The 288,358-nt window shown below is 38.4% G+C and overlaps 2 protein-coding genes across 7 annotated transcripts; one reads left to right on the top strand and one right to left on the bottom strand.

The window, feature by feature from the left end:
- Positions 1 to 31,438: 31,438 nt before the first annotated feature.
- Positions 31,439 to 56,544, top strand: LOC149815448 (methyl-CpG-binding domain-containing protein 4-like). 3 transcript variants are annotated; one of them, XM_089989605.1, is made up of 2 exons: positions 31,439 to 31,592; positions 55,860 to 56,544. In XM_089989605.1, the coding sequence occupies exons 1-2, from the start codon at positions 31,554 to 31,556 to the stop codon at positions 56,298 to 56,300; spliced, it is 480 nt and encodes a 159-aa protein (XP_089845731.1). In that variant the 5' UTR covers positions 31,439 to 31,553; the 3' UTR covers positions 56,301 to 56,544. The 3 variants fall into 3 exon arrangements, with proteins under 3 accessions (XP_089845731.1, XP_089845733.1, XP_089845732.1); XM_089989607.1 differs by lacking the exon at positions 31,439 to 31,592 and adding an exon at positions 54,498 to 54,581; XM_089989606.1 differs by lacking the exon at positions 31,439 to 31,592 and adding an exon at positions 54,543 to 54,590.
- Positions 56,545 to 84,357: 27,813 nt separating this feature from the next.
- LOC149815447 (piezo-type mechanosensitive ion channel component) lies at positions 84,358 to 279,856 on the bottom strand. Of its 4 annotated transcripts, none has more exons than XM_089989671.1 (22): positions 279,372 to 279,856; positions 278,394 to 278,474; positions 250,092 to 250,251; positions 230,234 to 230,394; positions 229,285 to 229,441; positions 228,993 to 229,179; positions 227,968 to 228,083; positions 227,241 to 227,325; positions 217,579 to 217,794; positions 217,317 to 217,494; positions 216,739 to 216,867; positions 213,779 to 213,952; positions 213,345 to 213,584; positions 211,694 to 213,220; positions 209,034 to 211,570; positions 208,073 to 208,468; positions 139,898 to 140,056; positions 138,664 to 138,908; positions 138,405 to 138,576; positions 138,164 to 138,311; positions 137,885 to 138,029; positions 84,358 to 85,084 (listed from the first exon to the last, which is right to left on the bottom strand). In XM_089989671.1, the coding sequence occupies exons 1-22, from the start codon at positions 279,430 to 279,432 to the stop codon at positions 84,949 to 84,951; spliced, it is 7,410 nt and encodes a 2,469-aa protein (XP_089845797.1). In that variant the 5' UTR covers positions 279,433 to 279,856; the 3' UTR covers positions 84,358 to 84,948. The 4 variants fall into 4 exon arrangements, with proteins under 4 accessions (XP_089845797.1, XP_089845799.1, XP_089845796.1 ...); XM_089989673.1 differs by having other exon boundaries at positions 138,405 to 138,908; positions 209,034 to 211,157; positions 211,542 to 211,570; XM_089989670.1 differs by having other exon boundaries at positions 138,405 to 138,908.
- Positions 279,857 to 288,358: the final 8,502 nt, after the last annotated feature.

Below are 288,358 nucleotides of genomic sequence, written 5' to 3'. Positions count from 1 at the left end.
GATTTATTTTTTCTACATCTTTTTTATCTTTTATCATTCATTGTGTAAATCACGATAGGATATATCGTTCACATAGACAAAGCTCGTAAAAGCAAATCATGATAGGACAAAAACTGTTATTCTATGAAACTTACGGAATTTTGGTTATAAGTCGATTTGTATTTATCAAGATACCTAGATTTGTAGTTTACCAATAAACATCATGTCGATTTGTTTTTTCTACATCTTTTTTTTCTTTTATCAGTCATTGTGTAAATCGCAATAGGATATATTGTTCACATAGACAAAGCTCATCAACGTAAATTGCGATAGGATAAATCTTTTTCGCTTTATGTCCGTGGTTGTACAAATTGTTACAGTGAAATCGATTTGCAACTGTTACTTAAATCGGTATCAAGTTGTCAATCAATTTGTATTTATGAAGTTATCTCAAATTTTACTTTATCTAGTCTAAACATCATCTTGATTTGTTTATTGTTTTTCTTTTTCGCTTTTTACGAATAAGTCATTGTGTAAATTGTGATAGGACGTATCGTTCACTTAGACAAAGCTCGTAAAGGCAAATCACAATAGGATATTCAAACGGATTTGGTGGGATGAGATGTATTCGATTGTGTGATGGGTTTAGGTGGGGGAGTGATTGGATTGGGTTGGTTGTGAGACCCATTTAGCTCTCATGAAATCCAAACCCAATCTAAACTATTATATATAAATATATAGAGATATATATCTACATATATATTTTTAATTAAATTTATTTGGTTATCAAATGAACCCAAATTTTATTTATTTAAGAGGAACCATTTGGAATTTAGATAGACCCTAAATTCTAAATTCCTAAACCCTAAACCCTTAAAACCCGTAAAACCCAAAAACTTTAAACCTAAAACCTAAACCCCAAACCCAAAAACCTAAAGCCTAAAACGCTAAAGCCTAAATCCTAAACCCTAAATCCTACAACATAAATCCTAAACCCTAAACCCTAAACACCAAAACCTATATCCTAAACCCTAAACCTTAAACCCTAAATCCTAAACCCTAAACCCTAAAGTCTAAATCCCTAAACCCTAAATTCTAAATTCCTAAATCCTAAACCCGTAAAACCCAAAAACCTTAAACCTAAACCCTAAACCCTAAATTCTATAAAAAAATGGGTGTATAGATCGTGATAGAACACCTTCTATAAAAAATAAATCGAGATTGCTTATAGAACTGGTTGCAAGCCAAACTGTATCAAGCAAATCGCGATAGCACGTAGCCTTTATATGTACAAATCGTTTCAACCTTTTATCAATGTTTGTGCAAATCATTTTAGCCTTTTATCAATCAATGTGTAAATCACGATAGGAAGACAACTCATAAAAGCAAATCATAATTTTCACAGTACACAACGCTAAACGCTTGTTTGATTTTTATTTATGAAGGCCGATAATTAAAACGATTTGTTCAGTGGCATTTGTGTGCTACACTTATTAAAATAGATTTATACACTTATAGAATGTCACATTACATAAAAGAATTATAGAATTACAATAAATAATTATAGAATCCCAACAAATAATTATTAGGATGTCGATTTGTATTTATGAAGTTATTGCGACAACGATATGACTTTGTTTGTCTTTGTGAACGATATTGATATGTTTATAAAACCCTAATATAGATATGTGTAAAACCCTATTCTATGCAAAACCCTACCCGACCCGACCCGACCTGACCCATTGTCCAGGTCTAAAACCCTAATCTATTTAACCTCTCTTCCACTTTTCTGCGGCAACGCAACTTCTTCTTCTTCTTCTTTCTCCTCCGCCTTTGTCTTCTTCTTCTTCTTTTCCTTCTTATTCTTCTTTCTTGTATTTTTCTTTCTTCTTTGTTCTTCTGTGTTTCTTCTACCTGTGCTTAATAGATGGGGTTTGATGCTGATAACGTAGTTGTTTCACGTCGTGAGGAAAGATCTGTATAATCTTCGATAATGATTATGGTGGTTATCTTCTGTGTTTACATCGATATATTCATGACACATACGACTGTGGCATATTTGTAGTGAAGTATATCGAAGCTTACACATAATATAACGACCATAATCATCCTCAATCGTTGTCGCCATACCGGAGCAAGCACATATATTCTGCATCGATATATTCATGCTTGTTGGAATCCATACCATATGCAGTTTCATCAGCTCTGCCTTGAAGCTTTCTGCACTAGCAAGCTGGATTTCATGCGCACCTGAATTGCATTCGAAGCACATCACTATTTGGACGTGGGGGTGATGCTGATGATGATGTCTATTTTCTTTGATGATGATGGTTATGTATTGTATCTAAGTCAAACCATTGGTCATGATGTATCGTTGAAGTTACCTCAATTTGTACTTTACTAAGTCTAGACATCGTGTCGATTTGTTTATTGTTTTTTCTTTTCGCCTTTTATGAATGAGTCACTATGTAAATCACGATAGGACATATTGTTCACATATACAATGCTCATAAAATTAATTCATGATAGGACAATCGGTATCAAACAAATTGCGATAACATGTATTGTTACAGTAAAATCGATTTGCAACTAAGTCACAATTTGTAGTTTACTAAGTCTAAACATCGTGTCGATTTGTTTATTGTTTTTCTTTTTGCCTTTTATGAATAAGTCATTGTGTAAATCGCGATAGGACATATTGTTCACATAGACATAGCTCGTAAAAGCAAATCGCGATAGGAAAAATATTAATATATTATGAAACTTAAAGAATTATGGTTCTAAGTCGATTTGTATTTATCAAGTTACCTAGATGTGTACTTCACCAATAAACATCGTGTTGATTTATTTTTTCTTTCTACTTTTTGTCTTTTATCAGTCATTGTGTAAATCGCGATAAGACAAATTGTTGTACATATACTGTATCTGAATCATTATTGTAAGGTCTCTGATTAATTTTGAGGTAATGTTACGCGAATTGTGTTGTGATTGAGAATTTCTTGTTTTATTTACAAGTTTTCATATTTAAACCTACGTGGAGATACGAATCAAAATCGCGTAAGTTTACATTAAATAGAAATTGAGGGAAATCTATGATGAATTAGCCTCCAAAATTTTTAGGGCAAGTTTACTATACGTATATTTGGGTTTACCCCAAATTTGAGGCCCAAACGACGAAAAACCCCTGTCAGTGCATGTGATTTACGGGAGATCGCTTAGAGACTTAGCGAGTGCCCAAACGAGAACCATTTTGTTCATAAAGGAGATCTTTCTCTTGATTGAGCTTTGAAATGCTATTTACATTAAAAATATAAAATAGAAATAAATATACATGATGGAGAATATTTAAAATTCATTTAATAATAAAATCGGTAAAAAGCTTAATTTCTCTTGTTGGTCAAGGGTCGACCAAGGCCATGGTCGTCCACTTAGGATGGCCTTGGGATGACCTTGGCCATGAGACCAGCTTGTCACGTTGACCAGCTAGAAGGATGGCAGTCTCGTAAGAGACTAAAGACAAATTTCAAGGGAGGGCCACGACTGGCCCTACCCAAATCAAATAAAAAATATAAATAATAAATAAAGAAGAAAAAGAAGAGAATGTGATGGCGTGAAGGGAGGAGGGGTCGACCTTTCCCCTTGGGAGTTGCGTGGACTTGAAAGGAGTCCCTTGCCTTGGGATTCAAGGAAATCCCAAGGGCTCTTCCCAATGTCGGAGGAGTCATAATGAGGCTTGAAGTGCCTCATTGGATGCATCGGGCGACAACCCCATGGCATTCTTGAAAACTTTAGAAGGCTTTTCAAATCCTCATTGTTGAGTGGGAGAGCTGGGTGTCAGTGGGAATATGTGACCCACTCCCAGCCCCACATCTTGGAGAGTGAGTCTCCACCGTTCATCTCACCAACCCCCCCTTTAAGAGCTCTCTTGAAAAATCGAGAGCCCCAAAAGGGGCGATTTTTCTAGACTCTCTCTCTCTCTCTCTCTCTCTCTCTCTCTCATTCTCTCTCCCATTCTCTCTTCTCTCACACTCACCAGTCGTGGGTTTGGTTCAGCCTTGTTGGAGGAAACCATTGTAGCCGTGACCTCCTTCCTCTTCCCAAACTCCGAAGGTGAAGGCTCAATGTGATTTTCTTTGTGTTCGTTATGGTACCCCATGAAACCAAGGAGTCTATGCATCTATGCATGCATGCTCCATCGGTGGATTAGTTGGATAAGCTCTCATTCAACATTATTTTTCCATTGCCTTGCGTTGGTTTGCTTTGTGCATTCATACATTATGTTTTTTTTAGATCGATAGCATTTTTTGGGAACTTCTTTCTTGTTGTCACCCTTCTCTCTCATTGCTGGGCATGGTGGCTTGCTCCGAAACATGTTAGCATTGCTGGGTACACTCTGGACCGAGCTGGGCTCGTCCAGATGCACCCAATTTTTCAGCACCCCCTTGGAGTGCAGGTCGGGTTGCGGGTGGTGAACCGCAACCACCTTTTTGTGGGTGTTCAGGTGTGCTGAGTTTAGACCCAGTCCCAAGGTATTTGGGACTGACATGACATAGGCATTTTGATCTGGGTCACAGTGTGACCAGGTTCCACCTGGAAAGGGGCCCATAGCCCTTTTACATTTTTTTTCTGTTCTTTTGTGGTTGGCGCATCGGGTCACCCGGGGCCATGGGCACCCAAATGGCCTAGCCGGATGGGCAAGCCTGTAAGAAGCACCTGACCCTTTTGGCATGATTGTCCGAGCCCATGGGCTCAGGCTCTTGGGTTTGGGTGGTCGCAAGGTCTGGTTCAGCAGTATTTCCTTGTCTTGGAGCTGGGCACCCTGTGGGTTGCCCACTGCTTAGTTTTGGTAGCCCAGATTTGAGGCATACGTTTTGGCTGGGCTACTGGTCTAAACCGTGGGTTCAGACCAGTGCCACCGCAAACTTAGTTGTCTGGCTCAGAGGCCAGACCCCCACCAGGCCGCGGCATCTTGGGCCTGGCCCAATTTCCGTTTTGTTGTAGCCGGGTGCGAGCCATGGGGTGCTAGGCACCCAGGCCACACAATGACTAACCCCCTTCGGCTCAAGTCTGAACCAAGGGTTCAGACCCATGTGAACCTTAACAGCAAGGTATGGTCCTACGGACCAGACCCACGTCCTAACCTTAGTAGTACCCCAGCACCGTGAGGTTACCGGGCGTTGCCATCTTGGCAGCCCCTTTCCGAACCTACCCGACTTACCTAAGAGTCTGGTATGAACCGTGAGTTCAGACCAAAACTCTTGGTGGTTCTAGCAGTATAGTTCGGAGGACCAAACCTGCATATTTCCCTCAAAACCTCATTTGGCGACAGGTCTGCAATGGGCCACCGAGTGCTCACTTGAACCTGGGTTCCCTGCAACCTTGGTGTCCCACTAGTCGGTTGTCACCATTGGTGACCCTTTTGCCCAACACGAGATCCTTACTTGTGGCCGAACAATAACTTTGGTTGGTCCCAATGACCAGACCCGTATACATCCCTTCTTTGCCTTGCACCATTTTGCAAACCAGTTAGGGTGTATGACGGTGTGGATCGCGGTTGCTGCAATTCGGCTTGCACGCACATGCATAGGGATGCACCTATTGGGGTAGCATATAAATGCATGCATGTATATATATATATATATATATATATATATATATATATATATATATATATATATATATATATATATATATATATATATATTGATAAAAGTGAGTCTTATACTTACGTATATATATATATATACACATACCTACCTTGGCTTCCGTTTCGGTTGACTAGTTGTGTACGAGGGTAAGCACTATTGCTAACCCCACATGTATAGAGCCTACATTGGTTTCAAGTCACAGACAATGTTCGGTGTCTTTGTTTCGGGTCCGCAGGCGCGACACCCAAACCGTGGAAATGCTAATGTTTTTCCCATAAGTTGGGAATATCATGGATCCCTTCCGTGACACGTAGGTATGTTGAATTATGTAGCCTAGCAAAGGTATATGCATATGGTTTTCTTTCGTGTCACATTTGCATCTTTTCCTCATGCAAGAGTGACGATCCACCTTGGAATGCAAATGTAATTCCCATACGTATGAGAATATCTTAGATTTTAATATCAACACATAAGAGCACCAAATCGCGAGTCTTCTCTATAAGGGTGATTTCTTATTACGTGAAACACCAAATCAAGACCTTTGAAGTTTTGATCGGTTTGAAATTATAATGAGAAGCTTGCAATGATTATTTCAGTATGTTGTACTTGAAATGATAATTACATTCTTGGACTCTTGCGTATCTCTTGAAATTGACAAATTGTACACTCACACGCACATTATCATGTAATAGCATCATGTTTCTCAGTTACGCAGTGTTATCATGCCTTTGTTCTTTATATTATGCAATTGACGAAAATTCATATTGCACGTTGCACACAACAAATCTTGACACTCGTACTGAGTAGTGCGTACCTCGACTGGTATATTGCTTGAGGCATTGATGAGTGCATGAAGTGCACCTACTTCCTGAAATGAAAAGGCTGATACACAAGTTTGAACACCATAGGGTAATAATAAACATTATTTTATTGGACTCGGTTGGAGTCTCTTGGCAAGGGCCCTTCTGTCGTAAGTGAACTCATGTGTGTGGCTATACCCTAAATTAGGAAAGAAATAATATGGTGTTAAGATCGCTTTCACGAGTGATGTGCTCTTGTAGCCGTGAGAGGCTGAGCACATGGATGAGTAGGCTAAGTCCTCGTTTGCGTACCCCGCAGGGATCACAGGGCATAAATTCCTCATCAGAAGGTGTGACTGAATAATGAGCCTAAGAACGATAAATCTGCTTCGCCCCATTCACAAAACGGTTTACCTTGGAGAGGGTGGATGGTACAACCCTGAGTGACTTGTCGTTACTATGACACGTGTTTTGACAGGAGTTGTAGCGTCCTTTGACCTCCAGTCACTCAGAGTCAAAGAGGTCGAGGTTGCCTTGTTAGGACCTCACTACTGTAGTAGTATGGATTGCAATCCTTACCTATGTGAGAGTTTCTCTTAACTGCGTGTTGCTCGCATGAGGTTTACTCGGTCTGTAGCATCCCCGGTTACCATATTAGAAATTGAATAACAGACGTCGGGTGCATGTCTCACAGAATGTGAGGTTCCTTCGCGTACTCGAAGGAGTAATAAGAAGAACTTAAAGACTAACCAATCACAGCTGACATATTGTAGTTGTTACTTTACTCGTTCAGCATTTGTTTCAGTTCAAGTTACGTTCCTTCACGGCTCTTAGTTACTTGTCTAGTAGATGTTTAGTTCTTGTTACATTTCTTTACTGCTCTTAGTTGCTTGTTCAGCAGTTGTTTAAGTTCTCGTTACGTTTCTTTACTGCTCTTAGTTGCTTGTTCAATAATTGTTTCAGTTTTTGTTATATTTTCTTACTGTCGTTAGTTACTTGTTCTGCAGTTACTTCAGTTCGGTTACCTGTTTCACTTGGTTAGCACTTGACACATATGCACTTACCTGACACCGACACATACACTTGTTATTTCATGTTGTTGCTTCCTGCTTTTCCTCGTAGAAATGATATATATATCATTGTTGTTTCTTCACCACCTCGCAAGAGGACTGACCCCGTTTTATGGGGATGCAGGTGATGAATAGGTTTGGTGTTGATGCTATGACACATAGTGAAGGCCTGAGGAGCCACACTTAGTTGTAGATCTTGCTCTTGTTGGTTTTGGGTTTTGGTTGGGATACATTACCTATTTTGAGACTTGTTGTACTGTCACATTTTATAACTTTTAAATTGTTGAGTTGTATACCCCTTGGTACTTGTGATTGTACCTTTATTTATGTTGATAGTCACTTATGTTGTACTTACCTGTAGTTGTCCAGACTTGTGGCCTTGCCACCTCCTTTACACTTTGTTTCCGTTGTTTTTAGTAAAACCTTTCAAAAAAAATCATAGAAAATCTGAGGTTTTCCATGGTCGGGGTTTGGAGCACCACAGAGCTTGGTATCAGAGCAGAGGTTAAGTGTGGTCCAAGGCTTCATCGTGCATCATCCATTGCACTGTAAGTATGATTAAACTTTATTTATTTGTATGTTCCTTACTCCTTAGTTAGAATTATGTGCTTGATTCTGTGTATGGGTTAAATGGCGACAAACCCAAGCTATGAGAAGATTATGGACACTCTTCAAGACTTAGTCTGAGGCGGGGAGTCTTTTAGTAGAGTGGTGCAACACCTAGCTCGTGGTGTGCATATGCTGGCACAACAGGCACCTCCTTGTGTCAGATGTTTAGTGGATCACATAGGACAAATTTCTCCCTGTGAATTGAGTGATTGCCCTTATTGTGGTCCTCGGGGGCATATCGAGGATGAATGCCAGACAAAGCTACGAGATGAGCTCTAGAAGAGCAATGCTGATGACATTGACGATATAACTTCGGTCACTGGACCCATTGTGGTTGAAGTGGACAGTCAGGATGGAGACAGGTGTGGATCGTCAGACTCTCCCCCGTATTCTTCTGAATCTTATCCTTATGCGGTTTCATCAAAGTATGTGCCAGATCCTCCTGTGCCGCCAGTACTGATGGAAGTCCAAGAGATATCTGATACGCCGTTGAGAACTCCTGCTTCTCCTCCTCATATCAGGCCGCGATGCTATGGAAGTCGGAAGAACTACCAAGATTTTTATACTAGCAGGCCATGATAATGTTATGTTGTTAGAGACACTGAGTTAGTGTTTCATTTTTGGGTTCTTGCTTAAGTTATTAGTAGTGTTTTGGATAACCCTGTCTGGATGAAGGGTGTTTTTGTCATGTAATGCATGCAATTTTTCTATTAATGCAATGAATTTTCTACATTCAAGTACTTTCCTAGTTGCTTATGTATAATATTTGCTTATTTAGATGGCATGGCGTGCACGTTGTGACGATCTTATGGAGACGCTCAATAACCTCACTGAGGTGGTTGGCCGTCAAGCCAAGACAATGAGGAACATGGGCGATCACATACAGGAAACCGCCCAAAGACAAGGCGATCTTGCCCAAGTTCGTGCCACCGTAGTTCCATACAAGTAGTTTATGAGCATGAATTCTCCTTCATTTGACAGAAAATCGACACTAGAAGCAGCGGAAGTCTGGGTGCGAGCGATAAAGCGAATCTTTTGTGTCTTACAGGTGAGCAATGATCGGAAGGTTGATTTTGGGACGTACTGTCTCCAAAAAGAAGCTGAGAGGTGGTGGGCTACCACCTGGGAGATCAAGTTTGATAATCAGTCGATCACGTGGGAACAATTTGTGGAGGTTTTCTTTGCTGCATATTTCTCGGCTCATGAGAGGAGTAGGAAGATGCAGGAATTTCTTGACTTGCAGCAATGAAGTTCGACGCTAGCAGAGTACGTCACTCATTTCCATAGTCTTGAAAGATACTGCCCTAACCTGTATGTGACCGAGAAGGATCGGGCATTGAAGTTTGCTTGAGGCCTGAAGCCAGTTTTTTGTACCAAGGTGTATACCCGCGCACCTACGACTGTGGACGAGACTCTGGAGACAACCTCACTTCTAGAACATGATTGGACAGAGTCCCAGAGGACACCAGCAGCAAGGCCAAAAGAGTTGGCCTAAAAAGCGACAGTTCCAGAAACAACAAGGTGGAAAGAAGTTGCATCCACCTTCAAAGAAGAACAGAAACAACAACAACAATCAGCAGCAATATCAGAATCAACGACCCCAGTACCAGCAGCCACAACGCCAGTATCAACTTTCTCAGAGGCAGATCACAATGGCAGGTTGTCCGAAGTGTTCCATTGATCATCCAGGACGACCTTGCCCACATGACACGAACGGATGTCTTTATTGTGGCAAGATGGGCCACTATATCAAGGATTGCCGGAAGAAGCAATCAGACGATCAGAGGAGAAACACACCTGAGACATCTCAGTCGGCGTATCTGAAGCAGCCTCAATCATATCAGCCGTAGCAACAACATCAGCAGAAGCAGGGCAACCAGAAAGCCATTGCAGAACATGCCTACGCGGCAACCGTGGAGCAAGTGACCAAGGGCGAGTTGGTCCAAGGTACTATTCCAGTCGCAGGACATGTAACCTTTACGTTATTTGATTATGGTGATTCACATTCTTTTATAGCTACCAGATTTGCTAAAACTTTGTCTTTGACCGTAGAGTCCTTGAATTACCTGTTGGAGGTCCGTACTCCGACAGGTGATCAATCCTTTTGTGGTTCTTACATTTCGAGCATCGAGGTGTCAGTGGCATAGCAGAACCTGTCAGCTGATGTGATCCTGCAAGACATGACTGAGTTTGACGTCATTCTAGGCATGGATTGGCTATTTGAGTATCACGCTCAAGTTTTCTGTCGAGAAGACAAGGTTGTTCTTTTTCAGCCTGACCGTCTTGTCTTGGAGATCAAGCTTCCTCGACCCTTGCGTGATAGCCGTTTGATTTCTTCCTTCAAGGACAAGAAGTATTTGCGGAATGGGGGTACCGCATTTTTGGTCAGTATTACCCCAGTCGAACCTGAGATGGTTCCAATTGATGACTTAAACGTGGTTCGGGAGTTTTCCAATGTGTTTCCAGAGGAATTGTCTGGCTTACCTCCGAAGCGAGAGATCGAATTTTGCATCGAGTTGTTGTCTGGAACTACTCCTATTTCCAAGGCACCTTACCGTATGGCTCCGACAGAGCTTGAAGAACTGAAGCGGCAATTGAAAGAACTTTTAGATCAGGGTTTCATTCGACCCAGTGCTTCTCTGTGGGGAGCACCAGTGTTGTTCGTGAAGAAGAATGATGGATCTTTGAGGTTGTGCATTGACTACCAGATGCTCAACCAACCGACGATTAAGAACAAATACCCGTTACCCAGGATCGAAGATCTTTTCGATCAGTTACAGAGAACAAAGATTTTCTCAAAGATTGACCTCAGGTCAGGGTATCATCAACTTCGTATTAGAGAGGAAGACATTGCGAAGACAACTTTTTGAATGAGGTATGGTTTATACGAGTTTGTGGTGATGCCTTTTGACCTCACGAATGCACCAGCTGCATTCATGGATTTGATGAATCGGATTTTTCGTCCATTCGTGGATACGTTCGTGATCGTGTTTATTGATGACATCTTGATCTACTCAGAGAGTCCTGAGCAGCATCAAGAACACTTGCATATTGTTTTGAGTATTCTCTATGAGCATCGTTTGTTTGCCAAGTTCTCCAAGTGGGAGTTTTGGCTTGAGCGAGTTATGTTTCTTGGTCACGTGATATCCAAAGAAGGAGTGTCGGTCGATCCAGCAAAGGTTGAAGCAGTTTTAGGCTGGAAACAACCTCAGAATGTTTCAGAGATTCATAGTTTTCTCGGGTTGGCAGGATATTACCGACGATTCATCCAAGATTTTTCGAGGATTGCCTTACCATTGACAAAGCTTTTGCGTAAAGGCATCAAGTTCGAGTGGGAAAGCGCTTGTGAAGACAGTTTCCAGATCTTGAAGTCAAAGTTGATAACCTCATCGGTGTTAGCTTTACCTTCAGGTAGAGGTGGTTTTGTGGTGTACACGGACGCCTCTGGTACCAGATTGGGTTGCGTGCTAATGCAGCACGGCAGGGTGATTGCTTATTGTTATCATCGCAAAATTTTTACTTTTGCGAGTCAAACTGACCTTTGAAAAAGATTTTAAAAATAACTCGCCTTCGTTTTAAAATACGGGATAATTCCGAAAAATGGGACTCGTCTGTCGGTACGAGGTTCAACCGTTTCTGGCGTCTTTACCAGGGGTAATTGAACCAAGGATCAATTGTGTGCTTAACTTTGCTCAACTTGTCTAAATCATGTTCTATTTCCTAAATGCACAAAGAATCAGGCATGTGCTATGAATTTTTTGAAAATGCATATTTGAAAACATGATGTTTGCTTCAAAGATTGAAAAATATTTGGAAAATAAACTCTTTGAAAATCATGAATCATGATTGAGATATTGTATTTGAGAAAGTGAAAATCGATTTCTGAAGAAATATAAGGATTTTGTGAAAATCGATTTTGAGAAATGTGAAATAGCTTTGGAAGACTTGATTTCTTTGAATTAGAACTTTGAAATTGAAAATTTAACTTAGAAAAATTGAATTTGGAACTTGGGAAATACTTGAAATATCATTGGCAAATCCATATTTTGAGAAAATCAATTTTTGAATAAGACTTAGGAAATTTTTGAGAATACTGATTTTTTCTGAATTAAAATTGAAATTTGCAAATGCATGAATTGAATGAATATGGATTTGAAAGACTTGATTTTGAAGAATTGAGGAAATCCTTTTTGTATTTTTGAGAAATACAGTGCATTTTGAAGTTAGCCTAAGAGTGTAGGCTGATTGTGGCTAATACGAAGATTATAAATCTGGGTATCATTCGTATTCTGACTATGGCAATAAATACAAATTCCACCAAGTTTGTCAACTCCATAAGAGCCAGTGCACGTGCCATTCGTGTAGACCATAGTGAATTGATAAAAATGTGCATGAATGATACATTCATCAGACATTTAATATTTGCAGAATTAAACTATATGCAATGCAATCCTAGTCTAAGCTGAAATTTAAATTCTTATTCCAAATTTAATTTAATTTACATCACTATTGAATTTAAATACAAGAAATTAAAGGAAAGTAAAGTCTTCAATGTCTCTGCAAAACTAGAAAACTTTGTTAGTGATGATATGTTGGCTTTTCTAGGTTTATCCAGTAATATCTAGAAATTGCTGGATTTTGCTAGATATAAGCCTTTTTGCCATGATTCCCTTAAATCAAAATGATAAAATATGAAATAAAATTGAATAAATATGAAAATGGAATTTGAAATTTTGAAATTAGAGTCAAAATGACCAAAATACCCCTGATAGCAAGACTATGGCCTTGAAATCAAGGTTTTCAGAAAGATATTTTGTAAAATGCAAGTTTTAAAATCCAAATAAGAATAAATTAAACAAAGTATGATGTGAAATGATTAAAAGTATGAAAATTAGGGTTTTGGAATTTCGAAATTTAGGTCAAATGACCAAATTGTCCCTGATAGCAAGACTATGGCCTTGAAATCAGGGTTTTATGAAATAGATTTTGATAAAAATTTGAGATTTATGATTGAAATAACACAAAATAAAACATGAAACATCTTAATATGATTCTAAACATTAACAAACCCTAAAATCACACACTTATGAACGAAAATCAAGAAATATCACCAAAATTGTGATTTTATCAGTGTTTTTGGATCTTTCAGGTATCATGTTTTGCAATTTTATTAATTCAGACACCAAATGAATTTTAAATTTCATAAAAATTGGCACAGACACTTATTATAACCCTAAAATCAGATTAAAATTTCAAAAATAATCTTTTGACATTATTTTAATCTAAAAATTGTATTAACAACCTAAAACAAGCTATTTTTAACCTAGGTCACCAACCAGTTTCAGAGTTATACCCGAATTAGGGGTCAATCCTCCATGAAAACTTTTGAATTTTTACAGAGATAAACTAGAAAGAAAAACAGAGATTTCTCAATTTACAGATTGGAAAAAGCATCTCCGGTTACGGAGAAATCCTTCCGGCAATCTGAACTAAAATCTAACAAACCTAACAGGGGTTAAAACAACTACTTCAGATTGAAAATACAGACATAAATAGTACACTTAATAAAAATTTTCTGAAATTTTAACAGTAAACAATAGACAGAAAAATAATAATACTCACTCTTTACAAATCATAAATCGGATCTGTGGTTTGGGATTTATGAACAACACAAGTCTGATTAGAGTTTTGGTAAACCCTAACGAGTTTTAAATTTAAAATCACACTTTCTGTCAAAGTAAAAATACTAAACAGATATCAAAAAATCTAAAAATTTCACAGTAGATAGATCTAATCAATATGAATCCATGGCACTTTACAGATCTCAAATCGGATATAGGATGAGAAAAATATCATCACAGCAAGTTACCTTTCTGATTTTAACAACAATTTTAAAGCTTTAAAACCTCGATTTGATGTCTGATTTTTCTGACAAAGTTCCCAAATCCCAAAAACTCTGATTTTTTTACAGTAGTTTATTTACATATGCATGTATCACATATAAAAAAATCAGCAATTAACAGTGAATATTTCAATCCGAAACAGCATGCTCTTTTCTATTCTAAACTAAAAACACACAGAAATCTAATAAACTTGAGAAAACATGCATTAACTAATGAAAAACAATAAAATAAACACTAAAATAGTAAAATAAACATTATTTCTATGTTGTAAAACGTGTAATAAACATGTATAAATAAATAAATAAAAAAATACAGGGAATCAATGGCTGGAATTTGATGTTACCTTTAAAAGCATGGATTTAACCCATTAAAAGGGTAAATCACATGTTTTATTGGTTTATAATATAAAAAATAATGCAATAAACGATTCTAATGGATTAGAATCATGAAAAACAGCATGGAATAGAGTTAGATCATCTTCTTGAATTTATTTTGGGGTTCTTGGATGAAATACATGGTTAAATCCATGAACACAAGAGTTTCCATGGTGAAATCTATTGAAAAATCATAAAAAACTAATAAAAAATAATAAAATAATATTAAATAACTCACCTTGAGGCTGAAGCTGTAATAGAGAAAGGTGGAGGTGCTGGAGAGGAGAGAAAAGCCATGAAAATTTGAGAGAAAAAGAGCTCCCTTTTGCCCCTCTAAAGAACCCTATTTATAGATTTTCAAAACCCATGTAATTAGGACTAATTAATACCTAACTTTGACTTTTTCAAACTCTATCTAAAACCACTAAGGGAGGACGATTTTTTGTGGTTTCCTAATCCTAAATTAACTCTAACTAAATCTTAATTAATACCTAATTAAACCCTAAAAAGTCCAAATGTGGCACCACCTAGTATGGACCCACATTTGGTTTTTAAAACCTGAATTTAAAACCTTTAAAAACCAATGGTTTAAAACTTAAATAAAATTGATTTTTAAAATTGTTTTTGACTCCTCTAAACCTCTAACCTAACTAGGACATTGTCTAACCCTAGTCTAACTTTGACTTCTTCAAATATGGCGCCACCCCGAGTGGGCCCCACTTGAATTTTCAAAAACGATTTTAAAACTTGAAAATGAGAGGTTTTTCAAAAGAGATTTAAAAGTAGACTTTGAGATTGAAAGTTTTGAAATGGTACAGAGTCTTGACTGATTCAGAATTTTTCTATATACGGCGTCAACGAGGTGGGCCCCACATTGAAGTTTTGAAAAACTTGAAATAAATACTAAAAATGGCTTTTAAAAAAGGGTTAAAATCAACAGTTGAAATTCAAAGTTTTGAAAGTAGAGTCTCAAGCGAACTGGAACTCCGGGTTAGAGTCCTGGATTTTTAGGACTCTGTGATTTTGGTTTTTAAAAGCCAAATGAAGGAGTTTCTGAAAATATTTTATAAAAAATGATGAAATAAGTCAGAAAATACTGTCAGGGTTAGACTCCTAACTCAATCAGGACTCTGAAACAGAGTCCTGAATTAACTGGACTCTACAAAATGACCTAATTTTTTGAAAAACAAATGAAAATAAATGAAAATGAAATAAAAACAGACTTCAAAACAAACTCCTGACTGGACTAGGACTCCGGGACAGAGTTCTGATCGGACTGAAACTCTAGATCTTTTTTTTTATTTTTCTAAAAAAACAGATAAAAGAACTTGTGAAAGTAGTGAAAAGAATAACAAATATTGAAATAAGACAGAGTTCTGATTCAACTGAGACTCTGAGGACAGAGTCTTGATTGAACTAAGACTCTCAAATTTTTGGATTTTCTGAGAAAACAAATGAGAGAATTTTGAAAAACAGTTAAAAACAGGATGAAATTGAATTTTGTTTCAGAGTCCTGGTCTGATTAGGACTCTGAGAAAGAGTCCTGATTCGATCAGAACTCAAGAATTTTAGTTTTCTGATAAACAAATGATGAAATTTGGGTAAAGCTTTTGAAAACCAGTGAAAATGAAGTATAAAAATCAATTTTGGATAGAGTCCTACTTCGATTAGGACTCTGGGGTAGAGTCCTGATTTGATCAGGACTCTGAGACAAAACCTCAGAATTTTGAAATTCTTTGATAAAAGTGTAATAGTTTTGGTAGATTGAAAGATTTCTAAAAGATTCTCTCAAAATTGAAATCAAGATCAGAGTCCTGATCCAACTAGGATTCTCTGAACAGAGTCCTGCTTTGACTGAAACTCTGAGTTTCTGACTCATTTTGAAAGATTTTGAAAGATTTGATTGAAAATGGATAAAATAGTTGTAAAAGATTAGAGTCCCAATCCAATTGAAACTCTAAAGAAGAGTCCTGATCCGACTGGACTCTTTGAAGAATAGTCCTGATCCAACTAGGACTCTAAAATTTTGGCCAAAACAGAAGAATTTGAAAGGTTTTTTTTTTCGAAAACAGGTAAAAAGTTAGTGAAAAGTAGAGTTCTGATCCGACTGAACTCTGGAAAAAGAGTCCTGATCCAACTAGGACTCTAAAATTTTTGAGATTTTTGATAAATGAAGGAATCCAGAAGCGACACCACCTAAATGGGCCTCATCTGAGAATTGAAATCAATTGAAATTGAGTTTGAAATGAATCCAGATTGTTTTCTGAGAAAACATTTCAAAATGTAAGGTCCCGGGGTTGGAAAATGACAGAATGTTGAATAAAAACCCAGGTTTTGAAATTGATTTCGAAAGAAAAAGTTTTAAAACTCAAATCTGGATTAAATATTTTGAAAACAAGAGTGTTGGATCTCGAAAATGAGATGTAATGACATGCAATGCTATGCAATGCAATGAAATGATATGCTGAACTTATGCAATGATAAGCAATGACACATGAAATGGATGAATACTGAATGAGGAGGAAAATTTGGGGTGTTTACACTTATGCTTCTAGACAGTTGAAGACCCATGAGAGAAATTACCCGACACATGATTTGGAACTAGCAGCAGTTGTGTTTTCTTTGAAATCGTGGCGACATTATTTGTATGGAGAATTATTTGAGGTCTTCTGAGACCACAAGAGTCTCAAATATCCGTTCTCTCAGAAAGAGTTGAACATGAGACAACGACGTTGGCTTGAGTTTATCAAGGATTACGAATTTATGTTGTCTTACCACCCTGGTAAGGCGAACGTAGTGGCAGATGCGCTTAGTCGCAAATCGAGTGGTGTTTTGGCTAGTCTCGTGTGGATCCAGAAATTGATTGAAGATTTCGTAGTTTGGAAGCCTTTTTCAGTTGGGGGCGGATTGATCAGATTATCTGGTCTGACCATTCAATCAGAGTTTTTGCCTAGAATCGTGGAGGCTCAGATGCTTGATGACCAGTATGGTAATTTTTTAGCCTTGGCAGGACAAGCAGATACAATCTTTAGTGTGTCAGATGATGGCAATATTCGCATGAGAGATCGACTTTGGGTTCCAAGCGACCATGAGCTAAAGAAAGAGATTCTTGATGAAGCACACTTGTCGAGATATACGATTCATCCAGGCGAAACAAAGATGTTTAAGGATTTGTAACAGAAATATTGGTGGAACGGTATGAAGCGCGAGATAGCAACGTACGTTGCAAGATGCTTGACTTGTCAGCAGGTCAAGGTGGAATACCAACGTCCTGGTGGTTCCATGCAGAGGATCGAGATTCCTCAATGGAAGTGGGAAGATGTTACGATGGATTTTGTGATAGGTTTACCGCAGACGAGACGTAAGCATGATGCGATTTGGGTAGTCGTGGACAGACTCACCAAGTCTGCTCATTTCTTGCCTATCAGGATCAGTCAATCCCTTGAGTGTCTAGCTCACCTGTATGTCAGAGAGATTGTACGACTGCATGGTGTGCCGAGATCGATTATTTCTGATCATGATCCCTGGTTCACATCACGACTGTGGGGTCAGTTGCAGTCTGCTTTGGGTACAAAGTTGAAGTTCAGTATAGCTTTTCACCCTCAGACGAATGGACAATCCGAACGGACTATTCAGACGCTAGAAAACATGTTGCGAGCCTGTATGCTCGATTGGAAGGGTCAATGGGATTCACAGTTGTGTTTGGTTGAATTCGCATACAATAATAGTTACCACGCTAGTATCGGGATGGCCCCGTACAAAGCATTGTATGGGAGACCTTGCCGATCACCGTCTTATTGGGACGATATCAGCGATAGATCTAGAAAATCACCGATTGTTCTTCAGCACTACAATCAGCAAGTGCAGAAGATCTGAGAACGCTTAAAGGCAGCACAGGATAGACAGAAAAGTTATGTCGATAAGAGACGACGCAAGTTATCATTTGAAGTTGGTGACATGGTTTTTGTCAGAGTTTCACCGACCAAGAGTGTGTTCCGTTTTGGTAAGAAAAAGAACTTAAGTCCTAGATATGTTGGACAGTTCAAGATTTTTGCAAGGATCGGTGAAGTGACATATCGCGTCGAGCTACCTCAACAGTATGCCCACATTCACAATATTTTTCATGTGTCGATGCTAAGGAAGTACATTCCTGACCCATCGCACGTCATTCGCTACGAAGACGTGGAAGTGCAGGAAGACCTGATTTTGATGGAACAACCTATTGAGATAGTTGATCGACGAGATCGGGTTTTGCGTACCAAGACTATTCTGCTAGTTAAGGTACGTTGGCAGCACCATGGCATCGAAGAATGCACATGGGAACCAAAAGCGAGCATGAGAGAGAAATATCCATAACCTTTTGTAACCTAACAGGGGTGATTTCGCAGACGAAATCCTTTTTAAGGAGGGGAGGATGTAAGGTCCCTGATTAATTTTGAGGTAATGTTACGCGAATTGTGTTGTGATTGAGAATTTCTTGTTTTATTTACAAGTTTTCATATGTAAACCTACGTGGAGATACGAGTCAAAATCATGTAAGTTTACATTAAATAGTAATTGAGGGAAATCTATGACGAATTAACCTCTGAAATTTTTATGGCAAGTTTATTATACGTATATTTGGGTTGACCCCAAATTTGAGGGCCAAACGACGAAAAAACCCCGTCAGTGCATGTGATTTACGGGAGATCGCTTAGAGACTTAGCGAGGGCCCAAACGAGAACCATTTTGTTCGTAAAGGAGATCTTTCTCTTGATTGAGCTTTGAAATGCTATTTAAATTAAAAATATAAAATAGAAATAAATATACATGATGGAGAACATTTAAAATTCATTTAATAATAAAATCGGTAAAAAGCTTAATTTCTCTTGTTGGTCAAGGGTCGACCAAGGCCATGGTCGTCCACTTAGGTGGCCTTGGGACGACCTTGGCCATGAGACCAGCTGGTCACGTTGACCAGCTGGAAGGATGGCAGTCTCGTAAGAGACTCAAAACAAATTTCAAGGGAGGGCCACGATTGGCCCTACTCAAATCAAATAAAATATATATATATATATATATATATATATATAAATAATAAATAAAGAAGAAAAAGAAGAAAATGTGATGGCGTGAAGGGAGGAGGGGTCGACCTTTCCTCTTGGGAGTTGTGTGGACTTGAAAGGAGTCCCTTGCCTTGAGATTCAAGGAAATCCCAAGGGATCTTCCCAATGTTGGAGGAGTCATAATGAGGCTTGAAGTGCCTCATTGGATGCATGGGGCGGCAGCCCCATGGCATTCTTGAAAACTTTAAGAGGCTTTTCAAATCCTCATTATTGAGTGGAAGAGCTGGGCGGTAGTGGGAATACGTGACCCACTCCCAGCCCCACATTTTGGAGAGTGAGTCTCCACCGTTCATCTCACCAACCCCCCTTTAAGAGCTCTCTTGAAAAATCAAGAGCCCCAAAAGGGGCGATTTTTCTAGACTCTCTCTCTCTCTCTCTCTCTCTTCTCTCACACTCACCAACCGTGGGTTTGGTTCAGCCTTGTTGGAGGAAACCATTGCAGTCGTGACCTCCTTCATCTTCCCAAACTCCGAAGGTGAAGGCTCAATGTGATTTTCTTTGTGTTTGTTATGGTAAACCATGAAACCGAGGATTCAATGCATCTATGCATGCATGCTCCATCGGTGGATTAGTTGGATAAGCTCTCATTCGACATTATTTTTCTATTGCCTTGCGTTGGTTTGCTTTGTGCATACATACATTCTATTTTTTTTAGATCGATAGCATTTTTTTTGGAACTTCTTTCTTGTTGTCGCCCTTCTCTCTCATTGCTGGGCATGGTGGCTTGCTCCGAAACGTGTTAGAATTGCTGGGTACACTCTGGACCGAGCTGGGCTTGTCCAGATGCACCCAGTCCTTCGGCACCCCCTTGGAGTGCAGGTTGGGTTTTGGGTGGTGAACCGCAGCCACCTTTTTGTGGGTGTGCAAGTGTGCTGAGTTCAGACCCAGTCCCAAGGTATTTGGGTCTGGCATGACATGGGCACTTTGACCTGGGTCACGGTGTGACCAGTTTCCACCTGGAAAGGGGCCCATAGCCCTTTTACATTTTTTTTCCTGTTCTTTTGTGCTTGGCACATCGGGTCACTCGGGGCCATGGGCACCCGGATGGCCTAGCCGGATGGGCGAGCCTGTAACAGGCGCCCGACCCTTTTGGCACAGTTGTCTGAGCCCATGGTCCCAGACTCTTGGGTTTGGGTGGTCGCAAGGTATGGTCCAGCAGACCAAATTCATTGGCTAACCCTGTATTTCCTTGTCTTGGAGCTGGGCACCCTGCATGTTGCCCGCTGCTTAGTTTTGGTAGCCCAGATTTGGGGCATGCGTTTTGGCTGGGCTACTGGTCTAAATCGTGGGTTCAGACCAGTGCCACCGCAGACTTAGTTGTCTGGCTCAGGGGCCACACCCCCACCAGGCCGCGACATCTTGGGCCCGGCCTAGTTTCCCTTTTGTTGTAGCCTGGTGCGAACCATGGGGTGCTAGGCACCCGGGCCACCCAATGACTAACCCCCTTCGGCTCAGGTTTGAACCAAGGGTTCAGACCCATGTGAACCTTGACAGCAAGGTCTGGTCCTATGGATCAGACCCACGTCCTAACCTCAGTAGTACTCCAACACCCTGAGGTTACCGGGCGTTGCCATCTTGGCAGCCCCTTTCTGGACCTACCCGACTTAACTAAGAGTCTGGTCTGAACCGTGAGTTCAGACCAAGACTCTTGGTGGTTCTAGCAGTCTGGTCCGAAGGACCAAACCTGCATATTTCCCTATAAACCTCCTTTGGCGGCAGGTCTGCAATGGGCCACCGAGTGCTCACTTGAACCTGGGTTCCCTGCAACCTTGGTGTCCCACTAGTTGGCTGTCACCATTGGTGACCCTTTTGCCCAACACGAGATCCTTACTTGTGGCCGAACAATAACTTTGGTTGGTCCCAATGACCAGACCCGTATACCTTTGCCCCGCACCATTTTGCAAACCAGTTAGGGTGTATGACGGTGTGGATCGCGGTTGCCACGATTTGGCTTGCACGCACTTGCATAGGGATGCACCTTATTGGGGTAGCATGTAAATGCATGCATGTATATATATATATATATATATATATATATATATATATATATATATATATATATATATATATATATATATATATATATATATATATATATATATATATAGGTACATATATATATACGGGTATATATATATATTTTTTGATAAAAGTGAGTCTTATACTTACGTATATATACATATATATAGATATATATGCATACCTACCATGGCTTCCGTTTCGATTGACTAGTTGTGTACGAGGGTAAGCACTGTTGCTAACCCCACATGTATAGAGCCTACGTTGGTTTCAAGTCACAGACAATGTTCGGTGTCTTTGTTTCGGGTCTGCAGGCGTGGCACCCAAACCGTGGAAATGCTAATGTTATTCCCATAAGTTGGGAATATCATGGATCCCTTCCGTGACACGTAAGTATGTTGAATTAAGTAGCCTAGCAAAGGTATATGCATATGGTTTTCTTTCGTGTCACATTTGCATCTTTTCCTCATGCAAGAGTGACGATCCACCTTGGAATGCAAATGTAATTCTCATACGTATGAGAATATCTTAGATTTTAATATCAACACATAAGAGCACCAAATCGCGAGTCTTCTCTATAAGGGTGATTTCTTGTTACGTGAAACACCAAATCAAGACCTTTGAAGTTCTGATCGGTTTGAAATTATGATGAGAAGCTTGCAATGATTATTTCAGTATGTTGTACTTGAAATGATAATTACATTCTTGGACTCTTGCATATCTCTTGAAATTGACAAATTGTACACTCACACGCACATTATGATGTAATAGCATCATGTTTCTCAGTTACGCAGTTGTATCATGCCTTTGTTCTTTATATTATGCAATTGACGAAAATTCATATTGCACGTTGCACACAACACATCTTGACACTCATATTGAGTAGTGCGTACCTCGACTGGTATATTGCTTGAGGCATTGATGAGTGCATGAAGTGCACCTACTTCATGAAATGAAAAGGCTGATACACAAGTTTGAACACCATAGGGTAAGAATAAACATTATTTTGTTGGAGTCGGTTGGAGTCTCTGGGAAAGGGCCCTTCTGTCGTAAGTGAACTCATGTGTGTGGCTATACCCTAAATTAGGAAAGAAATAATATGGTGTTGAGATCGCTTTCATGAGCGATGTGCTCTTGTAGCCGTGAAAGGCTGAGCACGTGGATGGGCAGGCTAAATCCTCGTTTGCGTACCCCGCGGGGATCACGGGGCATAAATTCCTCATCAGGAGGTGTGACTGAAAAATGAGCCTAAGAAAGATAAACATGCTTCGCCCCATTCACAAAATGGTTCACCTTGGAGAGGGTGGATGGTACAACCCTGAGTGACTTGTCATTACTATGACACATGTTTTGACAGGAGTTGTAGCATCCTTTGACCTCCAGTCAGTCAGAGTCAGGGAGGTCGAGGTTGTCTTGTTAGGACCTCACTACTGCAGCAATATGAATTGCAATCCTTACCTATGAGAGAGTTTCTCTTAGCTGTGTGCTGCTCGCATGAGGTTTACTCAGTCTGTAGCATCCCCGATTACCACATTAGAAATTGAATAACAGACGTCGGGTGCATGTCTTACAGAATGCGAGGTTTCTTCGCGTACCCGAATGAGTAATAAGAAGAACTTAAAGACTAACCAATCACAGCTGACATATTGTAGTTGTTACTTTACTCGTTCAGCAGTTGTCTCAGTTCTAGTTATGTTCCTTCGCGGCTCTTAGTTACTTGTTTAGTAGATGTTTAGTTCTTGTTACATTTCTTTACTACTCTTAGTTGCTTGTTCATCAGTTGTTTCAGTTCTCGTTACGTTTCTTTACTGCTCTTAGTTGCTTGTTCAACAGTTGTTTCAGTTCTCGTTAAGTTTCCTTACTGCCGTTAGTTACTTGTTCTGCAGTTACTTCAGTTCTGTTACCTGTTTCACTTGATTAGCACTTGACACATATGCACTTACCTGACACCGACACATATACTTGTTATTTTATGTTACTGCTTCCTGTTTTTTCTCGTAAAAATGATATATATATCGTTGTTGTTTCTTCACCACCTCGCAAGAGGACTGACCCCATTTTTTGGGGATGCAGGTGATGAATAGGTTCGATGTTGATGCAATGACACACGGTGGAGGCTTGGAGACCCACACTTAGCTGCAGATCTTGCTCCTATTGGTTTTGGGTTTTGGTTGGGATACATTCCCTATTTTGAGACTTGTTGTACTGTCACATTTTGTAACTTTTAAACTGTCGGGTTGTATACCCCTCGGTACTTGTGATTATACCTTTATTTATGTTGATAGTCACTTATGTTGTACTTACATGTGGCCGTCCAGACTTGCAGCCTTGCCACCTTCTTTATACTTTGTTTCCATTGTTTTCAGTAAAACCTTTAAAAAAAACCCATAGAAAATCTGAGGTTTTTCCAAGGTCGGGGTTTGGGGCGCCACTGTTATACCAGATATTGTCTCAGAGCGATTTACACAGTGATGTCTATATCATTGAAGTTAACTCGATTTGTTCTTTACTAAGTCTAAACATCATGTCGATTTGTTTATTTTTCTTTTTCGTCATTTATGAATCAGTCATTGTGTAAATCACGATGGAACGTATCATTTGCTTAGACAAATCTCGTAAAGGCAAATCATAATAGGATATTCAAATGGATTTGGTTCGATTATTTGATGGGTTTTGGTGGGATGGCTATACAGATCGTGATAGAACACCTTCTATAAAAAATAAATCATGATCTCTTATAGAACTAGTTGCAAGGCAATCAAAATCAAGCAAATTGCGATAGGACGTAGTCTTTATACGTAAAAATCGTTTCATCCTTTTATCAATGTTTATGTAAATTGCGATATGAAGACCTCGTAAAAGCAATTCATAATTTGCGCAATACATAAAGCTAAATGCTTCTTCGTTTTTTTTTATGAAGGCCAAACATTACAACGATTTGTTTAGTGGCACTTGTGTGTTATGCTTATTAAAAAAAGAAATATACATTTATAGAATGTTATGTTATAAAAAAGAATTATAGAATTACAACAAAAAATTATAGAATTACAATAAATAAATATCAGGATAAAAAAATCATATAATGTTTATTCAGTGGTACTTGACGACTTAGATGGACTATGGAATACAAATCGTCTTTTTCTTTTTCTTGGCGGACTCTCTTTCCTCAATGGCCTCTTGGTTCCCTCGATCTTATTATGAACACTGGTCATCATCTCTACCAGTGTAATATTGTGACCGCATTTGTCTCCCCAAATTTCTCACCTGCTTCCGTAATTCCTTATTCTCCCTCTCGAACATCGCTAACCTTGTGGCAAAAACTACCTTCTTTTTTGTGAGTTGTGTTCGCTCCTCATCGTATACTGCAATTGAGAGAATTGTTGTTGTAGCCGAAGGGATACAATGTACGTGTTTTCTATACTGGGAGATGACATGATGGGGGACAGGAGGGACACATAGGTTTTCAACATTTTCACGTTGCTTATTCTCAATCTCTAGATTTCGACGCATGAGTTTCCAATATTTTTTGAAATAGTTGGGGTCATATTGTCATTCTTTATAATCATATGTTATGACATAAACACCTCCTTTGTTTCAGCTATCTAATTGTTCCCTGAAGCGTTCGTGTCAATTCACGTTCTTGGCCCCACCACTATTCATCTTCCTTCTCACTTCCACAGGTTGCTTTGGGGTAGATTGTCCCAAGCCAACTTGTAGAAGAACTCGACTACCATGCTGCAACTCGGCTTCATAATTGCTATATAGCCAAATATCGCAGCTAGACAGCCTCGCAGCCTGAGCAACAACCTCTTGGTCCTCATCTTCTTCATCTCCATACGGTTTCCACACAACCTGTACATTGGAGATTATGGTTTAGGTATAGACATAATTATTCATGCTAATGAATGTTAAATATTAAAATGATTTATAATAATGAGTGTTAAATATATTATAATGATTGTTACTAATGAGAGCTTTGTATTAAAATAATTTACACTAATGAATGCTACATATTACAATGATTTACAATAACTCATGCTAAAACGATAAAACTTTGCAATAACGAAGAAAAAATTCTGCAACGACCATTACTTAAGAATGCTAACGATTACAACGATTACAACGATTTACACTAATGAAAGCTAAATGTTCAAACAATAATGATTTGTACTAAGGAATACAAAATTCTGCAATAATCATTACTTAAGAATGCTAACAATTACAACGATTTACACTAATGAAAGTTAAATGCTAAAGCGATAACGATTTCTACTAATAAATACAAAATCCTGCAATGATCATTACTTAAGAATGTTAAACATTAGAACGATTTGTACTAATGAAGACAAAATCCTGCAGCGATGATTACTTAAGAATGCTAAATATTTCAAAGATTTATATTAATGAATGATAAATGCTGAAATGATTGTAAACGATTTAAAATCATTTACCTCATTTAATTGCAAACCATCTAAAATGAACTTAGCATTATCTTTCTTGACATTTATTCTAGCCCACCAACCGATCTTTGAAAAACCACAAATCACAGGGCCACACTGAGGACACAAGACAACAATATGCTCCCACAACCAGGCCTAAAAAATCAATATATTAGTAAGACTATAACATTCAACAATCTTAGTCTACAACTACAAGATATGTAATAAACAATTACTTGGACAAATGACCAAAACCTTGCAACGATTTTTGTACTCTTACTCGCACGGTAAAGTTGACTATACAAGTGTGCAAGCATAGCAGCACCCTATGCATAGTTGTCGACTTTATCTTAGTCTTCCAAGAATTACAGCCACAGGTAACTTATCCTCGAACTAGACAAATCAGAAAATAAAGTACGTCCAAAAAAATAAAGAAGAAAGCTGCACAACTCTTGGTCAGCTCTTTTAGATGCACATGTAGCGGACCGGCCTTCCCATTTATTATGGAAAGAATAAACTTTCAGTGATGTAGAATTGCTTCCACCAGAAATACATTGACTCCAGTCCTCCATCGACATTCAAAGAAGGGTTGTGCACTTGTCCCTTGCGTTATAGTTTAAATCCCGTAATAGGACAACACTTCCATGACACTTAAGGCCCGTAATCTGCGTCGCATCTTCTAGGGTCATGGTGATCTCAAAAAAATCAAATAGAAATATGTTCATCTTATGATTCTACTTATTTACCAAGTGGGTCATGGTGTTCCAGCACGTTTCAAAATAATGCTAGTCTAGAAGGTCACCGAAGTGCATATTTCGTAATCGATGCTTTTGATATTCACTCAGCTGTCTATACCACGACAGAACTATAAGTCACTGACACAACCCTCTGAGCTTTTCACCTGGTGCTCTACTTCTCTTCTAACCTTCCTGTAACACAAAATAATAGATTATTCGTATGAAATTAAAATTAGTCTCATTTATACTTCTACACATTGTTGTACACAGTAATCACTATAAATAATAATCGTTGCACACTCCCTATCACAGTAATCACTATATAAAGTAATCGTTATCACAATAATCGCTATACATAATCATACCTATAATAGTAAATCTTTCATAGTAATCGCTATCACAGTAATCACTATACATAGTAATCGCTATCACAATAATCACTATACATAATAATACATATCATAGTAAATCGTTCACAGTAATCGTTATACATAGTAATCGCTATACATAGTAATCGATATACATAATAATATCTATCACAGTAAATCATGACAGACAAGATCAATTTACGTACCTTTGTCACACTTTTCTCCTCTTCATCTCCTCCCTCCATCCTCTGCCTTTCTTCTTCCTTCCTTCGCCTCCTTCCTCTGCTTTTCAATTTCTTCATTCCTTTCCATTTCCTTCTCTTCCTCCTCCTGCTTCTTCCTTTCCTTTTCCTTCTCTTCCTCCTGCTTTTTCTTTTCCCTTTCCTTTTCTTCCTCCTCCTGCTTCTTCCTTTCTCTTTCCTTATCTTTCTCCTCCTCCTTCTTCCTTTGTCTTTCCTTCTCTTTCTCGTCATTATTCTCCTTCCTTTGCCTTTCATTCTCTTTCTCGTCCTCCTTCTCCTTCCTTTGCCTTTCATTCTCTTCCTCGTCCTCTTTCTTATTTGTCTTTCCTTCTCTTCCTCGTCTTCTTTTTCCTTCTCTTTCCATTGCCTTTCCTTTTCTTCCTCATCCTGATGCTTCTTCCTTTGCCTTTCCTCTTTCATCTTCATTATTTGCCTTTTCTTCTCTTCCTCCTTCTTCTTCTTCAATTGCTTTTCCTTATCTTCCTCCTCCTCCTTATTCTTTCTTTGCTTTTTCCTCTCCTCCTCCTCCTTATTCATTTGCCTTTTCCTCCTTTGCTTTTCATTCTCCTCCTCCTTCTTCCTTTGCCTTTCCCTCTCCCCTGCCTTATTTCTTTGCCTTTCCCTCTCCTCCTCTTCCTCCTTCTTCATTTGCCTTTTCTTCCTTTGCTTTTCATTCTCCCCCTCCTCCTTCTTCCTTTGTTTTTCCTTCTCTTCATCATCCTTATTCTTTTTTTTCATCTTTAGTTCTTCCTCATGCTTCCTTTGCTCTTCAGCCTCAATATCTGATGGATAATGCTCTGCATTATATAATTCCAATGCCTTGTCCTTGTCTTTATCATTCTCAATCTTCATTATATTTTGGTACCTTTCATAACGCTCATATATATGGGATTGCCGGATAATTTCTCTAATAGTCATCCCATTGAACGATGGGGGATTTCTTGTCTGACGAGTTTTAGACATTGCTAACCTGCACAACACATAAATTTAATCGATCATTATATGTTACAACTGCCTCCTCAAGTATATAATAATACAAATTATCCCATTCGTTAAACAATCACCAACATTACAAATCATCGCAATATTTAGCTTTATAAGTAAACATCGTTGTAAGATTTAACAAACTTAAGTACAAATTGAGGTAACTTCATAAATACACATATCTACTGCTTTAAATGTATAAATCGTTGCTGCTTCAAACTTACAAATCGTTATAGAAATCACAACCTTCATAAGTACATATTGTTGTAACATTTGAGCTTCATACGTAAACATTTTTGTACGATTTATCAAACTTAAGTATAAATCGTGGTAATTTCATTAAATCATTATTGCTTCAAACATATAAATCGTTGCTGCATCGAATGTTTAAATTGCTACTGCATTAAATATATAAATTAATGCTACATTTCAACGTACAAATCGTTGTAGAAATTTAGCATTCATAAATACATATCGTTGAAATATTTGGCCTTCATAAGAATAAATCATGCTAACTATTTTTCGACGCCCAGAAGGTGGATATGTACAAATTGATTTGTTTCAGTATGAAAATAGGTGTTATTTAGCATAAATAGTACAATCAGTTGTAAGATTTTGCATTCAGATTTACAAATCGATTTGTTCGTATAATGAAACCTTACACGAAACTCACCGAAATGATACGAGTTTTGGTAATTCAACAGTGGAGGAGAAACACTCAGAAGGTAAGACACAGCCGATGGTGGCAACGATGCTGCAATTACGCAGACGATGACAAATGATGCTCTTGTGGCAACAGACGACAACAAACGGTGCTTCGACGGCAGCAGACGACGACAAAGGATGCTCCAGCGGCAGACGACAACAAAGAGTGCTCTGGTGGCAGTAGACGACAACAAAGGTTGCTCCAGAGGCATCAAACGACAACAAAGGGTGCTCTGGTGACAACAGACGATGACAAAGGGTGCTCTAGTGGTAGCAGACGATGACAAAGGGTGCTCCGATGGTAGCAGACGATGACAAAGGGTGCGTCGTCAAAATGAGATCCTGTTACAACAAATGGTGCAAACAAAACATTTGGACTTTGAAAAGTTAACATCATCCTCGACTTTTTGGATGGAGGACATTTTTGTCCTTTTCTCGAACAATCGTTTCCCTTTTTTTGGATGGAGGATATTTTTGTCCTTTTCTTGAACTGTCGTTTCATGGCGAGAATGGCAAGAAAGGGTACTTAAGTCTTTGCAATTGCACTGGACTCCGACGCTAAGTGATGCTGACACACACGGGGATACGAGCCCCACATGCTTATATACGTGGCGCTCATTCGAACCCCCGAACATGCACTGTAGCAAACAATGCATCTTCGGGGGGGGGGGGCATATAACCTGCTTCGCCCAAAACTGGTATGGATAGAGGGCTTAGAGGGGTTCTATAATGCAAGTGGGATTCCCTAAAAGGGACGTCCCAACAACCTCTTGAAATAGAAAGGTTTATATTTCTTTATAGAAATAAAGTCTTTCTAAGTTAAAACTCTTTAATATATGTATATCATATATGTTATCTTATTATTATTATTATAATAATTTTTTTTTAAAGCTTATCTATCCACTATAATTGGATATTGGATCTTAGATCTTGGCCCAAAGGGTCCAACATCTATATTAAATGGGTCTTGGATCTTGGCTCGAAAGGTCAAAGATCCATTTAATCATTACATGGATTTTGGAACTTGACCCATAGGGTCCAATATCCATATTAGGATCTATTTCATGCCAGCCATTATATCGATTAAATATATTTATTTAATAAAAAAAATTAAAATTAGGCAAATTAACCAGATATTACATGACACATATTACGCATAGGTAACCAGTGAGGCTGACCTGTCAGGATGGGAGGCTCAGCACTGTGCTAAATCGTTCACATATTTTTTCAAGGCTCTGTATTAGATTCTAGAGTCGAATTAAGATTTTAACCCTTAGAAGGATTGGGGATGGGGCAGGGTGGGGCGGGGAAAGGCGGGGATTGGGACAGGGATGAGGCAGGGTGGGGGAAAGCGTAAGTCCATCCCTATCTCCATCCTTGCACGGGGATGGATTTTAACCTTCATCCCCGCCTCCATCCCTGTTTCATACCCTTCATCCCCGATCCAAACAGGGCGAGGCAGGGCAGGACCCCATTTTCCCCCGGTCCACTGCCATCCTTATACATTTGGGTCTTTCAATGGATATGTGCTCTCATATCCGAAGCTACATAATAATGATTAACAAGGATTAATACACATCATGTATCAAAACACAATATGTAAGTACAAGAATAACTATAAATCAAAAGTTTAGGTACAATAAATAAATAAATACCTCAAACAACACCAACATCTTGACAAAGTTTTTTTTTTCGCTCATCGTGCTATTCAAATTTGCGTACAGGTGTGCAAGTACGATTGCTCTCCATGCATATTAATTAACGCGATTCAAGTCTTCCAACAATTCGATGAATGATGTATAGACCGACTTCCCACTAATGTTAATGAATAAACATGATCCAAAGAAGTATAACAAGAATGCTCTTACTATTTTGTCCATCCTACTACCATCCTTCCCTCCAATACATTATAGTTTCGTCTTCATCCTCATCGCCTTAATGGCATTATAACAGCTCTTAAGCTATTAAAACTTGATCTTATCAGTTTCAAACACATCATCATTTGCTTGCAAATAAATATCATACAAGTGCTTAAAAATGTTTCACCGTTGTCTACTAATTAGCTCTTCATAACACTTCAGTTTGGTGATTTATGTTATGTCCTCCAATGTAATGGCCATCTTAAGATTCTTGAATTGGAATGTGTTGGTTGCCGAATTCCAAAACTGCTTCCTCCATTAGTTTTAAAAACTATTGGTGTATTTGGTTGAGTAAAATCGGTGCATGCAAGATGTTGGCTTTTCTAAATCAATTAGCCGTGAATCCTGCAATCCAAATTAATCTTACTAAAATCAATCAATTTCAATAATTTTTAATGATTAAATGTATAGTAGCAATTTCAATATAAGTTTAGTTTAATATGGTATTGGCTCCATCTGATCCGAACTCAAACCCTGTACATCCCTAACCCAATGCCAACACATCAAAATAGGATCCGGATTCTGACCTACTCAAGTCCAAACCAGGTCCGACCTGTGACACCCGTACCTGAAGCCCTTCACAAGGAACGAAAGCAAATCTACCAGTTGATACGCGGAGAGGCCTCTGCTTTGGTGGAATGCTGCGTTAGAAATGGAAAAGGGAGCTCAGCAGAGCTCCAAGAAGGCCAAGGTGTGAATTTTTCCTTATTGGAAAATCCCAATTGTAACGCGTTTTCCCGATCTTGAAATATGAAAGCGCGCATTTCCTTGATTTTGTTTTATTAGATTTTTAGGAGAGAAGGGCGATAGAATAAACACCCAGTTTCTAGTCTTGGGAATTTTTGAAGATCGTGGTGCCATTTATGTATGGTTGGCGTTCGGGGTTCTGATGCTTGGTTTTTCTGACTATTTGCATGTATTCTTCTCTTTTTTAGGTGACGTTTTTGCAGCATATTTACGATACCATATAGTTTATTTGATCTTGGTGGTAATTGGTGTTCTTTTTATAGCTTTAGTTTCCCCTAGAGATGAAGAAACTTGTTTGCTTTTTTTTTTATGATTGGGTTTCGGAGTTTTTGGTTTTTTTTAGACCATTCTGCTGTAATTTTATGCTTTTCCCTCTTTTCTATTCATTTTCCTGGGGACTTGTTCCATGAATCAAATTATGTTTCTGTTAGTCCGATTGAGCAAAAAACATAAAAGATCTTGACAAAAGTCCACGAAATGAAAGATGCGACTTCGGACCGACAAGGATTTCTGCCCTCTTATTCATGAATAGTTTCTATATGCATAAGGATCGGATGAGATAGATGGATGGTTAGATAGATCAATAACTTGTCTCTATCTGGTAGTTCGTTAATTCTTATCAACATGCTAAACAAGTTGCTATCTCCCAATTCATGTGGTGCTATTCGTGGAGGTGGCTATAGACAGCTTCATAAGGGGTTTATCTTCGTGTAAGCACGGTATGTTGTAATTGGCCACCATGTAACCCAAGGTAACCACTTGATCCAATTTCACTTACAGCACAAACATAAATAAGTCTCTCATCTATTTGCAGCTTCAATTTGTTCATCCCCTGAGGATGTTAAGATGAACTCATGTTCAAATCTGTTCACTGTGATAGACAGAATCCCTGTCCAGAACATAATCTTAAGTGATAGATGTCAACCACTAACTATATATTTGGCACGCTAGGGAATTTGTGAATATGTTCCATGAACGCTTGTTCTACCATCGTGGCTGTATTAGGACGGGCTGAAGAAACAAATGGGAAGATGTAGCTAGACAGTCAACCACAACCACAATAACACTTTTTCATTGCTAGATTGGCAAGCTGTCAGTAAAATCCACTGACATATTTTTATCATATCCTGTTAGGAGATGGCAAAGGCTGCAAAATGTAGGAGACAAGGTCTCATGCTTGTTCCATTAGCAAACTTCACAACTACATGCCCCCCTACATCGTTCAATAATCCTTTCCAATTCAAATGTTCGAATTGATTTTTAGAGGTATGAAGAAATCCAGAATGTCCAGTGATAGATGAAGCATGCATTATGCAATGCTTCCATGATAATTTCCTGAGCAGTTCACTTGTATCATATAAATTTTGGTTTTTATGGCAAAGCAACACATATTATGAGCAGATTGTACATTGATCAAATGCTGCCTTGTTGGATTAGTGGCTGACATCATCAAGTGCATAACTTTTCTTAATATCTTTAAGTCCAGAATAAATTGGCTTGGATTGCCATTTCTTCACCTTCGTCATGTTGTCTTGATAATGCATCCTTAGTGTTGTTGAGTTCTTCCTTGTGATATGTGATTTCATAATCTTATCCAACAAGCTTAACTTCCTGTTTTGGCTGAAGAGGAGTTAGAACACATTGATCTAAGGAATACCAACAAGCTGGGGTGTCTCAGCAAGGAGTGCTCTTTGATAAAAGATTTAGATTTGTTCTAAGGAATACCATAAAAGGTTTAGATTTGAATATTGATCTAAGGAATACCATAACAGATTTAGATTTGAACACTGATGGTTGAGAGTGTTAAATAATGTAACATAATTCAATATGTAATCTCATAGTTTTAGTTTACTTTTAAGTTTAGTTAGGATTAGGTTAGTTTATTTAACTAGGTTAGGTTTCTTTTTCTTTTTTAGTTTAGTTTTTGGACTTATTTGGCTTTATGCTTTTTTGACCAAAGTCAAAAAGCATAAAGTAAAGAGAGCTGTTGGACTCCCAACAGCTCTATTTAGAGCCGTTGGGAGCCCAACACTCCCTCATTCCCTCTCTCCCTTGTATTATAAATATGGGGTGTTACCCCCTTGTATCTTACACTTTTGTAAAGCCCTCTTTTGGGACCCAACATATTGAAGTTGATATTTTTTTATGTTTGTGCATTTGTATCCGTGCCTTTGTGCACTTGTGAGAGTTCTCCTTTTATGCCTTTGTGCACTTGTGAGAGTTCTCCTTTTATTCCTTTGTGCACACTTTGTGTTTCTAGTATTGTGTTTATACACAAAATCCTTTTTTATAGAGATTTTCACATGGTATCAGAGCAAGGTTGCTTGAGAAGGAAAGTCTTGTGATTCTTCACAATATTGAGTGCCTCGAAAAGCATGCCTTCAATTTTTTCGAGATTGGCGTGAAGACTTCTCTTCATCAAATATTTTGGAAGATTACTACAACAAGTAAGAGTTAAAATCTCTTTGTGGTACGTATTTTTCTCCTTCATCTTATCTCTCTAATGGGTGAAAAAGACTCTCATTTCTCTCTTGGCTTTAAGCTCAATGGTTCCAATTATCATGTATGGGCCGGAAATATGGAAGCTCATATTAAAGGAAAGGGGCTTTGGGGATATGTTCAAGGTTTCATAACGGAACCCGAACCAAAAATTACGATGGTTGAAAGAGGAGAAATCAAAATTCTTGAAGGAGAAGAAAGACAAAAAGCTCTTGAAGAATATTCAAAGAAACATGAGGAATGAGAAATGAGAAACTTCAAGATCCTATCTTGGATCTTCTCATCCGTTGAAACCAAGATCAATGCCAATATCATCAAATTCAAGAAAGCCTCCGAAGCTTGGCATTATCTTGAAAAGATGTATACTTCACGAGACTTATCTCACAAGTACTATCTTCAAAAGAGGGCCTTGACCCTACAACAAAATGAGATGTCTATTCGTGAGTACTTTGCTGAATTATCCTCTATTTGGGATGAGCTTGCCATGCTTGAGCCCAAGTGGAGTGGCGAAGCTATTGAACTTAGATACAAGCAATTAGAGGAAGATCACTTCTTTAACTTCCTAAATGGTCTTCGACCCGAATTTGAACAAATTCGGTCCTCTCTTCTATCTTCTTTCACATCTCCTTCCATTGAAGATGTTATTACCAAGTTAAGTGGAGAGGAAACTCGTATGGGCATTAGCAAGCAAAATCCAAGTGTTCTTGCAATGCCCACAAATCAAGATGAATGTGATGGAGCTAATGCCGTGTCTAGGCCTGGCAACAACTTGAGGACATATAAACCTCCTCACTTTAAAAACCAAAATCAAGGATACAATGGTGGTCAAGGCGGAAGAAGGGACAATAGCAAAATTGTGTGCCACTTTTGCAAGGAACCCGGTCACATCAAACCGGTTTGTCCTAAATGGAAGAAACTACTTGCAATGGCAACCACATCTCAATCACAAAAAGAGGAATCTACAAGTGGAGCTCTCTCTCTAAATCAAATTATGGAAGCTCTTCAACCTCTTCTTAAGGGAGCTATTTCCGGTGCCGCCGTATCCACTCCTTCTCCTCCAGGTAAAACTTCTTGGCTTTTAGATTCGGGTGCATCTTTTCATATGTCTCCAAACATCTCTTCTCTTTCTGAATATTCTAAAAGTTTATCACCATCTTTTGTTTCAACTGCGGATGGCACTTCTCTTGAAATTAAGGGGATTGGAAACTTTGAAACTCAAAATTTTTTTATTCCCAAAATTAGATTTATACCTAAATTGAATTTGAACTTACTTTCCGTCTCTCAACTCTCGGACCTTGAATGTGACATTCAATTTTCATTTAATAAGTGTTTAATACAGGATCACCGGTCCGGGAAGTTGATTGGGGAAGGCTCTAGGAAGGGAGACTTGTACTATGTGGATTCTCTCCAAATCCCTAAAACCCCTTTTTGTAATGTGGCCCAACATAAAGACATAAATGTTTGGCACAAAAGACTTGGTCATCCCAACATCACCAAGTTATCCTATTTGCATTTTATTAAAAATCTTTGTAAAAATACTTTCTCTTGTAATGATTGTATTCTTGGAAAAATGAGAAGTATGCCTTTTGAACAAAGATCTATGTTTACCACAAAACCTTTTGAAATTGTTCATTCGGATGTTTGGGGACCGGCACCCGTCATATCCAAGGGAGGCTTTGCCTATTATGTGATTTTTGTAGATGATTTTTCTCGATATTGTTGGATATATTTCCTTAAACATAAGCACGAAGTGTTTTCATGTTTTAAATCATATCATATGATAATTAAGAATCAATTTAATAGTAATTTAAAGATTTTTAGGACCGATTCCGGAGGCGAATATCTTTCCAATGAATTTAAGAAATATCTTGAAGACTATGGTATTGTCCATCAAAGATCGTGTCCTAAGACCCCACAACAAAATGGGTTAGCCGAAAGGAAGCATAGGCATATCATTGAAACCACTAGAACCCTTCTTATTTCCCAAAGTATTCCAAAAAAATTTTGGGCCGAAGCGGCTCTTGCTTCAGTTTATCTTATTAATCGTCTTCCATCCAAAAATTTAGATAAAATCTCTCCTTTCGAAACTCTATATGAAAAAGAACCCGATTATAATAGATTGAGAGTTTTTGGTTGTAAGTGCTTTGTCCTTACAGATAAGAATGATAAACTCTCACCTAAAGCCATTCCTTGTGCTTTTCTTGGCTACTCTGAAACCCAAAAAGGGTTTCGATGTTATGATACTAAAAATGATAAGTTATATGTCTCAAGGAATGTAACATTTTTAGAAAATGATAGTGGTTTTGAAAAGAATGAATCTCATTTAGAAATTGCTGACTATTCCTTTCTCTTTGATCTTTTATCTAAAGATGATGATATCTCTAGTGATGATGAATCAACATATAACAGTGACAATGAAGTGGTTGAAATCAACAATAACTCTAACCCTACTACCTCTCAAGAAGAAAATATAACTAGAGACCCTATCACCTATACTCATAAAGATAGACTCCCCTTTAGAAGTGCTATTGAGCAATATAGTGAACCTAGCGAATCTATCCCCTCACATGATTCAAACCCTAGAAGAACCGAGAGAACTAGAAGAACTCCCTCTAGATTCGTATCTTTTGATTCTTTCTCTCCTAAATATCAGGCTTGCTTAAGTGCCATTCACTCATATTTTGAACCAAAAATTTTTGAAGATGCCAAACGATGTATTGAATGGAGAGAAGCCATGGAAAATGAACTCGAAGCGCTTAGGAAAGCCAACACTTGGGAATTTCAAACACTTCCCAGTGGAAAGAAAACTATAGGATGCCGATGGGTGTTCAAAGTCAAAACAAAGAGTGATGGATCTCTTGAGAGGTATAAAGCTCGTCTTGTAGCTAAAGGGTATAGTCAAGAATACGGGATTGACTATGAAGAGACATTTGCTCCAGTAGCTCGTATGGTTACTGTTAGATGTCTCGTCACCATTGCTTTCATTAGAAAATGGAATATTTACCAAATGGATGTCAAAAATGCCTTTCTAAATGGTGATTTTAATGAAGAAGTCTACATGGATGCTCCACCTGGTATGGAAATTCCTAAAAATAAAGTTCTTCGTCTTCGTAAAGCTCTTTATGGCTTGAAACAAGCTCCCAAGGCTTGACACGATAGGTTTAACAATGTAATGACTGAAAATGGTTTTATTTCATGCTATACTGACACTGCATTGTTTGGTAAGAAATCTGATGCAGGGATTGTTATATTACTGTTATATGTTGATGATATGTTAATAACAGGTGATGATGTCAAAGGAATCAAGAGCATTAAATCTATCCTGACTTCAAGATTTGAAATGTCAGACTTAGGATTTCTGACATATTTTTTGGGAATTGAGGTTGCCTATTCTCACAGAGGCAATTTTTTGTCTCAAACTAAACTTGCTTGTGACATTCTTGACAGATCAGGAATCACAGATGACAAGGTCTATAAAACTCCTGAAATAGTAGGTTCAAAGATGAAGATTGATGATGGGATTTTCCTAAAAGATCCCACACCTTACCGACAACTGGTTGGATCTTTAACGTATCTCAGCATTACGAGGCCTGATATTTCTCATGCTATACATGTTGCTAGTCAGTTTCAACATGCACCTACTTCAATTCATATGAGTGCCATTCTCCGCATCATCAGATACATAAAGGGTACAGTAAACAATGGGGTATTTCTATCTTCTTCTTCTGAATTGAATTTAATTGCTTATACTGACTCTGATTGGGGAGGTGACCCAAATAACCGTCACTCCACCACTGGTTTTTGTATTTTTTTAGGGGAATCTTTAATTTCTTGGAGATGCAAGAAACAACATAAGGTCTCACTTTCATCCACAGAAGCCGAATATAGAGCCATGACATCTACTACCATGGAGATTGTTTGGATTCGCAACTTGCTGGAAGATATGAATATTCAAGTTCAAGGGCCCACAAAACTATGTTGTGATAATAAAAGTGCAATTTATATTGCCAAAAATCACACATTTCATGAGCGCACGAAGCACATTGAGATGGACTGCCACTATGTTCGTGAAGAATACTTAAGAAGAACTATAGACCTTCCATATGTTACATCAGAATACCAATTAGCAGACTTCTTCACCAAAGCGTTGTGCTCTCCAAGATTTAACTTCCTTCTTGGCAAACTTTCGGTTATGTCACCCTAAGTTTGAGGGGGGGTGTTAAATAATGTAACATAATTCAATATGTAATCTCATAGTTTTAGTTTACTTTTAAGTTTAGTTAGGATTAGGTTAGTTTATTTAACTAGGTTAGGTTTCTTTTTCTTTTTTAGTTTAGTTTTTGGACTTATTTGGCTTTATGCTTTTTTGATCAAAGTCAAAAAGCATAAAGTAGAGAGCTGTTGGACTCCCAACAACTCTATTTAGAGCCGTTGGGAGCCCAACACTCCCTCATTCCCTCTCTGGGGTGTTACCCCCTTGTATCTTACACTTTTGTAAAGCCCTCTTTTGGGACCCAACATATTGAAGTTGATATTTTTTTACGTTTGTGCATTTGTATCCGTGCCTTTGTGCACTTGTGAGAGTTCTCCTTTTATGCCTTTGTGCATTTGTATCCGTGCCTTTGTGCACTTGTGAGAGTTCTCCTTTTATGCCTTTGTGCACACTTTGTGTTTCTAGTATTATGTTTATACACAAAATCCTTTTTATAGAGATTTTCACAGAGAGATCCTATTTTAGTTGAAAACATTAGACTGTGGTGGGATCAACCGCAGGAAGGTGCTTGGTCAGCTCTAAGATTGATAAAGAAAATGGACAATGTACGAAATCAGATAATAAAGTGGTCTAGAAGGGTGGGGAAGGAGAAGTTCAAGCAGATTGAAGTATGGGAAGACAAATTGCATTTGATCTAGGCAGACTTGGCATCTCGGGTGGTGGCGGTGAGGGTGAGAATGATATGAATGAAGGGGTTGGGAGGAAATCCACTTTGATAGATCACATCACAAAATGGAGAGCACGAGAAAAAAATAATTGGAGGCAAAGGTCCTATGTCACACGGACTCGGCTAGGGAGGCGCCGCACCCGAGTCGACACGCCCCAACACGGGTGCGGCTTAGGACACGGCCCAGACTCGGTCAACGAGGAGTCGGACTCGGTCAACGAATCGAGGCCGAGTCCGTCCTCGTTTTGGACTCAGTCAATGTTGACCGAGTCTATATTCGTCTATTTTAGGGTAAAAAACTAAAAGAAACGATTTTTTTTTTTTATATTTTTTTAAATATATATAGACTGTGCTGTGCACTGTGCACAGTGACTGCTGTGCACTGTGCACAGTCACTGCTGTGCTGTGCACAGTGCACAGTCACTGTGACTGTGCTGTATGCACAGTCACAAACTTTTTTTTAAATAAATAAATAAATAAATAAATAAATAAATAAAAATATATATATATATATATATATATATATATATATATATATATATATATATATATATATATATATATATATATATATATATATATATAGCCAAGTCCCCGTGTCCAAAATTTTTAAAATTTCTATGCACCTGTGTCACACCCGCACCCGCACCCATGTGACATAGCAAAGGTCTAAGGTGCATTGGACTAAATGTGGTGACAAAAACATCGAGTTCTTTCACCTTTATGCATCTTCTCGTAGAAGAAAAAACTACCACCCGACCATGTTTATTGGAGGGGATGAGTTGGGTTTGAGGATATTGCAAGAGGCAACAAATCATTTTTGCGACATGTTCACAAATTCAGTGGTTGAGGACTCTCTTGACATAACTGAAGCTCCTATGAGGTGTTTTGACCGGCAAACACAAGAGTCTTTGAGTGGGGTGTTCATATTGGATGAAATCAAGCAAGCAATATGGGAGCTTCCAAATAATAAAGCGCCTGGGGTCTATGGGTTTCCAATTGAATTTTTTAAAATTGCTTGGCTTGCATGTCAGGGAGATTTTTTAAAACCTGGAAGATGGGGGGAGTCCCTTCTTGTGTTTGTTCTCAAGGAAATGGGGGCCGATGAGATCGAAAAATTTAGACCAATTTCACTATTGGGCACCCCACTCAAAGTGGCAACAAGGGTGCTTGTTGTTCTTTAAAGCAAGTCACTCATCAAGTGATTGGGCCCTCACACTTTGCGTTTGTGCCTAAGAAAAATTCACGAGGGTTGTCGGTTCATACATTGCATAGCTAAAAAAAGAAAAGTTTCCTACTCAAACTAGACCTTTGTAAGGCTTTCGAATCCGTCAATTGAGACTTCCTACTACATATTTTGCACAGGTGGGGGCGAGAGAGAGATGGATAAAGTGGGTGAAAGTGCTTCTTGAGTCCTCATCGATATCAGTTTGCATAAATGGCCAACAAGAAGACTTCTTCAATCCCAAGAAAGGCCTCCGACAAGGGGATCCGGTCTCCCTTCTATTCATCATTGCCATGAAATTTCTAAGTTACCTTCTAAATCAGGCCAGTGAATGTGGATTGTATGCTCAGGTCAACCTACCCGGTGTGAAGGGTTTTGCACATATCTTGTTTGCGGATGATGTTTTGATCTTTGGGGAGGCAACTACAGAAAACATGAGATCTCTCTCACTCATTCTTAATATTTTCACGGAAGTATCAGGTTTGAGGACCAATTTGGAAAATAATGACTTTATCTTGTTTAATAACGATGATGGTGTACTAGAAGCCGGAGCAAGAAGCATTTTTCAATGTGGAAAGCTGTTACTACCAATGAGATACCTTGGTATCCCTTTGCATTGGTGTCACAAGGGCCTCTCTTTGGACTTCCGTGGAGGACAAAATAAGATGCAAGATGAAAAACTGGAAGGCTAAGGTGCTATCACGAGCAGGAAGATTGATTCCGGTAAAGCACACCCTAGCTACTATGGCACAACATTTGATGAGCTATGTCACAGGGATTCGGCTAGGAGGGTGCCGCACCCGCATCGACGCGACTCGACGCGGGTGCGGGTGCGGCACCGGGTGCGGTCAACCCGATCCTGGGTGCGTTGACCGCACCCAGGATCATTAAGGTCCATTTTTAAAAAAAAAAAAAATTGCCCAAATGGGCTTCGAATTTTTTTTTAAAAAAAATTATGCAGCTGAAGGTCCATTAATACTATTTTGCAGTTGTCAGCTGCTGTCAGCAGCTGACAACAGCTGTCTGTCAGCAGCTGTCAGCTGTGCTGACAACTGCTGCAGCTGTCAGCTGTGCTGACAACTGCTGCAGCTGTCAGCAGCAGCTGTTCTGTCAGCTGCTGACAGCTGCAACAACAGCTGTTCTGTCAGCTGCAAAAAAAAAAAAAACCCGCCTATTCCCCTACCCCCTTTATATATATATATATATATTACATTTTTGCCCCTGCCGCACCCCCGCACCCGGGTTTTTTGGAAGTGCCGAATCCCCGCACCTGCACCTGCACCTGCACCTGCACCCGCGCCCGCGCCCGCGCCCGCACCCGCACCCATGTGACATAGTTGATGAGCCTCTTCTCTATCCCTGCAGTTGTGCTTAAAAGAGTTAATCGGATTCTTGAAAATTTTCTATGGGGTATCGATGTGGATAAGCCAGTGCATGTGCTGGTATTACTTTACCTACTTCTAGAGGTGGTCTTGGGATCAAGAACCTAAGGCAATTTAATAATGCGTTACTTATCAAATGGCTGTGGTTGGTAGCCACTAATGATGAACAAGTTTCAAGAGTGTTACAAAGCAAATATGACCTTCAACGATGACCATGACAATGGGTTGAAAACTCCAAGTGGAAGGTGGTTCGGGTGCATGGAAGGGGTTGGTTAAAATCATGGATAAATTTTTGGAAAGTGTCAGGCTATGTCACAAGGACTCGGTCAACTGGGTGCCGCACCCATGTTGATGCGATGCGACGCCGGTGCGGCACCTGGTGCGGTCAACCTGACCCTGGGTGCGGTCAATGCACCCAGGGTCATTTATGTCCAACTTTTGGACTATATATATATATATATATATATATATATATATATATATATATATATATATTTTGCCGCACCCCCACCCATGTGACATAGGTGTTAGGGTAAAGGTTGGAAGGGGAAACACCTTAAGGTTTTGGTGGGACGTATGGGCTTTGGATGGTCCCCTTAGAGATAAATTTCTTGAATTGTTTCATATTTGTAGAGGAATGGGTGGAATGGCTAGGGACCTATGGTCGCATGACAATGGATGGGAGCTGAATTTTGGGTGTGGCCACAACGCCATCACCATCCAACAACTACATGATATTATGCATTTGCTTCACGGGGTGCAGCTAATGGATGTTGATGATGTGTTACATTGGGTGCATGACCGACATGGATGTTTTTCTGTAGCGTCGTGTTATATGGCGCTGGGCATACCAACCATTAATTGGCTGCCAAACTGTAAAACCCGCTTTAAAAAAAAAAAAAATTAATCGGACCCGGGCCGGGTCGGGTCCAGACCCGACCCGGGCCCGTCATCATTAGGGTTTCATAACCCGACGCAGGAGAGGTTTTGTTTAACAAACAAAACCCCCCTGTGCGCCGCACCTCACCCGCGCAGCCCCCCCCCCCCCCCCTCGACAGCAGGATAAGGGTAACCCTTTTAGGGTTTCCCCGAAGATCGCCCCGAGCTCTTTAAGAGCATCCCGGGAGGGGAGGGGAGGGGAGGGGAGGCACACCTCCCTTCTCTTCTCCTCCTCCTCCTCTCCTCCCGACGCTGCTGCCTCTCTCCAATCGCCGCCACCGACGACCTCGCAAGTGAGCCGACAACGACGACGGCGCCTCCTTCCAGGTACGCCCTCTATCTCCTCGGCCTTCTCCTCCCCCGCCTTCTGACCCTCTTCCCGCTCCCTCTGCATCTATCAGAGGCCCGACAGGTGGCCTACGGGGCCCCTGTCGTCTCCCCCTCTCTCTTGAAGTTGCCGGAGAGCCGACAGGGGGCCAGTCACCCCTGCGGCACCCTCCTCTTTTTTTTTCTTTTTTCTCTTGAAGGGTGGCAGGGGATCGACACCCCCCTGTTGCACCTTCCCCCTTATTTCGCCGTTGTTCCGTCAGGCAGGGGCCGGACCCCCCCTGCCATTATTTCGTTTCGTCAGGCAGGGGCCGAGGCCCCTGCCAGTTTTTGTTTTGTTTGGCAGGGACTGAAGCCCCTGCCATTCATTGTTTTGCAGGGGCCGAGGCCCCTGTCGTCCAGTATTGTCAGGCAGGGACCCAAGTCCCTGCCATTTGTTGTTTTCGTGAGGCAGGGGCCGAGGCCCCCGCCATTGGCTGTTTTGTCAGGCAGTGGCCAAGGCCCCTGCCGTTTGATGTTTTGGCAGGCAGGGGCTGAGACCCTTGCCGTTTGTTGTTTTGGCAGGCAGGGGCCGAGACCCCTGTCGTTCGTTGTTTTGGCCGGCAGGGGCCTCGGCCCTTGCCATTCACTGTTTTATCAAGCGGGGGCTGAGGCCCCTGCCATCTGCTGTCCTGTCAGACAGGGGCCGAGGCCCCTGTCATTCGTTGTTTGGTCAGTCAGGGGCCGATACCTCTACCACTCTTTTGATTCCGCCGACAAGGCAGGTCTTACCACTGCCCTTCTGTTCTTTTTGTCAACTACGTCATTATAACTCTCACACTCTTGCAGATTTACGCAATAGGTCCCGTTCGTGCTTCGCGGTCGGACCCTCGTATTATCCTCACGCATAGGCGTACGCAGCTACACAACATTCCGAGGTAGGGTAAAGTCGCACAAGGGGAAATAGATCTAATTAAGTTGAAATAATTAAGATGTCCATGCTAGTTGTACTTAGATTTATATTGCTTCTGCGTGGCGTATTATTCTTGTCTGCATATTTATGAGTCGAGGTACGATTTTACTCTTCGAGTATTAATTTGCGTATTTGCTTATGTGTTGAAGGTGGTTTCGTACTTTTTGAAATACATATGCCCTTGTTTGCATGTATACATTTCTGCCTGCATATTTCCTTTGAGTGAGGTACGACTTCGTGTCTCATGTATTACTTATGACCTTATGTGTCTGCCTATCTAAGTGGTCAAGGTATGGTTTGGCACCTCGTGTGTTACTTATGCGTTTTTCCCTCGATGTGCGGCATCGCAAGTCGAAAGTTGCTTGTCGTCATGTTATAATCTGCACATGCTCACATTTATGGTAAATATGTACTTACATAAATGAAGTCTTGTGCCTATCCTGATTCAGTTGTTTTCAAAACACTAAAAGTTGTACTTGTGCATTGCAGTTCTTTAAAAGAGGGTTTCCTCCTGTGAACCCAGTGCTCTTCAAATGACACAACTTTTGCAAGGTTAAGTTTTAATCCTCGCAGGATTTCGAAGTTGCATTTGAGTCTTCCCAAGTCTGCACACTTGGGAGAAATATTTTATAACCCCGATTCGAGTTGCGACCCAATTCGAATAACCCCGATCAGGGGCATGAGCATATGAATGAGTGAGGTTCTGTTGAAGGACCCATTCTTTATTTATCAATCTAGTGTCACATGTCGATTTTGGATGCGAGTTTGATAGTGTTGTGCCTTGCGTGAATGACTTAATGTGGCATTATGACTTTTAAGGATGAATCGTGTCAAATGAGCACTCCTTTATTCTTTGGATCGTTATGAAGTTGTGTGTTGGGTGTTCCTTTTGAGAAGCCACACACCTCCTTTGTAACGACCCCAACTCCTACCTTTGAAAAATGCAGAATATTTTTTTTCTTTTTCTAAGAGTCGCAGAAAACTTCCCAAGGACCTGGGGTCCCTACAGTTCCAATTTCAGTTGGATAACCACACACCACAAACCAACTTACATTTATCAATTATAACCAATCCACTGAACTCTTTTATTAATGAATCAATAAGAGTAATATGTTCAATGTCAAAAGTGAAATATCAAATTGCAGGAAATCAGAAGAACTAAAAGAAAACACAGGTAGAGCCACTCTGTCCGTAAGTGAAGCCGTCTGAAACAAATGTGATCCTCGTGTCTCCTCAGAGCGAGTCAATTTCACTGATCACCTGTATCTGTGAAAAACCAATAAAATGAGAGGGTCAGAAATCCGAAGAATTCTGCGTACAGGTTTCCCTAATGAATCAAATAAGAAAAAAAAGCATAAATAAGATCCATGTAATAATTTAGGAGGTTACAACTATAACCAAATTATAAGGCAATTAACCAGTTATGCACAATAAAATAAACATTAAGCATGAGGGAACGCTAAGTAATTAACATTAATTACAACTTAATCAATAAGGAAATCAAATGCAACAGAGATCAACATCATGCAATGATCAATGTATAACAACCAAGTGAACAGGTAAACATGCATGAACTAATGCAGAGCAAGAATATGCATGATTTATGTATAATGCATGAACCCATATTATCTTTCATTTAAGCTCCCCTCCTTCCATAAGTATGTCCTATTAAATGCACACATCCTTAAGTTCCTCTTTTTAATTACAGTGGCCCGCGGATACACCAAACGGGTACAAACCTCGAGGTCAAGTAGGGTTCCCGGGGTAACTTCACACACAATATGTATTTTATTACCGGGTTTCAAACTTAGCCCTCGACCGATATCAAGAAACAGCACCATCCATCGGAACCTTGGAAAACAACATCCAAAGTCGGGGACACCAGGGAAAACAACATCCACTGGCGCCACTTTCTTGGTATGCCAAACAAACTCACAGCTGTGACTAACACACCACTCTCGGGTAAAGTGGCAGATTCTCCCTAAAACCGTGGCCAGGAGGAGAACCTCAATATCGGGTTCAGGGGCAACAAAACACACACGGAGTTTTTGTATCCTCACAGTTTCTCCTAAACCGCAATATCCAAGATTCCCACGCTAAAGCAGGGACATCAAGGAGAAAGTGAATTACACTGTTCTTTATTTTCTTTTATTTGGTTATTAATTCATTTCTTTTACATTTGCAAAATTACATGCAGAATTAATAACATAAGCTTGCACATCAGCATGCTAAGCTTTTCACGGGACCACAGCCCGTGATATCACATTTGATTTGTTGCAATGCATCAAAATAACTAAACAGAGAACAACTGGTTCTCGAGGCTCATCCGGCCCCTGATGATCCAATTGGCCATCAATGCATTCATAAGCAAAAATCATCAATCGCATGCTTCCATGCATTATTTTTCACATGCTTTTCAGTGCACATTCGTATATGCAAATTTTTGTGCATAAAAAATAAATTTATAAACATATTCATGAGTTCGCACATATCCAAGTTAAAGATGCATGCTTCCATTAAATGCTTTCCTTCCATACACATGCTCATATCCCATATATGATTTTATTTAGCCTATGCGTTCCTGTCCATGCATGCTTTAACATACATGTTCATGTCATATACACACTTTGATGAAATTACACATCTTAATCAGCATGTGAATCCTTCAAATGGTGGTGCATGTGTTAATACATCAAGTTAGTGTACGATATGCATAAGATGTAACTTTGCAGTAAATACTTTGATTTTAGCTTATTGTGTGAAATGCAGGAAAACAAAACACATCATGCTCTTATACACATAGGTCTGAATATCAGGTAAGCATAAATATGAAAACTTCAAGAAGAATTGAACCTTACACAAGCTACTTTAACTCAGCCTAAAATATTTAGTTTAAGCCTTGAAAAACAGCCTGTACGATAACCATCGAAAACATTTACATGTTTAGCTAAATTAGGATAACACCCATAACGTTTGTGTCATACAACTTACATGGGTGTATGCCTAACAATCTTTGCATGTCCATATGCCTCTTAATTACCTTGTAAATAGACATGACAGGATGCATGATGATGATGCATGAAATGCACATCATGTAAACAAGTTTTTCATGCATTTTGTATCAAGTTTAAGGTTTTAAACCCATGTTTAGATGTGTTTTGATAGTAAGGGGCTATGGTTTGAATTTCAGAAAAATCGGAGTTAAAATGAGAGAGTTATGGCTATTTCAGTGTTTGGGCACGAATTTCGAGGTGGATCAGATCCATATCTGACCCAATTAGGTCACTTGGACATTGGATCAATTCTTAAAAAGCCTAAAATCCAACCCACACACATATCCATACCCATTTCAAAAAGTTTTGCAGAAAACCCCTCAGAAAGTGGCGCCTAGTAAAATATATTTTTATAACCCTGTTTCTGAAAACTATCAAAAGTATAAATTATAGTTTCCATCAAACCCTAGGCGTCTTTGGCATTGGGATTGGCGCCTCCTATAGTGATTCTAGCTCCAGCACCTTCCAACCTTTCATCCCACTTCATTTCCATCGAAAATTGGGTTTTTGCTTGGAAATCAAGCATTACTCTATCTCTCTTTCCATTCTTTTTCATTTCTTTAGTATCCTTGCTGCGTTTTCTCACCATTTGCTGTGTTTTTGCAGGTGTAGCAGAGGTGGAGACCATTAATCTTGCTTGGAAGTGCGAAACACCCCAACAAGATGAGCCGGCCCTACCTCCATCCGGTTTTCTAAGCCCTCCGATCGCGAATCGGCACCCGTTCCATCTTCAGTGGATCTCCAACGTGTTGCAGCTGTAGATATCCTGTTCGTGGTGACATTCCAGCATTCTCGAACCATTCGGGACGTCAATCCAAGGCCATTGTCCGCTCTCTTCTTCCCCACGATCGTCGGATCGCCCTAGAGGTAGATCTTCTTCTCCCTTTTCTTCTAGCTAAAACCCAAATCGTGTGTGCTTGTTTTCGTGTTTTCTTTTCTGTGTGTTTGCTGTATTTTTCGTGTTTCAACCTTAGTATAGCATTCGTGCACCGACCAGCACGTTAGATCTAGGTGTTGTTTCATTGTTTCATGATTCAAGGATCGATTTTTATTGTTTTTATGCAAAACGTGTAAATCGGCTAGAGGTTCTTTTAGCCGATTTGTTTATTTTTGTTTACAGCGTGTTCTACAATGTTTTTTTACAGAAAACTTGTTTTAAAAAGTTTATTTTGATTTATTCTGGGCGTTGGGACTGGATCAAAGAACGTTTTTATTGAAAACCAATAAATCGGCTAGATCCATTCTAGCCGATCTGGGTTCGTTTTGAGTTTGAGCCTTTGATCGGTTTTTGCAGAAAAAAACTGGGTTAGCAGACCGCATTTAGATCATATTCAAGTTGAGTTTGCTGAAGTTCCATGTTGAGTTGAGTATATGGTGTCGTGGGATTTGTTTTTCAACATTCTTTGAATTAGAAGTGCATTTTTGTTAAGTGTGTGTTTAGATCGAGTAATCCGTGTAGTTAGCTGTTTATGTGGTAGATAACAGTCTTGTGAGATTGTTTAATTCAAAGTTCATAGTATTAGTTTTGTTCTAAATATTGTTTTTGATGTTTTAGTGTTATTAGTGTTTCGTTGTTTTTGAGAAAAATACCAAAAAAATTAAGTTTTCGTGTGTTCTTGATTATAGTGTCCAGTCGACTGTCGTTTAATGTTCATTTAGTCTCGTTGTTACAGTAGTACTTTGTTGATTAATATTTAGTTAAAGTCGATTTTTATTTTGTGGTAATTGTAGTGGTAAGAATCTTCACTTTGTGATGTTTTGTGTTAGGCGTGTAGTTAGGGTGTTGTTCATGTTCTATGTAATGTCTACTTCCAGTATCATATTTCATTAAAGTGATTGTCATCAGTGTAGTTATATTGATTAAGATCCGTAGCATAGTATTATTTTAGTTTTGAATTTTTATGTTTTGAAAGGTCGATTTTTAATTAGGTAGCTGTCTTCCCCAAGGTGGGGCGGCAGCCATTAGAGCTCAATTCGAGCTCTAGGCTGCTTTTGGTAGCTTGTTAGCTTTTTAGTAAGTATTTCAAAGTGTCTAGCTACATTGTATTAGGATTTAGTATATTTAGACGTTTTCTTTTAGTACTTAGTAAGTTTGAATTAGGTGTTGTCGCCCTTAGTGTAGAGAGTCAAAATAATTTGGTAAGTAGGGATCCTCTAGAATCGTGTGGTTTGTCTAAAAAAAAAAATCTTTACATTTTGAATGAGTCAAGGTAGAAGGGAGTTACATATTTAGTTTTGGAAATTTAGTTTGAAATCCAATTAAGTTGCCAAAGGGGGTTTCAACGGTTTTGAGAAAGAGAAGTTAATTATCTTCCAATTATTCTGAGAAAGTTCAAAACGGGTAGTCTTTGTGAGCTGGGCGATTTTTAATGATTTCCAAATTTATTTTGCAAAGCATTTAAGGAAAGACAATAACTCCTCTTGGTTGGGATGGTTTCTACTTTACCAAAATATCAAAGTTGATTTAATCAAAGATTGTAACTCCCCTCTAGTTGGACGATTCTGAGAATTATCACTTTCCAATATTATCTTTGACATTTACTATTTCATATTTCTCTAATCGTCCATAGTACTTTAGCATAAAGTATGTTTACTTATTTTAGTTAATAGAATTAACCTTAGTTATTAATTATTTTAGTTAGATTGAGTTAATTAGAGTTTACTTGATTCTTTTCGGTATATAATTAGTGTGAGTCTTAATTAATTAAGTCTTAATTTTAAGTGTTTAAATTAGCCAATGTCTAATTTAGTCAACCTAACCTAACCTAGTCAACCCAGTTAGGTTCGTCGTGTCCATAGTCTAAGTTGAGTACACCTAGTGAACCCAGTCACTCTAACCAAGTGTGGTGTGAGCTTAGTTCTATATTCAAACCATCACTCTTTGGTATTTAGTGAATTAGTACAATTTATTTTCAAGTTAGATTAATCTCAGTGTAAGTTAGTATAGGTTTTCATTTAGTCGATCTAATAGATTTTTCATTGTTTGTCTAAGGTGTTTGCTAACTATTTTTAGTAATTCAATTAGCTTAGTTGCAATTAGTTGGTATTCATTGCAGTCATTCATTCGTATAGTTAAGTGTATTTTTAAGTATATTAATTGCATTGCATTATTAGTTCATTCAATTCTTAGTCATAAAGTGCATATCATATTTCATTTACCTCTCATTTAACATCATTGCATTTAACATCAGCATATAAAGTGTCATTCAGTACCATTTAGGATTGCATTAGGGTTAGATTGCATTTTTAAGTGTTTAAAATAGCTTTATAAAGTGAATAGTGCATTGAATCCGAAACCCGATTTTTGTCTCGACGCACTATCACCATTTCATGTGCAACAATTTCGAGTTTTCAAAATATTATTTTTCTATTCACTTTATTGGTGTATTAACTGTATGCAGACCCAATTTCAGCTCAATCCGAGTTGGTTTGGTCTGATTTTTAAGCGTTTTGTGAAAACCGTTTTTTTTCTGGTTTTTAAATTACAGGACCTTTGATATCCTGATTTTTCTCAGATTTGAAACGCTTATATCTGGAGTTCCAGATACTGTTTTTCAATTCTGTAAAAACTGTCAGATTGTTTAATCTGTCAGTTGCAGAACATAACAAATTTCAGAAAAATCGGATTTCGTTTGCCCTGTCAAACAGTGGTTTTCCGATAACCTGTCAGCATGCTATTTTACACTAGTTAGGGGCAGTTTCGTAATTTTCGTAGTTTCGGTAAATTAGACTTGTTTTCCATAATTTCTGCATTTTAGGATTTGCATCATCATCATACAGCATTAGTAGAGTGAAATTGGTTAATTTTAGAATTAATTTAGTATTTTATTTAATTTTTGTTTGATAAATAGCATTTGTTTTGTAATTTTCGTACAATTAGAAATAGTTTAGTTATTGTTTTCATTGTTAGAGTAGAAAACTAACTTTGTATTTTTCTGCATTTTTAGGTTGAAAAGTATATTTATTGTCCAGGGTTATTATCCAAGTGAGAAGATTCTCTACGTGGCGAAAAGATTGAAATACCCTTGGCGTGGAGCAGAAGACTGATTGCTTGATTACTTTTCTTTTAGTGATTATTTGAAGTTGTATTAACTTTATAATTGTAGGTTGACATTTGTCATTAATAAATTGAAATTTATAGGAATATTGTGGTTAATTCCTGTTCCCTGTGGATTCGACCCGTACTTACCACTTTGTGGAAAGTCGGTTTTAAAATTTTTGGTTGACGATTTTCCAAAGTCTTATTGAAAATACTTGTTTTAAAAAGAGCATTCCAAAATATCAACCACATGACAGTAATCAATCATGCTACTAAGCAATATAACAATTATGAAGCAAATGACCACTTACACATGAGTATATAAAAAAAAAACAATATAACCATGCAAAGCTGGACTAACACAGGTATAATGTAGTCTTATTTGAGAAGCAATGACCCAGCCAATGCACTTGGATGAGGCTCCACAACCACCAGGCTCGGCCTGTCAGGCCAACCAAATTCGGCTGGGCTGACAGCCAGCCCACCTTAACAAAACATTTCATATATATATATATATATTGTTACAGATGGGGACTGCCAACACTTTGGCAAGTGCTGCCAGACCTCACAGGGACTGGGTATTGCGCCGACCCAATATGATTTGGTTTAAGTCTGGTTATTAAATACAGTAACCCAAGTTTTGTAAATAAGAACTCAGATAAATATGTATTTCAAGTTCTAGTTCTAATAAAATAAAATCTCAGGTTCAGCGAGTATCAAAACTATAGATGTAATACGCCTCCGAGCTGGGGGCAACAAACATAGGAAGAATAAAAGAAACATAATGCTAACAGGTAAGTAGAGTTGAAACTCTCCTCTGAACACTACAAACCAAATGTGAATCTGGGTTTGGGCAGATTCTGGATTAAATTCTGAAACGCAACAAGTAAAAAGAAGCATAAACAACCAAAAACAGAGTGGAAACATGTAGGATCCAAAAATAACTATTTACATATTAACAATTAAAATTTGTTTTTATAATTGATATCTGATCACAGGAGTGTACCATTCAGCATGTCTACAATTTATCTTAGTTTTCATTAACCTCAAATCATAACACAAAAGAATATGTACTTTCAGAAATTAGTCCATAAAATTTCCAGACTTCGGTATATGGCAAGTGAAGCCTATTCTAATAATTATTAAGACTACAGAGGTTCCACAGCAACATCGATCGACTATTACACATGCAAAGCTTTGTCTAAATGGAATTCACCATAAGACATAATACCTACGCCCATTAATAAACAGAGGCTTATTAAAAAGGATCGTATATCTCTCTCCATAAGGACTCAGAGTCATAGTTCAACAACCCAAAACTCCACCAATCAACAGACTGGAATCCCTAAAATTTTCGATTTGGGGTCTCCGGCACATCAAACCCCCAAATCTGCCTCTCCCTAATGAGTACCCTAAAATATTCCATGGAAAGCAAATCTACACCCTCTTTCTCACTCGAAATCAAGAGGAAAACCCGTACCTTGTTCGCTGGTTTTCTGGCGATCTTTCCGGCGGTCGGAGGCACGTATGCACAGTCGGCTGGGGCTGCTCCTTGCTGCTGCCGTGATGGGGAGCTCGCTGGAGGTCGGCGATGGCTGCTAGTGGCCGCAGCTCGCTGGCGCCCCCTTCTTCTTCCGGCACACCGAACTCGACAGAGAGAGGGATAGAGGGAGAGAGAGAGATGAGGGAAGGGAGAAACGAGGGAGACGAGGGAAGAGGGTGAGACCCCCCCTCTTCCACCTCCCATTTATCGCCGAACCCCCCCCTTCTTGCCGAGATGGGTGGGGTTTCAGTTACGCCTGTGTAACCCCCCCTCTTTCCTGATTTGCTAGGGTTTTATTGGGCAACCCTTATCGGGTTGCCCCTTGCCTTTTTAAAAAAACTTACAGGGGCGTGGCTCGGGTCCGGACCCGAGGCCCGTAACCCGACCCCCAACTATATGGATCCATCAGTTGGATCCGAATGGATCCAACTGTGGATCCTCGGATAAATAAATAAATAAAAATTTAAATTTTATTTATATATTCTTCTTCTTATTATATTATTAGTTTTATTATGGATATGGATATAAAGACCATTTTATGGATCTTAGATCCACATGTTGGATCCATTTGGATCCAAACACAGATCCAACCTTAAATACTTGGTTTTTCTTTTCTTTTTCTTTTTTTTATACTATTAATTATTTATTTAACTATTATAAGTATAGTTTTAATACCCCATGGTGGGTTATTTATGCATTCATTTCTGGATCCGGTAACGGATCCGAGGCCCAAATTTAGAAAAGTACTCGTTATTTTCAAATAAATTTAAATAAATAAATTACAAAAATTGAGGTTATTACATCCCTGGTTCAGTATAGCGTACTTTTAGACATGCACAACATGTAGGTACTTTGTTGATCGGACGAGAGATCCGAGATGACCTTGCATCATGAAATATGAAAAATGTTGTTGAAATGAATTCAAGACTTATCTTGTCAAATATTGTTGTGTTACTTATGCAGATAATATCTGTTGGAGTTTCTTTGGTGAAACCATATCCTTTCATCGTAGTCGTACTTTTGACAAGTACGACCGTACTTTTTGACAAGTACGTCTTCTTACGTTGCAATGATTGGATGAGTAGGTTGTGGCAACCTCGATGAGTGCAAATAACAAAATGTTGTGATCACCTAAATAAGTGATGTTTTCGCCTTCACCGGTAAGATACTCGAGTTGGTCGAAAGACCAGAGTATGTAGAATGGGTCTTCAGTTAACTACCCCTGATGTACTCATTCGAATCGCTGACTCCTGTTAGGAGAGAGGACAGGAAGATACAAAACTTCGATGGACAGGCCATTAATGGCAGTTACGAGCAAAAAACTCGGCTTCCCCAGTCATCGGAGTTAGGAGAATGGGACTACCATAATTATACTAGGTGGTAGCTCTCCATGTTTGGGATGCATCCATTGTTTATGCTGCTTTGGGGATTTCTCTCTTGGTCACCGACCGTCCCCTTAGGTGCGGACTCAGTCAGCTATCCGGGTTATTATAAAATACATAGCATAATAAACCTCCGGATCAGTCTAGGCTGTTTCTAGAGTCGTGCCTTGTGCGTACTCGCTTGGTCAGTTAATATCGAAACATAATTTAAATCTGATCACACAAGGTGTTCAGTTATGCACGTATGAAAGTTATAAGGTACAACAGGTTCAATACTTATGGAATTGTGTGTGTGGTTGATGTAGCTTCGTATTTTGCTAGTTAAATTGCTTATGCAGTTCTTTGCTTATAATAATTAGCCTACTTGTGCCAGTGAAATGTTTGTAATAGTTTTTGCATTTTGCTCATTATAGTTACTCCATGAATCTGTTGAGATTAAATTGCTATATAATTGTCTGTCTACTTGACATATTAAATTATTCTGCTTAATTATGTTCTATATCATCCTGTATGTGCACCTACCAGTTTTTAGTGAAACTGACCCATTTTATGGGCAAGTATTGGATAGGTAATACAGTCTGCGGTGGCAAGATGGCGTGATGAGATCAAGATAGAGCTATTTCCTTGACGTTTCGCTCCTGAGGACATGCTGGTAAATTTGGTATAAAGGGTATTCCAAAATTTCTCTTTTTATTAAACCTTGAGTTACTAAAGCTGTTTTAGTAAACTTCTTCTCGGTTTCAACAAACAAATTCTCCATCATTGAAATTGCATTTCAAAACCAATTGATTTCAATAGTTGTGCAGAATTCGGCAAAAGAAAGGTTACGCTGTAATGCGCTCAAGGTCCATTGACTTGTGGTTTTAAAAATATCATTTTCCGCTGAAGTGCTATTTAAACTCTGATTATTGTATGATTTCAAAGCTTTCTAAACTATTCTAAAAGTTACAAGTCCTGGATTTTTGGGGCGTTACACAAACAAATGTCTTTGGGGTGAAGATCTACCCCCAAGATCCTCTTTTAATGGATGAATGGTGCTCCATGGGAAGGTGAAGACTGAACGCCAATTGCAAATCTCCGATTTCAGTCTGGCAAGTGTGTGCAAGCTATGAAGAGGAAATATTGAATGCACCAAGCACCTCTTTGCATAGTGTATTTGGATTCAGCAACTGCACTGGAAATGCCCAATGTTAAAAGTGCAATGTCACCCATGGGATCTGCTACTTTCAACTAGAAAACACGGGGTTGGTGATCTTCAATGGAGGCGGTGGGTGCTGACCATGGAGGCAGATATGGCTTCACCCAAATGAAGTCATCTTTGAACATGCTGCACTAAACATGTGCTTAGTTCACCATAAGATCACAAAAGAACTAAGTGCATCACAAGGACGGGGTGAAAGGTGTATAACGTGCAGTATAAAGGCATTCTTTATACTACACATTTCTGTTTTTTTTTCATGGTTATGCATCATATGCACATAATGTAATTTCTGATTTTATATATATATATATATATATATATATATATATATATATATATATATATATATATACATATCAATTGCCTTTTCTCTCAAAAATATAACTTTGGATATTGGAAGTTTCCTTTTTACTGCAAGTTAGAGCTTCTTGGGTTGCTTTCAAATTTAGTTTTCTTGGGATTTTCTTTTCTTTCTTGCTATCGGGCTGGACATGATCTTCACCAACATTTGAGGTCTTGCACCTGCTAGTTTGATAAGAGAGAGTTGTCAAGTTTGGCATTTTTGAAATGAGTCTGAAAAAATTTCAGAACTTTTTCTCCAAAATGTTTCAAAAAGTGTAGGTATACTTTGCTATTATTTTTATATTTTATTGATAAGGGCATTATAGATAATCAGAATGTATGAAGTTCCTGAACTTATTATTTTCCATCCTATTTCTTTTGTCACAGAGGGATGGAAAGTTCAATTACACAGTGAGTGTATATGCTGTTCAGTGCTGTAAGTGCTTCAAGTGGAGATTAGTATCCACAAAAGAGGAGTATGAGACTATTAGACATGCTTTTACTGAGGATCCTTGGTACTGTAACAAGAACCCAGATGTCACCTGTGATGATCCTGGTGATTTAGAGTGTGATCAAACTCGAATATGGATGATTGATAAGCCAAACATCCCAAAATCTCCAGCTGGATTTGACAGGAACATAGTCTTGAGGAAGGATTACTCAAAATCTGATTCTTTCTATGCAACTCCAACAGGAAAAAAAGTGAGGGCCCCTGCTGAGGTTGAGAAGTTTCTTGAAGCAAATCCTGAATATAGAGATGCTGGTGTGTCTGTTTCTGATTTCAATTTTTCAGTCCCAAAGATTATGGATTTTGGTCAGAGAGACTGACGGCAGTACTCCTGATGGCAATGGGAGAAAAAAGTAAACTCAGCTATTTTTCATGCATTGCTCAGTTCTGGACTAGCAATTTTTTTTTTGGTCCCTCATCTTGGTATCTGTATGTAAGATGAAGTTTTGCATCAAATAATATGAGGATTGTCTCCCATTTGATGATTACAAAGCCTTAAATGCAGTTCGAGCTATGTGCATCCACTGGTCAGTCCATTCTTCTGTATTCATTATTGTTGGTCTTTTTCGTTGCTTACCAGTTCTATTTGATGTTATTTCAGCTAGATTTTTTTTTCAAGTTTTTTCGGTGTAGCCTTTTACTAGATGTTGATTCCGTTTAGATCTAAAATAGCAAACTGAGCTTGGAGCCTAGGTAGGATTGGGTTGGCATAAACATCAGCATCATGCGAGCATCATTAGTTAATGCACTCCAGGCACTCTGTTGGTTGTCTTAAACTGGTGGGCTCTATGAATGCAAAATTGGACCATTGGGCTTATACACCTGTCCCACTAGTTTTTAGGTTTGCCAATTATCTGCAGCTCTTGACCTCAGGAACCTTATAATTTGTCAAACCCAATCAACAACTAGTAAGACAGGTAATTGTGATTCTAGGCCTAATCTAAATTTGCACAGTTTTATCCTTTCATTCTCCAATAAAATGATTGATGACTATTTAGGGACCATCTTTTTTAGCCTACTCTGTGGTTGTTGAACTAGGCCTAACTTGCAGGATTTATATTTTCTCTATAATATACTGCTGCATACTGTTTAGGGGACCCTTTTGAACCTTTTGTTTTTGAGCCATTGGTCATCAACACTCTGGTTTATTTATTTTTTATTCATCAACTGTGTGCCAACTTGTTTTCATGGAACACCTATGGTTAGCTAATACTGATTAGAAGGATGAAAACCTTGTGCTTAGTTTTGACCAAATTTCGAGTTACTATGCTTTTTTCTAATATTGAAGCTCATGTTAAGGGCGTTCCACTCTAGCCTTTTTTTTCTTTCTTGTCATTTGATTGTTTTTGTAGGAAGTTTTGAGGTAACCAAATCCATAATTTCTCTCTGCTGTCTTAATGCCTTATGGACGGCTAACCATGATTTACTCTGATGCTTTGGTTGACCATGGTCCATAGTGGCAATATAAGGAAAAATTTGCATTAGGGAAAATTCTCATATGCAAAATGGGATCTTATTTGTGACGAGTGAACAAGCTTTTCTGTAATATATCACCTTAAGTTACCCGATTATGAGCCTTAATTTTACTTCAAATAGAGTTATTTATATAAAAGTCAACCGAGGTCTTTATTTGTCCAAGTGTTGTAAAGAATGCCTATAAAAGAATATAAATTTTAATAATTAAATTATAGATCCAACCTTTGAAATTTGTACTTGGAATCTTGGAGTTGAATTTTTTTATTCCTTAGGAATTTGATTTTTTAGCTATTTTTAATGAATTCAAATAGAGTGATATTTGCATATTTACATGTAATATTAAATGGACAATAAAAATAAAATAAATACAAATGTGAACATTTATAATCCATGTAAATAAATTGTAAGATCAAGGGTAAGATTATAATTTCACCCGCTTTCCAACTAACTAGCATCCCCTCCCTTTGCTGTCTTACCCACTTTGTGAAGACTCCTGAGAAGAAGAGAAAAGGAAGACAGAGGGGCTAAGGGCAAAAATGCCAAGAGGGCCAGAGGAGTTTTGCGATCGCAAGTAGTTAATTATACTTTTAGTAGTTAGTTTTTTCTAAAACTTTATAAGTAATTAATTATAATTTTAATAATGAATTAAATTTGTCTTAATTTATTTTTTCTATAAGTAATTACTTGTGTTTTTTCATGATTCAAGTTAGGTTTATATAATTTAGTTTTGTAGCTAAATAGTTGTGGTTTTTTAAAATTTGAGCTATATTAGTTTTGTAAATAATTAGGATTTTGATAATTAGGATTGAGTTAGTCATGGATTATTTTCCTATGTAATTTGTCATAGTTTTCTATAATGAGAGCTAGATTTTCTTGAACTAGTTTTAAAAAACTCGGAGATATGAATTCTAATATTTATAGTTAAGTTTGTCATAAGTTAAAATTCTTGTAAGTACCAACGGGGGCTCCGCTTGTCTGGCAGGAGCAGTTAGTGCAAGTGACCTTGTGTTGGGACGTTGCAAGTTCGAATCCCAATGGTATGGTTGTATAACTGGTAGGGGTCTGCCTAACCCCAGCTTTCTTTGTCGGGAAAAAAAATTCTTGTAAGTAATGGATTTTAGTTATAGTTCTTAAATTTAAATTACTTCTATTTGAACGTTTAAACATTAGTCTTTTGCTTAAGTAGGTGATTAGTAGGTAAATCTGGCAAACTCAATAAATGATTACAACTTCCTTTTTGTTTCAAGTTGTTGATTTTTTATGAATCAGTTATGTTGTTATTAAATTTGGTATAACAAACCCCTATAAATGAAGTTGATCTTCTAGATTGGCTTGCGAAGCAATTAGATTTTCGCAATTGCAAGTAATTAGCTAAGACTTAGGAATGCGATTATTCTTTTAAGTGTATGCTTATATCATTTTTTATATTAACATCTTTGGGTTTATTATAAATTGTGTTATTTAGAAAATCATATTTTAGTGTGGAAAATAAAATTAAAGTTTTTTTAAATAATTTGAAATCTTTGGTTCAATGTTATTTTTACTGTCACATGGATACTTCATTTTGGCCCCTATATTATGTCCCCTTATATATTAATCATATTGAAAATTTCATAAAAATAGCCGTATCCCCGTATTAACAACCGTATCCATGTCTCTTAGTATTTTTTATTGAAAGTAAGAAAGAGTTTTCACTTTTTCTGTCTCCTTGGCACACAACTTTGTCGTGTTGCCTTTTGTCACCACCCAAATGAACAAGTGTTCCTTTCGATTACTAGTTCCATTTGAAGTATTTATGATTTAAAGTAAAAAAATCATCATATTGAGAGCACGTGGTAGAGATGAGAGTGAAACATTCACACCTATTCAATATGTAACATTAACCAAATTCTGAGGATGAATTTCTTTTAAGGAAGGTTGGATGTAATACCTATAGTTTTTTTAGGAATTTTCGTAATTTGCCTCATTGAGTGATAAATCAAAAATCATAATTTAAGTTAAGTATTCCACTATAGGGTTTGTAGGACTTAGATTTTTTTTTTCTAAAAGCAAGAAACACACCCACACACCCCAAGGGTTTCATTGACTCTATTGAATTCCATTTTTTCAGAAATTATTTTTGAAGAATACAAATTATCCTTAGGAAGAATACATAAAATAAATAATTGAAGTATATGAATTTTTGAATTCTAATAGATGATAAGTAACTATATTTAAGCCTAATTCAAATTTCATTTAATGTCATTTCATATAATTTCACATTTGAATTTTTAAAGAATTGAATTTAAATTTCAAGTGAATTAAGTTAGAATTTATTTAGTCGAATAGAACTAAAAAATAAACTAGATTTTATAATCTTGTAGGAGTCTATAGGTGAGCCTTCCCATCCTACATGGCACTCCAATTTAAAGTTTAAAAAAATACTAAAACAAAAGAAAACATTTAAAATCAAGTTTTAAAATTAAACTTGCCAAATTCCAAGGCAAAACTCTAAAGTCAAGACTTGGCTTATTGCAAGTTTGCTCTCTTTAGAGAGGGGCGTACCCTCCTAGAGGATTCTAGGAGGGGGGATAGCTGGACCAAAAACAAGAAAAAGAAAGAATGAGAAAAAGGAAAAGAAAGAAAAAAAAGAAAAAAAAAGTATATTGACTAGTCAAATTGCTTGCCAAGCAAGCAAGTTGACATTTCTAACTTAGAAAGGGTAGACCATGGGGGTCTACCAATCCTTATGGCCCTTCTACATATGTAATATAACTTATATAGTATATTTTATATATAATATAAACCCTAAGTAGCTATATTGGAAATACAAAAAAAAAGATTAGAAAAAATATATATAACGAGAAATAAAAAAAAGAAAGTAGAAATTTGGAAACTATCCCTAGATTAATATCAAGGGCTGGGATTCACTCCAGCCCTTGACCTCCCTTCATTGCTATAAAAACAAGGGAGGGGCTCACGCCCCCCCCCCCCCTCTATTTGCTCTTTTTATAATTTTTTATCTCTTTTGTCTTCTCTTCTTCTCTCCCTTTCCTATGAAAATCTTTGTTGCATCTTCCCTTGGCTCACCAAGGGATGCTTCTACGTATGTGTGAGGAGCGAAAGGAGGTTATTGCAGGCGTTGGACGATCGGTTCGTGATTAGAATCCGATTTTGCATGCGTAAGAGTCGATTTTGCCAAAAAGGTAGGGAGTCCTATGCTCTACACGTAAATCAGAATTTGTGGGCATGAATTTCTCTAAATTTTTGTATGGATGTACCCTAAACCATACCTCCCATACATGGGTTTGACTTAGGATTGTTGAAATATGAAATAGAAAGTGGTTTTCGAAAGAAAACCTCTCTAAAAACCGATTTTCTCAAAAATCGGGTATAAGGACTTGAATTAAAAGTTTGATAAAAAGAATAAAAATGAATTTATGATAAAATCCATATTGGACATAAAGATAAAGGGTTGATTTTAATTTTCCTTAGAAGAAATTGATTCATCCCCAAAAGTAGCCAAATTCTTGAATTAAAAATAAAAAAGAAAACCGATATGCATACTCTTAAGTTTGCCAAAAATAAAATTTGTAAAATTTATAAAATACACGTATTGCTTAGTTATTTTTCTGCAAATTTTAGTTAGAATGAATAGATAATGTTCATGTGAATATACTATAAAAGTTGGATTGATTTTCGTTGTGTCTTTCATTCAAAAATACGTGTTTTATATTATAGGTTTTCTCAAAAATAAATTCTGTAATTTTTAGAGAAGCCATGTTATATTTAATTGTTTTTATGAAAATTTAAACTATAATTTGTAGTGATTGTGCATGTGAATACTCTATAATTGTAGCATAATTTTTTGATTTTATTTCATGAAAAATTTATGTGTTTTAGATACTTTATTGTAAATTTTACCAAAACTATTTATGAGGAAATAGGCTTCAGGGAGATTAGTTTGTTTTCCAGCCTAACAGCTGTAAAAACATGACTTGTCCATTGTATGTTAGTTAAAATTAATGTAAATGTGTTTTTTATGAACTTTTGAAATGTATTCATGTGAAAAACATTTGGAAGTATGAATTCGGGTGGCCTGTTTTGGCACATCCAAATGCATATTTTTCTGAATTTTGTATTTTTGGTCTCACACCCGGGCGATAAATCATTCATATCTTTCTCGTTCGGAGAATTTTTTATGAGCGGTTTATTGAGTTGGAAAGCTAACAAATTTTACAACTACTGTGAAATTTTGAGCTCTGTTCATGGATTGAGTACTGTATTGTGATAGTCGAAAGAGAAGAGTATAGGTCTGCACCAAAATGTTAGTAACTCCTTAATAAAGATGTTTTTTTATGAACGGTTTGCTGCATCAGAAAGCTGACAAATTTCTCTACAAACTTTAAAAAATTTCCTGTAACCTCTGTAACAGTCGAACAATGTTGAGTTTTTTGCAAGTTTGGAACGAGTTTAGGAACCGACCCCCGAATGCTTGCGTAAATTATATATTGATATGCGTGTTGTTATGAATGGTTGTCACCCTGTATATGCACTGTCAAAAGTTAACTTTCTTCAAGGAATTGTATGCCTACCCATGAGGCATGAATTGAGTGTTATATGAATGCCTAAGCTAGCTTACACGACCTTTTGCTAATTAAGGGACCGTAGTATCCATTTTTCGAATTCAATCACAATGATAAAGATGACAATACCTACTGTAATTTTTCTCATATGTCTATTATGATAATGATGATGTAAATGAATGGATGCATGCAATGTTTAAGAATCCCATCATTTTTGTTTATGCATATGCGCATATATTTGAAAAGAATGAAGCATGAGCATGTTATCTAATGTAAAGGTTTAAAATGTGCATCCATTGGCCCTGATGTGGCTGAATCTCTTTTTATGATTCATATATAGTGTTTCATGTAAAACATTTAATTTAAAGAAGTGAAACATGTAACACTAAAGCAAGGGCTTGCAAGCCGTACTTACAGCTTTGTGGGAATAAGTTTTTGAGCACGAAAGATTTCTCCTCCCTAACCACAAAGATAAGAAAAACTTCTGTAATAAACTGCAACGTAGAAGAAAGAAACTCATGAGTGAAAATCTAATCCATCAGGATGATGGTGTTGGGAGCACTCTCTCAATACGCTCATCCCTTACCCATAGAGCTGGTGAAAGGTGTCCAACCAGTCCAAAGCCACCAATGTATGAAAACACTGCCTGCACCACAACCCTGATCCAGGTATAAGCCTGTGTTTATACCCACAGGGCTAAGAAGTGAAACTTAAATGAATGTGCATTAGATAGGCAGGTCATGCATCATCTAAGAAAAAAAATTAATTAAAGATAAGAATTGGCTCATGCATAAAATCGACTTCTGCAATGGTAAGTGCATGTATTTTTAACTATTCATGCATTATTTATTTATTTATGTTTAAATGAATGATTGGTTAAAGTTAATTTCGTAAATGTATGCTTATATGAGATATTAACAATGCATGCTTAATTTTGTTGTATTTACTTTTGTTAAATGCACAAATAAATTCTTGCTTACTGATTTCAATTTATGTGTTCTATATAGTTCTATCCTACTGAGACAAGTTTTGTTCGACCCTATGAATTTTAATGTTTTCAAGAAGTGAGTGAGTCATATGAGATGGCGGGAGGTTGCGATGGTGATCGAGCCATGCCTTTCCTAATCTCTGATTGTTTTGGACTGAGAGCAATTTTAATTGCTCAAGACTCTAACATTTAAATTTCTTAAGTAAACATTTATTACCAATTTGGACATGTATAGAGATTTATTCAATTCATGAATGTTTTATTTTCTGAATTTAATTACATGTGTGGATATGAGTGTAAACAAAATGTAATGCACCAAGTTTTGTTCAGTTTGTTTTTTCTGTTACAATTTTATAAAAGAATTTAAAAGCACTTAAAAAAAATCCATGATTTTTTTAATACAAAATTTGTGATGTTACAGGTCACCCTGCTTTACGTCCCACTTTTGGTGAATACACAAGAATAAGGGTCAGAAGAGCGATATGTGGGACGTTATCCGCCATTGAAAAAAATGAATATGTATTATATGCAGATTGATACAATTCAATTGTAAAGAACTTATCACAGTAATCCTCTGGTAGCTTGTCTTCATACAAAGTGCATGAGATCGCATGTGAGCATGAAATCTCGCTAACCTGCTACTCTTCACAAGAGCATGTCTGCTTCTCAAGATCAACACTGTAGCCATGAGATCTATTGTGGGCTTCGTACCGACGTCAGAGGCAATGCATTACTTACACACGTAGTAGTTGTGTCTTTCTCTTAAGTTCATCTAGCTTCTTTTTTACCTCAGACACAATAACACCTAACATTTTCTACCTACTAATCTTTCTTTTATCATAAAGTTTTATCAACATGAGATGAAGGCTCTCAATAAGAGACACTAGGGTCTTGTCATATATAGAGAGAATCCATAAATTGAAGTTCTCTGCTATATTAGAGGTTAGACATCCATACATTTTCACTGAAAAGCGACTGTTAGTCCAATGTTTCTCGACCACATCCTTAGTCACATACTTATATGTAGCTCCATCTTTCTCCCAGATCTTTTCTATAAAATAATTGCATTGTTGTCTCATGTTACTTGGGCTGCGCTCTATCAAAGTGCATTGAGTGGTGAACCAAATTTCTTAGAAAAGTTCTCTGTCAGGTGATTTATGCAAAATTTAGCATGTCAACTAGGCCAGGTGTAGGGTATAACATACTTTAGACCTTTATGCCTATATGAGACAACTATCAATTGTACGTTATGTTTGTATTTATCATCATCGTAGCGTTAAAATTCTCCCTTCAAAATCATAGGAAACATCTCACCTCTAGGATCAATACCATAAGCCCGACACTAATATACCCATGTATTTTTCTTTTAGGAATATGACATCCACCATAAGAACTGGAGGGCATCCTTTCAAAAACCTATTGATGCAGGAACAGAAGGATAAGTGCAGGTACTTAAATCGATCTTTTCGATCGGTCTTGATGACACCTACCGATCATCGATTAGCTGTCATCAAATGATCGCAATAGGTGTAAAACATCCTAAATGACTATTCGAATGGACCATATATTGTCTCCCTGGTCAATTATCGTCCATGCCATGCTTGTTTGTAACTAACCTCAATACCTTCTTCGTGATTTATATCATTTATGATTTCTCTTGGAGTCATCTTCGGGCTATCGTACAAGCATCCGTGAATAACACGTGAAATCTACTTGGAAGATACTTTTTCACTATGAGGTTGCCTACTGCTCCACCACACACATGTTCTCTTTCATACCTCTTCACTCAAAAGAATGCTGCTCCACACATTTTTGTGCAGTGGATCTTTCAAGGGCAATCAACCATAGTCTACGAGTTTTTTCATACATACGACAATGACTCTGTTATTGTAACTCTTCACGAATTTTACTTTATAGTTATTCCTGATCACATGATCTCTCAAAAACTCGTGACAGTGCTAAAGATCATTAAATCTTTTACTGCAAGCAATTTTTTCATCATTTAAATATGTTGTTAGCCACTGGAACTATTTACAACAATTGATTTTTTCGTTACACAACTCATCATACAACTCAGATGCCTTCGTTTTAATGATTTTCAATTGCTCTTCATTGAATGAGAAACTATTGAATGAAAACCAAGTGTTTGACTTCCCAAATGCCATTCTTGCATCGTTCTCACCTGCCATTATTTGTCCTATATCATCATTGTCTTAGTCATCTCCTATCGTTTTTAATTGCAACTCAATCGACATGGTATAATCATCATCATCACTATCATATGATTCTCCATTGTGGTCGTCATCGTTACTACCCAAAATTGACTAATCGACTGCACAAACTAAATCAAAATTTATCGTATATATCACTTCTTTTGTTTCCATGCACGAAACATTCATGATTGAGAATCATCGTATACCAACCACACAACGTATCTACCTATAGTTATTGTAAAGCTCATTTTTTGAATAAAAGCCTAGCACAATCAATGACCAAGATTTGGAAAGATCAATTGACACCCATTGACAGAAGGACGATTCTTTGTATACAAATCACATGTACTGGACCAATGAACATCAAATATATATATATATATATATATATATATATATATATATATATATGCAAAAAACCTAAACATAGTAAACCCTAAACGCCTGTGTCAAATATTAAATAAAACATAGGGTTATATAAATAAAACATCTATAACAGGGAAATATATATAATACATTCACAACAACAACCAAACAAAAAAAGTATTGGATCAATAAACAAGTGAGGGCCTACCTAACCCCAGCTTGACTATAAAAAAATAACAATTATATATATATACAAAACTCTAAACATAGTAAACCTTAAACGATAAATCTGATACCAAATATTAAATAAAATATAGGATTACATAAATAAACCATTGACAACAGTAAAACATACATAATACACCCACAACAAAAACCAAACAAAAACACTACAAGGCTATTAACAACTCATATATACAAAAAAAGAAAAAAATTGAAAACAGTAAGAATCGCTGAAATAAAGCAAAAAAACTAACCGGGAAAGTTGATACCTGTCAGAATAAAGCAAAAAAACTTTCATAAGAATTGCCGCAAGATTACAGGACAATAAAAAAAATGAACATAAACGCCTATATATACAGGTAAATTTGCACGCTAAATCAAAATTTCACATTAAAGTTGAATGCATAAGAAAGTCCATTAATTCTGCAAAGTTTTCATGATTTTCGCATCGAAAATAGACTTTTGCAACTACCAATGTGAAACTCTTGACGAACTTTGCACGCTAATCGCCTATATATATACAATAAAATTTGTACATTAAAATAAAATCTCACATCTCTTAAAGATGACTGCATGTGAACGTTCGTGAATTCCGTATCGAAAGTAGACTTTCACAACCACCAACGTGAAACTCTTGAAAAAATTCGCACATAAGGGATTTTCATAAGCATTGTTGCAATTTTCATACTATAGATGCAAAAATCATAGGGCTTTTGCAAAAGTGAGGAATAGCCATTTTTGCAACATATATTGTGTAAAAATCGTATTTCTGTAAAAATATTGTGCAAAGTTTATTTTTAGTGATATTTAACAAGATCAGGAGAGCATCGCGATGTAACGCGTAAAAATTAGGAGATCCACTCATGCTAAGGGTAAAAAGATCCTTAAAAAGTAGGGATCCTGCAAAATTGGACATTCGGTTGATTTTGAAAATTTTGGGGCATTTGGGAAAATGGGCCATTTTTTTTTAATATAGTATGAACTTCAAAAATAATTTATGTGAATGTTCCCCAAATCAGCGAACCTCCTTTAACTAAATACTTACATCCAAAAATACAATATGACCTGTGCAAATAATTTGTGTGAATGTCAATCAAAATGTGTGAACCTTCTTTAACAATATTTCTTAATGCATGTCAGCAAATATAGTATGACTATCACAAATCATGTTTATGAATGTTCCCAAAATGTGTGAACCTCCTTTAACTAAATATTTCCAACGTACGTCTGCAAATATAGTATGACCTTCACAAATTATTTTTTGTGAATGTCACCTAAAATGTACAAACCTTCTTTAATTAAATACTTATGTCCGCAAATATAGTACAACCTTCATAAATAATTTGTTTGAATGTCTCCATAATTTGCAAACCTTCTTTAACTAAACACTTATGTTCACAAATATTGTACGACCTTTACAAATATTTTTTTTGAACGTCTCCAAAATGTGTGAACCTCCATACCCTTATTATATGCGACACTTTATATGTTCAAAAGGTCAATTTTGCATTTGAAGGCTATCTTCACTAAAATTAAGGTTTTTATGGCGCTTAACCTATTTCCCTAGACAATATTTTTTGGCAACTATTTTTGGTGAATCTTCGACGTAATTGTTTTATCTTCGTCATGTACTGACACATCATCGACCACTTTTTTAGCATCAACACATCATCGACAGTGAAATATTCTGGTAAGCATATGTTTCAGTCCCTGTAATGGTTGAATTAACAACATGAATCAATTGTTTTTTGAAACATTGGCATGAAACAATTATTTTTTAAACAATTGCATGGTTCTCAATTTATCTTTGCATGTTGAATAACCTATTCTATTTTTTTATTTAATTTATTTTCATGTGAGTCGTCTTTGCCTATTTTTAAATTTTAATTTGGTATGCCTCTATCTCGAATTTAGTTATTTATCTGTTGTTTAGCTTGTATTATAAAAATGACTAGGGAACACTTGCATGATTTTCAAGTTACTTTTGCATTTTCAATAACCTATGACATTTGTTTCTTATAAATTGTTTTCATGTGAAATAACCTATTTCAATTGTAACCCCCAAAAATTTTGAACTTGTAAACCTTTTTTAAAATGGTTTAGAAGACTAGAGAATCTTTTTTTCTTTTCAGAGTTTATTTATAAATTCAGCAGAAACATGTCTTTAAAAGAAAAGAGGGCAAGTCGACAATCTTGGGTACGTTAGCTAAAAGCACACAAATGACAAAGGCATAGCTTGCAAATATCTAGATGAAAACATTCGTATTATAAGCAGTTTCAAGTTGTACAAAATTTTGGATTTCCTTAAGAAATCCATAACAAAAACCCAAAATGATCAGGACAAGAGCTGTGAGTGGTAACAGTGGATTCTGAAGACATCTCGCAATCACGCCATCGCCTGCTAAGTATCTAATCATTACCTGTACCCATAAAATGAGTTAGTTTCATGAAAAACAAGTAGGTGCACAAGTAAACAAAAATGTCTAAAAGAAGCATAAACAATTAATTTTGCATGATGAGTAACTAAACAATTATTGAATTAATATGAGCAATTTAATAGCATGTGTGAAAGTCTAACTAGCACATGCTACACATTATATCAAAACAACTAACAATGAATTGAAAATTACGGAGCATTAAGCAAAACAATAATTCTATGCTTATAAGGTAGAGTGCACAAGTTACTTTATGTTTTATCATTTACTGGTCTGCGGGTACGCGCAGACACGATTCGTAGAAACAATCGAGACTAGTTCGGGCGTCTGTTATTCTATGTATTTTGAATAACCCGAATAGCTAGTTGAGTCCGCTCTTAAAGGGACGGCCGTTAGCCGAGAGAGGATTCCCCAAATGCGTTCATGGCTACGGATGCATCCTACTTCTGCAGAAGTCCAAAAGATCTACCACCTAGGATAATGTCTGGTAGTCCCATTCCCTAACTCCGATGACTGGGGACGCCGAGTCTTTGCTCGTAGAATGGTTGTTAACAACCTGTCCATCAAAGTGTGTGTACCAATCCATCCTCTCCCTTGACAGACAATAAGAAACGAATGAGTGTGTCAAGGGTTACTTAACCAACGACCCATTCTACATGCTCTGGTCTTTTGACCCAATCAAGCATCTTACCTGTGAAGGCAAAAATCAATCAATCTATAATGTGGTTTACCAATGTGCTCATAGCACTGGTCGAGGTCGTATGACCATCTCAAACATCCATCGTATTACTCGCATGCCATGCATGTCTATGAGCACGTTACGAGGAAGGGTTCTAGGTCCTCAATAGGAGCCTCAACAACATAATTTGCAAAGATATAATGTCATCATTCTAAACTTTTGAAAAGACCAATATCATATGCCAACTTATGGCATGCGATTTTCTTGAATCTCACATTCGTTATCGTAGTGTCAACATGCAACACAAATTTTTCCATTGATAACGATGAACATAGTAGAAAACCTACTACTTTCGAACGCTTTGATTCGGGAAAACCAATTGTGATGGCACAGTACCCAAAGCCTCCAACGTTATTGGTAAAACTATTCAATCGATGAATCAAGGTTCTTACAAAGGACCCTTTTATCATTGAGGTTGCAAAGTTTAAACCTTGCTATTCCTCGGTCCCAGGCGCGAGAGAGGTGCAAGCCTACACACGTTCCCTGAGTTTGAAACTATGAAACTCTGTACGAAGAATTGCTACAGGATAGTGTGTGCGATAGCAAGGTGAAAACAACAACAGTAATGCAAAAACACAAGAGCTTGTGCGCGAAGCGCGACGACAAATTTAAAGACAAAAAACAGGAAATGCAAAAGCAAAAGCCTGGGTGCAAAGCGCGACGGCAGACAGGGAACAATAAATGCAAAAGCAAAGGATAAGGATCGCGAAACCGCGTCCTTAAACTAAAAGATAGAAAGTAGTAAATGCAGAAACAAAAGCCTGGGCGCAAAGCGTGGTGGCAAATTTAAAGACAAAAAGCAGGAAAATGCGTAAGTAAAGGACAAGGATCGCAAAACCGCGTCCTTGAGCTAAGAGCATACTTATACTTATACATATGTAAATATATATTTTAATTCTTCCGGTCTTTAATTATTTAAGCTTGGTTCAATTATTTAAGTCCTTGTGCAATTTCCTCTACCTCGGGGTGTTGCGAGAAAGAGGTCACCTGCAAATGTAAGTGATTGCCGGTTCGGTTCGCAAAGCACCTACGGGCTCCATTGCGTAACTTCAAAAACATGACTTTTTAGAAGGCAAATAAACAGGCAAAGGTAGAGAGAAGACTCAGCTTCTTCGCAATACAAGGCAGGGATCAATGGTCCCTGCGGACTTGAAACAAAAGTGAGTAGGGTCCAATGACCCATGCCACCAAAGGAAACAGGTGCAAGGGCCATCGACCTCCGACGGATATTTAAAGAAGGGCAGGGGCCATCGCCCCCTACCAGAAAGAGAAGGGCAGGGGTCGATGGCCCCTGTCGAAAAAGTAAAAAGGGCAGAGGCCGATGGCCCTTGCCAAAAAAATGAGCAGAGAGAGGCAGCGCAGGGGCCAAAGGCTCCCTGCAACTTTTGAAAGAGGAGGCAAGGGCCAATGGCCCCTGTAGGTCATTGAGAAAAAGGGCAGGGGCCATCGACCCCTGCTGGTCTTAAAAGAGGGGGGGGGGGGAGGGCATGGGGCAGGGCCCTCTGTTGATGCTTTGGAAAAACAAGTAGGGGCCCTTTGGCCCCTACCTGCAGTTGACGGGAAAGGAGGCAGCGAGAGGGAGGGGACTCACTTGAGGCTGTCAGAGAAGAGGGAGGTCGTCGGGGAGGTGGGAGGTCGTTGGGCGGTGGTTGTCGAGATGGCAACTGAGAGAGCCGACGGATGAGGGTCGTCGGAATGGGAGCTCGCCGGAGAGGGAGACGTCGCCGGTGGGGCTCGCTGGAGAGGAGAGCGAGGGAACGAGGGAGAGATGCAGAGAGGTGAGAGAGAGAGAGAGGCTCATAAGCCCTCCCCTCTCGCCCTTTTATAACGGCACAGGGGGTGTGCAGCCCCCTGTGTGTCGCCCACGGCCAGCCCCTGAAAGCCCTTTCGATGGGCAGGGCTAGCTCGGGTATGGATCCGGGTTGGGTCCAGACCCGACCTGGGTACCATTTTTTTTTTCAACTGGGTTTTACATCCAACCCTCCTTAAAATAATTTCGTCCTCGAAATTAAATTGAATTTATCGTTCAAAGTACAAATCAAGGTATTTCTCCCTAATATCAGAGTCTGGCTCCCAAGTACATTCTTCTATCTCATGATGCTGCCAACACACCTTGACAAGAGATATCGTCTTTGACATAAGTACTTGATCTCGACGATCAATGATCTCGACAGGTCTTTCCTCGAAAGATAAATCCTTCTAAATGTCTACATCATCATAATGGATGATGTGTGAGGGGTCATGCACATATTTCCTCAACATGGATATGTGAAAGACATTATGGATATGAGTGTATTGAGGAGGTAAAGCCACATGGTAAGCTGCTTCACCAATTCGGTCCAGGATCTCGAATGGTCCGACAAATCTGGGACTTAGCTTCCCATTTTTCCCAAACCGGAAAACACTTTTTGTGGAAGATACCTTAACAAAAACCATATCTCCTATCGAAAAGGTGAGCTCTCGACGACGATGATCCGCGTAACTTTTTCTGCCAGCTCTGGGCAGTACGAAGTCGTTTCCGAATCAACTGAACTTGCTGAGTGTACTGTTGTAATACTATAGGAGAATCCAATCTTCGCTTGCCAAACTCATCCCAGTAGAGAGGCAATCGACAAGGCTTCCCGTACAAGGCCTCGTAAGGGGCCATCCCGATGCTAGCGTGATAACTGTTGTTATACACGAATTCTGCCAGACTGGTATGAGAATCCCATTCTCCCTTCCAATCCATCATGCATGCACGTAGCATGTCTTTCAAAGTCTGATTTGTGCATTCAGACTGCCCGTTGGTCTGAGGTTGGAAAGCGGTGCTAAATTTCAATTTTGTACCCAAGGCCAACTGCAATTGCCCCCAAAACCTTGAGGTAAACCTTGGGTCGCGATCAGAGATGATAGACACTGAAACACCGTGTAATCTTACAATCTCTCAAACATAGAGGTTCGTCAGACTGTCGAGTGACTGACTGAGGCAAATAGGGAGGAAATGTGCCGATTTGGTGAGTCGGTCAACGATCACCCAAATCACATCATGCTTTCTCTGAGTCATCGGCAAACCGACGATAAAGTCTATAGTGATGTCTTCCCATTTCCATTGTGGGATTTCTATCTGTTGCATCACTCTGCCAGGTCGTTGATGCTCGATCTTAATCTGTTAACAAGTCAAACACTTGGCGATACTCGGCCACGTCTTGCTTCATTCCGTTCCACCAATAACCTCACTGCAGGTCTTTGAACATTTTTGTGCCTCTCGAGTGGATCGTGTATCTGGACTTGTGAGCCTCCGCGAGAACCTCGTCTCTCAAAACAGGATCGTTTGGGACCCAGAGACGATTCTTATACCATATACTTCCTTCTTCCTTCAGACAGAAGGGGGTATCGGCCTGCTGTGCTTGAGCCTTCAACTCTACGTATTGCGCATCAATCCTTTGCCCAGCAACAATCTTTGCTAAAAGCTCAGGTTGGGCCACTAGGCTGAAAAGTCTGATAGAATACTGCGTGATCGCAAATGGTTTTCAAGAAACTAGATCCTCAAAAAGCTTCCAACCGACGTATAATAGATTGAAAGAAACATCGAAAGCCTTGTGGCTGAGAGCGTCAGTCACGACATTTGCCTTTCTTGGATGGTAGGAAAGGGTAAAATCGTAATCTTTTAAGAATTCTAACCAACGTCGTTGCCTCATGTTCAACTCTTTCTGCGAGAATAAGTACTTAAGGCTCTTGTGATCCGTAAAAGCCTCAAATTGTTTCCCGTATAAATAGTATCACCATATCTTCAAAGCGAAGACCCCGGCTGCTAACTCCAAATCGTGGGTCGGGTAATTCTTCTCACGGATTTTGAGTTGGCACAAGGCATAGGCAATTACTTTCTCATTTTGTATTAGGATACATCCTAAGCCTGTTCATTTTGTATCCCTTCTCTGTTGAGAGAAGTAGACCTCTGGAAAAGAGGGTATTTTCCTTCTATGTTGAGAGAAGTAGACCTCTGGGAAAGAGGGTATTTTCCTTCTATGTTGAGAGAAGTAGACCTCTGAGGAAGAGGGTATTGTACTATTTATCCGGTAACTCAGATTTTATAGTGAAAGGCTCAAGTGTTTTTGCTTGGAGACTGGATGTAGGTCAGTAACTCGACCGAACCAGTATAAATCTTGTGTCTTATGTGTTGTGCCTTATTACATTTAATTTTTATAATATCGATTTCAATCATATTTCACTATTCACTCCCCCTCTAGTGGAATTTCATTTGGTGTCAGAGCAGGTTTTGCTATTTTTGACATAACAAGTCTTCTAGCACAAATGACATCTACCTCTTATGCTCGTGATATTGAAGGACAACACACATCTCGTCCTCCTTTCTTCAACGGCTCCAACTATGGATACTGGAAATGCAGAATGGTTATATTTCTAAAGTCTATAGATTTTGCTGTATGAAAAATTGTTGAATATCTATACACATCTCCATCCTCAGACTATAGCTTATGGTCTAATAAAGAAAAGAAGATAGTCAATCTAAATGCAAAGGCTATGAATGCTTTGTATTGTGCCATTGATCAAAATGAATTCAACAGAATATCTATTTGTGAATCTGCTTATGATATTTGGCATTCTCTGGAGGTTATTCATGAAGGAACCAACAAAGTGAAAGAAGCCAAGATCTCATCTCTGGTTCGAAAATATGAGCTGTTCAAAATAAATAAAGATGAACCCATCACAGAGATGTTTACAAGATTCACAAATATCACCAACGACCTTAAATCGCTGGGAGAAACCTATTCTCAGACTGATAAGGTGAAGAAAATCTTGAGATCTCTCACAACTGATTGGAAGAAAAAAACAACAACAATTGAAGAAGCTCAAGATTTATCCAAGCTTACACTGGATGACTTAATAGGCAATCTTATGGCCTATGAAGTCTATATGAAGGAAAGAAGGAAAGAGGAACAACCTACAAAGAAAACTCTAGCCTTCCCAGCCCTTTCTGAGAATGAGGACTCAGAAAAGGAATCTGAAATTGCGCTGCTTACTCGAAAATTTCAGCGCTTCATGAGAAAGAACAGGCTGTCAAATAAGCACAAGGAAAAGAAAGATTCTAAAGAAGATACCATGTGCTATTAATGTAATAAGCCAGGTCACATGAGACATGACTGTCCTCTTCTAAAAAGGAAATCCAAAATCGAAGAGCCAAAGAAAAGGTTCTTCAAGAAGAAGGCTCTGCATGCTCAATGGGATGATTCAAAACCATCCACAAGTGAAGAGTCAAGTGATGATGAAGCCGAAACCGCCAACATGTGCTTCATGGCAGAAAGCTCTGCTCTAAGGAAGAAGAACATATGGATACTAGACAGTGGATGTTTAAAACATATGACAGGACATCCTGATCTTTTTGCTATTCTTCATCATAAAGAAGGAGGAACCGTCACCTTTGGAGATAACAACAAAGGGTTGATAATTGGTATTGACAATATTGGTAATATCGATAAACCTCTTATCAAAGATGTTCTCCTTGTTAAAGGTTTAAAACATAACCTATTAAGTATAAGTCAAATGTGTGACACATGTTATAACATTAGATTTAAACATGATGAATGCCTCATAGCAGACACCAACGAAAATATTATTTTAAAAGATACAAGAAAAAATAATATATATGAATTATACCTAGAGATAATTACTGAACACTGTCTTATAGTTAATAATGACTCTCAAAATTTATGGCACATGAGAATGGGTCATGTTAACTCTAAATATATGTCTAAATTAGCTAAGAACAATTTGGTACGTGGGTTACCTAAAATATCATTTAAAAAGGACTATTTTTTTGATGTATGTCAAGTAGAAAATTGTCAAAATCATCTTTTAAATCAAAAAATATTGTTTCAAGTAAAAGACCTTTAGAGCTTCTTCACCTGGATCTTTTTGGTCCTTCTAGAGTAGCTAGTCTTAATCATAATAAATATGCTTTTGTCATTGTAGATGATTACTCAAGATTTACTTGGGTAATATTTTTGAAAAACAAAAGTGATACGTTTTATGAATTTAAAATTTTATGTAAAAAGTTACAAAATGAAAAGTCTTCTACTATTATCAAAATTCGTAGTGACCATGGAGGAGAATTTGACAATGATCTTTTTGTAAGTTTTTGTAACTTGCATGATATTTCACATAACTTTGCCTTTCCTAGAGTTGCACCTCAAAATGGTGTAGTAGAAAGAAAGAATAGAACCCTTCAGGAATCTGCTAGAACTATGCTCCAACATAATAATCTTGCTAAATATTTTTGGGCAGAAGCTGTTAATACTGCATGCTATATATCAAATAGAGTTCTTATCAGGCCCTTATTAAATAAAACTTCCTATGAATTGTTCTATGACAGAATTCCAAGGATAGACTATTTTAAAGTCTTTGGGTGTAAATGCTTTATCCTTAACACAAAAGATAGCCTTGATAAATTTGATGCAAAATCTGTTGAAGGCATATTCTTAGGACATTCAAGTCATAGTAAAGCATACAAAGTTTTTAATAAGAGTTCAAATATTATTGAAGAATCTATGCATGTCAGTTTTTGTGAATCTATTGATCAATCAGTTCATAAGCAACGATGATGATGTTGAAAGTACAAATTTTTTCTTAGATAACACAGCTAAACCTAATGAAGATGATCTTCAAAGAACATTTGCTGAAATCAGAGATCATTCTCAAAAGCAGATTTTGGGAGACCTGACCAAGGGGGTTCAAACTAGAGCTCAGCTGGAACGGATTGCAAACATGACATGCATTTCTCAACTTGAACCGAAGAAGATTGATGAAGCCATCATTGATGAGTTCTGGATGCTAGCCATGACTGGAGAACTGAATCGATTCCAAAGAAATGATGTCTGGGATCTTGTACCAAGACCAAAAGATCATCAAATCATTGGGACAAGATGGATCTTCAGAAACAAGCTGGATGAAACAGGTAATGTTATAAGAAACATGGCAAGGATAGTAGCTCAAGGATACAATCAGGAGGAAGGTATTGACTTTGATGAAACATTTGCTCCTGTTGCTAGACTTGAATCTATTAGAATGTTTTTAGCATATGCAAGCTATATGGATTTCAAACTATATCAAATGGATGTTAAAAGTGCTTTTCTAAATGGTTTTATAAATAAAGAAGTTTATGTAAAACAACCTCCAGGTTTTGAAAATGAACAATTTCTGGATCATGTCTTTAAACTAAAATATGCTTTATATGGTTTAAAACAAGCACCTCGTGCTTGGTATGCCAGACTTAAAACTTTTTTATTAAAAACCAGATTTTCTGTAGGCAAAGCAGATTCAACCTTATTTATAAAAATAGTAAATGATCATACCCTAATCGTTCAAATATATGTGGACGATATCATCTTTAGATATACTAACAACAATCTTTGTGAAGATTTTTCTAAGTCCATGCAGAAAGAATTCGAAATGAGTATAATGGGAGAACTCACATACTTTCTTGGACTGCATATTAAGCAAACCAAGGATGAAGTCTTCATCAATCGGTCTAAATATGCTCATGAACTTCTGAAGAGGTTCAACATGAACTCAACTGCTTCAAAGAATACTCCTATGAGCACAACTACTGTATTGGACAGAGATGAAAATGGTAAGACTGTGGATACAAAGTTATACAGAGGTATGATAGGATCACTACTTTATTTAACTGTTAGCTGTCCAGATATCATGTTCAGTATTTGCTTGTGTGCTAGATTTCAGTCAAATCCAAAAAAATCACATCTTAAAGTTGTAAAAAGAATAATGAGATATCTAAAAAGCACAGTTGATTTTGGGTTATTTTATTCAAAATCATCTACATTTGATTTAATCTCATACAGTGATGCTGACTTCGCTGGAAGTAAATCTGACAGAAAAAACACAAGTGGAACATGTCATATGCTAGGGCATTCACTAGTTTTATGGTTCAGTAAGAAACAAAACTGTGTATCATTATCAACTACTGAAGCTGAATACATAGTTGCAAGCCTAGCATGTACACAAGTCATCTGGATGAAACAAACCTTAAAAGATTTTGGTTTAAAATTTGAAAATATAACTATTTTCTGTGATAATACTAGTGCTATAAACTTATCTAAAAATCCTATTTTACACTCACGAACTAAACACATTCAAATTAGACACCACTTTTTAAGAGAAAAAGTCCTAAACAATATAATCAAACTGGAATTTATACCCACTAATAAACAATTAGCAGACATCTTCACTAAACCTTTAAAAAATGAAGACTTTATAATAATTAGAAGAGAGTTAGGAATATGTAAATTAAGTGATTTATAAAATTAATCCATTTGACTAATTGGGATATAGTAAAATTAGTCTACACGAGTTCACCTTTTCAAATAATAAATATTTTAATTGACAAAATGTATCGTAACTAAAAGCTTAACAAGTAAGAATGTTAAGAACACTTTATGTCAAATCATCTTTTGTCTTTCTACATTCATTTACGAATTGCTTTTTAGACTATCATCAAAATGTAAAATCGAGTGTTTATATTTTTTATTCTTTTCATGTTTTGTCTTCATTCCCTTTTACCACCTTTTTCAAAGTTAACAAGAGTCTTTCATGTATTCGCGTACATCACAAGTTATGTTAAAAACAAATACTTTATGTCATCTCTCTTTTTAAATATATCACATCTCTCAAAGTATATTCAACTTTATGTCCAATCACCTTTTTAACTTCTCTATAAGAATCCATACAAAAACTCATTTTCGACAAACATGTCTTTCCTCTTATTTTTTATTAAATGTTCTTTTCATTGGTACCATCTTTCTCTTTATCTCTCTCTTCTACGAAATTTGAATCCACCTTTTTGTCATTTAGCCCCTTGACAAGATTTGAAAACCTCATTTTTTATTCTCTAAAACTATGAAATCACTCATATTGAGTTTCTTTAAAACCATTCAAATAAACTTTAATTCTAGACAATCATGACATTACTTTATGTCATTCATCTTATGTCAATCATCAATTATTTTTTGTCCTCTTATCCATTCATATCTTATTCGAAAATCTATGACATCATTTTTTATGTCTACTCTTGCTCTATCCATAAAAGCTACTTTTTATATATGCAATCATCACTCTTCTCTCATAAGTCTCCTTTGTCTCCTTGTAAATGCATCTCTCATCTCTCACGAATTTAGAATCTATCCTCTTAAATAAATTTTTTTTTTTACTTGTTTGTTTTATTAGACCATTATTCATCTCACATGATATTGCTTTTACTCACCTTCCTTTCACGATTTTCTTTCACATCTTCACATGAAAATATTTAAAATTTATGGATCATAATTCACATCGTGACACACACCTCTTTGGCTCTACTCCTTTATCCTATTTTATTCATCCATTTTTTTCTTTCTTCACTACTTCCAATAAGCACTCCATACTCAAACTATGACATATTCCACAATACGATGGACTTTCCGCTATTAAAACTTCCTTATATAGAAAAATAATTTTTGAAACTATGTTATCCTTGTCATCTTTTCTAATATAATATACTCTCATCAACACTATCTTCCAAAGCATGATTTGATCTATCATTCACAAGAGCCTTAAGTTACAACTCACGAGCTCTCAATTCAACTAAAATCTAAATTTCACTCACTTCAATTGTCATTCACTTGCTATCATAATAATTTTCATCCCTCTATTTAATGAAATGATTCATCCCTCACCAATTCATTCAAAAATTTCTGTCATCCTACAAGTTCTTACTCCTTCGAATTTTTTTTCAAACTTATATTCTCTCAAATTACTTGCAATGACCTCTTCTTCGAGAACTTCTGATGTCAACATGATTGAAGCAACTGAATTGAGATTTCCAGATCTCATTCATCACTACAACTCTATTAACTCTCTGCCGATTCAACCTGGTAAGCTCGTTCACTTTGAAGCATTCCCCTCCTTTGACCTAGAAACCTCTATTTCAGATTTTGTTTACATCTTAGGATCGTCCAACCCCATCTCCATCTATCCTCAGCTAATCAAAATCTTCTACACCAACCTTTCAGTCAACCATGACCAGTCAACTATCACATCCATGGTCCATGAAAAACCTTTTTCCTTCGACATTCCTCTGTTAGGAAGTATTCTTAACATTCCTTCTTATGGCATCGAACTCCCCAACATAGTACCTATAGATTGTACCGTGTTTAAGAAGATCCTCCACTCCACTCGTTCAACCCACTTTCCCGTGGCATACAAGCAATTTGAAACCTCATGCTCTGCTGTTGTCACAGATCCTATCCTCCAATGTCTCCCCTAAACCGCCATCCAAGGGATTCACCGCAAACAAAATCTCTCTTCTCCTCTATGCGATCTTCTCTAACTCCCCTATAAATTGGTCCAACATTATCTTCAATAACATGATTAATTTTCGTAACTTTCGCTCTCTCCCATTCGGTTATTTCATCACCCATATACTTCAGTATTTCCAATTGCCACTTCAAAATGATGTCGTCTCCTATTCTATTCATGCTTTTGATGCCTCCTACCTTTCTGAGGAAGGGTCACCTCAACACTACTCTGACGACGAAGGCCATGGTGAAGCAGATCCGGCAGCAACTTTTGAACTAGACATCTTCTCAGCACTTGTCAACATCCAGAATACCCAGGATCTCCTTCTGAGGAACCAAGCTTCTCTGCACCAAGCCTTTGAATCTTTGAAGATCAGCCAAGATGCGTTACTCTGAAAGTTCAATCCCACATCCGATTCTGATTGAACTTTTCTATTTGGTCTGTAATAATAACACTTTTTATACTCTGATCACCTCCTTTTTGTCTTTGACAAAGGGGGAGAAAAAAAAAACTTGTCTCCTATGTTGGAGATAAATACTTCTATCCCTATTTAAACTTAAAACTTTTATGTTTTATACTTATGTTTTATGCATTTTTGTGATATCATTATTATTATGCATATGGCTTTTTAACAAGTGGAGCATATTTTGTCATCATAAAAAAGAGGGAGAATGTTGAGAAACTATGTTTTGATGACACATAATATGATATACTATCATATATGCTTTAATATGATATGATGATATGCCTTCATGAAAAATGTTATATTATGTCTAGATATGATTTGTCATGTATTTAATGAGTATTTGATGCAAGGTTAATTCACCTAAAAAGAATGGAGACAACCTGCTCAAGTACAACTATTTGATGAAATCATACTCTCTGAAGAAAAAGCTTGATGGGCCATATATTCTTAAAGATCATCCAAGAAAATCGGCTACTTCAAGATGACAACTTTTTTCTTCTTTAGAGTCATATGTAACAGAACCTTCAGAAGCATGCATATTGCATATTTCATATTACATGCTTTATCATACAAGCCATCTATTTTACAAAAAGCTATGTCTTCATAGAAGGATACGATATTTCAAAAAGCACCTTTTTGAAACAAATCATTGTACTTTCTTACAAGTATTTATGAAAAAGGTATTTTGACAAGATATAATAGCTCATGATTTCAAAAGCATTAATTGTACCTTCTAACATGCATTTATGAAAAAGACAACTTGAAAAGAAACAAAAGCTAATGATTTCAAGTATGAAAGAAAAAAACAAAATGAATTTATGTCATAATACATAATCGACTATCTTGAAATGACAAAACAAATATTATTATATACAAGACAATTGTGTTTGAAAAATACTTTATTTACTTTATACACTTAAGAATGTCGACTTACTTAAAGTCATCATTCTTTCTGTAAGCATTAAAAGCCACCTCAAAAGCATTTGAGAAATGACTTTATTTAATAATAAAATCCCCACTCAAGAATATTGACTTACTTAAAGTCATCATTCTTTCTGTAAACATTAAATAACACCTCAAAAGCATTTGAGAAATGACCATTTATAAATAAAGTACTCAATAAAGCATTTATTGTACTTACATGCATTTAACTAAATAAGTGACGATTTGTAATAAAAATACTAATATACTACAAATCATTAAATTGAGTAAAGACAAAACTACATGATATCTTACACTCTAACGTTCACTGTACTACAAATCATTTATTAAGAGAATAAACCTTTTACAAATTATATCACATCTGAGTCTTTAGGAGTTGCTAACCTGCGTGCCCAACTGAATGAAGCAGAAAATATAGCCACCTAGAGTGGTGAGATGGAGAGGGAGAATGTGGACATTGTGAGGGTTCAAAGGGTAGAGGAAGAACATCAAAAATGGGAGGGTACCAAGGCTAAGGTGGATGATACTGTGGAGAAGATAGAAGAATTGCATATAATAAATGAATCTCCTTAATCATTCATACATACTAATCACAACACTTGTTATTATCATGAATTCAAAACATGCTATTTTACATGCAAACTCGTGTGTAAAATTTACAATATCTTTCAATAAATTTATACATATTAATCACAAAACAACCAAAGTATTGTATAAATCATGTATATTAATGATAATATAAAATTTATAAAATATTTGTTTTACAAATTTACATATATCAACGAGGATTCAAATTTTTTTGTATCTTCTTATTATCAACTTCCTCATCACAAGGCTCTGACCTCTCCTCCTCTGCGTTCTTTTTGGCTTGTGGATCTAATGTTAGGGTTGGCTTCTCTTCCTTTGCCTTTTATTTGGCCTGTGAACCTTTTGTCATGGTTGGCTTCACTTTCCTTGCCTTTGTTTTGAACAACAAACCTTCTGTTCCTTGCCTCCACATTTTGTAAGGCTTGCTCTTTTTGCATCTCATTCTTCTTTAGTTTTTTGTAGTATTTGACTATGCACACTTCCTTACGGGTGTTGCATCATCATAAAAAAAAGTTATTAGCAAACAACTAATTAGCTTACATCTTAAACACCCAAAACAAGGCATATCTATGTGAAATTGAGTTTCATGTTTATACCCAATAACTATATATATAATAGGACAAATACACCACAATCATATACAAAGTAAAAAATATGCACATGTACATATTAAGTTGACAATCATATACAAAGTAATTGCCCGTTGTTTTGTTCAAGAATCTCATCCACGGGATAGACTTGCCAAGCCGAGTAAGTGTCGTTGCCAAACATTTTTGCAAAAAAAATAAACTCAAAACTCAACATTAATCCTACCTAATATGAGAGAAAAATAAAGATATTATTGAATAAGTAATGAGTTCACACTAGATCTTTAATGTCCTTATCTATACAAGTTGTGGTCCTCATGGAATTGTACAACCTGAACTCCTTTTTTTTTCTGAGCATCTCTCACAGAACAAAATGTTGATTGCCCTAGTTGAGAAAAATTAAAATCTGCAACATAAATCGAGTTGAAGACATAAGCACATATTGTATGTAGTATAAATATAAATATAAGTATGCAATATTATTCAATGGATACCTTGTCACATTCTTCAAAAGGATACATCAAGTGTCGGTTCTATAAGAATGATTCTCTAATCACAAAGCGGAAGAGCCAACCATTTGCAGTGAACAATTAATGTTAATAAGTTGGTTTCTATTAGTTGGTAGAAAAACATGAGGACTATCGCTTTCAGGACTTACTGAGAAATACACGGTTAGGTAAATGGTCTATGGTAGTTCTATTCCTTCTGTCATGTCTCGTTTGTGTTTTTCCTCAATCTTATGTAGGTGTTATTTCCTCCATAACAGTCTTTTTATAATAAATAAATAAATAAATTTTTGTAAAAACTAAAATTTGATGATAGAGGTAAACAAGCGGCCAAAAGAAAAATAGATAGTATATTGAAATAGGTTATTTCACTTGAAATCTAATTACAAGAAACAAATGACATAGGCTATTGAAAATGCAAAAATAACTTAAAAATTATGCATATTCCCTAGTCATCTTTATAATACAAGATAAACAACAAATAAATAACTAAATTCGAGGATCAAGACATGCCAAATTAAGAAAAAAAGTGGGCAAATGAGACAGAAAAATAAATTAAACAAAAAAATAAAATAAGCTATTGAACATGCAAACATAACTTGAGAACCATGAAATTATTTTACAAAATAACTTATCTATGCCAATGTTTAAAAAAATAACTGATTCAACTGTTACAGGGAGGTCACATTGTATTTGCGAACATACATTAAAAATATAGTTAAAAAAGGTTCACATAGTTTGGGGACATTCACAAACATGATTTGTGAAGGTCGTACTATATTTGCGAACGTACCTCAAGAGTATTTAGTTAAAGGAGGTTCATACTGTTTGGGGATATTCACACAAATTATTTGCGAATGTAGTAGTATATTTGCATATGTATGTCAAAAAATATAGTTAAGGAGGTCCACACAGTTTGAAGACATTCACACAAATTATTTGCGAAGGTTATACTATATTTGTAAACGTACGTTAGAAAATATAGTTAAAGGAGGTTCACATTTTGGGTAACATTTACAAAAATGATTTACGAAAGTTGTACCATAATTTTGGACGTACGTCGAGAGTGTTTAGTTAAAGGAGGTTTACACATTTTGGGTGACATACACAAAAATGATGTGGCAATTGTACTATATTTGTGGAGGGACAAAAATGTCCTAAAATAGTCAGAAATTAGAGATTTTGGATATGGGGAGGATTTCGACAAATTGTGAGGAATTTTCAAAACCGTGCCATTTTGCAAAGACAACACAGTCATTTGCATTAAATAAATCCATCTTGGTTCTTATTCAAAAGGAGACTGGTATGGAAGACATTTCACGCTTTAAACCTATCTCATTGTTGTGTTATCCATATAAGGTTTTTGGTTAAGCTCCTAGTCAATCGACTGAGGCTTGTTCTTAGCAACACTATATCCCCCCTCTCAATGTACTTTTGTGAAAGGTTGGAGAATAGTGTGACATAATGGCTTAGAAAACAATTCATTTTGTTTCCTTGCTAAAAGTTACACAGTTTGGAAATGGTGGCATATTTGGCTTGAGAGGAATAATAGACTGTTTAATGCAAAATCGCTCCCCTGAATAGCTGTTTATGGTTTTGTTGGTTCTGATTTGTACTTGTGCACATTTGCTAAATGACCAAACTCCGACCTATCTTGGATCGGCTATTGTAGATGCTTAAACCTTATTAGGACCAATTGTTGCTTGGGTGACACCTTGTTAAAATTTTTATTGACAATTTTTCTTCAGAAAAGCTAAATCTTTACTATATATATATATATATATATATATATATATATATATATATATATATATATATATATATATATATATATATATATATATATATATATATATATATATATATATATATATATATATATATATATATATATATAGCTGTCTACCACCAACCTACCAACAGTATCATGAATCTTTTGGTAATCTAATAAGCCAATAAATTATGTGGTTTAATCTGCCAATCATTGACTCTATAGCATAATTATTGGCCTCACAACTTTCAATTACTGAATCAAATTGAAGGAATAAAAGAATCGGAACAAGCATAGGAAAACATTTACAATGACAAACTTGCCAGTCAGTGGTGCCGTGGAAGAAGAGGTGCGGTTATTGCACAACAGCATAACTCTTTCTGAAATGGCATGCAAGAAACACCTTCTCATCGAATTAAATTTACAGTTCACCATTGCGACCATTTTACCTGAACCACTCGTACCATCTAGTGTGCATCTGAAAACTTTTTCCTTCAATACCAGCTATACTGTGGAATGAAGAAGCAATTGCTCAATTCTTCATAGGGCCAACTAATCGCAAGTTGCTCCAAATGGGGAGTTTCAATATGACGTGTGAGGCATCTTGTCGGCCACGGCACAATTTCTGATGGATTGGGCTGCTAAATTACCTGTACATCATTGCAGCGTGGAACTCCACCATGATGCTCTCATCTATTCACGATGGTGGAATCCTGAATCTGATACAAGAGAGGTGGATGATGCTCAGTGGTCTCAATGGTCACTCGTGTTTGGTGTACTCAAGAAGCATGTGGGGTGATCGGTATATCTTAACCAATGTCCAGTAAAGTACTTCTTCCACTTCTAATTCGCCTTCTGCTCGAGCAGCATAAATATTCTCGCAAATAGCTATCAATCTGCACCAGTGGCACAACCCCAGATGGATCAGAGATACTGGTGACAACAGGAGAAAAAAACCCTGAAAATTGCCAGTTTATGTGCTCCACAAAGCAGATTAATAAGATTATTTTTGGTTCACATCGTGTAACATAAAGTGCTGGAAAATGCATAGCAATGGATACTGTATCACAGAGATTCTAATAAAATCTAGTCATGTGCACCTACGTGTGTGTGTGTGTGTGTGTGTTGTGTGTGTGTAGAGAGAGGGGCCAGACATCAGAAACAAACAGATTGTGCATATATATACCAGAAACACACGTGGAAAACCCATTTCTGAAATTGGAAACCTAACATTTCCAAAACTTGTGGGGAACTAGTGAAAATGGATGAGAAATTTGTTTCCCATAGTGTGCGGACATTTCACATCACATGAGATACCTACTTTATATAGGAAACTCGTTTATCTTATTTGGGGAACAAGTTTTCCTTAAATAAAAAATTGAGATACGTGTCATTTAAAATCTTTAATTACTTATTTTTGACAAACTTATAATCTTTTTACATATTTTTAATACTAAGAAGGATGTAATGTATTGAATAAAATAAAGAAATATCATATTTAATGTAACCACATTATTTTTAACATATTTTTTGAATCTATTCTATCTAAAGCATAAAACCATAGTCTGCATTTAAAGTTTGTGTAAACTTATAATCCTTGAAGCATAAAACTAACTCTCTCTCTCTCTCTCTCTCTCTCTCTATATATATATATATATATATATATATATATAGAGAGAGAGAGAGAGAGAGAGAGAGAGAGAGAGTAATGGGTAGGTGAAAAATGATACGTGCTAAATGAGTTTTTCAGGGTTTTTTCGTTTTATTTTTAAATTCTGACTGTACAGATGTGATCTATGTACTTGATTTTATAGGGATCAGCTCTTGAAGTGTTGGATTTCGACACATGGGTGGGTTTTTATAAGGTTCAAAAAATCAACAATCCAAAATCTTTGTAAATTTTCGAGGCTCCAAATATCATTTTTTTCATTGAAAACACATGACGCAGGTGTGGATTCCTCATAAATCGGCCATGCGCAACACATTTATGGGGTCGGAACTGTGAAAAAAAACACCGAAAGGGCAGAGAAACCCATTTAGCACGTATCAATTTTGCACCTATCCATCTCCCTATATATATATAGACACATTTTCCGTTTCACATGAACCTAAAGAGGTCTTGTTTTCCATTTCCGGTTCCCTTCCTAGCAACCTTGCAACCTTGATCAGAGAGAGAGAGATGTTCCCTCATGGTGCATGTTTACAAGAGTACAAAATTATTACTCTAGCCACCAATTCCAAAAGAATAATTTACATGATGGCTTCACATGTAACATATTAAATTTAATATATCTCCAACAGTTGATGTTATCGCAAGAGGAAGAAGAAGCACCAAGGAGAAGTAGAAGGCACAAAGCAAAAGAAACTTCATTAAGCTACTAAATGAATGGTTACAACAATATATAAGAGTCTATCCCTCTATGACACTACAAGACAAAAATGGTTGACTCTACAGCCCTACAACCTATGTCACAGAGATTCGGCTAGCAGGGTGCCGCACCCGCGTCGACACGACGTGACGTGGGTGTGATCAACCCGACCCTGGGTGCGGTCAACGCACCCAAGGTCATTTTGGTCCAATTTTTCGGACTTAAAAAAAAATTTGCCAACAATTTTTTTTTAATATATGTCACAGGGATTCTCCAACTAGGTGCCGCACCCACACCCGATGCGGTCAACCTGACCCTGGGTGCAGTCAAAGCACCCAAGGTCATTTATGTCCAACTTTTGGACTATATATATATATATATATATATATATATATATATATATATATATATATATATATATATATATATTTGCCGCACCACCGCACCCAGGTTTTTTGGAAGTGCCGCATCCCCGCACAACCCGCACCCGCACCCATGTGACATAGCCTACAACTAATTGAGGCAAAATACAATAGTACCTCTATAAATAATGACATGTAGATAAGAAGGGGTAGCACACTGAATAATAAAAGCTCATATTACACTTCTTAACACTCCCCCTCAAACTTGAGATGATGCAAGTGGAATCATCCCAAGTTTGGAAAGAAATGACTGAAAGTATAATGGGGCAAGACTCTTAGTGAAAATGTCTGCGAGTTGCTCTTTTGAGTCCACATGCTCCAAAGCTATAATTCCATCCTCATATGCCCTCCTAGTAAAGTGACAATCTATCACAATGTGCTTTGTCCTCTCATGGAACTTCAAATTCTTTGCAATGTGAATAGCACTCATATTGTCATAATACAAGGAGGTTCTTCTACAAATTGACATACCTAGCTCCCCCAGAAGCCATCTAATCCATAGAATCTCTTCAGTAACTTGAGCCATGGCCGTGTACTCTGCCTCTGCAATAGATAATGCAACTCACTGTTGCTTTTTGCTCTTCCACGATATTAGAGAACCTTAACACAGAATCCCGTAGTGGAGAGTCAATCTCGTGTAGATCCTCCAAAGTCAGCATCACACAAAAGACTAAAATCTAAGGTAGAGGACGACTAGAAAAACATCCCAAAATACGTAGTATCCCTCACATATCTGATGATCCTAAGCACAACAACAAGATGAACTGATCTGGAAGAGCTGGTGAATTGGCTAACCACATAAACTGGATATGTGATATCAGGCCTAGATATCGTCAAGTATATCAAACTGCCAACCAACTGCCTTAATACCACTGGGTCCTCTAGTTCCTCTCCATCCGTGGCTCTCAATTTCACATTTGCTTTCATAGGAGAGGTAACTTTCTTAGAATCATCGGCTAGCCTCGCCTTCACAACAAGATCAGTTGCATACTTATGTTGTGATAGGTAAAGTCCTCTTCTTGAGTATGCAACTTCCAAATCGAGAAAGTATTTCAAATTTCCTAAATCTTTCATCTCAAAGATACTAGCTAACGTTTTCTTAGTATACTCCAGCTTTTGCAAATCATCTCTTGTACCAATCATGTCATCAACGTATAGGAGTAATATGCACTTGCCATGAGAAGAAAACACAAACAAAGCTGGATCGTGATAAATTTGCTCAAAGCCAAGAGAACTAATGGCGGTACTAAAATTTTCATACCAAGCCATGGTGCCCGTTTGAGCCCATATAAGGCTCTCCTCAATCTACAAACTCTGCCTTGAGAATCTGAATATCCCAAAGGTAACTCCATGTACTTACTCATCTAAGTCTCTATTCAAGAATGCATTCTTTACGTCCAGCTGCCACAAGTTTCACTGCCTCACTACAACAACTGCAAGCAAAATCTTTATGGTGATCATATGAGCCACAAGTGCAAATGTCTCTACAAAATCAATACCGAACTGCTGCCTATAACCCTTTGCCATCAATCTTGCCTTGTATATCTCAATAGACCCATCCGATTTGGTCTTTATCTTATAGACACACTTACACCCAGCTACATTCTTTCCAGGTGGAAGCTTCACAAGATCCCAAGCATGCATTCTATCCAGTGCATTTAGCTCTTCTGCCATAGCATGTTGCCACTCCTCCTTAGAAGCAGTTTCTGCATAGGAACTAGGATCAACATAAGAGTAAATCAAAGCAAAAAATGCACGGTGCTTAGGAAAAAAAAGATTCATAAGATACGTTGAGAAGCGGTCACCGTATATATACATATGCATTAAGGGTAGTTTGGTAACTATTTAATAGGCTGGGTCTCTCTTTTTTATTTTATTGTAGCAAAGGGTATTATTGTAAATAATCTATTCTTGTCTAATCTCTATTTAAGAGAGATTAGACCTAATGAGAATTTACGATTCCTTCTCTGCCGACTTCAACATGGTATCAAAGCAGGACGCAGCTCTGGGCATCTGATCTGATCGATCCTATCTTCCTCCTCCAGCACAAATGCAGATCGGGTTGCTCACAGGGTCTACAACGACTGATGTGCGTGTGGGAGCAGGGAGATTCCTGATTTCCTAACCCAAGCTGCAGTCTAGATCACGTCCTCTTCATGGTGACCAAACTGTCTTGGATCTGACGTCAGATTCTGTCGATGGTGGTAGTGTGGACGTCGAAGAGGCCTGAAGCTTTCCTCATGGTGCAGTCGAGTCACGATCTTGGTAGCCTCAAAGGTTGCAGTCGTGGATTAGATCAGATCTAATCTGGATAATTCAGATTTGATATTGGGTGTGTGGTTGTGGAATGCAGTTTGTCGCAACCCTAGATGTTTTTAGGTAAGGTCCAATTCAAGTTAGATTTGTAAGCTTCGGATCTGAGCAGCGTGTTATAGTCGTTGGTTGTGTATATCAGATTTTTTCAGTGTGATTAAAATTTGGGCAGATTCATAGTCAGTTTCATAGTTGGTAGCAGGTGTGCACATCAGATCTGAGTTTTTAGCAGGCTGTGTTTGCGTGTGGTTGTGTCTGTGTTTTGAAACAGATCCATTATCTAATCTCATGGCTGAAACGCAAAAGTCAGACCTAAAGACCGAAACAATGGCTGATTATAAAGCCTTTGCAAATCCCTTTTCATATGGATCATCCGTAAAGTTGAACAAGACCAACTATGCTAGATGGTCACGTACATTCATGATGTCTGTCTCAGAGCATCGCAGAAAACATATTTTGTTGAAAAATAAGCCTAAAGACAAAACTAGAAAGTATGCTACATGGGAAGAGGACAATGATATCGTCATGTCCTGGATTATGAATAGTGTTCAACCTCACATAGCTGATGGGGTTATTTATTACACGACTGCAAAACAAATGTGGGACAATTTGCGAGATACTTATTCACAAGAAACTAATGTAAGTCGTATTCTTCAAGTGGAGCAGGAGATCTATCAGTTGCAGCAAGGAGAGCAAACTCTAGCCCATTACTATGCCTCTGTGAAAGCAGCTTTTGAGACACTAAATGCACATAGACCATTGTGCTGTGATAAACAGAAACTTCACCAAGAGCACACCATGGTCGCGTGGTTCCTTACTGGCTTGTCAGCTGAATTCTCAGTTGCCAAAGTTCAAATGTTGACGGGCTCAGATGTTCCCACTCTTGCTGAGGCATATAATCGGCTGAGTAGGCTTGCCATGTCCCTTCCTTCATCCCAAACAGAATCGCAAACCTCTGCTCTGTCTATTTCCTATGATCGAGGCCGAGGTTTTACTCCTAATACATGGGGTCGTGGACGTGGTCAAGGCACAGGAGGAAGAGGCAAGCTCCAATGTACCTACTGCGGGAGATTTGGGCATTTAGAAGATAGATGCTTTGACAAGCATGGACTTCCCGCACCTTCAGCTAAAGTTGTTCCTACAACACAAGTTGCCAAACCTGAGTCTCTCTCTGCTCATCCTAGTGATTCAGTTACACTTACTCTTGCTGAGTATGATGAGTTGTTGGCCCATTGTCCATTTAGTTCCCCCATGGCTGATGTTGCATGTTCTGCAGGTGATGGATTATCTTGTCAAGGTAGTAGATGGATTATTGATTTAGAGGCATCTAGACATTTGTGTGGAAATTCATGTGATTTTTTCAAATTTGAATAATGTTGCTAACCATAAAAAGATAGTTCTTGCCGATGGAAGTTCCAGCTATCAAATGTTCTTTATGCCCCTTCATTTCCTCAAAATTTGTTATCGGTTAGTCGTGTTGCCAAAGAATTGAATTGTAGAGTAATATTTGATCCTTCCTGTTGTACTTTTCAGGACTTGCTGACAGGGAAGATGATTGGTGGAGGCTACGAGGAAGGTGAAGTTTATTATTTACACCAACCGGTTGGATCTGTTCATTCAGCAATTGAGTCCTCTTCCAATCTGCTGCTTTGGCATCATCGTCTTGGTCATCTCCCGTTGCTTAAACTGCGTAGAGTCATTCCTCATATCTTTCCTTCCACTACCTTGCTGTGTGAAGCATGTCAGCTTGGGAAGCATCACAGGAGTTCATTTCCGTCTAGTCAGAGTCCTTCGAGTCAAAATTTGTTTGATCTTCTTCATGTTGATGTTTGGGGTCCAAGTAGAATTCCTAGTCGTTCTAAGTGTCGTTATTATTTATTCATTGTAAATGATTTTTCCAGATTATCTTGGGTATTCTTGTTAAAAGATAGGGCTGAAGCCCCCATTATTCTCAAATCCTTGATTATTGAAATAAAAACCCAATTTAATTCTTGTGTCAAAGTTGTTCGCACTAACAATGCTCTTGAATTCAAATCCTCTGAATTACTTCAATTTTACAAAAATCTTGGAATCCAACCTCAGACTTCTTATCCTCATACCTCGCAACAGAATGGAGTAGCTGAGCGCAGGCATAGACAAATTCTAAATGTTGCCCATTGCCTCGTGATCCAGTCTAATATGGTTGCGTCCTACTAGGGAGATGCAGTTCTAATTGCGGGATACCTAATAAACTGTAAGCTTTCAACCTCTGTAAGGGATCGTATTCCCATTCAAATTCTCAGTCTTGAAGCTCCGTTTTTTCCCATCTCTCCAAAGGTATTTGGTTGCGCGTGTTTTGTCATAAACTGGGTCCCAACCGAGATAAATTGTCCCCTCAGTCTATAAAATGTGTTTTTGTTGGGTATCCCAAGCACCAAAAAGGATATCGTTGTTATGATCCCATATCCCAGAGAGAGTATGTCAGTGCATATGTTTCCTTTTTTGAGTCCATCCCTTATTTTTCTAGTACTTCTCCAAGATTACATGCTAGTCAAGGTGATTCCTTCCCTCTTCCTGTTCCTCCTTTTCCATTAGAGTCTGTCTGTCTTGAGCCTCTTGTTTCATGTCTGAGTCCCGTTATAAAAATCCTCCTGTGGTGTACACACATCGAGCTCCACCCAACTCTATGCCTTTTCCATCAGAGGTGAGTGTTCTCGATCCTACTGAAGAGCCTATTATTGATGGTGATTTACCTTTTCTTCTTCGAAATGGCAAAAGGCAGTGTACGCTTCACCCTATTTCACAGTTTGTTTTCGAGGCAAGACTTGGTGTTAATATGAAGAATTTTGTATTAGCATTATCTGTTGCATCAGTTCCTCTCAATCATCATCAAGCTCTTCTAGACCCCAGATGGGAGAAGGCCATGCAGGATGAAATGGATGCACTACTTTTTAGGAGAACATGGGACTTAGTTGATCCACAGCATGAGGCTAATATTGTTGGTTGTAAATGGGTCTATACTATTAAGTATAACTCAAACAGATCGATTGAAAGGTTTAAATCCCGCTTGGTTGCTAAAGGTTATACTCAAACTTATGGAGTTGACTTCTTTGAGACATTCTCTCCTGTTGCTCGCGTTGGGACTATTCGTCTTTTTTTGTCAATTGCAGTGCACCATGGTTGGTCTCTATGTCAACTTGATGTGAAAAATGCCTTTCTGTATGGAGATTTGGAGGAAACAGTTTACATGCAGCAACCTCTGGGGTTTAAAGTTCAGGAGGAGTGTAATAAACGAAAAAAAAATTTAGTTTGGATTCGGGTCGGACCCGACCCAGACCCGAATGGAGGTACCGCCTCCCGTGTTTTTAACACAGGGAGGCAGGGGTTTCAAAGATAACCCCCGCCCCCCTTCTTCCTCTCTCGCTGTCTCTCTCCCTCACCGCCTCCTGACTCTCCCTCGCTCGTCTGCTGCCGCCACTTGCGACCCCCCTCCGCCGCCGCTGCCGCCGCCGCCGACCACCAGGTACGCACCTCCCCCTCTTTTGTTCGCCACTCTCTCTCTCCTCTCTACCTCTCTCGTCTCTCTCTCCCTCACCTCTCTCTGTGGCCACGAGAGGGGTCAAATCCCCTCCCTGTGCCCCCTTTTTAGCAGGGGAGGGGCACGACACTCCTCCCTGCCTCTTGTTACAACAGAGGAGGGGTTCGGCCCCCTCCTCTCTGCTCCCTCTATCACGGCAGGGGAGGGGCCGAGCCCCTCCTCCCTGCATCTTGTCACGACAGAGGAGGGGCTCGCCCCTCTCCTCTCTGTGCCCTCTGTCAAGGCAGGGGAGGGGCCGAGCCCTCCTCCTTGCCTTTTGTTACGGCAGAGGAGGGGCTCGCCCCCTCCTCTCTGTGCCCTCTGTCAAGGCAGGGGAGGGGCCGAGCCCTCTTCCTTGCCTTTTGTTACGACAGAGGAGGGGCTCGCCCCCCCTCCTCTCTGTTCTTTTGTTCAGCAGGGGAGGGGCTGAGCTCCCCTCCCTGCTCCCTATTAGGCAGGGGAGGGGCTGAGCCCCCTCCCTGCTACTTGTTACGGCAAGGGAGGGGGCCGAGCTCCTCCCTGCTCCCTCTTCTCGGGCGTCAGGCAGGGGCTTTGCCCCCTGCTTGTTTGTGTGTTCGACCGGCAGGGGCCAAGCCCCTGCCTCTTTGTGTATTCGACAGGCAGGGGCAAAGCCTCCTCCTTTGTGCTAACGGGTGGGGGGCTTGACCCCCTGTCTCTTTGCTCTTCTAGCAAGCAAGGCGATGCTTCGACCTCCCTCGTTGCCTTCGTAAGGCAGGGGCGCAACCCTGCCTACCCTTGCTTTCGGAGGGCAGGGGAGCAACCCCCCTGCCTCCCCGTTGTTTGCTGACAGCATGTCAGCAGGGGCTCGTGGCCCTGCCCCTGCTTCTTGCGCTTATAGCAGGAGCGCATGTGCACGACGCCCCTGCCTTTGCTTTCCTGTACGTCAGGACGACGATAGTGCCCCTGACTTTCTATTTTGGTATTAGCTTGCTAAAATCGTTACTTTTGCAGCTCGTACGACGGATCCTGCTCGCGCTCCGCGACCCAAGCCGCCAATCGCGTACATCCGTGAACGACAACAAGCTTGTAACTCTTAAGGTAGGGGAAGATTGCACAAAAGACTTGGACAATTGAATTGAGTTCAATTAACTAAAAAGGACAATTAAATAAATATATATGCATATATATATCATATATATTTATATGAGTACGCATTTAACTCAAGGACGCGGTTTCGCGATCCTTGTCCTTTACTTTGCCGTTGCGCATCGGGCACAGGTTTTGTGTTGCACTCCTGTTTACAGTTCCTTTACTTTGCTGTTGCGCATCGTGTAAAGGTTCTGTGTTGCACTCCTGCTTACAGTTTTTACTTGCCGTCGCGCGTTGTGCGAGGGTTTGCGTTGCACTTCTGCTTACCGCCTTTACTTTGCCGTTGCGCCTAGGCTCTTGCTTTTGCATATGTGTTGGTATTGCCTTGCTTTTGCAGATGACGTGCAGGTTCTTGCTCTTTGCGTATGCCTTAAAGGCATCATCGTGGATGCAAGAGACATCTATCACTCACTCTTGCGACAAGAGTTCAGTTGGGAGCTGGCGATACACCTCCGTTTAAGGAGAGGGATACTTCACAAGGATCCTGGCTTTTCGTGTGTGCAGTCCTGCAGAGTCGACTTGAGATTTCAGGGAGCTGCGCAAAAGCATCAAAGACTGCTCCAAATCGAAGCATTTGGAAGGATGTGACTGGCTGGTTCTGCTCGCCTTTTTGGCATATCTCGGGTGATCCCGAATTGGAGGTTCAAGCAAACTTCTTACCGGGTGTTCTGTTGAGAGACCCGTATCCCGTCTATCGAGGCTGGTATCGAGTCATGCGAGACATATAGATACCCCGATAGCGGATGTGATTCGAGATAATCACATGCATCATGTTGGCACAAGGTACTGTTGTTTCAAAAGATAGAGTAAAGTTGATAAACTTTACATCTTTGTGAAACACTCCTGTTGAGGCTTCTATTGAGGAGCTATACCCCCTTCATCCTACAGTACTTGTAGTCGTGCACAACACGTCTAGTACTGCGATGATCGGATGAGACGGTCGTGCGACCTCGGATAGTGCTAAATGCACAATGCTGTAATCACATAAATAGCCTCACATTCGCCTTCACAGGCAAGATACTCGAGTGGTTTAAAGACCACGGCATAGAATGGGTCGTTAGTTAAGCAACCCCTAACGCACCCGTTCGCTTATGGTTGTCTGTCAAGGGAGAGGACAGATCGGTACAAAAACTCCAATGGACAGGTTGTTAACAACCACCCCACGGGCAAAGATCCGGCCTCCCCAGTCATTGGAGTTAGGGGATAGGGGCTACACAAGTTAGCTCAACACTTTTGCAGAAGTTGGATGCATCCGTGGCACTGCTTTTCAGCCTCTGGGGAATCCTCTCTCAGCTAATGCCGTCCCCTTTGGAGCGGACTCAACTAGCTATTCGGGTTATCAAAAATACATAGAATAACAGACGCCCGAACTAGTCTCAGTTGTTTCTATGTTTTGCCTGCGCGTACCCGCAGGCCAGTAATTATCAAAACATAAGGTCTGTTCACACTGGTCATGGGTCGTGAGATTCACTTGCACTACGGATTCGCTTGCACTACTGATTCGCTTGCACTACTGATTCACTTGCACTACTGCTTCGCTTGCACTACTAATTCGCTTGCTTGCTCGATAGTTCAGTATGCTACTCGTTGAACTGTGCACGCCTGTCAAGGCGTTACTCTAGTTGGTTAAACTGCTTACGCAGTTCTTTGCAGAGTAATAAGGAGTTTCTCATGCTAGTTAAATGCTTATAATAATAGCATTATACCAGTTGCTACATATTAGCATGTGACTTGCTTTATCCCTTGGTTGAACTGTTTGGTGCTTATTGTAGCGTAACACTTGTTGGTTTGCATCTCTTATGATTGATGTAATTGCATACAGCTCGTAATCTACGAACTGGTGTCAACTAGGATTGATGTGGCCGCTTGTCTTATAAGCTGCTTACATATTGTGATATAATTGTTGCCGTATGATTGCTTATGAATGGCTTGTGATGTAATGGTTTATGCCTTACGATTAATTTAATTACTTGTTCATGGACTGAGCCATTTTATGGTAATTACATGTTTTACGAGCATTGTTATGAGTGCTTGTCTTATTCAGTTGTTTTGTTTGGCTGACGGGTAGAGTTAGTTACCCTTCGCCCATAGAATCAACTGAATTGCCATATCTGCGCGTTCTCATGTGTCGTTTACACATGCTTTGAGGGCCTATTTGAGGATTGCAATATGCCTCGTGGCAATCATACGATGCGTAGGATTATATGCTTCTGCGCGGAGTGATACAATGCATATTGCTGATATACATGTTTGTGCCCATATTGTGGCTACTGACCTCGAGAGCAGTCAACTGTTCGGAGCAGTCGATTGTATAGATGCGTGTATCACCGAGTAGGGTGTCTGACGAGCACCTGATCTCCAAAGGATTATCTGCGAGGGCGTGTATGATCAAGACCAGGTACCCGACTAGAGTGGTAGATTCTCTGTGAGGATGTACACTGTCCACGAACGGGTAGCCGCAAGGACGGTGAACTCCTGTGAGGAAGTGTATGGTCCAAGATCAGGTATACCATCTAGGGCGGAATTCCTTGTGAGGTTATACATTTCCCAGACCAGGTGATCCGACGTTGATCTTGTTGTTTGTATTAGTAGCTATCGACCCCAAGAGCGGTCTTTTGTGTTGATGCGTGTATCGCAATGATTTTCATTGGATATGGCATATGTTGGGGATCGGTTTCCCAAAGGTTTCGCTGTGAGGTTATACATTTCCCAGATCGGGTGACCCTGCTAGAGTGGGAGATCTCTGTGAGAATGTACACTGTCCATGAACGGGTAGCTGCAAAGACGGTGAACTCCTGTGAGGAAGTGTAGGGTCCAAGATCAGGTATACCCTCTAGGGCGGTAATTCCTTGTCCGATCGTATATCTCTCGGACCGAACGATCCGACGTGGATCTTGTGTTTTCGCTTACCATAAAAAGTTATGGTGAGCTGTGACTATCTTCTGAGATTGTTTGTGATAGCCAACTATGAATTCATAGTTTCGGCTTTCTGTTTTAGCATGATTACGTGCATGACTCAGATGTGAGAATCAGATCGTTAGTGATTTGAGTTAGTGATCATGTTTTGGACCTTCTACGGAAGGGTGAGCTTCTCTGAGAAAGTACGACGCCTTAGTGCGTCATAACCGGTGACGGTTAGCCGCGTAAGACTTTGAGAGATGAGGATAGATTAAGGTCGTTCAGGACAAAGCGTTGGTTAGAAGTAGTGAGTGACAAACGATGTCCTGATGGTGATTAGATGCAGAGACCTCGTTCTAGGAACGAAGACAAGCTTGTTGCGTAGTAGTTCACAACTTACGATCAAATGGATCGTATGCTGCGTTTGTCAGTTGCATTGCTTACTTGCTTTAAACTGCTTACGCATTTGCACTGCTTACGCGCTTGCACTATTTACCTGCTTGCATTGCTTACCTGTTTAACTGCATATCTGCTTTAAACTGCGTAGCCTACTGAATTAAATGTACTTAATTCAGTTCCTTGTAGTCTCTCTTGTGCACCTACTAGTTTTTCGTGAAACTAACCCATTCTATGGGTACAGGTGATTTTTAGGTACACTACGGGCGATGGCGCGATTGCAAGATGGCTTCAAGACTTCTTGTTCCTGCTCTTAGCTCGCGTCCTGGACGCTTGGGTTTGTATCGGATTTCCCTTAGGATATCCGAATCTTGTGAGTTTTGGTTCTTTTAGCTAACGTGCCCAAAGTTGTCAGCTTGCCTTATGATTTATCAAAGAAAAATCTTCCGCTGATTTCATAAACAAACTCTGAAGGAAAGAGATATTTCTAGTCTCTTGCCTGTTTTTCTGAAAGGGGTTCGCAAGTTTGAAATTTGGGGCGTTACAAGGAGTGTCAGAAGGTATGCAAGTAGAACAATGCAATCTATAATCTTAAATAGAGTCCCCGTACGTGGTTCTCCAAGCTAGCTGAGGTAATGTTAGCCTTTGGGTTTGCCTGGTCAGCCCTTGATCACTCTTTTTTTATTAAAAAGACTCGTGCAGGGATTGTGGTTATGAAAGTATATGTTGATGACATTATAGTCACAGGAAGCAGTGAAAAAGACATCTCTAAGACAAAGTCCCATCTTCAGAAACACTTTGTGACTAAGGATCTGGGACCACTCAGGTATTTCATAGGCATAGAGGTTGCAAGGAGTAGAGAAGGATTGGCTTTGTCACAACGGCAATATGTCTTGGATCTACTGAAGGAGACAGGGATGTTAGGGGCCAAACCTGCAAGGATTCCTATTTGATGAAAAATCAGAATATGTGGACAATAGCAGTTATCGCTCCTTGGTTGGTAAGCTATTATATGTGACTGTGACCAGACCTGACATATCTTTAGGCGTGAGCAAGGTAAGTCAGTTTATGGACAAGCCTACAAAGGCTCACTGGGAGGTCGCAATGATGATTCTCAAATATCTGAAGTTCTCCCCTGGTAAAGGACTATGGTTTAAACAAAACCCTTCTTTAGATATTACTGCCTATTCAGATGCAGATTATGTAGGGTCGGTTGATGATAGAAAGTCAACAACTGGATTCTGTGTGTTTGTTGGAGGGAACCTGGTTACTTGGAGAAGTAAGAAACAAACTGTTGTTGCCAGGTCGAGCACTGAGTCAGAGTATCGGGCTATGACTCAAACTGTTGCAGAGATGATGTGGATTAAATCTGTGTTGACTGATCTCCAAGTGAAAGTTTCATTACCTATGGTGATGATATGTGATAATAGAGATGCTACTTATATTGCTAATAACCCAGTGTTTCATGAAAGGACAAAGCATATCGAGGTGGATTGTCACTACGCACGTGACCTGGTACAGACTGGGTACATTTGTACCAAGCACATATCCTCAAAAAATCAAATTGTTGATGTCTTCACCAAGCCCTTAGCTAGTTCTAATTTTTCAAGATGTTGTGACAAGCTGAGCATTATTGATATCTATGCCCCAACTTGAGGGCGAGTGTTCAGAAGCCGTCACCGTATATATACATATGCATTAAGGGTAGTTTGGTAACTATTTAATAGGCTGGGTCTCTCTTGTTTATTTTATTGTAGCAAAGGGTATTATTGTAAATAATCTATTCTTGTCTAATCTCTATTTAAGAGAGATTAGACTTAATGAGAATTTACGATTCCTTCTCTGCCGACTTCAACAAGATACAAAGCAAGGAACAAAAAATTGATAACTATGGCATACCTGGAGAGGAGAAGAAGGTGAAAGATCTTGAACTACGTGCTCAGAATCAGCCAAAAGGGAATAAGAATTTGTCTCTAAAATCCTTGTCTCTTTCTGCTCAATTTGATCTATAAATGGTATACTAGGGATACCCTCATATCTCCTATCATAGGTTTGGCCAAACCTATTATCTGGGATTTGAGACTCAAGCCGAACATTAGTATTTCCATTAGTATTTTCATCTATTAGAAATGACACAAAAAATGAAAAATCAACCTCACTCTCCTCATCCTTAAGCTGAGAAAAATATGGTGTATGCTCATGAAAGACTACATGTCTAGAGATCCAAATCTTCTTTCCAACCGGATCATAACATTTATAACCTTGTATCCACTAGAGAAACCCAAAAAACAACATTTTACAACTTACAGGAAAAATTATCTCTACAATGCTCAGGTAATAAAACAAAACAAGTACAACTAAATATTTTCAACAAATTATAATTGGGTGCAATGCCATATAACTTTTGATGAGGAGAGATATCTTTAAGAACTCCAGATGGCATATGATTAATTCAATAAATTGTCATACACAACATCAGCCTAGTAGATCTTAGGCACACAACTAAAAAATAAGAGCGCCTTGGTGGTTTTCAAAATATGTCTATTTTTCCTTTCTGCAACTTCATTCTACTTTGGTGTATATGAACATGGTTTTTTATGAACAATCCCCTTCTCTTGCAGGAAATTTTGAAACACAACTAATATATTCTTCCCCTGTATTTGAGTGAAGGATTCTAATCTTAGCAAAAAAATGAGTCTCAATCATAGCACAAAACTTCTTAAAGATTTCAAACAACTCATTTTTATTCTTCATAAAGTAGATGCAAGTAAATCTTGTATAATCATTAATAAATGTGACAAAATAGCTAGAACCACCCTTAGACAAAATTGGTTGGAGAAAGTCCTCAAACATCTGAATGAACAAGATCAAAAGCTTTATCTAACTCAATCTCCCTTGATCCAAATGGTAAGGCATGGCTCTTTGCTAGCATGCAACTCTCACATTCATTTACATGATCTGACATATCTTTACCAACTTCAAAATCATTGATTTTAGACCCTTTGATAGTTGGCTTAGATCCGGTTGGTTGCCCGAGACATCTCTATCTCGCTCAGGTGGGAGCCACAATCCGACGACACCACTAGCGACATCTATATTCACCCTTGTAGTAGTACATGATCCATCTATGGAAGAAAGGCGAAGAGCAGCACCTAAGTAAGAAAGACTAGAGAGGAAGGACCAGGTCCAAAACGCCTTCTCGAAGGCACTACCATAGCTGGCTTTGCCAGCATGAGCCGAACATAACGCTATGATAAGCCGAGTTGTTCAAGCTTCTCGTCCTCGAAAGCCAAGCCATCTTAGACCTTGATGCAGCAGCAACAGCTATGCTTGTTGTCAATCCAGTCGTAAGTAAGAGCATCAATATATTTTTCCATTTTCAGTTTTTTTTGTCGATCATGCGTTGATCCGGAGCCCGGGTCACTATCAGAGACATGTAGGTAAGCTCAACTATTTGACCATCCTCGGACTAGATCTTTCATATGCAGTCAAATCCACCCAATCTTATTCGAAGACACAAGATGCTGCAGTTTGGAACTAGAAATATGACCAAGTTGTTGATGCTATAACATACTCATCTGAAACCGCTGCTCCTAAACCACTTTCAACTTCTTTTGAGAACTCAAATCCAATGAGTCTAGGTAATACAAATCTCTCCTCCTTCTATGGAAGTTATCTTGGGTTCCGGTTCAGGAATCAAGCCTTGGACAAAGCCCCAAAGCCCATTTCCTTTGATGTGAGCTTCCATGTTACCGGCCCAAACATGATAGTTGGACCCATTGAGTTTGAACCCAAGAGAGAAATGAGAGTCTTTTTCACCCATTAGAGAGGAGAGATTATGAAAAACAATACGTACCTCAAAGGCTTTTCAACTCTTTCTTGACAAAAGAGGCTTCTAAAATATTGCCCGAAGGAGATGATCCACTCCAAACTCCAATAGCTTGAAGGCACGTTTTTTGAGACACTTTAAAAGAGAAGAAACACACGATCCTCCTTCTTCAAACGAGGCTTTGATACCATGTGAAAGTATCTCCAACAAGATACTACGAACAATATTACAATATTCTTGAAAATAAATGCGTATACAAACGCCCAACAAGAACACTTGAAACACTTGTGCACACAATGCACAACACAAACTCACAAATGCACAAATACGAGCCCAAAAGTCATAAGTTCCACTAACACAAGCTTGGGCTAAAATCTCAAAGCCTTAGGAAATACAATGGAGGAGAACCCTTTATATAAGGCTTGGAGAGAACCTTGGAGGAGCTCCCACATAGTCGTTGGAGCCCCTCCAACAGTCACAAATGTGACCGTTGGAGGGGCCCAATGACTAGTGGTGCCCCCCCCCCCCCAAGGTACAAAGTACATTCATTATAAAAAAGAAAAAAGAGAAAAGGAGAAAAAAGAAAAAATACAATACATATTCAAGAAATGAATATGCGCAAAAATGAAAAAGACTAAACTACCCCTATAGCTAAATAATAGAAATATATATTTTATATATATAATAAGTAGATACATATACATATATATTAATATATGTATATGTATTACCTTATATATATAAAATATATATATATATATATATATAACATTACATGATTTGATTACATAATTTAACACTTGGACCCATTGCCAAGATCCATAACCCATTTAGGTTAAGTTAAATTAACCTTTATTTTTAAAATTTAAAATCTTATTAGTAATAAGATTATTAGAAAGTGATATATATATATATATATATAAGAGTTTTGAATTAGAAAGACTTCCTTTCTATTTCAATAAGGTGAGACGTCCCTACTAGGGAGTCCCTTAAGCTCTATAAAAATTGTATAAGCCCTCTCTCTCAATACCGATTTTGAGAGAGAGGGAGAGGTTTAAACACAAAAAAATGGAGAGAGAGAGATCGATGTGGGGAGGGGCAACTGCAGTTCCATCAACGTCTCCTTCATCTTCCTCCACTTTCTTCATTGTTCTAAACAACAAAGATACAGGTTCTCTTTTTCTACAAGATAGGATGCTAGCATGGGTCGAATCACATGAGTTTAAGGAGGCTAATGCTGAAAACCAAACCCACCTCAATGGGGTTTTCGATTTCAGCTGGCCGGGAAAGAATCACAGATTGTTACAAAGTTGGTATCATAGCAGTCTCCAGAATTACCACCACAAAATCATAAACTCGCACTCCAAAAGCAGTCTCTGCATCACTGGTAAGCGGTATCTTGTGAATTTTTTTCTTATTGTCCTGTAATTATGAAAATTATTATTTTGACAATATGAAAAATTATAATTAAATCAATGTATGATGATTTAATTTGCATGCTTGATGTGATTATATTTCATTAGCGAGATCAATCTTGTTAATGGAAGTCATGCTCAGGATCTTGGAGACTTCTCCATTCCTTTTCATGAGATGAATCGTGACTTCATGTGTAAGATTCAAAAGAAAGAAATTGTAGAGGCTTTGAAGAAAATGAAATCGAGAAGGGCACTTGGCCCAAATGGTATACCTATCGAGGCTTGAAAATGCTTGGGTGAGAAAGGTTTAGAATGGTTGACAAATCTTTTTAACAAGATTTGGCGGACAAATAAGATGCCTAATGAGTGGAGGAAGAGTACTTTGATGCCTCTATATAAGAATAAGGGTGATATACAAGATTGCACAAACTATCGTGGTATAAAACTCACGAGTCATACTATGAAACTTTGGGAAAGGGTGATTGAGTATAGGTTGAGGAAGGTTGTCATGATATCGGAGAATCAATTTGGTTTTATGCCTGGAAGATCAACTATGAAAGCTATACATCTTCTTACACAACTTATTGAGAGATATAGAGAGAGGAACAAAGATTTGCATATGGTTTTTATTGATTTGGAGAAGGCATATGATAGAGAACCTAGGGATGTTCTTTGGTGGACAATGATGAAGAAAGGTGTTTCTCTCAAGTACATTAGTATAATTAAAGATATGTACGAAGGAGTAGTAACCAATGTCCGTACTTGTGGAAGGGTGACAACCAATTTTCCTATAACGGTTGGGTTACATCAAGGATTTGTATTAAGCCCTTTCCTATTTGCTATAGTGATGGATGAGCTTACGAGATCAATTCAAGAAAATGTGTCGTGGTGTATGTTGTTTGCTGATGATATTGTTTTGATTGATGAGCCTAGAGTTGGGGTTAATGTTAAGTTAGAATTATGGAGACAGACATTAGAAGCAAGAGGTTTTAAGTTGAGTAAGAGTAAGACAGAATATATGGAATGTCGATTTAGTAAGTAAGAAAATAGTGATGGGAGTGTAGTGAAGCTTGGTGAGCAAGAAATACCGGTGGATGACTGTTTCAAATATTTGGGATCTATCATTCAAAAGTATGGAGAAATTGATGGAGATGTAAATCATAGGATAAAGGTTGGGTGGATGAAATGGAAAAGTGCAACTGAAGTGTTGTGCGATCGTAGAATGCCATTGCGGTTGAAGGGAAAGTTTTATAGGACGACAATTAGACCCGCTTTACTATATAGTACGGAATGTTGGGCTGCCAAGAGACATCATATTAAAAAAATGAGTGTAACTGAGATGCGTATGCTTAGATGGATGTGTGGAAATACAATAAAAGATAAGATTCAAAACGAGGAGATACGTAAGAAGATAGACATTGCATCCATTGAAAATAAGATGAGAGAGAATCGTTTACGGTGGTTTGGACATATTCGGCGAAGGCCTAATGATGCTCTAGTTAGAAGGATGGAGAAATGGAAAAATATATTAGTTACTAAGAGGTCGGGGTAGGCCTAAGAAGACTTGGATGGAGATGATAGGAAAGGATATGAATGCTTTGAACTTCACCGAAGGCATGGCATTGGATATAAATGATTGAAGGAGAACGATTCATGTGGAAGACCCAGAATGTTTTTCTTTTTTGGTTCATATCGCCGACCCCAATTGTTTTGGGATAAAGGCGCAGTTGTTGTTGTTATTGTTGAGATCAATCCTAAGGGGGTAGGTTTGATCTATGGGTATAGTTTAATGATAATTTCTTATTTTAATTAATTTCTAGATGTATATGCTCCTGAGAACTGGCAAGAACAGAAGGACTTCCTGACGAATGCCCTCAACAGTCTAGTCGAGACAGTCACTACTTACATCAAGGCACAAACTACTCAACCTGCACCATGCGTGAACCCCGCATCAGTCATAACCCCTAACACTGGTGTGGTGACGTATGAGAAGTTTTTGAAGTTGGATCCGCTAACTTTTTCTGGGAAGGCGGACCCTGAAGCCGTCGATAGCTGGGTCGAGGACATAGAGCGTGCTTTTCGTGTCCTGCTCGTACTAGAAGACAGGCAAACAAACTTTGGCACCTACCGTCTGAAGGGTAGCAGAGGACAGACAAACTGACTGTGGTGACATATGAGAAGTTTTTGAAGTTAGATCTGCCAACTTTTTCTTTGGAAGGCTGACCCTGAAGTTGTCGACAGTGGGGTCGAGGACATAGAGCGCGCTTTCCGTATCCTGCCCATACCAGAGGACAGACAAACTGACTTTGGCACCTACCGTCTGAAGGGTAATGCCAAGTAGTGGGATACGTTCGCCGCAATGGAGTCCTGTAAGACCTTCCGAGATGAGTTCTTGGAGGCCTACTTTCCCTCGTTCGCCAGGGAAAGGATGCAGCAAGAGTTCCTCGAGTTGACTTAAGGGAACATGAGTTTGATCGACTATAGCACCAAATTCCAGAGCCTTTAGCGATACTGCTCCAACCTATTTGCTGACAACAAGGCAAGGGCAGCAAAGTATGTGAAAGGACTCAAGGACGGGCTATGGGTTTGGGTGATGACTAGCCGTCCTACGGCGTTCTATGATGTGATTAAATCGACTTCCATCCTGAATGAGGAGTGGGAGCGATTTAAGGGAGGTCATCCAAGAAAGCGGGTGGTAGCGGTAATGGTGGAGCTCGTAAGCATCCACCTAAGCACAAGGTGTACAACGTAAGAAGCAGAAGACTCAGCAGGGAAACCACTAGAACCATCCTCAGCAAAAGTAGTTGCAGCAGGAAAAGGCACAATAAACATGTCGGAGGTGCAACAAGAGCCATCCCTTTGGTTCATGTCCTCTCTTCACGGGGTTCTGCTATTAGTGTATGCAACCAGAACACATTGCACAATACTGCCCAAATAAGTCAAGAGTCAAAGGCAGTCAGCAGCAACAGAGACCTCTGCAGCAGCAGACACAGAGGAAGACCAATGGGCGAGTGTACGCCGCTTCAGCCGCAGAGCAGAATGATCAAAGCGATCTGATCGAAGGTATTATCGCAGTTGTCGATGACCTTGCTCGTGTTATGTTTGATTCTGGGGCAACCCATTCCTTTATATCTTCTTATTTTGTTGGATTGCTTGCCATTGCACCATCTAGCTTAGAGATTATATTAGAGGTTGTCTCCGATGAGTGTGTCTACTCGGTGGCCTAATTATCTTCATGCAGTTCGAGTAGTTATTGAGGGACACAAGTTGTCTGCTGATTTGATCGTACTCGAGATGACATTCTATGATGTTATCTTAGGCATGGATTGGTTGTCACGTCATAACGCGACTCTTTATTGTCGAGGCAAGAAGGTCTCTTTAGAGAGACCCGATCTATCAGCGTTGGTTTTTCAGGCAACGAGGTCAGTTGACGAGGTGAAGATCATATCAGCGTTGAAGATCTTGAAGTATTGCAAGCAGGAGTGAGATATGTTTTTGGCGAGTGTGTTCGCTACAGATAGCCAGGAGGTATTATTGGAGTAGTTAGACATAGTCTGCGAGTTTCCCGACGTCTTTCTAGAGGACTTACCAGGTTTACCTCCTCACCGTGAGATCGGTTTTTCGATCAAGTTAATGCCTGGAATGACACCGGTGTCACGAGCGTCGTATCGTATGACACCTATTGAGCTCGTTGAGCTGAAGAAGCAATTGCAGGAGCTTCTTGACAAGGTGTTTATCAGACCGAGTGTGTCACCTTAGGGTGTACCAGTCTTATTTGTCAATAAGGACGGTTCTATGAGGCTTTGCATTGACTATCGCATGTTGAACCAGGTGACGGTGAAGAATAAGTATCCTTTGCGCAAGATAGATGACATGTTTGATCAATTGTGCTCAACGAAAAGTGTTCTCAAAGATTGACCTTCGTTCGAGATATCACCAGTTACGGATCAAGGCAAAGGATATCCCGAAGACGGTTTTTCAGCCCAAATACGGGCATTACGAGTTTTTTTTTATGTCTTTTGGACTCACGAATGCCTCAATAGCGTTTATGGACTTAATGAATAGAGTCTTTCGGTTAAGGATGGACCAATTTATTATGGTGTTCATTGATGACATCTTGATTTATTCAGAAAGTGAGGAAATAGAGAGCATTTGAGGACCGTATTGCAAACACTGAGGGAACATAAATTCTACGCTAAGTTCTCTAAGTGTGAGTTCTGGCTCGACAAGGTCATGTTCCTCGATCATGTCATATCAGAGAATGGTGTTGAGGTAGATCTGGCAAAGATGGAAGCAGTATTATCTTGGGAGCAGCCGAAGACGGTCACAAAGATTAGAAGTTTCTTGGGGTTGGCTGGATTGTAGATTTATCCAGGACTTCTCTCGTATAGCTGCCCTGATGACGAAGTTGTTGCAGAAAGGGGTGAAGTTTGTTTGAACGCCTCGTTGTCAGGAGAGTTTCCAAGAGGTTGACCTCAGCTCCAGTCCTGACGCTACTATCAGGATCAGGAGGCTTTGTAGTGTACAACGATGCCACAGGAACCAGACTGGGTTGTATCTTGATGCATCACAGAAAGGTTATCGCTTATGCTTCTCAGCAACTGAAGGTGCACGAGAATTACCCGACACACGACTTGGAGTTAGTAGCCGTTGTCTTTGCATTGAAGATTTGGTGCCACTATCAAGTATATTTTCTCGTACAAGGATATGAACTTGAGACAATACAGGTGCCTAGAGTTCCTCAAGGATTATGAGTTTACCATCGCTTACCATCCGGGTAAAGCGAATGTAGTGACTGATACACTGAATATGAAGACTTAGGTTTCGGCCGCCAGCTTGATTAGGCGAAGTTGGGACTTGCTCGAGGAATTTGTTAAGTAGCAGCCCTTTGCTGATGAAGTCGGACGCACCAATTGTGCAGGGATGAGAGTGTGACCCGAGATCATAGATCGTATTGAGGCATTACAGACAGCTGATCCAAACTTCAAGAAGTTATGCGAGTGCTCAGAAGCCTAACATGCAGTTTCATCGTGAGGAAGATAGAACCATTATGTTTAGTGATAGTTGGTGGGTTCCGAAGGCACTTCGAGAGGAGTTAAAAAACTATAATGGACTTATTGGTGAGTGAGGCCCATTATGATGAGTGAGGCCCACAGGTCGAAGTATTTCGTTAATCCTGATAGCACCGCTACCAAGATGTTCAAAAACTTAGTTATTGGTGGAATGAGATGAACCAAGACATTGTAGAGTTTGTGTCTCGATGTCTTGTCAACAAGTTAAGATCGAACACCAGAGGCCTGGTGGACTGTTACAACCATTGGACATCTCTGAATGGAAGTGAAACGATATATCAATGGACTTCATAGTGGGATTACCGACAACCTGTCATCATCATAATGTTATCTGGGCGATAGTGGACTGGCCGACGAAGAGCGCGTACTTTCCACCGATCAAGGTGAGTCAGACCTTGGAGAGCTTGGCAGACTTGTACATTGATGAGATCATCAGACTACACGAGATACCACTTTCAATCGTGTCGGATCGAGATCCTCACTTTACGTCACCTTTTTTATGCCAGTTGCAGAAAGCTATGGGTACCAAATTGAAGTTCAACACAAATTTTCATCCGCAGACCGATATCGTATGATCCAGACTCTTGAGGACATACTGAGAGCATGCGCGCTAGATTAGGTAGGAGACTGAGACAAGCATGTGAAGCTTGGAGAGTTTTTATACAACAATAGCTATCACGCTAGTATTGGTATGGCTCCGTATAGTAGACCTTACAGATCCCATGTGTGTTGGGGTGAGGTTGGCGTTAAAGCATTGAGTCTCCAGAGGTGATCCAACACTATTCAGATAAGGTACGATTGATTCGTTAGCGGTTGATTGTTGCACAGAGCCGACAGAAGAGCTACGCCGATCAACGATGCAAGGAACTTAGTTTTGTAGTAGGTGAGCTCGTGTTTGTTCAGATATCGCCGATAAAAAGCGTTTTCAGGTTAGGAAAAAAGGGGAAGCTTAGTCCATTGTACGTAGAACCTTTTGAGATCCTTGAATGGATACGTGAGTCAATGTATCGAGTGGCACTTCCGCCTCAGTTTTTTCATATCTACAACGTTTTCCACGTTTTGATGTTGAGGAAGTATGTACCAAACCCCTCATATGTTATCCAGTACGAGGCAGTCAATGTACAACAGGACTTGATGACGGAAGAGAGACTAGTGGAGATTGTAGATTGCCAGGAGCGAGTACTTCGGAGTAAGACGATTTCGTTCGTGAAAGTGCGCTGGCAACATCACGAACTGGACAAGTGCACCTGCAAGCCTGAGACCGATATGGGCGAACATTACCCACACTTATTCAATACGTTATAATTTCGTGGACGAAATTCTTTTAAGGGGATAGAGATGTAATATCTCATAATTTTTGCATTTATTTTTAAATTTAAATAAATATAATTCTTATTTAAATAATAATATTTTGATGTCTAAAATTAAAACAATATATATAATAATAAATAGTGGCTGACGTTAAATGGATTTTGGACCCATTGCCAAGATCCATGATCAAATTATAATATGGATCTTGGACCCGATGCCAAGATTCATGATCCAGTTATGATATGGATCTTGGACCCATTGCCAAGATCCATAACCCATTTAGGTTAAGTTAAATTAATCTTTATTTTTAAAATTTAAAAAGTAATAAGATTATTAGAAAGTGATATATATATATATGAGTTTTGAATTAGAAAGACTTCTATTTCCATAAGAAAATAGAAGCCTTTCTATTTTAATAAGGTCGGACGTCCCTTCTGTTAAAATATATATATATATATATATATATATATATATATATATATATATATATATATATCCTAGAACACCATAATACCCGATAGGGGTATTATGGTCTTTTCATAAAGTACCCGATAGGGGTACTTGTTTTTTTTCCTCTTTTTTATTTTTAGCTTTTTTGTATTTATTTTATTTTTTTCCTTTTTTCATTCTTTCTTTTATGCCACATAAGGGGCCCCACAATTGTGACCGTTGGGGGCTCTCAACGACTCCATGGGAGCCCCCTTTTTGGCACACCTTTTGAGGCCATGTGGCCTCCCTTTCTCTCCTCTTCTTCTTATTAGAATATGGAGTATGGATTGGATATGGATCCGATAAATGATCCATATCCAATCACGTGTTTTGTTTCTTTTGTATTCTAATGTAACATGTGTTACTAATGAGGGGCATTTTTGTCCTTGTAAGGTTATTGTAACCCTATTAAGAGTAATGTAGCATCACTGCTGCTGCTAAGAAAAAAGTGGCGGCCGGTTCCCAAATATCGAGTTCTCTCTTCTCTCTCTCTCCCCTCTCTCTCTCTCTCACACCGATTCCTTGATTCTTTAGGAGTTCTTTCATGGTATCATGAGCAACAGGTCCCAGGTTACGTGAACTACAAAAGCACTTCATCTGGTCCTACTGCAAAAAGGTACTAGTTTCCTGCTGAAAAAGCTGCCCCTGGTAAAAGGTGCCCCATCTGCAAAAAGGTACAACAGAGCTCTTTTTCTGCTGTAAAAGGTGCCCCATTTTCCTGCTGCAGTTTCCTGCTGAAAAAGCTGCCCCTGGTAAAAGGTGCCCCATCTGCAAAAAGGTACAGTAGAGCTCTTTTTCTGCTGTAAAAGGTGCCCCATTTTCCTGCTGAAATAGCTGAAGCTGCCCCACCTCCTCTGCGTCACGTGCCTGATCTGCGTGAACAACAAATCTCCTTTTATGCTGTAAAAGGTGCCCTATTTTCCTGCTAAAATAGCTACAAATTTGTTATCGTGTCTTTCTCTCTCTGTCGCAAATCTGAAAGTTGCGACAGAGCTGAAATTATTATCGTGTTTCTGCTGAAATAAATCTGAAATAACTTCAGATTTATTATTCTGTCTTTCTTCTATTCCTCGCAGATCTGAAATCCCTTCAGATCTGTTATTCTGTTTTTTGTCACAACCTTTAGTAATCAATTTGTCTACCTACTTATTTTCAGATCTACTATCAATTCTTTTCAGCCCTCAAATCTGTCTGTCGCAGATCTGAAAATATTTTCAGATCTACTATTAGTTCTTTTCAGCCCTCAAATCTGTCTGACACACCTACTTATTTTGTCTTTGTTTTAATTCTTTGTCAGTCCTTTATTTTCTGTCCCAGCCACCAGTTTCTTTCCGTTGTCAAACAGTCTATCAATGGATTATTCGGGTAATTCAGGTCTCTCTTCCAGTTTCCTGAGGCAGTTAGTTTCAGAAAAGTTAACTACCAACAACTACTTGACTTGGAAAAGGCAAATTGCCCCTTTTATTCGGAGTCAAGATCTTTCAGGCCACTTAGATGGGTCAACTCCAATGCCTCCAGAATTTATCACCACCGAAGCCAAAGAGGATGGAGGATTGCTGAATACTATTCGCAACCCTGCATTTGTTACCTAGATGAAGCGTGATCAGGCATTCGTCGTATACATTACTTCCACGTTGTCACAAGAAGTCTTGATTTCCATTCCTGATGATTGCACATCTAAAGTTTTGTGGGGTGCTTTAGCTCAAACCTATTCTCAAATATCAGAGGCTAAAGTGTTGTTTCTTGAACGTGAATTTCAGATGTTAAGAAAGGGTGGAATGAGCATTGTTGAATTCTTAAATCAAGTCAAAAGCATCACAGATCAATTAGCCATGGTTGGATGTCCAGTCTCAGATAAAGAAAAGGTGCAACAAACATTGAATGCCCTGGGATCAGAATATCATGTTCTTGTTACATCCTTATTATGCTTGCCTACGTTGCTTTCTTTTGAGGAATTGCGTGCCAAACTTTTTCAGTATGAGATGACACTGAAAAACATGTCTGAAGCTTCAACAGGACAATCATCTACGCATGAGGTCCTTGCCACAGGGGTGATAGCTGATCGTACACGAGGAGGACGTGGCAGAGGCAAGGGAAATCCAATCCAGGGTGGAAGCGGGTTACTACCTACACCAACTTCCAATGTTAGTTTTTCAAAGAATGTTCTCACATGCTATCAGTGTAACAAACGAGGTCATATCAAGGCCAACTGCTGGTTCAACCCACAAAATCAGAATAGAATGCAAAACAATAGAAATGTTGGTATATCAGGAACTGCAGGTACATTTCGGGTCAGTGATGATGCTAAGGATCTTCTACTATCTGCTATGACTAACTTGAATCTGAAGCAGAATGATGATGGAATATGGTATGTTGACTCTGGAGCAGCAACCCATGTTACTGGCAATGCAGGTAAGTTCTCTACTTTGACTCCCTATTTTGGTAAATCTAATATTGTAACTGGAGATGGGACTCACCATCCTATTTCAAACATAGGCAATGTCCTCATTCCATTGTCTGAGTCATCTATCCCTTTATCTGATGTTGTTCATGCACCGAACATAAAGAAAAATATTGTATCTGTTTCTAAACTTGTTGATTCTACCAATTCTTCTGTGGAATTTAGTCCTACTTCTGTCTTTGTCAAGGATCTTCAAACGAAGGAGAGGTTCGCTAAAGGAGAGCGACATGGAGACATGTATGTCTTTAATGAAGATCCAGCCTCCAGTGTCCTGAAGCCCAAGTCTGATCTCATCTCTAAAAGCGTCCTAAGTACATCCAAATGTAATAAGTCAGATCTCTGGCATTCTCGTCTTGGTCATTGTAGTCAAGTCTTTATTGAAAAGTTAGTGTCCAATGGTTTTCTTTCAGAGTCTGTTTCACCCTCATTGAAAGATAAAATATGTCCCAGTTGTCAAGTCTGCAAAAGTCATGTACTCCCTTTTCATCAAATAAATAAAAGAGCTTCCATGCCTTTTGAGATAATATGTTCAGATGTTTGGGGCCCAGCCCCTAATCCCTCCTCTTCTGGAAGTAAATATTATGTATCTTTTATTGACAGTTTCTCTCGTTTTACCTGGATATTCTTTATGAAACATCATTTTTTTTCATTTTCCGTCATTTTCATGCCTATGTTAAAAATCAATTCTCTCAAAATATCCAAATTCTCCAATGTGATGGAGGTGGTGAGTATTCCTCCAAAGAATTTTTAGATTTTCTCTAAGATAATGGGATGCATCGTAGAGTTTCTTGCCCGTACACTCCACAACAAAATGGAATTGTTGAACGTAAACACAGACATATTGTGGAAAGTGCAATGAGTATGATGCATGAGAGTAATTTACCCATTGCACTTTGGACTGAAGCTTTTAACACTGCCACTTATGTGATAAACCGTCTTCCTATGCCTATTCTTGAAAATCAATCTCCCTATTATGTTATCTTTGGTGCACATCCCGATTATAATGAGTTACGAGTTTTTGGATGCACATGTTATGTACATATTGACAAATCCATGAGGACTAAATTTCAGGACAAAGCCTCTATATGCCAATTTGTAGGTTATGCAGATGAACACAAGGGTTACAGATGTTATGATCCTACCAATAAGAAGATTATAATTTCCAGAAATGTTGTTTTTGATGAAAATAGTTTTCTGGGAAAAGAAGCAGACGTCAATCCTGAACATATTGGTGCAGTTGCTAATTGGTATGACCCATGGCTTAGTGTTGAACTTATTTCACATGTTGCTGAGCATACTATTTTGACTCCTGAAAACATACATGGTGAGACAGTTTCAGATGATACATCACAAGCAAAGTGTCTGAGATACAAAGGTAATGTGAATACTAGGAGACCTAGAGAGCAAACGAATGTACCTGCTGAAGAACACATTGCATTATCTAATAACAGAGGCACCAAGAAGATCAGGCAGGATAAGGCATCTTATTGAAAAGTGGGTTAGTTATGACAACTTTTCTATGGATTTTCAGATTTTTCTATCCCAGATTGAAAAACATGATGAACCTCTTGATTTTCATCAAGCTATCCAATCCAACAAATGGATTGAAGCGATGAATGAGGAAATCGAGGCACTTCATGAGTGTCAAACATAGGAGATAGTTGGCCGCCCTCCAGATAAAAATGTTGTTGGTTCCAAATGGGTTTATAAAATTAAATATAAACCGGATGGTAGCATTGAACGGTACAAGGCGCGTCTTGTAGCCAAAGGTTTCACTCAAGAGTATGGTCAGGATTATGATGAGACATTCAGCCCAGTGGTAAAAATGGGAACTATTCGCATTATACTTGGCTTGGCGATTGAACATGGCTGGATCCTTAGTCAGCTTGATGTTAAGAATGCATTCCTTCATGGGGACTTAAAGGAAGAGGTCTACATGGAGCAGCCTCAAGGTTATGCAGAGGGAGACCCAAAAGAATATGTGTGCAAATTAACCAGAGTTTTGTATGGATTGAAGCAAGCTTCTAGGTCATGGTTTGAAAGCTTTTCCTTAGAAATCCAGAAACATGGTTTCTTTCGTTCCCAACTTGACCATTCTCTGTTTATATATAGGGACGGTACCACTATGGTTTTCTTACTCATATATGTTGATGATATTGTTATCACTGGTAATGCTCCAGACCACATTCAACGAATTAAAGTTTTGCTGAGTATGCGATTCAAAATGAAAGACCTTGGGGAGTTGAGATATTTTCTTGGTGTAGAGGTAGACAAACAAGATGAAAAAATGTCATTAACTCAACATAAATATACTCTTGATCTTCTGGCTAAAGCAGGAATGACAGATTGTAAACCTCTACCCACACCCAGTGTTGTCAATCAGAGGCTCAATATTTGTGATGGTGAGTTATATCCTGATGTAGTCAAGTATCGCAGTTTAGTGGGTATGCTACAATACCTTACTTTTACTAGACCAGACATTGTATATTCTGTTAATCAAGTATCTCAATTTATGCATGAACCAAAGACTGGTCACATGGATGTTGTCAAACGCATCCTTCGCTACCTAAAAGGAACGGTGGGTGATGGACTCACATATATTCAATCTTCATGGAAGACACCAAAACATGACAAACTGGCCTATACAGATGCAGACTGGGCAGGGGATCCAGATGAGAGGAGGTCTGTTTCAGGATACTGTGTTTTCATTGAGAGAAATCTTGTCCCATGGAGTAGCAGAAAACAGAAGGCTGTGGCAAGATCTAGCACAGAGGCAGAGTATAGATCTATGGCAGCTGCCACAGCAGAAGTGACTTGGATTAGGCATTTACTTACAGAGATGGGAGAGGATATCTCAAACTTAACACTTATGTGTGATAATAGAAGTGCTATACAAATTGCATTCAATCCTATTCATCACAGTCGGACTAAGCATATTGAGATTGATCAACACTTCATCAGACAAAAGATAGCCGACAAAGAGATTGAACCAGTTTATGTGCCTTCAGAAGACCAAGTTGTCGATATATTTATAAAAGGTCTCACAAGTCACCACTTCTGGTATCTGAAGAACAAGTTGCACATGGTTCAACCCCATGCACAACTTGAGAGAGGGTATTAGAATATGGATTGGATATGGATCCGACAAATGATCCATATCCAATCACGTGTTTTGTTTCCTTTGTATTCTAATGTAACATGTGTTACTAATGAGGGGCATTTTTGTCCTTGTAAGGTTATTGTAACCCTATTAAGAGTAATGTAGCATTACTGCAGCTGCTAAGAAAAAAGTGGCAGCCGGTTCCCAAATATCGAGTTCTCTCTTCTCTCTTCTCTCTTCTCTCTCTCTCCCCTCTCTCTCTCACACCGATTCCTTGATTCTTTAGGAGTTCTTTTACTTCTTGTATAAATAGGGGTGAACCCCTTTGTAATTGATATGCTTGAGAGCTCTCTCTCTTTTTCTCAATAAAGAGGTTTTTTATATTTTTGCCTTTCTCAAGGCTTGTGTATGTGTTGTCCCTTAGTGGACTTGGCTATCGTCTCTTTTAGTTGCCCATCATAGGACATTACAAGTTCATATAGCACTCCTTTTATTTCCGCATATTTCATTACATGGTATCAGAGCCATCCAATTCTTCCAAGGTGCAATCTTGTCTCTCTCTCCACTTCTTTTACATATTCTCTTATTGAAGCAATGGAGACCAAGATCGACCTATCATTCAAGCTCAATGGAAAAAATTACATGACGTGGGCATCCGCAATGGAAAATAATCTCAAAGGAAAGAAGCTTTGGGGTTATATAATGGGGATCATTCCAGAACCTCAACTTAAGCTCATAAAGATGGAAGGAGGTCAAGAAAAAGCTCTTGAGGGAGATGCTCGCCTCAAAGCAATAGAAGACCATCAACGTCAAGTAGAAGATTGGAAAAGCAACCATGCAAAAATCCTAGCATGATTTATGAATAATGTTGAACTTAAGGTATGTGCAAATATTGCAAAATTTTGCCATGCCAATGAAGCTTGGTTTTTCATGAAGGGTATGTATACCCAAAAAGATCTTGCAAGAGCCTATTTCTTGCAAGAGAAAGTTAGAACTACAAAACAAGGGGATATGAGCATTCAAGATTACTATAGTGCTCTAAACCCTTTGTGGGATGAGTTGGCTCTTTTAAATCCCAAATGGGTGGCTATGGAGGATGTCGAGCTTAGATAAAAACAAATGGAAAAGATAGATTGTTTCAATTTTTATTTGGGCTTCGTCCCGAATTTGCACAAGTGAGATCCTCACTCCTTCATAAATCCATTCTTCCTCCTTTAGAGGATGCCATTGCCGAAATTACTCAAGAAGAGACTCGGCATGGCATGAGTAAAAACATGGATAATGTTCTTGCCGTATCTAAACTCGACAATCATGTTAAAACATGCAAGCCACCTCATTTTAGAAAACAAGGGAATGGTGGAAGGAAGATGATTATATGTCATTATTGTTATGAGCCGGGACATATCAAACCCGCTTGCCCAAAATTAAATGGGACTTTCAAGCCTAAGGTGGCTTCCGTTGAAGAATCCTCCACTAAAGAAGATGAAGGCAAGAACGGGGATCTCAAAGACACTCTTGGCCAAATATCCATGGCTCTCCAACAAATCTTAAAGGCTACTTCCTTCACTTTTGGTGCCGCCATTGCCTCTTTATCATCTCCTGGTACATATTCTTGGATTTTAGATTCCAAAGTTTCTTTTCACATGACTCCCCATGAAAATGCTTTAACCAACGTATGCACCAATTCAAAAACATCTTGTGCCTCTACGGCCGATGGAACTTTTCTCAAAATAAATGGCATTGAAACTCTAGATCCTAAAAATTTTCAAAATTTTTTTGTTCCAAAAGTGAGAATAGTTCCTAAACTAAATCTCAACCTTTTTTTCGTTTCTCAAATTGCCGACCATGGATGTGAAATATCTTTCTCATCTCAAGGGTGCTTTGTGCAGGATCTCTAGTCCGGAAAGCGGATTGGGCAAGGCCATAGAAAAGGAGATCTTTACTTCATGGATCACTTGACACTCCCTATAAAATCTTTTTGTACTTATGTCCAAGATAAAAATATTGAAACTTGGCATAAAAGACTTGGATATCCAAGTTATTCTAAAATGTATTTTTTTCCTTTTGGAAACAAATTTTATAAAGAAAAAGATATCAATTGTAAAAATTGCATTTTTGAAAAAATGAACTCGATTCCATTTCCTACAAGAACCTTTATTTCAACTAGACCTTTTGAATTGGTGCATTCCGATGTGTGGGGACCATCTCCGGTTTTATCTAAAGGTGGTTATTCATATTATGTGACATTTATTGATGATTATACTAGATATGTATGGATTTATTTTCTTAACCTTAAATCGGAAGTCTTTACCTTTTTTAAAGAATTTTGTGCAAAAATTAAAAATCAATTTCAAAGTCACATATCCATTCTTAGATCTGACTCCGGAGGAGAATACCTATCAATTGAATTTCAAACATATCTAAAACAACATGGCATTTGTCATCAAAGATCATGTCCAAGAACTCCACAACAAAATGGTCTAGCGGAAAGAAAACATAAGCATGTCTTAGAAACCACTAGATCATTACTTATTTCTAAAAATGTTCCTAAATTTTTTTGGGCCGAAGTCGTGTTAACCTCCACTTAATTAATCGAATGTCGTCCTCAAAATTAAATAATATTTCTCCTTATGAAAAAATTTTAAAAATCTCACCCGATTATAATCATCTTCGTATTTTTGGATGTAAATGCTTTGTTCTTTTACATAAAAGAGATAAATTATCACCGAAGGCAATTGAATATGTATTCTTGGGATACGGTGAAAATCAAAAGGGCTATAGATGTAATAACTGAAAATTTTCCATGTATTTTTTGTTATAAAATAATGCGAAATGGGCGAATGGGCCTAGGATCCGTATTTCGGATCCAGGACCCATAAGGGGGATATATATATAGTTAATATCATATAAATATATATATATATAATAAATAATTTTAGTGCAGGGATCCACAGTTGGATCCAACTTGTGGATCCACATTGCAGGTAAGACAAGGACCCACACTGCACTGAAAGATTGTGTCTGGATCCCGGGTCTCGGTCTCGGACCCGGGCCGCGCCTCCTTCGTAGCTGGTAAGTAGCGAAAAAAAAAACTCTTGGACCCGGGTCGGACCCGACCCGGATCCGTAACCCGGTAGGGTTTTTAAAACCCGATATCTGGTTGCAGTCTTTAAAAAGAGGGGGAAAGCAAGAATCGTGCCTAGTGCACGATTCCTACTGTAACGAAAGGGAGGAGGGGGGGAAGCGGTTACAGATAGAGTAACCGAACCCCGCGCCTCTCGGCAAGATAGGGGGGTTTCGGCGATAAAAGGGGAAGTGGAGAGGGAGGCTCACCCTCTTCCCGCGTCTCTCTCTCTCTCGTCGACAAGGAGGTGCCGCCAGTCTCATCTCCGGCGATTGGAAGGTAGGAGTGCTTGATCGTGCCCACGTCCTTCCCAGTGAGCTATCAGTTTCGGTAGGACCTACTGCAAGCGGTTGAAACAGCCATCTAACGCCAGGCAACGGTACATGCTCTCTCTCTTGAAATCGAGTGAGGAATGGAATATGGACCGGATTCCATACAATATTTTGAGGGGAAACCCCACCTAGAACAAAGCAGACCTTGGCACTCTTGCTTCATGAGTCAATGGCAAATCCACTTAACTATCCATTTGAGATGCACAACAGGATACATCATGTAACGCCTCTTCTAGTAAGACCAGACCAGAAGACCTTAAAAGAAGTTTCTTGGAAATAATTTCTCATGGGTTTGTTTATCCTATTAACAGATTCTCTTTTAACAAACTGTTGGAGTTTGTCCCTAATGGCTAACAGTAGTTGTCTCTGACACATTCAACTTTCCAAATACCTAATGATGCTTCGATTGAAGTGGTTTTCATGAGGAGTTTCAGTGCTTCACTCATTTATGAAAATTTCAGGGAATATTACTAGAAATATAAAGGTGTTCATGTATATTTACCAATGACTTGCTATGCCCATACACCATATTCACAAAGGAAAACCTCACTCATATGTACTATCAACTACAAGCCAAGCACCAACTCTTCTGCAGGTATTTGAGATTCTTTGCATGACATGTTATTAAGGAATTGGTTTGGGTGCATGAATAAAATGTTACACATAAAAATCATTTCTCTATCAGAGTTCACCAGCCTGATCTGAACCCCCAACCGAGTCGGGGCTGAACTCTATCCAACAGGGTTGGCTAGGCTTGGTAAGAAAAAAAAAATTTATTACGTGTATACTTTAACACTTAGTGTTATTTTGATTCTAGAGCTAGATCTTTAAATTTGCAAGTTAAATTTCCAGATTTAGTTATATGCATGTATGGTAATTTTAATACATGTTATGAATGAGATTGTTCATATGCTTTGATTTGATCTGACATGCCTAAGTATTATGCTATCGAAAAATTTGTTTAAGTGCATATACATACATGAAATCGATGTGTGTGTAGCATGTACAATACTGCTTGAATGTCCACATGTACTTATGAATCATAAATGAATGCATGTGTATGAAATGATTTCATGTACATGAATAGTGAACTCATGCACATGCATAAATATATTATTGTTTCATGCACATCTTTAAATTTGTTGTACATATGCATTGAAAAGGCGGGTAGAAAATAATGCATAGAGGCATGTGATTGATGATTTTTGCTTATGAGTGCATCGATGGTCAATTAGATCATTAGGAGCTAGGTGAACCTCGAGAGCAAGTTGTTCTTTGTTTTAGTTGTTTTGATGTATTGCAACAAATCAAATGTGATATTATTGTTTTACCACACTGTTCTATGTGGTCACGGGCTGTGGTCCCATGAAAAGCTTAGCATGCTGAGGTGCAAGCTTATGTTATTAATTCTGCATGTAAATTTGCAAATGTAAAAGAGATGAATTAATAACCAGATAAAATAAAGTAAAGAACAATGTAATTCATATTACTCCTTGATGTCCCTGCTTTAGTGTAGGGAATCTTGGATGTTGCAGTTTTGGGGAAAACCGTGAAGATACAAAAACTTCGTGTGCGTATTATTGCCCCTGAACCCGATATTGAGGTTCTTCTCTTGGCCACGGTTTTAGATAGAGTCCGCCATTTTTCCTGGGGGGTGATGTGTTTTGACACAACTGTTGTTGTTTTGGTATACCAAGAAAGTGGCGCCAGTGGATGCTGTTTTCCCTGGTGTTCCCGACTTTGGATGTTGTTTTCCAAGGTTCCGATGGATGATGATGTTTCCTGATATCGGTCGAGGTCTAAGTTTGGAACCCGGTAATAAGATACAAATTGTGTGTTAAGCTACCCTGGGAACCCTACTTAACCTCGATGATTGTACCCGTTTGGTGTATCCGCGAGCAATGGGAATTTAAAAGAACTTAAAGATTTGTGCATTTAATAGGACATGCATATGGAAAGAGAGAAACTTAAATGAAAGATAATAAAGGGTTCATGCATTGCACATAAATTATGCATATTCTTGCTATACATTAGCTCATGCATGTTCATCTGTTCACTTGGTTGTTATATGTTGATCATTGCATGATGTTGATCTCTTTTGCATTTAATTGCCTTATTGATTAAATTACGATCACTGTTACTTACTTCGTGTTCCCTCATGTTCAATGTTTAATTCTGCATAAATGGTTAATTGTCTTATGAATTGATTATAACCGTACTCCTCAAAATATTACATGGATCTTATTTATGCTCTTTTTCTTAATTGATTCATTAGGGAAACCTGTACGCAGAATTCTTCGGATTTCTGACCCTCATTTTATTGGTTTTTCCCAGACACAGGTGATCAGTGAAATCGACTCGCTTCTGAGGGGATACGAGGGTCACATTAACTTCAGACGGCTTCACTTACGGACAAAGTGGCTCTACTTTTGTTTTCTTTTAGTTCTTATTTCCTGCAAGTTGTTATTTCACTTTTGGCATTGAGTATGAGACTCTTATTGATTCATTAATAAAAGAGTTTAGTTGGTTGGTTAGAATGATAAATGTAAGTTTGTTTGTGGTGTGTGGTTATCTAACTGAAATTGGAACTGTAGGGACCCCAGGTCTCTGGGAAGTTTTCCGCAACTCTTAGAAAAAAAAATTCCGCATTTTTCAAAGGTATGAGTTGGGGTCGTTACAATAGATGTTTTGATTATAAAAACAATAAGTTATATGTCTCAAAAGATGTGACTTTTTTAGAAGATGAGAACGGATTTGAAATATTAGACAAACAAAATGAAATTGAATATATGTTTTTTAATGATCTTTTAGAAGATACAAATGATGAATCTTTAAGTCATTCAAAAATATTAGAAAACATACATAATAGTGAAGACACATAATATTGAAATATCACCAACTAATAATGACAATCTACATGTTTACACCCGGCGTGAGCAAGAGAAACTTATTAGTGCTTTAGAAAAATTCTCGCGGCTTAATGAACCTCTAGAAGAAACTCCCCTTAAGCGTTGCTCTAAATAATCAATCCTACCTAATAGGTTTGTTTCATATGAATCTCTCTCACCAAATTATAGAGTCTGTCTAATAGCTTTACATTCATATTATGAGCCTTCTCATTATAATCAAGCAAACAATATATCACATTGGATTGAAGCAATGAGGGTAGAACTAGATGCCTTAAAGAAGGCTAAAACTTGAGAATTAGTTCAACTTTCTCTAAATAAAAAAGTTATTGGATGTCGTTGGGTTTACAAGTTAAGACTAAAAGTGATGGTTCCTTAGAACGATATAAAGCAAGATTAGTGGCTAAGGCATACTCACAAGAATACGACATTGACTATGAGGAAACCTTTGCCCCTATGCTCGAATGACTAGTGTTTGAACCCTAATTGTTGTAGCATCATCTAAGAAATGGCCTATATTTTAATTAAATGTTAAAAATGTCTTTCTTAATGGTCAATTAAATAAAGAAGTATATATGGACCCTCCACCGAGAACTGCTCTTGAACAAGGTCAAACTCTTAAATTATTAAAAGCTTTGTATGGTCTTAAACAAGCCCCTAAAGCTTGGTATGATAGATTTAGTGCTATCATGATCAAGTTGGAATTTCGTTCCTGTTACACTGACACTGTTCTCTTTGTTAAAAGTGCAGGTTATAGTATTGTTATTCTTTTACTTTATGTTGATGATATGATCATCATAAGCAATGATGTAAGTGATATTATTGATGTTAAAAATATGTTAAAAGATAACTTTGATATGTCTAATTTAGGATTTCTCAGATATTTTCTTGGTATTGAAGTTGCATACTCTCCCCGAAGGTATATATTATCACAGATGAAGCTTGTTGCAGATATATGTTCCAAATCTGGAATTTCAGATGACAAAAAGGTGGAGACTCTAGAGATCATCAACGCTAAACTACGGTTAGAGGATGGGGTTCTACTGGATGATCCTACACCATACAGACAACTCATTGAATCTCTCACCCATCTGACCATCACCAGGCCAGATATCGCTCACGTTGTTTACTCTGCCAGCCAATTCCAGCATGCTCCTACAACTGTGCATATGAGTGTTGTGCTTCAGATTATTCGCTATATCAAAAACACTCTAACTAAAGGGCTATTTTTATCCTCACTCTTTTCATTAAATTTGAACTGGGGAGGAAACCCAAATGATAGAATCTCAACTACTGGTTTCTATGTCTTTTTAGAAGATTCACTAATTGCTTGGAGATGCAACAAACAACAGAAAGTCTCCCTATCATCTACCGAGGCTGAATACTGGGCTATAGCAACTACTACAATGGAACTTGTGTGACTTCGAAGTCTTCTTCAAGATATGGGCGTTGAAATTTCCGATGCCTCGAAGCTTTGTTGTGACAACAAAAGTGTCATCTATATTGCCAGCAATCACACCTTACATGAGCGGACTAAACATATAGAAATGGACTGTCACTATGTTCGTGATGAGTATCTCCGTAAGACAGTTACACTGCCATACGTCACATCTGAATATCAGCTCGCAGACTTTTTTACTAAAGCACTTTCTGCTCCTCACTTCTTATTTCTCCTTGACAAACTTTCGATCATCTTCTCGTAAAGTTTGAGGGGGGGGTGTTAAAATATATATATATATATATAATCTATCGTAGAACACCATAATACCCTTTAGGGGTATTATGATCTTTTCACAAAGTACCTGATAGTAGGGGTACTTGTTTTTTTTTCTCTTTTTTGTATTTATTTTATTTATTTTTCTTTTTTTCATTCTTTTATACCACATAAGGGGCCCCACCATTCACAATTGTGACCGTTAGGGGCTACCAACGACTCCATGGGAGCCCCCTTTTTGGCACACCTTTTGAGGTCATGTGGCCTCCCTTCCTCTCCTCTTCTTCTTGTATAAATAGGGGTGAACCCCTTTGTAATTGATATGCTTGAGAGCTCTCTCTTTTTCTCAATAAAGAGGTTTTTTATATTTTTGCCTTTCTCAAGGCTTGTGTATGTGTTGTCCCTTAGTGGACTTGGCTATCGTCTCTTTTGGTTGTCCATTGTAGGACATTATAAGTGCTTATAGCACTCCTTTTATTTCCGCATATTTCATTACACCTTCTAGGGATTCCCTTTAGCTTTATAAAAACTGTATAAGCCCTCTCTCTCAATACCGATTTTGAGAGAGAGGGAGAGGGCTCAACACAGAAAAAAAAGGAGAGAGATCGGCATGGGGAGGGGCAACTGCAGCTCCATCAACGTCTCCTTCATCTTCCTCCACTTTCTTCATTGTTCAAAACAACAAAGGTACAGGTTCTTCTCTTTTTCCACAAGATAGGATGCTAGCATGGGTCGAATCACATGGGTTTAAGGAGGCTTATGCTGAAAACCAAACTCACCTCAATGGGGTTTTCAATTTCAGCTGGCCTGGAAAGAATCACAGATTGTTTTGGATTGGTTTCACGTGAGTTGTGATCAAGGTTGATTCCTGATCAAAGTTTATGTTTGGAATAAGTGACTGGTGCGTGTATGTATATGGACAGCCGGTTTCTTGTGTGTGTATATATATATATATCTTGATCTGCATTCTTTTTTTGAATCTGATCTGCGTGGATTGGGTTCACGCTGATCGGAGTTCTAACAAACAGGCCAGCTCGACTGTATATGTACTGAATCACCGAGATAGTCTGTTCTGGAATTTTTTTCTTTTTAGGTATATACGTGTCTCCTATATTTTCCTTTTCTGGACTTGTTGGTCTGTTAGAACTTGTGCATAAACCCCTTACTTTTAATCACCTGTACAGCCTATATTTGACTGAGTGTTTTCCCATAAAGAACCTGAGTAGACTCCTACGTTGGGCTGTGATTAGTGTTGTCTCAGTTTGAATTAGATTTATGCAACACAGTCGGTGTTGTCTTGTTTTGACAGGGTGCACGTTGACATGAAAAATTCCAATCTGCGTTCTTTTATTCCTGAATCAGATCAGTTTATTTGCTTTGGTTTTCATTGTTCTTTATTGAAGTTTTGTAACATTTTCATATAGGGTTTCAATACTAGAGTAGGCCATGTAATGAACTATGTCAATTGCTTTTAGTTAAAACGTATGTTATCATTGGCCAGCATGCTCAAAGTAACGAGTATAAGTCTGTATGGGTTTTGATTTAACAGCTTGCACAAATTTAAAGTTTAGTATTAAAAAAAAAAGAGCTTGTAAACCGTTTAAGATTGATGCTTGGATTTATAAGATGAGTGGTGTCAGTTCACAGTCAAATCGACGGCTTAATCATGATTGAACCGACATGACTTTTGAAAACTTTATTTACCAGATTCAAGAAAAAGGGGAATCGGTACAGTTCTGAACTGAAATTTTGACTGAATCAAAAGTTGTCTGAACCTGTTCTTTTTGGGCTGTTTCCAGGGTTGAACAGGGACAGATTTATGATACTAGAACCCACATACACGAGTAGGGCAGAATGCTGAAGCATGCCTGCCAGTTGATCAGACATTGATAAATAAATATATATATATATATATACATATATATATATGTGTGTGTGTGTGTGTGTGTGTGTGTGTGTGTCAGCGAACCCTGGTAGTTCTATCTCAGTCTGGCTGAAAGCATAAATCTGAATTTTTATTCCTTGTGTCATTTGGTTTTTCTCAACCTGATTAGTGTAATATATATATATATATATATATATATATATATATTTATATATATATATATATATATATATATATATATATATATATGTTCAACATTAAGCAATAAACTTAAAAGACTAACAAAATTGTTAAGTTTGATATGTATCTGAATTAACAATCAAATTTGAAGAATTAGTTGGAAAACTGAAAATTTTCTTATGCAATTCCAAAAATATGATTTCTATTGGATCTGTGAAATTGGTCGGTCACAAAAAGTTTGGTTTCAGAACAATATAATAAATTTGGTATGCTTGATAAAGTTTGCATTTGTTCACTAGCCATGAATATGCTTTGGTGTCATGTCATGTGAACCATGAATAATAAATTGTATGTCTATGGGTGATTGTTGTTCACTGAGAAATTTATAATGTTATTTAAATTACATTAAATTATGTAGTGGTTGTGTGTGAACCATGTTAAAATGTAAAATTGTACATATATGTATATATAATAATATTATATTATTATATATATATATATAAATACATTTTTCATTTCTTTCTTTTCTGTAATTTTTTTTCTTTATTTTTATTTTTTGTCTTTATGTCATCTAGTTCAGTTTGAACTAGAATGACTGTTGCTAGTCAAGTCCTGTCCAGACTTGACTAGCAATAGAGCTCTTGGACTGACACATTCTAACAGCTCTACTCTAAATAGAGCTGTTGGACTGTGCCCAACAGCTCTATTGAGTCCTCTTTCAGCTGTGTATATAAAGGGGTGCAGCCCCTCTTGTATTTTACTCCAATGCTTCTTAAGCAATTGGTTTTTCATATCAATAAAGAATACATTTTTATTTTGTTTCCAGTTATACCCTTTTTAAGGGTTATGCTTTAGTGTCATTCTTGACACTTGCCCTTGTTAATCTAAGCTCGTGTTTCGAAGATCCCCATTTCATTTCATGGTATCAAAGCCGCGGAAGTACTAAATCTTGAGGAAAAGCTGCCTCGGTTTCCGTGCCCGTTTGCAAAAGTGTTTGCCACTTGAAGAGAAGTGTTTTATCACTTCATTGGAGAAGATTTCACATCTTGTTGTATTGTTTTTTTTCTTTCTTTTTCATTTTCCTTCTTGTTTCTCTTCTATCCCTATTCTTTCTCTCCTTGTAATCGATGGATGACAATGATAAAGTCACCATCATGCCTATGAAACTAAGCGATACGAACTATGTAACATGGGCTTCAATCATGAAGCACCATATATGGGGAAAAGGCTTATGGGGATTGTGGATGGTTCCGATTCGGAACCTAAGCTATCTCTTACTAAAAAGGAGGGAGATAAAGAGGTCCCTCTATCGGATGAAGAGAAAATCAAGGCTATTGCCTCATACGAGAAGAAATGGAAAGAATGGGGAATATCTCATGCGAAGATAATGTCATGGCTTATCAATAGCGTTGACATTAAAAAATGCTCAAGTCTTGCCAAATTTGATCATGCCGATAAGGCATGGGAATACCTTAAGAATATGTATTCCCTTAAAGATATTGCACACGTGTGCAACCTCCAAGAAAAAGTTCGAATGATGACACAAGGAGACAAAACTATTCGTGAATATTACAATGGGTTGTCCGAACTTTGGGAAGAACTTTCCCTTTTAGAACCAAAGTGGCATTGTGCCGAAGACATCGAGCTTCGTCAGAAACAACTCGATGCTGAACATTTTTACCAGTTTATCATTGGATTAAGGCCGGAATTTGAAACCACTAAATCGGCCCTCTACTTCACCAGGGAAAAATTCCTTCTATTGTTGAAACTATTGAAGAGTTAACAATGGAAGAAAATCGTCTCCGGAAAAGTTCTTTAAAAATTGAAGTTGATTCTGTTTTAGCCGTGTCTAGACCAGGGAATCATGTTCGATCATATAGGCCTCCTCACTTTAACCGACAAAATGGTGACTATGATAAGAAGAAAGTTATTTGTCATCACTGTCATGAACCGGAACACTACAGGCCACAATGTCCCAAACTTAAGGAGCTGAGAGAAAAAAGAGCTGCAATTGCTGGATCGGAGCCTAAAGATCAGGATGCACCAGTTTCCCTGGCCCAACTAATGGAGATTCTTCAGCCTCTCATCAAAGGTGCCTCTTCCTCATCTGAAGCTTCAACCGGCGCAGCAGCCTCATCTTTTTCTGATCTAGGTAAAATTTCTTGGCTTCTTGACTCTGGTGCATCTTTTCATATAAGCCCAAATAATCAAAGTGTATCCAAATGTGTTAAAAATAAAACAAGTGTGTCAAAGGTCTTTACTACTGATGGGACTTCTCTTGAAATAGAAAGAATAGGAAATTTTGAAAAAAATTATAAAACAAAAAATTTTTTATTCCAGAAATTAGACATGTTCCTAAATTAAATTTAAATCTTTTATCTGTATCTCAAATTTCTGATTATGGGTGTAATATTTCTTTTTCTTCTCATGGTTGTTGGGTACAGGATCGCCAGTCAGGCAAGCTGATTGGGGAAGGCCATAGAGAAGGAGGACTCTATTACATGGATTTTTTGGAAATGCCAAAGAAAGTTTTTTGTTATAATATTAAAAAAATAGAGTTGGAACTGTGGCATAAGAGACTTGGTCACCCACATATAGCCAAAATCCAACATTTTCCAAATCTAGGGAAATTTTGTAACTCTGAATCATTTGATTGTAAAGATTGTATTCTTGGCAAAATGAAAAGATTACCATTTCAGAACAGAACCTTTTTCTCTTCAAGACCACTTGAATTAATACACTCGGATGTTTGGGGTCCTGCACCAGTAATTTCTAAAGGAGGATTTGTTTACTATGTTATTTTTGTCGATGATTTCTCCCGACATACGTGGATGTACTTTCTCAAACATAAGTCTGAAGTATTTTCATACTTTCAAACTTTTCATAATATGGTTAAAAACAAGTTTCAAAATGATATTTACTATTTTTCGCACAGATTCAGGGGGAGAGTTTTTATCCACAGATTTTCAAAATTATCTTAAATTGCATGGCATCACACATCAAAGATCTTGTCCTTATACACCTCAACAAAATGGACTGGCAGAACGAAAACATCGCCATATTATAGAAACCACTAGGACTTTATTAATAGCAAATCAAGTCCCAAAAGACTTTTGGGCAGAAGCTGCCTTAACTGCCACCTATCTCATTAATAGGATGTCATCTTCTTCGTTACAAAATATCACTCCCATTGAAAAACTTATGAACATTTCTCCAGACTACTCTAGACTAAGAATATTTGGGTGCAAATGTTTCATATTTACTGACAAAAATGATAAACTTTTCCCTCGTGCGATTCCCTGTGCCTTTTTAGGATATGTTGAAAACCAGAAAGGTTATAGATGTTTTGACTTCAAAAATAATAAACTATATGTGTCTAGAAATGTTTCCTTTCTTGAAAAGGAGAGCTTCTTTGATTTTAGAAAATTAAAAGACGTCACTGAGTACTCCTTTTTGCTAGATCTAACATCAACATCTGATGAATATGACCTTGACTGTAACTTTGATGATGATCAAAGAATTATTGATCTTAATGTTGAAAATGAAGTTCATAGAGATACTAGTATTCAATATTCCAGGCGATAAGAGTCTAATCCTCCATGTGCACTTGAGAAATATTCTAACATTCCAACTAGACAATCATCCCGAATCTCGAGGCCTCCAGGAAAGTTTGTATCATACGAGTCTTTCTCACCCACATATAGGGCAGTTATTGCATTAATTCACTCATATGAAGAACCATCCACATATTTTCAAGCAAAAAATGATATCAAATGGATAGAAGCCATGAAAGCTGAATTAGATGCACTTGAAAAGGCTACTACATGGAATATTCAAGATCTTCCTCCAGGGAAGAAAACTATAGAATGTCGATGGGTTTATAAAATTAAAACCAAGAGTGATGGTACTCTTGAAAGATATAAAGCTCGTTTAGTAGCCAAAGGTTATGCCCAAGAATACGAGATTGATTATGAAGAAACCTTTGCTCCGGTGGCTCGTATGACTACTGTCCGAACCATAATTGCCTTAGCTTCTATCAAAAAATGGTCTATTTTTCAAATGGATGTCAAAAATGTTTTTTTAAATGGAAAGCTAGTTGAAGAAGTATATATGGAACCCCCTCCTAGTCTAAGTATTCCTAAGGGTAAAGTCCTTCGCTTAGAAAAAGCTCTTTATGGACTTAAACAAACACCAAAAGCTTGGTATGCTAGGTTTAGTCGTGTTATGATTGATATTGGTTTTCAATTCTGTTTAACTGACACTGCTTTGTTTATTAAGAATTTTGATGCAAGGATCATTGTGCTTCTTCTCTATGTGGATGATATGATCATCACCGGAAGCGATAAACAGGGAGTTGAAACAATCAAAACACTTCTTAAATCTCATTTTGAAATGACTGATTTGGGCTTGTTGAGATATTTTTTAGGCATTGAAGTTGCTTATTCTCCTAGAGGGTATTTATTATCTCAGACTAAATTTGCTTTTGATATTGTTTTCAGGTCTGGTATTACTGATGATAAGAAAGTTGACACTCCAGAAGTTGTTAATGTTAAAATGAAGATTGATGATGGAGAACTTCTTACAGACCCTACTCCTTACAAACAGCTTGTCGGAGCACTTTCCTATCTATCCATTACCAGACCAGATATAGACATGTTGTTCATACAGCAAGTCAATTTCAACATACTCATACTTTTGTTCATATGGGAGCAGTCATGCGTATTATCAGATACATCAAGTCCTCTCTTTCACGAGGACTTTTCTTATCTTCCTCCTCTTCTCTTAATTTAATTGCATATACTGATGTTGATTGGGGAGGTGATCCCAATAACAGACACTCAACCACTGGCTTTTGTGTCTTTTTAGAGGAATCATTAATCTCGTGGAGGTGTAAAAAGCAGTAGAAGGTATCTCTCTTATCCACCGAAGCTGAATACAGAGCCATGGCAACCACGACCATGGAAGTAGTTTGGCTCCGACGACTGCTTGTTGACATGGGAGCTAAAACAACAAAGGCTTCACAAATGTGTTATGACAACAAAAGTGCGATCTACATTGCCAGTAACAGAACATTCCACGAACGCACCAAACACATCGAAATAGATTGTCACTACGTCAGAGAGGAATATCTACACGGGATAATTGATCTGCCATATGTCACTTCAGAATATCAGTTAGCAGACTTCTTTACAAAGCCTCTCGCTGCTCCCCGATTTCACTTTCTCTTAGACAAACTTTTGCTCATTGTTCCGTAAGTTTGAGGGGGAGTGTTAAAATGTAAAACTGTACATATATGTATATATAATAATATTATATTATTATATATATATATATAAATACATTTTTCATTTCTTTCTTTTCTGTAATTTTTTTCCTTTATTTTTATTTTTTGTCTTTATGTCATCTAGTTCAGTTTGAACTAGAATGACTGTTGATAGTCAAGTCCTGTCCAGACTTGACTAGCAATAGAGCTGTTGGACTGACACAGTCCAACAACTCTTAATAGAGCTGTTGGACTGACACATTCCAACAGCTCTAAATAGAGTTGTTGGACTGTGCCCAACAGCTTATTGAGTCCTCTTTCGGCTGTGTATATAAAGGGGTGCAGCCCCTCTTGTATTTTACTCCAATGCTTCTTAAGCAATTGGTTTTTCATATCAATAAAGAATACATTTTTATTTTTATTTTGTTTCCAGTTATACCCTTTTTAAGGGTTATGCTTTAGTGTCATTCTTGACACTTGCCCTTGTTAATCTAAGCTCGTGTTTCGAAGATCCCCATTTCATTTCAAACTACATATGGGCCTTTGAAGGGCAAGAGCATGTGTTGTTCATGTAGTGGTAAATTGTAAAATGCATTGCAAAACTATTATGGTATTACTTTTAAATTAATTACACTCATGAACTTGATAGGGCAAGGGCCCGAATTTGTTATTGCATGATGATTTGTATAACTGTTCTTGTTTAAAGAACTCTTAATTGATTAAAAATGGTAAAAGTTATCAAACAGTGTAATAAGTTTTTTCTTTGGTGGCCCTTTGAAAAGGTGGGAACCTCGAATGATGATCATGTGGGACCGTGAGGATACTAAACGCCGTGTGCATTTGTTTTCTCCAAGAACCTGATGTGTGGTTCGTATTTCCGGTCACGATTGTAGGGAACTCCCGCCACTTTGTCTGGGGTTGGTGTTGTTAGACTCAACTGCAGTTATTGGTATACCGAGAATGACGTCAATGGATGTTGATGTTCTTGTCATCCAAGCATTAGGTGATGATTCGTGATGTTTTGATTGATGGTGATAATTCTTGATGTCGGTCGAGGAACATGTGTAGAACCCAGTAAATAAAATACAAATTGTGTGTTAAGATACCATTGGGAACTGCTTTGAGAACCTCAGAAATTTAGCTCATTTTTTAGTATCCGCAGGTTTTATATAAGTGAGAATTTAAATGTATGCATTAAGTAGGGACATGCATGCAAAAGCAATACTGATAATTAAATTTAAAAAGTTATTCATATAGGTTGCATTGATTCATGCATCCCTAAATGTGCATTTTTGCATGAAATTGTTGGTTGTTTTATTTAAACTACTTATATTGCAAGTTGGTTCTGAATATGTGTTGTTTGTTGAGCCCTCTTAAACTTATGTTTGATTTGATTTATGCTAATTTTCTTACTGTTGGATTTCGAGAGGGTTTTGTAAAAGAACTTTAGTTCCTACCCGTTTTTAAAAAATCTTTTTAGGTACTGAGACACAGTGATGGAGGGACCAGTTGGCTGGAGGGAGCGAGGATTACAATGTGGTGGCTCGGGTTTTGAATGTGTTAGGGAGTTTTTGTTTTAAGAGAACATGTGAACCCTAAATGAGGACTATTCAATTAAATTTAATTCAATACAAATTCATGATTTGATTTATTTTATGTGTGAAATGATTGTTGGGTTGTGTATATTAAATATGTAATGTACCCCGGGTCCTTGGGATATTTTCTGCAATGTTTTAAAATTATTTATTCGTAAAAAAAAATTCTGTAAAATTTTGAGGGTCAGTTTGGGGTCATTACATTTTATGCTCAATTTAAACCATTAGATGTGTTTATCAATACTGTGAGAAATAAGCTTTGTTTCAAATTGATTTGATATAAAAAATGTAAATATTTTATCATGAAATTTTAGTAAGATATCAACCGATGATTTTTTTTTACCTCTTTAAAATACACATCTGAGCATAAAGATGTTTAATCAATTACATGTTCTCCATTCAACAACAATCATAAACACATCTAACGGTTCAGATAGAGTATAAAACATCAAAAAACTATGATTTTTGGAGGGTCCTAACAGTGACCTAACGAAACAAGGGCAGAATAATTCTCTCTCTCTCTCTCTCTCTCTCTCTATATATATATATATATATATATATATATATATATATATTGATGTGCCCCAAGTTTTGGTGCATGTTCTTCAATATTATGCAATTTCATGAATTTTGTGACATGTTACACTTAATTACACACTTCATCTATAGTTACAATCATATGTTTGTTACTAAATTTAAACATTTATTGTAATATTTTTGTTTTTCTTGATGTTTTATTTTTTTTTGTCCCACTTACGCCTCGCCTAGTCCTTTTAGGTGTCTTCCGCTTAGGCTCAGACTAGCGTTTTTGACAACTAAGATATTACCACCTGAAGTAGGAGTCCAAACAGGTTGATAGCCTTGAAACTCAATTGCCACCAGAAATATACACCCAAAACCTCAATCAAACTCAACCACAACAGTCACAAACTAATGCAATACAGTCACCAATAGTAAAATACCCCAATGATAAGCCTTTTATCACAAGCCGATAAGACCAGTACTCTAAAAAATACTATTACAGCCTATAATAGTACCCTACAAAACATATCAAAACTCACTCAAATCACTATAGAATGCATCCAAATGCTTTCATACTGAAAAACAACCAGAATGCATCCAATCTGAACCAACAAAAGCTACCGATAAGGTTGATATGAGCAGATTTCTCAAATCTGGCCCCAAATCAACCTACTGTCCAGAAAATATTCAAAAATCCGTAGAAAATCCAATAATGATCCGATTGATGCTATTCTTGGTTTGTTAGACTCCTAAAATCATCATCTACCAAACCCCCATGTCAAATAATGCAGACTCAGAACTTCATGTGGGCGTGATGATGTCATCAATTCGAAAAACGAGCCCAGCTGCGAGAGAAGCCAAGAATGAAGCCTCCGACACCCTTCCGTAAAACCCACGGGAAAAAAAAATTAAGTGGTCGGATCCAGACCCGAGCCTGGCACCCACCTCTCCCACTCCTATTTAAGAAGCACGGGGGGTAGGGTTTTCTCATTCGAGAAAAACCCTAACCCCCCGATACTACGCTCCCCTTGCTCCTCTGTCGCCGCCCGGTCTCCCCTCTTGTCCGACCTGCAGCTCGTCGACGACGCCGACCTCGTCGGCCACCGTCCCTACTCCCTCGTTCGTTCCCCTCTCTTTCGCCCTCTGTTGTTGCCGAAACCGGCGCAGACTACCCCACGCCGGTCGTCACGCCCTCCCTCACGTTTCGTTTTCCAACCACCAACGTCGACGACCCACACTGTTGTTGTCCCCCTTCCCTCACGTGCTCCCTCTCTTCCCTCGTTTCACCTAACGCCTCTTATGTCCTCTGCAGCTCGCCGAAGCCCTTGCCGGCGACCCCACTCCGCGTCAAGCCCTCTCAGGTAACTCTCTCTCTCCTCCTACATTGTCTTCTTCCTCGTTCCCTTCACCTTCTATTTTTTTTGGCAGGGGTGACGCCCCTGCTGCCTGTGTGCCACCGACGGGCAGGGGGCTTTGCCCCTGCCCCTCCTATTTCTCCGGCAGGCAGAGGCAAAGCCCATGCCTCCCTCTCTGTTTCCACTGTACACAGGGTAGGGGGCGAGTGTCCTCTGTATTGCAGGGGAGGGGTCGAGCCCCTCCCTGCTTCCTTTGTACGCAAGGGAGGGGCCGGACACCCCCCCCCCCCCTCCCCCTGCTTCCTTCGTATGCAAGGGAGGGTTCGGGCCCCCTCCCTATGTCCTCTTTTTGCCGGGGAGGGCCGAGCCCCTCCCTGCTTCTTCTGTACTTTCCCCGCAGGCAGGGGCAAAGCCCCCCCTACCCCCCTCTTCGCATTTTCGGCCTCCCTTTCTACTTTCGTCAGTGCCTCTTGCTTTTTCGATAGGTAGGGACGTAGCCCTGCCTCTGTATTTTCTGGCTAGCAGAGGCAGAGCCCCTACCTCCCTCCTCGTCCTCGGTCCAGCCGACATCCCGTGGGCAGGGGCAGAGCCCCTACCCCCTGCCTCTTTTCTGCAACAGACCGCCAGGGGTGTGTCCCCTGCTCCTTTTGACAGGACAGGCAACGGGCGGGGGCGCAACCCCTGCCCCTTTCCTCCCTTTTTGAATCGACAAGCGGGGGTTGTGCCCCTGCCCCTTCTTGCTTCTTCCATTTTCTTTTTAGTATACTAATGCGTTGTACTTTCGCAACATGCTTAACGGAGCCCTCTCATGCCCCGTAGCCCGAGACTGTCATTATGTATGCTCGAAGATGATCTCAGCACTGCGACTCCCCAAGGTAGGGAAAAGTTGCGCAAAGGACAATGAACGAACTAAAAATTAAAGCAATTAAAATTAAAGACTAAAAATAGAAAAGAAAGGACCAAGGACAATATATACGTATACATATATGTATATATGTATGCTTTTAACTCAAGGACATGGTTTTGTGATCCTTGTCCTATTTACTTTTCTGTCTTTACTGCTTTCTGTTGGCGCCACACTTGATGTGCTCAGGATTTTCTTTTCGCACTTATTTTTTTGTCTTTACTGCTTTCCGTTGCCACCACGCTTGATGTGCCCAGGCTTTTCTTTTTGCATTTATTTTTTTGTCTTTACTGCTTTCCATTGCCGCCGTGCTTGATGTGCCTAGGCTTTTCTTTTCTTTTTTCTGTCCTTACTGCTTTCCGTTGCCGCCGTGCTTGATGTGCACAGGTTCTTTTTCGCATTTAGTTTTTGTCTTTATATTCCTGTCTTTACCGTTTTTGGTTGCCGGCTCTGCTTTTGTACTTTTATTTTCTGCCTCTTGTGACTCCTCCCATGCATGCCCCGCAAGGACACCTACAACTTCGCTCTTTTCAAAAAAGATGCGAAGTTGCGTACAGGTGTTTTAGTCTCGAGAAGAGAGTTCCCCGTATGGGGCTTCGACTTCTCGAGCGCTGTTGTGCAGGGCCATGCTGAAGCATTCTAGCATCTGGCCCCACCCCGAGTCGATGCACTTGTGAGAGATATTTCGGATCCGTGGCGATCCAAGAACATGTATGATGTTATCTATTTCGCAAAGTTTTAGCCTGTCAAACTTACTTGTACATCATGTTGTTGTGAAACTCTGTGTTGGGTTGTCCTCGAGAAACCCATACCCCTATCATCGTAACCATACTTTTAGACATGTATGATTCTACAATGAGTAGGATGAGAGGCATTGATAACCGCGAAACGTGTGATGTGCACTTGTTGAAACACATTAGAATGGTGATGATTCGCCTTCACAGGCAAGATACTCGAGTGGGTCAGAAGACCAGAGCATGTTAAATATAAATTAAAATAATTACATCATTTATTTCACAACACATTAAAGCTGGGGTTTCTTTTTGAGAAACTCATACTCCTCTCATTGTGGGTGTACTTTTAGACAGATACATTGTGTACTACGGTGAGAGGTTTGTAGTTACCTCGAACGTGCAATGGCACGTTGTTGATGTTTCGCCTTCATAGGCAAGATGCTCGAGTTGATCGGAAGACCAAAGCACATTAAATATAAATTAAAATGATTACATCGTTTATTTTACAACACATTAAAGCTGGGGTTTCTTTTTGAGAAACTCATACCCCTCTCATCGTGGTTGTACTTTTAGACAAGTACGTTGCATACTACGGTGAGTAGAATGAGAGGTCTGTGGTTATCTCGAACGTGCAATGGCATATTGTTGATGTTTCGCCTTCACAGGCAAGATGCTCGAGTGTGTTGAAAGACCAGAGCATATAGAATGAGTCTTTAGTTAAATAACACCTGACGTATCCATTTGACCCACTGTTTTTATCAAGGAAGAGGATGGTTTGGTACAAAACTCCGATGGATAGGTTGTTAACAACTACCCTTCGGGCAAATAACTCGGTGTCCCTAGTCATCGGAGTTAGGGGACAGGACTATCAAAAATTATTCTAGGTGATAGATCTCATAGACTTCTATAGAAGTTGAATACATCCTTTGAGCGAGTAGCCTTTGGAGAATTCTCTCTCGGTCATTGGTCGTCCCCTTAGGAGCGAACTCAGCTAGCTAACCGGGGTATCGAAAATACATGGCATAATAAACCTCTGGATTAGTCTCAATTGTTTCTACGTGTCGTGCCTTGTGCGTACCCGCAAGGTCAGCTAATATCGAAACAAAAGTTATCATGCTCACATTTTTGTTGAATCTAGATTAGTTCATATTACTTGTCAAATCTAAATTTGTTCACGTTAACTTGTTGAATTGTGTATCATGAATGCATTTGATGCATATGTTCACAATATTTGTGGTTGAGCCTCTTGTGTTAATTAAGTGCTTATAGCTTGTGACTATGAATTGCTTATCTTGTGATAGTTAGCTGCTAATTTGCTTATGTGAATCAAATGTTCATGCTGGAGATAGATTACTTCTTGCGTAGTTAAATGCTCATGCTAGTATAGTTTAATTACTGAATTAAATTGCCTATCATGCTAGGATAATATGCTTTGCTTTAAATTTTGGTTTCATATTGTCTTGTTTGCGTACCTACCAGTTTTTTGTGAAACCGACTCATTTTATGAGCACAGGTAACAAATAGGTTTTTCAGACAACCAATGGCGTGATACGAGATGGCTCAAGATCTCACTCTTCTGCTCGCAGTTTGGTGTCCTAGATACCTGTTTTGGTTTTGAGTTTTGTACAAGGGGAAACCCTAAATTTTGTTCAACTAAAAGTTTATCATTAATGAATATTTGACTCACTAATTGTCTTGATAAAAATGTTTTTGATAATAATGGTTTCGAAGATGGATTTTTTTTACGGTAACGTGCTCAAAGTTGTCAACTTGTTTTGCTTTTCAAAAAAATCGTTTCCTCTGATAAAAACTCTGAAAAATGAGAGGTTTTCTAAGTATTTTCAAAGGTTTACAAGTTTGAGATTTTGGGGCGTTACACTTCTGCTATACTCCAATAACCTCTCCCTAGTGTGAATATGGCTATGATAACATATCACAAGAGGAAGAAGAAAGAAGCACTAAGGAGAAAAGTATAAGGCACAAAGCAAAGAAAACATCATTAAGCTAATAAATGAATGGTTACAACAATATATGAGGGTCTATCCCTCTAAGGCACTACAGGACAAGAATGGTCAACTCTACAGCCCTACGATTGAGGTAAAATACAATAGTACTCGTATTAAAGCTCATATTACATTTCATAACAGCTGTAACATACAATAATCCTTTCCATTTTATGTGCTCTGTAGACGAGTACTGCACAATCATATGCAAACAAAGTATCTAATTGCCCTCAACAAAGAATGATGACGTGCAGTTTGAGAAAACTAGAAAATTCATTATCAGAAGTTCCCTTCCTATTTTCAATGAAAATACAGTCCCAGGCTCCCAGCTCATCCACATGCATTTTCCTAAGAGCTGTTCTAATAATTCCTTTGGAGAGAGGTTACAAGATGCCAGGACCTCAAAATGCAAAAGGCTAAGGTTGGGAATAAACTTACCTATCACAAGTAGGAAGGTTTTCATAAGGTATTCTCATCCTCAGATCAGCACATTGTAACCTGATAAACCGACCAACTGCCAGCACAAATGTCAAGTACAGACTCCAGATGCTGAATTTGCTAAGAGTCTCCCCAAGGATTCCCTCTGATCATATACAATAATATGAAAACCAAAATGAGATAATATAGAAATATTTACTATTCTTTTCCAAACTAAGCATTCAAACATTAAGTAGTAATCCAACATTCAAACACCAGAGGATCACCAAAGGAACATACGTGGTGTCTCCTCAGACACGATGATCACTGTAGGTCCCTTTAAGCCCCTACAGGCTTTTTCTTCCTTATCTGATGCATTAGTATCATGAAATGACCACCATTGCACACTCCCTTGATTCAAAACAAGATCACCACTGACAGAGTCCACCTATTTGATGACAGAAATAACTTTAATTACAAATACAATGCCAACCCAAAAGTCATTTCATCTAAAGTCACAGAAATAAGTTTATGCTCTTACATCTTGTTCAAAGAGTCGCACTTCACCAGAACCAGTGACCTTAAAAAATCTTGGATAAACATTGTTAATCCTGACACGATCTGTTGTTCCATTTAGCACATTTTTTAGTTCTGCAGGATCTGGAGGCTGTTCAACAGGGTTCTTGTACTGCACCACCTCCTTCCCTTTAGGCCTGTCCCTAGTCAATACCCAAGAGAAGAAAATGTGCATGTTTGCCAGAGAATCCATAAATTTCAACTGAACCATGTGAGGGACTGACCACACGGAACTAGCATCAGCTTGGCAGCAAATCAACTGAATGTCTTTAACATTGTATGTCTCCAAATAACCCTTTGGGTCCAGGTAAAGGTCAAAACCTGCTGCCTGAAGATCTTCCCAAGGAAGCATTTCACAAAGAGTAGTTTGATATAGGGTCAGCCTTCCACCTGATGTTTTAATATCAATCTGAACGCTTACATCCATAACAGGGTTGGCAATGTTTGTGGGATTCCCACTGCTGTACATCTGCATGTAAAAGCATATGAAATCACATACAACACTAGAATCCTGAGGATCTGACCATTTTTAGGTAAAATAAATCCAAATAAGAAAATTCAATCAGTAAACTGGTTCTGGTTGCAAAAAACTATTTAAGCGACACCAGCTGCAAGTTGGAAAATGTAGGATTTTGATAATAATTAAGAGAAAAACACCACATTCTTTGCAGAATACAGCAACATGATTCCTTCAGAATTTACAAAGGGAGAACATGATAATTCAACATTGCAAGTAGCCACAGACTCAGTTTTTTCTCACACTTGTTGCAGGTACATGAGATAGTAAAAGGGAAAGCAAATAATAAACATCTCGAATTCCCCCCCCTCCCCCCCCAAAAAAAAAAACTCGTAGCATCTAGCCATGATGCAATAGTCTTTTAGAAACTATACTGTTATAATCATGAACATGTAATTTCTATAGCACCTATTAATATGTATATAAATTAACCAGAGCATTTATTATCAGTGTCATTGTCATTAATGAAAAGAATTATAAGGAATAAAAATGCCACCAAGAGAAAGTTTTGTCCTCATACATCAAGGACACATGATCTAAGAACTTTCAGAGAGCATAACTCCAATTCAAGGGTTCAAGAAATATGCACTGACCCGTGATCTCAGTAATAAGAATTGTATTGTGAATGACTAGATAATAGAGAAGAATTTATTCTCAAAAAACATAAAACAATATAAAGTGAGACAAACATATGTTGATTAGACGTGTTATTGCTGATGAATGTTTTCCAACACAGAAAGTGGCCCTAGCCAGTACTTCTATAGGCAACATGTTGAAATACAAAAATAAAATGATAACCAGACCAGGAAAAGACCATAGCTCTAAATAAACAAACATAAGCAGAAAATATATCTTAAATCACCAGTTTAAACCTCATATTTCATTCACTACAATTTAACCACAAAATGAACCCAATAGCAATGAGAGGAAGAGCTTCTTACCAGCATTGGTGCCCATATAACACAAATCAATATGAAGAATAGGCAAATTCCACTGCAAAATTTTGTCATTTTAGTTTGCTTCTGCCCTTGTTGATGTGTTGCTCTATTCAAATCCGCATCACATTTGACAAGATACAAGCTTGCATAGATATCCTCCAACTAAGAATAGAATACATAAGACAGTGAGCAAATCAACACAACAGGCAACCTTGCAACATGAGATGGTCTTCAGAGACACAGAACAGTTGCAGCCTTGCAGGGCACAGTCTTGAAAAATAAAATTCTGACCATGAAGGAAAAACTGGTACCCATAGCTTCATGATGCATAAGATTTGACAATGTATATTGTCGTATAATCTCCCAACGCATAATCTTACACACACACACACACACACACACACACACACACACCTCTTGGTTAACTATTATTTTCATTAAAAGAACTAACCATTTCAAACAAGAGGTAGGAGAAAAGGTTGCATTTAATATCCAGTCCCATTACATATTTTTCTAGGCAGACCTAACACAATGCCTACTCTTATTGTCCAGCACCAATTACTTCTGTAATAAGCCCAGAGAGTTCATAAACAATACATGGATCACTCAGGCAGCAGAGTAAGTTTGTAGATATCTGTTTCAGACTAGATCACTCTTAGCCTTTTCAGGTGCATTTGTGCAAGAAAAATTCTTCTAAGCTTGCTGGATTTCAAGTAGGCTATGGTTTTCCATTTTTAAGTATTACATATACTAAATGAAAAATAAATCACCACACACCAATATACATCAGTTAGAGTATGAGAAGATATCAACATTTTAGTTTCATATCCTTGTTATTTTAATAAAATGCTAAGAGTGATACAATTGAAAAGTGCAGAAAAAAGAAGGTTGAAAATTTTTAGTTTCAGGCCCGATTTATATAAAAGTCAATGCATGAGTTCCTGCAGAATCATTTTGTCCCACTTACCAGCCCCCTCTCGGTCCTTTTTGGATTAACTTCGCTCTTGGTCTCTGAAGTTACACTTTGGTCAAAGACCCATATTCACAAGAATTTGACACGTGTGATATCAAATGAATTCCACACAATAATAAGTATTTCTATTTTGTTTTCAACAACCATAATCACACTTTAGCTGATAAACAAGACACATCTTTTCTGATTGCCCTAATTCCCTCTTCATATCTTATTGAAGCTAAAAGCTTCAGCAACATAGTCTTTCACGTCACCACTTATTGTTCTCCTTCCCCTTGAGAGCTCAAACACTCACATGTCACCCTGCTATACTAGTGTTATTGGAAGTCCCAGTAAAGGAATCTCACCTTTAATGAGAAGTTATCTAAAGATAGCAGACAAAAAATGCGTGAAAAAGCCACATAACTTTGAAACCATGTGACCACACTTATTAGAACTAAGACAAAGAGCAAATATATTAGGCCCTGTGTATAGTAAATCCTATAAAGCCAGTGAAATTGAGCAAAATGGAGAATTCCTGATTGTTTAATAATGTGATATTGCTGTGTATGTATTATTAGTCTCTTGTGCTACCCCTCCTATATGTACATAGCATTATTTATTAGGGGTACTCATGTAATTTGTCAGTAGGTTAGAGAGTCAACAGACTTTGTCTTTTTGTGTACCAAAAGGGGTCGAACCCCCATATAATGTATCTTCTTTTCAGTGTTCAAGCTAATGAAGCTATTTTTTTTAGCCTCAAACTCGTCTTCTTCCTCGTGCCCATATTGGGATTCTCCCTTTGTGTTTGATATGGTATCAGAGCCATATCTACACAAGGAGAAGGCTGCTGAGTAGAAGCAAGAGATGTGCAGAGCAGAGCTTCATCTCGTCACTGTTCCGGTACACCTCAAACCAAGGTTGCCAAACTAGGAAGCGGAAGCGGGAAACCATACGGGAAGCGGAAGCGAGAAGTGAAGCATTTTAAAATTTATAGGAAGCGGGAAGCGAAGTATCAATTTAAAAGCAAAATATTAAAAAAAATGAAGCAATATGGTAATTGAATAGGAATCGAACAAGAAACAAATAAAAACTAAAATAAAATTGATCATTCTTGTATTTCATGATTTTTCAGTAAAAGAGTTAAATTTTTGTTAAAATCTAACAAAGATGGTTACTAATTTAAAGAAAGTACATGGAAAGTGAATAAAAGCGTGAGAGAAAATACATGAAAAGAAACGTGAGAAAAGCATATAGGAAGCATAGACCATGTGTGTGAGAAGCATAGAAGAAGCGTGGGGGAATCGAGATTCCCATGAAGTTTCGGAAGCGAGGAGTATCGCGCTTCCGAAGCGAGTTTCCGGGAAGCGAGCTTCCCACCTACCTAAGAAGCTTCCGGTAACTCTGCCTCAAACTGCCTGTTGGTGATGTCAGCACCCCAAAGTGACTGAGTTTGGTTAATCTGAGTTGGGCATTTGTTAGGGTATGATTTTAGAAGTATTGTGAATAAAAAATCTCAATCATCGGAGTAGCATTCAAATTGTTATGAATTTTCTAAGCTATATTCTGAAATGGCGATGAACAGTGCCCTGTTTTGCATTTTTGGCTTGGTCTGACATATCGACAGGTGTTAAGGTATGGGTTTAGCATCATTTTGGTCATTTTTGGGTATGTTTGCTGTTAGAGGTGTTCTGAGTGATTATCATGTAGTTTTGGAGGAGTTCTATTGACGTTTTGGGGTGTTCTTGAGGGGCGATAACCTGATTATTGCCCTTGAGGACTCTTCTTGGCTAGGTTGATTAGGGTTTGGGTATTGTTGGAGATTATTTGAACCTTAATCTTGGTGTGTTTGGAGGCTCGTTGGTGTGAATTCTTGGGTTGCAAGTCTCATAGGAGTTTCCTTTTCTTTGTCCCGACTGTGTGTAATGGAGTTTGGGACTGTTTTCTTGTGTAATTGTATACATCCAGTTTATATTGGGGTTGCTATTTGGCTGTACTTCTGTGTATTTTCCCTTGTGCAGCAACTCCATTGTAGTTTGGGGGTTGTGTGTGTGAGAATGGAGAAGGAGGATGGCATTCAGCTGGTTCCCGTGAAGCTGGACGGGAAGAACTACGCCTATTGGGCTGATTTTGTGTCAGACGTAATAGTCGGGAAAGGTCTTGGTGGCTATCTGGATGGCTCAAATGACAAATCAAAATTATGTTACTTTGTTCAATGAATGGGTGCATTGGGTGGTAAACAATGCAAAAGTGAAGACATAAATGTTAAGATGTATGCATTGTATTATATATCTAACTATACTCATGGCTTATTGTATCTAGTCAAATGCATTTTAATAATGCATTTGGATTTCATTTATGTTGTCATTTTTATTGTTTCTTGTGCCTCGGGTTCTCTGCCATTTCATGACATGATATCAGTACCAAGAAAATTTTCTTGGTATTTTTCCTCTTTGGGTCTTGGGATTCTTTGGTTCGAGTTTGTGCTTCATGAATATGTATGACTTAAATTCAAGATAGATCTTGATCCACTACGTATCTTTGATATATATATATATACTTATATATATATATTGGCTATTTTTACTTGAGTTGTTATCTCATGCGTTATGCCTGAGAAAGCACTCATTTTACCTATCTTTGATTTTTTTTAAGTTCTTTCATTGAAATTTTTTTGTTTTATGCTTGTTAATTAGTAAATGATTGAGCTCTTTGAACTCTCTCTGGTATATGGGGATATTTTTAAAATCTTTAAATGTTTTTCAAATTTATTTAAGTATTATTGGATTTAATTGCATTCATATTTATGCCAATTTAAAATTTTATTAAATATTTTTATAAGGTTAATAATATTTATTTTATTTTGTGAAATGATATTTATACATGTGTGTGCTTCTATGAGATCTAGTTTGAATCTTCGGTTTTTTGAACTCTCTTAAATTAATGTATATGTGTGTGATCTAGTAGTTTTGAGCATGTGTTTTCTTATTGTTTTTATGGCACTTAGATACTTTATTCGAGTATTTCGTAGTCATAAATGTCAAAGCATGTCTTCTTTGTGTATATGACTTCAAAATTCATGTTCCATCGTTTTGAGGATTGTGATCTTTTGTTGAGGCTAATCCTTGTGAGCATGACTTAGAATTGTGTGGAATTTGTATGCATGCATATTGCATAATCTTAAATTATCTTTTGTGTGTGAAGTCTTTAGTAACCTTATTTGATGATGTATAATGTTATGAGATTTTTACATATGAATGAGGACATTTTCATGTGTGAGCACTTTATAAGATTTTGATATGTTTTCTTAAGACATGACATGTTCATATTTTTACCTTGGTTAGATTTGTAATACATGCACTTGTATTGAGTATTAAGTAGAGTTACGGAAGCGCCCCTACTATAGAGGAAGCGCGCTTCCCCGATACGCGCTTCGGAAGCGCGAAACGCGGCGCTTCCGAAACATGTGGGGAAGCGCACGCTTATGACAGGAAGCGTGTCCCCCTTTAATGGGGTACGCGTACCCCATTAAAGGGGGGACGAGTACCCCATTAAAAGGGGACGCGTACCCCATTAAAAGGGTATGCATACCTCATTAGAGGGGTACGTGTACCCCATTAGAGGGGTACGCGTACCCCATTAAAGGGGTACGCATTTTACCATTTTACCCTTTTTTTTTAAGAAAGATTTTTTTCATTAAGGGTAAAATGGGAAATTTCAAAAAATCGTGAAATAAAAACTCGAAAGAGAGGCTTAGGGTTTTTTTTCATGCCTCTTTCGAGCCTCTCCTCCTCCCTCTCTCGCTCAGCCAATTTAGCAACCTTTTTCAGCGACATTCTCCGACGACCAACAATCAGTTGAGTGGTTGATTTTCTATCGATTTTTTGGTGATTTTTGGATATTGAGGTTTCTTATGTCCAGATTTAGTTTTTTGTTTAATGTAATCCAATCGGTGAGTGTTTGGGTCTCGGATGGATTGTATTTTGGTCGTTTTGATGTATACCATCAGACAAACGTGATTTGAGTTGATATTATTCATGTTTGGTTGAGTTCTCGTGATGCTTATGAAGTGGTACTAGAGGCGGTAACCTGGATTTGGCTTGATGCGCTTATCGGCATTGTGAGGTAAGTTCATCTCATTGTATTGATGGCTTGGATATCATGTATGATATTTGTGGTAGTATGGATGTGATATACTCAGTTTGGATGTGAACTTATTGTTAGTTCTCGCTTACTTTTGGTGCCTATAGTTGAGTATTCATATTCATATGAAGCTAGTTGTATGATATTTTATTGGTGTTATCGTGCCGAGTTTTAGATATATTCTGCATATTTTTTCTTGGTGTTCTATTTGTGTGCAGGGACATTAACAACAAATACAATATCTTGAATCTCCAATGCTCAGCCAATTTTACAATGATGAACACTAAATTCATGTATACGATCTGGCAATCAACATAAAAAAAAAACAATAAAAATTGGGAATCATATCCCAAAATCATTTCCCTTTCGCTTCTCATTTGAATCCTATGTCGATTCCTTTTTCGCTTCTTAGGTCGTTTCCGGTTCGCTTCCTATATCGCTTCCGAGACGCTTCCTGGTTCACTCCTAAGTCGTCCCGCGCTTCCCGTTTCCTAAAATTTTAGAAGTGCCTCGCTTCCCGCTTCCGCTTCCTCAACTGGCAACTTTGGTATTAAGCACTTTTGCTTGTATCTTAACATGCATTAGATCTATAGGATCATATTGTGATGCATGCATTCTTTGGACATTATAATATGCATTCTTTGTGCATTATTGTGAGCTTAATAAAATAATATTTTTTAAGTGTGCTCTCTCACCCTTAGTGGTTGGTGCTCTCTTGCCCTTAGTAGATTGTGTTCTCTTGGTTTATAGGCTTGTATTTGTGCCCTTAGTGGCCTTGAATGTGAATCTCTCACTTCATTACATGGCCTTGAATGTGAAAATATTGTGTATTTGTGAGAATTAATAAAATTAATATTTTAAGTGTGGTCTTCTTTGTGCCCTTGGTGGCTCTTTTGTGCACTCTTGTGCTTATGTTTGTGACTTAAGTGCTTCCATTGCCCTTGTGTAGCCTGTGTTTTTTGCCCTAGTGGCATTATGATTATTTCGCAATTGACAATTTCCTATGTCACATGGGTGTGGTACTTTCAAAAAACTTGGGTGCGGGTGTGCGGCAAAAATATAAAAAATTATATATATATATATATATATATATATATATATATATATATATATATATATATATATATATATATATATATAATTTTTAAGTTTTAACAGTTAACAACAGTAACACTAATGAAATAAAAAACAATTATCATAATATCATCAAATAATTTATTACCATGCATGCAATAAATCAAATTAACAATCTACAATTCTATTCTACATCATAAAAACTAACACCACAATTAAATCAACTTAAATATATTATAGAAACAATCAAATAACTAAAGCAGAAAAGAAGTAAATTATATAATATACTAACAAAAGAAGCAGTGGACCGAGGGAAAGCGGGGCCCCGCCCCGCCTCACCCCGTTTGGACCGGGGATGAAGGGTATGAAACGGGGATGGAGGCAGAGACGAAGGTTAAAATCCATCACCGTTCGGGGATGGACGTACCCTTTTCCCCGCCCCGTCCCCGCCCCCGTCCCTACCACTTTTCCCCGCCTCATCCCTGCCCCGCCCTGCCTCATCCCCGTTTGAACCGGGGATGGAGGACATGAAACGGGGATGAAGGCGGGGGTGGAGGTTAAAATCCATCCCCGCCGGGGATAGAGGTGGGGATGGAGGTTCTAATCTTGAGGCAGGACGGGGGTGGAGACCTTGTCCCCCGCCCCGCCCCACTGCTATCCCTATATGCATTTGTGAGATTTGGTGGATTGTGCCTTTGTGCACAAGTGTTCTAAAGGGTTCTTGTTGTGCATGTGTGCACGTGCTTATCGTTAAGAATATTAAGGTCTTGATCATAGTATCTTGTTGAAGATACTTTTACATAGTATCAGAGCAAGGTTTGAGAAAGAAAGATCGTGCATTCTCCATATTCTTGGGTCACCTCGAAAAACGTGCCTTCAAGCTATTGGAGATTGGAGTGGATCATTTTATTCGGCCAATATTTTAGAAGTCTTCTTTGTCAAGAAAGACTTAAAAATCTATTGAGGTACGTGTTTTCTTTTTATTTCTTTCCTATCTAATGGGCGAGAAAGACTCCTACTTCTCCCTAGGGTTTAAACTCAATGGTTGAAACTATCATGTTTGGGCCGGTAATATGGAAGCCCATATTAAAGGGAAGGGGCTATGAGGGTATGTTCAAGGTTCGATACCGGAACCCGAACAAAAAATTACTATTATCGAAAAAGGAGATATAAAGATTCTTGAAGGAGAAGAATGGCAAAGAGCTCTTGAAGATTATTCAAAGAAACATGACGAATGGGAAATGAAAAACTTCAAAATCTTATCGTGGTTTTTCTCATCCGTTGAAACCAAGATCAATGCGAACATCATCCAATTCAAGAAAGTTTCTGAAGCTTGGCTATATCTTGAAAAAATGTATACTTCAAGAGATATATCACAGAAATACTACCTTCAAAAGAGGGCTTTGACCTTACAACAAAATGAGATGACTATTCGAGAATACTTTGCCAAATTGTCTTCCATTTGGGACGAGCTTGCTATACTTGAACCCAAATGGAGTGGTGAAGCTATCGAGCTTAGACACAAACAACTTGAGGAAGATCGCTTCTTTAACTTCTTAAATGGTCTTAGACCCGAATTTGAACAAATTCGGTCTTCTCTTCTTTCTTCTTTCTTCTTTCACATCTCCCGCCATTGAAGATGTTATTACAAAATTAAGTGGGGAGGAAACCCGTATGGGCATTAGTAAAAGCAATCCTAGTATCCTTACTACCTCTTCTATTCAAAAGGAAAGTGAAGGAGTGAATGTCGTTTCAAGACCGGGCAACCATGTGAAGGCTTACAAACCTCCTCACTTTAAGAATCAAAATCAATGAGGAAGTTGGCAAAATGGAAAGAAAGACTATAACAAATTAACTTGTCATTTTTGTAAAGAACCGAAGCATATCAAACCAATTTGCCCAAAATGGAAGAAATTACTTGCAATGGCCACCACCTCTCAACCGGAAAAACGACCATCATCTTCAAATGGTTCTCTTTCTGTACAACAAATTGTGGAAGCTCTTCAACTTCTTCTCAAAGGAAGAATTTCCGGAGCTGCTATGTCAACCTCTTCCCCTCCCGGTAAGACATCTTGGCTCTTAGATTCTGGGGCATCATTTCATATGACCCCAAGTATTTCTTATCTTTCCGAATACTCTAAAAACTCTTTTTCGTCTTTTGTCTCAACGGCGGATGGAACATCCCTTGAAATTAAAGGAATAGGCAATTTCGAAAAACAAGATTTTTTTTATTCCAAAAATTAGATTCAGACCAAAACTAAATTTAAATTTACTTTCGATTTCTCAACTCTCGGACCATGGTTGCGATATAAAATTCTCTTCTAATAAATGTTGGATACAGGATCGCCGGTCCGGGAGATTGATTGGAGAAGCCTCTAGGAAAGGAGATCTCCACTATGTCAATTTTCTTCAAGTTCTCAAGAATCAATTTTGTAATGTTGTCCAAAATAAAGATATTTATGTATGGCATAAGAGACTTGCACATCCCAATATTGTTAAAATTTCATATTTACCTTTTGTTAAGCATCTTTGTAAAAGAGATTTTACATGTAATGAATGTATTTTGGGGAAAATGAAAAGTTTACCCTTTTATCAAAAATCCATGTTTACAACAAAACCTTTTGAAATCGTTCATTCCGATGTATGGGGTCCGGCTCCTGTGATATCTAAAGAAGAATTCTCATATTATGTGATCTTTGTTGATGATTACACTAGGTATTGTTGCATATACTTTCTCAAACATAAGCATGAAGTTTTTTCGACTTTCAAAACTTTTCATATGATCTTAAATCAATTCAATGGGAACTTAAAAATCCTTAGATCTGACTCGGGAGGAGAATACCTATCAAATGAATTCAAAAGTTATCTTGAAAATTTTGGTATTCTCCATCAAAAAATCTTGTCCCAAAAGCCCTCAAGAGAATGGATTAGCTGAACGAAAGCATAGGCATATTATTGAAACAATTTGAACTTTGCTTATTTCGCAAAATGTTCCAAAAAAACTCTGGGCTGAGGCAACCCTTCCATCGGTCTATCTCATAAATAGACTTCCGCCTAAAAATTTAAACAAAATTTCTCCGTTTGAAAATTTGTACGAGAAGGAACCTGACTACAACACGTTAAGGGTGTTTGGATGTAAATGTTTTGTCCTTACGGATAAAAATGATAAACTTTCCCCAAAGGCCATTCCTTGCGCCTTTCTTGGTTATTCAGAAACCCACAAGGATTTTCGGTGTTATGATGTCAAAAATGACAAATTATGTCTCCAGAAATGTGAGCTTTTCGGAAAATCTTAGTGGTTTCGAAAGTTTTGTATTTCATGATGAAAATGTGGATTATTCTTTTCTATTTGAAATGTTAGCTAAAGATGATACGAGTGATGATGAGCCAACCTAGAATGACTCAAGTGATGATGGAACCGAGGAATCTATTACCTCTCGGATTCCTCCTCATCATCAACACGTCGATGAAGGATCATCTAGAGAACCCATCACCTATGCTCATAGAGATAAAAACACCTTCAAAAGTGCTCTTGAAAGATATGATGGCACTAGTAGGACTGTCTCTCCAAGAGAGGAAAACTTGCGAGAACTGAAAGACCTAGGAAAGCTCTCTCTAGGTTTATCTTATGACTCATTTTCGCCTAAATATAGGGCTCGTCTTAGTGCCATCTATTCTTACGTAGAACCTAAAGTTTTGAGGAAGCACGAAAATGTTCTGAATGGGTAGAAGCAATGGAGAATGAACTTGGTGCTCTAAGAAGAGCCAAAACTTGGGAATTTCAATATTTTCCTAAGGGTAAGAAAATAATAGGATGTAGATGGGTATTTAAAGTAAAAACTAAAAGCGATAGATCTCTTGAGAGATATAAGGCGAGATTAATTGCTAAGGGATATAGTCAAGAATATGGGATTGACTATGAAGAAACTTTTGCCCCTGTGGCCCGAATGATCATTGTCTGATGTCTCATCACTGTTGCCTCAATTAACAAATGGATGTTAAAAACGCCTTCCTAAATGGTGATCTGAATGAAGAGGTATGTATGGATGCTCCACCAAGAATGGAGACTCGCAAAGGGAAAGTACTTCGCCTTCGCAAAGCACTTTATGGTTTAAAACAAACCCCCAAGGCTTGGTATGATAGGTTTAACTCCGTAATGATAGAAAATGGTTTTTCATCCTATTTCACTGACACTGCCTTATTTGTTAGAAAAACTAATGCAGGAATTGTCATTCTGCTCTTATATATGGATGATATGCTTATAACCGGAAGTGATTCTAAAGGAGTTAAAAGCATAAAATCAATTTTAAAGGATAAATTTGAAATGTCTGATTTGAGATTCCTAACTTATTTTTTGGGTATTGAAGTAGCATAATCTCACAGAGGGTATTTTTTGTCTCAAACTAAGCTTGCCTCTGAGATTATTGACAGGTCAAGTATTACAAATGACAAGGTTTGTGAAACTCCTGCTATAGTGGGAGCCAAAATGAAGATTGATGATGGTATTCCTCTTTCTGATCCCACCCCCTAATGACAACTTGTGGGATCATTAATATATCTGAGTATTACTAGACCAGATATTTCTCATGCAGTTCATACTGCAAGTCAATTCCAACATGTACCTACATCAGTTCACATGAGTGTCATCTTGTGGATTGTAAGATACATAAAGGGTACTCTAAACAAGGGAGTATTCTTATCCTCCTCTTCTGAATTGAAATTAATTACTCATACTGACTCTGACTGGAGAGGTGACCCAAATAACCGTCACTCCACCACTGGTTTTTGTGTGTTCTTAGGAGACTCGTTGATCTCATGGAGATGCAAGAAGTAGCAAAAAGTATCGTTATCCTCTACTGAAGCTAAATATCGAGTCATAGCAATTACTACCATGAAAATTGTATGGATTCATCAGTTGTTAGAAGACATGGGGATCAATGTTAAAGGGCCCACCAAGCTATGTTGTGATAACAAGAGTGCAATTTATATTGCCAAAAATCATACATTTCATGCACGGACTAAACACATTGAGATGGACTGTCACTATGTTCATGAAACATATCTCAAAGGAGTCATAGATCTTCCGTATGCAACTTCAGAATATCAGTTGGCAGATTTCTTCACCAAAACTCTGTGTTCTCCGCAATTCAACCTTCTTCTTGGCAAACTTTCGATCATCATGCCCTAAGTTTGAGGGGGGGTGCTAAATTGTAATCCATTATCATTTTAATGTCCATATATATATAAAGAAAGATACATATACATATATATTTAATATATATGTATATGTATCTATCTTATTAGATATATAAATATATATCAGTCCTAGGGGTATTTTAGTCTTTTTTATTTTTGCACATATTCCATTTGGAATGTGCATGTAATTCCCTTTTATTTTTCTACCTTTTCTTTTTTATTTCTTTTTTTTTTCCTTTTTCCTTTTTCCTTTTTGGATTGCCTTGGGAGGGACCCAATATGATCGTTGGGCCCCTCCAATGATCACATTTGTGACCATTGGAGAGGCTCCAACAATCACATTGGAGCCTCTCCAAGGCCTCCTTTTTGGGTTATAAATAGGGGTCTTCTCCCCTTTGTAAAGCATTCTTTTTGGAGCTTATGCTCTCCAAATTCTTCAATACAAATTCCTTATTTTTATGCTTGTGTGCATTTGTGAGATTTGGTGGATTGTGCCTTTATGCACAAGTGTTCTAAAGGGTTCTTATTGTGCATGTGTGCACGTGCTTATCGTTAAGAATATTAAGATCTTGATCATAGTATCTTGTTGAAGATACTTTTACATATTCATCATTGGTTTACAAAAGTAGTTGAAGATTTGAATGAACATATACTAAATCCTCTACACGTTTGCCAGTGAGTTTGTTTCTCTTCAAGGTGTGGATTTGAGAATATGTGCTCCAATTTCTTTTACAACAGGATGAACTAGCAGGCTAAGATAGCAATCTCAATACAAGACGTTGGAGAAGAGGTATTTCTGATCCAAATGTTGACCATCATGTAATAGGATCTATATTATCCTTCTCTCGCGCGAGTAATGCCTATCCATATAATCTTGAAGATGCAAATTTTCCAAACTCTTATGTGACTTGATTTAGAATATGTGATTCTGGATAAAGTCTTGTCATACACATATTTCTATGCCTTGATAGTTTTTGGTCTAAATTTGGAGGGACACAACCAATACCACCTTCCTACCACTTTTTTGTATAATATTTTGGATTAAGAGAATGTGTCATGCAATGCAAAGGAGTGTTGCTCTTATCCCATGTTTTGACTAAAATTGAATGAATATGGTTAAAAAATTCTGAATCATCCAATGCATGATTTTTTCTTTCATGCTTGAAAACTACAACTTGTATTTTTTCAATCATACTATCCCACATTTCATAAACTTTGTGAAGCATGGATTCATCCTTATAAACTTCTCTCAACATTTTCCAAATAGGTTGCGTAAATTGAAAGAAATATACGACTTTATCCCAAAACTCATCAACAACAAACATCATCATCAGTACGATAGAATGTCCAATTCTCATCAGTCACCATGCTAACCAAAGCATTCTTGACTTCCTTAATCCTCTTCACCATCACAATGATGGACGCAAAACGTGTTTCAGTGACCTCCAATAATTTCAGGTCAAAATGCCTATTAAATATAACATTAGCATGATGATGATCAACAAAATTCCTAATGCTTTTGACATTTTTTTCTAATTCTTCAATCCATGAACATAGAGCATATGTTGGTGAATTTTCTTCTTCTTTGGAGTTGCAGATGCTCTTGAGGGTCAGATTCAAGTTGTGTACTACACAGGGTGTCCAAAAAATATGAGAATACTCTCTCCAAACTCAATGTTGCACTTTTACAAAGTGGAGCGTTGTCTGTGATGATTTGTACTACTTTCTAATCACTTCTTTTATTACTTCTATAAACAACTCCTTAAAATACTCAACATTTTTATATTCCCCAGATGCATCAACTGCTTTTAAGAATACTTGGTCACTAAGTGAAGAAGCAATGAAGTTGATTAGTGGACGCCTTTGAATATCTGTTCACCTATCAAAAACAATGAAAACTCCATTTTGCTCCCATGAATATTTTTTTAATCTCTATCAATCTCTCAACATTTGCCCTCTCTTCTGCAATGTGTGGTTCATAGTTTTTCTGAGCTTGGAGGTACATAGCCACTCAAATTACAATTTGCCAAAGTAACTAAATCCTTCCAATAAGGATTTCTAACTGCATTAAATGGGAGTGAACTAAAATAAAAATACCTCCCTACTTTTCTATCCATCTCATCCCTTCCATATGTATTGAATGTTGCTTATATCGTTCATCTTCCTCTACCTCCTACAACCACTTTTCTTTTCTTTTTTAGCATCTTCTTGGGGGCTTAAAAATGACACACTAATTGCACAAGAATCACTCATTGTCTTACTCTTCTCATATTCTTCTTGTATTTTTTTTTATTGTTTTCATATTGCCTCATCAACTCTTCTACATCCTGAAATGCCATGTCCTGGTATCTTTAACAAATGAGCCTTAACTCTTGTGTAAAACTCAACAAAATCTCTTTCACAGAGCTTGCATCGAAATCTCTTGTTTCCACCACCTCCGCCAGTGTTTGCAAGCTTATCTACATATACCCATAGTGGGCCCCCATCATCACTCTCACCACAACTATCAGCAACACTAGTAGCAGAACTCACATGTGGGGATGAGGATGACGCAAGTCCTTTTTCTTTATCTGTCATTTTTATCTTGAAACCACAAAAAAAAATATTAAAATAAATTATGTACACAATCAAAATTTATAATATTGAGTGCAAGGTCAATAACATATACAATAAGTTCTAAAAAATATAGTAGTACATATAAATAAATACCGAAAGGTACGAGAAAAATATATAACAATAATATTAATCATTAATGCATAGTGAACACTCCTAAGCATGGGATTATAAAAAATATATATAAGTGTAGAGTCTACACTCTGCAGACATTTTTTTCACTTAACATGCATTAAATTAGGTATCTTTAGTTTTATGTTTAAATGGGTTTCTAAAGAGATCCAATTAAAATTAACAGTCTATATTGCAGCAAAACTTTGTCATAAAAAATCAAATGTTTTGGTTGAATTAATTCAATATCAAAGCATATTTTCTAGCAACAAGCCATGATAAATGCATCTACAATACATGCATGTTCGAATTTGGCCTAAATCCGATACTATGTATGTTCGGATACTATGTATGTCCCTCTCTCTGTTTCCTAAATCATTTAGGAAAAACACCAACAACTATGCTTTCTTTTTAAAGGAATCCAAAATATGAGTTTTAAAGGAATCCAAAATATATATATATATATATATGAGAACTGCACATATTAGGCCAGATAGAAATTTAAATTTCATTAATACAATTGAAATTTGAAAATTAACTAAACACTAAATAGACAATAAAAACTGCTTTTATTAACCAAGATCTATTAAGTTCACCACATAATGCATTGCAACTCTTATCCAACAAGTAAAACCAGAAAATCTGAATTTTAAATAAATGTGTTCGTTACATTTAAAAATAACCAATTAGATCAAAACCATAAAAAATCTCAAATCTGAACAAGAAACTATGAAAGTTCTATCTCAATCAGACCAAAGCTAACAGATTGTGAAGTGAGAGTGAGAGACAAAGAGAGCGAGAGAGGGACCGAGGGAGAAAGTTCGAGAGAGAGCGAGAGTGAGAGATGGAGAGAGCAAGTGTGAGAGTGACAGAGAAAGAGGGATACAAAAAAAGTGAAAGAAGAGAGACAGAGGGAGTGAGATTTGTTAAAATATGTAATCTCATATGTAATCTCATAGACATGTAATGTTTTATCTCCTTTCTAGTTAGGATTTTTCGTTTAATTAATTCTAGTTAAAATACAACTAGAATTAGCCAAACCAGTCCATCATTGGACTGATTTGGCCTTTACCTTTTTGACCAAGTCAAAAAGGTAAATCCAAAAAGAGCTGTTGGACTCCCCAACAGCTCTATTAGAGCCGTTGGAGAGTCCAACAGCTCTCTTATGGCTTCTCTCTACCTCTTTATAAATATGGGGCTATTCCCCTTGTAAAGACTGACTTTTGTTTTGGGTTTTTATCTCAAATCAATAAAATTGTTTATTTTTCATTTTTATACCCGTTTCGGGTTGTGTGTATTCTTAAGTTCTCTTTGTGAACCTTTGTGGTTCTTATGGTGTATTTGTGAGAACTTGTTGAGAGACATTTGTTGTAGCATATTTTTCACTTTCTTACATGGTATCAGAGCAAGGTCGGTGGACGTGTATTGGGAAGCGTGCCATGCAACTATTCAAGTGAAGTCTCTTTGAAGGAGTGCTCGTGTGTAGCCTTGAAGGGCATGGAAGGCTACTTATTTTCGATTTTTGTGGTTAAAATATTCCTCTTCCCACTTGCTTTTCTTCTTCCCCTCTCATTCCCAAGCTTGTAAAATGGATGGCAATGATAATGTCACCATTAAGTCCATAAAACTCAACGATTCAAACTATGTAACATGGGCTTCAATCATGAAGCATCTTATTTGGGGAAAGGGTCTATGGGGCTTAGTTGATGGAACCGATAAGGAACCTAAACTAACGCTCACTAAAGAAGGTGGAAGAGAAGTACCTCTTTCGGAGGTGGAAAAAACTAAGGCCATCTCCATATATGAAAAGGAATGGAAAGAATGGAGAATGGGTCACGCCAAGATCATGTCTTGGCTAATTTCTAGTGTAGACATAAAGAAGTGTTCAAGTCTCGCAAAATTTGAACATGCTAATGATGCGTGGGAATATCTTAAGAGAATGTATTCTCTTAAAGATATTGCTCATATATGTAACTTACAAGAAAAGGTTCGGAATATGGTTCAAGGAGAGAGAAGTATTAGAGAATACTACAATAGCTTATCCGAACTATGGGAAGAGTTGGCTCTTCTTGAACCAAAGTAGCATTGTCCACAAGACATTGAGCTTCGCCAAAATCAAGTAAATGCGGAGCATTTTTTTCAATTTATAAATGGGTTGAGACCCGAATTTGAATCAACCAAGTCCGCTCTTCTACATCGGGGAAATGTTCCCTCTATTGAAGATACCATTGAAGAGCTAAGTATGGAAGAAAATAGACTCAAGAAACGAGTCGACAAAAGCGATGATGATACAGTTTTAGCTGGATCTAGACCAGGTAATCACATTCGCACATACAAACCTTCACATATTGGGAGAATAAACAATGAAAGGCAAGGAGGCGATTTTGAAAGGAGAAAAGTTATTTGTTATTACTATCATGAACCCGGACATGTTAAAACTTACTGTCCAAAGTTGAAAAAATCTTATGAGAAGAAGGTAGTTGTTGTTGAATCAAAAGAATCAAATGAGACATCCATTGGAAACATGTCCCTGTCTCAGCTGGTGGAGGCTCTACAACCTCTTCTTAAAGGAACTTTTCCCTCAGCTGGAGTTGCGATCTCTTCTGTTGGCACCTCTGATCCAGGTAAACCCCTATGGCTTCTTGACTTTGGTGCTTCTTTTCACATGACACCAAATTTAAAATTACTGTCGCATTGTTATGACTCAAGTGGATCGAGTGTTTTTACTGTGGATGGAACATCCCTTGAGATAAAAGGAATAGGAAATTTCGAAAATAACTCTCAAAACTCAAAAGAATTTTGTGTTCCAAAGATTAGATATATCCCCAAACTTAATCTAAATCACTTATCTGTTTCTCAATTAACTGATCATGGGTGTAATGTTTCCTTCTCTTCTCATGATTGTCAAGTACAGGATCACCAGTCAGGGAAGCTGATTGGGGAAGGCCATAGAGAAGGAGGCTTATATTACATGGATTTTTTGGAATTACCCAAAAAAACATTATGCTGTAATGTTCAAAAAGTAGGCTTGGATCTTTTACACCAAAGATTTGGTCACCCTTGTACATTCAAGCTTCAGTACTTTCCAAACATGGAAAAATTTTGTAATTTTGAAACTTTCACTTGTGAAAAATGTATTCTTGGAAAAATGAAACGACTAGCATTTCAAGAAAGAACTTTTGTCTCCACTCGACCACTTGAATTAATTCACTTTGATGTTTGGGGTCTTGCACCAGTTACGTCAAAAGGTGGGTTTTTATACTATGTAATTTTCGTGGATGACTTTACACGATATACCTGGATTTACTTTCTCAAACACAAATTTGAAGTGTTCTCTTTTTTTCAAATATTTCATAATATGGTCAAAAATCAATTTAAGAATGATATTTCAATATTTCGCACTGATTCAGGGGAAGAATTTTTATCAACTGAATTTAAAGAATATTTGAACTCACATGGAATTTCACACCAAAATCTTGTCCCTATACCCCTCAACAAAATGGGTTAGCTGAGAGAAAACACCGACACATTATAGAAACAACTAGAACACTACTTATCACACATCAAGTTCCTAAAGTTTTTTGGGCCGAAGCTATTTTAACTGATGTGTATCTTATTAATAGGATGCCCTCATCCTCAATAAAGAATATTTCTCCTACTGAAAAGCTTTATAAACAAAAACTTGACTGAGGGTGTTTGGGTGCAAGTGCTTTGTTTTTACAGATAAGAATGATAAATTCTCTCCCCGTGCTATACCCTGTACTTTTTTAGGATATGCAAATAATAAAAAAGGATACAGATGTTTTGACCCTAAAAACAACAAGTTATACGTTTCAAGGAATGTATCCTTTCTAGAAAATGAAAGTTTTTTTGAAAACAAAAATTCTACTGAAATAGATGAGTATTCTTTCTTGTTGGATCTATTTCCAAAGGATAGTGAAAGAGAAATTGATCTAGATGATTATATGGATGTGATTGATTCTGATCCTCATAGAAATAGTCAAGATTGTATTCAATACTCTAGACGAGGAAATTTAGAAAGACAGTGTGCCCTTGATAAATACACAAGGGAACATGAATCTGCCTCTTCATCTAGAAAATCCACTAGGATCTCGAGGGTTCCTGCAAAGTTTGTGTCATATCAGTCTTTTTCACCAAAACATCAAGCCTTTATTGCTCTAATTCATTCCTATGAAGAACCTCCCAGTTATGATATAGCCAAGGATCAACCAGAATGGGTCAAGGCTATGAAAGTCGAATTAGAAGCCTTAGAAAAAGCAAATACGTGGACCATTCAAGACCATCCTCCAAACAACAAGAAACCTATTGGTTGTCGCTGGGTGTACAAGGTGAAAACCAAGAGTGATGGCACTCTTGAAAGATTCAAGGCCCGGTTGGTGGCAAAAGGCTATTCCCAAGAATAGGGAATAGACTATGAAGAGACCTTTGCACCAGTAGCTAGAATGACCACTGTTAGAATCCTAATAGCTCTTGCATCGATAAAGGGATGGCATATCTTTCAAATGGATGTTAAAAATGCTTTTCTAAATGAAACTTTAGCTGAAGAAGTATACATGGACCCACCACCAGGAATGAATATACCTAAAGGGAAAACACTTCGCCTAAACAAGGCTTTATATGGTCTCAAGCAAGCTCCAAAAGCTTGGTATGATAAGTTTAGTAAGATTATGCTTGATTTTGGTTTTCGATTTTGTCTTACTGACACAGCTTTGTTTGTTAAGAATTCTGATGCAGGTATTATCATCCTTCTACTCTATGTTGACGACATGATCATCACTGGAAGTGATAAACAGGGAGTTTATGATATTAAAAAATTTCTCAAAACACATTTTGAAATGAGTGATTTGGGTTTTTTGAAATATTTTCTTGGTATAGAAGTTGCCTACTCACCTAGAGGTTACTTGCTAACTCAATCTAAGTTTGCATTAGATATTGTTGCCCAGTCAGGTATTTCAGATGAAAGACATGTTGATACTCCTGAGATTGTGAATGTCAAAATGAAGATTGATGATGGAGAGCCACTCGAGAATCTGACTCCGTATAAGCAACTTGTTGGGGCTCTATCGTATCTATTTATCACAAGACCTGACATTACACATGTGGTCCATACAGCCAGTCAATTTCAACATGCTCCAACTTCTGTTCATATGGGAGCAGTTTTGCGTATTATTAGATATATCAAAAATTCTATTTCTCGAGGATTATTTTTATCTGCTTCCTCTAACTTAGAATTGTTTGCTTATACTGATGCAGATTGGGGTGGTGATCCAAATGACCGCCACTCAACTACAGGTTTTTGTGTCTTTTTGGGAGAATCCTTGGTGTCTTGGCGATGTAAGAAGCAACAAAAGGTCTATCTCTCATCAACTGAAGCTGAATATAGGGCAATGGCTACAACTACTATGGAATTAGTCTGGCTTCGACGTCTACTTTCCAATATGGGAGTTGAAAGTCCAAAAGCATCAAATCTGTGTTGTGACAACAAGAGCTCTATCTATATTGCAAGCAATCCGACATTTCATGAACGCACCAAGCATATAGAAATGGATTGCCATTATGTTCGAGAGGAATTTTTGTGTGGCACCATCAATCTTCCCTATGTTGCTTCAGAATATCAGCTGGCTGATTTCTTCACCAAGCCTCTCGTTGCTCCTAGGTTTCACTTTCTCTTTGGCAAACTTTCGGTTATCCAACCGTAAGTTTGAGGGGGAGTGTTAAAATATGTAATCTCATATAATATCTCATATGTAATCTCATAGACATGTAATGTTTTATCTCCTTTCTAGTTAGGATTTTCGTTTAATTAATTCTAGTTAAAATACAACTAGAATTAGCCAAACCAGTCCATCATTGGACTGATTTGGCCTTTACCTTTTTGACTAGTCAAAAAGGTACCTTTTTAACCAAGTCAAAAAGGTAAATCCAAAAAGAGTTGTTGGACTCCCCAACAGCTCTATTAGAGCCGTTGGAGAGTCCAACAGCTCTCTTAAGGCTTCTCTCTACCTATCTATAAATATGGGGCTATTCCCCTTGTAAAGACTGACTCTTGTTTTGGGTTTTTATCTCAAATCAATAAAATTGTTTATTTTTCATTTTTATACCTATTTCGGGTTGTGTGTATTCTTAAGTTCTCTTTGTGAACCTTTGTGGTTCTTATGGTGTATTTGTGAGAACTTGTTGAGAGACATTTGTTGTAGCGTATTTTTCACTTTCTTACAAGATTGAGAGAGAGTAGACAGATGGAGAGATAGAGAGAACGAGTGAGAGTTCGAGAGATAGAAAAAGCAAGAGAAGAGAGAGCGATAGTGAGAGACAGAGAGAGTGAGAGTGAGACACAGAGAGAGTGAGAGAGAGGATGTAGTGATACGTACCTGAGGATACCAATCGCAGCTTCGTCGGCTTCAGGAAGAGAGGTCATCGCCAGCGTCAGGGTTGGAAGGAGAGGTCATCATCGGCGTCGGCTTCAGAAGGAGAGGAAGGGAGGATTAGGGCAAAAAAATTTGCCCTAATGCTCATCTCCTCAACCTATTTCATCAGGCATTTTTTTAAGCTCCAAAAGTTGGACATAAATGACCCTAGGTGAGTTGACCGCACCCAGGGTCGGGTTGACCGCACCAGGTGCCATATCCACGTCGCGTCGCATCAACGCGGGTGCGGCAGCTGGTTGGCTGAATCCCTGTGACATAGCGTTTGGCCTTTTAAGGTTAGTTGTGTACACCTCGTTAGTTGTGAAGCCAGAGATATTTGATTGTTGGAGGTGAATTGTGTTTGATATTCGGTTCGGTGAGTGTTGTATCACTCATTTGCTTATTTAGCCCTAGTTATTATGTTGGATGCTTGTATTGATCTTTAATTGTAATGGTTAAATAGTTAATTGCTTGTGACTATGTTGGTCTGTATGGATTCAATCTTATAATATTGCAAAATTTATTGCTCTTGCCTTGATTTGAATATTGTTTTCAAATCTTCTTGCTTATTTTTGTTGACATTAGTTTGTTTTCATCACAATATTTTTACCTCTCTTGTTTTTCACTTTCTCTTCTTATTTAAGTGACTTTTTTCTTTAGACAAGGGGCCTTGTTTATCAGTTTTACAACCATGTGTGGTGAGTTATGTGCACCCGTTGTAGCTGATTGTGTTGTTTACAGTTTTACAACCATTTGTGAGGTGAGATGTGTACACCTCTCGTAGTTGTAGCTTGGTGTTAATTGCCAATTTAGATATCCAGTATTGTTAGTGCATGATCACTGATATGGTTATTGTCGATATTTTTTTTAACTCTTGTCCTATGTGGTGATGCGCTCAGATTTTGAGGTTGTTGAGTTGAAAGTCAATGAGGTGATTGCTTGTGGTGACCAACTATTGTTGGTATTTGCAAAAAAAAAATCTCTCTTATGATGATTTCTAAAATTTCTTCATGAATTTTCTAAACTCTTCCTGCTGTCATTTTATGGGAAATGGTTATTTTTTAATACTCCATTAGCATGCATTATACATGCCTTGTTTGCATGAATTATTGAACATATTTATATTTATTTCATATTGATATTGTTATTGAAAACTATAGTGATGTGATTCTTTGAGCTCTTGCATCTCTTTGAGATATCGTAGACTTGCTCTTACATAATTATTACTTATTGACAATTTGATAAAGTTGAAGAAATGCCTATCATTGAAAAATTGTTTGTGCATGATTGCCTTTTGATACTTGATAGTCTATATTGATATATGAATATTTTGGTCTCTAGTAATTTCATATTCTATTTCTTCCTTTGGAGATACGTTAATTTTGTGAATATGGACATTTGACTTGTTGAGAAATGGTTTCAAAGTTATCTTAATATTTCATGGTTCTTGTTTGGTAAATTATTGTATCTCTTAATTTTTTTTGAAATATTTTGAATTAAGTTTTTTAGTATCTTTTTCTTTAATATTCATGATTTAAATTATTGCTATTAACTCTTGTTTTATTGATTATTGTAAATTTTTTTGAAATATTTCTAAATAGTTTTCTCATGATTGTTTAAATGATTGTTATTATTGTGTTATCCACTATGTCACACGGACTCGGCTAAAGGGTTGCCGCACCCGCGTCGACACGCACGGACTCGGGTGCGGACTCGGGTGCGGCTTTGGACTCGGCCCGGACTCGGTCAACTCCGAGTCGGACTCGGTCAACGAGTCCGGGCCGAGTCCGACCACATTTTGGACTCGGTCAACTTTGACCGAGTCCAAAATTGTCCAGTTCGAGTTTTAAATTTTGTTTTGGATCCGGGTCGGGTCGGGTCCAAACCCGACCCAGATCCAAATTTTTTTTGGCAGCCGAACCCTAAAAGGGGTTTATCGACAGGGAGAGGGGCTTACCCTCTCGATTTTGCCTCTCCCCCTCAGCCCCTGCAGCTTTCTCCTGCAACCACGCCGGCGATCCGAACTCCGGCGACAGGCAGCCACCGTCTCCCCCTCCGTCAGGTATGTCGACCCTGCTCGTAGCCTCCCTCCCTGCACCCTCTACTCGCAGAGGAGGGGCTCGGCCCCCCTCCCTGCACCCTCTGCTCGCAGAGGAGGGGCTCGGCCCCCCTCCCTGCACCCTTTGCACGCAGAAGAGGGGCTCGGCCCCCCTTCCTGCACCCTCTGCTCGCAGGGGAGGGGCTCGGCCCCTCCCTGCACCCTCTGCTGGCAGAGGAGGGGCTCGGCCCCCCTCCCTGCACCCTTTGCACGCAGAAGAGGGGCTCGGCCCCCCTCCCTGCACCCTTTGCACGCAGAAGAGGGGCTCGGTGTAATGCCCATGATCTTTATCAGATAAATAAATGTAGATTTTAAGTCATTAAGGTAATACACGAATATTTTAAGGTTTTAATTATTTATTCGTAATTGGATCTTAGATAACCTATTTGGATCCTTGAAGTAAATCGGATTTTTATGAGACAATTTCTATAACACTTTAGTGAGAATTGAGGCGATGTTCGGATCCACAATAATGCATTTGGATCTTCGATATCAGAATTTCAAATATAAATCTGGATCCTTGAATTGAAATCATAAAGATCAATGTACATTTAGCTGGATCCGTAATAATTCATTTGGATCCGTAGTTCTAAATCAGAGTATGATCAAAACTTCAGATTTTTGGATCCAAATTTATTAAAAGGACTGACGAAGCACAATGGATGTTGGATCCATATTAATTTATGTTAATTTTTGGGATAACGTAAATGGATCTATATTAAACTATGAAAGACCCACAAGATCGTATTGAAGAATAAACCAAATGTATTAAGAATATAATACTTTACCGCCTAAGAAAGAGATCCAGATCCACGAACGGAACCGGATAAGTCGAATAAGGATCCATAAAGGAACCATATATATATGTATAATAGTATATATACATATATATATAAATAAACATATCGCGTGGATCCATAGTTGGATCTATTTGGATCCGACCTTCGGATCCACTTCGTAAAGTTGTCACGGATCCACATCGCTTGAGGGACACGGATCCAACACGAGGTTGGATCCCGGGTTTCGGATTTGGACCCCGGCCCGCACCCTGCATAATGAAAAAAAAAAAAAGAGGCAACCCGATATGGGTTGCCCGATAAAACAAAAAGAAAAAAAGAAAGTTAGGGTTCAGTGTGAACCCTAACTGATATCGCTTGGGGAGGGGGTGGGCCGGAGAGCAGCCGCCGGGGGCGAGAGTACCGGCCTCCTCCATTTTCGGGAGGCCACCCTCCTACTAAAGAGGGATCATCGACTCCTCTTCCATCCCTCTCTCGCTCCTCTCTACCTCCCGCACTCTTCCTCTCCCATTTAGCCGAACCCTCCCACTCTCGGTCTTCCTCAACTCTCTCACGTTTCCTTTCCAGCCGCCAGCAATGCCGTTGCTGATTCCCCTTCCCTCGCATACTTCCTCGACTCTCGATTTCTCGCTGCAGCAGCCACCCTCACCGGAGCCGGCGACCCTCCTTCTGCGGCAGCAACCACTAAGCGCCGAAACAGGTAGGGATTCTGTGATTTTTCGTGCTAGGTCATGGATTGATTTTAGTGGCGTGGTGGTTTGTCAAGAAAAAGGGGGGGGGGAATCTCTGATAACCCTAAACTGAAGATCCCCAAATTTCTTGGGTTTGGGGGTTTCAGGTTTTTAAGAGATTGGGATTTCAGATTTTCAATAGCAGGGTCTCTGTATACCCTTCACAATTGCTGCAGAGGTCGATAGAAAATGTTAAGACTTTGTTTATCAAATACATGGTTTCACTATGTTCTACGGGTATAATCCCAAAGTGGAGAACACCGTCCGTGAGATTAGTAGTTTACACGCAGGCTGGGTAACACCGAGTAACCCATTCAGACATCCCCGTCCCCCACTCGATGATTAGATTAATAGTGAGTTTATTTCTCTATGCTTTTAACTCTTACTTTCATATATGGTAGCCTGAGTAATAGTTTTCCGGACAGAGATTTAGGGCAAGACAACCTAATACGGGTTATGGTTTTGAATCAGGATGGGTGTGCTTACATTGCCTAACTTCTATGTGAAGCTTCGATGATAATAGAGAATGTAGTTTATTTCTTATCCTTTCTTTGTATCAAGTCCCCTGTCAAAGAAATTGGTTGCTGCGTTTATTACAATAGTCGTTTCCTTCGGTGTTAAGTTCAATAAGATGTATATATCGATATCAGAACTCCTGTGTGAGAGAAACTAGAACTAGTATTTCCTGGGTATAATTAATAAACTAACAAATTTATTTTTAGTTTGCTTGTTACCTTAATTGGTATTTTTGTATGCAGGTGCAACCACAACATGGTGATCTGTGTGGGTTGCCTCTAAGAGTCTCCATAAGCTAGGCAAAATAGGGTCTATTCTTACTACAAATTAGAATATGTGGCTGTTAGAAGGTTTTTGTTTGGTAATTCGGTAATATCTGAATACATGCTAAAGTTTCTTGGTTCAAACCATGTTACAGTTAAGATTATGATTCACATATGCATTGGATAAATAGTAGGTAGTGCGAAAATTTCATGTACGGTTTAGGGAAATCCATCTAGAATAAGTTGTTCATCGTTTTGCTGAAGTATGGGTAATACTTCACGTACCAGAAGACTGTATGTACTGTTTCATATCAAAATCTAGGTTTAGAAAGACTGCAACAGGTTTGGATGAATCCGTTTCATTAATTAGATGGCAATGTGGTCCATATTTTATCTATGTCGCTGCTAAATTGATTTACAGTAATATGTGAAACTTGACATTTCATTTTAACGTATATCTAAACAGAAGCAGTTAACTGTACTGGGTGTGTTATACAAATAGTGGTTTTGAATACATTACCCTTTAAACGCATGATAAATAAGTCACATAACTGAATACAACACCGTCACTACAGGCAGATGCTTGTCAGTGTCGTTAGATGTTTATAGAAGACCACGTTGTGTTTTGATAAAGAAAATCGTTCTACGACCTTACTTGAATAAGCTTTGTTTCATCGATTGTACAACTGTATCCTTAAGTCCCAAGGAGACAGAGTTTCAAGTCTGTAGGATGAACAAACCACCCAATGGCTTGCCTGTTAGGTACATAGCATAGGTCAACCATTGTTTGTACTTAAAGGACATTGAAATAGTAGAAATTATGTTTTAAAGGTTTTGCAAATACATTCTGTAGTTGTCAAATGCTATATAATGAAAGTCTGGATCTTATTTGAACAACCATGGGAGTGTTTGATATAAGTGTTTATTAGATGGAATCAACCTTTTTAGTTACCATGTGGTGATTGGTGATTTCCAGTTCAGGATATTAAGCTGCATACAAATTTGGTGTTCAATTGCATATTAACTTGTATATTAAGTAGATCTTTAGTTGCATATTAAGCTGCATAAGTTATGATGTTCAAATGCATATTTCTTAAAATGTTCCAATGCCTTAAGTGTATATCATCTAAAAGGTTCAAATGGCCATTAAGATGCTTATCCCCCAATGTTCATATGCATGCTAAACTGTATATTTTTCTGAAGTACTATTGCCTAACACTACATATTTGCTGAAAGTATCAAATGCCAACTAAGCTGTATATCTTGTGGAATGTTTAAATGAGAAGGTGATTGGAAAAAAAAGTGTATAGTTGTATTACCAAATCTCTAAGATTACCCTGCTTGCTCAATAAAAGACACCAATAGTGTCTTTGCTTGTTGGCAGAGCTTTTAATACATGCCACCCTTTTTATATATGAAGGCGTTGTGGCAATTTGCTATTAAAGAATAAATAAATCATAATAATGATGATGAATGATGATTTGATAACCGAACCTATGGGTCGGTTTGTTATGGACATATAAATGTCAGGACAGTGTATTGAGAGTCATGCATAAACCATCGAAGTTATGATATGAATCCACATGAAAAAGAAAACATAATATTGTTGCCCGACTGGTTTAAAGGCACCGGGGCATTCGTGCTTGACTGGTTTAAAGGCACCGGAGCACTTTGGGTGGGTTATGCAATCAATATGACAAAAGATTGGGACTGATTTATACACCTTGGTAAAATGACTAAGGTTGGGAATTCTACTGCTATGATAGTAGAAGGAAGTTGGGGAAATGCCCCATACTTCGGGAACATAATTAAATGAAAAGATTAAACCACTCAGATTCGGGCTTACCTTGGAGAGGGTAGGTGGTACAAAACTCCGAGGACATGTGTTTTACTGTTTCGAGTTAAAGTGACTCGATGGTCCCCAGTCTTCGGAGTTGGGGGACCCAGACTACCAATATGTCCTAGGTGGTAGCTCTTTGTTCTTCTGCAGAAGTTAGGGATGCATCCTGTTTTGGTTTTGGCCTTTGGGAGTTTCTCTCGGTCACTGACCGCTCCCTTGGGATTTCAGTCACAGTTAGAATGTTCGGGTTAATAAAACAACCCTGAATAATATACCCCCGGACATTCTCTTCTGTGATGGTTGCCTTGGCCCGTGAGTACCCGCGGGATAAGAAAAGATAAACATCAATTAGAATAGTTAGGTATCACTGTGATGGAGTCATTAAAGAGACATTTGCATATTTTTCAGTATGCTCTATATTGTGAAATTGTAATGATCTGAAATCCTGAAATGGGTAAATACGAGGTGATTGAACTATTACATGAAAGTTATGCATGTTATTGTTATTGTTGTTGCATCTCCTACCTCACTTGCTTATTAATGTTGCATACTATGCCTTACCTGCTCAGTTATTGTTATTGCATAATTGTTTATCTGCTCCTGTATATGACTGTTGATTTCTGTTGTTGCTTACTTGCTTATGTATATGTTAAAAATCACCTATGACACCCACATCTCATACTGGACTCATGATATACCTGCATTAAGAGTTACAGTTTTCCTACTTAGACGTGGTAGTCTAATTCCAATCAATTTACTATTTTTCAGGTAAAGAATAGGGTTTATGAGCGGTTGCGGGATGAGGTATCGGATCGAGATTTTTGGATTTATTGTTCCAGGGATCGCTTGGGTTTCCTTTTATGATTTTAACTCCGATGATTTTCATTGACATTGAAATGAAATAAATGTGTTGGGTTTTCTCTCCGCCGTAATGTCTCGAAATGTTTAGCCCTATTTTATTTTCTTGTTTCCGCTGTTATAAAAAAAAAAATTCTTCAAATTTTGGGTTAAAATTTTTGGGATGTTACACTCGGCCCCCCTTCCTGCACCCTCTGCTCGCAGGGGAGGGGCTCGGCCCCTCCCTGCACCCTCTGCTCGCAGGGGACCTCCCTGCACCCTTTGCACGCAGAAGAGGGGCTCGGCCCCCCTCCCTGCACCCTCTGCTCGCAAGGGAGGGGCTCGGCCCCTCCCTGCACCCTCTGCTCACAGAGGAGGGGCTCGGCCCCCCTCCCTGCACCCTCTGCTCGCAGAAGAGGGGCTCGGCCCCTCCAATATTCTCTGTTTTATTAACTTTATTTTATTTACTTATTTAATTATTTTCTTTTCAGTTTTCACTTTTCAGATATAATGGCGAGTTCTAGCGGTAGTGTCAATACATTTGGTTCAAGTTCTAACCCTGAATTAGATGTTTCTCAACCACTTTGGAGGCTTGTGACAAAAAGGATAAAAGCTAGTAGTGGTGGTGGTGGGAATGTGCAGTTTCATTGTAATCTATGTAAGACTGTTTTCACAGGTTCTTATACGCGTGTGAAAGCACATCTTTTGCATATTCGTGGTCAAGGAATTAGGGCATGTTCTGGGGTTGACAAAGACATGTTAAAGCAATTAAAAAAAGAACAAGAGGAAGCTGAAAAGAAGAAAATTGCAGAGATGAAAAGCGATTCGATTAATTTGTCTTTTCCTACTGCTAGTGATACACAAGAAGAGCTTTTAAAGAAAAGAAAGATGGAAAGCAATAAAACAATACAAGCGTCATTCAAAAACATGGCAAGAGCAGAAATTGATAAAAAGATTGGTCGATTCTTTTATTGTATTTTCTTGTGTTTTTTGATGTGCTTGGCCATCCTCTCTCCATATGTATATATATTTATATATCTAATATTATAACTATTTATTTTGTTTATATATATATATATATATCCTATTTGTGTTTTTCAAATTTTGACTATATTTGTGTTATAATCCTTTTGTTGTAGTTGTTGCTTTGTGTTGTTATCTCAATTTAGAATCTAAACAAAGCCATGGATTGGAGTAAAACTCCTTGGAGATTTGAAGATTGGATTCCTAATAATGGTCATAGAATTTTCTTGATTGATAGACTCACCATAAGAATTATTGTTTGAGGGTTTTGAAGACCTTGTATTTATTTTTGCAAACTTTCGATTGTCCACCATAAGTTTGAGGGGGTGTTAAGATGTATGCATTGTATTTTATATATCTAAGTATATTAAGGTATACTTATCGGTATTTTACTTGGTATTCCCTTTGTATTTCATTGTATTCTAAGTAACCCATTTGTATACTTCTTATGCATTGTATCCTTAAATATTTTAAGATCAAGTATGCATAATGTATACTTTTAGGATAGAGTAGGTTCGCTTTTCTTCTTTCCTTTTTAGTCATTATTTAAATGACTGTTTTTGAAATTTTTATTTTTATTTTCTTTATTATTTTTATTCTTTTTGGTTAAATGAGGTTGACCAACTAGCCGTTGGACCCTCCATTCGACTAGCCGTTGGGATAGCCCTCTTCTCTCCCTTTTGTTCTCTCCTTTATAAATATAAGTGTGCGCCATTGTAAATTGAGAGAGGATGGATGTACACAAAGTGTGCGTGCATGAGTGTTGTAGTAAGGTGTTCCTGTATACTTTTTGTACATTTTTTCATTAATAAAATATTTAAATTTTTTCCTTTTTTTTCTTCATGGCTATGCATGGTTTATTCTATCAAGTCAAATGCATTTGGACTTCATTTATGTCATTTTATGTTTCTTGTACCCCGGGTTTCGTGTAATATCATGTATTTTCATACTTAGTTAAATTTTGAGATTTCTGAAATTTGGCTGTGTTGAGAAAAAATTTGATAAACTTTCGATATTAGGATGTGATAATTGAGTCTGGGTGTGCCCCAGGTCTCATTGATAAGACAAAATGAGCCAATTAAAAAGTGATAAAAAATTTGTATTTTCAACCTTTAAAATCAAGCGAAATTCGAGCAAAATTTGAGTTAAATTCAAGCGAATTTCGGAGTCGAAATTCGAATTACATATCGATAAATGTGCCTCAAAATTCTGGGTTCAGCGATATATTACTTTTCCAAATTCGGGCTACGGTTGGCCTGAAAATCGCATTTTTTCAAAAAACGCTCGCCTCGATGGGACCAGGTCTGGATTGGATCGAACCAAATCTAATCCATATGATCCAATTTAATATGGATCTGGACTCAGTCCAAGACCCATATTAATTAGGATTCAATCTAACTCAGGATCCATATGGATTTGGGATCTAGATCCAGATCCAAAGAAAATACAACTTTAAATTCAGTATATAAGTTTAAATTAAAGGATTTTAAAGTTAAAAAAGACTCTCAGGGGGGATAAGGCACCCTTTGAAAGTTTCTGGATATTTAATTATTAATAAATAATTAAATTAATATTAAATATTAATTAATTCTAAATTTCAGAGGTTACCTATTGGTGGGTCTCTAGAAGAGCCCAATATAGCCATGAGATAAAGGAGAGTAAAAAGGTAAGAAAATTTTAAAGAAGGTAAGCACCAAAGAGTTTTGAAAAAGTTAACAAAAAGAAAGAAGTTGAGGAAAAGTAAGAAAGTCGGATTGGAGATAGAATGAAAACTCTATCTCCAGCCCCCCATATGAGAAACCCTAGCCCCCGATATGAGAAACCCTAGAGGGGCGTCACCCTCTAGGGGCTCTCATTATAAAGACTCGAAAAAAAAAAAGGAAAAAGGGAGAGGAAAAGAGAGAGAGAGAGAGAGAGACTGGCGTGGAGAGGAGGCAAACTGCAGCTCCACCAATGTCTTCTTCTTCTTCTACTTTCTTCGTGGATTAACCCACAAGGAAAAAGAGGTACGGATTTTCTCTCTTGATCCGAATAGGGGAAAAGAGCATAGGATGGGTTTGTGCAAGGTTTTTATTGAAAAAAAAAGAAAATTATATAATTTTTTTTTATGTAAAACCAGTTTTGGAATATGTGGTTTTTATTTGGATTTAGGTTTCATGCGAAATTTGTGTCTTTGGTTGATGCAAGATCAATAATCACGCTGTTTTTTATTAAAGCCCTAAAGAAACCGATTTTTCACTTGTTCTCACTTTGGGTTTTAAAACCATCAAAAGGAAGCTGTGTGGCTGTAAGCATTGACGTGAGTTTTAAAACCATCAAAATATGTATGGTTTTAGACTCCAGGATGAGTTTTGAAAACAGACAAGAAATCAGTTTTTTTTATGGCATTCCTATTAGGTGTAAATCATTAAGCATGTGTTTAGTTTCTTTTGTTAACTGTGCATACTGATCTGAATATACTTGCTTAAACTGAGTATATTTTTGCAAGCATGATACTTGTTTGGTTTTAAATTTTTACTGTGCATAGGGCAAAGAACGTCTTGATCTTAATTTTTGGATATGCGTACATTCTGGGTAGTTATATCATGTTAAACTTACTTTCTGTTCACGCTTGCCCTGACTTTTTTTTATTATAAGATGTGCTTAGATTAAATTTTAATTCACAGTAAAGTTGAGTTGATGTCGGTTAGTCTTAAGAACATTAAATCTAACTTTTTGACAGTTAGTTTCAAGCTTATAGATCCAATTTTTTTTGCTGGGTAATCTCGGGTGAATAATCTGCAATTTTTGTTGTAAAAACTGTGGGATTTTAATTAGTTCAAACCTGTACTTTTGACTTAAGTTAAATCGGGGCTTTAAATCAGGGTTAAGTTGGAAATTCATTATAATGTTTAGCCTTTACTTTCGCTCAAGTGTGACTTCGGGATTTTATTTGATAAATCTGAAATTTTGTCTAAACTTGATCAAACCTGGACAGATTGTTTAAAAAGAAGAAAAAAATCTGACAGGCCCAGCCGACCCACAGTCGGCTGGGCAGTCGTACTCGTTATGGGCCCCAGCCGACTGTGTCGGCTGGGCAGTTTTGAGAAGTGCATAGCCCCAACCGACTGAGTTTTGAGAAGTGCATAGCCCCAACAGACCTGCAGTCGGCTGGGCCAAGTGCTTGAAGATTTCAGAAAAAAAAAATATTTTCGGCTGGGTAGAACAGTGCACTGTTCAGTCCCAGCCAACTGGTTCGGCTGGGGCTGAGTCCCTGTTAAAACAGAAAAACAAAAAAAAAGGGACCAAACCTGGGCAAGCCTGAACCCGGGCAGTCTCTTGATATGTAAAACCCAGCTGACTGTCGGCTGGGCAGCTTCGCGAATATATATATGTACTACATATACAGTTATTCATACATAGATATATATATGTATATATACATATATGTTTTATCCTACATGAAATTTTGAAAAGTCACATATGCTCATGTCCAACACTTACATGTAAAGTATCCAGATTTTTCTCATGATTAGTGTTCAAGTAAATACATGTTACACGTGCTGATTTTTACATGTTAACTTCTTAGGCGTATACTTGTGCAAATTCATGGATTTTTACAAGTTTTGATATTCAGATTTTATACATGTTACCTATTCAAATTTCTATATGATAAGTACTCACGTTTATGCAAGTTATATATTTATATTAGTGTGTCTGTTCATGACCAGATTTAGTGTTCTTGTGACCGGATCGTTTTGCATGCTTGCACATGAGCATTTGAATATTCCCCTGTGATTACTAAAGATGTCCCGTGTGAGGGCAGCATGGCTTGGACTCGTGGGTATGTGTTACACCCCGAGCGTGCCCGAACAAGTAAAGACATTTATTGGTTATGCGTGCTCATGAAATAGAATACCATATTGGCATATATGTGCATATCATGATATATGAATTCTGAAGTTAGTTGAATGTTGCATCGACATAGTCATGTGCATTCTTCAAAGACATGCATAAGATAAAATATGATGTGTTCAAATTTGTTATTCATGTACATTTTATTTTGATGTATGGATGTGCATGTGAGAGCATGTTGAATGATTGCATAAGTGGCATGCTCATTGTGGGTTTTGCATAAAATGTATCATTGGTCTAATGTGAACCACTGTAGGCCTTGTGGGCCACGAGCAGGTGTTGCTCTAAGTTTGTGTTGAATGCATTGCAAAATCCATAAAATTCTATTGGTTTTCTAAACAAATTACACTATTAAATATTGTAATGGGCTGAGCTCCCGCGTTGTGTTTTGCATATTGATTTGCAAAACAAATATTGTGCAAATTGGGAGGTCGTGCATTTTTTCAGTCCAGGTGATCCAACGTGGATCTTGTTAATCTTTAATTAATAAAGAGTCATGTCAAATTGGGAGAATTTGCTGAGATTGATTGGTGTAGCCTATTAGAGATCAATAGATTTGGCTTTAGTTATAGCAGAACTGGATCATTATTGATTTTAAATCTTGATATAATGACATGTTTGTTTCTTTTGTTAATAGAAGGGTCACTCTTTGAGAGATTCTAGACCTTGATTTGACGATATGTTTGGGTCTTATGTGAAAAGATGGTACCATTTTGAGAATAACATCTTGAGCGAGGTTATGACATGTGACAACTAGCCACGCAAAACCTTGAGAATTAGGAATAAGTGGAGGTTATTCAGGACAAAAAGTCTGTTAGAAATAGCGAGGACAACAAACAACGTCGTGATTATGATAAAATAAAGAAAACTCCACCCAATAATCAAGAACAAGCTAAAGGAGTAGCACGTTGTGTCTATCATTTGTGATTAAACAAGTATGAAGTAGTTAGCATACACTCTAATTGTCTTAGGTTAAGACTTTTCGTGATTTAGTACGGATTTTTATAAAAAAAAAAAATCATGTATGAATTTTGACGAGACCAACTTTTAACTCCAAACTTCTCTTAGAAACTCATAGTGTGTTGTCCTAATCCTTGTATGTTGGGATATATGTTGGGAGGTTCTCTCGGTCACTGGCCGCTCCCTTGGGAATTCAGTCTCAGTTAGAATGTTCGGGTTAATAAAACACCCTTAAATAATATACCCCCGAACGTTCTCTCCTGTGATGGTCGCCTTGGCCCATGTGTACCCGCGGGATAAGATAATATAAACACTATTTAGAACAATTAGGTACCACAGTGAGTGGAGTTATTAAAGAGACATTTGCATATTCTTTCAGCATGTTTTATATTCTGAATTCGTAATGAACTGAAATCCTGAAATGTGCATATACGAGATGATTGAACTATTATATGAAAGTTAAACATGTTATTGTTGTTGCATAACATACCTCACTTGCTTATTAATGTTGCATACTATGTTTTACCTGCCCAGTTATTGTTGTTGTATAACTGCTCACATGCTCAGGTATATGATTGTTGATTTATGTTGCATAATCTGCTTACTTGTTTAGATATGTTGAAAATCACATTTGACACTTACATCACATGTTAGATTCATGATATACTTACATTAAGAGTTACACTTTTCCTACTTAGACGTGGTAGTGTAATTCCAATCAATTTACTATTTTTCAGGTAAAGAATATGGTTTATGAGCGGCTGCGGGATGAGGCATCGTATCGAGATTTTTGGATTTATTGTTTCAGGGATAGTTTGAGTTCCTTTTATGTTTTTAAAACTCTAATGTCATTATTCATTGATAGTGAAATGAAATAAACGTTTTAGCTTTCTCTCCACTGTAATGTTCCAGAATATTTAACCCCATAATATTACTTGTTTCCGCTATTATAAAAAATATATATATTTCTCTTAAATTTGGGTTAAAATTTTGGGGCGTTACAGACAGTCATGTGCATTCTTCAAAGACATGCATAAGATAAAATATGACGTGTTCAAATTTGTTATTCATGTACATTTTATTTTGATGTATGGATGTGCATGTGAGAGCATGTTGAATGATTGCATAAGTGGCATGCTCATTGTGGGTTTTGCATAAAATGTATCATTGGTCTAATGTGGACCATTGTAGGCCTTGTGGGCCACGAGCAGGTGTTGCTCTAAGTTTGTGTTGAATGCATTGCAAAATCCATAAAATTCTATTGGTTTTCTAAACAAATTACACTATTAAATATTGTAATGGGCTGAGCTCCCGCGTTGTGTTTTGCATATTGATTTGCAAAACAAATATTGTGCAAAGGACATGTCTTTTGATAAAAAGGATAAAATAAACAAAACAGTGTAATTAATGTTTCTTTCTGGATATCCCTTACATAGTGTGGGAATCCTGGACTTTAGTTTTGGAGAACCGTGAGGATACTAAAACTTCGTGTGAAATTGTGCCCCTGAACCCAATTAGGTGGTTCACCTCCCGACTATGGTTTTAGAAAGATTCTGTCACTTTGCTTGGGGGTGGTGTGTAGATACAGTTGTTGTTATTGGTATACTAAGAAAGTGGCATTAATAGATGTTGATTTTCCTAGTGTCCTGACATTAGATGTTGATTTCTAATATTCCGATGAATGGTGTTGATTCCTGATATCGATCGAGGGCTAATTGTGATACCAAGTAATAAAATACAAATTGTGTGTCAAGCTACAACTAGGAACCTAACTTAAACTCGAAAATTGTTGTGGTTGTTTTTTAGTATCCGCGGGTTTTAATGAAAAGTGAAACTAAAATTGTGCGCATATAATAGGGACATGCATACAAAAGAAAAGTCTGATAATAACTTAATAAGTTATTGTTGTATGTGCATTGATTCCATGCATATTTATTGTTCTGCATTAGATCATGCATCTTTATGGTTTTCCTACTTGTGATATATTTTTGTTGCATGATTCATGTTCTTAAAATGCATGAATGGTTATTTGGAGTATGAGATAGTTGTTATATGTCCTCTAAAAATGTTGCATGAATTTAATTTATGATCTTCTTACTTATTTGATTCATTAGAGGGATTCATAGGCAGGATCTATGATTCTGACACTTTTCACAGCCTCTAATGCCCAGTGATAAAACAGGTTGTTACTGCGAGCTACGAGGACCATGGGACTACATGACATTCTACTTTGGAACAGAGTGGCTCTATATTTTGTTTTACTTGTCTTTCCTTTGCTTATTGTCCTTAAACTGTACTGATTGATATGAATAGTTATTTTGGTTTGGATAATGGTGGTGTAAGCTCCCTTGTGGTTGTGAATGTGTTATCACTGTAAGACTCTAGGGTCTCTGAGTTTGTTTCTGTAATTGTTTTAAAAAAAATCACTTTTCCACGGGTATGAGTTGGGGTCGTTACATTTCGTGTCATTTCATGACAATAGATATTGGGCTCAGTGGAGCAAAAAATAGATATGAACCTATCCAAGTTTCAAGAAGCTCTTGAGGCCTGAGATTATCTAAAGAAAGTTTACAAGCAAGAAAATTGGGCAAAGCACTATCAACTAACGTAAGAAGTCGGATCTATGAGGCAAGGGAACAAATCTATCGAAGAGTTTTACTCATAGATGCAACATGTGTGGGATGCTATGGCCTTATGGAAAGGTACATGAAGTGTGACAAGTGCGCAAAATGTGATAAGTGCAGTGGATGCCAAGCCAATGTGAATATATTTGACCAACATTAGAGAGGCCAACAGGCTAATTGAGTTCCACATGGCTTAGTGCCCAAAGTTTGATGGAGTTAGGAGTGCCATGCTCCATAAGCCATTATTACCCTAAGTTGCTAAGGCTCTAGCAAAATTAATTGTAGAAGAGACTAAGTTGAAGTCTCTCGGTCTATAGTTTGTGGAAGAGACCATAGTTGGCAAACCCATGACTCGGGCTCGTATTGCCCAACCCTCGACTCGCGGGTCGACTCGATAACTCAAATGAGTTAGGACCTAATTTTTTTGTGTTTTTTTTAAATAATATGGACAAGTTAGCATTTGCTTGCCTCTCGTAGAGAGAGAGAGCATCGGCTCGCCTCTCAGAGGAGAGCCTTTTAGAGGCTCAGAGAGAGAGAGAGAGAGCATTTGGTTGCCGGAGGCACGACGAACGGTGGTTGCCGGAGGCGCGGTGGATGATGGTTGCCAGAGGCGCGGCGGACGATGGCTGCTGGAGGTGCAACAGACAGTGGCTATCGGTGGAGCGGCGAACAGTGGTTGTCGTTGGTCTCCCTAGGATTGGAGTTGCAGAAGGGGCGAGAGAGAACGAGAAGGGTCGACAGACCCTTCTCGAAAAAAAAAACTTTTAAAGTGGTGAACTAGTTCGTATTGAAATGAATCAGTTCAAAATTCTCGACTTGGTGAATTTGTATTGATTCACTGAGTCATGTATCAGTCCTGAATCGGTTGACCCAAGTCAGTCGAGTCAGGCGATTCCTAGCTGATCCACGCCCAAACCTAGCTAAAAAAAGTTTGGGATGGATCGGTAGCCCAATTACTAGGCGATCCCCAAGTCGGATTGTCGGGTTTGCCAACTATGGAAGAGACAATGCTTGTTGCCGCAACTAGATAGACTGGAAGTAAAGGGAGGTAGAGGAGGTGGTAGGTTTGGAAATAGAGGAGACACGAGTTCTTCGCAATGTTATTACTGCAAGAGATTTGGACATATGAAGAACTCATGTCCTATGTTGAAGAAGAAGAAGGGAACCGCGTATGAAAAACCTGGTAAAAAAAAATTTGGATCCAGGCCAAATCTAACCCGGGTGATAAGTTGGTTGCGTGCTTATAAAAGCACGCAGCGGCAAAGGGGGGAGGTTTCTCGAAACCTCCTTCCCCTCTGCTCTTCCCTTCTCTCTCTCTCCGACCTCATTCGTCAGCACCCACCTGAGCAACCCCCCCCAGACTCGTTGTCGGTTGCGCCTCGCCAACCTTTGTCGCCCCGTCCCGAGGGCTCGCCGATGGCCCCTCGGCCGACACCCTCCGTTCCCGACCTCATCGGCCACCTCCTCTCCTTCCCTCATCACCTTCCTTGCAGACGCCGACAACCCACGGTCGGGCTCCCTTGTTGGCGGACGTCCCCCTTCCTCGGCCACCCGATGTCAGCAGCCATCGGTCGACGCCACCACCACTACTCTCCTCCCTCTCTGCGACGCATCCCTGTCACCGCCTTTCTCCCTTGTGCCTCTTTGGTTCGTCAGAGGACCCCCCGACGTGGAGCTCCCTCTACTCGTCGGAACCACGTACTGGCTGCCTCCTCGCCTTCCTTTTGAGCTCTCGTCAGCGACCCTTGCTGGGTAACCCGCGACGTCGACGGTCTTCTGAGGTATCTCCCTCTCTCCTCTCGCGTTGTTTTCTCGTTGGAGACGCCGACCTCCTGCCTCCCTTTTCCTCCTTTTTCCCTGTTTGTTGTCAGTGGACCAGAGCCACCGTCGTGGATGGCTTTGGGTCTACCAGGAGGGTGGTGTTGAGCACCCCTCGTTGTCTTCGCTCTTCTTCGTCTCCCTCGACCCTCTTGTTCTCGGGTCGGTGGACCAGAGCCACCATCGTGGTGGCTCTGGGTCTGCCAGGGAGGAGGGGGGTGCTGAGCACCTCCCCTCAGTCATCTCCCCTTTCCCTTATGACAGGCGGCTGGGCTGCCGCCTGCATCGCCTCCTCTGTTTGGCAAAGGGCTCTCGGGTGGCCCTTGTGCCTTGGTCGGCAGGGTGGCAGGGCCCCCTTTGCCTGCCTCTTGTTCAGGCAGGTCGACTGAGGTCGAGCCCCTGTCACCTCCCTTCCAGTTCTCGGTAGGTTGGCAAGGGTCGAGCCCCTGCCACCTCCCCGAGTTCGGGAACGACGGCAGGGGTCGAGCCCTATCGCCGCCTCCCTCTCTGTTCTCGTTTGGTGGGCAGGGGTCGAGCCCCTGCCACCTCCTTGTGTTCGGATGGGTCCGCAGGGGCCAGCCCCTGTCGTCTCCCTGTGTTTTGGTTAGCGAGGAGTGGTTGAGCCCTCCCTGCTCCCCTCTTTCCTCTCTCTGCTTTTGTCGGGCAGACAGGAGCCCGACCCCTGTCTCTGCTCATCTGGCATGGGAAGTCTATGCTCCCTGCCTCTTTGCTTTTCAGCTGGCAGGGGCAAAGCCCCCTTCCTCTCCCCTGGCATCAGGCAGGGGCTTCGCCCCCTGCCTGTTCGCATAATCGCCAGGCAGGGGACAAGTCCCTGCCTCCTTGCATGCTCAATAGACAAGGGCGAAGTCTCCTGCCTCCCCTTCATTGTTGACAGGCACCGGCTTTGCCTTTGCCTCTCTTCGACTTTGTCAGGCAGGGACGCAACCCTGCCTGCCCTCGCTTTCTGAGGGCAAGGGTGCAACCCCCTACCTCCTCGTAGTTTGTTGACAGCAGGTCAGCAGGGGCTCACAGCCACTGCCACTGCTTCTTGCGCTTATAGCAGGTGCGGAGGGGGATGATGCCCCTGCCTCTGCTTCCTTCACGTCAAGACTGTGACAGTGCTCCTGACCTTCTATTTTTTATATTAGCTTGCTAAGATTGTCGCTTTTGCAGCTCGTACGACGAATCTCGCTCGCGCTCTATGACCCGAGTCGTCAATCGTTTACACCCACAGGCGCCAGTAAGCTTGCAACTCCCCAAGGTAGGGAAAGATTGCACGGAGGACTTGGATAATTGAATTGAGTTCAATTAACTAAAAAGGGCAATTAAATAAATATATATGCATATATATATATATATATATATATATATATATATATATATTTATACGAGTACGCATTTAACTCAAGGACGCAATTTCGTAGATCCTTGTCCTTTACTTTGTGTCATGTCTTTCCTTTGTCGTCGCGCTTTGCGCCCAAGCTCTTGCTTTTGCAAGTATTTCGTTACTGCCTTGCCATTGCAGATGACGCTCAGGTTTTCGCTCATTGCACCTGCTGTAAAGGCATCCTCGTGGAGAATGCAACGGGCATTTACTGCTCTCCCTCTTGCGACAAGAGTTGAGTCGAGAGCTTAACGATACATCATCGTCTAAGGAGAGGGATCCCTAGCAAAGATCCTAGCTTTTCGAGTGAGCAGTCCTGCAAAGTAGACTTGAGATTTTAGGGAGCTGCGGAAAAGCATCAAAGACTGCCCAAATCGAAGTATTTGGAAGAATGTGTTTTGGCTGGTTTTGTTCGTCTATTCGGCATATCTCGGGTAACCACGAATTGGGGCTTGAGCAAACTTCTTAGCGGGAGTTCTGTTGAGAAACCTGTATCCCGTTCATCGAGGCCAGTATCGAGTCATACGAGGCATATAGATACCACGATAGCGGATAAGATTCGAGAAAATCACATGCTAGATGTTGGCACAAACTGTTGGCGGTTTCAAAAGATAAAGAATGTCAAAAGTAAAGTTTGAGAAACATTACATCTTTGTGAAACACTTTTGTTGAAGCTCCTATTGAGGAGTTATACCCCTTTCATCCTAGAGTACTTGTAGTCGTGCATTAAACGCTAGTACTGCGATGATCGGATGAGACAGTCGTGCAACCTCGAACAGTGCTAAATGCACAATGTTGTAAACACATAAAAACAGGATCGCCTTCACAGGTAAGATGCTCATTTGGTTAAAAGACCAGAGCATATAGAATGAGTCGTCAGTTAATTTACTTAATTTACCCCTGACGCACTCATTCGCTTCTTATAGTCTGTCAAGGGAGAGGACAGAGCGATACAAAACTCCAATGGACAGGTTGTTAACAACCACCCCACGGGCAAAGATCCAGCCTCCCTAGTCATTAGAGTTAGGGGAAAAGACTACCAGACATTATCCTAGGTGGTAGATCCCATGGACTTCTGCAAAAGTTGGATGCATCCTTTGTTCAGTACCTGCCTTTGGGGAATCCTCTCTCGGCTAAAGCCGTCCCCTTAGGAGCGGACTCAACTAGCTATTCGGACTATTGAAAATATATAGAATAACAGACGCCCGAACTAGTCTCAGTTGTTTCTATGATTTGTCTGCACGTACTCGGAGGCCAGTAATATCGAAACATAAGTCTGGTCACATTGGTTAATGGGTCATAAGACTTTTGTGTGCTTTGGGTACGTATTTTTTGTCAAGTAAAAGCTTATCGATGAAATTACGTATGACTTTGTGTGTCCCCGAGATTCTTATGATTATGATGTTTATGTTAGCATATAGGTGGATGACATGTCACACAGACAAATGATTAGTTTAGACTATTTAGGTAAAAAATACATCACGCCTACATAGTTTTATTGCAGAGAATTGTGTTATGACTGTTTAAGTGAATATAGCATACATGTATAACATGATTGATAAGTATCTTGAGTTTGATTGAAATGACTTGAAGATATGTGTGTGAGTTATACGCTAGAAAGGTCGAATGCGATGTGCTTTGAGATAAGAATTGTGAATGCATATGATGATGCAATGATCTGAATTGTCTTACATGCATATATAATTTGAATCCTGTGAATTTATTGACCTATGTAGGAATTACATATGTTGATGTTTAGTTGATTCATATTATGTAATCTGCGTATTCTCATATGTTGTTTACGCATGCTTTAAGGTCCTATTTGAGGAATGCAATGTTCCTTGTGGCAATAATACGATGTGTAATATAATATGCTTTTGTGTAATGTGATTGAAATGCCACATGATAAGAAATGTTGAAAGCATACGATAAATGGTCATAGTTCATGAAACCTTGTTGGAAGAACGTGTGATCTTGTGTTTTGTTTTACCATATGAAGTGATACGATGCATATTGCTGGTATGCATGTTTGTGCCCATATTGGTGGTTACTAACCCCAAGAGCGGTCAATTATTCAGAGCAGTCGATTGTATTGATGCATGTATCACTGGGTATGGTATCTGTTCAGGACTTGATCTCTAAAGGATTATCTGCGAGGGCATGTATGATCAAGACTATGTGACCTGGTTAGGTTAGTAGATTCTCTGTGAGGATGTACACTGTCCACGAGCGGGTAGCCGCAAAGACGGTGAACTCCTGTGAAAAAGTGTATGGCCAAAGGCCAGGTATACCATCTAGGGCGGTAATTCCTTGTGAGGTTGTACATTTCCCAAACCAGGTGATCTGGCATTGATCTTGTTAATTATAATAGTGGTTATCGACCCTAAGAGCGATCATTTGTATTGATGCGTGTATCGCAATGATTTTCATTGAATTTGGCATTTGTCGAACTATGTCACATGGGTGCGGGTGCGGGTGCAGGTGCGGGTGCGGGTGCAGGGATTCGGCACTTCCAAAAAACCTGGGTGCTGGGGTGTGGCAGGGGCAAAAATGTAAAATATATATATATATAGTCTATATGTAAGAATGTATGGTAGCTGTTAAGGTCCATGACATTTATGCCCAACTTACTTTTTACCATTTTTTTATCTTATATGGTTGTCCCTAAAGATGAAAGTGATGAGTTGTGGAGCCTGATTCATTGTTTTTGCCCTTGCAGGAAGGGGGGTCCGGGGGCTCCCCCCGACGCGGGTCCCGGACCCTGGGTTGGGTTGACCAAAATGACCCTGGGTGCGGTCAACGCACCCAGTGCCGCACCCGCACCCGCGTCGAGTCGCGTCGACGCGGGTGCGGCACCCTGCTAGCCGAATCCCTGTGACATAGTTGTCGAGGATCGGGTTCCCAAAGGATTCTCTGTGAAGGTATGTATGATCAAGATCTGGTAATCTGGCTAGAGCGGTAGAATCTTTGTGAGGAGGTACATTGTCCAAGAGCGGGTAGCCGCAAAGACGGTGAACTCATGTGAGAAAGTGTGTTGTCCAAGACCAGGTATACCATTTAGGGCGGTAATTCCTTATGAGGTCGTACATTTCCCGGACCAAGCGATCCGACGTAGATCTTGTGAATTTTGATTACCATAAAAAGTTATGGTGAGTTGTGATGATCTTCTGAGATTTATCGAAATAGTCAGTTATGAATCTATAGGTTTGGCTTTCTGTTTTAGCATGATTATATGCTGGACTCATATGTGAGATTCAGATCTTTAGCGATTTTATATCATGATCATGTTTTGGACTTTCTATAGAATGGTGGGCTTTTTCAGAGAACGTATGACGCCTTAAGTGAGTCGTGACAGGTGACAGTTGACCGTGTAAGGCCTTGAGAGATAGGAATAAATTAAGGTTGTTTAGGACAAAGAGTTTGTTAGAAATAGTGAGAGCGACAAACGATGTCTTGATAATGATTAAATGTAGAGACCTCGTTCAAGGAACGAGAACAAGCTAGTTGTATGGTAGTTCACAGCTTACGATCAAATGAATCGTTATACTACATTTTGACAGTTGCACTGCTTACTTGCTTTGAATGTTGATCTGCTTTAAACTGCTTAGCATGCTGAATTAAATGCTTTTAATTCAGTTTTTTGTAGTCTCTCTTGTGCACCTACTAGTTTTTCGTGAAACTAACCCATTCTATGGGTACAGGTGATGATTAGATACATCACGAGCGATTGTGCGATGGCTTCAAGATTTCCTTTTTCTTGCTCTTAGCTCGCGTCCTGGACATTTTTGGTTTTGTAACGGATTTTCCTTGAGATATCCGAATTTTGTACTATTTGGGAACTTCTTAAATAAAAGTGGCTTTTCCAAGTAACATGTATTGTGAGTTTTGGTTCTTTTAGCTAACGTGCCCAAAGTTGTCAGCTTACATTTCTGAATTTAACAAAAGAATAGTCTTCCGCTGATTTCATAAACAAACTCTGAAGGAAAGAGATTTTTTCTAGTCTCTTGCTTGTTTCTGAAAGGTTCGCAAGTTTAAAATTTTAGGGCGTTACAACGTATGCAACATTAGTGGAAGGAGAGGGCTTTAAGCCTAAGGAGGCTTAGTCTGAGGATGGTTTTGGTGATGTTCTCCTCGGAGTACCTTGGAGTGTGTAGGATCCTTGAGCAAATGCAAAGACAAATGTAGCAGCAAATTCACCAGCTACAACACTTGACTCAGTCTGCTGCCGCTTCTTCTGCTATTGTCCATTCTTCCTCCTCTGGTACTGCTTTTACAAGTATCTCTGATTATTCTCATGGTCGGTTAATAGACTCAAGAGCATCTTGTCACGTGACTAATAGCACATGAGTGTATTATAACCAATTGTTATACCTGCAGGGGAGTTTTTCGCACTGCAGATGGGTCTTCCATGTATGTTTCTAAAATCAATTCTATCACTTTTGGTTCTTTCCTTGAAAGTAAATTGGATCTTTCTTAAGTATATCATGTTCTCTCTCTTACTATGAATTTGATTTTTGTAGGTCAAATTACCAAATTCAATTATAATGTTATATTTTCTCCTGATTGTGTTGTGCAAAATCAATTGTCAAGGAGAAAAATTGGGATTGGCCATAGATGAGGGGACCTGCACTACTTAGACTAGTTGGACATGGGAGATCTGAGAGGAGCAAGCAAAAGCTAGTCTAGCAGCAGCAATCATGGATGCATATGTGCTGTGGCATCAAAGATTGGGGTATATTTCAAGTTAGAGATTACAATATTTAGTATCTTTGGGTTGCCTTGATAAGGCTAAGATAGTTGTGTCGAGTCATGTTCAAAGTTATGAGAGTTGTAGATTGGCAAAAAGTCATGTTTTGCCATTTGGGTCTAGAGATAGGGAGTATGATAGTCCTTTCGATCTTATACATTCAGATGTGTGGAGTCCATCTAAAGTTCTGTCCAAGGGTGGCTCTGCCTGTTTTGTTACTTTTATTGATGATTGTACAAGATAAGCTTGGTTATACTTTATGAAAAATAGAAGTTTGTTGAAATCTTCAAGAGATTCTATGCTATGGTTGAAACTCAATTTGCTACCAAAATCAAGATTCTTCGTTTTGACTCTAGAGGTGAATATGTTAGTCACATGTTTGAACGTAGACCACTAGAGTGTTGCTCTTTGTGGGATGTGTACCTAGCGACTATTAGACGGATGCAGTTTCTATGGCTATATATTAGATTAATCAGATGCCATTCAGTGTTCTCAAAGGTATATCTCCTTTTTAAAAATTGTATGGTGTTGCACCAAATTACAAAATGATGAAAGTATTTAGGTGTAGATGTTTTGTGCTTTTACTTAATAGATATAGAGATAAGCTCTCTCCTAGAGTTGTGAAATGTTTCTTGGGTTTCTCAAATGGACAAAAAGAATACAAATGTTATGATCCAATAGAAACAAAAGTTTGGGTCTCTAGGAATGTTGTTTTTCATGAGGACACAGCCTACTTTGGACAGTCTACGGATGAGGAAAGAAATAAGATTGATCTCACTTTTTGGTATCGTTTGCTGAACAAAGTGGAATTGATAAGAATGTTGAGGTTCAGGGGGAGCAAGTGAATATCAGAGAGAATAGGTTTTGACAAACCTATTCTAGAAGAAATGAATACATTGTTGAGATTCCATTTTTGAACCAATTTGAATTGGAAAAAGAGGAGAATCTAGAGGCCAATTTCGATCCCCTCCATTATTCAGCTGAACTTGAAAACACAAGTGTGGAGTCTTCCACTTTGCTATCACCTTTTCCTTCACCCTCCCCTTTGTAGATATGTCGGAGTACTAGAGTTCCTATTCCTCTTATGAGTCTTTCTCTCCCAGACATCGTGTATTTTTATCTTTAATCCATTCTTATGTTGAGCTCAGTTCTTATGCAGAGGCTGCTCTTAAAGAGGGGTAGCAGTAGGCTATGGCAGAAGAGTTGAATGTGCTTGACAGAATGCATGCTTAGGATTTGGTAAAGCCTTGGGATGAACGTAATAGGCTGGAAGTGGTTTTATAAGATGAAGACCAAAGTTGATGGATCAATTGAGCAATACAAGGAAAGATTGGTGGCGAAGGGTTATAGTCAATAGTTTGGAATCGACTTTGCTGACACGTTTGCACCTGTGGCTCATATGACAACCATAAGGCTTTTACTAAATGGAGACTTAGAGGAAGCTACGACAATTGAATGGTTGTTTTTAGGCAATGAAAGCTACGGCAATTGGATGAGAATAATGCATTCTTAAATGGAGACTTAGAGGAAGTTTATATGGAGTTACCTCTAGGCTATTCATATCCTCAAGGTAAAGTGTGCAGGCTAAGGAGAGTCTAACGCCCCAAAATCCCGAACTTGTATCTTTTTAGAAAAAATTTGAAAGCTTTGTAATCAATCGTTTTTCAGAGTTTAAAATGGCACTTAAGCAGAAAATGATGTTTGAAATAACAAGTCAACGAACCTTGGGCACATTACAGGCGAACCTTCCTTTACACAATAGATTTGTATCTCCATATAAGCACTGAAACCACATAGATTTAAAACAAGGTTTTTGATAATTTATAGTTTATATAAAAATAATAATTTTCAAAGGAAACCCTTATGCAAAATTACAAAACATGCTTAGGAACGAAACATCAGAGAAAGAGTGGGATCTTGATATTAGCACGTCATCGCGACATCGCCTGTCGTACTGACCTAATCATCACTTGTACCCCATAAAATGAGTCAGACTTATAAAAATCTGGTAGGTGCATAGATATCAAAATTCAGAACAAGACTAACATATGCGTTGTTCCTTTCGTGATATGCAGTTCAGAATAACTAAAATGAGCATGATAATCTTGTTTTGATATTAACTGTCCTGAGGGTACGCTCAGGAGAAACGTAGAAACAACTGAGACTGCTCGGGGGTTTGTTATTCTATGTATTTTGATACCCGAACAACTAGTTAAGACCGCTCCTAAGAGAACGGCCAGTGACCGAGAGAGAATTCCACAGAGGCATGCATGGCAAGAGATGCATCCAACTTCTGCAAAAGTCTATGATATCTACTACCTAGGATAATTTTTGGTAGCCCGTCCCCTAACTCCGATGATCGAGGATACCGAGTCAATTGCTACTCGAGGAGCGTAGTTGTTAACAACTTGTCCATCAGAGTTTTTGTATCATCTCATTATCTCCCTTGACGGAACCAAAAAGATGAATGGGTATGTTAGTTTCTATTTTTAACTGACGACCCATTTTACACGCTCTGGTCTTTCAAACCAAATCGAGCATCTTGCATGTGAAGGCGAATCATCACCATTTATGTGATTTTCTTTTAATCATCGCGCAATTTTACGCTACGAGGTTACCATAAACCTCTCATCCAATCATTGTAGTACTAACATGTCGTGCATGTCTGATAGTACCACTACAATAAAAGGGATATCGGTTTCTCATAAAGAAACCCCAACATCATTTAGAAAACCTTTTAAAAATAGAGACTTAGCGAGTATGCACAAATCTGCGTCTTTAAATGTACGCATAATCTGAAGTAGGCATGAGTACGCGTACTTTATAAAGTCATATATATATATATATAATACATATATAGTAAAGCGTAAACCTGTGCACACTGCAGCGTGGAGGCAAAGTAAATGACATAAAGCAAGGCCTGATATGCGAAACAACACATCGAGCTAAATAAATTGCGTAAGCAACACACGATGTACGAAACCGTACATCGACTAAATAAAGTGTGTAAGCAATGCACGATGTACGAAAGCGTATATCGGCTAAATAAATTATGTAAGCAATACACGATGTACGAAACCGTACATCGACTAAATAAATTACGTAAGCAGTAGCCTGTGCACATAACAACGTGGCGGCAAAGTAAATGACACATTTTAAATGGACAAGAATATGCAAAACTGCATCCTTGAGTTTTATATATATATATATATATATTAGAAGTATTTTGTCATTTATCCTCATATGCAAGTTTCTCCTACCTCAGAGATGGTCGGACTCCTTGATGATTTTAAGCGTAGGTTTTTAAGGACTCATGCCATGGTAAGTGTGTCGTGTCCGTTGTACCGGCGTTATCGTGACGATGACTGCATCGCAGGGGTCAAACCCGAACCCAGTTCGAGCCGACCAGACCGAGCCAGGCTCGATACAAGAGGCAGGGGGTAAAGCTCGACTGAGCCAGGCTCAGTTTGCTAGCTAAGCCAGCTCGGTCTAAAAGTGAAGACCGAGCTAAGCTCGATTCTAGCCGAGCTTAGCTCAGCTGGCAACGCAACCAATGGGAGGTGGTGGGCTCGGTGGTCAGGTCGAGCCCGGCCTAGTCCCCATCTTGCGACAGGAAGGGGGGTTGATAGGGGCTACAAGGGAGTCGACACTCCCTGACGATTGTCTTAAAAAAGTAGCAGCAACCTACGACAGCTGCTAAAAAAGGAGAACGACGAGGGTGTTGTAGGGGCTGGCCCTGTCGAGGCTCAATTCGACTGAGAGGGGAGCACAAAGGGGTGAAGCAGGGGAGTCGACAACCCTTGTCGGTTGTCCCGATAAGGTAGCAGCAGCAACCTACGACTGTTGTTGAGAAAGAAAAAAGGGAGGGAAAGGTGCTCGGCACCCTCCCTTTAGGCGAGCCAGAGCCACCCTCGTAGGTGGCTCTGGCCCGCTTGTCGTAAAAGTGGAAGAGAAGGGGAGGGAAAAGCGAGGGAGCAACAGTCGTTTGGATGTTGCTGCCTTCGAGGAAACAGAGGAAGAGGGGCGCAGGGACACCCGAGTGGTGCCACTACTTCTGGCAGAGCAGCGGAACCAGGCGATGCTGCCACCATCAAGAGAGAAAGAGAAATAGGGGAAGGAGGGCGCCGCCCTCATGCCGACAACAGAGACGAGAGAAAGAGGGGCGGGAACAAAAATGAGAAAGGACAGGAGGGTGGCGCCCTCCTGCCGGCAACAGAAAGATGGGAGAAAGGCAAGAGACTGCGTACCTAGGGGGGAGGGGGACGAGATATAAAACCTATAAATTTTTTATATTATTAATAAATAAATAATTCATCTTTATCTTCGAGTTAGAAATGTGTTTCTATCGTTTAAATCTCATTTATTGGCGTTTAAATGCTTAATTACTCATTTCTGACTAACAAGGATAAAATTGATATTTTTAAAACTATTTCAGATATTTAACAATCAATTATATTACTTTTGATCAAAAACGTGTTTTTAAGAGTTTTATAAAATATTGGTGTGATATCATTGAATTTTGGAATTTACTAGATGAATTTAGTAAGTTAAAAATATTATTTTTTACAAAGGGGCATTTTAGTCATTTTAATCAAAAGTACTATTTAAAATATTTAATCTATGTTTTGCAGTAACCAAATTTGGTGAGATAGAGATGTTGGTGTATGTAGTGTTTTTTGTTCAACAGTTAATATTTATTGGTGGTTCACCCTATCTTTCTGGATTTTTTGGGATTTCATATTTTTAGAACTTTTGGCATTTTCGACCACGCACCAAGTGTTCGGTGCATCGTTGCTTGAGCGGTTTTTGCGAATTTCAAAACCCCTCAGTCTTTTGGGTTTTGATTTGTTGTTCTTCACATTATTAAAGTAAGTTTTTTTAACTGAACTTATAGAGAGCATCTTTAGGCACTAATTGCGTAAGCATGATGTTGTGCTAAATACTTTACTAAATTGCAAATACAAGTTATGTGCACATACCGCACGTAGTTGTGGATATCTAGGGGTGCTATGGTTGCCTGCATGTTTAACTTATTTGAGTGTAGGATATACTAAAAATGTGATACGCTAAATATCAAAACACCTATAAGCCAATGTGCAATGAATGCAATGCAATGAGAAATGCAAATCGGGTAAATGTCCGTGGTAAGTACGTGGTGCAAATGTATCACCCAATAAATTTATTTTTATTGTATGCAACATTTTTTTTCTCTCACACACCACTTAGTTGTGGATATCTAGGATTGTTGTGATTGTAGTTCGAAGATCATGTTGAACATGATTTGAATGTATGGGAATAGAAGTGATTTTCTTGTCGTAGTTCGGAGATCATGCTCGTTATGATTTTAGATAGCAGAATACAGAGTGTTCTTTTTGCAGGTACATGTTCGAGCATGCATTTGTGTGAATGAATGTTGTATAAATTGCATGATCATATTGAATGCTAGTGTGAAATAATAATTGTGTAATCATGCATGAAAGCCTGAGCAATAGAATCATGTTCATGATAGGATTATGCAAATACCGTTATGCATGGACTGATATGTCCCGTGCTTTCATGAACAAATCATGATTTGTGTGAATGATATTAATATATGTATATATATACTGTGTTAGACACATTATGCATGAAATGCTTGCTTTGCATATTGATTCATATGGTGAAACAATGCATATATAACTTGAATCCTGTGTGCATAACTCGAACAAAGTAGGAGTTACATATGTTGAGGTTTAGTTGCTTCGTATTATGAAATGTGTATGTTCATGTATGCATGCATAGAACACATGTATTGTTTACGTATGCTTCGAGGTTCAATTTACGAAATGCAATGTTTCTTGTGATGATAATATGATGAGTAGGATAATATGCTTCTGTATTATATGATTTAAATGTCACGTGATATGAAATTATGAATGCATACGATAAATGTTTAAGTTCAATAGTGAACTATGGTTCATGGAACCTTATTGGTTAAATGTGTAATTTCATAATTTAAGTGTTATATGAAGTAATGTATGATATAATACATATTGATTGTATACGTGCTTATGCCTGTGTTGGTGGCTATCAACCCTGAGAGTGGTCAATTGTATTGATGCATGTATCATAATAGTTTTCACTGGATATGGTACTCGTTGAAGAATTGTTCCCAAAGGATTCTCTATTAGGGTGTGCATGACCAGATCAGGTAATCCGGTTAGAGCGGTAAGTCTCTGTGAGGAAATGCATTGTCCAAGAGCGGGTAGCCCGTGAAAACGATATATTCATGTGAGGAAGTGCATTGTCCAAGACCAGGCAGACCATTCGTCTAGGCGGTAACTCCTTGTGAGGTTATACATTTCCCAGACCAGGCGATCCGACGTGGATCTTGTGAATATTTATATAATTAAATAAAATGTTATGATGAATTATGATAATCTTCTGAGTTAATTGAGATAGCCAATTATGAATCTATAGATTTGGTTTTTCTATTGTAGCATGATTATATACTGAACTCAGATGTGAGAATCAGATCCTTATTTATTTTAGATCTTGATATGAAGTTATGATTGTGACGCTTATATTAGCGTATAGGTGAATGACACATGACGCCTACAAATGACTAGTTTTGACTTATTAGGTGAATGATACATCACGCCTAAATAGTTTTATTACAAATGATTACATTATGATTGTTTGAGTGAATATATCACACCTATGTATCATGATTGATGTGTATCATGAATATCTAACTAATTTACTTAGAAGGTATGTGTGTGTGTTTCACGCTAGAATGGTGAAATGTGATTTGAATTATTATTTGTACGAATTATGAATGCATATGAAAATGATGCAATCTAAATGTCTTAGATGCATATAGATTATGTTTTATTATGTGAGTTAAGGTTGAATAGAATATTAAGTAATGAAATGCTTTATGTTTGAATACTTGAAATGAATGACTTATAGGACGTTGTTCGCTCACTTGACGATTGATGAATAATATATCATGTCTTTACCTTTAAATGCTTGATATGTTTTCTTTAAGTTTGAGTTTGGATTGCTTTACCAAACTTTAGCGAGTCTGACCCCATGTTATGGGGGACAATGTAGGTAAAGTATGAGTATGGTTGAGTTGCATCCTCGAGGGTCCACTCTTACCTTGCGATCTTAGTAGACATGATCTCTTCATTTTAAGTATTTGATCATGTAGAGACCAAACTATTTTTTTATACTCTGATTTGAAATAAAATTAAAATTCTTTATATTTCATTCTTATATTGTACGTGGTTTGAAATATGTATATCCCGTACATTTTTATTTGATTGTAATCTTTAGTGTAACCCCACCCAAAGTCTTAATCGTTTTTTAAAATCGCTTTTGTATTATAAGATCTGATTTACTTATACTTATAAAAAAAATTGGTCTCAAAATTTTAATATTTGAACAATAATTAAGGTTAAAATTTTGGGTGTGTTACATGAGAGCCTTCGCGTACCGGCGAGAGGAAGATGGAGAGCTCGGGGAGAGCAGGGAGGCATCAGGGTTAGGGGTTCTCCGATGAGGGTGGGTCGGCGTGAAGAGGACGAGGGGAAGCGTCGAGTTCAGGGTCGGGTTGAGTCAACATGAGGAGGGGCTTCGGCGAGAGTCGGGATGGGGCTCTGGGTTAGCAGAGGATGGGGCTCTGGGTCTCGATGTTTTTTTTAAAGGAAAATCCCCTGTGGGGGGGTTAAATTGGGGGGGGGGGGGGGAGGGGGGGGGTAAAGACCCGGATCCAGGTTGGATCCAATCTTAATCCAAAACTTTTTTTTTTAATTGCATGAGTCTTAAAGAGAGCCTTATATGGCCTTAAACAGGCTCCACATGCATGGTTTGAAAATTTTAGCACTATTGTTAGATCTCTTGGTTTTGAGCAGTTATCATGATTGTTTGTGTCATCATCCTCTTACGGCAAATGCATATTAGTTTTATATGTTGATGATATGATTGTTACATGAGATGAAGTGCATAAGGTGGCAGACACAAAGAAGAGGTTAGCCAATGGTTTTTAGATGAAAAATCTTGGTATTTTGAAGTACTTCCTTGGCTTGGAGATTGCATAATCTAAGAGGATTGCATTCGTCTCAACATAAGTATGCAATTGAGCTTGTTGAGAAGGCTAGACTTGCAGAGGATGCCAAGAAAGTGTCTTCTCCAATGGAAGCTAATGCAAAGTTGAGGGAAACTGATGGAGAAGTTTCGGAAGATCCAGTTGTGTACAACTAGTTGGGAGACTAATTTACTTGACTATGTTCAGGCCAGATATCAAGTATGTTTCACATGTCGTTAGTCAGTTTATGAGCAGTGCATCTTGTTGTTGTTCTTAGGATCATTCACTAGGTGAGAGATTCTATGCATTATGGGATGTTCTTTTCATCATCCTACATGGATCTTAAAGCCTTTTATGATGCAGATTTGGGGGGACTACTCTGATCGTCTCTCCACAACAGGTTTTTTGTATTTTTCTTGGAACCTCTTTGGTTTATTGGAAAAGCAAAAGGCAGCAGAGGGTGGCTCTATCTACTGCAGAAGCTGAATATATAGGAATGATTGCAGAGGTCATTTGGATAAGATGGTTGTTGAGTAAGCTTGGGCTTTCTGTGTGTGAGAAAACTCCCTTGTATTGTGACAATATGAGTGTTATCCACATTGTAAAGAATCCAGAATTTCATGAGAGGAACAAGCACATTGAAATAAATTGTCACTTTACCAGAAAAGCTTATAAAGATGGGTGATATCACTGGAGCATGTGAGCTCAAAGGATCAAATTGCAGACACTTTTACCAAAAGTCTTGGTCCTTTACACTTTCACTCATTTCTTTCTAAACTTGGGTTGATTCTCTTAGCATCATCTCAAGTTTAAGGGAGAGTGTTGAATAGTGTGATATTGTTGTATCATATGTATTACTAGTCTCTTGTGCTACCCCACATGTATGTACATAGCATCATTTATTAAGGGTGTTAAAAATGTAACTCTTATATATATATATATATATAAAGATACATATTCATATATATTAGTATATATATGTATACATATCTCTATATATATATATACTAAAATATATATATATATATATTCTTTTTTATCATAATACCGAAAAGGGTATTTCTGTAATTTTCCATTTTACGCATATTCCACTTAGGAATATGATTGTATTTCCGTTTTTTTATTCTTTTTCTTTTTCTTTTTCTTTTTCTTTTTCTTTTTCTTTTTCTTTTTCTTCTTTATTTTTTCTTTATTTATTTGTGGTTTTCGTGCCACCTTGGGAAAGCTCCCCAAAAAGAGTCATTGGGGGCTCCCAATGACTCCCTTTGGGAGCCCCCAAGGTTGCCCCCCTTGTGGTGTATAAATAGGGGTGTTCCCCCTTGTAAATGCAAGGCGTGAGTGTCTCAAGCTCCTCCTTTTCATTCAATATATTCTTGTTACATGCATTTGTGCATGTTTGCATTATTTTATGCCTTTGTGCTTATTTGTTCAAGTGTGGATTGAGTGCCTTTGTGCACATCTTTTGTGAAGTATAAGTGCTCGTATGTGTATTGTCTCTTCGTAGACATTTTCACATGGTATCAAAGCAAGGTTTGAAAAAGGAAGGACGTGTGGTTGAGTGTCTCGAAAACGTGCCTTCAAGTTTTTTTGTGATTGACGTGGAGACTTATCTTCATCTAATATTTTAGAAGTTTCCTACGACAAGATCTAAAATCTTATTGCGGTACGTGATTTTTTCTCTATTCTCTCGTCTCTAATGGGCGAAAAAGACTCATTTTTTTCTTGGCTTCAAGTTGAATGGCTCAAACTATCATGTTTGGGTCGGAAACATGAAAGCTCACATAAAAGGTAAAGGTCATTGGGGATACGTTCTTGGTTTTATACCGGAACCCGAACCAAAGATTACTTTGATAGAGAAAGGTGAAATTAAAATCCTCGAAGGAGAAGAAAGAAATAGAGCTCTTGAAGAATATTCCAAGAGACATGAAGAATGGGAAATGAAAATTTTCAAAATTTAAGAAAGGACTACAGCAAAATTGTCATTTTTTTGTGAGGAACCCGGGCACATCAAACCTGTTTGCCCAAAATGGAAGAAGTTGCTTGTCATGGCACCACATCTCAAAAGGAAGAAAATGTGACTCCCTCGAATGGAGCTCTTTCTCTACAACAGATCGTGGAAGCGCTTCAACCACTTCTTAAGGGAGTTGTTTCTGAAGCAGCTACATCTACATATTCTTCTCCTGGTAAGACCTCTTGGCTCTTAGATTCGGGTGCCTCTTTTCATATGTCCCCCAACATATGTTCTTTATTTGATTTTTTAAAGAATTCATCACCATCTTTTGTTTCAACTACCGATGGCACTTCTCTTGAAATTAAAGGAACTGGAAATTGTGAAGAAAAAAAAATTATTCCTAAAATTAGATTTATTCCAAAACTAAATTTAAACTTGTTTTCTGTCTCTCAACTCTCAGACCATGGATGTGATATAAAATTATCATCTGATAAATGTTGGATACAGGATTGTCGGTTCGGGAAATTGATTGGGGAAGGCTCTAAAAAAGGAGATCTTTACTATGTGGACTTTCTTCAAATTCCAAAAGATTCTTTTTGTAATGTGTTGCATCACAAAGACATTAATGTATGGCACAAAAGACTTGGCCACCCCAAATGTCACAAAAAAATTGTATCTTTCGTTTGCCAAACACTTATGTAAAGAAAATTTTGTTTGTAATGATTGCACACTTGGAAAAATGATAAGTTGGACATATTATCAAAGATCTATGTTTACTACAAAACCTTTTGAACTTGTTCATTCAGATGTTTGGGGACCAGCACCCATTATTTCAAAACATGTCCCAAAACCCCCCAACAAAATGATTTGGCCGAAAGGAAACATAGGCACATTATTGAGACAACCAGAACCCTGCTCATTTCCCAAAACATCCCTAAAAGATTTTGGGCCGAAGCCACCCTTGCATCTGTCTATCTTATCAACCGTCTTCCATTCAAAAATTTGGATAAAAGAGATCCTGATTATAGTAGGTTAAGGGTTTTTGGGTGCAAATGTTTTATTTTGATAGATAAAAATGATAAACTTTCTCCTAAAGCCATTTCATGTGCCTTCTTTGGGTATTCCGAGACTCAAAAAGGATTTCGGTGCTACGATATCAAGAATGATAAGTTATATGTGTCTAGAAATGTAAGCTTTCTAGAAAATGTTAGTGGGTTTGAAAAATCTGAATGTCATGAAGAAAATATGGATTATTCCTTCTTATTTGATCTTTTGTCAAGAGATGATGACATCAGTGATGAGGAATTCACACCAAGTGAAAATGAAGTAAAAGAGGATGTCAATCCTCCTCAGCCTTTTATCTATCGTGAGGTTGATGATAGATCTTCTAGGGAACCTATTGTATACAGACATAGAGACCAAAACAGTTTTAAAAGTGCTATAGAGATATATAGTGAGCCTAGTGAAACAATCACTTTGGGTGAAAGTTCTCAAAGAACTGAGAGAAATAGGAGACCTCCTTCTAGATTCATATCTTATGACTCCTTTTCTCCCAAACATAGAGTGTGCCTTAGTGTCATACACTCATACGTTGAGCCCAAAAAATTTGAAGAAGCCAAAAAAGATGAATGAACGGGTAGAAACTATGGAAAATGAACTAAGGGCTCTTAGGAAAGCTAGAACATGGGAGTTTCAGGATCTTCCTAAAGGAAAGAAAAGTATAGGATGTAGGTGGGTTTTTAAAGTCAAAGCCAAGAGTGATGGAACTCTTGAGAGATATAAGGCGTGTCTAGTTGTTAACGGATATGGACAAGAATATGGGGTAGAATATGATGAAATGTTTGCCCTCGTTGCTCGAATGGTTACTGTTAGATGCCTTATTACCATTGCATCAATTAAAAAATAGAACATTTATCAAATGGACGTTAAAAATGCTTTCTTAAATGGAGATTTAAATGAAGAAGTTTATATGACTGCTCCTCCTGGAATGGATTGCCCTGATGGTAAAGTTTTTCGTTTACGAAAAGCTCTTTATGGTCTAAAGCAAGCTCCCAAAGCTTGGTATGACCGATTTAACAGTTTAATGATAGAAAATGGATTTGTCTCATGCTATACTGACACTGCCTTATTTGTAAAGAAATCCGATACAGGAATTGTAATCTTGCTGCTATATGTTGATGACGTGTTAATTACAGGTGATGATATCAAGGGAAATAAAAAAAATAAGTTTGCGCTAACTGAAAATTTTGAAATGTCAAACTTAGGTTTTCTGACATACTTTCTGGGCATTGAAGTTGCTTTCTCTCATAGAGGATATTTCTTATTCTAAACTAAGCTTGATTGTGAGATAATTGACAGGTTAGGCATTACTGATGAAAAAAATTATGAAACACCTGAGGTTGTTGGATCTAAGATGAAGATCGATGCTGGGATTATTTTGGATAATCCTACTCCTTACAGACAACTGGTTGGGTCATTGATGTATCTTAGCATCACTAGGCCTGATATAACTCATGCAGTTCACATTGCAAGTCAATTCCAACATGCTCCTACATCAGTACACATGAGTGCAATCCTTCGTATCATCAGATATATAAAGGGAACAATAAATAAGAGAGTATCTCTTTCTTTATCCTCTGAATTAAATTTAATTGCGTATACTGACTCTGATTGGGGAGGTGACCCTAATAATCGTCACTCCACCATTGGTTTTTGTATCTTCTTAGGTGAATCGCTGGTCTCTTGGAGGTGTACGAAGCAACAGAAGGTCTCTTTGTCCTCCACTGAAGCTGAATATAGAGCCATGGCATCCACAACCATGAAAATAGTATAGATTCGGTGTCTGCTAGAAGATATGGGAGTCCATATTCAAGAACCGACAAAGTTATGTTGTGACAATAAGAGTGCGATATACATTGCCAAAAATCATACCTTCCATGAGTGCACGAAGCACATCGAGATTGACTGCCATTATGTTCGGGAAGAATATTTGAAGAAAATCATCGATCTTCCATATGTGACATCGAAATATCAACTAATGGACTTCTTCACTAAGGCGCTTTGCTCCCCTCGGTTTCATTTTCTTTTGGGCAAACTTGCGATTATCGCATCGTAAGTTTAAAGGGGGGTGTTAAAAATGTAACTCTTATGTACGTATATATATTAGTATATATATATTTTATCATAATACCCGAAAAGGGTATTTCTGTAATTTTCCATTTTACGCATATTCCACTTAGGAATATGATTGTATTTCCGTTTTTTTATTTTTTATTTTTTTATTTTTCTTTTTATTTTTCTTCTTTATTTTTTCTTTATTTATTTGTGGTTTTCGTGCTACCTTGGGAAGGCTCCCAAAAAAGAGTCGTTGGGGAGCCCCCAACGGTCACAAATGTGACCGTTGAGGGCTCCCAACGATTCCCCTTGGGAGCCCCCAAGGTTGCCCCCCTTGTGGTGTATAAATAGGGGTGTTCCCCCTTGTAAATGCAAGGCTTGAGTGTCTCAAGTTCCTCCTTTTCATTCAATATATTATTGTTATATGCATTTGCGCATGTTTGCATTATTTTACGCCTTTGTGCGTATTTGTTCAAGTGTGGATTGAGTGCCTTTGTGCACATCTTTTGTGAAGTATTAGCGCTCGTATGCATATTGTCTCTTCGTAGACATTTTCACAAGGGGTACTCGTGTAATTTGTACGTAGGTTAGAGAGTCAACATAAATGTCTTTTTGTGTACCAAAGGAGGTTGACCCCCATATAGTGTATCTTCTTTTCAGTTTTCAAGCTAACAAAGCTACTTTTCTTTTTAGCCTTACACTTGTCTTCTTCCTTGTGCCTATTTTGGGATTCTTCCTTTGTGTTTGATACTGATCAAATCTCCAGCACATGGGATACATAAACTCCAACAATGATGGAAAAGTCACTCCACTTATTTCAGATTTATGTCCTTTATTACTATTGTTGCCTAGCAGTTCTGGGTTTACTTGCATGATGTGTCCTTATCTTTTCAATGCAAGAAACTAAGGGTTTCTGGGTTTGTTTTGAAGGTGGGCATTGGAAGGAGTTGGAGTGGTTGTTGAGAATGTATATGTATATACAGATCTGGATCTGGGACCCAATGTTTCTTTTGTATTATTTACATGATTAATGCTATCGGGTCTGGACTGAGGTAACACAGACCCGATCCAATCTATATTATATATAATACTAAATATAGGGCATGATCTCATATTGAGAATCGTGCAAGTCATTGCCGCCTCTCCTCGCAATCCTCTTTCTCTTCTGTAGTGGTTGAACCAAAAATGTTGGTGTGTGACTTCTAACATGGTATCAAAGCAGGTCGAGAAGAAATCATCAGGTCGGGTTCCTCTTCTTTCTTTGATTCTAAATCTGATCTCGTCAGATCAGATTTCATTCTTCTTCTGTCCTCAAAATCGATCTCATCATATTGGGTTAAATTTTTCTTCTCTTAAAATCGTTTAGCCATCTTCCTTCATATTGTACGAAGGAGTAGTAACCAATGACCGCACTTGTGGAGGGGTGACAACCAATTTTCCTATAATGGTTGGGTTACATCAAGGATCTGTATTAAGCTCTTTCCTATTTGCTATAGTGATGGATGAGCTTACGAGATCAATTCAAGAAAATGTGTCGTGGTGTATGGTGTTTGCTGATGATATTGTTTTGATTGATGAGTCTAGAGCTAGGGTTAACGGTAAGTTAGAATTATGGAGACAGACATTGAAAGCAAGAGGTTTTAAGTTGAGTAAGAGTAAGACAGAATATATGGAATGTCGGTTTAGTAAGCAACGAAGTAGTGATGGGAGTGTAGTGAAGCTTGGTGAGCAAGAAATACCGGTGGTTGATTGTTTCAAATATTTGGGATCTATCATTCAAAAGTATGGAGAAATTGATGGAGATGTAAATCATAGGACAAAGGTTGGGTGGATAAAATGGAAAAGTGCAACTGGAGTGTTGTGCAATCGTAAAATGCCATTGCGGTTGAAGGGAAACTTTTATAGGACGACAATTAGGCCCGTTTTACTATATGGTACGGAATGTTGGGCTGCCAAGAGACATCATATTCAAAAAATGAGTGTAGCTGAGATGTCTATGCTTAGATGGATGTGTGGAAATACAATAAAAGATAAGATTCGAAACGAGGAGATACGTAAGAAGGTAGGTGTTGCATCCATTGAAAATAAGATGAGAGAGAATCGTTTACAGTGGTTTGGACATATTCGGCGAAGTCCTAATGATGCTCCAGTTAGAAGGATAGAGAAATGGGAAAATATATTAGTTAAAAGAGGTCGGGCTAGGCCTAAGAAGACTTGGATGGAGATGATAGGAAAGGATATGAATGCTTTGAACCTCACCGAGGACATGGCATTGGATAGAAATGATTGGAGGAGAAGGATTCATGTGGAAGACCCAGAATGATTTTCTTTTTTGGTTCATATCGCCGACCCTAATTGTTTTGGGATAAAGGCGTAGTTGTTGTTGTTGTTGTTGTTGCTGTTGTTGTTAAAATCGTTTAGCCATCTTCCTTCATATTGGGTTAAATTTTTCTTCTCTTAAAATCGTTTAGCCATCTTCCTTCTTTTCTTAAAATCTCTCAATCTCTTAAAATTGAATCTGATCACGTCAAACCAAAATTTTTTTCTTTAAAACCCGATTATTATTTTGTTCTCTAACATTGGATCGGATCGTTCCAGATTAGATTTTTTCGTTCCAAGCTACATCAAATTAGATCTGGTCACGTCAGATTGATTCTTTTCTTCAGCAGCGTCAAACCAAATCTGATTGTATCAGATCAGATTTACATTTTTTCAAATCTAGATTATTCTTCTGTCTTTCAAGTCAAATCTTATTCTTCAAACTCTTTATTTAATTGTTCCTTCTTGTCCATATCGTTGAATCATATCTGAATCAGATTTCAACGTCTCAACGTGAAATCTGATCTGATCTAATCCATTGTCCCAACGTAAAATTTCTTTTCTCATCTTCACATTTGTTACTCCTAAAACCAAATCAAAGTTTCGACCCAACGAAATTTCAGATTGTCATTCTGTTTTGTTCTGCTGATTATTTCTGTCTACTTGCAGCAAGATATTTTTTCGCAAAAAAAAAACAAAAGGCCAAATTCACATTGCTGGGAAATCAAAATGCTGGTCAGAGTGTTTCCTTGTTATTTTTCCTCATGGATTCCCCTTCCCTTCCTTCCAGTTTTCGTGGTCAACTCATATATGAGAAATTGAACAACTCAAACTACTTGACCTGGAAGCGACAAATTTTGCCTTTTATTAAAAGTTTAGATCTCTCTAGACACCTTGATGGAACGATTCATGCACCACCAGAGTTTGTCCTGCAGGAAAAGCGAGATGATAAAAGGGAGGTTTCCAACAAATTGGTTCGTAATTCAGAGTTTGTAACATGGAGAAGAAAAGAGCAGGCGGTTGTGGCCTACATTACTTCTACGCTTTCCCAAGAGGTATTAGTGGTCATTCCAAATGAATGTTCAGCTAGGGAGTTGTGGCAGATATTGACGCAGACCTATTCACAATTTTCATAAGCTAGGATTCTGCATTTAAAGAGAAAATTTAAGAAAGAGAGTTTATCAGTTACAGAATACATGAACAAAGTCAAGACTATCACAGATCAACTAGCCATGGTGGGTTGCGTAATTCTTGACAAAGAAAAAGTTCAACAGGCACTGAATGGTCTTGGATCTTACTACCATATGCTAGTCACCTCCCTTTTATGTCTTCCTTCATTGCCCAATTTTGAAGATCTACGTGCTAAGCTACTGCAATATGAAGTCACCATTAGAGGTGAGGAGATGGCCATGAATCCCAGCAATCATGAGGTACTCGTCACAGGAATAGTGTCAGGGCGAGGATGTGTGGGTTTTCGAGGCGGACGTGGACAGGGAAGAGGTAATCAAGGAGGTCGTAGATTACTTTCCACGCCCAACATGTCATCTAGCTTGTTCCCAGGGAACCAGCACTCTAGAAATATACTAACATGTTTTCAATGTAACAAGAGGGGACACATTAAAGCAAATTGCTGACATAATCCGCAAAACAAAGGCAAATTTAATAGTGGTGGATCCTCTACTAGAGAACATGCAGGGGAAGGCTCTAGAGGTGATGAAAAGGAGAATGTGAAGAATCTCCTTATTTCTGCACTTTCAGAGTTGAGCTTCAAACAGACTGAGCAAGGGACTTGGTACATTGACTCTGAGACTGTTGCACATGTGATAGGGGATGTTGGTAAGATTTTTAAACTCATTACTTATCGTGGTAAATTTAGTATTAAAACTAGAGATAGTGCTCTTCATTCCATTTCTCATGTTGGAAATATTTTCCTTTCACTCCCCAATTCCTCGCTACGTTTATCTGATGTTTACCATTCTCCTAGTATTGTCAAAAATATCGTTTTTGTTTCTAAACTTGTCGATGATACTAATTCTTCTGTCGAATTTACTCCTTCTGTATGTGTCAAAGATCTTCTCATGAAGAAGACGCTCGTTGAAGGAGAACGACAGAGAAACATGTATGTCCTCAAGGAGTTTCTTCCAGTTCGTGATGCATCAATGAATTTACAGCCAGTTCATCCAGTGTCATTCAAAGATTGTTTTAGTCTATCTCAGTATAGTAAGCCAGAGATTTGGCATCATCGTCTGGGTCATTGTAATCGTTCATTTATTGAGAAACTTGTGTCCAGTGGACTTGTTCCGCAGTCTAGTTTGAATGTTGAGGTTGATTTTTCTCTTTGTTCCAGTTGCCAATTATGTACGAGTCATGTTCTTCCATTTCATTCAATAAATCAAAGAGCTTTTGTGCCTTTTGAAATTGTCTATTCTAATGTTTGAGGACCTGCCCCGCAGTTTTCTTTATTAGGCAGTCATTATTATGTTACTTTCATTGATAGTTACTCCAAATACACTTGGATTTATTTTCTGAAACATAAATCTGAGGTAATTAAGCTTTTCTGCTCATTCTATGCTTTAGTTTGTAATCAAATTTCAACTAAAATTCAATATTTCCATTGTGACGGCGGGGGAAAGTATTTATCAAAAGAATTTACTGAATTTCTCCAAGATAACAGAATAAGTCATCGAATATCTTGTCCACACACACCACACCAAAATGGTGTGGCGGAAAGAAAACACCGACACATTGTAGAGAGTGCACTGAGTATGTTACATGACACTCATGTTCCTTTAAACTTGTGGACGGAAGTTTTTTATTCCGCTGTATATGTCATAAATTAGCTGCCAATGAAATTGCCAGCTGATCAATCCTCTTATTTTACACTCTTTGGGGTTCACCCTGACTATAATGAGTTGCGAGTGTTCGACTGCATATGCTATATTCATATTGACAGTTCTCAACATGACAAGTTCCAGAACAAGTCATGCAAATGTAGGTTTGTTGGATATGTTGATCAGTACAGAGGTTATCGCTGCTATGACCCCACCACTAGCCGCATCAGAGTTTCACGGAATGTCGTGTTTGACAAGACTCATACTGATGATTCAAAAAGTGCAGAGGGACACAGCAAGGATGTTGAAAGTTATCAGTCATGGCTCGTTGCTGAGGTGTTTGACCAAATGGCGACGCACGACGTCCCCTCATGTCATACACTATCTGTTGAACTGAATAACACAGATGTACACCCATAAAAGGAAAGGTCGCCAAACACACAAGATATTACTATGCCCGTCGTTTCAGATGTTATTGAAATTCCACTAGAGGGGGGTGAATAGTGAAATACGATACAGATCGATAAAATAAAATAATCAGGCAATAAGGCACAACACATAAAACACAGAATTTATACTGGTTCGGTCAAAACCCAGACCTACATCCAGTCCCCAAGCAAACCACTTGAGCTTTCCACTATAACATCCGAGTCACCGGATAAATAGTACAACACCCTCTTCCAGAGAGGTCTTCTTCTCTCAACAGAGAAGGGGCACACCCTCTTCCACAGAGGTCTTCTTCTCTCAACAGAGAAGGACAACACCCTCTTTCACAGAGGTCTTCTTCTCTCAACAGAGAAGGGCAACACCCTCTTTCACAGAGGTCTACTTCTTTCAACAAAGAAGGATAACAGCGAATAACAGAGTTACAATACTTTTATAGAACCTTCAGAATGATATGAATGCACGAATGAAGGATTCTCAGAATGTTCTGTTTGTCACTCAGAGGATACTCTTTGTCAAAGAGCTAAGACTTGACTTTTTCTTTTTTCTTTCTTTTCTTTTTCTCTTTCTTTTTCAAGGCTCTCTTTTCAAATATTGAATAGGAATTTTTCTCGTTGTAAGCTCACATGTCCATTCCATGTTGAATAGTTTATTTGAGTGTGTTTATATAGCTTTAAAAAAGTAGTCGTTACTTTTTGAAATCGTAGCTTTTTGAGATGTGAAATGTTATGTCATTTCAAAAACATCTTTAGAGAAATTCGAGAAAGCCTTTTTTCCATAAAAGTAAAATGTAGGGTACACTAGTCGTTGTAATATTTTAGGTTATATATATTTTATGTAAAAAGTCTATTTCTTACAATAGTACATTGAACGTTGGATTGTAGGCTATTATGTAGTTTTGTCTTTATTCTAATTAATGATTTGAGGTACATAAGTACTTCTTTACTTTAAATGAGTGTAAGTACAATGAGTGCTTTGAGATATTTATTTGTACATAGTCATGTCAAGTGTTTTCTTTATGTTGTGTTTTTCAAAGTCTTCAGAGAGAATGAAGACTACAAGAAAGTCGACATTCTTGAGAAGGATATTTAACAAGGATTCTTTACAGAAGATATTAAATGCTATACAAAGAGAATGATGACTTCAAGTAAGTCGACATTCTATGGGTTTGTAAAAAGGTAACTAGAGTCTTTTCAAAACCTTTATTATATTTGTTTTCTTTGTGTAGCCGATTTTCATGTTTTGTCTTTTTCCTATATTTGAAATCATTTCTTTAAAGAAGGTAACTAGAGTCTTTTCAAAACATATTATATTTGTTTTTCTTTGTGTAGTCGATTTCATGTTTTGTCTTTTTCTTATATTTGAAATCATTTCTTTAAAGAAGATGACTAGAGTCTTTTCAAAACATATTATATTTGTTTTTCTTTGTGTAGCCGATTTCATGTTTTGTAAGATACAATTATTAGTTTTCAAAAAGGAGCTTTTTGAAACTATCGTATACTTTTATGATATAGCTTTTATGAATGAGTATGTAATATGCAATATGCATGTTCCTGAATGTTCTGTTACATATGACTCTAAAGAAGAAAAAAAATCTTCATCTTGAGGTAGCCGATCTCTTCAGTTGATCTTTAGGAATGCATGGCTCATCAAGCTTTTTCTTCAAGGAGTATGATTGCACCATAGTTGTACTTGAACAGGAAGTCTCCATCCTTTTTGGGTGAGATATCCTTGAATCAAATACTCGTTAGATTTATGGCAAAACATATCCAGTCATAATATAACATTTTTCAAGAGGACATATTATCATATCATATAAAATCAAATCCGACAGTGTATCATATTATGTGACATCAAAACAGAGTTTCTTAATAGTTATAAGGTTTCAAGGGATTACTTTTGTGCGGCGAAACAAAGAAAATGCTCAGCGACCTATTGTGCAACCCAGGAGGCCTGAGAGGATTCGTCATCTTATTGAAAGATGGGTAAGTTATAACTTTTCTACAGACTTACAGTTGTTCATCTCCCAGATTGAAAAGCATGATGAACCTATCAGCTTCTCACAAGCATCTATGTCACTCAAATGGGTTGAGGCTATGAATGAGGAAATGAAAGCTTTACATGACTCTGGGCCTTGGGAGATTGTTCCTAAACCATTGGACAAGAATGTTGTAGGGTCTAAATAGGTCTACAAAATCAAGTATAAGCTTGATGGATCCATTGAACGCTACAAGACGAGGCTAGTAGCGAAAGGTTTCACTCAAAAATACGGGCAAGATTATGATGAGACATTTAGTCCTATGATCAAGATGAAAACTATTCGATTAATTTTGTCCTTGTCAGCTCAGTATGGATGGACTCTAAGCCAACTTGATGTCAAAAATGCATTTTTGCATGGTAATCTCAAAGAAGAGCTATATATGGAGCAGCCCTCTGGTTATGCAGAACATAGCCCCAACACACATGTTTGCAAACTACAAAGAGTCATCTATCGGCTAAAGCAGGCCTCTCGTTCATGGTTTGATAGTTTTTCATTGAAGTTCAGCGACATGGATTCATTCGCTCTCATCTCGATCATTTACTTTTTATTTTTCGAGATCGTCAGGTATGACCCCTGATTTAAGATGAAAGATTTAGGGGTTTTGCGTTATTTCTTGGGGGTTAAGGTGCATCGACAGCATGAAACTCTTTCACTAACCCAACACAAATATACTTTGGATCTATTGGATAAGTCAGGCATGAAAGATTGTAAATCACTATCTACTCCTAGTGCCCTCATTCATAAACTCGGTTCCCAAGATAGGGAAGCATATGAAGATTCCAGCCAATATCGCAGTCTTGTGGGTATGCTCTAATATCTCACTTTCACTAGACCAGACATTATGTATGCAGTGAATCAAGTCTCACAATTCATGCATGACCCACGAACAAAGCATATGAATGTTAAGAGAATCCTTCGATATATAAAAGGAACTCTTGGAGACGGTCTAGTTTATCATCAGTCCAAGTCCAAAGGGGAGCGACATCTACCGGATGTATACACAGATGCAGATTGGGTTGGAGATCCAAATGACAGGCAGTCGATTTCTGGATATTGTGTCTTTCTTAATGGGAACTTGATAGCGTGGAGTAGCAAGAAACAATGTGCAATTGCATGATCTAGTACTAAAGCTGAGTATCGATCTATGGCGGCTGCTACAACATAGGCTACATGGATGAGACATCTTTTGACTGAAGTCGGAGAATCTATTATGCCCATCTCTCTCTTATGTGATAATCAGAGTGCCATACAGATTGTCTTCAATCTCATTCACCACAGTCGCACAAAGCATATAGAGATTGATCAACACTTCATTCGGCAAAAGATAGAAGATAGAGAAGTTGAACCTGCCTATGTTCCCATGGCTGATCAAGTGGCAGATTTGTTCACTAAAGGCCTCACTAGTATATGCTTTTGGTTCTTGAAGAACAAGTTGTCCATGGTGCAAAACCATGCACAACTTGAGGGAGGGTATTGAGAATGTATATGTATATACAGGTCTGGATCTGGGACCTAATGTTTCTTTTGTATTATTTACATGATTAATACTATCGGGTCTGGACTGAGGTAACACAGACCCGATCCAATCTGTATTATATATAATACTGAATATAGGACACTATCTCATATTGAAAATCGTGCAAGTCATTGCCGCCTCTCCTTCTCGCAATCCTCTTTCTCTTCTGCAATGTTTGAACCTCAAACGTCGGTGCGCGACTTCTAACAGAATGAAGTTCCAAAACCACTTTTAGTTGTTCAGCACAAGAGAATTGGTAGAAACAGAAGGTAGCAAGGAATGCAAACCAACCCTCACCACCCCCGCCCTTCAGCCCACTCCATTTCCATCAATTGCATCATTTTACCTCATTTGGTCTCTTTGGATTCCATTACATGGAGGAGATATTAATTGATTCCTCCACTGTGAAGGAATCACGCTCATTTGGAAACCCCTGGTGGTCTATTTATGAATTCTACCTTATGCTAACCCACCTCCCAATGAAACCCAAGAGAATTGATAGCATGAATCCTTGGAGGAATCTCTACGTGCTTCTAATCAATAGTAAGACTCTTGATTCCCCCAATCTCCCCCAAATCATTCTAGTGATCCCCCTTGAGTTCCTCCTTCCAGACATGGATAAATTATCAATCATTTGTGCAACAGCCAACAGCAAATATGGAGCTGAATCCAGAGAACATAAGTTGGCCAAACCTTTAACATGACTAATGAAACAGCATATGGAATTGATGCATTGTTAGACAATAAAATGGTCACACTTGACCTTCTGATATTTCCCTTACTACAATTAGTTGTGTTGAATAGTTCCATAGAATGAGAATGGAAGAAGAGCCAATATGCACCACCATTCTGAATATAATATATCACCATAAAATGGCAGAACTGCATCAAAAGCCAGCAGAATACCCTACCCAGTTGTAAAAATGGAGAAATCAAACTTTATGCTTTATTATAAGGCTCAAATTACCCACCACAATCATGGTAAACACTTAAGTGATTCTTCCCAGGTTGACACTTTGAGCACCATGATTCAGAAGCTAATTAATAGTTCATGCATAGAATTACCAAATTACTGACTAGGAACTAAGAGCTAGCAAATCTAGGAATAACCTGATTTCCTAATTCCTTAGCTACATGATAGTAATGGAATTGGTCAAAAAACTTATAATTGTAGTCTCATCACATGAACCAAGCAGATCTGCTTGAGACAGCAGTGAGCCTTTACATATTCTACAACTATGTTGTATCGTCTTAATAATGTCCTTTAATCATCATTCAAAAATTCCAGTTATCCTTTTCCAATTGAGGGGTTAAATAACACTTAGGTGTTGTATAGAATCATTAGCATCACAATCTTTTCCAATCCATTTCATATTTTTGCAGTTAAGAGTGGACAAAAGCATTCCTGTGAAATTAAGGCTACACCACTGGCTACATGATGACACTCTTCTCTAAGATTGCCAATTTTGTGATGTCCCTTCACTTGCAGCTTTTCTTTTTTTCCTCTGAAAGTAACTTTTCTAAGATCCACAAACATAGAGCCAGCCTATGATGTAAATGCAATTCATCAGGTATAAAAAGAAAACCAGAAACAGCATACATATGGAGTTTTCAACATTCCCAAGTCAAAACAAGCACTAAATCAGCCTCTGTGAAACATTTTCTAAAACTAATCAAGTCTTCTACCATTAGCATTATTGTGCAACATTAAATATCGTGTGCTGAAAATGCTGTTCATCGACCATGAAATTTATGGTGTATAACAAAAAAAACAATAACAGCATACACAACAATCTCCAGGGAAGATCACTGCTAAAACTGAGTACTAGGTAAGTAAGCTACCTTTAACCAATCATACATTGTCAATGATGTGGATGTGCATGACCAGTCGAGCACACATCGTAATTCATATAGAAATGGCAAAGCACGATAAAGTCGAAATCCCAGGTAATTAATTTGTGAAACTTTGCTAGTCAAAAATTGCTGATACAAAGCACTTTTATGTGGAATTCCATATCTGATTTGCAAGGCCTGAAGCACTAGGGAGACTGCTTTTGTGAGATATATTGCACGGAGTGCTAATCCTCCTGCTTGTTGTTTCGCAAGTTCCAAGTACCAAGCATACACAGTTACCGAGTATGTAAAAAGAACAAGATTGGACAAATAGAAAATAACCTTCCCCATGGTGAACGAACAGAGATAGATAATGCGATCAACCACAATCAGGAAAAACAAAATCTGCAAACAACAGGTGCATTAATGAGTTACAAGTGTACAATATCCTTAACCAGTCCCCAATCCCAACACATGACAGGAAAGAGTAGCTCAAAACAAAATTTGTTAAATGAATTAATCAAAATAGGTAATAAACCCAATTTTCTACATTAAGACTTTACATACAGACCTATGGTACCGGGACACGCCGTTTTACCCTCCATACCCATGTTGACACGTGTGTCCCCGTGTCGACAAGCGTGTCCCCATGTTGACACTCCATTTTACCCTCCGTACATACAAGTTTGTATTCAATTTATAATTTATAATTATATTTTCAGTAATAATATATATTTTAGATATAGCATATGTATTTAGATTATATTAAGTTTATTTTGTATTTATGTGATATTTAATATATATACATATATATATATATATATATATATATATAGTTGTGTCCCCGTACCCACATTTTTTGGAATTGCCATGTCATACCCTCCGTAACCACACCGGTACCCAGGTGACATAGATACTGACTCATAATAAACAAACTCATAAGCATTTAGCCAGTGAAGAAGTTTCATACCATCAGCACAAATACAAATTCCTTAGGGAACTGATCTTCAAGCTGATATACATCAAGAAATTTGCTGTTGTTTTTTATTGCAGATTGGTATAAAACAGCGACCAGAAAAAAAGTTACCATATCTGCCCCAAAAATGTATGCATAAAGGTCAATCTCTCTTTTGCCTCCTGCAATGACAGATATTATAGAGTAGGGGAATCCTGACCCTTCAACAAGGCCAACTGCCTGAGCTTTAAGAATTTCAGATGCAACATCTGCAGCTGGAGTAAGTGATTTATGCCATTCACTTGCAGGACACTCTGTTAAAGGGGAAGCATAAATGACTTCAAAAACTGCCAAAACCACATCAGAGTTTTCTGGGCTTCTTTCAATGCTTTGTACACGAACATGACTATATGAATGATTTGCAACAAATGATGTCTTATCACATCTTTCATGATGAGCTTCTTTAAGCAACTTGTTTATTCCAGACTCTATTCTGTCAAGCTGTATTTCATACTCGGGGGGCACATCAACCTTCAAAGATAGTTGCACAAAATAAGGAGGGGCCTCTGATCCATGTGTAAGTGATCTCCAGTACCTAGAGAAACTTCGTCTGATTATTTTCAATATATTCATGACAGGTAATGCAAGATGCTTTAATCGTTCCATCAATCCGTAGTATAAAAGTGGCTCATCCTGATAAAGAATTTGCCTACTGAAGTCTTTGAAGCCTGAAACTGATGTGTATTCACCATCTTTGGCAGTAATAGAACTCTGAAAGAGGGTTGATATATAGACTAGGAAAAGAGGCAAGGTGCTGACTACGAATGATGAAGTGATTCTGTGAGGAGGGAAACCCAGTCTTGATAGAAGATCATTCTGATAATTAAACCCACAGTGTTGAATAATTATCTGATACAAATACTGGACCAGTATGTTGAACTCTGTGTAGATTAGCATGATAACCCAGAATACATGACCAGGACCAGGATTTACGCACAGTGCATATAAGAACAAAGCTGCAAGATAAACCATTGACAGCAAACTGAAATTCCAAAGGAATACAAGAATAAATAAAGAGTAGCACACAACATCATTGTTGGATCGCATTTTCGTCCATATGTACTGTAAAATTTTTCCAAATCGTGCACTGAGCAAGGCCGTCTCACTACTGGAATGGGTTGAAGATGTTCGGTCCAGATACTCGTATCTGAGAACCCCCGAGTGGCTCTTAGTCGGCAGTTCATCATAATCCCCATCTTCTGTATGTTCTTTCAAATGAGAGTCATCATTCTCTATGTTCAAGAAGCTTACAATATTAGTAACTGCTTGATTTCCAAGAGACTGGACCTGAGAAACACCATCACCTATAAGTTGTACGGCAGATATCAAAGGGTTTTCCCTACTATTAACCTTTTGTTTGTCCCTTGAATTTGAATTATTAATTAAATTCACATTTTTTTCTTCAACCTCAGTGATCTCACAAAAAGAAGAACCTCCAGAGTGGTGCGGTGACAGCAGTTCTGAAGAATCCAGATCTTCCATGTGATTCTTTTCAGGTGGTACATGATGCTTGGCTTCGGCTATCTCTGATTTGGACACATCACCAAAATGGTTGAGATATTCAGCATCGTGATTCTGAGCTTGTTTCCTGATTACCTGTCCCTCCTGGTCTGGAATTTTAGGCACTTTACGCAGATACAGAGAAGAATGCACCTGTTGGCCAACTTCAACTTCTGGGATAGAGCTGCCATATTTTCCTGATGAGTTTATATTGTCAAGCTGGCTCTGCAGATTGAGCATCTCAGCTTTCATTTTTTCCACCTGCATATTACGCTGGCGCTTCTGGTCTTCCATTCTACGAATGTGCTGCAGCTGAGCGGTCCTCCAAGCAGCCTTTTTAGCTTTAGCACGCCATATTGCATCAATTTGTTCAGCCTCAAGATATCTTGATACATAATCAAATTCCCTTAAACGAAAGATGTAGGACTGTGCAGATACTAGTATGAAAATGATTATCTCAACCAGTGCAGAGCGAGATGTGATTCTGAACCCATAATCATATTTATAGAATCCGATAACTTCATATATGTAGTCTATCCCTTTACATTTTTCAACAATTGTGCCACCAAAAAAGGGAGACTGGTAGGCAAGCGAGAGAACAATAACAGCAAAGTTGTACATGCGCAAAAACTTGAAAATTTTATTCTTCTTCAATATTTCAAGTCGCATACGAAAAAAAACCAGAGCAAAACCAAGATATCCGAGATGTAATATATCATATTCTAGAGTTCCTGTAACAAGAATCAGGCAAAGAACTACATCCAGCAAATGACAGTAAGAATAAAGCTTCAGATAGTCAAGGATGGACCACTCGCTTTTAATTTCAAATGAGAGGTCTCTCCAGACTAACGGATTGCTGCGCTGAGATACCATTTGACGATACACATGTGATTCACAGAAATTTCCTAAATGATCAGACCGGAGTTTAAAAGATGCAAAAATGAAAACAAGGTAGTAGCTTACTAGCATCTTTGGATCATCCACAATAATCCCTGCACAAAAAGCAGTATCAGATTGAATTGGTGAATGAGACAATAAGACATTCACTTTCTAACATCAAATGATCAATCAACTACAACAAGCTAAAGAAAATACTTCAACATACAGAGTATTACCCAGCCAACATTTTTTGCAGCAGTCGAAATTAACGTTGAACTTGCTCCAGCAATCATGACAACATATTTCTGCCTTCCTGGGCATCACTTGATTCCAGGGCATAAAATCCTCCCAAACCGCCAAGTATTCAAGGATTAAAATTGTCGCAAACATGAAAAAGAATATAGGCCATAGCTTATGGATAAGCTGCCGACTTAGCAGAATGCAAGCAACAAGGCACAAAATATAGAACAGTGATATGGCATTTAACACTGTGAAACTTGCAAGCAACAATGCAATCATGTTTATCTCTAATCCAAAAAGACTAAACACGTTTTCCATCCAATACTTCATAAATATTTTCAGTGTTTTCATCTGCATATCAAATCTTGCTTTTCTCAGGACCTGTATAGGTTTCTTATCCCACTGATGACTCTCACTGGAACTTCCATTTATAGAACCATATAAATAACTTCTTGCTTGACTCTCCAAACCCTCTACTTCAGCATGAAGAGGTTCTGAATCGTGATTTCTTTGAGAGCCAAAAAATAGCCATGAGCTAGAGCTTGAACCCCTCTGTCTTGCAGATGGTAGAGTGCTATCATTTGAATGATTATTAGATGTAGACTGTTCATGTGAAATAAACAGATGGCAAGGTTCTTCCCACTTTCCAGAATTTTTCAAAGAGCTGGGCATCTTTTCTAACCAGTGAAAAACATTATACTGAAGAATGCATGCAACAATAACAAGTATTTTCCCCCTCAAACCTGCTTCAAGTCCCCAAAATCCAGAACTGAAAACTTGTAAACCAAGAAAAATAGACAAATCTGCATGCTTTTCACCAGGAAACATTTGTGCATCTCTGCCCCACATCTGGAAAAGATACTCAGATGTAACAAGAAGTCCCGTGTAAACCAAGTAAAACTTGGACGGGATACGAGAAGCTTTAGGCAGAATTGAACAGATGACAAGTGCTAGAAGATAGATGAAACTAAATGCACTTATTGGACACAGAGATGCATAAAATACTGATACAGATAAGATTTTCTCGCTGTGCCAGACCAATAACCTTTTGAGGAACCCAAGAATGCCGCATCCATGCAAGTAGGAATTTGCAGAATAATCGTTATACCTGCTCTGTCTTCTCTCATAACTATAAAGTTGCATCACAATCAGAACAGCTAAGGATTCCCAAACATTCTCCAATAATGAGGCTTTGGGGTTATATCCCAACTGTGGATAAAGATTCACAATCTGTGAAAGCCATAGCTGAAAGCTTGGAAAGATACTCAAGCTATAAGTGAATACAAAAACCAAAATGGCATATACTTTTAAAGGCAGCCATAGGCGCCGCCTTGTTTTTTCCACGAGTTGTCTGCCAATAATCCAAACTTGCAGAAAGAAAAGGTATCCAAAAGATATATAATTAGGAACCACCAGGTACACTGTGAGTAGAATAGTCAAGAAGGCAATATATGTCCCATATGAACGATATGCTGATAAAAATTTCTCCCCTATTGCACTGAGATAGGTTGCCACCCACTTCTCTGCAAAACAGAATAAACATATAAAGAAAACAATGGGAAAGCATAAGAAACCAATCCCAATAATGATGCATAAGTTAAAGTTTTCTTGGAGAAGATTCAACATCAATCTCAGATGCATTTATACCATGTGAAAAAGAAAAGTTGCGAAACTGGTTGTCCCCAGCATTTGGTGATGCATAAACAGATAGAACTGATTTGCTAAGACCAGCTTTCAAGATACTAAAGCCAATGGGAGGATGGGAAGTGTGCTGCAAAATTGCAGAGAGTGAAAATAGCATCTTGAATCCATGGTTCTGAATAGCACAAAAACAGGAAAGCACCACAATTTTAAAAAAATCCCATGCAGTAACATGGTCCAAGAGACCTGCAAAGAGTAGGTAAAAATGAAATGAGAAACCATCATAGGGCTTAAGAAATAGCAAGAAGTTGGAGGCAACGAAGTTTTTTTTTTTTCAAAATTTCCAATAAGAACTACAAACAGTCAAATAATCTTTTTAGTGCAGATGATGGAAACCAAAAAAGAAAAAAACAAAGCAAAAATATGGAAAAGAAGAGTACCTAGCTGTGATAGAATTTCCATAACAAGAGGACCTCTGTGCTTCAAAGCCCTAGAAATCATGTTGAGCTTAAGGATATACAACAAAGCAAAATGTGCCTCACATAAAAGTATCAGAGACTGACGAACTTTTCTGCTCACCGAGTGGCTCAAGATATACACTAGAAAGAAGATAACTGAAACAAGGATGTGGGTTAGCATCACTTCAGATAATCACTAAAATGATTTACATAGAGACAGACCTAAATGGTTAGCTATATGGAATGACAAAGTATACACTAGTAAAACAAGAAATCTTTACATGAATTTACAGCAACAACATGAGGAGACATACTATTGATTAATAAAGCAAAAACAGAAGACCAACAAAATCTCACAACGAATCTGAAAGAAAATTTAAAACTGCGGAAAAGAGATGCCCAAAATAAAATGATTTAAAGTGATTCCTTGACATTAAGGTTAAAGTATCAGTACCTGTAGCACTGTTGAAGACTCTAGTGCAGGAAGGTTTCTACACTATGGACTTGAGTCATTATTAGCACTGTTAGCATGTTCTGTTTATATAGGAACAGAATTGAAACGAGTGATAAATCCACATAGGCAAGAGACCTATGCCATGGACCTCAAGAGAACTACCTTAGCCACTACTGAGAAGTGTCTTGTCCACCAACTACACAAAAATGAGTGCTTTATCACTGTGGTAACAGATTATAAGTGATAATAAAGGCAAGATAGTGCACTAGAAGCCCCTTTCAACCCATCAGGGGTCCAGTTATATTTTGTTTGTTAATGGATGCACATTACACTCAAAGGCAATCCACCTTTCTCTACCTTTTCACCAATGTGGTGCATGAAAACTGAATCTCAGCCTCATCTTGAAGTGAAGCTTGCAGTTATGATCTTTTTCAAGTCAAGCCTAAAGTGGATTCATGCTTGCAAGCTAACTGTTGTCAAAGCCCTCTTAAGGATTTTGCTCTTGCCCATCAGGAATGCACATCATCAACATCATAATCAACCATAACATTATGCTCTATTGCAACTACATCAGGTCTGCTTTAGTAGTATTATTCCATCACTTCTATATAGTCAAAAGCTCGTATCACCAAAAAAATCCTTCATTCCATGTTAACAATCTCCCTCCACATCTTCACTGGCTCTCCCTTTTTTTCTTAAATCTTCAGCTAATATTACCCAAGCTTTTGATGTTGGAGTCATAATAAGTCTATGTGGCGTGTAACATGCTGAAACCATCTTAGATGACATTTCTTTTTATAGACGATACTCTTACTTGCCCTGAAAAATGTGCGGATTACTATATCCTCCCTGTTACCAGATACACGCACCTCAACAGATGCATCTCAGCCACATGTACTTCCTCTTCTCGGACATTTCTTATTTCTCCTACATTCAACACCATATGAGAGTGTTATTTTTATCACAATCTTATAGAAGTGCCTTTTTAATTACAAAGGCACCTGCTTACAACAACAACTACGCCTTCATCCCAAAACAATTGGGGTCGGCGATATGAACCAACAAAGAAAATCATTCTGGGTCTTCCACATGAATCCTTCTCCTCCAATCATTTCTATCCAATGTCATGTCCTCGGTGAGGTTCAAAGCATTCATATCCTTTCCTATCATCTCCATCCAAGTCTTCTTAGGCCTACCCCGACCTCTTTTAACTAATATATTTTCCCATTTCTCCATCCTTCTAACTGGAGCATCATTAGACCTTCGTCGAATATATCCAAACCACCATAAACGATTCTCTCTCATCTTATTTTCAATGGGTGCAACGCCTACCTTCTTACGTATCTCCTCATTCCGAATCTCATCTTTTATTGTATTTCCACACATCCATCTAAGCATACGCATCTCAACTACACTCATTTTTTGAATATGATGTCTCTTGGCAGCACAACATTCCGTACCATATAGTAAAGCGGGCCTAATAGTTGTCCTATAAAATTTTCCCTTCAACCGCAATGGCATTCTACGATCGCACAACACTCCAGTTGCACTTTTCCATTTCATTCACCCAACCTTTATCTTTCGAACTACTTTTTTAGCTTCCTTATTTGCTATCATATACTTCTCCAAATTCTCATTATCACGACTCTTACTTAGATTTCTATAACACTCTCTTTTAACCTTAATAGCTAATTTGACATCCTCGTTCCACCATGATGTATCCTTACCTAGCGGTGCACCGCCTTTAGACTCACCCAATACCTCCTTAGCCACCTTTCTCATGCCACCCGCTATCTTATTCCACAAAGGCACCTGCTTATTACATAATATTCCACCAGCTTATCCCACTTCATCCAACAGAAATTCTCCTGATATCTTCACTAGACCAACCATCTTGTTGTGTGACAGATCCTAACTTACAAGGTTTATTGCATCCTTGCACTCTCAAGTTAAGACATGTATCTAGTAAGTGTCCTACATCACTGCTACCATAATAGGAATATTGATGTGACTTGAAAAGGAAGAAATAGTGTCCATGTGAGAAAGGAAGCAATAATGGCAAAGAGAATGTCATGTGAACTGTATATATTCAACATTGCCAAGGGAAGCTTTCGAAATGTAAGATTGCAGTTGATACCCTTAGTTCTCACATCTAAGCAATTGTAGCATAATCATTGTTTCTTTACAATAGGATTTTCAGGACTTCAGCAGTTCTTGTTGGAGTAGAAACCATGTGAACCATGAATTCCCACAATTTTTCAACCATAACAATCAGAACTATATTCACTCAAAGTAGTCAATCAAAAATGAAATTACACACGAAAACCAGTATAATCACTGATTAAAATGGGCAACATAGATTAGAACTACAACAAGAAATTTCAGATGCACGAATGGCATCAATCTTTCTCGTATAAAACCAAGATCATGTCAGGAAAAACAAATTCAAGCAATAATGTTCCTCAAAGTAAAGATTTGACCAACATACTGTAGATAGAATGAATAAATCCTGGCTTCATTGCAAGAAGAAATATCAGCAACAGAGTGATAGCCCGAGAGCTCTTGCGCAATCCCCAGGCAATTGTAGCTACAATCAATACCTTGGTCTCCTCTTGTTCTGCCATCGGAGAAATTTTAGGTTTCAAATCAGCCCCAAGAAACCAAAATTCTATCAGCAAAGATTTCTGTTAGACAACATATGCTAATGTTTCACAACCAAAGTCCACAAAACTTGAGCATAGCAATAAAATGAGCTGAAGAAATTCCAAGCACATAATTGAATGCCATAAAACAACCATGTAAAACAAACACAACCTGTGTTTGAATGCATACCTATATGAAGTCAGAACCATCAAACTATGGGAAACAAAAAACATCTTGTTCTGAGAAAGGCAAGAAGAAAATGAGGGATACCAACTAGAAAGCCACTTTACAAGCGAATTGCCACAAAAGTTTCACTTCAGGAAAAGACAAAATGTAAAACTTTTGCTCTATCAAAAGCTTTGTTCGAAAATACTAACTTTAAAAGCAATAGAAAGATAGAAGGAAAAAATCAATTTTCCTCACCCTCAACAGTAGAACCACTACTTGAAGATTGAGCACCTTCATCAGATAGGTACAGGAAAACGGAGTTGTTGACAAGATTACCCATAGCTACTAGTATGCCAAGGCAAAACTGTGCAAGGAGAAAGAAACCTGGTATAGGATAGTGCCACAAACCAATAGTTTCCCAAATTTCCATATCCTGAATACATAATTAAGACAAAATGATAAGTCACACAAAAAAGTAAACATGCTTGAGGGAATTTCACTAAGGACTAGTAAATACCTTCTGTAATTTCCTATTTAGAAGTGTGAATGCCACATTGAAGACATATGTACTTGCAGCCCAGAGAAGGATGAAAACAAGGAGCAATCCATTCAGCCGATGCAAATGGAACAGTGAAGGGAAGGCATATAATATATAGCCAACATAGGCTAGCAGTCCAAAAGCACATAGACTTGCAAAATTGAAACTCCAAAACGAAAGAGCAAGTAATGACACCTGTCATTTTGCCACTGAAAATTTTATGGATACGCCATAAATGAAGTTATTGTGCTATTAATTACACATGCATGAGATATATAAATGATGATAAGAATGTGCAATAATTGACACAGTATTAATAACCAATTGTCTGGACAAAAGAATGTAAAAAAAATACAAACCCTGGAATTAGTTTGATTTGCAAGTGATACAGATGAAATGAAAGAAAACAACATATGGGGCTGAAAACACACAAATCCCAATATGGAAATTTATGCATCTTGTTTTTCTTTTATATTAATCTGTGATAAGTTACATATCGGAAATACTCCCATTTACATATGATACAAAGAATACTAAGGAGAGGCATTTAGGTCAAGAAAAATAATAATAATAATAATAATAAACACGTCCCAACATGTTGTCTAACACGGATCTAGATCCAACCTTACGCTAATACCAGTCAGCATCAATGTAAGCAGTTAAATCTAAGGATGAGGAGGAGGATAAGAAAAGCCCTTTTGAGATTGTGTTTTTAATATATCAAACAATCTTTATAATTGCGCCCATGTGTACTATGGTAGGAGCATGCTGAAACTGACTTGTATGAACTACATGAGCGATATCAAGTCGGGTAATAGAAAGGTAGGTGAGAGATCCAATAATTTGTGATAAGGAGTAGGATCTTTGAGCAGTACATCATCTTTAAGTCTTAATTTAGCATTTATAACTTATGGGGTCTCCACCTTCTTTTCATCAAAAATTTCTGACCTAGCATATATGTCATCAGCCAATTTCATCTGGAAGAGGATATATCCTCTAGATGAGTAGGCAACCTCAATTTGTAAAAAATATCTCAAAACCCCAAATCAGACGTATCAAATTTTTTATTTAAAACAGATTTAATTTCAATAACTCCTTTGTTATTTCCTGTAATGATCATGTCATCAACGTATAATAGAAGTATCACAATCTTAGTACATGTTTTCTTGACAAAGAAAGCAATGTTAGTATAACAAGAAATAAATCCCAAACCAAGCAAAACATTACTAAACTTATCATACCAAGTCTTAGGGGCATGTTTAAGACCATACAAGGCATTTTTTTGTTTCAAAAATTTACCATTAATATCAACTCTAGGCGGGGTATCCATGTAAACTTTCTCACAAAGTTCTTCATTTAAAAAGGCATTTTTAACATCTAGTTGATAAATTGGCAATTGTTGGATAGAGGCAATGGTGATTAAGGTTTGGACACTAGTCATCCTAGCGACGGTAGCAAAGGTTTCTTCATAATCTATTTCATATTCTTGAGCGTATCCTTTGGCATCATCATTTGACATATATTTTCCTCCCGAATTGGACCTAAGAATAAATATATTACTAAGAAATTGATTTTTAATCATTATATGAAATTCTTTAAAAAAAAAAAAGAACACGTCGGATTTAAGATTTAGAAAGTAAACTCATGTATATCTAGTGAAATCATCAACAAAAATAGCATAATAGGAATAATCTCCCTTTGATATGACCAGCAAAGGGCCCCATATATTTGAATGCACTAATTCAAAAGGACGAGTAGAAACAAAAGATCTATGTAAAAAAGGAATAGCTTTCATTTATCCAAAAATGCAATCTTTATAAGATATATCATTTTTATTACAAATATTTTTCAAAAAAGGAAAGAGATGCATCTTCGAAAAACTAGGATGCCCAAGTCTCTTATGTCAAATATCAATACTTTTGTCTTGTATATAATTATAAAATGACTTGGATGGAAGAGTCAAAAAATCCATAAAGTAAAGATCACCTCTCCTATGGCCTTGCCCAATCAGTTTCCTTGATTGGAGATCCTGCACGATGCAATCTTTAGATAACAAAGAGACTTTGCATCCCTTGTCGAAAATTTGAGAGATGGATAAAATATTTAAATTCATTTTTGGAACAACCCTTATTTTGGAACAAGAAATTTTTTAGAAGTTTTTGAATCAAGAGTTCCAATACTATATATTTTTAAAGAGGTTTCCTTCGCAGTTAAGGCATAAAATGAAATAGAATTAGTGCAAACTTCGAAAAGGGTATTCTCATGAGGGGTCATATGAAAGGAAGCACCTAAGTCAAGATTTCACATACCTGGAGGAGATGAAGAAGATGCAACCCGAAGTAGAAGATTATTTGAGGAGTTATTTGTTAAAATGTGTCTCCTAAAATCATTATTGTAAATATAAATATATATATTTATATACATAGAGATACATTTACATATAATATATTATATGTACATATATCTCTATTTATATAAATATATATATTTATATATTCTTACCCAAAAAGGGTATTCTTGTAATTTCATGTTTTGCGCATATTCCATTTGGAATATGCTGTAATTTTCTTATTTATTTTTTATTCTTTTTTTACTTTTTCGTTTTATTTTTTTGTTATTATTTAAAGTGCATTGGGAGACCCCCAATAGAGTCGTTGGGGGCCCCCAACGGTCACAAATGTGACTGTTGGGGCTCCCAACGACTCCTTTGGGAGCCCCCCCCCTTTGCACCTTTTGGCACTTGTATAAATAGGGGTGTTCCCCCCATGTATTTCCTAAGCTTGAGAGTCTCAAGCATTTGTTCCTTTTATGAAATACATGCATTATTGCATGTTTGCTATTTTTTACGCTTTTTGCGTATTTTGTTCAAGTGTTGTGAGGGTGTCTTCGTACACTTCTTTTGTGCTTGTATGCGTATTGTCTCTTCATAGACAATTTCACATGGTATCAGAGCTTGGTTGGTGATAGAGGATTGTGGGATCCTCTTCTTTTCAAGAACCTCGAAAAGCGTGCCTTCGGACTTTTGGAGGTTGAAGTGGTGGATCTTGCTTCTCAAATATTTTAGAAGAATCTTGCGCAAGCTAGCATTTGGGATATTGTGTTGGTACGCCTTTTTTCTCTTTCTCTCTACTTCATAATGGGCGAAAAAGAGTCTCACTTTACTCTTGGCTTCAAATTAAATGGGTCCAACTATCATATTTGGGCCGGAAACATAGAGGCTCACATAAAAGGGAAGGGGCTGAGGGGTTATGTGCAAGGCACAATTCCGGAACCGGAACCCAAGATAACTGTGGTAAACGGAAGCGAGATCAAGATTCTTGAAGGAGAAGAAAGGGTTAGAGCTCTTGAAGAGTATTCTAAGAAGCACGATGAGTGGGAAATGAAGAATTTCAAGATCCTTTCTTAGTTCTTCTCATCTGTTAAAACCAAGATTAATGCCAACATTATTAAATTCAAAAAGGCATCGGAAGCTTGGCATTATCTTGAAAAAATGTATACATCGAGGGACCTATCTCATAAGTATTATCTTCAAAAGAAGGCTCTCTCTCTTTCTCAAGGTGAAATGACTATTAGGGAATATTTTGCCGATCTTTCCTCCGTTTGGGATAAGCTTGTCATGCTTGAACCAAAATGGAGTGGAGAAGCAATTGAGCTCCGTCACAAGCAACTTCAAGAAGATCGGTTCTTCAACTTTTTGAATGGGCCAAGGCCCGAATTTGAGCAAATAAGGTCCGCTCTTCTATCATCTTTTCTCCTCCCTCTCTTGAAGATGTACTCACCAAATTAAGTGGTGAGGAGACTCGTATGAGTTTATGTAAACAAGGATCAAGTGTTCTTATGGTTCCTTGTAATCATGAAGTAATGAGGTCAATGCCGTATCAAGACCCGGGAACAATGTAAGAACCTATCGTCCCCCTCAATTTAAACCACAAAATCAAGGTGAAAATGGTGGGCCAAGAGGAAAAAGGGACTATAGCAAAATTATTTGTCATTTTTGTAAAGAACACGGACATATCAAACCCATATGTCCCAAATGGAAAAAGCTTCTCGCAATGGCTACCACCGGTGTTCCACAAAAGGAGGAGGCATCATCAAGTGGGTCACTCTCTTTAAATCAAATAGTGGAAGCCCTTCAACCTCTACTCAAGGGAGCTACCTCCAGTGCCGTCGTGTCTACCTCATCTCTTCCAGGTAAAGTCTCTTGGCTTTTGGACTCCGGTGCATCCTTTCATATATCCCCAAACATGTTTTCACTTTCTGATTTCTCAAAAAATGTTTCTCCCTCTTTTGTTTCCACTGCGGATGGAACATCTCTTGAAATTAAAGGTATAGGTAATTTCGAATCTCAAGATTTTTTTATTTCAAAAATTAGATTTATACCTAAACTAAACTTAAATCTTCTCTCTGTTTCTCAACTCTCGGACCATGGTTGCGATATTAAGTTCTCTTGTGATAAATGTTTAATACAGGATCGCCGGTCCGGGAAATTGATTGGGAAAGGCTTTAGAAAAGGAGACTTATACTATATGGAATCTCTTCGAGTTCCAAAATCTTTTTGTAATGTGACCCAAAACAAAGATATAAATGTATGGCACAAACGACTTGGTCATCCTAATATCACCAAGTTGTCTTATTTGTATTTTGCAAAAGACCTATATAAAAGTTCATTTTCTTGTAATGATTGTATTCTCGGAAAAATACAAAGTTTACCTTTTGAGCAAAGAACCATGTTCTCTTCTAAAAATTTTGAAATTGTTCATTCGGATGTTTGGGGACCCGCACCTGTGACTTCAAAAGGAAGGTTTTCTTATTATGTCATTTTTGTGGATGATTTTTCCAGATATTCATGGATCTATTTTCTTAAGTTCAAACATGAAGTTTTTTCGTGTTTTAAAAACTTGCATTCAATGATCAAGAATCAATTCAACAGTAATATAAAGATATTTAGGAGTGATTCTGGAGGAGAATATCTCTCCAATCAATTTAAAGCATATCTTGAGGATCATGGAATTATCCATCAAAGGTCTTGTCCTAAAACCCCTCAACAGAATAGGTTGGCCGAAAGAAAACATAGGCACATCATTGAGACCACTAGGACCCTTCTTATTTCCCAAAACATTCCCAAAATTTTTTGGGCAGAAGCAGCTCTTGCTTCTGTTTATCTGATAAATCGCCTGCCATCTAGGATATTAGGAAAAATATCCCCTTTTGAGATTTTATATAAACTTGAACCGGATTATAATAGGTTACGAGTCTTTGGGTGTAAGTGTTTTATACTTACAGATAAGAATGACAAACTATCTCCCAAGGCTATCCCTTGCGCCTTTCTTGGATATTCCGAAACTCAAAAAGGGTTTCGTTGTTATGATCTTCATGATGATAAGTTATGTCTCTAGAAATGTAACTTTTTTGGAAAATGAAAGTGGCTTTGAAAAAAATGTTTCTCAACAAGAAAATTTTGATTATTCCTTCTTATTTGATCTATTGTCTAGTAATGATGATATATCTAGTGATGATGATGTATCATCAAATCACAATGAGGAAAATGATGGTGACGTTGGTGAACATAACTCGCTCAATGAACAAGAAAGTAGACTTTCAAGTGATTCAATAACCTACTCTCGTAGAAACCAAGACACCTTTAGAAGTGCTATTGACCAGTATAGTGAGCTTGTTCCTACTATCGACCACCAGAGATCTGAAAGGAATAAAAGACCTCCAACTCGTTTTGTTTCTTTTGATTTTTTCTCACCCCGATATAGGGCTTGCCTTAGTGCCATTCACTCTTATTTTGAACCAAGGAATTTTGAAGAAGCCAAAAAATGTATAGAATGGCAAGAAGCTATGCAAAATGAACTTAATGCCCTTAAAAGGGCTGAAACTTGGGATTTCCAAACGCTACCCATAGGAAAGAAAACTATAGGTTGTCGATGGGTTTTTAAGGTTAAAACTAAAAGCGATGGATCCTTGGAGAGGTATAAAGCTCGTTTAGTTGCTAAAGGGTATGGGCAAGAGTATGGAATTGATTATGAGGAAACTTTTGCCTCTTAGCCCGAATGGTTACAGTAAGATGTCTTATTACTATTGCATCTATTAAAAATTGGAACATTTTTCAAATGAATGTGAAAAATGTTTTTTTAAATAGTGATCTTAACGAAGAAGTATATATGGATGCTCCACCAGGCATGAAGATTCCTAAAGATAAAGTTCTTCGTCTTCGTAAGGCCCTATATGGTTTGAAAACAGGCCCCCAAGGCCTGGTATGACAGGTTTACCAGTGTGGAAAATGGTTTTTCCTCATGTTATACTGACACTGCTCTATTTACCAGAAGATCTAATGCAGGAATTATGATTTTATTACTCTATATTGATGACATGTTAATTACAGGAGATGATGTTCAAGGAGTCAAGGGTATTAAGTCTGTCTTGACATCAAAATTTGAGATGTCAGACTTGGGTTTTCTGACATATTTTCTTGAAATTGAGGTTGCTTATTCGCAACGTGGTTATTTTTTATCTCAGTCTAAGCTTGCTTGTGAGATTATTGACAGATCAGGAATTTCTGATGACAAAGTATGTGAAACTCCTGAAGTCGTGGGATCAAAAATGAAGATTAACGACGGTGTTCCCCTAACCGATCCTACTCCTTACAGGCAGTTGGTAGGCTCTCTAATGTACCTCAGCATTACTCGACCCGACTTCTCATATGCTATTCACATCGCCAGTCAGTTCCAGCACGCTCCTACAACCGTTCATATGAGTGTTGTTCTTTGCATCATCAGATATTTGAAAGGAACAATGAACAAGAGAGTATTTCTATCTTCTTCCTCTGAACTAAAATTGCTTGCTTATACTGACTCAGATTGGAGAGGTGACCCTAATAACCGTCACTCCACCACTGGTTTTTGTATTTTCTTAAGAGAATCTTTGATATCATGGCGATGTAAAAAGCAACAGAAGGTCTCTTTGTCATCCACTGAAGCCGAATATAAAGCCATGGCATCTACCACCATGGAAATTGTATGGATTCGACGTCTGTTGGAAGATATGGGAGTGGTTGTCGAAGAACCAACAAAGCTATGTTGTGACAATAAAAGTGCAATCTATATTGCCAAGAACCACACCTTTCACGAGCGAACAAAGCATATAGAGATGGACTGTCATTATGTCAGAGAAGAATACTTCAAGAAGGTCATTGATCTACCATATGTGACGTCTGAGTATCAACTTGCCGACTTCTTCACAAAAGCTCTATGTTCGCCCAGATTTCATTTCCTTCTTGACAAACTTGCGGTTATCACATCGTAAGTTTGAGGGGGGGTGTTAAAATGCGTCTCCTAAAATCATTATTGTAAATATAAATATATATATTTATATACATAGAGATACATTTACATATAATATATTATATGTACATATATCTCTATTTATATAAATATATATATTTATATATTCTTACCCGAAAAGGGTATTCTTGTAATTTCATGTTTTGCACATATTCCATTTGGAATATGCTATAATTTTCTTATTTATTTTTTTACTTTTTATTTTTATTTTTTTGTTATTATTTAAAGTGCATTGGGAGACCCCCAATAGAGTCGTTGGGGGCCCCCAACGGTCACAAATGTGACTGTTGGGGCTCCCAACGACTCCTTTGGGAGCCCCCCCTTTGCACCTTTTGGCACTTGTATAAATAGGGGTGTTCCCCCCTTGTATTTCCTAAGCTTGAGAGTCTCAAGCATTTGTTCCTTTTATGAAATACATGCATTATTGCATGTTTGCTATTTTTTATGCTTTTTACGTATTTTGTTCAAGTGTTGTGAGGGTGTCTTCGTACACTTCTTTTGTGCTTGTATGCGTATTGTCTCTTCATAGACAATTTCACATTATTATAGTGCCTCCAATATTTGATTAAGAGTCTTGAATATCTCCTCTATTTTTGTTAGATTCTTCCTTATTAGGTGTGATTTCTCCAACAGAAGAGACTTTACCTTTAAGCTTTGGGCAAACCAGTTTAATATGTCATGGTTCATTACAATAATGATAAATAGAACCCTTCTTATATCCACTATTATAGTTATTTTGTCTTATAAAGTGAAAGGGCCTATAAACCCTTATATTGTTACCTAGCTTAGTAACGGCTAAAACATCTTCTCCTTTAGTAGTCATGCCAAAGGCGAGTCACCTTGGCATACCTCTGCAAGACCATCTTCAAGAAGCATGATCGAAGTCCTATAAAAAAGAACCTCACTTGTTCAAATTCTGGTCTTAGACCATGAAGGAATTGGAAGAAGTGTTCGTTCTTAACTTACTCTCTTCTAAGTTCAACATCTTTGGGAGACACCCATTTTGGCTCAAGAAGTGCTAATTTGTCCCAAAGAAGAGACAAAATACTAAAATAATCATGAACATCCATGTTTCCTTGTTTAGTGGTTTTAATCTTGTCTTGACAAAAATATTGTTTAACAAGATCTGTTTTGGTATACATACCCTTAAGAAAGAACCATGCTTTATTGGCTCTTCTAAACTTAGCAATGTTGGCACATATTTTTATATCAACATTATTCATGAACCATGATAAAATCTTAGCATGGTTGTTTCCCCAATCTTCTACCTTTAATTGATGCTCATGGATAGTCTTAATGTGATCATCTCCTTCAAGGGCCTTTTCAACACCTTCTTTGGTGAGCTTTAAAGATGGTTTCGGAGTGGTGCCCATCACGAATCCCCATAATTTATTGCCTTTGAGATGGCTTTCATTGCCGAAGACCACATCATGTAATTGGATCCATTGAGTTTGAAGGAGAGATCAACTCTTGATTCATGCTCCATGACAAATAACAAGAAAGGATAAAGAAGAAAAACAAAGCACCAAAAACTTTTTATCACGAACACACAATTTTTTATCACCACGAACAAAGCCTCCAAGATCAAAAGAACCCAAAGGGATTTGATACCATGTAATGAAACTTCAAGTGCACAAGAGAGATGCCACAAGGGGCTATGAAGAGTGCACACCCACACAAATACGAAGCCACTAATGGGCAAGATACAAAGAGCCACGAGGGGCTAATCACAATGCTCACAAAGAGAAACAAGAACATAAAAAATAATGAATTGTTATTGAGTAAATGCTATACAAAAAGCATTACATGGAGAGGGGCTAACAACCCTATTTATACACCAAAAAGACCAAGTGGAGGCTCCCATAGACACATTGGGATGAGTCTCAACTATTGTATGGTTAATGACCATAGAGCCCTTGGTCATTAAATAAAAAGAAAAAGAAAAATAAGAAAAAAATTACAACAGTCCCTAGTGGACTGTTCTAATTACAAGGGGTAAAATGACAAAAATACCCCTGACTGCAAAACTATACATATATATTAAAATATATATATGTATATATACAATAACATATAGACATATATACATTATATGTATATATTTTAACAGATACTATATCAGACAGTTTATGACATCGCATCTGCCCTCAGTAGCATTTCTCACTGGAGCACACCAATTTCACGCTTAAATTATGCAACTCATTTGATTTTGTTCATAATGCTCAATAAGCATCTCATGGAACCAGAAATGTAGCAGCAAGGATGAAATTCAGGATATTAGGAGCATTTGCTTACCGGAAACCCATATGTGAAGAAATTGATACTAAAATTTCGGAAGATTGCACCCCTTAGGAATACATTAGTGTGCCTTATACCAGACCTGTAATTTAATAGACCAAGAAAAGAAACAAAGGGAAAATTAAGAAAAGTTATTGTCCTGGTTACTTCAACTAGGTGCAAGAAGAAAGACATTGCCACTACAAAATCAAAAAGAAAATGATAGTGATATCAAACTGTGATCTCACTAAAACAACCTAAGAATTTTTGCATTATGTTCTAACTCAATACACAAAAATCAGGTTAGTTATGCAAGTTCATGCTCTAAAAAAAAGAAGGAAATGGTGGAAAAGTATTAGTACGTACTAGAGAAAAGTAGCAATACCACCATTCACTGACATGCAATATGTTCATACAGCATGAAGCCATGAACAAAAAGGTATTACTTATAGATCCTATGCAGCCATGCCCACAGCTACAAGATATTACAAAAATTTTCCTTTCATCTACTCAAAAGAACAATAAGAATATCATTGAAAAAAAAGGATTCAAAACAGAAGTTGATGGTTAGGATGCACAATTCTAGATGACGAGAAATGATAGTGATGAGCTGAAACACAATAAGTCAAGCTTTAGCAGATATACTGGTAACAGGGTACATATTTTTAATGGAGACAACAATTGCTTACCATTTGGAACCCACAGTATGAAATGAGCAGCATGCATCGGTTTCTGACAAAATTACCTTGACTGTTTGATGAAAAATGAATGCCTTGATGGTAGAAGCTGTTCAGTCAAGCTGTTTTCTCGCATTGACATTATAAAGTCCATTTCTTCTAGATCTTGTTTAGCACTTGAAAGCTGCAGAAGATAAATGAAGGCAATTCTTTCAGTTCTGAATATAAATACTTAATATCAGAAGAGCAAGATGTCTGTATGCATAGATGTACAATGAGTCAAACTGATAGGAAGGCTATTTAACTGATTGAAGAAGATGTTTTTGAGTAATCAAATGCACATACCATTTACAAACTAACTCATGGGGCACTTTAATATTGGTTCAAGAGCTGTAGCATCTGTATTCTACTTTACCCTTCTAGTAGGTTTCATCTTTCCATTTGCCTATACATATGTTTCCAGTATGGTCAAGAATATTCATATTCACGGAATGTGAAAATCCTGATAAATTCAATTTATCATCAATGTTCATCATGATTTTAATCCAAATTTATCCATATTTTACATCATTTATATTTCAAATGATATTTTGATTGCTAGAATTTTTCAATTTATCATTTATATTTCAAACAATATGTTGATTGCTAGAATTTTCCACTTTATTTTTACTGATATTTTTCAGAATAACGATTTTAAGACATCTTGAGTTCCCCCCTGCCAAGAAACATCAAAAAACGTGATTTATAACCAGTCTACCATGAGGCCTAAACTTATTCATAACAGAGGTGGATAACCTCAATGCCTGATGCAGTGGGTGAATCCATGCTTCAACATTCTTATTTGTAGTTCCTCTAGTCCTTAATATAACGTAGAATATTGGAAAATATTTTGACTGCAAGGTATCTGGACAACAACCCCTATGATAACCTGCTACCAAATATAAAAAAATTTAAGTTTTTTCCCAACAGACCATTATCTTTTTGTTAATTCCCAAAGTCCCAGAAAACATTCACATAACGCAGCTTGACTTTTAGATTCAATCAGCAGTCGCCCTATTGATACTACATATTGTATGGCAAGCATAACACATACCATGAAATAGAACAGGAGAAGCGAAATTCCAGATAAAATTTCAACCCACTCTGAACTCGCAGTTGCTTTATAAAACCCAAGGAAGTCAGACAGCATTTGGATTATCTTTGGTAACTGAATGGGAAGCTGGTATATATAAAGCATGATAATGTTGAACGCAGCATACACTAGCAAAGGTCGCCACCACCTTATACAACAAATACGGAAAAGTCACAGGAAGGCATCAAATATATTGGATATGATGAGCTACAAACCACAAGGGAATAGAATAAACAAACAAATCCAGTATTACCAGAAAAGGCCTAAAAAGTTGCTTGAAAGTGACCAATGAACAAGACCAATACAACTGCACAAGAAGAATGGAAGAGAAATCCAAGAGGGACGACTAATGCCAACAACTAACTGAACAGCAGGCAATAATAAGCAGCAAGCAACCCTGAGGTGAGAACCTGAATTACACACAATGGGACAAAATAAGATGGAAGATATACAAAGAGTTCATAGATTCCATAATGGCAATTACCATTTAAAAATGGTAGCATGGTTTTGCTTTTAAGCAATGTGTTCAGAATACAATTGTGTGAATTTTATGAAACAAGGAAAACTCCACCTGACAAATTTTTTAAAAATAAAACGCTAACATATTAAACCCAGAAAGAAAACATGATCCTGTAAAGAACTAATAAAAAAATCCTCAAATTTATTGAAGAACAAACAAACCTTATTGCACTATCCAAAGTTAACTTCAACATGAAAAGGTCAAAACAGCTGAAAAATGGCTCCAACTCCATGTAAAAATATGGAAATGATAAAATTCAATAGCATAAATTGTGAAGTATGTGTCTTACGCTACATAAAAGAGATACTTAAACTACCACTTTACATCATGACTAGCGAAAACTGCTCAACTAACATAGTGATCTAAATGAAATAAAAAGGTGATTACTAAAATTTAAAACAAAAAGTAAATGGCAACTTTTAATTTTCAATGTTCCTAAAATAAAATATTTAGAGTCACAAGTAACTGGTTTTTCGAATTACACTCTCAAGAAACCTATCCTACTCTGGACCAATATTTTTTGGCTTATATTTTCTAACTAGACACCAAATCTTGATGAAGGGTCTGACTAGTTCTTCCAATTCAATGGTTTCTAAGATATATTGCGCCCAAACCAAACTTTCTTTATATACTTCACGAAATGATAAGAACTAGAAACAAAAGAACAAGTTTGAATGCATACCAATGGATTTCATAAATAAAATATTTTTCCACCAATGTAACTCTTCCAATGCCGCATGACCAGACCTATTTTTGTGGACTTCAAAGAAAGAAATTGCAGCAACCACCAGTTGTATGGCCAAGAAGTAGACAATAGTTCCAGTAGATTGTGAGGGTTCAAGCCTGTCCAAGACAAATTGTTTATGAACAAAAACATTTAAGGGTGACCAAAGAGAAATGCATGAAGCCATTCATGACAAAATATGCTTTAAATAACAATAATTTTAGGACCATATAGGATACAGTGCACATCTTCCTTTCAGAAGAAAATTGTTAAAGCTGTTCAGTGGCATAAATTAAAGGATGAATTACATCTAAGACTCCTCAGAACTTGCAATAGTTGTTGAAGTGATCGAGAATTTTTTTCCCGAGATAAGGTTAAAAGGAAACTCAAGGAAGAGTTCCAGCCCAATATGCTACATGTGATGCACACTCACCAAGGTAACAACATGGCAACACATTCCATTCTTTGAGGAGCTTAAAACAATAAATTAAAACAATAAACGTGGCTTGGGGTTGTAAAGAGGGAACTTCTAACCAGAGACCTATGTCACAAAGACACAGACGCGTACCTGTACATGACTCACATACAAGACACGAATTCAATGATTCTATGAAAATTATGACACAGCAACACATGTGTATATGTGTGTATAAAGCATTATACTTTATTTACAATATAAAGTGTTATATTTAAGTTAAATATTTGAGCAACAAATAAGATGGCATTTGGTAATATTTCAACTTTTAAGGTAAGATTTCAGTCAATTAGATAGTTATATATTTTTAATTATAGCATTGGTATTTAAAATATCATTTATTTTGCTCTGTTACTGTGTTACAAGCCTCAAATGTGTAACCTTAGGTCTAGGTGGGATTTAATGGAAATGAAGGAGATAGGTGGAACAGCTAGAGAAAAGAGGGGCAAATGAGGCTAGAATATGGGAAAATGGTGGAAATGTGAGAAAGAGGCTCCCTACACTAGGCTAACCTAGCACTAAGGCAAATCCTTAGCTAGGTTTCCCCAGGCTAAGGCCAATCCTACTCTAATAAAACTAGATAGGCCAAGAGACTCGAAGAGTGCTCTATTGATTAATTGTCTAAAAGGATAAAGAGATCCTATTTATAGACTCTCTAAACCAAGGCTTCCACTAGAAGCTACAAAGACATCTCTATTACAAGGCTTCTCAAAGAAGCTTCCAAAAGCCCAAAATACCCTTGCATCCCTTTTACACCCTCCACATGGATTATGGATTCTAATACAAAGATATCCCAAATTCACCCAATTATATGATCATTCAGCCCACTTACAAGCTAAATGGACCCAAATACATATCCCATGCCAGAATATAAGTCCAATCCATGTAAATATAACCCAAGTCTTGGGGTTTATAACAATCCACCACGCTTCCATTTGCCTTGTCCTCAAGATAAGTACTTTGTACATAGAAGTGTAATTTTCCTTGATCTTGCTTGTAGCCTTCTCACATCCAAATATACTAAAGTGGGTCTTCATTAGGTCTTCCTGATGTCTCCTCTAGTGTAGTCTTATTTGGATCCATGTTCATCTTCAATTATGATGGCCGACCCTCATCATAATATCCAACCCATTTACATGCCCCAACCCAATTACAATGAAGGTCTCAACCCAACTTACACTTCAATTGGGTGAAGTGAAGCTTTGGTTCCCAAACCCATTACATCATAAGGAAATCCAATATTTTATCCCTTTACATTCATTCCCAACACCCTGCATACAAGAAGTTTGTTCAAAACTATGAATCATACTTATGATTCTTTTATTACTCTACCTACTGGAGTAATCTTCATCTTCATGGAAAGAAGCCATGAAATGTATGAGAAAAGGCATTCATCTTGACTCTAAGCTTGTACTCCGGCTCATTCGGTGATTTTTTACCATAGCAAGGTAGTTCTTTAATTTTAGAACCCATGTCATTTGGCATTGTTTTGGGTTCCATAAGAATGGAATTAGTAAGGTCGATGCCCGTATTTGTGCTTTGGAAATCATTTTTCCTGGCATGTACATGGGATGTCTACACATGGAACATTTTGTTCCTCTCCTCTTCTTATCTTCCACCATTGTTTTATGCATGTGATGGTTATGAGTGACTTGCATGCCACATAACATCACATTGATTACATAGATGGTGTTCTAAGCACTCTTGCATGCATGCATTGTGCATTGTTGCTACATGAGTGCTTCCTAATGTGACTTTCTATAATGCAAGTACAAAATCATGTAATTTCTCTTCAAATTTTGGTAGATGAAGAGTTGTTGCTAGGCACTGCTTGAGTTCCACCAATGCCTCATCAAGGTCATAGAAGCTGGCCTTTTTTGAAAGATTCAGAGTCCTATCTATGCAATCAATCAAGATATTATACATTAGAAGATAGTCTTGAGACTTGAGAATTACATTGATCTCATATGCATCGCGTTTCACTTTTGCAGCATGAACTTCTACAATTTCGTGCACTCTTAAACCCAAGTCAATGAATATCTAAAGATCTTGAAAGTCATGGCCCCACATTGTATTTTTTAATCCAAAGAATTCATCTTTAAGGTTATGTGCTCCTTGTGTAACCATGATTGTAGTGCAAAATTTCAACAATTCTGCTAGCCTGTGTTAAATTATAAGTATCAAATATATATATATATATATATATATATTGTATTCTGTTTATGTAAACTGAAATACCCATCAGGGGTATTTCAGTTATTTCACTATGTTTTATTTATTGTACTTTATAGCTGTTGGGCTGGTCCAACTAGCCGTTGGACCAGTCCCAATGGCTATAATTATAGCCATTGGGGCTCATCCAATGGCTAGTTGGGCCAGCCCCCTTGTGTCTTGGAGTGCCTATTTAAAGGCACTCCCTCTCTTGTGTAAGCATTGCTTTTTAAAGCATTTTCTAAGTGAAAGTTATATTTTTTGTGTGTTGTGCTAAGCCCATAGTGGCTCTTGTACGTTCTATTGTTTGTTTGTCACTTGGATGTTGTATTGTCCATTGGTGGACTAGTGCATGTGCACTCTTTTGTTTCTTGTTTGCCCTTATTGGGTTCTCTATTGTACTTCTGCGTGTTTTATTACATAGTTTCAGATCATCTGGCTCTTGGGATTGTATAAAAGCTTTCCCAAAGATCGAGGTTGCAAAGCAAAGATTCTTCACATTCCTTGGTTTGATAACTATTAATATGGGCGCAAAAGAATCCATAACAGTGATCGCATTCAAGCTAAACGACTTCAACTATTTGATGTAGGCCACCGCTATGGAGCATCATATTAAAGGCAAAAAGCTATGGGGGTATGTGAGTGGTACTACATATGAACTACAACTCATAGTCACCAAAAAAGGATGGTGACCAAGTTAAAGCCTTTAATGATAAAGAAAGAGAGAATACACTAAAAGAATACCACATCAAGGTGGAAGATTGAGAAGCCGAGAATGCCCAAATTCTCTCTTGGTTTCTAAATAGTATGGATCTCAAAATTGCGGCAAGTATAGTTAAATTAAAAAAAAGCATGTGAAGATTGGATTTTTCTCAAAAATATGTTTGTGCAAAAAGATTTGGCACAAAAATGTTTTCTTAGATGCTACAATAAGAAAAATGACAAATTATATGTTTTAAGAAATATAAACTTTCACAAAAATGAAAAAGGTTTTGATGAGCTTAAGGATGATCTTGAGTATTCCTTTCTATTTAACTTATTGTCAAAGGTTTCTAATGAACTTATACATATTAATGATGATATGCATATTGATGACTCTGATGTTCCAATGGAGGATACCCAGAATCATGATACGTACTTAATAGGTACTCCGAAAACCAAAATCTAGGAAAAACTAGTGTTAGGAAATCTAGTAGAACCTCTAGATTTACTGAAAGGTTTGTGTCATATGAAACTTTTTCACCTAAATATAGAGTGTCTTATGTCTATTCACTCCTTTCATGAACCCTCAACCTCCAATGAGGCTAAAGAAATTCCTGAATGGATTAATGTCATGAACTTAGAATGAGGAGCCCTTGAGAAAGCCAAAACCTGATAAATTCAACCACTATCTATAGGAAAAAAACTATAGAATGTAGGTGGGTTTATAAAGTCAAAACCAAAGAAGATGAATCATTAGAAAGATATAAGGCTAGGTTACTTGTCAAAGGTTATTCTCAAGAGTATGGGATAGACTATGAAGAAAATTTTGCTCTCGTAGTTTGTATAACTAGTGTTAAAACACTAATCGCCTTAGCTTCCATTATAAAACGGCCTATTTACCAACTTGATGTTAACAAAGTTTTTTGAATGGGGACCTATACGAGGCAGTGTATATGAATCCTCATCCCAGTGTTGAGATCGAGAAGGGAAAAGTTTTTCGGTTAAGAAAAGCTTTGTGCGGGCTTAAGCAAACCCCCAAAGCTTAGTATGATAGGTTTAGCAAAGTTATGTCAAACCTGGGTTATAAATCTTGTTTTATTGAAATTGCTCTTTTTGTCAAAGATACATGTACTGACATTGATGTTCATCTATTATATGTTGATGATATGATCATGACTAGGAGTGACAAAAAGAAAATCAGTAAAATTAAAAATATTCGCAAAAAACATTTTGATATGTTTGACCTTGGTTTTCTGAGATATTTCTTAGGTATTGAAGTGGCTTATTCACCTAGAGGATATATATTGTGTAATATCGTGTATTTTTATACTTAGTTAAATTCAGAGAGTGTTGAAATTTGGCTAAGTGTTGTATAACCCTCGATATTAGAGTGTGATATTTGAGTCTGGGCTTGGCCCAGGTCTCATCGACAAGGTCTAAATGAGCCAACTGAAATGTGATAAAAAGATATATTTTAAACCTTTAAAATCAAGCGAAATTCGAGTGAAATTCAGGTTTAATTGAGGTGAATTTCAGAGGCAAAATTCGGATTATATACCGTTAGATGTACCTCAAAAATCTGACTTCAACGGTATTTTACTTTTCTGAATTCGGGTTACGGTTGGCCCGAAAATTGCTTTTTCAAAAAAGGCACATCTTGATGGGATTGGGTCTGAATTGGATCGAATCGGACTGGATCCAATCCATATGATCCAAATTAAAATGGATCAGGACTCAGTCCAAGACCCATATTAATTAGGATCCAAATGAATTTTGAATATGAATTTGGATCTTAGATCTGAATCCAAATCCAACGAAAATAAAGCTTTAAATTTAAAATACAGGTTTAAATTAAAGAAAGGAAAGGTTTAAAAAACTCTCAGAGGGATAAGGTACCCTCAGAAATTTTCTAAGAATTTAATAAATAATAAATAATTATTAATTAATTATTTTAATATAAAAATTAATAAATTCCAAAATTTATTAGATGAGGTAGTTAACTAATTAGGGTTTCTAGAAGAGCCCATAGTTACCATGAGATAAAAAGAAAAAGACAAAGTAAGTAAATAAAGAAAAAGAAAAAAAGTTTGAAAAGCCAAACTAAAATCTAAAGAGATTAGGAAAGGTAGTTGGAGATAGAGTCCCATATGGAAAGCTCTATCTCCAACCATATTAGAAAACCCTAGAGGCTCTTCATTATAAAACTTCAAAAAAAAGGGAAGGAAGAAAGAAAGAAAGAAAGAAAAGAAAGGGAAAAAGAGAGAAAAAGAGAGAGAGGAGGAGGAAAGGAAAAGGAGAAGAAAGAGAAGATCCATCTTCCTCTCCGAATATCCAAAATTTGTTTTCCAGTCGATCTTCAAGATTCAAAAAAGGTACGGGTTCTTTTTTTTTATTCAAATGGGGAAAAAGAGCCTAAATCAGATTTAGGTGATATTCATAGGAAAACCATGAATATGATTCGGTTCCACCTGTTCAACTTATGAAAAAATGATATATGCATAGAAAAAAGGGACAAATGAACATATTGTACATGTTCTTAACTTCGGATCTGCCATATGTATGGGCGGACAGATCTGGATAAATCTGTCAGGCAATACTGATGGACAGATCTATCCGAATATGCACATGGACAGATCTGTCGATATTCTCCTGGGTGCAGATCTGGTCCAGATCTGCTGGTTTGTTTTTATCTGCTATCGGATCGTGCTCAAATTTTGATGATCAACTGTATGTATGAGTTACAAATTTGTCCTCTTTTGTCAGTTTGTATTCATACTGATTTTTGGTTTGATAGAGGTATTGTGTTCGGTTTGGGTTAGATTCGACCCATACTGGGTCTGCCACAGTATCCCATGTATATATAACTCGGCCAGGGTTATCCTTAACCCATGACGGACTGGTTTGGATAAGATCTGATCCAAACCAGACCTCTCAGATAGTTTTATTTCTGTGTTGTTGTAGCTTAATATCCGTGGGGGTTTTTTTTATGAAATTTTGATGTACTTGTTGGCAGTGGTACAGAGAATCTTTGTACCAATTTTCAGCTTTAATCTCGTTGTATTTTGTGTGATATGACCATGTAAAGACGGCCTAAAAATATAACCTGTACTGTGTTCACAAAACACTTGCTAAGTGCGCCAAGCGTTCGATATTTTGCATATTGGGCCTTTCTTGTGTTGTAGTGAGCTGGATGCGGCTCGATTGAGTTGTAAACCACTTGTATGAGTGTGACAGGGGCTGAGTTAAGAATTTTGAAAAATATCAAGGGTGTCCCTTCAAGAAAGAATCGCAATAGAATTTTTGGACTTAAAGCTACTTACCAAGAAAGTAGCCGACGTCTGCATACGAGTTTGGGTCAGTTGGAGACTATCTTGGGTGATCCTATTGTGAGCCTATCACCCCATCTCAAATGTCGATAAACATCATAAGATATATATTATGCTCAACATATGTAATATCTATCATAAAGTAGAGTTATCTCATCAAACCTTTCAATCAGTTAACAAGTGTCCTGACATCTAGAGTGTTTTTTCTTCCTTTTCCTCTTTCAAGTTGATTAGGTTAGGTTAGTTATGATCCTTTCAGCGAGAACATGAATACCATCTCAAAATTTACAGTACGAGAGCTTTTCTCCAAGTGTGTTGATCAAATGTTGAAGCCTTCAGCATTTGTACATAGGGACTCCACCAACACAAGGTCCCAATTTTCAAAATATCTTGTTGGGTTCAATATTCCGAATCGGTTGATGATTATAGATTCAATATTAACCTATGCATTTAAGGGCTATGCTGTCAGAACCTTCATACTCACAATCTATGCCCCCTTCTACAGAAAAAGGAGGGAAAATAAGATAAAAATACAGTCTGGCCTACTAACGAATGGTGAAATGCCGTTTGTGCACACCAAGTTACAAGCATAATCTAATTGATGAAGCTTGATTCAAAGTGATGAGAAGCAATCTAGAAAGACTCATGTAATAGCTACTAGCCATGTGTAACACACTAAGGCTTGATGGAGATCTAAGCACCCATTGCATTAGAAAATTTGTCACTAAAAATATCTGATATAGCCGATGCTTCACATTTGCATTATATTGTGCATCAGAAAGTGACTAACAGAGTAACAGTGTCCATAAAAAAATAAAAAATGGTTTGGTATGCAGTATAACTACATTCTGCATGAAATATTTGATGCCTTGTTACCTTTATATGGAACAATGGAATAATGATGTTTTGGACTGAATATAAATCTAAGTTTTGTGGAACGATTTAGGTCTGAACTTATTTAAGGTATGAAGAGTGGTATACCTGGGCAGTGGAAGAATGTGCGAGAGAGAGAGAGGGAAAAATGAGAGAGAGAAAGAATCAATTTTCTTATTCAACAATTAGGTCTAATCACCTATTTAAGTAGTGATTAGCCTTAAAAGAAAAATTACACTAAGGTCCATTATTTTTATAAAATGCAAAGAACCACCTTAAGCATTCAACTAATCTTAACATTCCCCCTCAAGCTGGAGCATAGATATCAATCATGCTCAGCTTGCCGCAACATTTTGAGAAGCTGGGCCTGGCAAGAGGCTTTGTAAAAATATTTGCAACTTGATCTTTAGAGATTACATGCTTAGTAGAGATATGTCCAGCTTGAACCATATCTCGTATGTAGTGACTGTCAACTTCAATATGTTTTGTCCTCTCGTGAAAAAACGGATTATTTGCTATATATGTGGCTGCCTTGTTATCACACATCATCGCCATAGGAGATAGGACCTTCACTTGAAGATCAGTCAGCACTGTTTGAATCCACATTAATTCAGCGGCGGTTTGAGCCATAGCTCTATATTCTGATTTAGCACTTGACCTAGCAACCACATTTTGCTTCTTGCTTCTCCAAGAAACTAAGTTACCTCCTACAAAAACACAGAATCCTGTGGTAGATTTTCTATCCTCTACAGACCCGGCATAATCAGCATCAAAATAAGCGATTACCTCTATAGTGCTTCCTTTCTTGAATAACAACCTTTTTCCAGGAGAGGATTTTAAGTACCTAAGTATCATCATTATAGCATTCCAATGTACCTCAGTCGGTTTGTCCATGAATTGACTAACCTTGCTTACAGCCAGAGCGATGTCGGGTCTAGTAACTGTCACATACAGTAACTTTCCTACCAATGAGTGATAGCTCTTGCTGTCAACAGGTTTTGACCCCTCATCCAACAAATGAACTTTGCTCTCCATAGGGATATTTGTTGGTTTAGCTCCCAACATTCATGTTTCTTTTAGTAAATCAAGAACATACTTCCGTTGTGACAGAACCACACCCTCATTGCCCCTGACCACTTCTATGCCAAGAAAATATCTAAGGGACCCAAGGTCTTTAGTAACAAAATGTTTTTGAAAATGGGCCTTTGTAGTTGCAATATCATTCATGTTATCTCCTGTAAGGATGATGTCATACACATATACCACCATAACAACTATTCTTGAGTTAGTTTTCTTAATGAATAATGTGTGATCTGACATTGATCTATTAAAACCAAACTTTGACATCACCTCAAACAACTTTTGAAACCAAGCCCGAGGACTCTAATTTAAGCCATATATCGTCTTTCTTAATCTACACACCTTTTGACACTCCCCCTCAACCTCGAACGTAGGAGGTTGCTGCATGTAAACTGTCTCAGACAAATCTCCATACAAGAATGCATTTTTCACATCGAATTGGCACAGACTTCATCCACGGTGAACAGCTACAGACAGAACAAGAAGAATGGTGCTCATTCGTGCAACAGGAGAAAAGGTGTAAGATCTCGTGTTTTCGGACTTTAGTCAATTCATGAAAACTTTGAAATTTGGCTAAGTCTGGTAAGAAAATCGTTTGAGGCTCGAGTTGTAGACCGAGGTCTTGGAGTTTGGGTTTGACCCAAGTCTCATCAACAGGGTCTAGGCAAGCCAATCGAAGTGTGGAAAAGAGTTTTAATTTCAACTTTTAAATTCAAGCGAAATTCGGGTTATTTTCGGGCGAAATTCGGAATTCGATATTCATGTAATATATCATTGGATGCGCCTCAAAATTCGGAGCGCAATGGTATTTTACTTTTTCAAATCCAAGTTCCGGTTGGCCCAAAAATCACGTTTTTCTAAAATTTTAGCAGTTTGTTGAAACGGATCCGAAATTGGATCGGATTGAAACCAAGGTGTAGGATCCAAATTTTTATGGATTTGGGTCCTAGTTAGGTCCTATAAAAATCTGGAGTTGATACAAGTCATAATCCAAATTTTGTATGAGTATGGGTTTGGATCTTGGATCTTGGATCCGGATCCGATCCAAAATCCAAGCTTAACATTTTTATGACTTTAAATTCAGCTGGGAGCTTTAAATTGGGGTTATTATCATATAAAAAGTCTTCAGGGTCAACATGACCAATTTTGGAAACTTTTGAATACCTATTAATAAGTAAATTCAAAAAAATAAATTTATTAATTTAATGATTTTTATTAATTTCGGGATTTGGGTTAAGAGGGTTTAGGGTTAACCCTCTTCCCTAATTAAAAGGGGTTTAGAGGTTTCCATACCTTTTAAGTAAGGTAGGTCAAAAAGTTAACAAAAATTTTGTTAGAGAGGAGTCCAATAAAAATCTGGAAACTCCCTAAAATCTAGAAACTCCCTAATGTGGGAGACCCCAAATCTGGAAACTCTCTAAAGAGTTTCCAGCTGCTTATAAGAGAAGGAAGGGGGGGGCAGCCCTTTCTCTTTCATTTGGCTGTAGAGAAAAAAAAAACAGGAAAAAGAGAGGGGAGAGAAGAAGAAGAGAGAGAGAGAGAGAGGGGAGAAAGAAAGGAAGACTGAAGGAGGTAGAAGAAGAAGGTTGGAGGCATCGGAGCTCAGCCCAAACGCCCTCCACAGCCTCTATTCTCTTTTTTTTTTCAAAAAGGTACGGGTACTCCTTGAAACGAATGAGAAATAGGGTAAAGATTGGATTTTCCATGCATCTTTTGATGGAAATCCATAGAGGAACAGTGGACCCTCGATTTCCACTGTTACCCCTTTTCGCATATGCTGTATTTTTGTTGTTTCAGCAAAAAAATATATAGATATATATATATATATGATATTACTAGTGGGCAGTTTTGCAAGATCGGTGGTATGCTGTTGTTTTTGACAGCATACACAGGTCCAAACTGGACCTGTGTGTTGGACCCAGCCGACAGGGTCGGCTGGGCTGGGTATTCTCTTTTATAAAAAAAAAAAAAAGTATATGCATTAATAAAAAAACCAGTTTTGCAAAATCTGTTGTATGCTGTTGTTTTTTACAGCATACACAGGTCCAAACTGGACCTGTGTACATGCTATTGTACCCAGCCGACAGGGTCGGTTGGGCTGGGTATTCTCTTTTCAAAAAAAAAAAGTTATATGCAGTAATAAAAATCAGTTGTTTTCGTAATCTGTGATTCTAGTTTGAATAATGGTGGTGTAAGATCTCTTGTGGTTGTAGATGTGTTATGATTGTAAGACTCCAGGGTCTCTGAGATTGTTTCCGCAATTGTTAAAAAAAATTACTTATTAATAGGTATGAGTTGGGGTCGTTACATATTGTCTCAAATGAAGTTGGTTGCTGATATTGTTGCCAAATCTGAAATTTCTGATGATAAGAAGCTGGATACGCCAGAAGTTGTAAATGCAAAGTTAAGATTAGAGAATGGAACTCCTATTGAAGATCCAACTCCATACCGCCAACCGATTGGCTGGGCGAAAACATAGGCACCTGCTTAATGTTGCCCGGACCATTATGATTCAATCTAATGTTTCTGCGTTATACTGGGGTAATGCGATTACCACTGCTTGTTATCTGATCAACCGCATGCCTTCTTCTTCCGTGGGTGATCAAATTCCATTACATATCCTAAAACCCAATACCCCACTCTTCTCTTTCACTCCCAAAATATTTGGATGTGTTTGTTTTGTACACAAATTTGGCCCTGACCGTGATAAATTAGTTGCTCAAGCTACAAAATGCATATTTATAGGTTATCCCAAAAATCAAAAGGGATATCGATGTTATGATCCTGTTTCTCGCCGAGAGTATATTAGTGTGGATGTATCTTTCTTGGAATCCACTCCATATTACTCTAGTACCGGTTCCCCACTGCAGGTTGATCCAGCTGAGTCTTTTCCATTACCTATACCTCCTTTTCCTTTGGAATCCGTGCCCTCATTACCGAACCAAACTTCATCCTCTTCCAGATTTCATAATCCTCCATTGGTATAGAGCTCCACCTCCGCAAGTGCCTTCATCTTCTTCTTCCCTGAGGTAAGTTCTACTGACAATAATGATCTTCATGATGATGATAACAGGCCTATTGCTCTACGAAAGGGGACACGACAATGTACCTTATATCCCATATCTCATTTTGTTTGTCTCTGATGCCAGAATTGGAAATCAGATCAAGTCTTTTATTTCAGCCTTATCTGCTGAAACTATTCCTCTAAACTATCAGCAGGCAGAACTTGATAATTGCTGGAAGCTGGCTACGCAAGAAGAAATGGATGCTTTAGTATCTCAGCATACATGGGATCTAGTTGATTCTCCAACAGATGCTGACATTGTTGGATGTAAATGGGTATATACAATAAAGTACAAATCTGATGGTTCTATTGTAAGGTACAAGGCCAGATTAGTAGCAAAAGGGTATACTCAAACATATGGTATTGATTTCTTTGAAACCTTTTCTCTTGTTGCATGGATGGGTATCATTCGTCTTGTTCTCTCAGTAGTTGTTCAGCATGGTTGGAGCTTGTACAAATTAGATGTGAAAAATGTGTTTCTATATGGGGATCTATCTGAGATCGTTTACATGCAACAACCTCCAGGATTCGAGGTTGAGGGGGAGTGTCAGAAGGTGTGTAGATTGAGAAAGGCAATTTATGGCTTGAAACAAAGTCCTCGTGCATGGTTTCAAAAGTTGTTTGAAGTGATGTCACGCTGTGGCTTTAATAGGTCAACAGTCGATCATACACTATTTATCAAGAAAACTAGTTCTGGCATAGTTGTTATGGTGGTATATGTGGATGACATCATTCTTACAGGAGATGATGTGAAAGCTATTAAAGCCACAAAGGCTCATCTTCAAAAACACTTTGTTACAAAAGACCTTGGTTCACTCAGGTATTTTCTGGGTATAGAAGTTGTCAAGAGCCGTGAAGGGATGGTTTTGTCTAAACGGAAGTATGTTCTTGACTTATTAAAGGAAACGGGAATGTTAGGAGCCAAACCAGCAAATATTCTCATGGACCATAAAGTTCAGTTGTTTGAAGAAGGGTCAAAACCAGTTGATAGCAAAAGCTATTGCTCCCTAGTAGGGAAGCTACTGTATGTAACTGTGACCATACCGGATATTGCTTTAGCAGTAAGCAAAGTTAGCCAGTTTATGGACAAACCAACTGAGGTACACTAGAATGCAGCTATTATGATTCTCAGATATCTAAAATCTTCTCCTGGAAAGGGGTTATTGTTCAGGAAAGGTGGAACTCTGGAGATAGTGGCCTATTCTGATGCTGACTATGCAGGATCTGTAGTAGATAGAAAATCTACCACAGGATTCTGTGTGTTTCTGGGAGACAACTTGATTTCTTGGAGAAGTAAGAAACAAAATGTGGTTTCTAGGTCAAGTGCAGAATCAGAATATCGAGCTATAGCCCAAACAACTGTTGAATGGATGTGGGTTCGTATTGTTCTTCATGATCTTCAGGTGAAGGTTTCCTCTCCTATGACCATGATGTGTGATAACAAGGCTGCAACATATATAGCAAACAATCATGTCTTTTATGAGAAAACAAAGCACATTGAGGTTGATTGCCACTATGTAAGAGATATGGTTCAAGTTGGACATATCACTACCAAATATCTAAAGTCGGAAGATCAAGTTGCAGATATGTTTACAAAACTCCTTGCTAGACCAAATTTCTCAAAATGTTGTGACAAGCTGAACATGATTGATATCTATGCTCCAGCTTGAGGGGGAGTGTTGAAAGTAGGTGGTTTAAGTTTAAACCTTCTTAGTTTGGAGGTTATTTGAAATTTTTATTAAATAAGGGACTTAGATGTAATTTATTATTTTGGCTTCTCTCTATTTAACATAGAGAGAGCCCTAATGTTAATTAACGAGTTTCTTTTCATGTGCAGTCGTCTCTCTCTCTCTACCTAGGGTTCTGTGCATCTCTCTACATGATACACTCAACCAGTCAATTTCAACATGCCCCATCTACAGTGCATGAGTGATGTTCTGCAAATTGTTAGATATATCAAGAATTCTATAACTAAAGGGTTATTTATATCCTTCTCTTATTCTTTAGATTTAATTACGTATACTGATGCAGATTGGCGAGGTTATCCTAATGATAGAGTCTCAACTACTAGTTTTTTTGTGTTTTTAGGGGACTCTTATATCTTAGAGGTATAAGAAGCAGCATAAGGTCTCTCTGTCATCCACTGAAGCTGAATATTGAGTCATGACAACAACAACTATGCAAATTATTTGGTTGAGTAGTCTTCTCAAAGATATGAGCTTAGTTATCTTTAGTCATTCGAAGATGTGCTGCAAGAATAAGAGTGTTATCTACATTACAAGAAATCATACCTTCCCCGAATGAACCAAGCATATAGAAATTGACTGTCAATGTGTCCGAGAAGAATTTTTGTGATAAACTATTGAATTGCCTTGTGTGACTTTGGAATGTCAGCTGGTGGATTTCTTTACCAACGCTTTGGCCTCACCTCGTTTTTTATCTTTTCTTAGCAAACTTTCGGTGATCATACCGTAAGCTTGAGGGAAAGTGTGAAATTATAAGTATTAATATACATACAAATATATATATATTGTATTTTGTTTGTGAACTGAAATAGGGGTATTTTAGTTATTTCACTATGTAATAGGGGTAGGACTGACTTGTCATTCATTTATTTATTATTTTTATGTTTTTTTTTTATTTATTGTACTTTATAGCTGTTGGGCTGGTCCAATGGCTAGTTGGGCCGGCCCCCTTGTGTCTTGGAGTGCCTATTTAAAGGCACTCCCTCTCTTTTATAAGCAATGCTTTCTAAAGCATTTTCTAAGTGAAAGTTATATTTTTTATGTGTTGTGGTATGCCTGACTCTTGTATGTTCTATTGTTTGTTTCTCACTTGGATGTTGTTTTGTCCCTTTGTGGACTAGTGCTTTGTGCACTCTTTTGTTTTTTGTTTGCCCTTATTGGGTTCTCTATTGTACTTTCGCATGTTTCATTACAACCTGATTATACACCAATTCTATCAAATTCTAACAGTGATCGATCTACCCCCTATACTTCCTTCAGGTGTTGCTAGTTCCAACTAAAATTTTAACCTGGTTCGACACACGGAAGGAATCAAATCAATCAACTTTCCAAAACCTGTCGTGTGTTAAAATGTATTGTATAATCATATGTATATATATATATATAATCAAATGTATATATGGTTGTGTAATTAGGGTATTTGATCAAAGGTATTTTGGTCATTTTGAACATGTAATAGATGTTGTCCATTAGGGACAGTTTAGTCATTTTATTAGGTTTATTATTTTGTCTTTTCAACATAGTGTAAGGGCACTATGGTCTTTATGGCCATAGAGTCATTGGGATAGCTCCCAACAGCTATAAATATATATGTTGGGAGCTCCCAACGACTCTTGGAAGCTCCCCAAGTCCATTGTCACGGGCTTACTTTTTTCAATAAACCAGTGCGGCGCGACAGTCTTTCCTTACCACCGCAAGCCTTTCTATCGTTCTGTCACGGGCATAGAATGCTTCGCAAACCCGCCAAGCTGCCCAATCTGGTTAACCTAACGGTCAAAGGTCGCATACCAACACCTTTCCATGTGTTGAATCATTGTTATTAGCCCTGTGCACCACCCCGTGCGCAGCTGCCTAGCGGAAGCTAATCGAGCGCATTTCCAAATGTGTATTCCATATAGTTTATGCCGCTTAGAGCATAGTCGACCCATACAAGCTATCACTTTCGAAAGGAGCACAAACTTGCCTTAGTCTTGTGTGACATGGAGCGTATTGCAACTCCATGCGCACGCTACAACAAAACCTCACCACTGAAGGAACAAGACCTTGTGACCCCCAGTCCGAAGACCAATTGATGATTGAACACCATAGAGAAGAGCATCACCCAGACTCATTCGTCGGCGCCTAGGCATTCACTCGCCTAGCCCCGAGTCACCATACTCGGTTGGAACCAACTAAGGTGATTCCTGGGGGAATTAGCCTTAACCCACACACACTCTCGTATGTCCAACAGCTACGTGTGGGACATCTTGCAAGCCAAGATGTCTTTAACCAAATCCGAAGACCAATTGATGATTGAACACCATAGAGAAGAGCATCACCCAGACTCATTCGTCGGCGCCTAGGCATTCACTCGCCTAGCCCCGAGTCACCATACTCGGTTGGAACCAACTAAGGTGATTCCTGGGGGAATTAGCCTTAACCTACACACACTCCCGTATGTCCAACCGCTACGTGTGGGACATCTTGCAAGCCGAGAGGTCTTTAACCAAATCTCCAAAGGAAACATCCTCTGATCCGCTGGCACTGCTTAACCAAACAACGCTTCACGTCTGTGCCACCATACAACGATGCACTAACGACGATACCGATGCTCATCGCATGTCATGCTACCACCGCATGTCACCGATCAAGCCAGCGCACACCGCACGTTCTTATACTCTATGCATTTTTCACTCAGTAGAGCTTCACACTGCAACTAGCCCATTCCGAAAGATCGGTCCGGGACAGCCATAGTCTCTTGTATAAATAAGGGCTTTCACCCTCATTTTGTTTATGCTTGTTCTAAGCATATGGTAATAATATTTGTTTTTATATTTGGTGTTCTTCCTCTCTTTTTTGAGAGGTTTATGTTCTTAGCCCTTTGTGGCTTTTGTGTATTTGGCCCATAAGTGGCATTTGTACACATTAGTAGCCTTCTTGTGGCATTGTTGTAGGTGCAATTGTTGTTTCATTAAAGTGTCTGGAGTGTGCAGACAGAATGTAATCTCTAACAATTGCACAAAACAAACCCTAGTATTTTCATGATTTCTCTAAACTCCGATATTAGATTAGAGTCAGGTCTGTGGCATCTAAAAGTAGACATGCAGAACTATCTGGCAGCCAAATTTCACGCCCAAACTCCATATCGACTAGTCAGGATAGCTTAGCTGCACAAAATTCCACTAAAAACATACTGATACACAATTTTCAGTAGGAAATGTTTTGAGGAGGCATTTCTAAAACACTGATATCTCCAGTTTTACAATTGATTTTTGCACACTACCAACTGGAGATTCACACTGACATAATAAGAGACCTCCATAATCAAATTTAATGCAATTTGAGAAAGAATTGCCCTCAAAACAGCCAGATTAACAGACTAGAGAATTCTGCTCCCCTGTTTCTGCCAGAAAACTGATCAAATTTGGAAATCTGACTATATCTTCCAATTCAGGACTACAAACTCTATAATTCTTGATTTGAGTGTGAAGTAGACACTTTAATCTCACTCCAAAACAAATTTAAGCTCCGCTCAATCTCGAGAATCCTCTGAAGCAGACTGAGAAAGTTCAACAACAACAACAACAACAACTACGCCTTCATCCCAAAACAATTGGGGTCAGCGATATGAACCAAAAAAGAAATTCATTTTGGGTCTTCCACATGAATCCTTTTCCTCCAATCATTTCTATCCAACGCCATGTCCTCGGTGAGGTTCAAAGCATTCATATCCTTTCCTATCATCTCCATCCAAGTCTTCCTAGGCCTACCCCGACCTCTTTTAACTAATATATTTTTCCATTTCTCCAACCTTCTAACTGGAGCATCATTAGGCCTTCGCCGAATATGTCCAAACCACCGTAAACGATTCTCTCGCATCTTATTTTCAATGGGTGCAACACCTACCTTCTTACGTATCTCTTCGTTCCGAATCTTATCTTTTATTGTATTTCCACACATCCATCTAAGCATCCGCATCTCAGCTACACTCATTTTTTGAATATGATGTCTCTTGGCAGCCCAACATTCCGTACCATATAGTAAAGCGGGTCTAATAGTCGTCCTATAAAACTTTCCCTTCAACCGCAATGGCATTCTACGATCGCACATCACTCCAGTAGCAGACTGAGAAAGTTCACTGGAAATTTTTTATTCTTGAAGGAAATGTCTAGTATTAAACCACAACAGATCTCTTTTTCAACCTTTGAACATAAACTCCAGATAATCCAAACTATTGATCCAAACCAAATTTGCAGCCAGAAACACCAGATTTTGGGCTACATTCATGGGAAACTTGAATCTTCCACCGGAATTTAGCTTCTACAACCTCAATTTCACAAATCTTGTCTCTAAATCATCAATCTACACTTGGATTTAGATCTTATGCTTAATACTCTCATATCTGATCGTGAATTTGAGTTCCAAACCACCAACAAACTAAATTTCCATATAAATTCACCACTGATTTTCTCTCTACTTCCAATTTCTCATCAATTCTAATATGAATCTCTCTCGATCTACTTCATTTTGATCAAATCTGAGATCCCTTCAAATTTCACAAAATTCTACCGTTGAATTTCACCAATTCCACACCTTTCTTGATCCATCTACTAGAATTTATCACGATCCACATGAAATTCATCATGAAAATGCACAGACTCACCGGTTACCGGTCGGATTAGAACCGATCTACTTGAATTCTGTCCGATCTACTTCAAGAAATGTTGGATCTGGTCCTCCTTGCTGCAAATCACTTCTCCAACACCAGATTCAATCAGAATTTGCAGTAGAACAGCCGAATTTTGCTTGATCAAGGTGCATAATTGAACCCGGTTTGCACGATCTACTTGATCTCTGCCAAGAACTCGTTCTTCACCAACTTTTTTGAAAAAAAATTATCTGATAATGGATCTAACCGCTCTTATACCAAATGTTATAAGCCTCAAGCTTATGACCTTAGATCTAGGTGGGATTTGGTGGAAATGGAGCTAAGTGAAACGGCTAGGAGAAGAGGGCAAATGAGGATAGAATATGAGGAAATGGTGGAAAACGTGGGAAAGAGTCTCCCTAAATTAGGCTAACCTAATACTAGGGTCAATCCTACTCTAGTGGAAATAGAGAGGCCAAGAGATTCAAAGAGTGGTCTATTGATTAATTGTCTTAAAGATTACAAAATGAAGGCTAAAAGTCCTATTTATAGACTCCCTAAGCCAAGCTTCCTCTAGAAGCTACACAAGACATCTCTATTACAAGGCTTCTCAAAGAAGTTTTCCAAAAGACCAAAATATCCTTGTATCCTTTTTACACCCTTCATATGGATTATGTATTATAATACAAGGATATCCCAAACCTAAAACCCAATTACAAGATCATTAAACACATTTACAAGCTAAATGGACCCAGATCCCAAATACATATCCCAAGCCCAAATAAAAGTGGTTCAAAATCCAAGTGGATCTAACACAATCCATGAGGTTTGTAACATACTGTAATTTACAAGGTTATCTTATGTGACATATGTTTAAGTGAGATGCAACAAAGTTGTAAGATTAATGAGATGGTGACAGTGCTCTCTCTCTCTCTCTCTCTCTCTCTCTCTCTCTCTCTCTGTTTTTAAATGTAAAATAGTCAAAAAAGACTTGACCATGTCAGGCACATCGTTGACCATGTCAAGGATGCATCCAGTCGTACCTGGACACACCCTAGATTTGGTGTATCCAGTCGTACCTGTGTAGACATCCCCTTAAGGGAGGAAAACCACAAAGTAGTTTAAGCCTTTCTAACTACAAGTTATTAAAAAATAGATTCCTAAGAGTAGTCCATTCGGTAAGAACCAAAATTCAAAAAAGGAACACATCAAAATGAAATTAAATACTTAAAGATGAACATAAACACACTTGGGCAAAAAACCCAGGTTGACCAACAGCAAGGAACAGTAATAAAGCAAATCTGTCGAATTAGAACCAAGCAACATCACCTCTCATTCCTCAAAGAGATTTAAAGTGTAGTTTGCATTTAAGTACACTATTATTATTTCTTAAAGGTATGAATAAAAACACAAGATTTTTCTTGCAAGCTTACTTTAATATTCAAGGAAGCTAGCTAGGTAAAAATTTATAGCAAGCAGGAACTGTGAACCTTTCTTAGTGAACATCTTCACTATATCCAAAAACATGCATCAGAGAGGACTACCAATATTGGGAACACTAATATTTTCTTGTCACCAGCCAAAGCGGAAGCTTGACCATATAAATAATCACACTAAAAAGTAGGCGCAACAGTCATTGACAAACATGAGAGAACTGATTGTTTAAAAGGCAAAGGATAATAAATAATTGAAAAATAAAGCAAAAACTGTCACCTAACAAATCCAATAAACTTTGCCCACCAAGCATCTGCTAAACTCCATTCTTTCCCCATAATCAGCCACATTACATGAAATATGGCTTCTGCTAGAACAGTAAGTACTGAAAAAATCAGTACAATTAGCAGAACGAGAGACCGCAACTGAGAACGAAATCCTGTTAAATAAATTAGAAAAAAATTGATGCTGTCAAGAAAAGAACGATATTCACGTCCTGAAAGGCATTCATTTGGTAAACAAAAAACATCAAAAGATGTAAATCTGCAATATTGCATGCTTGCATTAAGTGTTTCTTGTATTTACATTTTTTATTCCTACATGTAATATACAAAAATTACTTAATAATGTAAGTGCTTCTTGATATTTTCACGTAAATATTGTGATGGAAAATTTTCAGAATGGCACCTAACTAATAGGTTTAGTTCAAAAGTAGCCCATAATGTTTCTGAATCTTCATTAACATACTTCTTGCCTTGTCCTCCATCGATTCAAAAAAGACTTTCATCAAATTAACCCAGTTAGAAATGTACCTCTCTCGGTTTAATTCTAAATTGCACCCTAATGTCTCCAAATCTTCAATAACATACTTGACCTTTTTCCTTATCAATCAAAAAAGACTTAAACCCAATTAACCCCGGTTTTAACTCTAGTTTAATGTTAGAGATTTTCTGTCTCCTCCCCCTCCTCCCCCCCTCTGTGTGTGTGTGTTTACCAATAAACTTTTGAAGAATAGACGAAAATAACTGGAGAAAACATTGAGAAGAAATTCGTCCCCTAATGATATACTGTGTAACATAACAGGTTTATTATAAAATTGTCAAAACATATTAAAACATAATACAACAACTACGCCTTCATCCCAAAACAATTGGGGTCGGCGATATGAACCAAAAAAGAAAATCATTCTGGGTCTTCCACATGAATCCTTCTCCTCCAATCATTTCTATCCAATGCCATGTCCTCGATGAGGTTCAAAGCATTCATATCCTTTCCTATCACCTCCATCCATGTCTTCCTAGGCCTACCCCGACCTCTTTCAACTAATATATTTTCCCATTTCTCCATCCTTCTAACTGGAGCATCATTAGGCCTTAGTCGAATATGTCCAAACCACTGTAAACGATTCTCTCTCATCTTATTTTCAATGGGTGCAATGCCTACCTTCTTACGTATCTCCTCGTTCTGAATCTTATCTTTTATTGTATTTCCACACATCCATCTCAGCATACGCATCTCAGCTACACTCATTTTTTGAATACGATGTCTCTTGGCAGCCCAACATTCCGTACCATATAGTAAAGCGGGCCTAATAGTCGTCCTATAAAACTTTCCCTTGCAACATAATACTAGTACAAAATGATAAGGTATCAAATAAGATAAAATGGTACATAATTGCTACTTAAAGGTGATTGAAACCTAAGGACTATATAACAAAATTGCCACTATATGGCACAACTAATACTCCCCTCAAGTTATACATGGGAACGCATTACATACAACTTGTTATTTAAGAAATAAAATCTATCCCTTGATAAATCTTTTGTAAAGATATCAGCCATTTGCAATTCAAATCCCACAAACTACGGTCTTCATCTCCTCTCCATTTTGTATCTATTGATGGGCATTCTTGTTAAAGACTCTCATTGGTGGACATTTTATCTTGTCATATGATTGCATTTGTTGCATGCATTTACTAAACTTATTTAAGGATGTCACTTAACTTGAAATTTTTGTCTAATCGGTTCTTGTTCCTTGGAATGTGTCTTTCAAGGATTTCATATTTGCCTCTTTATATGGCTTTGTTAGTTCATCACTCTTTTTTTGATACATCCATTATTATTTGTTTGGCCTTATCAAGGTGAGTTTTATACACTTGTGTTATAGAACCAGAGTTAGTTACTGAGGTGAGTTATGTGTGCACCTTTGTTTTATTGACGGTATAGATTGCCAATACTGACTGACAGTTGATTGACCTCTAGTTCTATGGGTATGTTGTATCACTCAATTGTTTTTTTGTGCACCACGGTGTTGTGGAACCAGAATTATTGTTGAGATGAGTTATGTGTGAAGTGAACCTCTGTCTTCTTGTCAGTATAGATTGCCAATATTTTTGGCTAACTGATAGTTAACTGACCTATGGTTCTATGAGTGTGATGTATCACTCAATTGTTTTTGTGTACCTCAATGTTTTGGAACCAGAGTTAGTTGTTGAGGTGAGTTATGTGTGCACCTCTATCTTCTTGTCAGTATAGATTGCCAAGTTTATGGATGTTGTATTGGCAATTGTCTTGGCTCTGACTAGAACCCTCCATGATCATTGTAGCATATTCAAATGTTGATCATGTAGGAGATTTGGACAATAAGAGGTCAATGACTGGCTATACAATGTATTTAGGTCTATATCTTTTCTTTTGATCTAGCAAAAAACAAAGAATAGAGGCTACGTAACAGGGATTCAACTAGCAGGGTGCCGCACCTGCATCGACGCGACTCGACGCGGGGGCGGGGGCGGCACCGAGTGCGGTCAACCCAACCCTGGGTGCGTTGACCGCACCCAGGGTCATTTTGGTCCTTTTTTTGGAATTTAAAAAAAAAATTGCCCTATGAAATGGGCTGCGGAATTTAAAAAAAAAATCTTGGGGGGGGGGGGGGGGCGCTGCCCCCCTATAACCCCCCCCCCGCCAAGGGCAGCCCCCCTGGACCCCCGCCTGCTGACCGCGCAGCGGGACCCGCGCTGGGGGGAGCCCCCGGTCACCCGTTCCTGCAAGGGAAAAAACAATGAATCAGGCTCCACAACTCATCACTTTCATCTTTGGGGACAACCATATAAGATAAAAAAAATGGTACAAATCAAGTTGGGCACACATTCAGATATACATCTAAAAAAAATCAATGCAGTGTGTTGACTTCCATAGCCATCTGCAGGTGTTAACACATGACCATAAAATACACCCCTGAAGTTTAAAAATGACTTGGCAGTTCCATGCATTAATGGACACCAGTAGCTATTTTTGCAATTTTGTGTAAAAATAAGTTACACACTTATTAGTTGTGCATTCAAAATGTACAATTATTAATATGTTTTCCTAATAAAAATGACTAAAATGTCCATAATTGTGACAATTAATACACCTGATCACCATATCAATTTTTAAATTTGTTAGAGGCATAATATTGTGGTGAACGTGCTAACATGCATAAATGTCATGGACCTTAACAGCTACCATACATTCATACATATACACTATACATGATATATATATATATATATATTTACATTTTTGCCCCTACCGCACCCCCGCACCCGGGTTTTTTGGAAGTGCTGAATCCCCACACCCGCACCCATATGACATAGAATAGAGGTGTATTCAAGCACATAAGTGAAACATCATGCCATGGTTAGAGTAACAGTTGAAGTTCTGCGGATTAAACACTTGCCCACCTATATAGGCCAGAAAACTAGGATCTCTACTTTACTGCGATAATCAAAGTGCAGTTGCGATCTCCACTAGTCCTATTCAGCATGGAAAGATGAAACATGTTGAATTTAATCAATACTTTATAATAGAAAAGGTTGAGGATCAAGAGATTCAGCCCACTATCCTTCTAAGAAAAGACCAATAGCTGAAACATTTACAAAGACTTTGACCATCTGTTGGTATTGGTTGCCAAATTGTCCATGGTACTAATGTACAATTTGAGGGAGTGTGTTGAAAATCGTTCCCTAATATAGTATGTTAGTGTTGAAAACATGTGAGTTATTCTTGCATTGGATCGGGTTTGAAATAGATCCATGTTCATGTGTAAAACCCGCAATAAAAAAAAAATTAAAAAAAAAAAAATTGGACCCAGGCCGGGTCGGGTCCGGACCCCTTTTCTTTAGGGTTTTAATAACCCGACTCGAGAAGGGGATTTTTGAAAAAAACCCTTCCCGAGCGCCGCAACCCTTTCCCCCCTTCGTTTTCGGGTGGATTAGGGAAACCCACCGGGGTTTCCCCTTTCATCGCCCACTGGGGGCTTTAAGTTCCTCGTGGGAGGGCAAGGGGAGGCACGCCTCCCTCTCGAAACCTTTCGCCCCCCCCCTGTGCCGACCTCCTACTTCCTACGCACGCCTCCAGCGCCGCCCTCGATCCCCTCGCGACGATTCCCCCTCCTCCTCTGCTGTGCACGCCGCCGACGCCGGACACCGCCTCACCGCCTCCCAGGTACGCCATTCTCCTCCCTCTTCTCCTCCCTCTTCTCTTCCTCACACCCCCTTCTCTGTCACCTCGCCGGGAGGTCGACAGGCGACTCACAGCCCCTGTCGCGGCCTCCCACCTCCCCTGTGCCCATCAAGGGCCCAACAGGTGGCCTATGGGGCCCCTGTCGTTCCCTTTTCCCTCAAGGAATTTGCCGGAGTGTCGGCAGGGGACCGAGGCCCCTGTGACCCCCCCCCCCTCACCCCCTGTGGGTGATAGGGAAACCGACGGGAGGTCGGTTGCCCTCCCTGTCACCCCCCGTCCCGATCTCTTTCTCCTTGTCGGCAGGGGTTGGCCCCCTGCCGCCTCTCGGCTGTTGGCAGGGTCTGGCCCCTGCCACCTTCGTGCTGTCGGCAGGGGCTCAGCCCCTGACGTCTCGTGGCCGTCGGCAAGGGCTGGGCCCCTTGCCGCTTCGAGGCCGTCGGCAGGGGCTGGGGCCCCCCTGCCGTCTTGTGCTTTCGTCAAGGGCTGGCCCCCCTGCCGCTTCGAAGCCGTCGGCAGGGGCTGGGGCCCCCTGCCGTCTTGTGCTTTCGGCAGGGGCTGGGCCCCCTGCCGCTTCGAGGCCGTCGGCAGGGGCTGGCCCCCCTGCCGTCTTGTGCTTTCGGCACGGGCTGGCCCCCCTGCGGCTTCGATGTCGTCGACAGGGGCTGGCCCCCCTGCCGTCCTGTGCTTTCGACAGGGGCTGCCCCCCTGCTGCTTCGATGCTGTCGGCAGGGGCTCAGCCCCTGCTGCTTCGTTGTTGTCGGCAGGGGTTGGACCCTTGCCGCCTCGTTGCTGTCGGCAGGGGCTGGCACCCTGCCGTCACGCTGTTTTCGACAGGGACTCATCCCCTGTCGCCCCGCTGTTGTCGGCAGGCAGGGGCTCGTCCCCTGTTGGTTGTCTGTTTTTGGCCAGTAGGGGCACACCCCTGTTGCCTCTCCCTTTGTTGATCGACAGGCTTGATGTTCTTTTCTTCACATATTAAATAATGTAGCGCTGAATACTCATACTTCTGCAGACTTCGTATCGAACCCCGCTCTGGCTCCGCGGCCTGAGCCTCGTATCATCTACACACGTAGACGCACGCAGCTGCACGACATCCCTAGGTAGGGGAAAGTCGCACGAAGAGTTTGTATGAACAAAATAAAATAAGACTTCTGAGATAGAATAGTTATTTTGCATACCTGCTTATCTGAAGAAGTATTGGTTGGTCAGAGTTTTACTCTTTTTTATTCTTTTGAAATTGCATGCTTAATGTAAATTCTTTGGGTAGACTCATTCTAAAAAGAATCAAGTAGTTTAATTGGCATACGTGTTTACCTGTAGGATTACTTAACTCATGATTGTCTGTTCTGCAAGCTTATTCTTTTGAAACTGCATACTTAAGGTAGACTTTGTGAATAGACTCATTTCTGGAGAGAAAACCACTGCAATTGCTATTGTAACCGAACCTTAAGGCATGTACGGTATGAATTTTTATGTGAGGTCATAGAGTATCTTGAAGTGGGAAATAAACACTTTATTGATTTTGATGTGATAATGTCGGCCTCCACAGGCCAATTGCTCAAAGAACAATACATGTCATGTATGAACCAAAACAATCATAAAACATTATGTTGCCCTCTCATCGTAGTTGTACCTCTAGGAAGGTACGATCGTACTTTTGGACAAGAACGTCCCATGTGGGTTGCGATGGTTGGATGATGAGGTTGTAGCAACATCGATGTGTGCATTTAGCACAATGCTGAGATCACATAAATGGTGACCATTCGCCTTCACAGGCAAGATGCTCGAGTGGGTCTAATAGACCAGAGCATGTAAGATGGGGCGGCGGTTAAGAAACCTCCGTCGTACCCATTCGACCTTCACGGTTCATCAAGGGAGATGATGGATGGTACAAAAACTCCGATAGACAGGTTGTTAACAACCACCCCACGGGCAAAAAACTCGGCTTCCCCAGTCATTGGAGTTAGGGGAATTGGGATTACCATAAATTATCCTAAGTGGTAACTCTCAGGTACTTCTGCAGAAGTTGGATGCATCCATGGGCCACGAATGCCTTTGGGGATTTACTCTCTTGGTCACTGACCGTCCCCTTAGGAGCGGACTGAGTCAGCTATCTGGGTTAATGAAAACACCTGACATAATAAACCCCCGGATCGGTCTTGGCTGTTTCTACGTTTCGCGTCTGTGCGTACCCACAGGCCAGTTAATATCAGAACTTAAAAAATATCTTCTTGAATAGTTGTGGATGATTGAGACTTACACTGCTTGAAATGCTTCAACTAACAGCTCTTTGCACATATTACACTTGTTAGAATAGATTACAATTGTATTAATTGTTTAAATATCATAACTGCTTATCTCATAAATGTCCTGCTTTATTTTCATTCTACTTATCTGTTCGTGCACCTACTGGTTTGTTATAAAACTGACTCATTTCATGAGCAGGTGAGGAGTAGGACTTCACAAGCGGCCGATGGCGTGGTGCAATATGGATCAAGATTTATCTTCTTGCTGCTGGCGACTTGGCTCTGAGTCTTTTTTGAGTTTTCTTTAGATTATTGAACTTTGGAATAAGATGCTCATTTTGTAATATACTGCAGATTTTTTATCTATTTCCTTATTTCCTCAATTCCTTTAAGTTGTTGTTCATGTAAATGATGGTTTTTCAGCTAACGTACCCAGGATTGTTGACTTGTGCTCCTTTCTAAATATCTTCCGTTGTCGTTTTTAAAAGTTAAAACTTTAAATCTTTGAAAGATTTTTCGATAAGGTTTTTGAAATCACAAGTCGAAATTTTAGGGCGTTACAACTTGGTATCAGAGCCAGATCAGAAAGAGGTGAATCTTGACTATTGAGCATCCATCACGTTGTAAGTAAGTCTTTGATATTTTATAGCATGTTTAAACTAAATTATATTCTTGTTTTATTCGTAGTACCGTCGAATAGATGGATCCGTTTACTGGTTCTAGTGGTAGTCACGGTAGGGGCACGCGTAGGGTGCGTGGCCGTTCCGTGAGGGAGAGGGGCGGACATGGGATGTTCAGGGCTGGTTACTGGGCTAACCGCCCTCCTCTACCCATTTTTGCGGATGAGCAAGGCTTCCCACTACCGATCGCCTACCAAATACCCTTGGCAGCAGCGTGGGCTGAGGTGCATGATCGAGAAGGTGGTTTTGCGCCTTCACACGTTCGGGTGCACCATCAGACACCACAGGAGTCATCGGGAGATTTTGTTCTCCCTGAGTTAGCAGAGGAGTGTGTTTTCTGTGGAGAATCAGGGCAAACCATGGATGCTTGCCTCCACAAGGCCGAGCATGACGGCAAGATCGCAATTTCGACTGCAGGCGAGCAACCGCCACCTCCAACAGACCCGGTGGGCGGTGTATCACCCACATACACGCCTGCGACGGATTCTTTAAGTTATAGTCTTGGCTCACCGGAATATACTCCGACGACGCCTCTCTACGGGTAGGAGACCTCCTACGGGGATCCACTTCCCTTCACCCATAAGCGCAGATTCAGGCGCACAGGCAATAGAAGGGAATATCTTAGGAAGTACTCTAGTCGTCCCTAAGGGGAGGTAGCACCTACCCAGTTTTGTTGGAGTCTGTGAACTCATTTATAATTACAGAATAGAACTTTTGCTTATGTACCAGCACAGCTGGATTCTAAATAATTGACTTTCGTAATAAAGATCTATGTTTTTGCCTTTGCTCTTATACTTATGTTTGCTTGTGCGTCTTCAGTATTTTTGACTATTAATCTTGGTTGCTTTTTAAGGATGGCGGGAAACTCAAGCCACAGCATGGCTGATGAGTTGCGTGAGCAGAGGGGATTCATGATGGATACCCTCAACTCCTTGGCAGAGGCAATTCGTAACCAGGGTCGTCCCCAGCAGGATCCGGGTTCTCTTGTTGGGAATACACCAACCGCCACGTATGAAAAATTTCTGAAGCTTGACCCTCCTACCTTCTTTGGCAAGGTTGACCCTAACTTGGCGGAGAGTTGGGTCAAAGAGGTGGAACGGGTGTTCCAAGTGTTGTCCGTCCCTGACGAGAAGAAGACGATGTTCGGGTCCTTTCGATTGAAGGACGACGCTCGCGAGTGGTGGGACACTACCCGGGAGGTGCAGTTTCCAGGCGGGGAGGTGATTCCTTGGGAGGCCTTCCGGAGGGTTTTTCTCGAAAACTATTACACTCCTCATGCGAGGGAAAAGAAGAAGGTGGAATTTCTGGAGCTGTGCCAAGGCAGCTTAAGTCTGAATGAATATATCTCCAAATTTCAGCGGTTGGAGCGCTACTGTACTCACCTATTCGAGGATGATCACGAGCGGGCTAGAAAGTTCATTCGCGGACTGAAGGAAGGACTCAGACATAGGGTTCTCACCAGCATGCCCGCGACTTTTTTTGCGGCGGTAGCAGCAGCCACCCTACTGAACGAGAATTGGGAGCATTCAAAAAGTGTGCAAGCCAAAAAGTCACCCGCGTCAGGTGGTGATCAGAAGAAGACCTATCTCGGCGGCCCAGAGCAGCGACCACCTTTACCAGTGAAGACGGAGGGAAGCAGTTCCCTTCGGCAAAGCGCCAACGACAGCAGGGCCATCCACCACCCAGGCAACCGTCTGGAGATAAATGCCCCAGGTGCAAGAGGCCTCACGTGGGACAATCTTGTCCGCGGGACACTGGCGGATGCCTGTACTGTGGCAAGATGGGTCATTTCATACGCGACTGCCGGAAGAAAGCAGCTGATGACCTCAAGCGAACCGGCAACGCATCTCAGCCTCCTCAACAACAGCAACAACGAGCACAACCAAGCAGTGACAGGAAGCCGGGTCGAGTTTATGCAGCCACAGTCGATCAATTGACAAAAAGGGATCTCGTTCAAGGTACCATTCTTGTTGCTGATCAAGCAGCTTTTGCACTCTTTGATTGTGGTGCTACACACTCATTTGTTTCAGAAAAATTCGTAAAACAATTGCATATAACTGTAAAACCACTTGATAACGCTTTAGACGTGCATAACCCCATTGGGAAGAACACAGTTTGCACCACTTACATACCTGGATTGGACGTAGTTGTGGCAGAGCGGTACTTGCCTGTTTGTGCTATCCTGCTTGAGATGACAGAATTTGACGTCATCCTAGGCATGGATTGGTTGCACAAGTATCATGCCAAGATATTTTGTCGTGATGGAAAGATCGTTTTATCACCTCCAGGCTCTCCGAGAGTAGAATTCAGAATTCCCAGACCTGTTCGAGCAAGCCGGACGATCTCAGCGCTTAAGGCACAGAACTTCTTCAGGAAGGGATGCACTGCCTTTTTTGTTAGTGTTGTCCAATCTGATCCAATGCTTATTCTCATCAGTGAGCTGGATGTGGTTCGCGATTATCCCGACGTTTTTGCTAAAGAACTATCGGGACTTCCACCGTCTCGTGAGGTAGAATTCAATATTGAATTGCTACCAGGTACGACGTCGATCTCTAAAGCACCCTACAGAATGACGTGAGCTGAGCTTGAGGAGCTGAAGAAGCAATTGCAGGAGTTGTTGGATCAGAGATTCATTCGCCCCAGTGTTTCTCCTTGGGGAGCTCCTGTGCTCTTTGTGAAGAAGAAGGACGGGACCTTGCGTCTGTGCATCGACTATCGAATGCTCAACCAGGCCACAATAAAAAACAAGTACCCATTGTCGCGTATCGAAGACTTGTTCGATCAATTACAGAACGCTAAGGTTTTCTCGAAAATCGATCTTAGGTTTGGATACCATTAGCTCAGAATCAGGAATGATGATATTCCCAAGACTGCTTTTTGGACGAGATACGGTCATTACGAGTTCACAGTCATGTCGTTCGAACTGACCAATGCCCCAGCAGCTTTCATGGACTTAATGAATAGGGTGTTCAAGCCATTTTTGGACACCTTCGTGATCGTGTTCATCGACGACATCTTGGTGTACTCAGAAAGTCGAGAGCAACATCGGGAGCATCTAACCATTGTGTTGGAGACCTTGCGAAAGAAACGTTTATATGTCAAGTTCTCTAAATGTGAATTCTGGCTCGAGGAAGTCATGTTTCTGGGACACGTTATTTCTAAGGAAGGAGTGTTCGTGGACCCTGCAAAGGTTGAGGTTGTACTCAGTTGGCAACAACCAAAGAACGCACGTGATATCAGGAGTTTTCTTGGACTAGCGGGTTACTACAGAAGATTCATTCAGGCTTTTTCTAAAATTGTGTTACCCCTGACGAAGTTGCTGAAGAAAGAGGCTAAATTCTTATGGGACGAGAAGTGCGAGGCGAGTTTTCAGTTATTGAAGGAGCGACTTATCAGTGCTCCTATTTTGACCTTACCTTCTGGTAAGGGCGGATTCGTGATTTATACTGATACCTCTGGGTCAGGCCCAGGGGCTGTGTTGATGCAGAATGGGAAGGTGATCGCTTACGCTTCTCGGCAACTTAAAATTCACGAGAAGAACTACCCAACTCACGATTTAGAGTTAGCTGCGGTGGTGTTCACACTGAAGATATGGCGACACTACTTGTATGGGGAGCAGTTTGAGGCATTCACCGATCATAAGAGCCTTAAGTATCTATTTTCGCAGAAAAAATTGAACATGAGACAACGGCGTTGGCTTGAATTCCTCAAGGATTACGACTTCACCCTCTCCTACCACCCAGGAAAGGCGAACGTAGTGGCTGACGCCCTCAACCGCAAAGCACCGGAAGTTTCGATTAATGCTTTATTTGCTGGATGGAGGTTGGTCGAAGACCTAGCCTCTTGGGAACCTTTCGCTATCACTCAAGGTTCAATCGGTTTATCCCACCTTGTTGCTCAGCCTGAGCTACTAGCGAGAATCATCAATGGGCAGAAAACAGATGCACGCTACGAGAAGCTGAAGGCTCAAGCGATTCTGGCATATTCACCTTTTCGTCTGAAGGAGGATGGAAGTATATGATTGAAGGAGCGCCGTTGGGTTCCTGACGACCCGGTCCTTCGAGATGAAATTCTTGCGGAAGCCCACAAGTCTAGATACACCATTCACCCTGGCGGCATGAATATGTTTAAGGACCTACAATGCAGTTATTGGTGGAACGGTATGAAGCGAGACGTGGCTGAGTATGTCTCGAAGTGTTTAACGTGTCAGCAGATCAAGATCGAGCACCAGAGACCCGGTGGGGTCATGCAGCAGATAGAGATCCCTCTATGGAAGTGGGAAGATGTCACCATGGACTTCATAGTCGGTCTACCGAGAACGCAGAGGAAGCATGACGCGATTTGGGTGATCGTCGATAGACTCACCAAGTCTGCTCACTTCCTACCTATCTGTCTCAACCAATCGTTGGATAGTCTCGCTGATCTCTATGTTAGAGAGATTGTGAGACTGCACGGTGTTCCGGTCTCGATTATCTCCGATCGTGATCCCAGGTTCACTTCAAGGTTTTGGGGGCAACTTCAGTTGGCTTTAGGCACAAAGCTGAAGTTCAGTACTGCGTTTCACCCTCAGACTGACGGGCAGTCGGAACGTACAATTCAGACCTTGGAAGACATGCTTCGAGCCTGTATGATGGACTGGAAGGGAGAGTGGGATTCCCACATCAGTCTGGCGGAATTCGCGTATAACAACAGCTATCATGCGAGCATCGGGATGGCCCCATACGAAGCTTTGTATGGGAGGCCGTGCCGATCACCTGTTTACTGAGACGAGGTTGGCGAACGAAGATTGGAGGCACCTATAGTTTTGCAACACTATACTCAACAAGTGCAAATGATTCGGGAACGACTCCGTACCGCTCAGAGTCGGCAGAAAAGCTATGCAGATAGACGCCGACGAGAGCTTGCCTTCGATATTGGCAAGATGGTTTTTGTTAAGGTATCTCCGACAAAGAGCGTATTTCGATTCGGGAAGAAGGGGAAGCTAACTCCTAGATACGTCGGACCGTTCGAAATCTTGGAGCGGATTGGAGAAGCAGCTTATCGAGTGGCGTTACCTCCTCAGTACGCCCAGATCCATAATGTTTTTCATGTATCCATGTTGAGGAAGTACGCTCACGATCTCTCGCACATCATTCATTATGATGATGTGGACATTAGAGGGGACTTGACATTCGAAGAAAGACCAGTGGAGATCGTCGACCGTCGCGACCAAGTGCTAAGATCAAAGACCATTTCTTTTTTAAAGGTTCGGTGGCAACATCATGGAATTGACGAATGTACTTGGGAACCTAAGAACGATATCAGAGAAAAATATCCTGACCTGTATTTTGATTCTTCAAGGCAATAAATATTTCGCGGACGAAATTCTTTTAAGAGGGGTAGGATGTAAAACCCGCAATAAAAATAAATAAATTTGTTTTGGACCCAGGCCGGGTCGGGTCCGGACCCGACCCAGGCCACTTTTCTTTAGGGTTTTAATAACCCGACTCGAGAAGGGGATTTTTGAGAAACCCCCTTCCCGAGCGCCGCAACCCTTTTCCCCCTTCGTTTTCGGGTGGATTAGGGAAACCCACCGGAGTTTCCCCTTTTATCGCCCACTGGGGGCTTTAAGTTCCTCGTGGGAGGGCGAGGGGAGGCACGCCTCCCTCTCGAAACCCTTCGCCCCCCCTGTGCCGACCTCCTCCTTCCCTGCGCACGCCTCCAGCGCCGCCCTCGATCCCCTCGCGACGATTCCCCCTCCTCCTCTGCTGTGCACGCCGCCAACGCCGACCACCGCCTCCCAGGTACGCCATTCTCCTCCCTCTTCTCTTCCTCACACCCCCCTCTCTGTCACCTCGCCGGGAGGCCGACAGGTGGCTCACAGCCCCTGCCGCGGCCTCCCACCTCCCCTGTGCCCATCGGAGGCCCGAGAGGTGGCCTATGGGGCCCCTGTCGTTCCCTTTTCCCTCAGGGAATTTGCCAGAGTGCCGGCAGAGGACCGAGGCCCCTGCAACCCCCCCCCCCCCCCCCTCACCCCCTGTGGGTGATAGGGAAACCGACGGGAGGTCGGTTGCCCTCTCTGTCACCCCCGTCCCGATCTCTTTCTCCTTGTCGACAGGGGTTGGCCCCCTGCAGCCTCTCAGTTGTCGGCAAGGTCTGGCCTCTGCCACCTTCGTGCTGTCGGCAGGGGCTCAGCCCCTGCCGTCTCGTGCCCGTCGGCAGGGGCTGGCCCCCTGCCGCTTCGAGGCCGTCGACAGGGGCTGGCCCCCCCTGCCGTCTTGTGCTTTCGGCAGGAGATGGCCCCCCTGCCGCTTCGAGGCCGTCGGCAGGGGCTGGGGGGCCCTGCCGTCTTGTGCTTTCGGCAAGGGCTGGCCCCCCTGCCGCTTCGAGGCCGTCGGCAGGGGCTGACCCCCCTGCCGTCTTGTGCTTTCGGCAGGGGCTGGCCCCCCTGCCGCTTCGATGCCGTCGGCAGGGGCTGGGCCCCCCTGCCGCATCGATGCCGTCGGCAGGGGCTGCCCCCCTGCTGCTTCGATGCTGTCAGCAGGGGCTCAGTCCCTGCCACTTCGTGGCTGTCGGCAGGGGCTGGACCCTTGTCGCCTCGTTGCTGTCGGCAGGGGTTGGCCCCCTGCCGTCACGCTGTTTTCGACAAGGGCTCATCCCCTGTCGCCCCGCTGTTGTCGGCAGGCAGGGGCTCGTCTCCTGTTGCTTGTCTGTTTTTGGCCAGTAGGGGCACACCCCTGCTGCCTCTCCCTTTGTTGATCGACAGGCTTGATGTTCTTTTCTTCGCATATTAAATAATGTAGCGCTGAATACTCATACTTTTGCAGACTTCGTATCGAACCCCGCTCTGGCTCCGCGGCCTGAGCCTCGTATCATCTACACGCGTAGACGCACGCAGCTGCACGACATCCTGAGGTAGGAGAAAGTCGCACGAAGAGTTTGTATGAACAAAATAAAATAAGACTTCTGAGATAGAATAGTTATTTTGCATACCAGCTTATCTGAAAAAGTATTGGCTGGTCAGAGTTTTACTCTTTTTTATTCTTTTGAAATTGCATGCTTAATGTAAATTCTTTGGGTAGACTCATTCTAAAAAGAATCAAGTAGTTTAATTGGCATACGTGTTTACCTGTAGGATTACTTAACTCATGATTGTCTGTTCTGCAAACTTATTCTTTTGAAACTGCATACTTAAGGTAGACTTTGTGAATAGACTCATTTCTGAAGAGAAAATCACTGCAATTGCTATTGTAACCGAACCTTAAGGCATGTACGGTATGAATTATTATGTGAGGTCATGGAGTATCTTGAAGTGGGAAATCAACACTTTATTGATTTTGATGTGATAATGTCGGCCTCCACAGGCCAATTGCTCAAAGAATAATACATGTCATATATGAACCAAAACAATAATAAAACATTATGTTGCCCTCTCATCGTAGTTATACCTCTAGGAAGGTATGATCGTACTTTTGGACAAGAACGTCTCATGTGGGTTGCGATGGTTGGATGATGAGGTTGTAGCAACATCGATGCGTGCATTTAGCACAATGCTGAGATCACATAAATGGTGACCATTCGCCTTCACAGGCAAGATGCTCGAGTGGGTCTAATAGACCAGAGCATGTAGGATGGGGCGGCGGTTAAGAAACCCCCGTCGTACCCATTCGACCTTCACGGTTCATCAAGGGAGATAATGGATGGTACAAAAACTTCGATGGACAGGTTGTTAACAACCACCCCACGGGCAAAAGAGTCGGCTTCCCCAGTCATCGGAGTTAGGGGAATTGGGATTACCATAAATTATCCTATGTGGTAACTCCCAGGTACTTCTGCAGAAGTTGGATGCATCCATGGGCCACGAATGCCTTTGGGGATTTACTCTCTTGGTCACTGACCGTCCCCTTAGGAGCGGACTCAGACAGCTATCTGGGTTAATGAAAACACCTGACATAATAAACCCTCGGATCGGTCTCGGTTGTTTCTATGTTTCGCGTCTGTGCGTACCCACAGGCCAGTTAATATCAGAACTTAAAAAATATCTTCTTGAATAGTTGTGGATGATTGAGACTTACACTGCTTGAAATGCTTCAACTAACAGCTCTTTGCACATATTACACTTGTTAGAATAGATTACAATTGTATTAATTGTTTAAATATCATAATTGTTTATCTCATAAATGTCCTGCTTTATTTTCATTCTACTTATATGTTCGTGCACCTACTGGTTTGTTATAAAAGTGACCCATTTCATGGGCAGGTGAGGAGTAGGACTTCACAGGCGGCCGATGGCGTGGTGCAATATGGATCAAGATTTATCTTCTTTCTGCTGGCGGCTTGGCTCTGAGTCTTTTTTGAGTTTTCTTTAGATTATTGAACTTTGGAACAAGATGCTCATTTTGTAATAAACTGCAGATTTTTTATCTATTGTCTTATTTCCTCAATTCCTTTAAGTTGTTGTTCATGTAAACGATGGTTTTTCAGCTAACGTACCCAGGATTGTTGACTTGTGCTCCTTTCTAAATATCTTCCGCTGTCGTTTTTAAAAGTTAAAACTTTAAATCTTTGAAAGATTTTTCGATAAGGTTTTTGAAATCACAAGTCAAAATTTTGGGGCGTTACATCATGTGTAAATTTATGCACTGCGTAGGTGTAGGATATATCTTGTAATTTAGCCTTTTGCCAAAGGGCTTTTATGTCTTTTGTAATATAAACTAATATAAGATCATTAGGGCACGCCAAACGAGTTGTGGCTGCCGTCAAGTTGTTGTTTCTCTTTCTCTCCTTTCTCATACTCTCTTGCTGAATAGATCTGTGGTGCCACATCGACTTCTAACATGGTATCAGAGTTGAGGGTAGCGTATTCTTCCAAAAGGTATGCCCAAATAGATCTGCGGTTTTAATTCCAAGTTAGAAGATCTTCTTCTTTCTCTTTTCTGTTTCGAATATTCTCTCCTCGCCACTATCTCATTATAAACCCGTTATTTCTCATCTATTTCTAATCCCATATCTGTGTCGTCTTTTCTCTCTTTCTGATTTTCCTTTAATATCAGAACTATCTCCTCTTTTCTTTCGAATCAGATCTGCATCTTTCATCCCTACACCAGATTCGCATCTTAATTTATTTTAAATTTTCTTTTCTGCGTCTTAAATTTCATTTTCTTCTGTCCTTCTTTTGGGTCATATCTGGATTACACCAGATTCGTTATAAACCCTGTTCCTCCTTTCCCACCAGATCTGGTAAGTTTTCTTCTATCCCTCTTTTGGATCATATCTAGAACAAGAGCCTTTGTTTCAGGCAGTTTTTATTATAAACCCTAAAGCCACTGCTTGCATACTCTATTGGAATAGCTCACGTTGTTTGGGAACGTCTGATATCGCGCATCAGACTAATCCGTTAAGTTCCCTAAGAATACTCTTTCATTACAGGTTGTCGACTTATACAACTGCTAATCTGGTTGGACTGGGGGGAGGTTTTTTATTCATCTTTCCTTTCATTTCCATTCTTAATATGGAATTTTCTTCTTCCCAAGCAGGTCTTTCTTCAAATTTCCTCAGTCAGCTTGTGTCTGAAAAATTAAACCATTCCAATTTTCTGACTTAGAAAAGACAAATCGTTCCTTTTATAAGAAGTCAGGATCTGTCTGGGCATCTGGATGGATCAATTCCTACCCCACCACAATTTATTTCGCAGGAAACACAGGATGATAAAGGGAATACATCAATTCAGTTAACACAAAATCCAGAGTTCGCGGCTTGGATGAAGCGGGATCAGGCCTTAGTGGCCTACATTACTTCAACCTTGTCTCAAGAGGTCTTGATATCCATTCCTGATGATTGCACTGCCGCAGAGTTATGGAATAAGCTTGTTCAAACATATTCTCAAATATCAGAGGTTAAGGTCTTATTCTTGAAGCGGGAATTCCAGACTCTCCAAAGGGGCACCATGTCCATTATGGAGTACTTAAACAAAATGAAAACAATAACGGATCAGCTTGCTATTGTTGGAAGTATAGTATCAGACAAGGAGATAGTACAACAAACTTTGAATGGACTCGGGGAAGAATATCATGCTCTTACCACATCTTTGTTGTGCTTGCCAGAATTACCATGTTTTGAAGACTTTCGAGCTAAGCTTTTACAGTATCAGATGAGTCTGAACAGATTGACCACCAGGAACGAACAGTCCAATACACAAAATGTTTTGGTTACAGATATATATCAAGGTGGTGCTCGTGGTGGGAATAATTTTCGAGGTGGAAGAGGTCATGGTCGTCATCGACAAGGAGATCGCGGGCTTCTTCCTACTCCGAATATGTCAGGAAACTCTACAGTGGTAAATCGAAATATTCATACATGCTTTCTCTGCAACAAAAAGGGGCATATCAAAGCAAATTGTTGGTTAAACCCTCAAAACAAAGGCAGAAATAATAGAGCAGAGGGAAAAAAGGAAACTGAGGGATCGAAGCTTTCTGGAGATGTACAACAACTCTTACTTGCAGCTTTTTCACAAATGAATATTAAGCAGAATGATCAGGGAGAGTGGCATATAGACTCTAGAGCAGCCACTCACGTGACAGGTAATTCGGGTAAGCTCACTAACTTATCTCCTTATTTCGGAAAAGGCAGTATTGTTACTGGTGATAGAACACACCACCCTATTACTCACACTGGAAATGCACAAATTTCATTGTCATCTTCTAGTTTTAATTTGTCTCATGTTTTTCTTGCTCCTAATATAAAAAAGAATATTATTTCTGTATCTAAGCTTGTCGATGATACAAATTCTTCAGTCGAATTTACCCCCTCTTCTGTGCATGTCAAGGATCTTCAAACGAAGGAGACGTTCGCTAGAGGGGAGCGACAGGGGAATATGTACGTCGTCAACGAGGATCTTTCTACGACTGTCTTGAAGCCATCTTCTATCTCAAAGTCGCCATCACAACTTCCAAAGTCGAGTTCTTCGAATGTTTTGAGTATGAGTCAATGCAATAAGCCATATATATGACATGGTCGTCTTGGTCATTGTAGTCGTACTTTCATTGAAAAGCTTGTGTCGAATAATCTTATTTCAGAGTCTAATCTACTCTCTGAGCCCGATGTTAAGAAGTGTTCCAGTTGTGAGTTATGCAAGAGTCATGTTCTTCCATTTTCTTTTATAAATAAAAGAGCTTCAAGACCTTTTGAAATTGTGTATTCTGCTGTATGGAGACCTGCTCCTGTATGTTCCTCTTCTGGAAGTCGATATTATGTTCTTTTTATAAATAGTTTTTCCCGCTATACCTGGATACACTTCATGAAACACAAATCTGAAGTCTTTGAGCTATTTCAAAAATTTTGTGCAATGGTTAGAAATCAATTTTTCACCAATATCATGCATTTCCAATGCGATGGGGGAGGTGAGTATTCCTCAACCGACTTTATTGACTTTTTTCGAAATAATGGGATAAGTCGGCGAGTATCTTGCCCCCATACACCTCAACAAAATGGAGTGGTTGAACGGAAACATCGCCATATTGTTGAGAGTGTCATGAGCATGCCCTATGATAGCAATGTTCCCACCAGTCTTTGGACAGAAGCCTTTCACACTATTGTACATGTTATCAATCGCCTGCCTATGACAGTTCTTGCAGATAAATCTCCTTATTGTGTTCTTTTTTAACATCACCCTGACTATAATGATTTGCGAGTTTTTTGTTGTGTTTGCTATGTGCATATTGATAAATCTCTAAGAAATAAGTTTCAGGATAAGGCCTCCAAATACAGATTTGTGGGGTATGCAGAAGACTACAAGGGTTATAGATGCTATGATCCCATTATCAAACGTGTTAAAATCTCCAGAAATGTTTTTGATGAACAAAATTTTGAAGGTGAGCTTTCATCTCAGCAAAGTCAGTCTTGCAATATAGAAGTCTACGATCCCTGGATGAGTGCAGACTTGTTTGCCAGTGAAAGGGAGTTTAGTCAATCTTCTTATGACAGAACTGAGATAAGAGAGGGAAATCATCAAGAATAGCTCATGTCACAAGAAGCAGTGCCTTCCGTATCTGAAGGTTTTAAAAAAATTTCAAGCCAGGTATATGCTAGAAGAGATAAGGATCGTTCTTCTGACAATGTAGAAGAGAGCATGAATCAACCCACTGCAAGGAGGTCTGTAAGAAATCGTCATCCAATCCAGAGATGGGTTAGCTATGACATTTTTTCTCTGGATTTTCAGTTATTCATGTCATAAGTTGAGAGGCAAGACGAGCCTATTGCATTTCATCAAGCCATCAAATCACGTAAGTGGATTGAGGCAATGAATGAAGAAATGGAAGCTCTACATGAATGTCAAACTTGGGTGATTATCCCTAGACCGGAAGGCAAAAATGTTGTAGGATCAAAGTGGGTTTACAAAATTAAATACAAGCCTGATGGAAGTATAGAACGTCATAAAGCAAGGCTCGTTGCTCGAGGTTTTACTCAAGAGTATGGACAAGACTATGATGAGACCTTTAGTCTTGTTGTTAAGATGGGAACTATTTGTATTATCCTTTCCCTAGCAGTTGAATATAGATGGACATTGAGCCAGTTGGATGTAAAGAATGCCTTTTTGCACGGAGATTTGAAGAAAGAGGTATATATGGAGCAACCCCCCGGCTATGTTGAAGGAGATCCAGAAGCATATGTGTGCAAGCTGAAGAGAGCGCTCTATGGGTTAAAGCAAGCATCTAGATCTTGGTTTGAAAGCTTCTCATTCAAAATACAAAATCATGGTTTTCGTAGGTGCTTTCTTGATCATTCCTTGTTCATTTACAAAAATGAAGATATGACTACTTTGTTGCTCATATATGTTGATGATATAGTCATCACCGGGAATTCTGACGATCACATACAGGTGGTGAAAGGTTTGCTAATGCAGAATTTTAAGATGAAAGACCTTGGGGAATTAAGATATTTTCTTGGTGTTGAAGTGGACAAGAAAGGCGATGTTTTGACTCTTATACAACACAAGTACACTCTTGATTTATTGAGTAAAGCTGGGAGGACAAATTGCAAACCCTTGACTACTCCCAGTGCTCTAAACCAAAGGTTAAGTTCACAAGATGGAGAAATATATCATGATCCCACTAGATATCGAAGTATTGTTGGAATGTTACAATATCTAACATTCACCAGACCAGACATTGTATATGTTGTGAATCAAGTATCACAGTTCATGCATGAGGCAAGAACTGGACATATTGAAGCTATGAAGAGAATCTTGAGATACTTGAAGGGAACCATTGGAGATGGACTTGCTTATCAAAGGAGTTGGTCAAGCAATAAGGGTCATGAAATACTTATGCTGATGTAGACTGAGCAGGTGATCCAGATGAAAGAAGGTTTGTTTCTGATTATTGCATCTTCATAGAAAATAACCTAGTATCATGGAATAGTAAGAAACAAAAGACTATTGTCAGATCTAGCACAGAAGCAGAGTATCGATCCATGGCAGCTGGAACAGCAGAAGCAACTTGAGTGAGGCACTTGCTACATGATCTAGGAGAAATTATCACAGGTTCATTATTGTTATGTGACAACCATAGTGCCAGCAATATCTCCTTTAATCTGATTCGCCACAGCCGCACGAAGCACATTGAAATTGATCAGCATTTCATTTGGCAAAAGGTGGAAGAAAAAGAAATCATGCCTCAACACGTTAGGACTGAAAATCAAGTTGCTGACTTGTTTACAAAAGGTCTAACAAAACACCATTATTGGTTCTTAAAGAACAAGTTGTCCATGATTCAAGACCATGCACAACTTGAGGGAGGGTGAAAACACGTGACTTATTCTTGCATTGGATCGGGTTTGAAATAGATTCAGATCCATGTTCATGTGTAAATTTATGTACTGCGTTGGTGTAGGATAAATCTTGTAATTTAGCCTTTTTGCCAAAGGGCTTTTATGTCTTTTGTAATATAAACTAATATAAGATCATTAGGGCACGCCAAACGAGTTGTGGCTGCCGTCAAGTTGTTGTTTCTCTTTCTCTCCTTTCTCATACTCTCTTGTTGAATAGATCTGTGGTGCCACATCGACTTCTGACAAGTGTATGATTCATTCTTTATGTATTTGTTAGTAATTTTGTAATAGTAGCATGCTTAGGGGTATCATTGTCTTTCAAGTTTGAAAGGGGTTCATTGCATTTGGTTATATAAAGACAAGCAATTTGGTCATCGTAAAAGGTATATATGTATGTATTTATGCATGCATGGGTTCATTGCATTTGGTTATATAAAGACAAGCAGTTTGGTCATTGTAAAAGGTATATATGTATGTATTTATGCATGCATGCATGTATGTGTGTATGCACATACCTATATACGTGCGTATGTATGTATGTATGTGCCCCCTTAATAGAGGATTCCCAGCCCTAATCTTTCAGTGGCTGGTTCAAGAAACTTCAATTTCTCTCTTACGTTCTCCTTCTACCTCTTCCACTTCTTCCAGTCTTCTATTTTCTTGCTGGGCATGTTTTCCAAGATTGAGCTTGTCAAACTCCAAGGCAGGAATTGACATGGAGCTCCTACCCAATCAACAAAATAAAATTTAAATGATGAAACTATTATCGTGCTCTTCAACTTTGTTTTATAATATACTAGAACATGAGCTATTGCCCCTTTCAAGTGTTCCATTATTCTTTTAAAAGTCATTGTAAATGTATTAAGCTTGCATAAATTGACATGCCTGATATACTATATAGGTAATAACATGAAGATTAATAGTAAAATACTGAAGTAGTAATCCCCTCCTACACTCCTGTACAATTCTGCATTTGATATAGGATGACCATCATTTTTCAAAAAAAAAAATCATTGAGCTCTATTGGTGTCTCAATCAGTTCAGCATTGACAAAATTATCTACAACATATTTGACACATACTGTTACATCATGAAGCCACCATCCTTGCCCATCTCCATAACAAGTGCCTCAGCTATCCCAAGTCCTCCGTTTTAAATTTCTCATGTAAAAATGGTAGCTTAATGCTCCTATCTGCTTTCACCATTGTTTCATCTCTATAAGTCATGTAACCAACCCATGGAGTAAGTTTAACATAGATATGAACTATATTTTGCAAAATAATAAAGAACTATCTCAATGCAAGTGAAAATTATATCATTTTGTTTTCTAAACATAATAGCTAATCTCTGGTGGACAAACTAATGAGTGAAATTGCCGCAAACTAGAATTGGGACAAATAAAGATATTTTATTTTTTATGAAAGAGAGAAGGACAAGACTCACAGTAGGAGAAAATTGTTCAAACATACACAAAATGTAATGTCGTGCATTCTTACACTTAGTTAAATTTTGAGATTTCTGAAATTTGGCTAAGTATTGTAGAAATATAAGAAAACCCTTGATATTAGGATGTGATAATTGAGTTTGAGCGTAGACCAAGTCTCATCAACAATACCTAAACGAGCCAATTAAAAGTTGATAAAAAGTTTTATTTTCGACCTTTAAATTCAAGCAAAATTCAGGTTATTTTCAGGCGAATTTCAGATGTGAAATTCGAGTTATATATCGTTGGATGCGTCTCAAAATTCTGAGCGTAACGATATTTTACTTCTCTGAATACGGGTTACGGTTGGCCCGAAAATCATAATTTTTCAAAAAAGGACTGCCTCGACGGGCCAGGTCCGGATTTGGATCAGGCTGGATCCAATGCTTATGATCCAAATTAATATGGATCTGAACTCTATAAAAGACCCATATTAATCTGGATTTGATTCAGCCCAGGACGCAATTGGATTTTGGATATGAATTTAGATCTTAGATCGGAATATAGATCCAAACCCATACTCAACAAAAATACAGCTTTAAATTCACGTCTTATATTTAAATTGAGGTTATTTAGAGTTAAAAATACTCCCAAAGAGATAAGGTACCCTTTGAAAGTTTCTAGATATTTAATTATTAATAATTAATTAATTAATTCTAATTAATTAATTTTAATTAATTCTGAATTTCAATTTTTAGAAACTAATTAGGATTCCTTAGTAGGGTCCTTAAATGGGTCTAAGAAGAATAAAGAAGGTTTGAGAAAGACTTTAAAAAAAATAGAAACTTTGAAAAGTCAACAAAGAAAGAATTTTAAAATTTTTGGAAAGTTGAGAGTGAGAGTCCCAAAAGGGGAAAACTCTCTCTCTCTCCAGCCCAGAGAGGGAGGGGGGGCGTCACCCCCCTTCTGGCCTATAAAAAAATCAAAAAACAAAAAGAGAAAGAGAAGGAAAAAAGAGAGGAAAAGAGGGAAGAATAAGAAAGAAGAAAAAGGCTTCTTCTCCAAACACCCATCATTTTTTTCGGTTTTTCTCGATCTACGAATAAAGTACGGATCTTTCTTTTGGTTCGAATGAGAAAAAGAGCATGGATTTGCATTCCATACAAGATTTTAATGAAAATCCATAAAAAAAAGTAAATCTGGATATTTGCTCTATTATGCATGGATTGGTATTAACAATTTCCCATTTTCGGGGTTTAGTTTGGGAAAAAATACATATATCAATACGTGTATTGTATATGTATCTCATTATGTGCCGTGAATCCCTAAATCGGGACAGATTTGCCATGCTTGAAACATGCACAAATCTGGCCCAGATTTAGCACAGTTAAAATCTTGGAAAGAATATGTATATTTTCTGCATCTAGTTAAAATTTTTGGTATATGTTTGTTCTTATGATAAAACAGAAATTTTATTCATGATAAAAGTTGTAAATTAAGTGCTTATTCCATGGTAAATTTATTTTACATAAATAACCTAAGGTAAAAACCATGTATGCTCGTGGGAAAATTCCTTGTACACATACATATCTTTATGTAAATCTGCAAAAGCATGTTTACCTGTTTATGGATCAAGCGTAACCGAATGAAAATATGCATATTCATGCATACGTGATACATGAAATTTTGTATACACATGCAGCCTAAATGATTGTGCATATGAATGCATATTCAAAAAAAAAAAACACATGTTTAAATTCCTGTACATTGAAGTTTTGTTGCTTATGTTTTACACTTGTTACTGGGCTGACTGACAGCCCAGCCAAGTCATGTCAGGCCCTGGCAGACCTGCACAGGTTCAGCCTATGCAGGGTGTTTGCAGGGTTTTGAACAACAACAACTACGCCTTCATCCCAAAACAATTGGGGTCGGCGATATGAACCAAAAAAGAAAATCATTATGGGCCTTCCACATGAATCCTTCTCCTCCAATCATTTCTATCCAATGCCATGTCCTCGGTGAGGTTCAAAGCATTCATATCCTTTCCTATCACCTCCATCCATGTCTTCCTAGGCCTACCCCGACCTCTTTTAACTAATATATTTTCCCATTTCTCCATTCTTCTAACTGGAGCATCATTAGGCCTTCGCCGAATATGTCCAAACCACCGTAAATGATTCTCTCTCATCTTATTTTCAATGGGTGCAACGCCTACCTTCTTTCGTATCTCCTCGTTCCGAATCTTATCTTTTATTGTACTTCCACACATCCATCTAAGCATACGCATCTCAACTACACTCATTTTTTGAATATGATGTCTCTTGGCAGCACAACATTATGTACCATATAGTAAAGCGGGCCTAATAGTCGTCCTATAAAACTTTCCCTTCAACAGCAATGGCATTCTACGATCGCACAACACTCCAGTTGCACTTTTCCATTTCATCCACCCAACCTTTATCCTATGATTTACATCTCCATCAATTTCTCCATACTTTTGAATGATAGATCCCAAATATTTGAAACAATCATGCACCGGTATTTCTTGCTCACCAAGCTTCACTACACTCACATCACTACTTCGTTGCTTACTAAACCGACATTCCATATATTTTGTCTTACTCTTACTCAACTTAAAACCTCTTGCTTCCAATGTCTGTCTCCATAATTCTAACTTAGCATTAACCCCAGCTCTAGACTCATCAATGAAAACAATATCATCAGCAAACAACATACACCATGGCACATTTTCTTGAATTGATCTCGTAAGCTCATCCATCATTATAGCAAATAGGAAAGGGCTTAAAGCAGATCCTTGATGTAACCCAACCGTTATAGGAAAATTGGTTGTCACCCCTCCACAAGTGCGGACATTGGTTACTACTCCTTCATACATATCTTTAATTATACTAATATACTTGAGAGAAACACCTTTCTTCATCATTGTCCACCAGAGAACGTCCCTAGGTACTCTATCGTATGCCTTCTCCAAATCAATAAAAACCATATGTAAATCTTTGTTTCTCTCTCTATTTCTCTCAATAAGTTGTCTAAGAAGATGTATAGCTTCCATAGTTTATCTTCCAGGCATAAAACCAAATTGATTCTCCGATATCATGACAACCTTCCTCAACCTAGACTCAATCACCCTCTCCCAAAGTTTCATAGTATGACTTATGAGTTTTATACCACGATAGTTTATGCAATCCTGTATATCACCCGTATTCTTATATAGAGGCACCAAAGTACTCTTCCTCCACTCATTAGGCATCTTATTTGTCCGTCAAATCTTGTTAAAAAAATTTGTCAACCATTCTAAACCTTTCTCTCCCAAGCACTTCCAAGCCTCGATAGGTATACCATAAAAAACCAGCCGACTAGTAGTCAGCTGGGTATTTTAGTCACATTAGGCCGGCTCGCAGCCCAACCGAACTGGCCTTGGCCTCTCGCATTAGCGCAGCCATGTGTTGGTTGGGCATGATATATAAAAAAAAAAGGTGAACTGGAAAAAAAATATAGATATATAAAATTTTTGTATTGCGTGTGTATGTTGCAGCTGGGCAGCCTGGCAGTCCAGCCGAGGGGCTCGGTCGGGCAGTCCTTGGCTCTGTCATGCCCAGTCCAGCCACTCGGTTGGACTGGTGCAGGACTGGCAGACCAGTCTGTATGGTATTTAAAAAATAAACTCAAAAAAAAAAACAGGAAAGCATTTTTTTTAAAAACAGAAATTTCTTTTGTTGTTGTTTCTTTATGTCAAGCAAGTGAGGCCCCAGCCGACCCACTGTCGGTTGGGTTACTTTTGCCAGGTCAGCCCCAGCCGACTGGATCGGCTGGCAAAGGGCCTGACCCAGCTGACTGGGTCTGTTGAGTCATATGTTTACAAAAATTTTGCTAAAGAATTAAAAGTGAATGCTATTCTTAATTGTCATTACATGTCCGGATTCTGACTAAATAATATGCAAAACTGGTACATGATCAATTCTTTTAGTTTATGCATATTGCTTATGCCAAATTGAGCTTGAACGAAAACTCAGATTTGTATGTAAAATGTCAAATTTGATATTTATATTAGATTTAGCCTTATGCATGCAAAAGAACGAAAAGTTCACATGCTTAGACTTGATATATTATGATTAATCAAAGTATTATTACAAGGTTGCTTTCTTGTGCATGCGCATACGTTAAATAGATGTGTTTTGACAAGTGCATCATGGCATGAGTGTTCACTTGTTTACTTTGAGACAATTCATGAATAGAAGCATCTAATTGGCATAATTATATGAACACATGCATATGAATATTGTTCATGCACATCTTTGAATTTGCATACATGATTGTGCATTGAAAAGCATGTAAAAAGAATGCATAATTAGCATGTTCTTTGTGATTTTTGCATATGAATGCATAGATGGTCAAAAATAGTTCATCGTAGGTTGTGTGAGCCTTGAGCATGTGTTGCTCCTTATTTAATTGTTTATGCATGGCAAAAATCAAACTTGATATTACTGTTCTAATTGCACTGTTACATGTTGCCATGGGCTGCGGTCCTGTGATGAGCTTCGCATGCTGATTTGTAAACCTTATTATTAATTTTGCATGTTGAGTTGCAAATTAAATAAATTGTTTTAATAACAAGATAAAAGAAGAGAACAGTGTAATATACGTTTTCTCGATGTCCATTCTTTAGTATGGGAATCCTAGACATTGCGGTTTTGGAGAACTGTGAGGATACTAAAACTCTGTGTGTGTTGTTGTGCTCCTGAACCCGATATTGAGGTTTACCTTCCGGCTATGATTTTAGGAAGATTTCACCACTTTGCCTCGGAGGTGGTGTGTAGACACAGTTGTTGTTTTAGTATACCAAGAAAGTGGTATTATGGTTGTTGATTTTCATAGTGTCCCGACATTAGATATTGATTTCTAATATTCCGATAGATGGTGTTGATTCTTGATATTAGTCGAGGGCTAAGTGTGGAACTTAGTAATAAACTAAAAATTGTGTGTTAAGCTACAACTGGGGACCTAATTTGACCTCAAAAACTTTTAGTCGTTTTTTAGTATCCGCGAGCAGCAGTAATAAAAAGAGAAGCTAAAGTTTTTGTGCATTTAATAAGGACATGCATATAAAAGAAAACTTTAATAAAAGATAATAATTTATTCATGCATGTGCACTGAAATCATGTATATTTTTGTTATACATTTGATCATATATATTTACTTGTTCCCTTGTGATATATTGGTGATTGCATGATATTTGTTCTCTAATGCATGATAAATGTCTTTATTGCTTAATTGATGTTCTATATTGCTTATTAGTTGTTCCTTCTTGTTCAGCAATAGTTCCTTAATGAATAAATGATTAAATGAATTATGAATTTACTGCAATAGTAGCCCTCTAAAATATTGCATGAATCTTATTTATGTTCTTCTTATTTGATTCATTAGAGGGACTTGTACGCAGGATTTTTTATTCTGACAACTTTACTTTTGTATTTTTAGTCTCCAAGGCCAAGTGAAAAGACTTGCTTTTGCGATGAGCTACGAGCGCTACACGACTACTTGACAGACTCTTTCTAGGGACAGCATGGCTTCACCTTTTACTTTATTTATATTCATTTGCTTATGTTTTCTGACTATATAAATTCAATTAATATAGTTGGTTTGTTTTGGATGATGGGTATAAGATCTCTTGTTGTTGTAGATGTGTTATAACTGTAAATGCCTCAGGTCTCTGAGAATGTTTTCGCAATTGTTTTAAAAGAAAAAAAATTGTCACTTATTCACGGATACGAGTTGGGGTCGTTACACAAAAGTATTTCAAGTGTAGCTATAAAGTAAAACAATGAAAATTCAAACAAATGTGACAAAGTCACTCTTAGGCAAAATTAAATAGAGAAAGATACAAGGGTAGAATAGCAAACCTCTTCTTGGACCAGTATACTGTAGGATAAGAAAGGCCAATAGATCAATGAAAGAAATCAAACTCCAGTTAAGCAATGAACCTGCATGTGAAAATAAAACATTATAACTTAATTTGCTTCAAACTTGCAGGAGATATCTAAACACTCAGACAGCGAACTCAAAGATGTCATAGTTGAAATTTGTTTTGAGACACTAGAAGAAAGTTGTGATAAACATTTCACAGCAATCTTCCGGCCTGCCATTGTATAAGAAAAAGATCGTTTGCATAGGCACAAATCATTACCCTAAAAAGCTAGATATTATGAACACTCCTTTGTTGTTATATTTCTGTTACTTATATTGCTGGAATAAATGAAACATATAAAGTTGATGGGCAAAAGAGTGATGATGCTACACCAGCTCGGTGTTACGCATTACAGATTGAAAACAGGAATGCATAGGAAGCTAAAGCTAGTCAAACACACTGTCATTTCAACACAGAATGCAATAGTTATCATGCATAAATTATCAACACCAAGGCTCCCGTATCAGACAAATTATGGTTTCTTCCACACAATAAATGTTTCAACGCACCAAATAAACCGATCAATCATAAACAACCATCATAATCTACTCACATGCTCAGAAAAAAAAAGCATCTTCAATTTGAAATTTTGCCAACTATTCTCAAGACAAACAATATAAATTTACGCATGCAATGCACCAGTATTCTTGCAAGCATGCTGCATAAATTGGCCAAGATGGAAGAAGATATCAATGCATAAACAGAAATTATGCAAAACTATCAACCCCCAAATCAAATTAACAATGAGCGTGATTGAGTTCGTATACAATCCCTATACAGACAATCTCCATCTAACCCGAAAACCGCGCATAAAAGCCATCAAAACCGCGTTTACGTAGAATCATCAGCTAATATACCAACAAGCAAAGACACTAGAAAATAATAAGAACCAAACAATTAGCGAGACAAGTACCTATTAGAAGCAGCATAGGCAAGACAAACCCAAATAAGAAATTCCCCATCTTTGTCCTCATTCCGTCTTCCAAAAGGCCGCTTGCTCAACAATAAAGCGTCATCCTTCCACGACGATTCTCCCTCTTTTCTCCAGCGAATAAAACGACCAACGTCGTGAAACCCATCAAAATCTTCGTGGGCAGGCCATGAATCGAAACAAAACCAGAAGTTACGGATACCCAAATGCAAAATCAGGGAAACAACATGCAAAATTATTGTTATCTCCACCAAACTAAGGTGAAAAGTAGGAGGAAATCAATGGCTTGTGAGGGGGAGATTATGATGGAACTGTGGATCGGATGAGAGGGAGACGAATAATCCGACGCTGCCAACAGAAACTATGGATTGGAGGGGAATGAAGTCGGTGGGATCGAGAAATCGAATCGGAAGAGCTAGGGGAAGGTGACGCGTATGATCACCCCGATCTTCGCTTGCATGAGCAATACGCCCTATATTTTGTCATTGATTCAATTTGATGGGTTTTTTGTGTTTATTTATTTTTCTAGTTTTTTTAATTGATGGCAATTAATTAGCTGGAAAAAATCAGAATCCTTTCGTTTCAAAGGTGACACGTGGATGACGGAAATAATCCTCTTTTATTTTTAATTAGTGAAAATGCGCTGTGATTTGGGCAAAATCTCAGTATTGGGGATTTTTTCTCATGACAAAACGAAAAAGCTCACAATAAATGTGTATACTTCAAAAAAAACACATTTTGAAAGCATCGATGACCAAAAAAATATGGTCAAATCAATACCATCTAGGCGACTATTACTTTAAACGTATAAGAATCCCCAAAGTAGTTATGGATGAGTGTTGTTAATATCATGATATTTTGAAAACAACTTGGTATTTTTATATTTATACTTTATATCATTATTTGAATGTTGTATGATACAAACATGATACTTTCAAAATATTAACATTATTTATTACATTAATATAGATTATCTGCTCCAACTATGGTGGTTGGTAAGGCTGCACACGAACCTAGCTGAGCCTGGGCTCTTCCAGCTGGGCTCGAATATTTCAAACTCAAGCTGGAGCTAAAGTCAAGAAACCACTTCACTAAAGTCATTTGTTGCGATATCATGAATATAATACCTTACATGTACATAATAACAACTCTAGTTGAGCCTAAACAAGATTTTTCAATAAAAAACAATTAGAAACAAATTGTGTTTGATAGCTCAATTTATATAATTTATTAGTAATTTTTTTAAAACAAATAAATATCAACAAAATACATAGTGGTTTTACTTTAAACATTGTGATATGTCGTGATAAGTTTTTGTATTGGCGTGATTTTAATACATCACTAGATATTGAGATTTATTTCTTATATAGGCAGTATTGTAACTGTTGTAAAGCACTTCATAGGCACAACTGGTCGTGCAGGTGATAGAGAGCACTCGGTAGCATGAGCGTATGGTATGGGTTGTGCTTATAGGAGAGCAGGTTATATGTTACCCACACACACACACACCACCGAACAGGGCCGGTAGCTCCATCTCATGTTCGGGGGTTTCCAAAGAACGCCACGTATATGATGTCGAGCGCCACGTATAAGATGCAGACCGTCTAGTATCCCCATGTGTGTCTGCATCACATAGCATCGTAATTTGGTGTCATCACAAAGACTTAAGTACCCTTTACCGTCATTCTCTTCCTCTTCCTGGAACGGACATAAATGCCCTCCATCTAGAAAATTGAGTCGGCGGTTGGTAAAAAGGACAAAACTGCCCTCCATCGTTATCGCGCCAAAATTTCTAGCAAAGTTTGCGTATATAGCAAGTTGTATGTTGTAGGATCTAAATAGTTCAAAACAATTCATTCTCGCCCTAAGCAGAAAACTCTATCGGAGCATATTTTGCCTTCATCTGTTGTCGTCGGATCATCCGTTTCCTTCTTTTATTGCCGCCGGAGCATCCTTTCCTTTGCTCTGCTACCGCCAGAGCATCCGTTTTCGTCTTATGCGCAGTCGCAGCATGGTTGCCACCATCTGTTGCGTATACGTTCTTACTGTTTCTTACTCTACAGTTGGAATATCCAAAATCCTATCATTTCGGTGAGTTTCGTATAAGGTTTCGTTATGGAATCTGAAGATTGTTTCTTATACAACGATTTGTAAGTTTGAATCGGCGATGATTTATACATTCAAAGCAATAGTGATGTGTGTTTGTTAAGATACATCGATTTGTATATAAATTTGCTAAATCTTACAACGATGTGTACTTATGAAGCCAAATATTGCGATGATTTGTAATCATGATGATCGTTTAATGTGTTGTGCAGGTTAGCAATGTCTGCGGCTCAACAAAGAAGAAATACCCCATCGTTCTATGGGTTGTGTATTAGAGAAATGATCCATCAGCCCCATCTATCTAAGGTTTTTGAAAGGTACCAAAATATACTTAAGATTGAGAATGATAAAGACAAGGAAAAAGCGTTGGAATTGTATTGTGTGGAAGATTATCCATCAAAGCAAGAATGTTGAAGAACTAAAAATGCAGAAGAAGGATGACCAAGAGAAGGCAAAGCAAATAAATAAGGAGGAGAATGAAAAGAAAAGGCAAAGGAAGAAGGCAGAGGAGAGGGAAAGGCAAAAAAAGAATGAGGAGGAGAAGGAAAGGGAAAAAAAGAATGAGGAGGAGAGGGAAAAAAAATTGAACAATCTAAAGGAGGATGCTAAGACGGAAACGCGGAAGCTGTTGTTGGGGCATATAGCAATGCGAAACAGGGTAAAGCTACTAAAGGAGGCGGAGGAAAGGCGAAGGCAATTGAATAAGGAGGAGGAAGAGAAGGAACAGAATAAGCTTTAGGATGAGAAAGAAAAGGAAAGGCGAATGAGGGAGAAGGAGTTTGAGGAAGGGAAGGAAAGGCAAAGGAAAGAGAAGGAGGATGAGGAAAAGAAGAAAAGAGAAATGAAGGAGAAGGAGGAGGAGGAAGAAAAGAAAAGAGAAAGGAAGAAGCAGTAGGAGAAAGTGGAGGAAAGAAAGAAACAACATGAGGAAGAGAAAGAAAGGCGGCAGAAGGAGAAGGCGGATGAGAAAAAGTAGGAAAGAGAAAGGAAGGAAAAAGATGGAGGAGGAAGAGAAGAAAATGGAAAGGAAGTGTACCAACCAGAAAGGCCTAGGTTGGAGGGATTGGTTGAACAGGAGAAAAGTGCGACCAAGGTAAATAAATATATCCTGTCTGTGAAGATTTAATAATATGTTTAGCGATTTTTATATAGTGATTACTGTGTTAGTTATTAATATGTATAGTGATTACTGTGATAGTGTGTGTGCAACCAATATTATTTATAGCGATTAGTAGAATATTATTTATAAGTACAAATGGTACTAATTTACAATTGGTAGGAATAATATGTTATTGTGTGTTACAGGGAGGTCAGAGGAGAAGTAGAGCACGAGTTGAAAAACTCGAAGGTCGGTATTAGTGGCATGTAGTTCTGTCGTGGTATGGTCAGCTGAGTGCATATCAGAAGGACCGATTACGAAATATGCACTTCGGTGGTCTTTTGGACCAGCAATATTTTGAAACTTGTTGGAAGATCATGACCCACCTGGTAAATAAGTGGAATGATAAGACGAACACATTTTAGTTTGATTCTTTTGAGATCATCATGACCCTAGAAGATGTGACGAGGATCACTTGCCTTAAGTGCAATGACAATGTTGTCCTATTACGGGATTCAAGCTATAACGCAAGGGAAAAATGCACGGCTCTTCTAGGAATATCGATGGATGAATGGAATCAATGTATTTCTGGTGGAATCAATTTCACATCAATGAATATCTCATCTTTTCGTAATAAATGGGAAGGCCGCTCCGCTACTTGTGCATCTGAAATAGCTGACCAAGAGTTGTGCGGCTTCCTTTTTATTTTTTGGTCTTACTTTATTTTCCGATTGTTCTGGTTCGAGAATAAGTTACATGTGGTTGTAGTACCTGGAAGACTTACACGAAGTCGACAACTATGCATGGGTACTGCTATGCTCGCACACTTGTACAATCAACTCTACCGTGTGAGTAAGGGTACGAAAACAGATGGGAGATTTTTGACATTTGTTCAGGTAGTTGTTTATTACATACTTAGTAATTATAGACTAAGCTCATTAAAGGTTGTAGTGTTACTAATATATTATTTTTATTAGGCTTGGGCGTGGGAACATATTATCTCATTGCGTCCACATTGTGGCCCTGCAATTTGTGGTTTTTCAAAGATCGATCGCTGGGCTAGAATAACCGTCACAGTTCATAATGCTAAGTCCATTTTAGATGGGCTGCAACTAAATGAGGTAAACGTTCTAAAATTGTTTACAATCGGGTCAGCATTTATCATTCAGTATTATAAATTATTGTAATGTTTAACATTCTTAAGTAATCATCGTTGCAGGATTTAGTCTTCTGTAGTACATATCATTGTCGCCATATCATTCTTAAGTAAATTTTAATATATTTGTCACTCGTTATTAAAAAGAATTACCAATATATAGGTTTTGTGGAGACCGTATGGAGATGGGGAGGATGATGACCAAGACGTTGTTGCATAGGCTACTATATTGTCTGACCGTGATTTATGGCTATTTTGCAATTATGAATTCAAGTTACAGCATGGTAGTCGAGTTCTCCTACAATCTGGCTTGGGGCAGTTTATCCCAAATAAGCCTTTGGAAGTGAGAAGGAAGATGAATAGTGGTAGGGGCAGGAACGTGAATTGACGTGAACGCTACAGGGACGAATTATTAATTTGGAACACAGGTGGTGTCTGTGCCGTATCGTATGATTATAAAGGACGTCAATTTGATCCCTTTTATTTCCAAAGGTATTGGGAACCTATGCGGCAAAATCTGGAGATTGAGAAAATTGAGAACCCATGCCTCCCAACTACCCCCTTTTATGTTGCATCTCAGCATCTACAACCCGTCCATTGTCTCCCTCCGGTTACAACAACGATTCTTTTAGTAACAAATCGCGATAAAGAGCTAACACTTGCTACAAAAGCGAACAATTGCCGCAAGGTTCGAACTGATGAAGAGGGAGAATAAGAAATTCAGGACAGATGTAAGCAATATGCGGAGATAATTGAACTCAGTGGTAGAGATGATGATTAGTTTTTTTAATAAGATGGACGCAACCAAGAGGCCACCCAGGATAGACAGTCCACCAAGAAAAAGAAAAAGATGAGTCTATCATATTTCATCTGATTCGTCAAGTGCCACGGAATAAACCTTAGGTATTCTTTTTTATCACGATAGTTATTTGTTGTAATTCTATAAGTAATTATCGTAATGTGACATTCTTTTATTGTTTAGTTCTTTTTTGTTATATCTAACATACATGTTTCGTCTATGGATCTCGTAAATAAATAAACTGTAATCGAAAATAGATGTTTGTTGTTTAGAAATCGTGGCATTGCCTAACCTTCTTGATTGAATGAAAATCACAATATAACTCACAATATAACTCATCGTTTTTTAATGAAAATCGCAATAGATATCTGATTGGCACGAGTAATATTATTCACAAATCGCAATATAACTCATCGTTTTTTAATGAAAATCGCAAAACACATGCGATTTATGCAGTCAACAAGGTCCCGTAATCGACGTTAGGAAATGATTAAGGTCAGCATCTATTTAATATATCATTTTAGTTCAGCAATCGTTGTATTTGTCTCCGTCTTGATAGAAAATAACAAAAAGGATTTGTGATGTATGTCGTGAACAATAATTGAACAAGTTCTGACATCGTAAATGATAACAGTCAACAGCGACACAAAAAGTTTGATGCTCAGAAATCGCTATAGTTATTTGTTGTAATTCTATAAGTAATTATCGTAACGTGATATTCTTTTTTTGTTTAATTCTTTTTTATTACATCTAACAAACATGTTTCGTCTATGGATCTCATAAATAAATAAACTGTAATTGAAAATAGATGTCTGTTGTTCAGAAATCGTATTATTGCCTAACCTCCTTGATTGAATAAAAATCGCAATATAACTCATCATTTTTGAATGAAAATCGCAATAGATGTCTGATTAACATGAGTAATATGGTTCACAAATCGCAATATAACTCATCGTTTTTGAATGAAAATCGCAGAACACATGCGATTTATGCAGTCAACAAGGTCTCGTAATCGACGTTAGGAAATGATTAAGGTCAGCATCGATATAATAGATTATTTATGTTCAGCAATCACTGTATTTGTCTCCGCCTTGATAGAAAATCGCAAAACGGATTTGCGATGTTTGCTGTGAATAATAATTGAACAAGTTCTGACATTGTAAATGATAACAGTCAACAGCGATAAGAAAAGTTTGATGCTAAAAAATCGCTATTGATGATCATCAGTAAATTCAAATCGCGCAATAGGTTGCCAGCCAAAAGCGGTATGATATGGTTTCTGCTTAGAAATTGCTCATTTGCAGGGACACCTTAAATGCAAACCGCGAAATAGGATTGCAATTCATGAGGTCAACAACGCCTTATAATATTCGACTTTCGTAAACGAAGACATCGGTAAGAAGATTTTGTTGATCGCAAATGGCAGTATTGTTGAACAACATGCACAAAGCATTGATCGAGGTCATAAGGCATTCTCATTCAATCGTCGTACTACTGACACGCCTCGCATGTTGTAGAGTACACTAAGTGGAAAGGGATATAGGTCATCAATAGGCTGGCCATGTAGGAAATGGAATGTCTGTTGTTTAGAAATCACATTTTTCCTCATCGCCAATGAATAAAAATCGCAAACCTCATACGCGATTAATGGAGCAAAAAATGGCTCCATTAGCTCAACCTCCTTGAATGCGATGTATATTGTCAACAATCGTTGTACACGTTAATTTCAATTGTATGCAATTAACAAAGGTTACTAATGTTTGGCCGAGTAATAGGTTAGCGATTCATGCAACCGCCAATGGCTTGTAATAATCGCCCTTTGTAAACGGTGTAAGTCAACATCGATTTGTGATGTATGCGGACAACAAGAAGGAACAATTTTGCCGGTGTTAAATGATAATAGTCTAAAGCGATAATGAACGTTTGTTGTTAAAAACCCGATAAAGAAAGTATGTGGCATGAATATATCGATGTATCCATATATGCTAATGAATACAATAATTGTCAAAGATTATACATATCTGGACACCAGGTTTGGTCGGGTCGGGTCAATCTCCCACTCAACTATTATTATAATATGCAGTCAAAATGATGTTTTTTTATTTATTTAAAACACAATCAATTAATTTGCGGGCGATTTTCAAAAAAGGACGGTATGTGAAATGACGTTTCCTTTATAATTGATTGACGACGTCGATTCTGTAGTTGTGTCGCAAAGGTGTCATCGATATCTTCGTCCGGGCATGACGCCGAAGAAGAGAACGATGAGAGTAATACAACCAAGCATGGCGCCGAAGAAGAGGATGATGAGAGCAATACGACCAGGCATGGCGCCGAAGAAGAAAACAACCACATCCACAGGACCAACACTAGTGCTTAAGGCATATATTTTTTGAACCTCGTGACCGGTTTAGGCAACATTTGCCTTTTTATATCGTATATTCGTTTTGTATTGTTTGCTGTAGAAAATAATTTCAATGTCAAATTCTGAATACTATGCTCATGGTGCACTCAGTGCAACATCCACAAACAAGGGTGAACGACAACGCCCTAAAGAGTTCGAAGAGAACATCAATCAGATGCAAGATGAATTTGCAGACGGGAACACTATCAGTAATTTTGTACGTATGTAACCACTATTATTTTCTAGGTCATCGGTTTGTATGTTTTAAAGTTCGTAAATTTTTGCAACCACACAATGTGTGATTTTGTCAATTATATTCAAAGCAACGCAACAAGCACTACCGTACGCATCATCACCCCTTATTTCATGGTATGTCTGTTCTGCTATTGTTTTATTTGCTTTTATGACTTACTCACGTTTCTTGGTGGTTAAACCTTACTATTTTGTGCAACAGACGTACGTCCGGCGAAAGCCATACACCAATGGATTCGTAGACGCACTACATTGTTGGAGTACCGATGATCACTGCGTAGACTTTTCCAATTTTGAAAAGGTAAGTGAACAATCCTCTTCTCCAAGGTTTAGTCCTAACATCCCTATCACAATATGTCTACGGATTTATAAAATATTGTATTGATTAACAGATTTTACTTCCTATACTCTGGCGAAATCCCAAACATTGGGTCTTATACGAGATGAATTTATGGGAAAAACAACTATGGTGCTACAACTCATTGGATTGTCATAGTGGTGTAGAACGTGACACTATGCATTTGGTAAGCTTCTGTCCATAGGTGAATCATAGCTATTTGATGTGGACCGGATTTTACTATATTCTTCATTTATCATAGGCGGGATTCCTAAACGACCTTTTGGGTGTCGACATTGTTGAGTGGATATTGATCTGTGCTGACGATGCTCATTTATAAAGTAATGGTGTCAATTATGACATATTCGTAATGAAGCAATATACAATGGAGAAAAACCTTGTTTCGACGCTGTATGAGCTTTGTATCCGCTGTTATTGGGGAATCCTGTTATATATTCGTTTCACATTACATATTTTGTTGCAGAAAGATATACCGAAAGTACGCGATGAACTATGACGAAATTTGATTGAGTTTAAAAAGTCAGCAGACATAAATAATCAGCCAACAAGACTACTTACAAAGGAAATGAACGACACGATCCAGAAAAGTTTAAAAGGATGTAAATAGATTTCTAACAGATTTTGGAGACTGTCTACACCAATTTGCGTAGGCAAATTTTGTAAGACTACAAATTTTATAAATCTGTCTTGGTTGAAATATAATTTGAACTTTACTAAACACGCTTGTAAATCGTTGTACTGCTTCATCTACGAAAATTAAATTGTAACGAAAAATAGTTTTGTGTTGTATGCGGT

The sequence above is a fragment of the Nuphar pumila genome, chromosome 15 (genome assembly GCF_984573655.1).
Source record: "Nuphar pumila chromosome 15, dmNupPumi1.hap1.1, whole genome shotgun sequence".
In the NCBI taxonomy this organism is placed as follows: Eukaryota; Viridiplantae; Streptophyta; class Magnoliopsida; order Nymphaeales; family Nymphaeaceae; genus Nuphar; species Nuphar pumila.
This window is presented reverse-complemented; position numbering and strand designations above follow the sequence as displayed.

Excerpts from the sequence above, each read along its gene's own strand:
- LOC149815448 (XM_089989605.1), top strand. The coding sequence starts at position 31,554 with ATGGAAAAGGGAGCTCAGCAGAGCTCCAAGAAGGCCAAG. Across the intron at positions 31,593-55,859 it reads AGAGCTCCAAGAAGGCCAAG|AGGGATGGAAAGTTCAATTA; the intron begins GTGTGAATTTTT and ends CTTTTGTCACAG.
- LOC149815447 (XM_089989670.1), bottom strand. The coding sequence starts at position 279,432 with ATGAGGACAAAGATGGGGAATTTCTTATTTGGGTTTGTCTTGCCTATG. Across the intron at positions 278,475-279,371 it reads GCCTATGCTGCTTCTAATAG|GTTCATTGCTTAACTGGAGT; the intron begins GTACTTGTCTCG and ends TTTCACATGCAG. Across the intron at positions 217,495-217,578 it reads TAAATAGGAAATTACAGAAG|GATATGGAAATTTGGGAAAC; the intron begins GTATTTACTAGT and ends TTATGTATTCAG.